The sequence below is a fragment of the Symphalangus syndactylus genome, chromosome X, assembly GCF_028878055.3.
Source record: "Symphalangus syndactylus isolate Jambi chromosome X, NHGRI_mSymSyn1-v2.1_pri, whole genome shotgun sequence".
Lineage (NCBI taxonomy): Eukaryota > Metazoa > Chordata > Mammalia > Primates > Hylobatidae > Symphalangus > Symphalangus syndactylus.
The window spans coordinates 91373811-91662168 of record NC_072447.2 but is presented as its reverse complement, the minus strand read 5'-3'; the positions used below and the strand labels follow the sequence as shown (position 1 = coordinate 91662168).

The window sequence follows — 288358 nt, the reverse complement described above, 5'->3', positions numbered from 1 at the left end:
TCCCAGCACATGCATGATCTCTTCACCGCTGCTGTTCAGTTCCGTGTCTTCTTCCCCTGCCCCCAGTGGCTGTCTCAGCTGCTCTCCCATAGTTGGTTATTTTTTATTTGGGGCAGTGGGCATGTATAGGGAGGGGAGGGGGTTCTTCCCAGCCTCAGGTCCCAGCTGTCTCACGTTGTTTATTCCGCGTCCCCTTCTGCAATAAAACAAACCAGTTGGGTGAGGTTATAAAAGAAGAAGAAAAAAGAAGAAAGAAGAAAGAAAGAGAAAGAAAGAAAGAAAGAAAGAAAGAAAGAAAGAAAGAAAGAAAAAAGAAAGAAGAAAGAAAGAAAGAAAGAAAGAAAGAAAGAAAGAAAGAAAGAAGAAAGAAAGAAAAGACCAGAGACCGAGTAACTTATAAAGAAAAGAGCTTTAATTGGCTCACAATTCTGCATTGCTGGGAAGGCCTTGGGAAACTAACAGCCATGGCAGAAGGCAAAGCAGAAGCAGGAACGTTCTTTACAAGGCAGCAGGACAGAGTGAGTGCAAGCAGGGGAAATACTAGATGCTTATAAAACCATCAGAACTAATAAGACTCACTCACTATCATGAGAACAGCATGGAGGAAACTGCCCTCATAATCCAATTACCACTACTTGGTCCTGTCCTTGTGAGGATTACGGGAATTATAATTCAAAATGAGATTTAGACTGGGGTCACAGCCAAATCATATCAGAGTACCCTACTTATTACCTGGTGATGAAATAATGTGTACTCCTAAGACCCTGTAACACTGAATTTACCTATGTAACAAACCTGCACATGTACCTCTTAACATAAAAGTTATTTAGAAAAAAAAAAGAGACAAAAACGCTGGGCATGGTACCTCACACCTGTAATCCCAGCACTTTAGGAGGCCAAGGTGGGTAGATCACGAGGTCAAGAGATTGAGACCGTCCTGGCCAACATGGTGAAATCCCATCTCTATTAAAAATACAAAAATTAGCCAGACGTGGTGGCACGTGCCTGTAGTCCCAGCTACTTGGGAGGCTGAGGCAAGAAAATAACTTGAGCCTGGGAGGCGGAGGATGCAGTGAGCAGAGATGGCACCACTGCACTCCAGCCTGGTGACAGAATGAGACTCCGAAAAAAAAAAAAGACAAAAACAACTACAGACTACAGACAATGTAAGCTTTAAATTGGAGCTCAGCTATGCACTGACACAAAGCTTTCAACACATCAAAAGTAATTGCATGTTGATTGGGTAAATGGGAATTGACTACCAAGGGTGGGTTTAACACTAGTGATGAGATTTCTGGTATACCTGCTATGATAGGTTGGAGAATATATCTATATATATACAGCAGAAGTCTCAAGCTCATGTTCTCACAGGTACCTGGCAGGTAATATAAATGAGTGAAACTGTCTGATGTAGGAAGAGATATCTTGACATGGAAACAATAGTTGATATGGTTTGCCTCTGTGTCCCCTCCCAAATCTCATCTTGAATTGGATTCCCATAATTTCCACATGTTGTGGAAGGGATCTGGTGGGAGATCACTTGAATCACGTGGGCAGTTTCCCCCATACTGTTCTCATGGTAGTGAATAAGTCTCATGAGGTTTGATGGTTTTTCATGGGTTTCTGCTTATGAATTCCTCTCGTTTTCTCTTGCCACCACCATGTAAGAAGTGCCTTTCACTTTCTGCCATGATTCTAAGGCCTCTCCAGTCATGTGGAACTGTAAGTCCAATGAAATCCCTTTTTCTTCCCAGTCTTGGGTATGTCTTTATCAGCAGTGTGAAAATGGACTCATAGAGTAAATTTTTATCAGTAGAGTGGGGCGCTGCTGAAAAGACACCCAAAAATGTGGAAGTGACTTTGGAACTGGGTAACAAGCAGAGGTTGAAACAGTTTGGAGGGCTCAGAAGAAGACAGGAAAATGTGGGAAAGTTTGGAACTTCTATAGAGACTTGTTGAATAGCTTTGCCCAGAATCCTGTAGCAATATGGGCAAAAAGGTCCAGATTGAGGTGGTCTCAGATGGAGATGAGGAACTTTTTGGGAACTGGAACAACGGTGACTCTTGTTATGTTTTAGCAAGGAGACTGGTGGCATTTTGCCTCTGTCCTCGAGATTTGTGGAACTTTGAACTTGAGAGAGATGATTTAGGGTGTCTGGCGGAAGAAATTTCTAAGCAGCAATGCATTCAAGAGGTGACTTGGGTGCTGTTAAATGCATTCAGTTTTAAAAGGGAAACAGTGCATAAGAGTTCAGAAAATTTGCAGCCTGACAATGTGATAGAAAATAAAAACCCATTTTCTGAAAACAAATTCAAGCTGGCTGCAGAAATTTGCGTAAGTCATGAGGAGCCAAATGTTAATCCCTAAGTCAATGGGGAAAATGTCTCTAGGGCATGTCAGAGATCTTCCTGGCAGCCCCTCCCATCACAGGCCTGCAGGCCTAGGAGAATATGATTTCTTGGGCCGGGCCCAGGGTCCCCATGCTGTGTGCAGTCTAGCAACTTGGTGTCCTGTGTCCCAGTCACTCCAGCCATGAGTGAAAGGGGCCAAGGCACAGCTAGGGCTGTTGCTTCAGAGGGTGGAAGCCCCAAGCCATGGCAGCGTCCATGTGGTGTTGAGTCTATGGGTGCACAGAAGTCAAGAACTGAGGTTTGGGAAACTCTGCCTAGAATTCAGAAGATGTATGGAAATGCCTGGATGCCCAGGCAAAAGTTTGCTGCAGGGGTGAAGCCCTTGTGGAAAACCTCTGCTAGGGCAGTGCAGAAGGGAAATGTGAGATCAGAGCCCTGACACAGTATCCCTATTAGAGCACCACTTAGCAAAGCTGTGAGAAGAGGGCCACCATCCTCCAGACCCAGAATGGTAGATCCATCAACAGCTTACACTGTGCACCTGAAAAAGCCTCAGACAAGAAACACCAGCCCATGAAAGCAGACAGGAGGGGTGATATACTCTACAAAGCCACAGGGCAGAGCTGCCCAAGACCATGGGAACCCACTTCTTACATCAGCGTGACCTGAACATGAGACCTGGTGTCAAAGGAGATCATTTTGGAGCTTTAAAATTTGGCTGCCCCACTGGATTTTGGACTTCCATGAGCCCTGTAAACCCATTGTTTTGGCCAATTTCTCCCCTTTGGAATGGCTTTATTTACCTAATGCCTGTACCCCCAATGTATCTAGCAGGTAGCTAGCTTGCTTTGATTTTACAGGCTCATAGGTGGAAGGGACTTGCCTTGTCTCAGATGAGACTTTGGACTGTGGACTTTTGGGTTAATGCTGAAATAAGACTTTGGGGCACTGTTGGGAAAGCATGATTGCTTTTGTAACATGAGGACAGGAAATTTGGAGGGGCCAGGGTTGGAATGATATGGTTTGGCTCTGTGTCCCCACTCAAATCTCATCTTGAATTGTACTCCCATAATTGTCATATGTTGTGGGAGGGACCTGGCGGGAGATAATTTGAATGATGGGGGCAGTTTCTCTCATGCTGTTCTCATGGTAGTGAGTAAGTCTCATGAAATCTGATGGTTTTTTCAGGGGTTTCCGCATTTGCATTCCTCTCATTTTCTCTTGCTGCTGCCATATAAGAAGTGCCTTTTGCCTCTCACCATGATTCTGAGGCTTCCCTAGGCATGTAGAACTGTAAGTCCAATTAAACCTGTTTTTCTTCCCAGTCTCGGGTATGTCTTTATCAGCAGCATGAAAATGGACTACTGTGAAAGTGATCTTCCATTTTCCTGCTTTTGACTGAGATACAGCTACAGAAAATTATTATTTTTTATTTTCCTTTCAATTACTATAGGAAAAACAATTGTGCAAGAAAAACAAGAATTAACAACTGACACTTAAATTCAAATGTGTTTATGTGAAAGATTTGGCTATGTGTTGTCAGTTTGTGCACCATCTGTGAAGTACTGTTCCCAGGAAATTGAAGCTGAGTGTAATTAAGCCCCCAGAGTTAACTTTCATTTATAAAAATAAGGAAGACAGAGAAACTAAGAAGGACATAGACAAATCCAGAAAGTGGGATATTCCGTAAGAACAACTGTTGTGGTTTCTCTAACTAGTCAATGGCAGGGAAAATAAAGGTGAGAGAAGATACTGTTCTAGATTCACAAAGAACAAAGACGTATCATTAAGTGGAATTTATAAATTTTGTTTCAATCCTAATTAGAGCACACATTTTTAAATAACCAGGAATATTTACTTGTGGACAAGATATTAGATTATTTATTGATACAAAATAATATACATATTTGTGAAGTATATGTGATATTTTGATACATGCATACAGTATGTAATGATCAAATCAGGGTATTTACACTATCCATCACCTGAAACATTTCACACTTGATCTTAGCCAAAAGGCCAAGAAGCGATGCACCTCAAACATTTATCATTCTTTTTGTGTTGGGAACACTTAAATCTTCTCTTCTAGCTGTTTTGAAATATACAATAAATTATTATTAATGATAGTAATCCTGCTGTGCTGTTAAAAGTTAGAACGTATTCCTTTTATCTAACTGTATGTTTGTACCCATTAACCAACCTTTTTTCATCTACCCTACCCTTCCCAGCCTCTGACAACTGTCACTCTACATTCTAACTCCACGAGATCAACTTTTCTAGCTCCCACATATGAGTGAAAATGTGTGATATTTGTCTTTTTATTCCTGGCTTATTTTATTTAACATAATGACCTCTAGTTCCATCAATATTGCTGCAAATGACAGGATTTCATTGTTTTCTAATGGCTGAATAGATTCCTGCGTATGTATACAAAATTTTCTTTATCCATTCATATATTGATGGACTCTTAAATTAATTCCATATCTTGGCCATGGGAATACCGCTGCAACAAATATGGGTGAAGCACTGTATTGTATGGAAGTTCTATTTTTAATTTTAGAGAGCCTTCCATACTGTTTTCCATAATGACCATACTCATTTACATTCTCACTAACCATAAATAAGGGTTATGTAACAGAGTATCCATGATTGTATGTAGAGGTGAAATTGTGTGATGTCTGAGACTTGTCTTAAATACTTGTGAAAAATGAGAAAGAACAAAAACAGATAGATGTGGCAAGTGAGGCAAATCTTGATAATGACTGAGTCTGGTGATTGGTATACATGGGTCCATTGTACAATTTTCTATTTTTGTTAATGTTTGGAAGTATTCATTTAAAAAATTTAAACTACAGAGAATTTCACTTCTAGGTATGGTATATTATTACCGTACCTGACAACTCTCTCCTCCATCCCACTGAAGAAAACAAATATAAAACTCAGGCATAAACCAAAAAGTGAATACTTGAATATAGTGGAGAGTGGTCAGAAGTGTGTGTTGGATGGGAAGTACATGTTTACTTGGTGGAAGGGAGATAAGTACATTCCCATCTCTGCAATTGTTAGCCAGCAGCTAAGTGCACTCCACACTTAGATTTTTCTGACTCGACTACCAACCTTTTATTCTGAAAATTGATATACAAAGAAACACTTTTTTTTCTGAATAAACCTTATTTCAGGGAACACAAATAGTTGACTGGAGAAATTCCTTCTTTGTAGGCAAATACAAGCTTTTAAAAGTAGAAGAATGATAGAATTAAGAAATCATTTTGTTTTGTTTTATTATGTTTCATTTTGCAACATCTAGTGAAATAATGGATCTTGGTAACAATCATCAGCGGATGCTAAAACCATTAGGAGAAAGGCTATGGGGATTACACAATGGACGAATTGGACTGATAACACAGGAACTCACTCATCAATCTTAATGACCATCATTAACAGGGGACGACGAGATAGCATAGCACAATGCAGAGGAAATACACAGCACTCCCTCTGAAGCATCATGCCCAAGGAATTCAAGCTCAATTTACGCAAGTCTCTGGATCTGACTTTCAGTTTGATAGGCAATGTGGTGGATAGAAAAACAAGTTAGATGACACCAAGTCAACAGTGTAGGACATTCTACAAGTCAACTGATCTAATTTCTCCAATAACTTAATGAAATGACATGAAAACTAGGTGAGGGAAGGTGGCAATTGTAGAAGTAAGATACTTTTGTGGTAGAATCTCTGAAAGTCAGAAGTGGACTTTGTTTGGATCCTGAAACAAATACAACAATTAAAAGCTATTTTTGATATAGCGTAGGAAACTTAGAATATAGAACAGATATTAAATGATGATGGAATAATTATTAATTTATTTATTTGTAATGATGAATAAATAGTAAGATAAACAAGAAAAAATGTTTATTGGTTTTAGACACATATAGGAGTCTGAAGTATTTAGGATAAAGTGATACGATAGCTTGGATTTCTCTAGAAATATTCCAGTAAAAGAAAAAGAAAAATGAAACATAATTGGGAAGTTATGGTAATTTTTTTATGCTGAATAGAGGGACTCATGAGTTCATTGCACTTTTTTTATCTTGCAGAGATGGGGTCTTGCTCTGTCATAGCTCTTGGGCTCAAGCAATCATCCCACCTCAGCCTCTCAAGTAGCTAAGACTACAGGTGTGCACACCATGCTTGGCTCATTTGTTTGTTTGTTTTGTTTTGTTTTTTTATTATGATGTTCCGTAAAGAACAAATTTCTATTTGGTTTTCATTACATAATTTGACACATCTTGGGTTTATAATTTATAGGAACAGAAAGACCAGTAGTTTGTCTGCAATGGAAAAATTTTATGATCTAAACTCTGGTGGAACATAATTTATGGACCAAATATCAGGAGAAGGCCTCACATTTCATATGTATTCAAAATTTCATTTACATATTTCAGTTAAATTCTCAAGTTTTCAGAGGAGTCAACAAAAGTTGTTTTTATCTTTCAGCCTAGTAGGCTGGAAAATATAGCATCTTTTCAGATGTTGGAAACATTCTTCTCAGTGTTCAGGAATGCCACCGCTGCTCCTTTCAGCACAATCCCCATATCCCTGGGCTTTTCTGATCCATTTGAATTAGTTCCTGGTGCACAAGGATTGCTATCTGTGCCATGCTATGGTTCCTGTTCCATAATCGAGATTAGCAGTGGGTAAATGTGTGAGGTACAGATCATAGGCAACAGGAGAAGACAGTCAGATCTCCCCAACTTGGCTCCCTCTATGCCTTCTTCTCACATGCAGTTGGGTTGATGTCTGCTTCACAAGAGAGAAAGAGACTTTCATGCCTCTGTCTGGAAAAGACTGATTCAGCCCAACCTTCCTCTCCTGAGCCAACCAGATAGGTATGCTCTGTAATCAATGTATGCAAAGTTTCAAAGGGAAAACATAAGTTAATTCATGACAGATGTGATCACTTTCCTTCTTGCGTGTGTTCTGAATGTTTTTTTATTTTGGTCGTTTGTTCCCTACTTTTTTTCCCTACTTTTATTTTAAGTTCAGGTGGTCCATATGCAGGTTTGTTACATGGGTAAATTCTGTGTGGCTCAGGCTTGGTGTATGAATTGGCTAGGATTTATCTTCTGACTTGTGAAACCAAAAAATTGAATCCAATAGACTGAATGCTGAAGCCATGGGGAGAATCCTACCTGAGAAAGAACCAGAGAACACACATCCAAATTCTGTCTACCCACATTTTTTAGTGATCTCTGAATCAGGCATTTGTAGAACAGACTAAAGGCATCTCAATTAAAGACCATAACATTCTAATATAGAGGTTGCAAACTGACAATTCATGGGTAATTCCTGCACACAGACATATTTAAATTCAGTCTGAACAGATAATGGAGATGCTGCCCAAAAAGTAACGTTTGAAGTTCAAGCCCAGCCCCACCTCTCACTGAAAAAAATCACCTGCTAAAACAAAAGAAACAACACTCATCAGAGAAAAATAAGAGAATCCCAAATCTTCATAATTTAACATTCATTGTGTCCAAGATATAGCAGAAAATTGCTAGGCATATAAAGAACTAAGAAAATAGAACATAACCTAAAGAGAAAAAATAATCAGTTGAGCCTGACCCCAAGATAAAGCAACTGTTGGAATTATTAAACAAATATTTTAAAGTGGCTATAATGACCACCCTCAATGAAATAAACAAAATATGGTTTTAATAAGTAAAAGTCTCAGCAAAAATATAAGAAATCTCAATAGAGGAGGAGAAAATAAAATCAAACTAAATGGAAATTCTAAAATTAAAAGATATACTTTCTGAAATTAAAAATTCACAATAGACTAAGCCAAATGAAACGACAGAGGAACAAGTAAATATACTTGAAGACACATCAATCAAAATTACCTTATGGGAGGCCGGACACGGTGGCTCACGCCTGTATTCCCAGCACTTTGGGGGGCCGAGGCAAGCAGATCACCTGAGGTCAGGAGTTCGAGACCAGCCTGACCAACAAGGAGAAACCCCGTCTCTACTGAAAATACAAAATTAGCGCAGTGGCATGTGCCTAAAATTCCAGCTACTCGGGAGGCTGAGGCAGAAGAATCTCTTGAACCTGGGAGGCAGAGGTTGCAGTGAGCCAAGATTGCACCACTGCACTCCAGTCTGGGCAACAAGAGTGAAACTCCGTTTCAAAAAAAAAAAAAAAAAACCTTATGTGACATGCAGAGAGAAAAACAATAGACTGAGACTCAGATAACTCTTAGGTGTTATCAAATGATTTGACGTATGTGTAAATGGAATATCAAAAGATGATGCAAGAGAATGGGGCAGAAAAAAATTTTCAGAAATAGTAGCTCAAAATTTTCCAAATTTGATGAAAAACAGAAATTGGAAGATTCGAGATACTCAATGAATACCATGCAGAGTAAACAAAAAAGAAGTTCACGCCAAGGAGTATCACAGTCAAACTATTGAAAGTCAAAGATGTTTCTAGGAATACTATGTAGCCATAAAAAAGAATGAGATCATGTTCCTTGCAGCAATATGAATGAGGTGGAGTCCATTATCTTAAGAGAACTAACACAGGAACAAAAAACAAATACCCTGTGTTCTCATGTATAAGTGGGAGCTAAACAATGAGAACACATGGACACAAAGACAGGAACAACAGACACTAGGGCCTACTTGATGGTGAAGGTGGGAAAAGGGGTGAGAGTCGAAAATCTACCTATCAGGTACTATGCTTATTACCTGGGTGGCAAAGTAATCTGTACACCAAGCCTTTACAACACCCAATTTACCCATATGATAATCCTGCATATGTACCCCCTGCACCTAAAATATGAGTTGGAAAGAAAAAAAGAAATTCAAAGATAAAGAGCAAATCTTGAAAGCAGAAAGAGCAAGATGCAATGGGAAGAAACAGGGGCGGGGGCGGCTGGGGATGGGAGACGGTGGGGGTGGGGGACAGAGACAGTGGGGGACAGATCTACTTAACACCCAATTTCATCAGAAACAAGGGAGGCCACAAGATAATGAAGCAGAAATATTTAAGTGTTAAAATAAAACTATAAACCTATAGTTCTATATTCAGCAAAACAACTCTTTAAAAATGAGAGAAAAATAAAGACATTTTCAGGTAAAAGAAAACAAAGATAATGCCAGGTCTGCATTACAAGAAATGCTAAAGGTAATTCTTCAGGTTAAAGGGAAATAATTCCAGATGGAAATTTAGATCATTAGAAAAGAATAAACTGCATCAGAACAGTAACTATCTGGCTAAATACAAGGACTAGTTGTTTTAAAAAAATTTGCTCTTTTATTCTTAATTGCTTTATGAACCACATAACTGTTCGGTGCAAAATAACATTGTCTTGTATTGTAATGTATATAGATACAATACATATGACAACGATAGCAAAGAATACATTATTAACTATAAACAGACTATAGAATTAGGGATTAATAACATAAGCTCTAGGGAAATCATTAAGAAATAAAATGCAGGCAGGTCACAGTGGCTCACACCAGTAATCCCAACACTTCTGGGAGGCCAAGGTGAGAACTTAAGGGACTGCAAGACCAGCATGGGCAACAAAGTGAGAACCCCATCTCTACAAAAAATAAAAATTAGCAGTGTGTGGTAGCATGCACCTGTAGTCCCAGCTACTTGGGAGCTGAGGTGGGAGGATCATGTGAACCCAGGAGGTAGAGGCTGCAGTGAGCTATTATTTTACCACTGCATTCCAGCCTGGCCTGGGTAGCAGAGTGAGACCTCATCTCTATAAACAAACAAACAAACAAATGAAAATAAAAATAAATAAATGCAAAGAATTTTAAGTAAACATTTATCAGGAAATAAAAATGTAATTCTAATAAAATTAAGTCAATAAAAGGCAAGAAAGGAAGAAAAGAGGAACAAAAAGCAGAGGATGCAAACTAAAAACACACAAAAAATTGGTGGACTCAAACATACGTCAATAATTTTACCTTAAAAATTACTTACCTAAATATTCCAAATAAATTGTCGAAATGGGTAAAAAGGAAACAAGACTCAACTGTTTACCATCTAAAAGAGATGCACTTTAAAAAAAGGTATAGGTTGATAGGTTGAAAGTAAATGGATATAAAAATATACTTTACGAATAATAAGCATTAGAAGATGAGAATGGTCATATTGATCAGATGAAAGAGATTTCAAGATGAAATATAAGAGATGAAGAAGAACATTTCATAACGATAAAAATTCATCAGGAAGATGTAACAATCATAAATGTGTGTCCCACGAGAGCTTCAAAATACATGAGGCAGTAGTTGACAAAATTTAAAGGCAAAATAGATAATTCCACAAGCATAGTTGGAGAATTTAATAGTCCGTATTAGTTATCTATTCTATGTAACAAATTACCTCACAATAATTGACTTAAAACCACAAACATTTATTTCAGTTTCTAGGCCCAGCTTAACTAGATCCTCTGGCTCTGGGTCTCTCATAAGGCTGCACTCAAGGTATTGCTTGGGGCTACAGCCGTCACAATGTTTCACTGGAAGAAGATCCAGTTCTAAGCTCACTCACATGGCTGCTGACAGGCATTAGAAGTTCCAGGTCAAAGTTCACTCATGTGGCTATTGGTGGGCCTTAGGTCTCTTCAATGGCTGTAGGTCACTAAAAACATTGTTTCTTGCTACATGTGCCTCTCTAAAGGCTATTCACAATATATTAGCTTGCTTTCTCAAGTGCAAGGGGAGGGAGAGAGAAAGAGAGAAGTACTTAATGAGCACTTCTTCATGTGCTGCTCTGTGAACGAATTATTTCCTTTGAATGTATTTTGACTTTCCAAATTTTTGTCTTTCCATATTGTAAATTCCTCAGTAGAAGAAACCACGGCCTTTTCTTTATTACATCCATTTCCCTGTTCTACCCTCCAGTGTTAACTTCATGGTTCTACAATGTCACAAAATTTATAGCAGTTAACATGTTTAGTGTTACTCATGGCCTCAGGAAGGGCATACTGGCATGTGCAAAGCCATCCAAATAGAACACCAATGGGGAATTTTTAAAAAATGTAAACTACGCATAGCTAACCATTGTACAGCCAGTTCATGAAGTTTAGAATTTGTACAGTGGTAGCTTAAACATCTTAGGATATATTTCTAAGAATAACATAGGAAGTGATATTTGAATTAACAGCTCCAGGATTTTTGACTTCTTGTCTTTTGTACATTTTTGTTATAGAAGGGAACTAAGGGCATCTAGCAATTTTAAAAAAGGTGGTAAATTCTTATCCAGCTCTACTCATTGGAAGTTGCAGAATGGCAATACAAAGGTACTTGAGTCTCGGTTGCTAAGGAAAAATAGAAATACAATTTCTGGAGCTAACCCCTCCATTCTATTAATGGGTTCTCTTTAACAGAATTTCTTTTTTTTTAATTTCCAACTTTTATTTTAAGTTCAGGGGTACCTGTGCAGGATAGGCAGGTTTGTTACATAGGTAAATATGTGCCATGGTGGTTTTCTGTACAGATCATCCCATCACCTAGGTATTAAGCCCAGTATCCATTAGCTATTCTTCTTGATGCTCTCCCTCCTCCCAGCCCCACCCTCCAACAGTCCTCAGTGTGTGTTGTTCCCCACCATGTGTCCATGTGATCTCAACATTCAGCTCTCACTTATAAGTAAGAACATATGGTATTTGGTTTTCTGTTTCTTCATTAGTTTGCTGAGGATAATGGCTTCCAGCTCTATCTATGTCCCTAGAAAGGACATGATCTCATTCTTTTTTATGGCTACATAGTATTCCATGGTGCATATGTACCACATTTTCTTTATCCAGTCTATCATTGATGGGCATTTAGGTTGATTCCATGTCTTTGCTATTGGGAATAGTCCTGCAATGAACACATGTGTCCATGTATCTTTATAATAGAATAATTCCTATTCCTTTGAGTATATACCCAGTAATGGGATTGCTGGATCAAATGGTATTTCTCCCTCTATGTCTTTGAGGAATTGCCACCCCGTCTTTGACAATTGTTGAACTAATTTACACTCCCACCAACAGTGTAAAAGCATTCCTTTTTCTCCACAACTTTGCCAGCATCTGCTGTTTCTTTGCTTTTAATAATCCCCATTCTGACTGGTGTGAGATGGTATCTCATTGTGGTTTTGATGTGCATTTCTCTAATGATCAATGATGTTGAGATTTTTTTCACGTTTGTTGGCTGCATGTATATCTTCTTTTGAGAAGTGTCTGTTCATGTCCTTTGCCCACTTTTTAATGGAGTTGTTTGTTTTTTTTCTTGTAAATTTGTTTAAGTTCCTTGTAGATCCTCGATATTAGCCCCTTGTCAGATGGACAGATTGCAAAAATGTTCTCCCATTCTGTATGTTGTCTGTTCACTCTGATGATAGTTCCTTTTGCTGTGCTCTTTAGTTTAATTAGATACCATTTGTTAATGTTTGCTTTTCTTGCAATTGCTCTTGGCATCTTCATTATGAAATATTTGCCCATGTCTATGTCCTGAATGGCATTGCCTAGATTTTCTTCTGGGTTTTTTATAGTTTGGGGTTTTGCATTTGTTTGAAATGCTTGTTCCCCAGTGCCATAAAGAAATAGCACTTGAAGATAAATTTAATTTCCTCAGCAAGGCCATTTTTATACTTTCTGCAGAAAGGGTACACTCACCAGCAGTTTTGCCACAAGAGTACACCAAACAAAGGAGACAGGGTCATTTATAACCTGACATGTCTATCCTACTGCTGTGTCCAGTTTCCATTGGCTGGAACAGGACCTCACATTCTGTATTTGTCCTGATTGGCTAGCAACTTAGAACGTTTTAAAAGAGGCATAGGCAGAGGAGAACAAAGGAAGGAGAAAGTAACTTGTGGAATGCTGAGAAAGGTAAAAACACCTGCAAATAAGGAAGAGGAACAGGCTATGACCTAATGCTTGCTTGGACCAGTATAAGCATTCCAGGGCAAATATTTAGGCTAAATTGTGGGGGCAAAGAACATAAAGTACGTTGATTTCTTTATTACGGCTAGCAGATATTTAAGAATGTTAGCACAGGTCACTGGGCACGGTGGCTCAGGCCTGTAATCCCAGCACTTTGGGAGGCTGAGGAGGGCGGATCACGAGGTCAGGAGATTGAGACCATCCTGGCTGACACGGTGAAACCCTGTCTCTACTAAAAATGCAAAAAAAATTAGCTAGGTGTGGCGGTAGGCACCTGTAGTCCCAGCTACTCGGGAGGCTGAGGCAGGAGAATGTTGTGAACCCAGGAGGCGGAGCTTGCAGTGAGCAGAGATCGTGCCACTGCACTCCAACCTGGGTGACAGAGCAAGACTCCGTCTCAAAAAAAAAAAAAAAAAAAAAAAGAATGTTAGCACTGGTCTTTGAATAAATTTTGCTTCTAAGAGAAGTTATTATTTATTCCTAGATGGGGAGGAAAGTCTTTGAAGAGGAACCTCTACTTTACTTTTTTTTTACACATTTAAGCCTTTAATCCATCTTGAGTTAATTTTTGTATATGGTGTAAGGAAGGGGTCCAGTTTCAGTTTTCTGCATATAGCTAGCCAGTTCTCCCAGCACCATTTATTACACAAGGAATCCTTTCCCCATTGCTTGTTTTATCATGTTTGTCAAAGGTCAGATGGTTGTAGGTGTGCAGTCTTATTTCTGGGTTCTGTATTCTGTTCCATTGGTCTATGTGTCTGTTCTTGTACCAGTACTATTGCTATTTTGGTTACTGTGGCCAAGTAGTATATAGTTTGAAGTTAGGTAGCATAATGCCTCCAGCTTTGTTCTTTTGCTTAGGACTGTCTTGGCTATTCAGGCTTGTTTTTGTTGTTCAATACGAATTTTAAAATAGCTTTTTTTTTCTGGTTATGTGAAGAATGTCAATGGTAGTTTAACGGGAATAGCACTGAATCTATAAGTTGCTTTGGGCAGTATGGCCATTTTCATGATATTGATTCTTTGTATCCATGAGCGTGGAATGTTTTTTCCATTTGTTTGTGTCATCTCTGATTTGATTGAACAACGGTTTATAGTTCTCCTTGAAGAGGTCCTCCTTCACTTCCCTTGTTAGCTGTATTCCTAGGCACTTTATTCTTTTTGTGGCAATTGTGAAGGGGAGATCATTCTGATTTGACTCTCAGCTTGCCTGTTGTTGGTGTATAGGAATGCTAGCAATTTCTGTACAATGATTTTGTATCCTGAGACTGCTGAACTTGCTTATCAACTTAAGAAGCTTTTGGGCTGAGATGATGGGGTTTTCTGGATATAGGATCATGTCATCTGCAAACAAAGATAGCTTGACGTCTTCTCTTCCTATTTGAATATGCTTTATTTCTTTCTCTTGCCTGATTTCCCTGGCCAGAACTTCCAATACTGTGTTGAATAGGACAGACTTTCTTAACCTGGGACTATTGATAACTAGGTCTGGATAATTTTTTGATGTTGGGGGGTGGAGGAGACATGGGCTGACTTGTGCATTGAGGTTTAATAGTATCCATAGCCTCTGCCCACTAGATGCCAGTAGCTCTCTGCCCTCCCCCACCCCAGCCCCTACCATTTGTGAGAACCAAAAATGCTTCTAGATATTGCCAAATGTCCACTGGGGGGCAAAATCACCTCTTTTTAAGAACCACTTCCGTGGACAGTATTTTTCAAACTGAAGGTCACACCAGTTACTGGGATATCGGGTACTGAAATAAGTTCAGTGGGTAACAGCATTTTTAAATGAAATTGAATTCAATAGAAAGTATCAGAGCACTTAGACTGTAATTAGAGTAAGCGTGTTTCTTGAAATGTAGACATAATACATCATGTGTTTATTGCGTTGCTATTTAAAATCCATTTCTTACTGTGTATTGCTGCCAAAAAAGTGTCTGAAAGCAACTGTTCCTAGAGCCCAGCTGAGAGCATTCAACCAGAATGGCTGCTATAAGGTCATAAACTTTCTCGTAGCTAATCTAACAGTCCGTGATTGCCAGTATTAACCTTCCTCTAAGGTGGACCAGGCACCACCGTTCCCTCCGTTAACAGGCTCATGCCTTCCTCTCTTGATGCCTTTTCTCCTACAGCTCTCCCTGAACTCTCATACCTTTCAATATTACCTATCTTTCAGGGTCTCCCCAAGTCCTTTATAACGTATTATCTGCCATTCCAGTACAAAATGGTCTCTCCCTTCTCTGAACACCTTTTGTGCTTTTTGTCTATACTGTAGAAGCTGCCTTTAAAAATGTGATTAGAAACCATACTTGATAATTTACTTTTAAAAATTAGTAAAAGAATGATTGGTTGTATGTGAGAGTTCACAAGAGAGGTTAAGAATATTGTACACAAAGATGTTTGATGTTCCTGAGAAAATGCCTAAAAATGCCACATATAGAAGCCCAATATTTGATGACTTCAGGGTGGCCAAATAAAAGAGGTGATTTTTTTCAGTGTGAAGATGAACTAAGTCTGGTGAGAAAAATTATGCAAAGGTAACCATGGGCATTGTTAATGGAAGCGCCTCCTGACAATTAGTGGAAATAGACAAAATCATCGTCATTAAATGACCGTGGTGGGTTGATGGGAAACTGATGTAATTAAATGTTCTGTTATATTAAAAATATTTTGGGCCTGGCACAGTGGCTCATGCCTGTAATCCCAGCACTTTGGGAGGCTGAGGCGGGTGGATCACCTGAGGTCAGGAGTTTGAGACCAGTCTGGTCAACATGGGGAAACCCTGTCTCTACTAAAAATACAAAAAAAATTATCTGGGCTAGGTGGCACATACCTGTAATCCCAGCTACTCAGGAGGCTGAGGCAGGAGAATCGCTTGAACTGGGAGGCAGAGGTTGCAGTGAGCCGAGATCGTGCCACTGCACTCCAGCCTGGATGACAAGAGTGAAATTGGAAACAAATACAACTGACTCTTGGTAAATACAGAACTTCTAGAGCAGGGCTATGTAGGTGTCGCAGAGTATTCTAGCTGTCAGCATTCAGTGTGCCATAGGCATCAATCATTATGTGGGGGAAATGAATGGCAGGAGAAGGACAAGCACTTGTAGCAATCAATATCCTTTTCTTTACCGGCCTCTTACTATCCCACAATTGCCGCAAAGTAGAAGCATGGCTAGAGAGGAAGCAGGGTAAGTGGTTGCTTTTGCTTGAGCTTTGTCCTCCAAAGTAGCACCTTATCAACACTTTTCAAGGTGGTCTAAATATCGCTTAGACCAGTGATTCTCAAGCCATCTGTTACAAAATAACTTTTTTAAAATTTTGGAATCAATTGCAGACTGGTACTTTGTAAAGTGTAATAAGATTGATTACTAGAAAAATGAAATGAAAAAAGACATAAAATACAGGCTCCAGTTTTTTGTTTTTGTTTATTTTAGCTTTATTAAGGTATAACTGACAAATAAGAATCGTATATATTTAAGACATACAACTTCATTTTTTGATACATGTGTACATTGTGAAATGATCACCACTATCAAGCTAATCAACATATCCATCAACTAACTCACACAGTTACCATTTGGGTTTTGCTTTTGTTTTTTGGTAAGAACGCAGGATCTACTCTCTTAGCAAATTGCAAGTATACAATACAGTATTGTTAACTGTAGCTACTACGTCATATATTAGATCTTCCACATGTATTTGTCTTAGATAACTGAAATTAGGAAATGAAATCAGTATCTCAAAGAGATTTGTGTTCCCACATTCATTGCAGCATTATTTATAATAGGCAAGATATGGAAATATCTTAAATTTCCATTGACAGATGAATGGATAAAGAAAATGTTATATATGTATATACACCATTATCTTCTAAGACTACTCAAAACTTAGAATATTTCATTACATATATAATGGAATGTAATTCAACCTTAAAAAAGAAGGAAATCCTGCCATTTGCTACAGCATGGATGAAAATGAAGGACATTATACCAAGTGAAATAAGTCAGACATAGAAAGACAAATACTGTATGATCTCACTTAAATATGGAATCTAAACTAGAACCCACAGAAGCACAGAGAAGAATGGTGGTTGCCAGGAGTTAGGGGGTGGGGGAAATGGGAAGACGTTGGTCAAGTTCCAGCTTTTATTATTATATTCAACATACTTAAAATTACTCTGTTAAATTGCTATAAAAGTTTCTAAATGTTTACAGTCAGTTTCTGTACTTAGACCAGGAACAGTTTGGGGACCTTACTGTGAGTAGTCCTAGAATATAATGGCAAGAACTTAGAGGAAGTAATGTAAATTTTGCAGTTTAAAAATTAGTAGTAAGACCCTGAGAAGAGTGTAAAATTGTTACGATAGGTAGCGAGTCAGCCATGAGCAGGCAGGAGAGAGCTCCCCACCACTCCCCACCAGGAAAGTCAGGAGATCATCAGGTGATGATCAGGCAGTTGTCACACTGCCTCTCTAAAATAATCATTGGTTGCAGCCAGCACCAGGAAAAGGTGGTATCCCTGTAGATAGAAAACACCTGAAATTGGTGATCTATAGCTTCTCAATAAGACTTCAGGAAATGCGTGAGTGGGCTCGAGCATGGGGCACTCCACCAGAAGAGGGAAGAACGCCTCAGGTGAGCATGCATATGACTCCAGTAAACCCTCTGCGCGTGCTCATCTCCCAAGTGCTAGAAAGCCACCGCACATGCAGGCAGGTCACCCTAAGGAAAGAATCAAGGAAAAGGGATGCAAGACCCTGGAAGTATGCCAACATATAAAACTGTAAGTCAAAGGTCAAACACCACACATGACCTCCAAGATGCCCTCTTGGATCTCATCCAAGTGTACTTTCCTTTCTTTCCTGCTGTAAAGCTTTTTTTAAAAAATATATTTCATGACTTATACATATATATTTTTTTATTACACTTTAAGTTCTAGGGTATATGTGCACAACGTGCAGGTTTGTTATATATGTACGTATACATGTGCCATGAAAGACCAAAGATAGATAAAACCACAAAGATGGGGAAAAACAGAACAGAAAAACTGAAAATTCTAAAGCTTTTTAATAAACTTCCACTCCTGCTCTGAAACTTGCCTCAGTCTGTTTTTCTGCCTTATGCCCCTCAGTTGAATTCTTTCTTCTGAGGAAGCAAGAATGGAAGTTGCTACAGACTCATACAGATTTGCCACTGGTAACCCGGATACCTTCCACCACTAACAAAAGGATATTACTTTTACATGTCCTCACCCACCCACCAACCAAAACGCAGAGACTCTTGTCCATTCCCACATCCCTGTCGGAACCTGGCAAGTGCTGGCAGACAAGAGAGTGGAGACAGAGAGGTGCCTTGGTTACAGCCCAGAGGCAACATTGATGTTCATGTCAAGCTTCCTTAAAATCCCACTCATCCTCATCTCCTTTGCCTACTTCTGAAATACCTACTATATCTAAGGCTAATTGCTGATTAAATAGTTGCTTCTTTAAAATGTGTCACTCTGTATAAAAGAAACCAGGATAATTGACAAAACTAAGCTATGTTAAAAAGCTTTCTTCTTGACATTAACATGTATTTACTCTTTCTGCTAAACCGTAAATATTTTAAGCACCTTTTGACCTCTTTCCTTGAAGTCTGTTTTCTCCCAGATGGCACAAGTTTTTCTTCTTTAAAAACACACACAAAGTGAAGCGAATGAACTCTGTATCCAGAAATGAGGAAACATTAACCTAAGGAGCAGTACAAGCCCACACTATTTCTAAATTTGAAGACATATGGTATAGGAGAGAGCCAGATAGACAGTAATTATAACTACACTAAATACTTGCAGTAAACATATTAAATATATAGTAAATGTCAACAGATATAAATAATTTTGATAATTACAATATTCCACTGTGCTCCAGGGCTTATAAAGATAATTATTAGGATTTTTTTCATTATTTGAGTTTTTAAAACAATTATGATATTTGCTGCTAGTGTATTTGCAGAATCGCTTAAGTTAAATTATTCACATTACAGTTACTTCTTTTATTTAAAATTGTGTAAGCTCCAAGAAGGCAAGGAATGTGTTTTTCTGGTTCACCACTGTATCCCCTGCATCTGTCACAGTTCTTGATATACAGGAAGTACTTAAAAAATAGTTATTGAATGAATAATACCACATAATTTTCCTGGGATGACTATAATTGTATTTGGAATGTACGTTCTTAAAAGATGGGGTCTGTGGGTTTTAGGGTATGTAGAGTATCTTATATTATGCACATATCAGCACTCAATATCACTTGTAGGCAGCGGTGTGCTGGTGAATAAGTGTGGTTTAAATCTCCCACCAAGGCTGAATTCAAGTTACCCACTTGATATCACTGAACTTGGAGCTGGGAAGAGATGTGGACATTGGCTCATGGGAGCTAGTATGAGCAGGCTCCAGCACACCACTGCTCAGATGTCAGTTCCCACTTACTCTGCCCTATCAAGTTTTAGATTTTGTGAACTTCAAACTGTAGATTTAATCTCTCCCCCTCCTAAAACAGGAGGGGGAGACCAAGCCTGGCATTTTACCGGGGGCTCTGTTTCTACCAGAAGAATGGAGTTTGTAACTAGTCTTGTTGCCATAATCTATTAGTTCTCAAAATGAAGACCCAAGAACAGCAGCATCAACGTTACTTGGGAACTTTGTAGAAAAAATTTCAGGCAAATTATTAGTCCCCACCCCAGATTTACCAAATGAGGAATCTTTATGTATTTTTTAATTTAATAATTTTTAAATTCACATGTAATAATTGCACATATTTATGGAGTATAGAGTGATATTTCAACACGTGTATACAATACGTAATGATCAAATCAGAGTAATTAGCATATCCATCACCTGAAACATTTACCCTTTCTTTGTATTGTGAACATTCAAAATCCTCCCTTCTAGCTATTTGAAATATACAATAAATTATTGTAATTTTGTATACATTAACCAACTTCTCCCTATCCTCTCTTCCTCTTTACCCTTCCCAGCCTCTAATAACCAGAATTCTATTCTACTCTCTTCTATGAGCTCAACTTTTTTAGCTCCCAGATATGAGTGAGAGCATGCACTATTTATATCTTTCTGTTCCTGACTTGTTTCATTTAACATAATATCCTCCAAACTCTTCCATGTTGCCACAAATGACAGAATTGCATTCTTTTTCATGGCTGAATAGTATTCCACTGTGTATACACACCACATTTTCTTTATACAAGGAATCTTTGTTTTAACAAGTTCTCCAGGTGATTTTGATGTGTGCTTAAGCTTGAGCACTCTTACCTTAAAACCAGAGTTCAGCAGGCCTGAAGCAAGATTCGCAGGGACCTGCATTTTCATTTTATCAGCTGCATTCTTTTTCTCTTAAATCCACACGTAATTTCAGTTTGACTTGGTTTCTGGCTCCTTTTCTGAATCTTATTCCACTTTCCTGAAGAAACTAGCATCTTGGCCTACGACTACAAATAGAACCCTTGAGAATTAGATACAGATTCTAGCTGATTTGGAACCAGTTACCCATACCCAGGAGAGCAATATTAGTCATCCTAGCTCAGTTGTAACTCTTTCCCCAGTAGCCCTCCAGTAAGCTTTCTGCCTAAACCCCACAGATTTTGGTTTTAGGCTCAAAGATATGGAAAATTTAAATGATAAGCACGATAGTATTTTTTTCCTGTTCTCTACTTTTTCTCACAAACACCATAAAAATGTGGTTTAGGTATGATTTTAGTTTTGAGAACCTCTAAAGCAAAATGTAGGCTTTAAAGGTGTACCCTAAGGCAGCTGTAGAAATAGTAAAATATAAGAAGCCAATCTCCAATTATGACTTTCTTATTTGTCATGTTATTTAAGCACTAAGTCCTAGGCCTTCTTCCTGGGAAAGGCCCTTCCCAGGGGCTCCTTCCTTTATCCTATCCAGGTCTACCACAGGAGTATAGAAAATATGTCACAGAAATTATGAATATAAAGCACTGAGAAAAATGAAAACAAGGTTCTTTCTAAATCGTCAGAAACCACAAAAATAATGTAAATTAATAAAGACCTTGAATTTTGAGATGTGAAAGAAATTATATGTAACTTTAAAGTAATGATAAAAATGTAACCCAACATATTTTCCTACTATCAAAATGTTTTAGTGGATATCTATTACTTATGTTGCTGAAGAATCATTCAACAGTTGGTTTGTGACAAAATGTACAATAATTTCTCTTGGGGAACTATCCTTTATTCTACTCTCAGTTTATGTGCTTAGGGTGGAGTTGAGCCTATACCAAACTCCAGGGGAAGAGACTTATGCCACTTGATCCTTGCCATCCAGAACTTTACATCTCCACAATGATCAGTTCAGAGATGGGCACATGACCCAGTTAGAGCTAGTAAGATTCACTGAGTTGATTGGAAGAAAAGCAAGTAATTCACCCTGTTGGAAGTTTGTTTGCCTGAGAGGGTCAAGCTCCTCCAACCATCTCACCAGTAGAAGGGGAGAGCCTAGAATTGCTGGGGGCCACCACAGACTGAAAAGGAGTGGACACAGCAGAAGGTAGTGGTGAAAAATAGAATGAAGTGGACTTCTAATGACATTGTTTGTGGACTTCTAATGACGTTGACATTGATTCGGTTATACAAGTCAATAAATTCTCCTTTAGACTTCAAGGAGTCTGAGTTTGATTTTCTGTCTGATAGAAATGCATCATCATAAAGTCTGTGAGAACAGTAAGTTGTGAGCTTACATCTTACTCCACTCACCATAATGTTCGTTTTTCTTTTTCAACATAATGTTCTGAAGGAAGAGTCCTAGAAAACAAGGCACTCAGTAAGGTGCGCAGAACGAAATAAGATGTCTCCACAGAACATGCTGAAAAAATAAGCTGACAGATTTAAGAGCTGAAAGAAATTAGGGGCAAGTGAAAAATGACTCTTCTGAGGAAAATTTTCAGGGGAGGTAAGTGGACATCATGTTTTCCTCTTTCTTGAAGATTTTGGAAAGCAAAGCCCTTTGGGAAGGATTCAAACAATTAGGAAGTCCTATTGATAAATAATAGAGAACATTTTTGTGAATTTTATAAACCTATGTTAGAGGTTTATTTTTGCTTTATGGAGACAAGTTTTTTACCTCCAAATTTCAAAAATAATCACAAAATAGATAAAATGTACATTTCTTGATGAGCTATTGTTTCATTCTGTCAAAGAATAGATAGCTATCTCAACATAAGGTTTGCGTGTATGTGTGTGTGTGTAAAGAAGAAATTATAAACTCAAACACTACAGAAGTCTGTCTGTCAGGTAATGTAAATGAAGGAAGTGGGCTACTTGAGACAAAAGACCAGTGGGGACTGTGATGAACTGGAAAGCAAATATGCTATTCAATTCAGATGTCACATGGGAATACAGATCCAGTGTTACCATACCTCCCCAGTTTTCTTTTTTTTAATTATTATTATTATACTTTAGGTTTTAGGGTACATGTGCACAATGTGCAGGTTTGTTACATATGTATCCATGTGCCATGTTGTTTTGCTGCACCCATTAACTTGTCATTTAGCATTAGGTATATCTCCTAATGCTGTCCCTCCCCACTACCCCCACCCCACAACAGTCCCTGGAGTGTGATGTTCCCCTTCCTGTGTCCATGAGTTCTCATTGTTCAATTCCCACCTATGAGTGAGAACATGCGGTGTTTGGTTTTTTGTCCTTGTGATAATTTACTGAGAATGATGTTTTCCAGTTTCATCCATGTCCCTACAAAGGGCATGAACTCATCATTTTTTATGGCTGCATAGCATTCCATGGTGTATATGTGCCACATTTTCTTAATCCAGTCTATCGTTGTTGGACATTTGGGTTGGTTCCAACTCTTTGCTATTGTGAATAGTGCCGCAATAAACATACGTGTGCATGTGTCTTTATAGCAGCATGCTTTATAGTCCTTTGGGTATATACCCAGTAATGGGATGGCTGGGTCAAATGGTATTTCTAGTTCTAGATCCCTGAGGAATCGCAACACTGACTTCCACAATGGTTGAACTAGTTTACAGTCCCAACAACAGCGTAAAAGTGTTCCTATTTCTCCACAACCTCTCCAGCACCTGTTGTTTCCTGACTTTTTAATGATGGCCATTCTAACTGGTGTGAGATGGTATCTCACTGTGGTTTTGATTTGCATTTCTCTGATGGTCAGTGATGATGAGCATTTTTTCATGTGTTTTTTGGCTGCACAAATGTCTTCTTTTGAGAAGTGTCTGTTCATGTCCTTTGCCTACTTTTTGACGGGGTTGTTTGTTTTTTTCTTGTAAATTAGCTTGAGTTCATTGTAGATTCTGGATATTAGCCCTTTGTCAGATGAGTAGGTTGCAAAAATTTTCTCCCATTCTGTAGGTTTCCTGTTCACTCTGATGGTAGTTTCTTTTGCTGTGCAGAAGCTCTTTAGTTTAATGAGATCCCATTTGTCAATTTTGGCTTTTGTTGCCATTGCTTTTGGTGTTTTAGACATAAAGTCCTTGCCCATGCCTATGTCCTGAATGGTATTGCCTAGGTTTTCTCGTAGGATTTTAATGGTTTTAGGACTAACATTTAAGTCTTTAATCCATCTTGAATTAATTTTTGTATCAGGTGTAAGGAAGGGATCCAGTTTCAGCTTTCTACATATGGCTAGCCAGTTTTCCCAGCACCATTTATTAAATAGGGAATCCTTTCCCCATTTCTTGTTTTTGTCAGGTTTGTCAAAGATCAGATAGTTGTAGATATGCGGCATCATTTCTGACGCCTCTGTTCTGTTCCATTGATCTATGTCTCTGTTGTGGTACCAGTACCATGCTGTTTTGGTTACTGTAGCCCTGTAGTATAGTTTGAAGTCAGGTAGTGTGATGCCTCCAGCTTTGTTATTTTGGCTTAGGATTGACTTGGCGATGCGGGCTCTTTTTTGGTTCCATATGAACTTTAAAGTAGTTTTTTCCAATTCTGTGAAGAAAGTCATTGGTAGCTTGATGGGGACGGCATTGAATCTATAAATGACCTTGGGCAGTATGGCCATTTTCACAATATTGATTCTTCCAACCCATGAGCATGGAATGTTCTTCCATTTGTTTGTATCCTCTTTTATTTCATTGAGCAGTGGTTTGTAGTTCTCCTTGAAGAGGTCCTTCACATCCCTTGTAAATTGGATTCCTAGGTATTTTATTCTCTTTGAAGCAATTGTGAATGGGAGTTCACTCATGATTTGGCTCTCTGTTTGTCTGTGATTGGTGTACAAGAATGCTTGTGATTTTTGTACATTGATTTTGTATCCTGAGACTTTGCTGAAGTTGCTAATCAGCTTAAGGAGATTTTGGGCTGAGACAATGGGGTTTTCTAGATATACAATCATGTCATCTGCAGACAGGGACAATTTGACTTCCTCTTTTCCTAATTGAATACCCTTTATTTCCTTCTCCTGCCTGATTGCTCTGGCCAGAACTTCCAGCACTATATTGAATAGGAGTGGTGAGAGAGGGCATCCCTGTCTTGTGCCAGTTTTCAAAGGGAATGCTTCCAGTTTTTGCCCATTCAGTATGATATTGGCTGTGGGTTTGTTATAGATAGCTCTCATTATTTTGAGATACATCCCATCAATACCTAATTTATTGAGTTTTTAGCATGAAGGATTGTTGAATTTTGTCAAAGGCCTTCTCTGCATCTATTGAGATAGTCATGTGGTTTTTGTCTTTGGTTCTGTTTATATGCTGGATTACATTTATTGATTTGCGTATGTTGAACCAGCCTTGCATCCCAGGGATGAAGCCCACTTGATCTTGGTGTATAAGCTTTTTGATGTGCTGCTGGATTCGGTTTGCCAGTATTTTATTAAGGATTTTTGCATCGATGTTCACCAAGGATATTGGTCTGAAATTCTCTTTTTTGGTTGTGTCTCTGCCAGGCTTTGGTATCAGGAGGATGCTGGCTTCATAAAATGTGTTAGGGAGGATTCCCTCTTTTTCTATCGATTGGAATAGTTTCAGAAGGAATGATACCAGTTCCTCCTTGTACCTCTGGTAGAATTCGGCTGTGAATCCATCAGGTCCTGGACTCTTTTTGGTTGGTAAGCTATTGATTATTGCCACAATTTCAGAACCTGTTGTTGGTCTATTCAGAGATTCAACTTCTTCCTGGTTTAGTCTTGGGAGGGTGTATTTGTCAAGGAATTTATCCACTTCTTCTAGATTTTCTAGTTTATTTGCGTAGAGGTGTTTGTAGTATTCTCTGGTGGTAGATTGTATTTCTGTGGGATTGGTGGTGATATCCCCTTTTTCATTTTTTATTGCATCTATTTGATTCTTCTCTCTTTTCTTCTTTATTAGTCTTGCTAGCGGTCTATCAATTTTGTTGATCTTTTCAAAAAACCAGCTCCTGGATTCATTAATTTTTTGAAGGGTTTTTTGTGTCTCTATTTCCTTCAGTTCTGCTCTGATTTTAGTTATTTCTAGCCTTCTGCTAGCTTTTGAATGTGTTTGCTCTTGCTTTTCTAGTTCTTTTAATTGTGATGTTAGGGTGTCAATTTTGGATCTTTCCTGCTTTCTCTTGTGGGCATTTAGTGCTATAAATTTCCCTCTACACACTGCTTTGAATGTGTCCCAGAGTTGTGTCTTTGTTCTCGTTGGTTTCAAAGAACATCTTTATTTCTGCCTTCATTTAATTGTGTACCCAATAGTCATTCAGGAGCAGGTTGTTCAGTTTCCATGTAGTTGAGCGGTTTTGAGTGAGTTTCTTAATTCTGAGTTCTAGTTTGATTGCACTGTGTTCTGAGAGACAGTTTGGTATAATTTCTGTTCTTTTACATTTGCTGAGGAGAGCTTTACTTCCAACTATGTGGTCAATTTTGGAATAGGTGTGGTGTGGTACTGAAAAAAATGTATATTCCGTTGATTTGGGGTGGAGAGTTCTGTAGATGTCTATTAGGTCCACTTTGTGCAGAGCTGGGTTCAATTCCTGGGTATCCTTGTTAACTTTCTGTCTTGTTGATCTGTCTAATGTTGACAGTGAGGTGTTAAAATCTCCCATTATTATCGTGTGGGAGTTTAAGTCCCTATGTAGGTCACTGAGGACTTGCTTTATGAATCTGGGTGCTCTTGTGTTGGGTGCATATATATTTAGGATAGTTAGCTCTTCTTGTTGAATTGATCTCTTTACCATTATGTAATGGCCTTCTTTGTCTCCTTTGATCTTTTTTGGTTTAAAATCTGTTTTATCAGAGACTAGGATTGCAACCCCTGCCTTTTTTTGCTTTCCATTTGCTTGGTAGATCTTCCTCCATCCCTTTATTTTGAGTCTATGTGTGTCTCTGCACATGAGATGTGTTTCCTGAATACAGCACATTGATGGGTCCTGACTCCTTATCCAGTTTGCCAATCTGTGTCTTTTAATTGGAGCATTTAGCCCATTTACATTTAAAGTTAATATTGTTATGTGTGAATCTGATCCTGTCATTATGATGTTAGTTGGTTATTTTGCTCGTTAGTTGATGCAGTTTCTTCCTAGCTTCGATGGTCTTTACAATTTGGCATGTTTTTGCAGGGGCTGGTACCGGTTGTTCCTTTCCATGTTTAGTGCTTCCTTCAGGAGCTCTTTTAGGGCAGGCCTGGTGTTGACAAAATCACTCAGCGTTTGCTTGTCTGTAAAGTATTTTATTTCTCCTTCACTTATGAAGCTTAGTTTGGCTGGATATGAAATTCTGGGTTGAAAATTCTTTTCTTTAAGAATGTTGAATATCGGCCCCCACTCTCTTCTGGCTTGTAGAGTTTCTGCCGAGAGATCAGCTGTTAGTCTGATGCGCTTCTATTTGTGGGTAACCCAACCTTTCTCTCTGGCTGCCCTTAACATTTTTTCCTTCATTTCAACTTTGGTGAATCTGACAATTATGTGTCTTGGAGTTGCTCTTCTCAAGGAGTATCTTTGTGGCGTTGTCTGTATTTCCTGAATCTGAATGTTGGCCTGCCTTGCTAGATTGGGGAAGTTCTCCTGGATAATATCTTGCAGAGTGTTTTCCAACTTGGTTCCATTCTCCCCGTCATTTTCAGGTACACCAATCAGATGTAGGTTTGGTCTTTTCACATAGTCCCAAATTTCTTGGAGGCTTTGTTCATTTCTTTTTATTCTTTTTTCTCTAAACTTCCCTTCTCACTTCATTTCATTCATTTCATCTTCCATCAGCGATACCCTTTCTTCCAGTTGATCACATCTGCTACCAAGGCTTCTGCAATCTTCCCGTCGTTCTCGATACTTGGCTTTCAGCTCCATCAGCTCCTTTAAGCCCTTCTCTCCATTGGTTATTCTAGTTATCCATTCATCTAATTTTTTTTCAAAGTTTTTAACTTCTTTGCTATTGTTTTGAATTTCATCCCGTAGCTCGGAGTAGTTTGATCGTCTGAAGTCTTCTTCTCTCAACTCGTCAAAGTCATCCTCCATCCAGCTTTGTTCCGTTGCTGGTGAGGAACTGCCTTCCTTTGGAGGAGGAGAGGTGCTCTGCTTTTTAGAGTTTCCAGTTTTTCTGCTCTGTTTTTTCCCCATCTTTGTGGTTTTTTCTACTTTTGGTCTTTGATGATGGTGATGTACAGATGGGTTTTTGGTGTGGATGTCCTTTCTGTTTGTTAGTTTTCCTTCTACCAGACAGGACCCTCAGGTACAGGTCTGTTGGAGTTTACCGGGCTGGGTGTCAGCAGCGGTGGCTGCAGAACAGCGGATTTTTGTGAGACCACAAAGTCAGCTGTCTGATAGTTCCTCTGGAAGTTTTGTCTCAGAGGAGTACCCGGCCGAGTGAGGTGTCAGTCTGTCCCTACTGGGGGGTGCCTCCCAGTTAGGCTGCTTGGGGGTCAGGGACCCACTTTAGGAGGCAGTCTGTCCGTTCTCAGATCTCCAGCTGCGTGCTGGGAGAACCACTACTCTCTTCAAAGCTGTCAGTCAGACAGGGACATTTAAGTCTGCAGAGTTTCCTGCTGAATTTTTGTTTGTCTGTGCCCTGCCCCCAGAGGTAGAGCCTACAGAGGCAGGCAAGCCTCCTTGAGCTGTGGTGGGCTCCCCCCAGTTCGAGCTTCCTGGCTGTTTTGTTTACCTAAGCAAGCCTGGGCAATGGCAGGCGCCCCTCCCCCAGCCTCGCTGCTGCCTTGCAGTTTGATCTCAGACTGCTGTGCTAGCAATCAGCGAGACTCCGTGGGCATAGGACCCTCTGAGCCAGGTGCGGGACACAATCTCCTAGTGTGCCTTTTTCCAGGCCCGTTGGAAAAGCACAGTATTAGGGTGGGACTGCCCCGATTTTCCAGGTGCTGTCTGTTACCCCTTTCTTTGACTAGGAAAGGGAACTCCCTGACCCCTTGCACTTCCCAAGTGAGGCAATGCCTCGCCCTGCTTCGGCTTGCACACAGTGCGCTTCACCGACTGTCCTGCACCCACTGTTTGGCACTCCCTAGTGACATGAAACCGGTACCTCAAACAGAAATGCAGAAATCACCCGTCTTCTGTGTCACTCAGGCTGGGAGCTGTAGACCAGAGCTGTTCCTATTCGGCCATCTTGGCTCCACCCTTGCCCAATAGTCACCCCCCAGTTTTCAATAAGGCAACAAAATCTATATTTTTACATGAAATGCCCAAATTTAATATTATTGGCAACTACTCGTTTGTCATTGGTAGTGGTAGTGTTGCTGTTGTTTTCTAAACTGTGTGGGGCAAACAAATTATAATCCAGGTTATTAGCTATCAATTTAAATTCCAGTATTAATGCATGCAACAAATATTTATTGACTTCTTACTATTTCCAGACTCTATTCTCATCAACAAGGATTAAAAACAGTGAAAAAAAAACAGACAAAATATTTGCCCTCATGGAGCTTACATTCTAGGAGCATAGAATAGGCAACACAATTTATACTAATGTTTCTCAAGGCCTTGTTCATAAAAGTGGACAAATATGGAGAGTTTCAATGGAACACATATGGAAATGTACATGCATTTCCACACATATAATTTTTGTTCTCTCCAGTAAATAAATATCACTTCAAGTTATGTCTCAATATTATTATTATATTATTCTGTGAACAGGAACGATGATTATTTTTTCTAATTTTCCACTCCTTTCTAGGGAGAGTGAATACTGAATTTAGGGATCTTTATTTGTTGAGCTCCTGCGTATGTGCATGTAAAATATTGTGAGCTAATATTTTGAGATGTTTCATCTTCACTGCCCCTCTTTCTTTATTCATTGCTCTTTCCCAATAACCAGGCAACAAAAATAACTTTCTATGTGTCTACATGCCCTGCCTTTGCTTGAAGGATGGCCATATTTTAGAACAAAGAAGTCAACTGAGTTGCTGAATGGATTTTAAAACATAGCAGACACAATAATCTCAGGATCTATGCATTTCAATTTATAAGAGCCAAATATGACTGCTGAAGATACGTTTTCTTGGAATTCTAAAATTTCTGTATGAAACCAAAGCTGAGAACATAAGTTTGTATCTTCAGCCATTAAGTAAGGGATTTTTTGGAGGGTAGGACCCAGAGCACAGGAGACCACTGTCTAGCTTCCCAAGGTGTGCTATCCTGAAGACTAAGTCTCATAGGGATGTACCTTGGCAGATTAGCAATGGCAGTGGGAGATATTTAGGAAGGTGGACCTCAAGGTAGTCTGAATATGTCATGCATACCTCAACGTGGTGCATGGAAAGCAGCTAAGTGCTCCAGAACCCCCAGGAAGGTGTCAAGACAATGCTAATGGAATCAGTTTTGAAGATAAAAGGGGAAGGAGAAAGTGATAAGTTCAAATCTTACACTGATCACATTTACAAACTAGTGGTGATTGACTTACATCGAATTGACTTGTTTCAGTTTTTTTGCCAGGTGAAAAAATGTGATTCATGAGCTAATTTGAGTTATAGTAAAATAAAAGTTTTGAAGTTTCATGCCTGACTTTTGGGACAATGCAGCTTATATCTGTTGCAAAAGTTTGGAAGAACTGAGGCTGACTTCAGACGTACTGCTTAAGAAAGGAGTGAGATTTAAAGATCCAAGGCTAAAGATCTTGGATCGAAGGAGATCCAAGTCAGTAAGAGTAGACACTAAGAAGAAAGACTGAAAGTGAGATGGAAAGAGGGAATATAAGAACCCTCCCCCACCCCATGCTCCCCTCCCCACATGCACACACATTGATGGTGCAACCAGGGAAACTTGTAAGGAGACACATGCCCACTGGTGATTTTTGTCACTAAATATTATGCAGTGTATAATGTGAACTTTCCTGTGTTTCCATAAATGCACAGTAAAATTCAAAACCAAAAAAGTAAACAAAGACAAACAACAATGATATGTGTGGTATAACTGGAATTCTGTGAAAGCCAGTGCAAGAGTTGAGTTTTGCTTCAAATGTTTTGGGAGGCCAAAATATATTCAAACTGTACAGATGGGGTGGGTAGTAAATAAACAACCTTTTAAACGTTAGTTATATACGATGGAGTTCAACATGGAAAACATATTTCAAATGCCTTTGGACCTCTCTGAATCTCAACTACCTAATCTGTAAAATGAAGATATTTTCCTTGCAAAGTTGTTCAAAGGATTAGCGATAATATATTTAAAATACCTAACATAGTGTCTAACACAATAACCCCCAAGAAATGGTGTCAATTATAATATTATTAATATACTTCATTGCATTTAGTTTTAAAAATTAATGTACATTCAAAATTAAACATTATTCTACCATGCATTTAGCCTATGTGTTACAGCCCAAATGCCACTATCTCCTAGATGCCTTCTCCTATCCTTTTTGGCAGAATAAATCACTTTTTATTCTGTAGACTCATACTATTTTATTTATATGTTTTATCATACTCTTTATATCTGGTATTATAAAACATCTCTGTGTGCCCATCTTTTCCATTGTCACTTCTCATCTCTATTCATCTTTGTATGTAATAGGGTCTCAAAAAATGTTCAGTGAATGGGAGGAAAAAGAAATGTGCCATGAGCCTGGGGAAAGATAAAATGAGAAACAGAAGAAAAGGAAGAGCTGAATAAAGACATTATAAAATATTTTAGGAAGTTGCAGGTCAAATATAATTAATGCAAACAAAGCAAAACATTATAAGAAAATATACTGAAGAAGCCGAAGGCCTACTGTAAGTTGGACCTGTTAAACAACAACTCAGAAAACCTAGGAGTTTGTATCATAGGAAAAATATGAGTGATGATTCATGGTTCACATTAAAAAAATTTTTGTAGAAACTGTTTGATGGTTTCTGTTTTAATCAGTATTCTCAAAGAAACAGAAACAACAGAAGGCACATGTAGGTAGGTAAGTATATAGACAAATAGATCAAGATATTTATCCTAAGTTGGTATTGGTTCATGCCATTATGGAAGCTAAGAAGTTTCACTATCTGGAAACCCAGGAAAGCTGATGGTGTCGTACAAAGGCTGGAGAGCTGCAGTGCTTACAGTGTAGATTCCAGCTAGAGTATGAAGGCCTGAAAACCAGGAGCTCTGAGGGTAGTATAAGACTGACATTTCAGCTCAAGTAATCAAGCAGAGGGAGGGTGAATCCAACCTTCCTCTACCTTTCTGTTCTATTCAGACCCTCAATGGATTGGATGATGGCTACACTCATTGAGGAGGGCCATCTGCTTTACATAGTCCTCCAATTCAAATGCTAGTCTCATCCAAAAACACATTGACAGACGCACCTAGAAATAATGTTAAATCAGATATCTGGGCATCCCTTAACCTGGTTATGTTGATACAGATAATTAACCATCACAGTTTATCAAATAGAAAAAAAGGGCTTACAATAGAAAATATAAGATAGGAGTATGTGCACGTATGAAATCGGGATACATAAAGAGTAACTTTGAGAGCATTTCTAAACCGAAGTGTATTTCTTTCTTTCTTTTCGTTTTAGTTGTGGCATATCCAATGTTAGGCTCACTATATCTGTGCTTGCATACTTTCTCACAATTATAATTTGCACGATTGTTGTTACAAACATTTCCCATATTATTCATACCTCAACTACCATGACACTAGTTCTTATTCTATTAATAGGTCTAATGGAGTCAAACAGCTTACAAATGAAAGGCAATGACCAACTTGTAATTTTACTTACAAAAATTGGTGTCATCTTTTGGTGATATTAAACTAATATTTATTAGATTATATACAAAATTCTGTCAGCATAACATTTCAGCAAGTGAAACCATGCCATTAATATGAAACTTGTACAGATCTGTTACATTATTATAGTAAAAGTATATTTCTAGTATAATTAAGGAAATTATTTTCCAGTTAACCAATACTTTTTTCCACATAAGTTTATGTAATTTAAACATTTCAAGGTTCTATTAGGAGAAATGTCATTTGGTATGTGGTATATTTCATCTCTCTCAACTTCATTACTATTTAACACCCATGGCAAAGATCAAACCAACTTTCTAGTAGGCCTAAATGCTTAGAAACAGGGGGCCATAAATACATGAAGCTAAGCTTCCATGTATATGCAGGAAATGTACCTTGTAGGGTCAGGCCTTGCAGCTGAGAAAACCTGACAGATGGTTAATCCTAACCTCAAGTGACTCTAAGAAAAGGGCATCTGTTTCTAAGAGGCAAGTTCTGGTATAACTTATTGTAAGAGGAAAAATCAAGCAACCAACTACCATTTCTGTGGATTTTAAAAAGATATCTCTGAGCCAACTTGGAACATATAAAACTTTTAAAAATAGAATGAAAATAAGAGTTTTACTTTATATCTCCATTAACTGTACTCAAAATACATAAAAAATACATTTCAACTGAATATTCATTAACTTTATTTAAGAATCATCATGCTCCTAGTATTATGATAGGTGCTGCGGGGGACTCAAAGATGAGAAAACATAAGTTATATTCTCTAGAAGCTTTCAATCTGGCAAGTGAGATAAATGAAGTCAGAAGTAACTACAATTTAAGACAGAATTCAATAAGTGTTCCCCAAAAAAGGTCTAAATCAGCATTGGGCTTGCCCTAAACATACTCTTTTATATAGCATCACTTCTCTTAGGGTACTACTCCTGTGCCAATCTACAGTTCTGAAAGTTTTGTTAATTATTGTGTCACCTGGCCCCACCTCTGCCCCTACCCCTTGAGTGACCATGTGATGCAAACTGGCCAATCAGACTAGCCTGTCCTGTACCACAGTGATTAGCTTATAGATAGGCACATGACCCAAGGAGAGTGTCCTGGAAATTTTTCCTTTGTTCTTCCAGATGTATTACCTACTCTTTTCTACTCTGATCTCTGGGAGGCTGACCTTTACAAAATACATCAGTGGGTTCCTTTTCTCTGCTTTCTTGTTGCATTTGGCCAATGGGGAGCCTTGGAGAGAGAATAAAAGAAGGGAGGACAATAAGGCCAGGTAATTTATTCCTGCAGTTATTTTCTTGCACAGCTGCTGTAAATTGGTTACGTCCTTTTACTGAAGTCACAACACCTATGAGGTGGCCTCCTCCTCCACAAAGCTACCCTCTCTGGGCTCAGATAAGTGTTTCCACCCCTTCCCCTTCTGGCCTAGGGGTGATAACAGTTCTCTTTTGTTGTTATTGATGCACAACTCTCTGCCGGATTCCCCAAACTCTGCCAACAAATTACTCAGGTTGAGTGTGCCCTCAATTCCTGCTGGGACCCTGGTAGGATCAATTAGTGTTCCCTGATATATTGACCTGGAAAGAGAGGCTCTCTAGTTATTGAACAACAAACTGTAGTGTGTGTTTCTAGCAGCTATTTTCTCTGACAAATAGAGAGACTGCCTATGGAATGAAGCCTATAGGATGAAGCCTATGAGATGAAGACAGTGTTTGAGACTCAGAATCCAGTCAGGCTTAAGCCATCTCCACACCTGGATATCCCAGTTATGTGATCCAATAAAATAAATTCCCTTTTTGTTTGAGCTAGTTCGAGTTGGGATTGTCACTTGCAGTGAAAATAATCCTAGCAAATAATGGGCTTAAAACGAAGAAGAAATACACAGTTTGTGAGATCAGTAAAGCTCGCATAAAAAAAAATGGCAGCTAAGGGGGATTTTGAAGGAAGTAGATGATTTTTGCATGGAAAAGAATGCTTTTCAGTCAGAAGAAACAATTTGAACAAAGACATGGAGACATACAAATAATCAGGGAATGGTGAAAGCTCAGTTTTGCTGGACCCTAGAGTATAGGTAGGGGAGTAGTAGTGGTAAATAAAGCTGGAAAGGTGAGATTAAGCCTTGACTTAATTAAAACAGTTGAGATGACGTAGGGACATAGATTTATTGGATATGGCAGTGGTTATTCTCTACTTGAAACAACATGATTGGAATGTCTGCTTCAGGTAGATTATAATGGTTTTATTTTTTCTACAAGTTATCTGTTGCTGAATAAGAAATCATTCTAAAACTTAGTGTCTTAAAATAATAAACATTTATTATCTCAGTTTATGTGGGTCAGAAATTTAGGAGCAACTCAGCTGAATGGTTCCGTCTTAGGGTCTCTCATGAAGTTATAGTCAAGATGTTGGCTAAAGCTGCAGTCATCTGAAGGCTTAACTGTGGCTGGATGATCTGCTTCCAAGATGGCTCACATGTCTGGCTGTTGGCAGAAAGCCTTGGTTCTTTGCTGCATGTAGATAGAAGGTCTTGCCACACAAACCTCTCCAAAGAGTTACTTCAGTGTCCTCATGAACTGGCAGCTGGCTTTTTCCAGAGTAAATGGTCCCAGAATGAGCAAGGTGGAAACTACAATGTCTTAAGTTACATGCCCTCTGAAGACTCACTCCATCATTTCCATGAAATCCTATTTGTACACAGGTCAGCTGGTTTGATATGGGAAGGGACTGTGTAAAGGCATTAATGCCAGGATGTGTGGATCGTGGACACTGGCTGTCACAGTTTCTATTTTTCTATCTTAATGAGAATTTCTAATTCATATACTGCTGTAGGGAAATTAAGACTACAACTGACATTTTACTACTAATGCGTTTTGTGTTTTCACGTGTTTTGATACTCCTATAACATTTCTCACATTGACATTTTCTTTTCCTCTCTGCAAAGCCAAGGGAGCCCATGATTTCTCCTTAGTTGACTCCTTATGATAGCATAATTTTTAATTTCATGATGCAATATTAATATAATACTAATGTGTCACTTAGAACTCTACATTTAATAATAAAAATTATAGAAACCAATATTTCAGTGGTAGAGTTTCCTAACAGTGAAGAAATGGGCAAAAAAGAATAAAATATACTTCTCCAGAGGTCTTCAAAATAAGATAGATTTTTCTAACTGCCTGGAATAATTTGGCTATGAAATGGACGGAAGGCAAGGTATAGACAGATCACTTCTTAAGATCTGTCCTCGAGGAGGTTCCAAGATGGCCACATAGGAACAGCTCCAGTCTACAGATCCCAGCATGAGTGACGCAGAAGACGGGTAATTTCTGCATTTCCAACTGAGGTACTGCGTTCATTTCACCGGGGATTGTCGGACAGTGGGTGCAGCCCTTGGAGCATGAGCTGAAGCAGGGCAGGGCATTGCCTCACCTGGGAAGCACAAGGGGTCAGGGAATTCCCTTTCCTAGCCAAGGGAAGCTGTGACAGACAGTACCTGGAAAATCGGGACACTCCCACTCTAATATTGTGCTTTTACAGCTGTCTTAGCAAATGGCACACGAGGAGATTATATCCTGCCCCTGGCTTGGAGGGTCCCATGCCCACAGAGCCTTGCTCACTGCTAGCACAGCAGTCTGAGATCGAACTGCAAGGTGGCAGCGAGGCTGGGGGAGGGGCGTCCACCATTGCTGAGGCTTGAGTAGGTAAACAAAGCGGCCTGGAAGCTCAAACTGGGTGGAGCCCACTGCAGCTCAAGGAGGCCTGCCTGCCTCTGTAGACTCCACCTCTGGGGGCAGGGCATAGCTGAGCAAATGCTCACCATCACTGGTCATCAGAGAAATGCAAATCAAAACCACAGTGAGATACCACCTCATGCCAGTTAGAATGGCCATCATTAAAAGGTCAGGAAACAACAGGTGCTGGAGAGGATGTGGAGAAATAGGAACACTTTTACACTGTTGGTGGGAGTGTAAACTAGTTCAACTATTGTGGAAGTCGGTGTGGCGATTCCTCAGGGATCTAGAACTAGAAATACCATTTGACCCAGCCATCCCATTACTGGGTGTATACCCAAAGGATTATAAATCATGCTGCTATAAAGACACATGCACACGTATGTTTATTGTGGCACTATTCACAATAGCAAAGACTTAGAACCAACCCAAATGTCCATCAATGATAGACTGGATTAAGAAAATGTGGCACATATACACCATGGAATACTATGCAGCCATAAAAAATGATGAGTTCATGTCCTTTGTAGGGACATGGATGAAGCTGGAAACCATCATTCTCAGCAAACTATTGCAAGGACAGAAAACCAAGCACCGCATGTTCTCACTCATAGGTGGGAATTGAACAATGAGAACACTCAGACACAGGATAGGGAACATGACATACCAGGGCCTGTCATGGGTGGGGGCCTGGGGGAGGGATAGCATTACGAGATATATCTAATGTAAATGACGAGTTAATGGGTGCAGCACACCAACATGGCACATGTATACATATATAACAAACCTGCACGTGGTGCACATGTACCCTAGAGCTTAAAGTATAATTAAAAAAAAAATCTGTCCTCAACCTATGATTTCCAGATAAATATTTAGATTTGAATCAATATTTCTAGTATTTGAATAGTAATTTCTTAAAATGTTTTACAGTTTTAATTTTTAGGTAGAGCAACAGTTTGTAGAGAATCATCTGTGTGCCTGGCTATATGCATGTTTTAAAACCTTTTAATCAAAATTCCTTTGCTTGCAATGCTCACCCTAGCTAGCTAAGAAAAGGAGGTGTTGTTATAAGGACACTCAGAGTTTGCACGAATTAAAGCACAGAAAATAAAACACAAGCAGATTTCATGAACTGAGACCACAGCTCTTTTTTTCACAAGTATAAACTTGCTTTTGCACTCATGACAAATATACATGTCTCTGCAGGTCTACTGTATTATCCTTTCTCTCTACCAGTTGACTTTCTCTGGTAGTCATCTTGAGTGTGGCCCATACACCAGATGGATGCTGCATATCATGGCTGCTCTACCCTACTTTACATCAAGACAAATCTCAATTCATTTCTTTCAGCTTCTGTTATACTGCATCTTTTATCTATGTCATTTTTAGAGAATTTCCTGGAAAGGAAATCTGATTGGCCCAGGTTATCTTTTTAAAACAGGCCACAAGTCTAGGCATAAATTTGGACAAGCCATGGACTCCCTTGGATCAGCTTTCTTTTTTGCTCTCCTTTTGGCATGGCTGTAAGAAGGTATTGTGGCAATGGTAGACATTGATATTACAGAAATACAGAGACAATCCCTGTTTTTAGTAGGCATGTCATCTATTTCTTTCCAAACTCCTATTCAGTACCTATGTAGAATAAAAAATACAGTTGAAGTGACCTCATTATATTCAAAATTATCACAAAGTTAGTCCAAATATGAAGTGGTTCTTCCTATTCTTAATGCTTTGAGTCATATATAGAATTAATAAAACATTATTTTTGAGGATTAGAGAGAATAGAAAGCCCTGAATCTTGGGTTATTCAGCCATTTCTTGATAAAAATAAATGTAAAAATGCTTTTGCATTGAAATAAAACATTACAGTAAAAACAAACTGAAATAATAAGACATAAATAATAGGAGAAACTACTTGTACAAAAATAGTAAACTATTTTTAAATTTGACTATGAATAGCCATGTAATAAATTCTGGGGTGAAGTTTTGTCAGCAAATTTAGTGGAAATAGCTCACCCTTTGAGATTAAAATATGTCTTTGAATAAGATTCTTATATCAAAAATGAAAAATTAAATACAATTAATTGCAAAATAACACAATATTGCCAATTTCAATGTGTTTGAACTTTTCATTTGTGCAATCATACTGAAAATTTACTATATTCAAACTTTGGGGATAAAAAAACAGAAGAAAACAAACTAATCTATTGAATTATAAATTTAAATGAGTAGTATCTATACTTAATCTTTTCTATGTGTGTGCTTGAATATGTATAGGCAATTTTAATTAACTGGATGTTAGTTTGATAAAATATTGGGAAACTTTGCAATCAGGCCACTGAATATTCAGTTTAATTATGTTGGTATGCACTTTTATTTGCTTCTAATGCCAAGGATCCATTGGTAAAATGAATGCCCATTTTGTGGTCTGTTATGCAGAAAATGTTTAATCCAGTGTTTGATTTACTCTGTTAAATCTTCCTTATTGAATGTGTTTATTCATCCATGCAAAATTGGGTATGCTGCTTTCTGTTACTATGACATTACAATTAAACAGCTAAAAGAAGAATAGCAAGACTTTCTATAAAGGTTGGTGAAATTCCCACAAAATTATTCAGCCTCTTTGTTTTGTTTTGTTTTGTTTTGTTTTGTTTTGCAGGGACTATGAAAAATGTAAATGTGTTCTGAATATTTCTGTATTGAAGAAGCTGACAAATACAATAGTTAGTACAAATAATCATTTTGTTACTAAAACTAACACTTAAAAAATATTTCTAATATACGGAAATAATTGCTGTCATGACATTGATTATCTTTTAAAGATGGAATTGAACATGAACTCGAAGACCTCAATTTTATAAACAAAAATGGTATGATAGAATAGGATTTATACACATCTGAAATGGAAAACTTTAAGTTAACTTCATCTGGATATATTGTAAAACTCCTCAAGGGGGTTGTATACTCACAACAGCACTACTTCATGTAATTTGAGGATATTCTCCAGTAGACTGGACTTTCTTTATTTTTAGCTATGTTTTATTGTCCAGAGTATTTGTACTGGTGAATTTTTACCACCGCTACAACTACAGGCTTGGAGACAAATTTTTAAATTCAAAATTAGCTTTAATACTAGTTCTGAATTGAAAAAAAATCTTTATAAGTCTGGAACTTATAATAAGATGTAATAATCTACTTCCTGAATTATTATTGCTTATTTTTCATGGTGTTAAGAGATACACATTCATACAAACACAACTGTTTTCTAAGAATCTCTTTTAAATTGAAATGTCTGAAATAAGACAAAGAATTCAGAAACTGGATGTCAAGGATGCTCAATGAGACCCAAGAGAAAGTTGAAATTCAATCCAAGGAAGTCAGAAAAATGATCCAAGACTTGATAGATGAAGTAGTCATATTAATAAATAACCAAACTGAACTTCTGAAATTGGAAAATTCACTATAGGAATTTCAAAATACAGTTGAATGCCTTAACAACAGACTAGACAACGCAGAGGAAAGAATTTTGGTGCTTGAAGACTGGTTATTCTAATCAACCTACACAGACAAAGAAAAAGAAAAAAGAGTTTCAAAAAAATGAATGAAGCCTCAGAGAGATATGGGATTATGTAAAGTGACCAAACCTGCAACTCATTGGAATTCCTGAGGGAAAAGAAGTGACAGTAAGCAACTTGGAAAACATATTTCGGGATATAATACGTGAAAAATTCCTCAGTCTTGCAAGAGAGGTCGACATGTAAATTCAAGAAATTCAGAGAATCTCTGAGAGATATTATACAAGATGACTACCTCCAATGTACATAGTCTTCAGACTTTCCAATGCAAGAAAAAATCTTAAAGGCAGCTAACAAAGAGGGGTATATCACCTATAAAGGGAATCTCTTCAGGCTAACAGCAGACTTCTCAGCCGAAACCTTACAAGCCAGGAAAAATTAGGGGCCTACTTTTAGCATTCTTAAAGAAAAGAAATTCCAGTTGAGTATTTCATACCCTGCTAAACGAACCTTCATAAGCAACGGAGAAATAAAATGTTTCCCGGAACTAAAAGAATTTGTTGAGACTAAACTTACAAGAGATACTTAAGGAGCTCTAAACTTGGAAACGAAAGAAACATACCTGCTATCACAAAAACACACTTAAATGCATAACCCACAGACCTCATAAAGCAACTAAACTAACAAGATTACAAAGAAACCAGCTAACATCATCACAACAGAAACAAAACCTCACTTATCAATATTAATCTTCAATGTAAATGGTGTAAACAGCCCACTTAAAAGACACAGGGTGGCACGTTGGATAAAAAAACAAGATCCAACATTCTGCTGTCTTTAAGAGACTCATCTCACATGTAGTGACACCCATAGGCTCAAAGTAAAGAAACAGAGAAGGATCTATCATGCAAATGAAAAAAAAAAAAGAGCAGGGCTTGCTATTCCTGTATTACATAAAACAGACTTTAATCCAATAACAGTAAAAAAGGACAAAGTGGGCCATCATATAATAACAAATGGTTCAATTCAGCACGAAGACTTAACTCTCCTAAATATAAATGCACCCAGATTCATAAAATGAGTACTTTCAGACCCATGAAAAGACTTAGACAGCCACACAATAATAGTGGAAGACTTCAATATCGCACTGATAGCATTAGATAGAACATCAAGGCAAAACAATAATAAAGAAATTCTGGATGTGAATTTGACACTTGACCAATTTGACTCAATAAACACCTACAGAATACTCCACTGAACAACCACAGAATATATGTCCTTCTCATCTGCACATGATACATACTCTAAGAATGACCACATGCTCGGCTATAAGGCAAGTCTCAATAAATTTTTGAAAAATGGAAATCATACCAAGCATATTCTTGGACCACAGTGGAATAAAAATAGAAATCAATACCAAGAGAAACTCTCAGCAGACATTTTTGAGTGACTATTTGTACCAGGTATTGGACTGGGTTCTGGGAATATAATGATGGCCAGTATGGGCGTAGTCCTTGCCTTTGTGGATCTTACCTTCTAACAAGATGAAACAAGTAATTCCATAAGTAATTGGATATTTCCAATCATAAGTTCAACAAAGAGGGAATATAGGGTGATAGGGGACCTAAGCTAGATTGATGACTCAACAAAGACTTGCCAGATTATGTGACATTTCGAATTAACTGTAAAGTATGAGAAGCTACACTGAAGTGGGGCAGAAGGATAAAGGTGCAATTCTGGCACATGGAAGGGCATCAGTGAAGGCCCTAAAGTGGGGAGAAGCATGAGCACTCGAGGAAATGAAGGAGAGCTAATATGGCTGGATCCTAGAGAGAGAAGGTTAAGAGGCATGAGATGAGACTGAAGAGTTAGGCAGGGCCTCTTAGGCTATGTTTATAATTTTGGAGTGTATTTTAAAAACAATGAGAAGTCATGAAGTGTTGTAGGTAGAGAAAGGCATAATCAGATTTGAGTTTTAAAATGTTTACTCTGCCTTCAGTGTGGAGAGTGGACTGGAGAGAAGCAAGCATTAATGAGGGGTCCACCTACAACCAATTGTAGTAGTTCAGGCTAGAGATTATGTGGGCATTCCATATTCAGATTAATTGATATAGTTACAATATATTTTTGAGGTAAATACGGCAAGTGTTGCTGATGGATTGGTTTAAAGGTGAAAGACAGTGATGTGTCAAGGATGATTCTTGGGTTTTTGACTTGAACAGCAGAGTAGAAGGTGGTACTATTTCCAAGATAGGGAATGCTGGATGAAGAGAAGATTTGGGAGTAGGATTCAGATGTTCAGTAGTTCAGCACTGGACATGTTTGGAAGAGATGTTGAGTAAGAGGTTGGTTATATGGGTCTGGAACACAAAGGAAAGGCCCCAGGGATAGAGACCATTAAATTATGGTTTGTATAAAGATAACAGTCAGATTTCATAGTTGAGTAACTGTCTGAATACCAGGTAAGTGTTCAAGGAATCATGCTTTTTCAACTCAGGAAATAATTAAGTACAGAATTAGTGCCATAGTGATTTTAATAGGGTGGTCAATTTTTAGGTATCTATTATCTCATTATACTGTGACTTATCCAAATAAAATACTTAAGCTCTCAATAATAGATGTCCTTGGCTGAGTGGGGTGGCTCACGCCTGTAATCCCAGCACTTTGGGAGGCCGAGGTGGGCAGATCACGAGGTCAGGAGATGGAGACCATCTTGGCTAACATGGTGAAACCCCGTCTCTACTAAAAACACAAAAAATTAGCCGCGTGTGGTGGCGGGCGCCTGTAGTCCCAGCTACTCGGGAGGCTGAGGCAGGAGAATGGCGTGAACCCAGGAGGTGGAGCTTGCAGTGAGCAGAGATCGCGCCACTGCACTCCAGCCTGGGCGACAGAGCGAGACTCCATCTCAAAAAAAAAAAAAAAAAAAAAAAAGATGTCCTTAGAATAACAGAATAGATGCAATTCAGCTGTTTTGCTTTACGCTTTTTTACTGCAATTATTAACTCCTATATTCATCTTTACTTTGCATAAAGTCTACAAAAATACATTTGAAATAAAAGGTATTTGGAGCATTTTCTCCATGCACTCCATGCCCAGAAAAGGGCATGAATAAGTCCCATAATAACTTTAGAGAAAGGACAGCAAAATATAAGTTGGTAATATTATCCTTCTGAGGATTGTGCTTTCTATCCTTAGGGGAAAAAAAGAAGGTTTCAAACTAAGGGCAGCACAGATTGGAAAATCTATGCTATGGAGTAATTACTTGTTTATTTTGTTTTACCCTACTAAATGTAAACTTCATGAAGACAGGGGTTCTTGTCTGTTTTGTTCATTGCTCTAATCTCAGCATCCAAAATAGTGTCTTGCACATAGCAGGTGCTGAATGAATGTTTGAGGAATAAACAAATTAATGAATTCCATCTTCATGGTGTGATTGTCAGAAAATTTCTGAATCCCTAGAAAGTCAGCGATACTTATACTGAAAAGTATATGTATGTGGTTTATATATCTCATATACATGAACAAATGTATATAAGTATATATCCAGAGTGTGGTAGAAATACTTTTATCAGGTTTTTAACCATCCATCTGTGGCTTCTCATTATTAGAGAAGAGTTTGGAAAGTTTCCTGTATTTACTCTGAGAAATCCATTTGTTTCCATTTTCTACTGTCATATCAAGAGTCTCACAAATAATATCTATTTCACTTCTGATAATACTAAAAACTTGCTTTACATACCAAAGCAAATGACAAAGTGGTTTACTGAACAGTACATTATACTTCTCAGGGGAATCTCTTTTACAGGAAATACTAATCAAAGACCATATCATAAGAGAGTTGTGTAATACAACTGGATGATCTATAAAAGAAATTAATGAAACACGTACATTGTTGCTAATGATTACGGTAAAATGCAAGAGAAATGCAGTAAAAAACCTATCAAAATACATTTTAAAGCATTTTCATGTAAATATTTACAATTAATGGACATTGAACATCTTTTAAATATAAGACACATGATAGTGGTGGGCAGATATAAAGGCGAAGATGGTAAGCACTATGAGGACAGGGACTCATCTCATCCATCTATTAGGGGAGTCAAAATCAAGTTTGGTTTAGCAAACATTTATTAAATTCCTACTATGCACTGGGCTTAGGTTAGATGCAGGAGTGAAAAAGATAAACGCGACTTGGTGTCTGTTATGCTGTACAGGGGTTTATAATTACGGTATTGCATGCCTGGGTGTGTATTTTTGTGTGGATATATGGCGATATGTGTACTCTATAGGAATCGACATAAATGCAGTACGGCAGGTTAAGCCAAAGTCTAGCACCATGTAGGGAAACAGCCCACACACGGAGATGAAAGGAGGAGGAGGTGGAAGCCCAACGACATCCTGGGAGTAACTGTTAGCTAGAGAATGGGAAGATCATTCCATGCTGAAAGAACAGCATGAGCGTGGTCAGAAACTGGAAAGAAAACAATGTCTGGGGAACCACAAGCATCTTAGAGGATAGGTGGTGTCAGGGAAGGCCCACTACTGCACACTATCTTTGATTTATTTTGAAACTCTTGTAAAATAACTACACAAGAAATTTCTGTGGTCAAAAAAGTATCCTCCTTCATTCCCAGCATCCTTCCCCTTTTGCTTTGGTGTTGTCAGACAGCGGAGTATTAAATAATCGGGGGCAGGGTTGGGGGCGGATGGAGGGAAGCGGTGGGAGGCGACAGACCTTGAAGATACTTATGAGAACTATGTTAGCTGTTAGACGACCTAAAGCCCCTCATCAGACACAATCACTTTAATATAAAGGCCATTTTACCTTAATTATTTCTACGGTAGCTTATGGAAACTAATAGATTGGAAACTAAATGTAAACTAAGGAGAGTCTTACATGAACTTGTCTAGTTCGTGCGGAAAACCAAATTCAGACTCAACAAACGCTTATCCAGCGCAACTATGCTTTCATATATTTTTTCCCTCCTGTAAAGCAAAGCTAATTTATTGCCCGAGTGGCTGTCTGGACTAATTGGAACAAATACGGACGCGGTGACAGTTCCATTCTGGCGAAACTAGGGTGAGAGGTTTTTTGTGGGTTTTCATTGAGGAGACATGGAAACGAAAAAGATATGGAATATATTCTGAAAGTATTGGTGTGAAAAACCATGCCTCGAGGGCCAACACGAAAGTACAGACACGATGGCGGGAAACAGTTTTTTAGGCTGGAATGAAAGTCTCCTTTGTTCACAGAGCAAACCCCTTTCAATTTCACTCCGCTCTCCGTGTCTCCTAACAATTCTTGCTTCAGTATTGTCAAGGGGTATCCAAGTCTCCCACATTCATCCTAGCTAACGGAATAAAAATCTACATTTCTTTCCTACTTCAACCCTCCAGGCTAAATGAGCTACAGCATTCAGCCTGAAAAATGAGTCGAGCTTTTAACTTACGTGTAAACATTTTAAATATAATACTGTAGTCGCCTGCCTGGACCTTCCATCCAAGAACTACAACACCCAGAATGCATTGTTTTCCTTTCCGCCTTCCACCGAGGGAATGCCTAACTTGATCTCATTTCCACAAGTAATAGTCACATGACACGTTTCCCGTCAAGATGGCGGATACTCTCCCTTCGGAGTTTGATGTGATCGTAATAGGGACGGGTATGTGTAGCCTGGTACTTCCTGGACAAAGTTTAGGAAGACTGTCTTGTTTCTGTTTTTTCTGTCAGTGGCAAGTTGTGGGACAAGCATCGTGGGTCGAGCGTGGGAAGGAGAACAGAAAGGAAGTGAGGTAGTCCGGAGTCAGCGCGGGAATTGGCAGTTACAGGGAGGGGCTTGGACCCGCAGTGCTTATCGCCATTTGAGTAGGGGTTGATCTGGTCGATGCTGATTGCTGAGGTTGGTTGCTGCGGTGATTCCTGTTAATTTCCTTAGAGGGAAGTGGATGTGCAGTGTCATGAAATGGAGGGTCGGGATTTTATCAACGCAGACGACTTTGGCAAGACATTATGATTCCTTCCTTATTGATTTCAAGGTGATATTCCCCATCATTTTGTCTCGCCATTTCATAGGACTTTTTCATAGATTTGTATGATCTTAGGGTACATCGCAGCTCAGACACAGCTTAATCCTCAGTTTTACAAGAAAGATGCTCAATTATTGCCCATGTGCGTATGAATTTACTAGGGAAAGCAAACGGATTCTATTTTGTTGAGAAACCTAGGGAATTGTATTTTGTTGAGGTAGCCATTACTCCTGCTTTATGGTGCTTAAAGCATCTTGCTTTCTACCATCAATAACTAAATGTGCTGAGAATAAGGTCCTGAGTTCCAGTTCAGGTGTGTGACCTTATCTAACTCTTGTTTTCCCGTCGTTTGTTCTTCATGTTTTGGGTGGAACCAGAAACTCCTCTGCAATTTCTAGTTGACATATTCAGTGTACAAAACGTAGCAGAAGACATGTGGCAGCAATTTCAATTTTTTTTAATAGTGTAAGGGATGATCATTTTAGATGGAATGAAATAGGTTGATGGGGTTTTCTACTGTTTGTAGAATGTGGTAGGCCAGAGTAGCTCTGGTGGATGGGACCCTGTCCATTGTGTTAATGAATTCAGTTCGTTGTCTTCTCAAACAGCCATGATTAGGAGGAGCCATGTTTTCAGGTTGGGAGTAAAAATAATAGCTACCTGTTTTCGAATGCTTAAAATTTCCTAATCACTGTGCTAAGCACTTTACAAGCCGAACATAATCCTCACAACCTTGTTAGAGTAGTAGGTACTCTCTGTATTTTGTAGGAGAGGAAAAGGGGACTTGGAAAAGTTGTAATTTGCTCAGGATCACACAGCTGGTAAATTTCCAAAGGCCCATTCCATCCCAGAAAAACAGTCAGTAGTTCTGATCCTCAGAGTTGACCCATATTCGTAGAAACAATTGAGAAAACTTGGTTTTAGGCCTTGCTTAGTGCTAGTATGAATTGCTTGAGTTGGGAGGGCCAGGCACTAAATCTCTCTGAGCCTCAGTTTCCTTGTTTTTGAATATAGGGAAGGTGAAATAGATGGTCTTTATGTTGTCTAACAAAAAATGCCTGGGTAACAGTTCTCAGAACAGCACGGACATGTTTATTCTTAGCCTGAAAATAACTGCATGGCTGCAAATAACCTGGTTGTAGTTGCTGTGAACAGATGTTGGATGAGAGCTGGAAAGAGCCAATGGACTATTCGTTTTTTTTTTTTCAGTCTATACTAAAACTGAGAACAGCATCCATTTTGGAATGGTTGTTATACCATACTTGAATTTTATAATCTTGCTTTTTTTGTGTAGGAACTTGAGGTGTTTTTAACAATTTTTTTAATCAATTTTTTTTTTCAGGTCTGGGTTCAAATTTTAATTGATGAATGTTAATTCTTATGAATGATGCTAATGCTTTTCACAAATATTTTGCCTTCTGTACAGTTCAGAATTGGAATACATCCATCCTGATGGAGTCTGTTATGGTAGAGGTAGGAAGTTACAGTGAGTGAGCCAGAGAATTGCATCAGGTGACATAGCTTATATTTGGAAAAATACTCATTTTATACTTATCCCAGTGAGTGCAATGTTATTTTTCAGTGTTTGGGAAGAACTTATTTGAAGTTAATCTTAAAACTTAGATTTTTCATATTGTTTATTGGTGACACATTCTAGGTTTTATCAAGCACATTGCTTAAATTTATGATATGTAATTTTGTTTTTAGGTACATCAAAAGTATAAAAATTGAATAAAAGAGTCATTCCCCAAATAATTGATTCCAACAATTCCAATCATGATTTAATTTGATTTATTTTTTAGTGTGCTTGGGATATTTCTCTTGTGAAATAGTTTGCTGAAAGTAGCCTTCAAAATGTTTGTTTTATTAAATGTATTACATTGAGTAAATCATAGAAAAAGCAGTGTTTCATAGATTCAGTTGTATTAACAAAAGTAGAAGCAATAATGCATGCATCAGAAACATGAAGAAATAGGCTATTAGGTATACTTTTTAGCAGATTTATTCCTAGTTAAAATGTCATAAAGGAACAATTGCTTTATCAAGTATAATCATGTGAAGATAATATTTTATAATCCCTTTGACCTTGATTAACTTGCATTCTCATTTTCTGTAATGCAAGATGGAAATTTTTCCTTAAGATCATATTTTCGGGAGATTATGGAAAAAAATAAACTTTGTATTAGTTAAGCCCATTTTCTTCTGATTAGAAAATACAGTAAATATCTCTTGAACATCCAAAGACAGAAGAGTAAGATAAAGTGAATTGTGGAAAAAATAGAAGAAAATGGAATAAAGAAGGAGGGCCAACTGGAGTCTCAAGAGAGAGGATAAAAATAGATATATGTGGTAAGGGTCTAGAAAGTGTTCTTCAGCTTGGGTACAGAATTGTCATTTTCAGGGTATTTTGCCATTTAAAAAGTCATTTAAATGACAGTTTTGTGGATTATAGACAAGTACCATTGGTTTCAGGTTAAAAATAGTCCCAGTAACATTACATCTCACTGGACGTGACTTATCTGGAAGCCTGTGTAATCTGCAGCACAGCAGAGCCAAGAACTCAACAGAAGAGCAGTCAAGATGGAAGTTATAAGATCTATATGATAATATTGACATGCTTCATACATAGGGGAATCCCTGAGATCATCACTTGGAACATATTCATCCTCATTTTAAAAATAATTCTAGCAAGCTCAGCATATTAGAACCACCCCCTTAGAAGATACAAGGAATGTTATCAACTTCTGCAAAGACTATGTTTGGTGGGGGTTGCTATTAGACATATAAATGACAGTTTATATCTGTATAGGAAAGGGAAGAGAAAAACACCTAAAATGCAAACTTACATCAAACATCACAAAGGCCTGATAACATTTAGTGTAGTGACAAATACTCATTTTTCAGGTCATTCAACCCACATTTATTGAGAACCTAGTGCCTTCCCTTGTGAAGTTTACTGGATTGCCTATTCTGAGGAACTTTCTGGCCTTCCTAACAGTCATATCCCCAAAGCTGTTCTTAAGACAATGTAGGCTTTTCATTGCACCCTTCTTTCTTTTTGAAGATCATGTAGAGATTCAGCCTGCATTTTTTCTTTTTAAAAGCACACTGCTCACATCTTTTGGAGTTCTTCCCCTAAGATGGGCTGCAGAGTAGGTTAGCTTAATTTTTCTACTGCATAGGATAAACACATAGATTCTTTTAAGAGTTTTATTGTTAGCCAAGCATGGTGGCATGGGCCTGTAATCCCCATTACTCCATAGGCTGAGGCACAGGCATCCCTTGATCCTAGAAGGCGGAGGTTGCAGTGAGCTTAGATGGCGCCACTGCACTCTAGTCAGAAAAACAGAGTGAGACTGTCTCAAAAAAAAAAAAAAAAAAAAGTTTCATTGGCCAGGTGCAGTGGCTCAGGCCTTTAATCCCAGCACTTGGGGAAGCCGAGACAGGTGGATTGCTTGAGCTCAGGAGTTTGAAACCTCAGCCTCCCAAGTAGCTGAAATGGGTGATACAGCAAAACTGTATTTCTACAAAAAAAATACAAAAATTAATTAGGTATGGTGACACATGCCTGTAGTCCCAGCTACTTGGAAGGCTGAGGTGGGAGGATTGCCTAAAACTGGGAGTTTGAGGCTACAGTGAGCTATAGTTGTGTCACTGCATTTCAGCCTGGGCAACAGAGCAAGACCCTGTCTCAAAAAAAAGTTTTATTGCTGAAGATTATGGGGAAAGAGAAGGGATAGCAAAGATAAACATGGGGGAAATTATAAGGAGTACTGCCCCTAAATCCTGATTATCTTGCTAGATAGTGTTTCGCACCATACAGTAGTAGATGTGGCAGCATGGTGTATGATAATCACATGACCATCCTATTGTGTGATTTTGGGAAAATTACAGAATTTCTTGTGACATCATTTAGTTTATCTGTAAAGTGAGAAATTTCAATAGTTGATCTCCAAGGTAGGGATCTACCAGCTCTAAAATTACCATTGTGTATGTCTATTTATGACACCATGTCCTTGAGAAAAGGCTAAATTGTGTTCTGTGTAATCTTTTTAAGAAGGAAAGTCAGTGTTTCATGTACTTCAGAAATTTTCCTATAAAAATGGCTGATATGGTTTAGATATTTGTCCTGCCCAAATCTCATGTTGAAATGTTATCCTCATTGTTGGAGGTGGGGCCTGATGGGAGGTGTTTGGGTCATGGGAGTGGACCCTCATGGCTTGGTACTCTTCTTGTAATAGTGAGTTCGTTCTTGCAGGCTCTGGTGGTTTATTTTTAAAAAATTTTTTTTTTTTTGAGACAGGGTCTTGCTCTGTCACCCTAGTTGGAGTGCAGTGGCACAATCATGGCCCACTGCAGCCTTAACCTCCTGGGCCCAAGCAATCCTCCCACCTCAGACTCCCGAGTAGCTGAGATCACAGACATGCACCACCATGCCTGGCTAATTTTTTTTTTTTATTTTTGTAGAGATGGGGTCTCCCTTTGTCGCCCAGGCTGGTTTTGCACTTCTGAACTCAAGCAATCTACCTGCCTTGGTGGCCCAAATTGCTGGGATTACAGATGGGAGCCACTGTGCCTGGTCGACTGGTTGTTTAAAAGTGTGTGGCATCTCCCCACACTCACTTGCCTTGCCTCTCACCAAGGGAGATGCCTGCTTCCCCTTTGCCTTCTGCTATGACTAAAAGCTCCCTCAGGCCTCCCCAGAAGCTGAGCAGATGCCTGTACCATGCTTGTGCAGCCTGCAGAACCCTGAGCCAATTAAGCCTCTTTTCTTTATAAATTACCCAGTTTCGGGCATTCCTTTATGGCAACACAGGAACAGCCTAATACAGTGACTGATTAGAAAAGGCATTTTCTTAAAAATGATAGGCTGCTTTTTTCAGAAAAGGTCACGTAAGTAGCACAGTCCCATTCTTGATGTTGGTGAATTTAAACATTAAGGTAGTTAACCTTGACTGGCAGCTCATTGACTTATGATGATGTTGGAATAGCATCACTTCTGTAAGCCTTGGGGGATAGTAATATTGCAGGAGGAGTTGTGAAAACTGATATTTACCAAATAACTGTTTGTGCCAGCCTTACCACAAGTGATTTCCTACATATCTAACTTAATCTTCTCCCAGGATGCCTGAATGTGATTCTCACATCACAGGATGTCCATAGTCCTCCCTGTGTATTTCCAAAATCTTCACATCTGTTGTCTACAGTGGATTTTTAAAAATTGTAAGATGGATTGTGGATCATGGAGTGAATTCCAGCATTATAAAAATGAGGTAGAATATATCAGAATGCATGTAGTAAGGATGAATGTTTTATATATATATATATATACACACACACACCATATATATAACATATATATATATACACACACACACACACACCATATATATAACATATATATATATATATACTTACACACACATACACACATATGTTTTTGGAGAGGGCAGAGTCAAAAAATTTAAAGCCTAGAGTATATTGATCAGCTGAATGACATAGTGAGTGGGAGTGAAATGGTATTTCAGAAGTCCTTTAGTTTTATGAATGCTGTACATTACATATTTTTTTTTTACTTTGACATACGTGTATCTCATTTGAGCAGTATAGTGTAGAGATTGACAGTGTGGCTCTGGAATCAGACACTCTGGGTTTGAATTCTAGCTATTCCTCTTGTGTCATCTTAGACATTTTCCTTAATCTCTTTATGTTTCAATTTTCTTATCTCTAGGATAAACTTCACAAGACTGTTGAGGATTCAATGAAATAATTCCTATAAAAAAGCTTAGTAGGTGCTCACAAAATGCAGTTAATTTGTGTGGTTGTAATGCCTTACTGAGGTGCTTTTACTAGTACTATTATTTCGTGAATGCTTTCCAGGAAGGGGTCACGATTTTCGTGAAGAATGGTGGAAGGATTCAGTTGTCTGATTTATGTTTCTTGTCTTCTCATTGGCTGCTTGGTGGGAAAGACCTTTATGTGTCTATTATCACTGTTTCTATCAGATTTCTTACCTAGTGGCTTACTGGTTTTATTTTTTTCTTTCTTTTTTGTCCTCTCTTTTGTTCAGCAGCTTGCATTATTTATCATTTGTTTTCCTCATAGTTTTTGGAACAGATGTAGCATCGGTCTTATTTGAGTTATAGTATGAAACACTGTTGTCAATGTAAGAGATGCTGTAGGAGTGAAAGATAGCCTGCAGATTTTGCTGTTCTGAAAAATGCTTTGCACTTCTTCAGGCATTCATTGATGGAAAAGTATGTTTTTGTTTGCTTCCAATACCTAGAAAAGTAAAGAGTTATCTAACTCTGGAGAAGACTCTCTGGGAGATGCTTACCCTTCTCTGTAAATCATGAATTTGAGCCAATACCTCAGAGAGAGCCACATCTGTTACCATAATTTCCTCTGCAGCATCATTTTCATCTCCCATGCCTCATGTCATTTTTCTCATTTTCTCCAGTGTTTTCATGATGTTTTGGATAACAGGCTACAGCAATTAAATTCAAATATGGCAGCTCACTATTACATTCTCATGTTTAACATAAAATCCCAATGCACAGAAACAATTATAATTCCATATAATTGACCTGTTAACTCATGCTAAATCATCTGCTAGTCAGTCTCAGTGCATTCTTTAAATAAAAAGCTAGTCTGTGCCTGTTCTGTATGTAAATATATTTAAAAGTAAAATAGGCTAAAAGTCACTGTTGGTGCTCATTGGAAACATTTTGGGGGCGTTTAATTGTGGCCAGCAAAATAGGGATACATTGAAAGGTTGATATTTTGTTTTTGCTTTTCTAATACTTTCATTTAAGGTTTGGTGTAAAAAGAGTTGATAATTTATCACAGATATTGCTTTTTTAGAGTGTGATTATGAGAGCTAGCATGTTATCATATGGAGGGTGTTTTTGAAAAGAACAGTTTGCAAATAGACAGGAGAAGAGACCAGAGGCAGCTTGGCCAGTACGGTGCTTATTGTAAGTGTTTCATCTCATACTGGATTTTATCAAGAGCTGAAGTTGGTAATGTATTCCTTGACTGATTTGGTTTTTATCACATTTTAAAAAGTACTGGTGAAGCAGGATATTTTCCTGACCCCTTCGCGGGACTTGTGAAGGGGGCACCCTGTTTACTCAGCCCACTGCTTTCAACTCCTCATAGGAGGGAGCATGTGAGTGAACAAGGCAGGAACTGGAGTACATGAGTGCTGGAGGCAGCCTGCCACTCTTGTGCCAGGAGGAGTGAACTCCACTCACTCGGACCTGCTGTGTTTCACCCCTCACAAGAGGGGATGTGCAGTTTAGTGGGTGCGGGAGCCAGGGTGAGTGCTTTTGGGCACTGGCAGAAGTCAACTCTGTGCTGGCCCCATGGTAGCATCTCAGGGGGTGGTGCCTGCAACCCCTGAAGCTCCAGAGGGAATGTTACAGTGCTCTTTTAGCTCTGCTGTCCGCAGACGGCTTAAGGGTTAACAGCTCAGTGGGCCCTCTGCCTTTTTGTGTTAATTGGCTGCCTTCTACCAGTGAGGGCAAAGGGCAAGTGTGACAGCCTTTTTGTGTCCACACTCGTCGTTCCCAAGCTCTTGTCCGGCATCCAGGAGGAATGAGGTCACATGAATGAGTTGAAGGATGGTAAATGTAGGGGATCTTATTGCTGATGGAGATGGCTCTCAGTGGGAAGGGGAGCTGAAAAGGGGATGGGGCAGGAAGGTAATCTTCCCCTGAATTCCAGCTGTCTCTGGCCAGATTCTTCTTTGAAGTTACCCTGTCAAGGTGTTCCTCTGAAGTCGAGCCACTTCTCTCTGATGTCCAACTGTAGTCTCTAATGTCCAACTGCTTCTCCTCTCTCTGCTGGCTGAACCTGGGGTTTTTATGTACACAGGATGGGGTGTGGGGTGGGCCATAAGTGGTTTCGGAAAAGGCAACATTCGCACGGGAAAACAGGGAAGTTCTCACTTTGTGCCATGGTTTCAGGCTTGAGGGTGGGGTTTTCTCAGGGACCTGCCCTTTTCTGCCTAGAATTTCCCTACCTCCTGTCCCTATCACTAACTTATACTCTTTCTTTTGAGTATTCTCATGTGTCTTTTTTTTTTTTTTTTTTTTTTTTTGGGTCCAGGCCAGTGTTCTCATTGAGTTATTATGGCTATTAGTTAATGGCAGTTTTAATCATTTTATATTGCTTTGAAATGTTTTGAATCATGTTTCTGTTATCTGACTTGCACATTTGTTAAACTAGTCTTATTTATGTGGATTTAAAATCATCCTGAGAAAATTTACACAAGCTAAAGTATAGAGAAAATAAAGTTTTATACATGGATATCAGGCATATTAAGATGCTGAACTGTGAGTTCAAATCCTTATTTTCTACACCTGTGTTACTTTGGTTTAAGCTATGTAAGCAAAATCAATGATGATTAGAAAATTGTTTTTAGTACCTATAACACACTGTCAAACACATGAAAAATATTGTCTAACATTTGTTATATGCCAAGCACTGTGATAAGCCCCTACAATGCATTGTATCATTTTCACAGTAACCCTGCGGTAGATACTATATCATCTCCATTTTTCAAATGTGAAGCCTGAGGCTTAGCTAAGTTTGACTTAGGTGAAACAGTTAAGACCAAAGTTTTTCTGACTAAGGTTGAGGTATTAGATTAAGCTTGCTAGAATCTTTCAATTGAAAAAATAGCCCATTGTATCAAGAGTAGATTATTTTGCCCTGGGTTTGTGGTTGGCAGTTGTTTTATTTTGGAGAGTTACCATTGTTGACATTAAAATCCTGATTCCAGCAGTAGCCTCATGATGTCAACTTCTTATTATTTTTTTTTTTATTTTTATTTTTTATTATACTTTAGGGTTTTAGGGTACATGTGCACAATGTGCAGGTTTGTTACATATGTATCCATGTGCCATGTTGATTTCCTGCACCCATTAACTCGTCATTTAGCATTAGGTGTATCTCCTAATGCTGTCCCTCCCCCCTCCCCCCACCCCACAACAGTCCCCGGAGCGTGATGTTCCCCTTCCTGTGTCCATGAGTTCTCATTGTTCAATTCCCACCTATGAGTGAGAACATGCGGTGTTTGGTTTTTTGTCCTTGCGATAGTTTACTGAGAATGATGTTTTCCAGTTTCATCCATGTCCCTACAAAGGACACGAACTCATCATTTTTTATGGCTGCATAGTATTCTTTACACTGTTGGTGGGGCTGTAAACTAGTTCAACCATTGTGGAAGTCAGTGTGGCGATTCCTCAGGGATCTAGAACTAGAAATACCATTTGACCCAGCCATCCCATTACTGGGTATATACCCAAAGGACTATAAATCATGCTGCTATAAAGACACATGCACACGTATGTTTATTGCGGCTCTATTCACAATAGCAAAGAGTTGGAACCAACCCAAATGTCCAACAACTTCTTATTATTGACAGCATCATGACATCTGTGTCAGCTTGCAAACCTTCTTTTGATGAAGGTGAACAGAATGACCTGGTTGTGTTTATCCCTTAAAACTGAAGAGAGAATCAACCACTAAAGCAATGGCCAGAAATGGGATCAGAGATTACAGTTACATTTTAAGACATGATTTGCTTCAGTAGGAATTCTTCATTGATCCTGTAAACCAAAAGATCTCAATTAATTTAGAAAGTTTATTTTACCAAGGTTAAGGATGCGCCTGTGGCACAGCCTCAGGTCCTGATGACGTGCCCCAGGCGGTAGGGGCACAGCTTGATTTTACACGTTTTAGGGAGACATGAAACATTAATCCATGTTTGTAAGATGTATAATTCATTGGTTCCATCAGGAAAGGCCAGACAACTCAAAGTGGGGAGGAGGCTTCTGGGTCATAGTTAGTTAAGAGACAAATGAGGAATAGTCACTTATGCCTTAGTCTGTAGTGAAACAGTAGGGCAGAGGAAGCCATCAGATACGTATTTGTCTCATGGGAACAGAGGAATGACTTTGAGTTCTGCCTGTCCTTTGGTTGTCCACAAAGAATTTCCTTATGGGCAAATTGTGAGGGAGGTATGTAGCTTTTTAAAAATCTTTGTAGTGATCTTATTTAGGAATAGAATGGGAGACAGGTTTGCCTAACACAGTTCCCATCTTGACTTTTCCTTTTGGCTTAGTGATTTTGGGGAGATTTGTTTTCCTTTCACAATCTCAAGGTATATAATTTCCCACTGAAATATTTGTGCATGTGCTGGGGTTTGCCATTTTGTGTCTTTTTTAGTGTTCTTCCAAATTAAATTTTCAAGATCAAATATGGGACTCATTGTCCTGTTTATGGAGCTTTTTTTCTTTTGGTTGACTCTTCTTTTGTTTCCTACAGTCTTCAACAACCGTCAGTGCTTAGAATGGATACATCACGCATCTTAATTGACAGGATGGATATGGTAATACCTTTTTTGGTCCAAGGGCCCGCTCATTAAAAAAAGTAGTTTATAAAGCTGAAAAGTTTTTATTTCTATTTTTTGTAAAATGATTTTCATGATAGGATTTTATATAAAGGGGAAAGGTTTTTTTGTATCATTTTTATAACATTCTTGAAATGAGTACTCATTCTCTTTCATCATCTATTTTAGACTCACAGCTTTCTGGGTAATGCAGTAAAGGTCATGTTTCTTCTGTGGCACATTAGTAAAATATGTTCTGAACACAGAAACTATTTTCCTTATCACAAATTAAATATTATGTTAAGTTTGAAGAGCACTGGCCTGGGGTATGCTTTGCTGTGAAAAGATCATTTTGGTCACTTAAATTACAATAGAAATATTTGTGTTAATAAAATTAAGTAAAAATTAAGCTGGGCACAGTGGCTCACACCTGTAATTCCAGGACTTTGGGAGGCCTAGGCAAGTGGATCACCTGAGGTCAGGAGTTCAAGACTAGCCCGACCAACATGGTGAAACCCCGTCTGTACTAAAAATACAAAAATTATCCTCGTGTAGTGGCAGGTGCCTGTAATCCCAGCTACTTGGGAAGCTGAGGCAGGAGAATCGCTTGAACCCGGGAGGCAGAGGTTGCAGTGAGCCGAGACCGTGCCATTGTACCCCAGCCTGGGTGACAAGAGTGAAACTCTGTCTCAAAAAAAAAAAAAAAAAAAAAAAAAGAAAAGTAAAAATTAGTTGTAGTGGAGACTATTTCCTGGCAAGGATAAGGTCTTCAGCAAACATTTACATTTATTTAACAAAACTTTAAGAGATTTTGAGTTGATGTAGTTTTCTCCATTTAGATAACAAACGGGATGCTACATCCATTTTTAAGCTTTTTTACAATGTGAAATTTCAAACATAAAAAAGTAGAATAAAGTAACCCTCCACATACCAGTCTCCCAGTTTCAACACTTATCAACTCATGGCCAGTCTTGTTTTCTTTGTAATGAGGACTAAGCTCTGATTTTTTACCTTGCCCAAATTCCTACCTAAGGGGTCTAGGGAGTTATGCCCTACAAGCCATAAATTCTCATCAGATGGGTTTTATTTGACCCTATATATTGTGACTTATTTTTCATTCTGACTCTGGCATAACATTATGAGACAAGGAAAAGATATTTAACCCCAAAATATATTTCCTTGCCGTACCTTGAAATTGCCCTGCAAAGTCTCTTGTGGGAAAAATCCACATTCTGTAGAGAATCTTCTCCCCCCTTTATTTTGCTTCCTTTCTTTCCAGATCCAGGGGTAATCAACTAAGAGCCAGGCACCCTTTTAGGTCCAATAGGAAACATTTTACAACCTGCTCTGTCTCTGAGGTCTGCTACCTGAGAGATTCCTCTGCACAATAAAATTTGGTCCCCACAATCCTTTATTTTAACCTGAACATTCCTTTCCATTAATCCCAGGTCTTGAGATAAACTCAACAAATTGTCAGCCAGAAAATGTTGAAATTTACCTATAGCCTGGAAGCACCTCCCCCCCCCGCCCCACCAGCTTTGAGTTGTCTCGCCTTTCTGAACCAAACCAATGTATTTCTTAAATGTATTTGATTGATGTCTCATGCCTCCCTAAAATATATAAAACCAAGCTGTACCCCAGCCACCTTGGGCACATGTTCTCAGGACCTCCTGAGGGCTGTGTCACAGGCTGTGGTCGCTCATATTTGGCTCAGAATAAATCTCTTCAAATATTTTACAGAGTTGGCCGGGCATGGTCTCACACCTGTAATCCCAGCACTTTGGGAGGCCGAGGCGGGCGGATCACGAGGTTAGGAGATTCAGACCATCCTGGTTAACACAGTGAAACCCCGTCTTTACTAAAAATACAAAAAATTAGCCGGGCATGGTGGCAGATACTTGTAGTCCCAGCTACTTGGGAGGCTGAGGCAGGAGAATGGCGTGAACCCAGGAGGCGGAAGTTGCAGTGGGCCGAGATCGCGCTACTGCACTCCAGCCTGGGCGACAGAGCGAGACTCCATCTCAAAAAAAAAAAAAAAATAAAATATATCTATATATATATATATTTTTTTTCAGAGTTGAACTCTTTTTGTTGACAGTATCTTCCACTGTTTCTCTCATTTCACTATCCAACCCTGTTATTTTGAAGCAAATCCTAAATATCATATCATTCTATCTGTATGTATTCCAACATATATCAAAAAGTATGAGGGCTCTACTTTTTAAACATAACTACTGTTTTGTTTAACATGTGCTTAACACTTATATCACATGCCTTCCTTTGCATCTGAAGTTTTTTCTAAGGCATCTATCCATTTTGTTTCTTTGGTCTTTGTGCTCTTCCTAGTTTAGTTTTCATATCTGAAATGATTTTTTCTTTAATTTTTTAACTCCATTTTTTACAAATGTTCCTGTTCTCTAATCACCTTTTGAGTTTTTCTAATTTTGATTCATGTTGTTCTCTCAGAGCTGCCACCATTTTGTTAATTTCTTTTAGCACATAATACCATAATTAGCTATGTTTTTCATCTAATTTGTGAGGCTTTCTGACATTCTTTTGTTGTCTATTGGGATGTTATTTTGTTCCTTATTCCCTTTTTTCCAATGTACGTTGAATGTGGTTCAACTGAAATCCTTTTGCGTTGCTCATTTTTAAGTGAAAAATGTTTTCCCTTTGTTTTCAATAGGAAGGATGGGCCAGTAAAACTATTCAAACTGTTTTGCTGTAGGCCTCTCTACTGTGTTTTCAGGAAGTAATCAAACATGTAGCCTGAAATCTGCTGGCTCTGTTACCCTCCCCTAGTTTCGTGTAGACCTTCTCTTTCCTTTGCCTCTATTTTCCCGGCTGAATTTGGATTAGGTTCCCAGCAGTTACTCCTCAATGCAGGACTATCCCCTCATTCACAAGGTGAAGTCTGCAAAACCCCTTCCCAGTTTCTGCTGCTGTTCTCAGAATGGTCTGCCAAGCTTCCAGTGAGTGCCTGATAGCACTTTTGGGGTTTTCTGGCTCTTGGGGCTGTAACAGTTTTTTTGATCTTCTCTTTATTTCCTTTTGCACACTTTCTTTTTTTTTGTTTGTTTTAAGACGAAGTCTCCCTCTTGTTGCCCAGGCTGGAGTGCAATGGCGCGATCTTGGCTCACTGCAACCTCCGCCTGCCAGGTTCAAACGATCCTCCTGCTTCAGCCTCCCGAGTACCTGGGATTACAGGCGCCTGCTACCATGCCTGGCTAATTTTTGTATTTTTAGTAGAGACGGGGTTTCACTATGTTGGCCAGGCTAGTCTTGAACTTCTGACCTCAGGCGATCTGCTCACCTCAGCCTCCCAAAGTGCTGGGATTACAGGTGTGAGCCACTGCACCCGGCCTGTACACTTTCTAATACCATGTGGGTGTTACAGCTATTGGTGGCTTGTAACTACCCACTTCTATTTTGGGGTTCATGATTATATTGTATCACCTTGCTTTGTTATGGATGTTGTCCCTGGGAGTTTGGTTTGGGTATCCTGATTGTACTGTCTGTTTTTATGGGAGTTGTGGGGGAGATTCAACAACTGCTGCCATCTTTACAGATCTTTTTATCTTTCACTTTATCATTTGCTCAAGAATAGAGGTCAAGTTGTTGACCTAGCATAAACATTCACTTTTCAGAACTTGAAACAAACCTTTGGGTCACTTATTCCAAGCCCTTTATTTTATCTAATAAGGATATCTATAAGGAATCTGAATTCCAGAGGTTAAGTGACTTTCCTGAGGTCATAGCTATTTAGTATCCACCTAAAAACAGGAAGCCAGTCCTTCTGATTCTTAATTCAGTACTCTTGAATACTGAAACTCTTTTTATTAGCCATTTCTAAAGGCTCACACCATAGTGAATTTTTAAAAATTAAAATAAATTTTCCAAGTTAATGTTTTAATGGGTAGTATATTTTTCAAAAAATTCTAAAAATTACATGGCTGTAAATACACATTTTGTTCCATGAGGAAGAAGTTCAGAGATTTTAAATTACATTTACTAATGTTTAGTATTTTGTGGGGAGGTTAGAGTGAATAAAAATAATTGTCAATTTAAAAATGATATTTTTATCTTTATGTTGTGGTAGTTCCCTAGGCTACTTCATTTGCAATTTTTCTCTTTTTATGGTAGCCACTAAAAAGTAGACTTAAGATGTAAATATTTAATATAGAATTTAAGATAGGAATCAACAAAACTACTTAAACCTGGGTTGAAATTCAGTTTCTGCTTAATTTTGTGATGTCATTATTTTGAGTGGCTACAACATGAATTAAGTATGTAGTTTCACCTTTGCATTCATTGCTCAATCAAGTTTTCCTTGCCAGCAATTCTGTTTTTCCTAAAAAAGAACTTACTCTTTATTAAAGCAGTCACAGTAAATTTTCTAGTTCTATGTAATTTTCTTTCCATTCTGGTCTTCACTGGTTATAAATAACACATGGAATGACTTTCAAGGTAGAAAGCAGAAATCCATTTTGAAATGTTCTATAAAATAAAGAGTGATTTATGGTTTCATATGATTTGAGCTGAAAGTACTTGGGCTTTGCCAGGTCATCAAAGTCCTGTCAGGGGAATCTATTATTTATTGTTCGATATGCTGGGAGTGGTGTAAGTACTTTATTTTATGTTTATCTTGTGTAAGCATAGTGTTAGGAAAAATCAATCCCAGATACTAATACATTTTAAGAATATATCATGGGGAACTAACCTAAATGTTATAGTTGTAAATGATGAGATTTGACATTAAGAATTTGGATTAAAGGGGGATTTTGAAAAATGGATGAATAGTGGTTTTATCCCTGTAAAATATTTTAGGTGAGGTTCTTGGGTCCTAATTTTAGCCTAGCTCCTTCATTTGATAATGAAACATCTCTATTTCATCTAGACAGGTTTTTAGAAAATTGCAGAAAGCTGGTACCATACATATTAGTGTATGATGATATAACATTCCATAAGCTTCTAATTTTTTTTCTAGCTGCCACCTTTGTAACAGAACCTCAACTGTGAAAGTCATGATGGAGGAAACCTCAGTTTCCCCCACTACAGCTGTTATGAAATGCTAATTTAATACCTAATATTTACCTGTGTTTAATAAAAATGACTTGCCAAAGTTGTTGTCTTGCATCAGAATTATACATGTTTGCTTATAATACTGTGGCAGAGCAAGTTGTTTGGTACAGCCTCTCTAATGAATGTAATATTATATTTAATAATGTGAAATGTTTAAATGGTATTAAATGTTTGATGAACCTCTATAGTTTACATAAAGAAAAGGTTATTGGACTTTTTTAAAAATGATTTTAAGTTGCTAGATCTTTGAAGGTAACTAAAGTAAATAGTAAGCAAGTGATACCTTTTATTTCCTTCAGATAACTAATCTTATTGAAGGGGAAGGAAGAAGAGGGAAGAGAAGCAACATTTATTGAATGTCAGTGACATGCCAAGAGCCACTGTGTATAGTGTTTGATGTCATTTTGTACCTGTTCCTCCCTGCACCCATATGAGATGTATTATTAACCCCATCTTACAGTTGAAAACATTGTACTTGTATATTTGTGCTCACACATTTTACAGAGTGGTTCCAGTGGAATGCTGTATGATTTGACCTTCATCTAGGTTATCTGTTTCTAACTCATGTCTGGCTTTTCCTCATGGGAGAGACTGTATAGTTCAAAATCAGCACATACATGTTTCATCTGAATGCCTCACAAATATATTGTGTGAACTTGAGTAGTTGTTCACTTTTTTTAGCGTTGAACAGGTGTTATTTTGAAATTAATCTAGAGTTTAAGTGCTATTAAAATTGAGCTTAGAAATATTAATTTAAACAAAACAGTCATTATTTTACTAAATTAGCAATAAGACCAAAAACTTTTAAGTATGCACTTAGAAATATTAATTTAAACAAAACAAGCAGTCATTTTATTATTTTGCCAAATTAGCAATAAGTCCAAAAAGTTTTAAGTATGTTAACTTTTCCTAAATAAATTTTTTTTTTTTTTTTGAGACGGAGTTTTTCTCTTGTTGCCCAGGCTGGAGTGCAATGGTGCGATCTCGGCTCACTGCAACCTTTGCCTTCTGGGTTCAAGTGATTCTCCTGCCTCAGCCTTCCGAGTAGCTGGGATTATGGGCACGCGCCACCAAGCCTGGCTAATTTTGCATTTTTAGTAGAGATGGGGTTTCTCCATGTTGGTCAGGCTGGTCTCAAACTCCCTTCCTCAGGTGATCTGCCCACCTCGGCCTCCCAAAGTGCTGGGATTACAGATGTGAGCCACCGTGCCCAGCCCTAAATAATTTTTAAAAACCATGAAGCATAAAGCTCCAGTTTTATACAAGTTTATCCTCCTTGCTTTGACTACAGTTTTTATTTTTATTTTTTGAAATCCTGATTTGACCATGATCTGGCTAAAGTCCTTTCAAGACTCCCTATTCCTCAGAGGTTCAAGTTCAGATACTATAATTTGGCTTCAACCTCTTGGAAATCTTTTTAAATTTTGTTTTACGTTGGTAAGAAGACTTGACATGAGATCTCTGCTCTTAACAAATTTTTAAGAGTACAATACAGTGTTGTTAACTATAGGTACAATGTTGTAGAGCAGTTCTTTAGAAATTATTCTTCTTTCATAACTGATACTTCATGCTAGTTGATTAGCAACTCCCCATTTCCCTCTCCCCCAAATCCATGGCAACCACCATTCCACTTTTTGATTCTGTAAATTTGCCTATTTTTAAATACCTCATACAGGTGGAATCATGCAGCATTTGTCCTTCTGTGACTGGCTTTATGTTTGTTGCAGCATGTTCACAACGGGTAACATGTGAAAACAACCTAAATGTCCATCGACAGAAGAATGGACAGAGAAATGTGGTATATCCTTATAAGGGAATATTACTTGGTTATAAAAAAAAGTAATGAAGTACTGATCCATGCTGCAACATGGATAACCCTTGAAAACTTTATGCTAATGAAGTAGGCCAGTCCAAACACTTTTTTTAAAGCATCACTTTTTGGTTCTCCCTTCCTTTAACTTTGCCAGGAATGCTCCTTTCCACTTTCCTTTTTCCATCTTCTGCACTCCTCAGTTAGGGTTGTTAGAGACCCTGAAAGACCCAGCTAATTTCTCCTGTTCTTTGGAGCTTTCCATTGTGTTTCTATGACAGTTTTAAATACACTTATTATTTTAATCTCTTTAAATTCTTGTTACATAGACTCTGAGCTCTAACAGGCTAGGGATTATCTTGCAAAAAACGTATGGCAACCTCTCACTACCTAGCACAGTTTGTTCTCTCTCTCCCTTCCTCTCCTCTTTCCCGATTTTCTTTTTCTCTTTTTCTTTTCTTCAGCACATATCTATAGAGAACCTACTACGTGCCTCCTGTATCCTGGAAATTCTGTTTATTGAATGGGTGGGAAGAAATATAAAATCTTGGCCAAGAAGACATTGTTAACTGTATTATTAGTTTGCTATTTTAGTCATTCTAAGCGTGAAGATAATAGGCCCTTGCCATTTAACATTAGAATAGCTTATGAATTTCACAAACTTATGGGAATGTTTGGATGGAAGTATTAAGGAAAAACACAAATGATAGTCATTTTGGCTTTATGTAATTTGGACTCAAATCATGTTCAGTAGTGAAATCCATTCTTGGCTTTGCTTTAATAGCAGAGATTTGACTTCTGACATTGTTGATCACAGCCATGGAAATAACCACATGTGTAACTGCCTACCCTAAGTAACAGTTATTTTTGGGCCAAATGGAGGCGAGTAATTTTATTATTGTTCACCATTGGAGTTGGCATCTGGTGAAAATAGGTATATGTTTGGGGTAGTGTTAGATGGAAATATAATGCTTCTAAAATATCATTCTGAAGGATAATAAGAGTAGATAGTGTTCATAGGGCAAGTACCCTTGCTAACAACAGAACTGAATTCTATGAGGTACATCATGATATTCTCATTGATAGATGAAGAAACAAAGGCTCAGAGAAGTCAAGTGACTTATCTGAGGTTGTGCAGCTAGGTGAGTAGCAAAACTAAGATTCAAGTCTAAGTCTGTCTGATTGAGACCATGCCTGTTTCATTTTGTTGCTATATTGTCCTTAAATCTTCATTTTCAAACTTGCATCCAAGTTGGAGATAGTGAATTATCATGGTAATTTGAATTGGGGATACGGAATTACCAAATTACTTGGTATTTGGCAAGTTATTTAACCTTTCTTAACCTATTTCCTCACATAGATAATACTTCCTGCCTCCTAGGATTATAATGAGGAATAAATAAGATGATGTATGTGAAAATACAGTTTGAAGGATAAAATCTTATACTAATATTTGGTGGCATTGTTATTAATGCTGTGATTATTACACATAAGAGCATTAATCTTTAACATACTCATTCTGCCTCCTGAGTATTTCTTTGCCATTATCCTTTTAACTAAGCTGCTTATCAGCTTTTAAAGTGCCATAATGACTACATTTCAGTAAAAAGGAACGTTATTTCTTTAAGTGTAGCAAAAAGTTCAGATGGTCTTAAGATTTCAATAAAGGTTTTAACTTAAAAACTGCATTTAGCTATTTAAAACTTTCTCCTATTTCCCTCTACTCCAGAAATTCTTATTTTGTTTACTTGAATTATATCTGAAGTTAAGCTTGGAACATTTACTTGAATTATATCTGAAGTTAAGCTTGGAACTTTATGATGGCTTGTTTTCAATGATTGATATTTAATGGTTATTTTCAGTACATTTGTTAGAACTTCTTTTGTTTTGAACCGAGCATTATATGCCCACAAAATGTTCAACACTGGAAAACTAGTTCCTCTGTGAAGGCAGGCTGGAGCTTGTGTTTAATAGGATTTTAGCTAGAGATTAACTATTTCAATTGTTTCCATATGCATATTGCTTTTTATATACAGAAGATGACTTTCCCCTTTCCTGAAATCCTTGATGCTTAGTGTGTAGTTTAAACCCTTGCCAAAAGACTGGTGCTGTTTTTTTTCCTCTAAGTAAAAACATGAGAGGATCAGGATGTTTCATCATGGTGAAGGAGTTCGTAGTAGCACTATAGAATTGCACTAAACTTTTAAAGCATGCTTTATTTTTATAACTAATATAAAAAATACTAGCTTCTATCAACATGGTAGATCATATGACAAAAATTATTGAAGAGTCTGGAACTTACAGGGTATTAACTATCAAATAGAAAACTTGATTTTTTAAAATCATAAAACATTATCTTTGGCAATTTTTAATTTTTTGTTGGTGCTGGTAGAAGTAATATATATATGTCTTTTTATGATAATCAGCTTTATGGTATGATTAAGTTTGATTCCAAAGCAGTAATGTTTTGTTTTTATACTGCTATCTTGGTCAAAAGCAAAATAATGTATCTTGTAAGCGGCCCCTTTCTAAACTAGCTGACATATTTCTTAAGCTAAAAAATGCGTGCCATTCCCTCTCAGAGGCATTGTGGCTTCAGAGTTATATCTGGGTTTAAATTTCAACTCTAGAACTTTTTTTTTTGTTTTAAGCATTGGGCAGAAAGTTAAGATATTCATGTCCTGGTTCTTTTTCTTCTCTAAAATGCATATGCATATGGTTATCTCTCAGTGCAATTGGGAGACTCAGATGAGCTAATGTGTGAACATGGTTTTTAACTGAACAATATATAGTAGTTACAGTTGCTCATTGATGGTAATTTACATACAAAAAGATTGTAAGTACTTTTAAAAATTATTTTTTCTTGCCAAATTAAGCAGAACTGCTTTTTAAAAAATATCTCTGGCCGGGCGCGGTGGCTCATGCCTGTAATCCCAGCACTTTGGGAGGCCGAGGTGGGGGGATCACAAGGTCAGGAGATTGAGACCATCCTGGCCAACATGGTGAAACCCTGTTTCTACTAAAAATACAAAAATTAGCTGGGTGTGCGGCGCATGCCTGTAATCCCAGCTACTCGGGAGGCTGAGGCAGGAGAATCGCTTGAACCAGGGAGTTGGAGGTTGCAGTGAGCCGAGATCGCGCCACTGCACTCCAGCCTGGTGACAGAGTGAGACTCCGTCTCAAAAAAAAAAAAAAAGTCTTCCACATAATAAAATTTTCAGTATGAGTGGTATATGTTTAAGAAACATCTTACAGTATAATTAATATAAACTTTATAATTCTGAATACAAGCAAGGATGGATCTCTTTGGTTAAACTATTCTATACAGCAATGGCATGAATTGAACATTTTATGTAAAATGTATATATTTCTACATTCTAAATGATAACAGATATGTGTTTTTGTAGGTTTGCCTGAATCCATCATTGCAGCTGCATGTTCAAGAAGTGGCCGGAGAGTTCTGCATGTTGATTCGTAAGTTTATCAACGATAGCATTTAATACTTCCTAAACATGTCTATACAAGATTAAAATTTACATAAACACATATATGTCTGTACATATGTACATGTATGTGTATATCATACATAAACTTAAGTTAGAAAAAAGATTGGAGTTGTTTAATTTTAACCACTAATATGTGAAATATATAGCATACAAGTTTTACTATTCTGTGAAATAGTGATCTTTCCTTTGAGAATAAACCAAATGCATCATTTTATTTTTCTCATGAGTGATTTTGTTTAAAATAACAAATAATTCTCCAAGAGGCTTGGAAACCTCATGCCTGCCCCTTTTCCTACATATGTGTGTGGATATATACAACCTATATATGCTATTGTATTTTAGGCTTCATATTCGATGGTTGTAAAAGTCAGCCAATAGATTTTGAGTATTATTTTCTTAAACTTCATCAAAATTTAAACTTAGGAAGTCTTAACTAGGAAAAATATCTACAATTATGTTTTTCCCTTTTTTTCTTAAATGTGATGATAAACAGGAGGTTGATGGAAAACTCAAGTTTAAGATAAAGCATAGGTTAAATCTCTCCATTTCTATATCTGCCCAAAACAAACCCCTAATCTCCCACCTTTCTATTAAGTGCTTTTGACTATTATATCTTGGCACTTTAATTCTTCATTGAATAGGAATAGAAAGAAGAAACACACTTTTTATTTTCTGTTAGATATTAACTACAGTGTTTTTCAGAATGCTACAATATAAAAAAATTAGATTTGTCATAGCTTATAGTGTCTTCCCATATGTTATCTCATTGTAAATATGTAGGAATCCAAAAAGTGGCATGAGTTAATCTTCTTTTAACCTGTTCTAAATTCATTTTGAAAGGATATTCTGTTACAATAGCTAAGATTTGCGAGCAACTGGATGGAATTTCTAAATTGGATTCAGTTTTCATACATGCCCTGCCTTTGTAATTCGCTTTTACTATTTCACTATTGTATGCACGACTGCTTGTGTTAATCTCTCAATTCAGTCTTTTTGACATATCATGGATTTACATGTCAGAAAATCTGCTACCTTGGGCCAGGTGTGGTGGCTCATGCCTGCAACCCGGCACTTTGGGAGGCTGAGGTGGGCGGATCACTTGAGGTCAGTCAGGAAGTCAGGAGTTTGAGACCAGCCTGGCCAACATGGTGAAACTCCATCTCTACTAAAAATACAAAACTTAGCTGGGCGTGGTGGTGCATGCTTGTAATCCCAGCTTCTTGGGAGGCTGAGGCAGGAGAATTGCTTGAACTTGGTCTGGAGGTGGAGGTTGCAGTGAGCCGAGATTGCGCTACTGCACTACAACCTGGGCGACAGAGAAAGACTGTCTCAAAAAAAAAAAAAAAAAAAAAATCTGCTACCTTGAAAGCCCAGGCACTGAGACAGTATGCTTTAAAATATTAATTCAGATATATGTTCATGACCTTTTTTAACCTAAAATAAAAAATAAAATACTTGCTTCTCATTTCTTAAAGGTAGAATGATAGTAAAAGTTATTATTTGTTGAGCTTGCACTACGTGCTAGTCAACATATTAGGTTCTTTACACATGTTATGTAACTTAATTCTCATCACAGCCAAGTAAGGTAGGTGGTGGTATCCCAGTTTGACAAATGGAATGTGGGACATGGAGACATTAAGTAATTTTTCTAAATTTACCTTCCTAGCATATGTATAATTTTAGTTTCAAATTTACTTTGTGTGTAGTATGTGTTTTTTCTTCTTTCTCTTTTTCTTTCTTTCTTTTTTTTTTTTGACACAGGATCTCACTCTGTTGCCTACACTATAGTACGGCGGCATGGTAATAGCTCACTGTAACCTCAAACTCCTGGGCTCAAGTTATCCTCCTGCCTCAGCCTCCTGGGTAACTAGGACTACGGGTGCATGCCATTGCACCCAGCTAACTTTGAACATTTTCTGTAGAGATGGAATCTCGCTATGCTACCCAGGCTGGTCTTGAACTCTTGGCCTCAAAGGATCCTCCCAAAATGCTGGGATTACAGGCGTGAGCTATCGTACCTGGCCTATTTTGTGTTTTCTTATTCCAGAACATGAGGTCTTCCCAGAACGAAGACTATTTTACAAATCAAATTGGGTTTACTCATATTCCAAAAATAAAGTTTGATTAAAAATATAAGAGCCTAGATCTTATTTTGACAAGCAGTGAATCAATTAGAAAAGCTTGATAATATGGTTGTCTTAAGACATTATAGTATAATAAAAAGGCATTTCAAAGTGACAAAACTTTTCTTCTTTTGTACATCCTCAGACTTGGTGGCTTTTGAAAGTTTAGATACATCTAGATATTGATTCTCCCACATCTTAAGCTTAGATTTGGGGGCTTCTTTGGCACCATTATCTGAGGGTAATGGTTGTCTGCATACTGTTGATATCTCCTGATCTGAATCTGTTCTGAGCCCCAGTTTGATATAGCCTATCATCTGATATCTTCATCTAGATGTTCCACAGACACCTTAACATGGCTAATATTAAGCCATGAATTCATCCTCCCCATTCTCACCTCAAAATGTACAGAACCCAAAAAACAGCATCCTGCTCCCAGTCTTTTGGAATGATAACATCGTCTACCCAGTTGCTCACCTTAACGAAACTTGGAAACTTCTGTTGATTTTCTTGCTTTATCCTCCAGATTTATTCAGATGATTTTGATAGTAATAGAACACATTTATCGATCTCTTCTAGGTACTATGATACATACTTTGAAAACATAATTTCACTTATATCCCCTAACTTTAATAGCTCTCCATATCTCTTTTTCTTTATGCCACTGTCATTTCCCTAGTTCAAACCTTTGTCATTTCTCAGCTGAGTGAGCTCATAACCTCCTGACTTTATCTCCAGCTCTCTAGTTTATTTATCACACTGCCGCCAGTCACATCACTCTGCTGCATGAAATCCTTCAGTGTTTCTCTGCTGCCTATGTTAGTGATTTTCCAAGTTTAAAAAAAGACTTAATGAGGGAACTGAAACAACTTAAAAAGATGAAAACAGAGCTGCTGTGGTTGAAATGAGTGGGTCTGGGTCAGTGTAGATATCACTGGCTTTTAGGAGAAAGTCCAAATTTTCTGTATGTCATACAGTGCCATCTATGATGTGGCCTTGCTTACACCTTCAGCCTCATCTCTTGCCACTTCCATCTTTAGGCGTAGACACCAGCAATGCTGAAATTTGCAGTAGCTGAACATATTGTAGTCTTTACTTCATCTTCCCACTTTTTTTCTGGGATTTGCATAAGGTATCCCCTCAGCCTGGATTGCCTGTCTCTACCCCTCAGCCTGGCTAACCTCTATTTGTCTTTCAGTGTTTAGCTTACATACCACCTCCTCAGGGAAGTCCCACTTCCTTAAACCCCACTGGCTATGTGTCACAACTATGCCCAGGTTTTTATAACACTGTATAAGAGTGCCATGGCATTTATCATACTCTTAATCATTCACTTCCCTGTCTTCCCCACTACCTTTTAAGCTCTTATATCATAGGTCTTATTCATCTTTGTATCTCCAGCACCTAGCACAGTTGCTGGTATACATTAGATATTTGATGGATACATAAGTACTAATACATATTTGTGTGTATGATTTTTTTTTGTCAATGGTTAGTTTGATGATGTATAATCTTTATGTCACACACATTTTGGATAAATAGCTGTTGTTAGAGATGTAATCTGTGGCTAAAAATTAAAGTATGCAGTCAGTAACCTTGACTTTTAGTGTCATCAAGTTTTTACACTATCACCATTCATTTTTATTGAGAATCTTTGTGCAAGGAATTGTGCTAGATGTTAAGAATGCAAAGATAAATAAAAATACACTGACTCACAATCTAGTAAGGGAAGTAAAGAAATAGACACACATGCTATGCTATTTGTTGGAGGTATATATAAGGTGCTATAGGGGGACAACTAACTCAGTAAGAGGGCTCCCCATAGGAATAGGTAACTTATCTAAGGTTCTAAGGACAGGTATGATTTCATCGGATGAGATGTACTAGTAGGGGTTGGAGCTGGGAATAACATCTTGGACAGATGGAGCAACATGTACAAAGACTTGAGAGATGAAAGAGAATGACAAGTTTGGGAAACTACACGTAGTTCAGTATGACAGGCGCAGAGAATATACAATTAAGTACAGGTTGGGGTGGAAAGTTGAGGGTACAAAGGTAGGGCTCAGGTCAAACAATTACTTTATCTTATAGACATTAAAGAGCTACTAAATGCTCTTAAGCAAGGGAATTAAATGATCAGATGTGTGTTTTAGTACTCCACAGTAGAGAGTTGGTTGGAGAAAGGTAGGCAGACTTGCTAGGTGGCTGTTTGCAATGGTCTAGTTTACGGATGATGAACTGAATATGCTATTGGCAATCAGAATGAATGAAAGGTAGAAGGATTTGAGGTTATAGCAAGAATTTTTGGTGGTGGATCAGATAAAGTAGGTGAGGGAATGGAAGGAATTACAGATGACACCCAAGATTCTGGTTTGAGCCATTTGGTGGATGGTGGTGACAATTTCATTTACTTACGTGAGGAATTCAAGAGAATGTTCAGACTTAGGGATAGAACTGGGGAAGGGAAGATAATGTGTTCAGAATTGAAGATGTTGAGTTTGAGGTACCAGTGACATACCTTGGTGAAGAGATCCATTCACCTAGGGATGTGTGTGTGTTTGTGTATGTGGGTATGTGTATAAGGAGCCTGAGTGGAAGATCTAGAGCTGGAGATAAGAGATTTGGGCATTATTTGTGAATAAATGGCCGTTAAAACCAAAGAAGTGAATAGAATCATCCTGAAAATGCATATAGTGAAACACAAAACAGGCAAGTATAGAAATCTGGGCAAGAGCAACTTTTAAGGCATGGGTAAAAGGAGAAAAGCCATCAAAGGAGATTGAAAGGAAACAATCAGAGGTTGAGAAGAAAAGCAGGAGGGTGTAGATTTTCATATATGGCGACTTCACTCCTTGAAAACCTTAGTATCTCTCTACCCATAGAGGAGAAAGTCTGAAGGAAAGGAACATTTATGTAATGTTTTCCTGCTCTGGGCCAGGATTAAATATTTTATCATTTAAAATTCATTTTATCATTTAAGACTCTCCATCAGGTTGAGTCTACTTCTCCAGCTCTATCTGTCATGTCTGCTTTATATGTAAAATTGTACCATATATCTGTGTTCTGTGGACATGCCTTTATTTGCTTTTCTAAAAATAATTTTTTAAAAATTGTCGTTTAAACATGTAGTTTACCATCATAACCATTTTTAAGCATAGAATTCAGTAGCATTCAGTACGTTCACATTGTTGTGCAACAGATCTCCAGAGCTCTTTTGATCTTGCAGAACTGAAACTGTACCCATTCAACAATAATTCCCTATTTTTCTACTGCTCTTCCAGCCACTAGCAACCACTACTCCTCTTTCTGTCTATGATTTTGACTACTCTGGATGCCTCATTCATATAAGTGTACTTATGCAGCACTGTATTTGTCTTTTTTGTGACTGGCTTATTTCACTTAGCACAGTGTCCTCAAGGCTTATCCATTTTGTTGCATACTGCAGGATTTCCTTCCTTTCTAGGCCTGGATAATATCCCACTGTGTGTATATGCCACATTTTGTTTGTCTCTTCATCTGCTGATAGATATTTGAGCTGCTTCCACTTCTTGGCTATTGTGAATAATGCTGCTGTGAACATGGCTGTGCAAATGTTTTTTCAAGATCCTGATTTCTATTTTTTGGATAAATTAAAGTGAGATTGCTGGACCATATGGTAGTTCCACTAAATTTTTTAGGAAGTGCCATACTGTTTTGTATAGTGGCTATACTGTTTCACATTCCCACCAACTTCCTATTCTTTGGCTTTATTGGGAAGTTGTATGTGAGCTTTTAAGCCAGAATGCGTACGTTCAGATCTTGGTTTCTCCACTTACTAGGTGTGTAACCTTTGGCAAGTTATTTAATTGTTCTGTACCTTAGTTCCTTTATAAAAATGACATAATATTGGTACTAATGTTGGCAAAAGAAAAAAGGGCATAATAATATTTAATATCTAAGATTGTTGATGGGATTAAATCAGCTAATCTATGTAATGGATTTATAACAATGCTTCATAGTAAGCCCTCAGTAATGTTAGCATCTACTGCTCTTAACAATGCTGCTTCTGCCACTACAGGTGAATAGCCCTTATCTGAAATGCTTGAGACCAGAAGTGTTTTGGATTTCATATATATGTGTGTGTGTGTGTGTGTGTGTGTATATGTACACACATATATACATATGTACACACATACATATATATACACATATATACATATATACACACATATATACATATATACACACACATATATACACATATATATGTATATATACACACATATATATACACACACATAAATATCTGGGATTCAGATGTGTATATACACACATCATATATCTGATATATAATGATATATATCTCTGATATATAAGATATATATATCAGATGTCTGTATCTATCATATATATCAGATATATATGATAAATATATATGCTATATGGTAAATATATACAAATATGATATATATGATGTATCATATATCAGAGAGATATATAAGAGCATGTACTGCTCTTAACAAATGCTGCTTCTGCCGCTACAGGTGAATGAATAGCCCTTATCTGAAATGCTTGGGACCAGAAGTGTTTCGGATTTCAGGTACATATATATATATATATCGGAGATATATATGTATATATATATTGGAGATATATATCAGATGTATATCATATATATTGGAGATATATGTCAGATGTATATTATATATAAATTTATATATATGTTTGCAATATATATAGTAATATTTGCTATGTATACATATATTTGTAATATATGCGGTATACATACTAGCTGAGTGTCTCTAATCTGGAAATCTGAAATGCTCCAAGGAGCATTTCTTTTGAGCATCATGTTGGCCTCAAAAAGTTTTAGACTTTGAAGCATTTCAGATTTTGGATTTTCTGATTTGAGATGCTCAACAGGTACTAATACTGCTGCTACTATTAGATAAGAATAGTGGGAAGCCAGATTAAAGGAGTGACTAATTATGCCTGTGAGATTTGTGGAAAGCTTCACAGAGGTGACATTTCAGCTGAGTCTTGAAAGATGATGTGGGATTTAATGAGGAATTGGAGCATTTCAGAAAGAGGGAACATACTGAAAGAGCATGGGATGCTAGGTGAATGGTGAGAATTTTAGTAGGACTGGAAGGTAAGCTAAGTGAATTGGGTTCATGATAGTTGAAATTAGAAGAATTAAACTGGAATCATTCTGAAGACCTTGTATGCTGAGGTAGGAAGTACTGAATTTTGTCTTTAATAATTATCTTTAATCTCATTCTGTCTTTCTTTCAAACCCATATTTCATGCTTCCGCATATCCTGTCAACTCTACTTCCAAAAACAACCTAAATCTGTTTTCTCTGTCTCCACTCTTCCTCACCGTCATTGCCATTGGACTACTCTGATAACCTCCTTATTGCTCTTTCTGTTTCTGCTACCACCCCAATTTTTGGCCTTTTCCTCATTTCTAACTGCATCATTTATGATTCTCTTTCTTGCTTACTATACTGTGCTATTGCTGTAACTATGCGCTCATTTTTTATTTTTATTTTTTAGGCTAGTCAAGTGAAGCAGTGGGAGTTGAAAAGGAGAAGGAACAAAGAAATCTGTAACTAATTATGATCAATTAGTTGTAAATACCACTGTACTTGGACCAGCCTCTGGACATTTTTTCATTGTTAATATTATTTATTCCTCTTCTCTGTTTCTTTCTTCTTGATCTTTTGTGCCAGATATTTGTTAGTTTTATTAGTCTTTTCAAATAACCAGCTTTAGCTTTGTTGACTCCTTCAGTGTTATCTTTAATATGTACTTTTATCTTTATTTCCTTTCTTTGGCTTGGAATCCCTGTTGTGCTTTTTCTAACTTTTTGAATTAAATTCTTAGCTCTTTATTTTTAAGCCTTCTTTTTTGCTTAATATAATCATTTGTGACTATATGGTTTCCCCTTAAGGACCACATTAGCTCTCTCCCATGAGTTCTATGTATTTTCTAATAGCTGTTATGATTTCTTCTTTGCTCTATTGGTTATTTAGAGGTTATCTTTTTAAATTTCCAAATATATTTTTAAATTTCAACATCTTTATTGACTTTTAAATTCCAACACTCATGACAGAACATGCAAATGACACACAAAAAGTAAAAAAGTTCGTGTGTGCCTCCTCTTCCTGCCTGCATCCCACCCAGTCTGTCCGCTGTCCCACCTCCCAGAAGCAGCCACTGTTACCTTTTGTGCGTTCTCCAGAGAAGTAAGTTACAGAAAAATATGTATTTATAATGTGTATTTTAGATTTAGTGTAGAAAAATTATAAGATACTGAGCAGTTAACACCAAGGATCTCTCATGTTGCCTTTTTATAACCATATCTACCTCCCTCCTCTGCCACTCCCCTGCCTTCAATTCCTAACCCCAGTGACCACTAATCTGTTCTTCATCTCTATTATTTTGTCATTTCATGTCTAGAACTGTAGAGCTTGTAAACTTTTGGCATTGGCCTTTTTCACTCAGCCTAATTCCCCGGAGATCCATCCAGGTTGTTGCATATATCAGTAGTTCGTTTATTTTTATTGCTGAGTGATATTTCATATTATGTATGTATCACAGTTTGTATAAGCATTCCTTTGTTGAAGGGTACCTGGAGTGATTCTGTTTTTTGGCTATTACAGATAAAATTGCTATGTGAACATTTATTTAGTTGTTTTGGTTTGTGTGAACATAAGTTTTTATTTCTCTGGGACAAATTTCTAGGAATACAATTGCTGGGTCATATGATAATTATATATATTTAGCTTTTTAAGAAATTGCCAAGCTGTTTTCCAGAGTTCCTATACTATTTCCCATTAACAGTGTTTGAGTGATCCAGTTCGTCTGCATCTTTGCCAGAATTTGGTGTTGTCACCTTTTTTTGTATTTTTGGTAATTCTGATAGGTGTGTAGTGATATCTCATTATTTTAATTCACATTTTCTTAATGGCTAATGATCTTGAACATTTTTCATGTGCTTATTTGCCATCTGTATATCTTTTATGATAAAATGTCTTCATGTATTTTGACTATTTTCTAATTGGATTGTTTATTTTACTGTTGGGTTTTGAGATCTTTATGCGTTCTAACCAAATACATTTTTTACTTTAGTTTTTTTTTTGATAATTGGTTTCCAATTTAATTACACTATTGTCAGAGAATGAGCTCTGCATGATATCAATTATTTGGTATTTTTTAGAATTGCTTCAGGGTTTGGAAGTATATGGCTTCATATGGCTTATTGTGTTTTCTTTAATTGTTGGATATACAGCTCTATATGTTAGATCAAATTTGTTAATGTTATTGTTTGAAATTTATGTTACCTATTAATTGAGGAGTATATTAAAATCTCCTATCCTGATTGTGGAATTCTTATTTTTCCTTGCAATTCCAATTTTTGCTTTATATATTCTGAATATAAATAGGGGCATACAGGTTTAGAATTGTGATATCCTTATGTAATTACTCCATTTGCCTATATTTTATCTTTTTTCCAGCTTTTTCGTAGCTTTTTTCTTTAAAGACTATTTTGTATGATGTTAATATAATGACATTAGGTTTCCCTGTTGTATTAGTCTGTTTTCACAGTGCTGATACATACCTGAGACCAGGAAGAAAAAGAGGTTTAATTGGACTTACAGTTCCTCATGGCAAGGGAGGCCTCAGAATCATGGTGGGAGGCAAAAGGCGCTTCCTATATGGTGGCAGCAAGAGAAAATGAGGAAGATGCAAAAGTGGGAACCCCTGATAAAACCATCAGATCTCGTGAGACTTATTCATTACCATGAGAACAGTATGGGGAAAACCATCCCCATAATTCAAATTATCTCCCACTGGGTCCCTCCCACAACATATAGGAATTATGGGAGTACAATTCAAGATGAGATTTGGATGGGGACACAGAGCCAAACCATATCATTCTGCCCTTGGCCCCTCCAAATCTCATGTCCTCCCATTTCAAAAGCAATCATGCCTTCCCAACAGTCTCCCAAAGTCTTAACTCATTTCAGCATTAATCCAAAAGTCCACGGTCCAAAGTCTCGTCTGAGACAAGGCAAGTCCCTTCTACCTATGAGCCTGTAAAATCAAAAGCAAGCTAGTTACTTCCTAGATACAATAGGGGTACAGGTATTGGGTAAATAAAGCCATTCCAAATGGAAGAAATGTGCCATAGCAAAATGGCTATAGGGCCCATGCAAGTCCGAAATCTAGTAGGGCAGTCAAATTTTAAAGCTCCAGAATGATCTCCTTTGACTCCAGGTCTCACATCCAGGTCACGCTGATACAAGAGGTTGGTTCCCATGGTTTTGGGCAGCTCCGCCCCTGTGACTCTGCGGGGTACAGCCTCCCTCCTGGCTGCTTTTACGAGCTGTTGTTGAGTGTCTGCAGCTTTTCCAGGTGAATGGGTGGGGCTGCTGTGAAGACTTCCGACATGCCCTGGAGACATTTTCCCCATTGTCTTGGGGATTAACACTGGGCTCCTAGTTACTTATGCAAATTTCTGCAGCTGGCTTCAATTTCTCCTCAGAATTTTTTTTTTCTATCACATTGTCCGGCTGCAAATTTTCCGAACTTTTATGCCCCTGCTTCCCTTGTAAAACTGAATGCCTTTAAGGGCACCCGAGTCACCTTTTTTTTTATTTTTATTTTTTGAGACAAGGGCTCACTGTGTCTCCTAGGCGGGAGTGCAGTGGTGTGATCTCGGCTCACTGCAAACTCTGCCTCTCCGGTTCAAGGGATTCTCGTGCCTCAGCCTCCTGAGTAGATAGGATTACAAGCGCCCGCCACCATGCCTGGATAATTTTTGTATTTTCAGTAGAGACTGGGTTTCACCATGTTGGCCAGGCTGGTCTCAAACTCCTTACCTCAGGTGATCCACTCGCCTCGGCCTCCCAAAGTGCTGGGATTACAGGCGTGAGCCACCGCACCTGGCCCCAAGTCACCTCTTGAATGCTTTGCCACTCAGACATTTCTTCTTCCAGATACCCTAAATCATGTTTCTCAAGTTCAAAGTTCCACAGATCTCTAGGGCATGGGCAAAATGCCACCAGTCTCTTTGCTAACACATAAAAAGAGTCACTTTTGTTCCAGTTCCCAACGGGTTCCTCATCTCCATGTGAGGCCACCTCCGCCCAGACCTTATTGTCCATATCACTATCAGGCTTTTGATCAAAGTCATTCAACAAGTCTCTAAGAAGTTCCAAACTTTCCCACATTTTCCTGTCTTCTTCTGAGCCCTCCAAACTGTTCCAACCTCTGCCTGTTACCCTGTTCCAAAGTCACTTCCACATTTTCGAGTATCTTTCAGCAACGCCCCACTCTACCGGTACCAATTTACTGTATTGGTCTGTTTTCACGCTACTGATAAAGTCATACCCGAGACTGAGATGAAAAAGATGTTTAATTGGACTTACAGTTCCACATGGCTGGGGAGGCCTCAAAATCATTGTGGGACACTTCTTACATGGCAGCAGCAAGAGAAAATGAGGAAGATGCAAAAGTGGAAACCCCTGATAAAACCATCAGATCTTGTGAGACTTATTCACTATCGCAAGTACAGCATGGGTAAAACCCGCCCCCATGATTCAGTTACCTCCCACTGGGTCCCTCCCACAACACACGGGAATTCAAGATGAGATTTGAGTGGGGACACTGTCAAACCACATCAGAGTGATACATGAAGAAGTTTCTATTCCTTTAGAATAAAAAAAAAACTTTTTCATGTATATATTGAAACTAAACTTCTAATCAAAGTGTTTTCTCAAGCAATGCAAGGCCCACCCCTCATGTTTTTTGTTATGTAGCATTTTGGTGACACTTTGACTTTATACCTCTTTTAATCATTATTGTTATTATGTTTGATTTTGTAAGTCAATGCTTATCTAGATTTGCCTTTTTGTACCAGTTTCTTTGCTTGCTCTTCATTCTGGCACGAATGTCCTGCTTCCTGAAGTTCTTTCACCCTGAGTCTGTTGTTTCACACTGTCTTTGTGATCCGCCCGCCTTGGCCACACAAAGTGCTGGGATTACAGGTGTGAGCCACTGTGCCTGGCCTATTTCATTGTTTTAAAACATGTAAAGCATACTTGTTTTATAGTGACACAGGATTTTTCTTGGCCACTTTGCCAACCAGGGACCTCCACAGCCGGGAACACCCCCACTGCCTGGGCCTCGCCTGGTCTTGGCAGTGTCTTGATTTCACCTTTAGTCTCAAATTACAGTTTAGTTAGTTCTGTAATTCATAGTGTTTTCCATCAGCACTTTGTCCTCTGGCTTCTTTTATTGCTTTTGAGAAGTCTGCTGTTAGTCTGTCATTCTTTTGTAGATGAATTCTCTTTTCCTTCCGATAACTTTAACATTCTCTTGTTTGTGTTTATAGTCAGGCAGTCTTGCTCTTAGCTGTCTAGGTTTGGGCTTTGTTTTTATTTATCCTGATCAGGACTTGTTTTGCCACTTGAAATCAGATATTTTATGCCTTTTATTGGTAGGAAAGTGCCGATATGTGTTTTTTAATGTTGCCTGTCTCTTATTCTTCCTTTTGGAAATTCTTAGAAATATATTGGATCTTCTCATTCTTTTATTCCTCATAACATCTCTCCCATTTCTTGTCTTTTTACTTTTGATGCTGTATTCTGAGTAATTTCCTCAGCTTTATCTTCTGGTTTTGAGTTTGCAAACTATGGCCCACTGGCCACTTGGTTTTATAAGTAAAATCTTATTGGAACGCATATTTACACATTAACTATGGCAGGTTTCACACTACAAAGGCAGAATTAAGTAACTGCAACAGAGGCTGTGTGGCCTGCAAAGCCTAAAATATTTACTGTCTGGACCTTTATAAACATTGCAGACCTCTTTGCCGGTTCTTCAATTCTCCCTTAAGATGTGTCTGATTTTAACTTAGCTATCATTTTTATCTCAATGACTTTTAGAAGTTCTGTTTGGTTATGTTTTTTAAAGCTGTCATGTTCTTTGTGTTTCAATTTATTACATTGTTTTTCTTTTCTTTTTTTTTTTTTTTGAGACGAAGTCTCGTTCCGTTGCCAGGCTGGAGTGCAGTGGCACAATCTCGGCTCACTGCAACCTCCGCCTCCTGGGTTCAAGCAGTTCTCCTGCCTCAGCCTCCTGAGTAGCTGGGACTACAGGCATGTGCCACCATGCCTAGTTAATTTTTGTATTTTTAGTAAAGACGGGGTTTCAAAACATCTTGGCCAGGATGGTCTCAAACTCCTGACCTCATGATCCGCCTGTCTCGGCCACCCAAATTGCTGGGATTACAGGCGTGAGCCACCGTTCCCTGGCCTATTTCATTGTTTTAAAATATGTAAAGCATACTTGTTTTATAGTGACGCAGGATTTTTCTTGGCCACTTTGCCAACCAGGGACCTCCACAGCCAGCAACATCCCCACTGCCTGGGCCTCACCTAGTCCTGGGCCTTCCGCTGGAGGTGACCCGCCCACTCAGCCTGCCTGTGTTGTAGATTGTATTCGAGTTTGGTGGTTCCCCGAGCTCTTTTCCTGCGTTCAGGAAGAATGAGGATACACTGACAATTAGAAGGGTCTGGATGGGCAGAGAAGAATTTTATTGAGCAATGGAAGAGGAGAGGGGACCCCGGGTGGTTTCTCTCTCTCAGTATGGCTGCGTCTGGGGCTTTTTATGGGCTCAGAATAGGGGAGTGTGTGCCGATTGCTGAGTATCCAAAGAAAGGCTAAAGCAAAGGCACCACTCAAAGTTGGGCGTTGCAGTGTAGAAAAGCAATTAGGAAAGGGTAGATATAAATAAAATAGGTGAAGGGTGGGGATCAGTCAGAGGAAAGCACGCCAGACAGGAAGACAGGTTTTCAATCCGATCTGTGGATTTGACTTCTAGCTTGGCTTTCAGGCTTTAAACTGTCTTCAGCTTGGAGGTGGGGTTTCACTGCGGACCTGCCGCTGTCTGCCTAGGCCTTTGTCTGCTTCCTGCCACTATCGGTAGCCTCTTTCACATATTTCTATTATATTGCCAGGTGAGGTATCAGAGCCCCGGCACTGGGAAGTGGTCAACTCGTGGGTTGGTAAAAAGAATTTGCCAACAACAGTATAGGTTTGAAAAAGGAAAGTTTATTACGAAGAACTCTGCAAAAGGTTCCAGCGGGGTGCCTCAATGAGAGGACTGAGTGTTCAGCCGTGGTTTTTTCCTTAGGGGCATTTATGGACCTTAAAGTGGGAGCTTAGGGTTGTAAAATGAGTTTCAACATGGCATTCCAGAGATGTATAGAAATTTTAGTTACTTATAAAAGTTGAAAGAGGCCTGGAATCAGATGTCAACTTTATATACCAGGGAAGTTTAATTATTTCTAAATTCCCTAGATAAGGAGTTTATCCTCCAAATGGCCTGTTTGATGGCCACCAGGTGGTCTTTGCTCCCTTTTAAATTCCTCAGATAAGGAGTTTTTGTCTCTGGGGCCTGTTCAATTGCCACCAGGTGATTTTCACTTTCCTCATATATAATATTTTTGGAGGATTTAATATGATTTGTTATTTTCTCTCCAGCTTTAGGGTCAGTATTTTTCCTTCCTTTTCCCCCGAAATGTTGAATTTTGAATTTCTCCTAAGTGGCACTTTGCCTGGAGGATCCCTATGTTTCTACTGAGTGGTTTTGCATTTCCTCTGCCTCATCACTTACTGCTATTACTAGTGGTCTTAGTTTCCTATTACTGCTGTTATAAATTACCACAATTGTAGTGGCTAAAACCAATACAGACTTATTCTTTTACAGTTCTGTAGGTCAGAAGTCCAAAATGAGTCTTACGGGGACGAAGTCAAGGTGTAGGCAGTGCTGCATTAGTTTTGGAGGTTCCAGGGGAAAATCGGTTTCCTTACCCTTTCCGGTTTCTAGAGGTCACCTGAATCCTTTGGCTCATGGCCCTTCCTCCAACTTCAGAGTGCATCACTTCAGACTCTGCTTCTCATTCCATCTCCTTCTTCTCCCTTTGAATTTTTTACCTCCCCATTTTAAGGAACTTTGTGATTACATTAGGGCCTACCTGGATAATCCAGGATAATCTTCGCATGTAAAGATCCTTAGTTGCATTAACAAAATCCTTTTTGCCATATAAGATAATATATTCATAGCTTCTGGGTATTAGGACTTGAGCATCTTTGGGGAGCCATTGTCTACCACCTTGGGCCAAAGCAATGTTTATGTTTATTTCTAGAATTGAGGGTTCCTGTTGTATGTGAGTAGTATAAATTAGAGCACTATGTTTACTTGGGCTCCAAGTTTACAGTTATATATGATTCTCAGGAAAATTTCCCCTCCCTCTGCAGTCATGCTTCAGCAGCATGACACCATGCACCTTGCTGTCTGAATATATATTCTCTCATACCTTTATGCCTTTTTTATGCTGGTCCCCATTGTACGTGAACAATTCTTTCTCCTCCTTCAGGACCCATCTAAAATACTGCTTTCTAGTGATGGCTTATTTGATAATCCCGGTAGTATCAATTTTTTTCTTTGTGCTTTCAAGTACCATGCATGTTTTTGTAATGTAACATTTTTCATACTGTATTATTGTTTATAGATCTGTTGGCCCTATTAGACTCTTAAAGATCAGGGATCATGTCTTATACGTCTATATATTGTCAGTGCCTAAGAGTGCCTGGAATATAACAATCCCTCAATAAACCTTTGCTAAATGAATAAAGTTTAAGAATATGTATATGTGCCAAGCCACTGTGCTGTTGGTAGTAATTTACAATTGCCTAGTACAGTTGCCTAGTATAAGGGAAGCATTGAGCCCTTGCTGATCATCTGTAGATTTATAAATTTATGCTAGTTCAGATGGAAGTCATCTGTTGATGAGAAAGTTGAGGTGAACCCAGTGTCAAATGGACAGATCACAGCAGGACTGGTGCCAAAATTAAGATCTTCTTGTTCTTATTCCAGCATTCTTTGAAATATACCACACTAACTTTGCTGTTGATGATTTGTATTACTCAAACTAATTATAATTTATAGACAAAATACAACATCATTGCCTTATATTTTTGGATATTCCTCAATTACGTTCCGCTTTTGAATGGGCTAGAAGCATGCTTCTAAGAAAATGTAGTTGTATTCTGGTATTTGGTGGGGTGGTGGTGGAATATAAAGCCACAGGGTAAACACTGGAGCATCTGCCTGGTATATACATTTTATTAAATTGAAAAATAGTTTTTATTGGTCTAAGTTTAGACTTACAGGAAAGTTGTGAAATTAGTACAGATAGTTTTTGAATATACTTAATTTTACTTTCCCTAATGCTAATATCTTATATATCCATAGTATAATTATAAAAACTCAGGGATTAATATTGATAGAATACTATTAACTACAGACCTTATTTGAATTTCACCAATTTTTTTTCTTTTTTTTTTTTAATTATCCTTTAAGTTCTAGGGTACATGTGCGCAATGTGCAGGTTTGTTACATAGGTATACATGTGCCATGTTGGTTTGCTGCACCCATCAACTCATCATTTACTTTAGGTATTTCTCGTAACGCTATCCGTCCCCCAGCCCCCCAGCCCCCCACCCCCCTACAGGCCCTGGTGTGTGATGTCCCCCTCCCTGTGCCCATGTGTTCTCATTGTTCAACTCCCATTTATGAGTGAGAACATGCAATGTTTGGTTTTCTGTCCTTATGATAGTTTGCTGAGAATGATGGTTTCCAGTTTCATCCATGTCCCTGCAAAGGAAATGAGCTCATCCTTTTTATTGCTGCATAGTATTCCATGGTGTATATGTGCCACATTTTCTTTATCCAGTCTATCATTGATGGACTTTAAAATTATTATTATTGATGGATTTTTAAGAAAATATTACTCTGTTCCAGGATCTGGTCTAGGATACTACCTTGTATTTAGTTGTTAATAGTCTCGGATCTTCTTCCTCATGATACACTGTGGTGTTTTCCTATGCTGATTTTCAATTTTTCCTTTCTCAGCTTCATATATCTATTGCAATTATTTTGTAAAGAAGAGCTGAGCCTTCTGCCCCATTTATTTATTTACTTATTTATATCAATATGGGCTCATGGATATTTATATTATTCTACTGTTTATAATCCAATACTACCATTGTTTAGTTTGTTGCTCAAATTGTTCTAGCTTTGGTCACTCTGAGTTCTTTCCTTTTGATTCCTATGTACTTTTGAATGTCCCATCGTTGCTTGAGTACTTTCTGATACCACAAGATGCTCCATGTTCATTTGTTATTTTTCTTGCTCTTGCTATAGAATCAACCACTTACCTCTATGAAAGAGGTTTACATTAGGTATTTCTACAAGAGCCTTGCCTCTGTGTATTTGAGAGTGATATTTAGAAACCAAGATCTGAGCAATGGGTGTGCTCATTTCTACTAGGCGGTATTGTTTCTAGGTCCTCTGAGCTGGTTAATATATTTATGTATATTGACCTATTCATACATATATATCTACATTCTGTACCTATCTACTTCTCTCTCTCTCTCTCTCTCTCTCTATATATATATATATACACACACACACACTAAAAACCATAAATCTGTGTTGATACTTTCAATTAAATAGAATACATTTAAGAATATTATTTAAAACATAGATATATAGTGGAATAAGATGCAAAATATACCAGATTTTTTTGTTAGGATGACCCATGAAAATTAAACGTGTTGTGTTTGTATAGGACGACTGTAAGCTCTCTCCTGGCTTCCCCCAGCATAAGCTTTCCCTTAAGCCATGAGAGCTGCTTTGAAGGAAATGTTGGAAGCCTTGTGTTAGTGTACACTTTGTCTGCTCTGAGCTGGTTGGCACATAGTAGGTACTCAGTAAATACTTTCTGGATGTATGACTCGGTATAATAGTATATGACTGGTGGGACCAGAAACTTACATTGTTCCATGATCGTGGTCAGAATTTGTAACCCTGGTCATCTTGCCAGATGTATGTCATTGACCATATGGGAGATTTGATAAATAAATTAACCCTTTCAATTCACCATCACAGCTAGAACAACAGCAGTTAGCACACATCCTGGCATCATCTTGTCATATGAAGGACCCTCCTTATCTTTGTTACTTGGCAGAGCACCATCTGAGGGTAGACACTTCACAAATGCTATTTGGTAATAGTGTAGTGTTGAAGAAAGCTTACTGTTCATTTCTATGAGGATTAGTGTACGAAAGTTTTCACAGAACTTGTTTGATTTGCTTTTCACCTTTTCAGTTTTTTAAGATTTTTCCATTCATGGAGAATGAATGCTACTTGATATTTTCTTTAATGTTTTAGAACAATCTAAACTATAAAAATAGTACAATAAGGACTATGTTCTGAAAGGGTTGGCAAATTGTGGCCCACAGTCCAGTTGCTTTTGTGAATAAAATTTTTCGGAAAACAGGTATGTCCATTCATTTTTGTATTGCCTGTGTCTGCTTTTGTTAGACAATGGCAGTGTTGAGTAGTTCCAACAGAGACCGTATGGCTTAAAATATTTACTGTCTCATCCTTTACAGAAAATGTTTGCTGACCCTCCACTAGAAAATTTTTTTTAGCCGATATAAACGTATATATTGTATATTTAACTGTACAATAGCTGTTTATTAAGGGAAGACAGCAAAGTGAGGATCAGAGAATAATCAAATAATGATTCATATTTTAAAATTTATTAAAATGTTGCTTTTTAAGTTTATTGCAAAATAATACATGTGTACAATATCATGAAGACAACAATAAAAAGCATACTGCTCTCACTTTTTAAAATATAGATGCCATGAACATTAGTCATGGCAGTTTTTTTTTATTATACTTAAAGTTCTAGGGTACATGTATATATACAACATGCAGGTTTAGATACATAGGTATACATGTGCCATGTTGGTGTGCTACTCCCATCAACTCGTCATTTACATTAGGTATTTCTCCTAATGCTATTCTTCCCCCAGCCCCCCACCTGCCGACAAGCCCCAGTGTGTGATGTTCCTCGCCCTGTGTCCAAGTGATCTCATTGTGCAGTTCCCACCTATGAGTGAGAACTTGTGATAGTTTGCTAAGAATGATGGTTTCCAGCTTCATCCATGTCCCTGCAAAGGACATGAACTCATCCTTTTTTATGGCTGCATAGTATTCCATGGTGTATATGTGCCACATTTTCTTAATCCAGTCTATCATTGTTGGACATTTGGCTTGGTTCCAAGTCTTTGCTATTGTGAATAGTGTCACAATAAACATACGTGTGCATGTGTCTTTATAATAGCATGATTTATAATCCTTTGGGTATATACCCAGTAATGGGATGGCTGGGTCAAATGGTATTTCTAGTTCTAGATCCTTGAGGGATTGCCACACTGTCTTCCACAATGGTTGAACTAGTTTATACTCCCATCAACAGTGTAAAAGCATTCCTATTTCTCCACATCCTCTCCAGCACCTATCGTTTCTGACTTTTTAATGATTGCCCTTCTAACTGGTAAGAGATGCTACCTCATTGTGGTTTTGATTTGCATTTCTCTGATGACCAGTGATGATGAGTATTTTTTCATGTATCTATTGGCTGCATAGATGTCTTCTTCTGATAGACACTTTTGAGAAGTGTCTATTAATATCCTTTGCCCACTTTTTGATGGAGTGGTTTTTTTCTTGTAAATCTGTTTGAGTTCTTTGTAGATTCTGGATATTAGCCCTTTGTCAGATGGGTAGATTGCAAAAATTTTCTCCCATTCTGTAGGTGGCCTGTTCACTCTGATGGTAGTTTATGTTGCTGTGCAGAAGTTCTTTAGTTTAATTAGATCGCATTTGTCAATTTTGGCTTTTGTTGCCATTGCTTTTGGTGTTTTAGATAGACATGAAGTCCTTGCCCATGCCTATGTCCTGAATGGTATTGCCTAGGTTTTCTTCTAGGGTTTTTATGGTTTTAGGTCTAACATGTAAGTATTTAATCCATCTTGAATTAATTTTTGTATAAGGTGTAGGGAAGGGATCCAGTTTCAGCTTTCTACATATGGCTAGCCAGTTTTCCCAGCACCATTTATTAAATAGGGAATCCTTTCCCCATTTCTTGTTTTTGTCAGGTTTGTCAAAGATCAGATAGTTTTAGATATGTGGCATTATTTCTGAGGGCTCTGTTCTGTTCCATTGATCTGTATCTCTGTTTTGGTACCAGTACCATGCTGTTTTGGTTACTGTAGCCTTGTAGTATAGTTTGAAGTCAGGTAGCGTGATGCCTCCAGCTTTGTTCTTTTGGCTTAGGATTGACTTGGCGATGCGGGCTCTTTTTTGGTTCCATATGAACTTTAAAGTAGTTTTTTCCAATTCTGTGAAGAAAGTCATTGTAGCTTGATGGGGATGGCATTGAATCTTTAAATTACCTTGGGCAGTATGGCCATTTTTATGATATTGATTCTTCCTATCCATGTGAATGGAATGTTCTTCCATTTGTTTGTATCCTCTTTTATTTCCTTGAGCAGTGGTTTGTTGTTCTCTTTGAAGAGGTCTTTCACATCCCTTGTAAGTTGTATTCTTAGGTATTTTATTCTCTTTGTAGCAGTTACGAATGGGAGTTCACTCACGATTTGGCTCTCTGTTTGTCTGTTATTGGTGTATAGGAATGCTTGTGATTTTTGCACATTAATTTTGTATCCTGAGACTTTGCTGAAGTTGTTTATCAGCTTAAGGAGATTTTGGGCTGAGAAGATGGAGTTTTCTAAATATACAATCACATCATCTGCAGACAGGGACAATTTGACTTCTTCTATTCCTAATTGAATACCCTTTATTTCTTTCTCTTACCTGATTGCCCTGACCAGAACATCCAGCACTGTGTTGAATAGGCGTGGTGAGAGAGGGCATCTTTGTCTTGTGCCAGTTTTCAAAGGGAATGCTTCCAGTTTGTGCCCGTTCAGTATGACACTGACTGTGGGTTTGTCATAAATAGCTTAATATTTTGAGATATGTTCCGTCAATACCTAGTTTATTGAGAGTATTTAGCATGAAGGGCTGTTAGATTTTGTCAAAGGCCTTTTCTGCGTCTATTGAGATAATCATGTGGTTTTTGTCATTGGTCCTGTTTATATGCTGGATTACGTTTATTGATTTGCATATGTTGAACCAGCCTTGCATCCCAGGGATGAAGCCGACCTGATCGTGGTGGATAAGCTTTTTGATGTGCTGCTGGGTTTGGTTTCCCAGTATTTTATTGAGGATTTTTCATCGATGTTCATCAGGGATATTGGTTTAATATTCTCTTTTTTTGTTGTGTCTCTGCCAGGCTTTGGTATCAGGATGATGTTGGCCTCACAAAATGAGTTAGGGAGGATTCCTTCTTTTTCTATTGATTGGAATAGTTTCAGAAGGATTGCTACCAGGTCCTCTTTGTACCTCTGGTAGAATTCGGCTGTGAATCCATCTGGTCCTGGACTCTTTTTGGTTGGTAAGCTATTAATTATTGCCCCAATTTCAGAGGCTGTTACTGGTCTATTCGGAGATTCAAGTTCTTCCTGGTTTAGTCTTGGGAGAGTGTATGTGTTGAGGAATTTATCCATTTCTTCTAGATTTTCTAATTTATTTGCATAGAGGTGTTTGTAGTATTCTCTGATGGTAGATTGTATTTCTGTGGGATCGGTGGTGATGTCCCCTTTATCATTTTTTATTGCGTCTATTTGATTCTTCTCTCTTCTTCTTTATTAGTCTTGCTAGCTATCTATCAATTTTGTTGATCTTTTAAAAAAACCAGCTCCTGGATTCATTGATTTTTTTTGAAGGGTTTTTTGTGTCTCTGTCTCTTTCAGTTCTGCTCTGATCTTAGTTATTTCTTGCCTTCTGCTAGCTTTCGAACGTGTTTGCTCTTGCTTCTCTAGTTCTTTTAATTGTGATGTTAGGTTGTCAATTTTAGATCTTTCCTGCTTTCTCTTGTGGGCATTTAGTGCTATAAGTTTCCCTCTACACACTGCTTTGAATGTGTCCTAGAGATTCTGGTATGTTGTGTCTTTGTTCTCGTTGGTTTCAAAGAACATCTTTATTTCTGCCTTCATTTCGTTATGTACCCAGTAGTCATTCAGGAGCAGGTTGTTCAGTTTCCATGTAGTTGAGCGGTTTTGAGTGAGTTTCTTAATCCTGAGTTCTAGTTTGATTGCACTGTGGTCTGAGAGACAGTTTGTTGTGATTTCTGTTCTTTTACATTTGCTGAGGAGTGCTTTACTTCCAGTTATGTGGTCAATTTTAGAATAAGCGCGATGTGGTGCTGAGAAGAATGTATATTCTGTTGATTTTGGGTGGAGAGTTCTTTAGATGTCTATTAGGTCTCCTTGATGCAGAGCTGAGTTCAATTCCTGGATATCCTTGTTAACCTTCTGTCTCATTGATCTGTCTAATGTTGACAGTGGGGTGTTAAAGTCTCCCATTATTATTGTGTGGGAGTCTACGTCTCTTTGTAGGTCTCTAAGGACTTGCTTTATACATCTGAGTCCTCCTGTGTTTGGTGCATATATATTTAGGATAGTTAGCTCTTCTTGTTGATTTGATCCCTTTACCATTATGTAATGGCCTTCTTTCTCTCTTTTGATCTTTGTTGGTTCAAAGTCTGTTTTATCAGAGACTAGAGTTGCAACCCCTGCTTTTTTTTATGCTTTCCATTTGCTTGGTAGACCTTCCTCCATCCTTTTATTTTGAGTCTATGTGCGTCTTTGCATGTGAGATTGGTCTTCTGAATACAGCACACTGATGGGTCTTGACTCTATCCAGTTTGCCAGTCTGTGTCTTTTAATTGGAGCATTTAGCCCATTTACATTTAAGGTTAATATTGTTATGTGTGAATTTGATCCTGTCATTATGATGTTTGCTGGTTATTTTGCCCGTTAATTGATGCAGTTTCTTTATAGTATCGATGGTCTTTACAATTTGGCATGTTTTTGCAGTGGCTGGTACCGGTTGTTTCTTTCCATGTTTAGTGCTTGTTTCAGGAGCTCTTGTAAGGCAGGCCTGGTGGTGACAAAATCTCTCAGCATTTGCTTGTCTGTAAAGTATTTTATTTCTCCTTCACTTACGAAGCTTAGTTTGGCTGGATATGAAATTCTGGGTTGAAAATTCTTTTCTTTAAGAATGTTGAATATTGGCCCCCACTCTCTTGTGGCTTGTAAGATTTCTGCCGAGAGATCTGCTGTTAGTCTGATGGGCTTCCCTTTGTGGGTAACTTGACCTTTCTCTCTGGCTGCCCTTAACATTTTTTCTTTCATTTCAACCTTGGTGATTCTGACAATTATATGTCTTGGGATTGTTCTTCTTGAGGATTATCTTTGTGGCGTTCTCTGTATTTCCTGAATTTGAATGTTGGCCTGTCTTTCTAGGTTGGGGAAGTTTTCCTGGACAATATCCTCAAGCGTGTTTTCCGATTTGTTTCCATTCTCTCCATCACTTTCAGATACAGCAGTCAAATGTAGATTTGGTCTTTTCACATAGCCCCATATTTCTTGGAGGCTTTGTTTCTTTTTACTCTTTTTTCTCTAACCTTGTCTTCTCGCTTTATTTCATTAATTTGATCTTCAGTCACTGATACCCTTTCTTTCATTTGAGCAAATCGGTTATTGAAGCTTGTGCATGCATCACGAAGGTCTCGTGTCATGGTTTGCAGCTCCATCAGGTCATTTAAGGTCTTCTCTACACTGTTTATTCTAGTTAACCATTCGTCTAACCTTTTTTCAAGGTTTTTAGCTTCTTTGCGATGGGTTCGAACATGCTCCTTTAGCTGGGAGAAGTTTGTTATTACCGACCTTCTGAAGTCTACTTCTGCCAACTCGTCAAAGTCATTCTCCGTCCAGGTTTTGTTCCATTGCTGGCGAGGAGCTGCAATCCTTTGGAGGAGAAGAGGCACTGTTATTTTTAGAATTTTCAGCTTTTCTCCTCTGCTTTCTCCCCATCTTTGTGGTTTTATCTACCTTTGGTCTTAGATCTTGGTGACCTACAGATGGGGTTTTGGTGTAGATGTCCTTTTTGTTGATGTTGATGCTATTCCTTTCTGTTTGTCAGTTTTCCTTCTAACAGTCAGGTCCCTCAGCTGCAGGTCTGTTGAAGTTTGCTGGAGGTCCACTCCAGACCCTGTTTGCCTGGGTATCACCAGCGGAGGCTGCAGAACGGCAATTATTGTAGAACAGCAAATATTGCTGCCTGATCCTTTCTCTGTAAGCTTTGTCCCAGAGGAGCACCTGCCTATATGAGGTGTCTGTCGGCCCCTACTGGGAGGTGTCTCCCAGTTAGGCTACACGGGGGTCAGGGACCCACTTAAGGAGGCAGTCTGTTCGTTGTCATAGCTGAAACCCCATGTTGCAAGAACCACTGCTCTCTTCAGAGCTGTCAGACAGGGACGTTTAAGTCTGCAGAAGTTGTCTGCTGCCTTTTGTTCAGCTAAGGCCTTCCCACAGAGTTGGAGTCTAGAGGCAGTAGGCCTTGCTGAGCTGTGGTCAGTTCCGCCCAGTTCAAGCTACCTGGCCACTTTGTTTACCTACTCATGCTTCAGCAATGGCGATGCCGCTCCCCCAGCTAGGCTGCCTCCTCACAGTTCTCCCTTGGCTAGGAAAGGGAAATACCCCACCCCTTGCGCTTCCCAGGTGAGGCGACGCCCCACCCTGCTTCAGCTCGCCCTCCGTGGGCTGCACCCATTGTCCAACCTATCCCAGTGAGATGAACCAGGTACCTCAGTTGGAAATGCAGAAATCACCTATCTTCTACGTTGATCACACTGGGAGCTGCAGACCAGAGCTGTTCCTATTTGGCCATCTTGGAACAGTTATGGCATTTTTCTATGTTGTACTACGTTAGTTAGAATGAAAGAATAAGAAGCTGTAATAAAAAGACCCAGACACAATGGCTTGAAAACAATAACTTGAAATATTTTGCGGTTAAAACAAATGTGAAGAGTCCATGAGGACTCTGATTCCTTTTATCTCATTTTCTTTACCACTCCCTAGGGTTTTCTTTGTTAGCACAGTCTAAAATGGGTCACAGGTTTGCCCAGGTTCCAGCTTTCAGAGAGGAGATAGAGAGTGGATAGACCTTTATTCTTTTAAGTCCTGGGCCTAGAGTGGCATATATCATCTTTGCTCGTAGTTCCTAGACAAAAACTAGTCATAATCCACATACAGTTTTCTGGAATTATAAAACTCATCGCTAGCTTGATTGCCATATGTCTACATCCACCTGTGGGAGATGGGAGATTTGGTAGAGAGGTAGTGGTCTTTGCTTGTAATTGCATGCAATTTTCAGAGTCCAGAGTGTTGACCATTACACCATGGGGCTGGCTTAATTGCATGCAGTTTTCTTACGGAAGATGTACTTGTTTTTTTTTTTTTTTTTAAACAGCACTTTAACATGTCAAAAATCGTTTTTCAGTTGATTGTAATGGGCTGTGATATGGCTCGGATATTTGTCCCCTCCAAATTTCATGTTGAAATGTAATCCCTAGTTTAGTAGGTGGGGCCTGGTTGGAGATGTTTGGATCAAGGGAGTGCATCCCTCGTGAATGGTTTAGCACCATCCCCTTGATGATAAGTTAGTTCTCACTCAGTTCACGTGAGTTCTGGTTGTTTAAAAGTGTGTAGCACCTCCCCCTTGTTCTTTTGCTTCCACTCTCATCATGTGTAGGGCCTGCTTTCCCTTCACCTTCTGCCATGATTGTTAGCTTCCTAACTAAGACCCTTTCCAGAAGCGGATGTTAGCACCTCACTTTTTGTCCTGTCTGGAGAACCTTGAGCCAACTAAACCTCTTTTCTTTATAAATTACCCAGCCTCAGATATTTCTGTATAGCAATGCAAGAACTCCCTAATACTGGCAGTATAGTATTTTTTTTTATGCAGATGAACATGTCATGATTTATTTAGCCATTTCTCTGCTATTGCATATTAAGCTGTTCCCAATTTCTTGTTATGAACAAAATGTAAACATTCATATATGCATGTCATTTCTATTTATAACTGTCCAATATTTAGAAAAAGGGCATTGTCCCACATCTTTATCACATTTGTGTGTTTGTAAAATGGACTTATGATATTTTTCTTATTTATTTGTATTTTTAAACAATTGATACACCATAGTTGTATGTATTTTTGGGGTATATGTGATATTTTCATACACGTATACAATGTGTAATGATGAAGTCAAGCTAATTGGGAAGTATATCATCCTAAACATTTGTCTTTTTGTTGGAAACATTAAAATTCTTCTCTTTTAGCTATTTTGAAATATATAATTATTTTAAACTGTAATTTCCCTACTATACTATCAAATACCATAACTTATTTTATCTACCTGTATTTTTATACCCATTAACCAACTTTACTTCATGCCCTCTGCTCCCCTTTCCTTCCCAGCCTCTGTTAACTATCATTCTACTCTCTACCACCATGACATCCACTGTTTTAGCTCTGACATATGAGTGAGAACCTGAGATATTTGTCTTTTTGTGCTTGGCTTATTTCACTAAACATAATGACCTCCAGTTCCATCCATGTTGCTGAAAATGACAGGACTTAATTCTTTTTAAGGCTGAATAATATTCCATTGTGTATATATACAATATTTCTTTATCCATTAAACCATTAATGGACATTAAAGTTGATTCCATATCTTTGCTGTTGTGAGTAGTGCTGCAGTAAACATAGGAGTGTAGATATCTCTTTGATATACTGATTTCCTCTTTTTTTTTTTTTTTTTGAATATATTCCCAGTAGTGTTGCTGGATCATATGCTAGTTCTACTTGTAGTTTTTTGAGGACCCTCCATACTGTTTTCCATAATGGCTATACTACTTTACTGATCTTTTTCTTTTTTCTCTAATTTAAACAACTGTCACAAAGTCAGTTTGACTTACTGAACTTGTATAACTTCTGCGCCTCAGTAAAACTGAATGTTACAGTAAGGAATTAGGTAAAAATTTACTTTTTTTTTTTTTTTTTTCAGGAAGACTTAGGTAGCTAGTAGAATAATAACCTGAACTCAAGAAATATAATTTCATCCTGATAAAACTGCTGAGTAGGGTTATCTTTCTCATTTTCATTAAATATTTCTTACTTGGAAACATTGAATATTAAATGAGACAAAAACTGTAAGACTAACAGCAAACAAAAATATACTTTGACTTTTTTATGTGCATGTATTATATCATGACTTTGTGAAGATCATCTTAGTACTTGTAATCTTTTGCCATTGTTTGCATGTATATTCCATTCAAATGATGTTGGTTGATGATTCTGGAGTGCCCCACTCTAAATATCAAGTACAACCTCTGTTGATTTATAAACACTGTCTGTCATTATCAAGAGCAGCTAATCTTATTCAAAATAGTCACTTCATTGTTGTGTTGCCATAAATTTCTGTAGACATATTTTAAACTAAAGTTAACTTCTGCTATATTGTAATTGAGGGAGCTCTATTTTTGTGTGCCAGCTATCTGTCTCAGTAAATGTAAAATCTGTAGTTTTTTTTCAGAGGCCTACAATTACTGTAAATATTAATGAGCTGCGGACATGTGAAATTTAAAAAATAGATGTGATTTAAAAGAGCAATTTGCAATTCTTAAATGTAGAGATTGGCATTTACTTTAAACTGGAAGTTGTTAAAGGGAGGTGTGGTAAGCACAGAAGTTTATACTTGAACAAAATCTACTTCTACCAATAATTGTTCATTTACATGACCTCAATTGATCCTTTTTTCTGATCATTTATGTCATTTGGTTTTATATTTTTTTAATATCCGTCTTCATGTTCTGTTATATACTACCTTCATATATATGCGAACTGAATTCATTTAGATTCAGTTTTTCTTAGTCATTATTAAAAAGAATACTTAATATTTGGGGTCTTTAAATCTCATTATACTAAGTGTTTGGTGAATTTATGTCATGGGTCCAAATAATTGTCAGAAATACAGTTGTTGATTTTTAAATCTTATATAATAACCATATTATTCCTATAAGTTGAAAACATTGGTATGTTTTAATAATTTCACCAAGTAATTATATTCATCTAAATAGTATTATGTTAGATTAAGAATTGATGATGTCACTGAAAACATTGTTATATTTTAATAATTTCACCAAGTAAGCATGTTCATCTAAATATATTATCTTAGATTAAGAATTGATGGCCGGGCGCGGTGGCTCATGCTTGTAATCCCAGCACTTTGGGAGGCCAAGGCGGGTGGATCACGAGGTCAGGAGATCGAGACCATGGTGAAACCCCATCTCTAGTAAAAAATACAAAAAATTAGCCGGGCGTGGTGGCGGGCGCCTGTAGTCCCAGCTACTCGGAGAGGCTGAGGCAGGAGAATGGCGTGCCCTGGGAGGCGGAGCTTGCAGTGAGCCGAGATCGCGCCACTGCACTGCAGCCTGGGTGACAGAGCGAGACTCTGTCTCAAAAGAAAAAAAAAAAGAATTGATGATGTCATTGTTATATGTCTGTCAGTCCCTGGACTAGATTTCTCTTTGACTTGACAAATGAATTTTTTTTTTTCTAAGTAGGAGTTGTGACTATTTAGGAATTGTGATAAAGAAAAATGACCAATTATCTTTGTTTCTGGAGTTGTTTTTTGTTTCTTGGTTTGAAAAAAACCTTTTTTTCTGTAATTATAAAAATATACATACGCTTGTCATAAGAATTCAAGCAACGTATATATCTATATATTACAAGCATATATGCATACATACATGAAAGATATACATGTCATCCTTCCCTTATACCATTCCCAATAGGCCATCAATATAGATTGTCCCTAACTTCTGATGGTTTAACTTACGGTTTTTCAACTTTGTGATGTTACAAAAGCCATACTTATTCAGTAGGAATCATATCTCAAATTTTAAAATTTGATCTTGGGCTAACAGTATGCAATAGGATACTCTCCTGTATGCTGGGCAGTGACAGCCAGTCACAGCTTCCAGGCAGCCATGTGATCTTGAGAGTAAATAGCTGATACTCTGCAGTGTTGCCTGATGATTTTGTCCAACTGTAGTCCAATGTAAGGTATGCTTACATGTTTAAGGTAGGCTAGTCTAAGCTATGGTGTTAGGTAGGCTAAGTATATTAAATGCATTTTTGATTCATGATATTTTTAACTTATTGTGGGTTCATCAGGATGTTATATCATAAGTCAAGGCACATCTGTATACATGAAAAATGAAAAATATGCATTATCCTTCCCACATACCACTCCCAAGAGACTCATTATAGTTTTTTTATGTTCTGTCTGGGGGACTTAAGAGAGAAAGTTTCATGACAGATGAAGGAGTGTATGAGTGAAAGGATAAAATGAAGTTAATTGATGTAGTGAAAATATGCCATGATAGTATCTCACCATCACCTCTGTATTTACTCATTTTTTTCACATTTGAGAGTATTATTTAGTAATATTATGCTGTAGTACTAATAGTGAAAGAACAATAAAAAATTAATTTTTTTTTACAAATAAATATTTGACAAAAGCTACAAAACAAAATGAGATCATATGGGAATGTATAAAGAAAATTCGTCCCAATAGATTTCTTGGGAGCTGTAGAGCTATGGCCAACAGTCATTTCAAAGTGTAGCTTGAAGTCTCTATTGTGCTACTGAAGATTATCAGGATTTCTTGTAGCTTCTTCACTTTTTTTTTTAGACAGAGTCTCGCTCTGTTGCCCAAGCTGGAGTGCAGTGGTGCCATCTCAGCTCACTGCAACCTCCGTCTCTTGGGTTCAAGCAATTCTCCTGCCTCAGCCTCCCCAGTAGCTAGGATTACAAGCATGTGCCACCACGCCTGGCTAAAATTTGTATTTTTAGTAGAGACGGGATTTCACCATGTTGGCCAGCCTGGTCTCAAACTCCTGATCTCAAGTGATTTACCCGTCGGCCAAAGTGCTGGGATTACAGGTGCGAGCCACCGCCCCCAGCCAGCTTCTTCACTTTTAAGGGAGAGTTAGAATTTCTTCCTTCAGGGCTTTGTAAGGTAGGGTAGGTAGTAGTGGTGGGGAAAGTGGAGTAGGGACTTTTTGTGCTCACTTTTTCTCCAGCATTGACTTGACATTGTATTGGCATCCGTTTTCCTACATGTCATTGTTGGCTATGTTGTGGCACTCAAGTGGGAGACCCTAAAACTTGTCAATAATTGTCACTTCTCAAGAAATATAGAAATTATACTATAATTAGAAAGCAGTTGTAAAACTGATTGAGGTTATGTTCTTTTCTACTTCCTGGGTATGGAGGTGAACAATAAAACAGACTATGACCCCTGCCCTTGTGATGGACCTTGGACCCTAGGGGATATAGACATTAAACATGCTCAAATTTTATATTATAAACTGTACTATTAAAGGAAAAAGGGGAGTACTACTAAAGAATAATAGGGGCATCATTTAGATTTGGTGGTAGGAGGTTGGAGTGAATTGGAGTGGCCACAATGCAGTAATCCCTTATTGACTTCTCACTGTGGATATGACACTCTGAAAATGTTTGAAATATAAATGAAAGAAAATGACAGAGGCAAGTCTTAATCATATTAGGTTTATTTGCCAACATTAAGGACATGTGCCTGGGAGGTAGGTCTATGCCTTTCTCCAAAGATGCTTTTGAGGGCTTCAGTATTTGAAAGGGAAAGGGCAGATGTTGAGGGAAGAAAAATCTTTAAAAACTGTGTCAATAGATAAAAAGATGAAAGAGTTGCATCCTTTTGAATCTTTGATCAGCCTTCACTGAATACACAATTTTCACGTGAGTCGGGGTAGAGGAAATAGCCACTCATACCTTCATCTGGCTAAGCGAATCTGCATTTTTACATGAGGTAGTGTAGACAATAGGGCGGAGGAAGCAGATACTCATTTGTCTTAGGTGACCAGAAGGGTGACTTTGAGTTGTCTTTCCTTTGTCCAGCACCTGTGAAGATAAGCTATCAATTTACATTGTTAGGGTGAAATGCTGCAGAACTGTTTTAGGGTAAAGATATAGGGGCCCACAAGGAATTTCCTTGTGGGCAAATTGTGAGGGAGGTATGTTGCTTTTTATCTTCATAGCCATCTTATTTAGCAACCAAATGGGGAGCAGATCTGCATGACCCAGTTCCCAGCTTGACTTTTCCCTTGGGCTTAGTGAGTTTGGGGTCCCAAGATTTATTTTCCTTTCACAGGGAACCAGCATTATTTTCCTCTGTAATCCTTTTATAGAACTAGTTGATTTTTTAGTAGAGCCGGATTTTTTGTGGCTTGAAAAAGCTCTACCTCATTGACTTACTTCAGAAATTGCATCTGTATTCGTCAAGTCAATTTTATGCTATTTTTTCTGCCTTGGAAATTAACTGTACATATGTAGAATTAGGTGAGAAATTTAGTTGTGATGCCCTTTCAGTAATGACAGGACAAAAATACTTTGTGTAGATGCTCAATTATTATTTGCTCTTAAGAAAACAGTATTGATTCAACAGCTATTCATGTGAGGTTTCTTTTTAGTGGCTTGTTTGGAAATTAAAGTTGGTTAGTTTATATTTTCTTTACAGCAAAAGTAAAATAAAATGACTCTTCTACCAACATAATCATATATATGTGAATAAGGTAACTCAAAGATAAGTAGTTTAAAGGTTTTAGATTCAAGACTACCATAAAGGGATAGGGGAATAAAGTAAACGTAACTTCACTTAGAAGAAATTATCTATTTAGATAAATAAAACAGTGCAACCCTGTAAGAGTGTGAAAAATGAACAAGTATCAAAGAATCAGTATTACCCTAGTTTTCTCCTTTCCTTTTTCCCCCATGTTGAGGACAGATTTTATGATGTCTGTGGAACTAATTTATGAATGACAGTGATTGTCATTTGTTCAAACTAATCTAGTATTCAAGATGTATGCTGTTGAAGCCAACATGATGTAATAATAGCTACCATTTACTGAACAGTTACTTGGTGCTCCACTAGGTATTTTACAAGTGTTTTAACATTTAATTATTACATTTCTCTAAAATAAGTATAATTTCCCTCCTTTTGCAGATGAGGAAACAAACTCAGAGAATTGAAATAACTTGTCCAGTGTCACATGCATATTAAGGGAAGAACTAGGTTTTAAATCTAGGTCCATTTGACAACAAAGCTTGTGCTCTTTTCTCTAAGATAAGCTGTAGGGTTGGAAAAGACACAAATACTGGATTTGATGGTCAGGAGATCTGTTTCAAGTTATGACTCTGTCACTGATTAGTTATGTGACTTGTCTTGTTTTCCTCAACTGTGAAATGGGTCTAGTGCAAAACCTCCTTTGAAGAGTCACTGTGAGGGTCCAGTGAGTTACCTGTAAAAAGGTGAGGTGTGGCTGCCAAGGCCTGATAATAAAATGTAGCAGGTTCCACAAAAACTTTTTTTTTTTTTTTTTTTTTTGAATAATAAGGAATGTTTTCACCCTTTACTTTGGAGGGCAGAATGGGAAAAATATTTAAAAGTAATTCATGTATTTGTGTGATCTTAAACCAAATGTCATTATATTTTTAGGTCACTGAAATCCGTATTGACATTTGCAAATTTCAGGAGCTTCATTTGCAAATGATATTATAGTTTTTGCATGAGGAGAGAATTTTTTTCCCATAGAGCTCAGAGGCTAGATTGAGACAGCTCTTAATGTAGAAATTGTGAAACATCAGCTTCTCTCTAGATACTACTTTGACTTGTTTATTCAGTGGATTTGAATTAGGACAGCTTTCATATGACTAGAAAAATACAAGCAAAGATAATTGAATGTACTGCTTCTACGTAAAACTCCCTTCTCCCCTTGAGCAATTTCTTTACTATCCTTCCTCTTTCGAAAATAAAGAGAAAGGTTTTTCTCTTATATTTTTCCTCCTTATTTTTTTGTTTGGTTTTAGTTTTATTGTTTCGTTGGCTTGCTTTGACTTTGAAATGGCAACTATGCTTACAAGCATTGGGTGGGGGTGGTAGTTGAAGAATGTCAGTCAGTTTCGCAGCTGAAAGTATGCTCTGCAGCAATAAAGCTTTAAGCTTTTTTCTGACATTCTAATTTTGCTATTTTTCCTATTAATGAAAATAGAGTTTAATTTTCCCTTCCAAGACAAAGGAAGGGCTAAATTTAAGGAACCATAAATACTCTGAAGTAGAGGATAGGGAGAAAGGAAGAGGGAATCAGCAGTCCTTAACCCTTCGATCTGTCATTTCTGTCCTCTCCTCTGTGTCCGCATTCTTGTTTCTGTTTGTCTTCTTCCTTCCCAGAGTTGTCAGTGAATGTAGCAATGCCTGACTGGCACTGACTGTGTTAATTGCTTGCAAAGGGTGCTGGCTGTGGGTATATTCTTCTGTGTTCACATTTTGCAAGGAGAGGAGGATAGTGATGATGCTGTTGATAACTTACTATGTGCTATGCATTGCTTTAAATACTTTCATTTCTATGTTATAGGTAAAGAAAATGAGTTTTAGAGTAACTTCTGTAAAATTACTGACTGAGGTCATGCTGCTAGTAAAAGGCACGACTACAATTTGAATCCAGATTTGTCTGGTGCCAAAGGCTTGATTAATATCATTGCATTAATTGTAATAATTCCCTTAGTTAACTATAATTATGCATTAAGGATTCAGAGATGACTAAGCTACTGTCCTTGCCCTTAAGTTGCTCTCAGTCTAGTCACAGGAAGCATTCATATAATCTGATTATAAGACAGCATGACAAAACTCTAATGGAAGTATGTGCAAAGCTATGGAAGCACAGGGATCGGTTCTTTTTGAAGAGTTGAAAGCTTCACAGAAGAGATGATACTGGATTTGAGTAGTTCTGTCTGTTTTTACTAGTTCCATCATTAGTTTTATGGTGGAATAGCATTTGGGGCATAGGCAATAGCACTAATAAAAGCAGAGAGATATGCAAGCACTTGGCTCCCTCAAACAATGTTGAGTGTGCAGTTGTGGCTGATGCATGGCAGAGAAAGGCAATGTCCAGAGATAAGACTGGGGAGTTAGGTTGGCACTAAGTTTTGAAGGGTCTTATAGCAATGCTAAGAATTTTGGACTCTACTGTAGAAACATTAGTGAGCCATTAAACATCTTTAAGCCAGGAATGGCATAATATGGTTTGCCAACACCTGATCACAATGGCAGTAGTGTGAAGATTGAATTGGAAGGGGAAGAAACTACAGGCAGGGAAACCTTTGATAAGACTAATGCAATAGATAGATAAGAGGGAGTGAGGGCCTGAAATAATGCAGCAGTGGTAGGGATAGCAAGGATAGAAGGGGCTTAAGAAATTAACTAGAATGGATATGTGAGGAAGGAATGATGAATGAGTTTAAGATTTTTTTTTTCAGCATAGGAGGCTGTAAGGATAGTGTTGCCATTTATTGAGATAGGGAAACTGAATGGATGACCAAGTTGGGGGTGTGGGACAGATAATAAATTTGTCTTTTGGACATGTAGAGATTAAAGTACATCTGGGACTTTTAGTGAAAGGAGGTGTCCAATAAGTTCATGACTCATGATCTGTGTTTTCAACCAACTAGAAGTAGATTTGAGTCTGGAGCTCACCAGAGGGGCCCAGATTGGAGATGCCAATTAGTGAGTCATCAACAGAGAAGCGATAATTGAATCAGCGGAAACAGATGAGATCACAGAGGGAAACAAAAATTGAGGGCAACCTTTGTGTATTATTTGTTCCTCTACCTGCCTTGGTTGTCTATAAATGGATTTGAATGGGTGGACTAATGTGGAATGACTAATAACTCAAACACAGGAAGATCTCTCTCCAGCCCTAATGACTGCGAACACGATCTGGTATTTCTTTCTGGCAGGCTGATCTGATTGCCAAAACAACTTCTTGTAGATTCATAGGGCTCTCTTAAAACCAAGTAACATTTCAAAACAACATGTTGTACGTGAGAAATATATATACACTTTTTGCTTGTCAATTAATAAAAGCAAATAAGATCCTGGTCTTCCTCTCTGACATTAGAATTGCTTCTGCATACCCTATCATAGAGGCCCACTTTTCTTGGTCTTGGAATGAGGAGATGGTGAAAGGAGCTCAGCTTTCTTGTGTAGCAAGTATGTGGAACTTACAGTAAGTGAGAATTTGTGTAGGGAGTGAGTCCGGTATATTTTCTAGCCTATTCTGTTGTCACCAGGGAGATGTCATGACTCTTTGTAGTACTTCAACCAAATTTAAATGAAATAGAGCCTCTTTTAATGTCCATAGTATATTGTACTCAATAATATCTGGCAAATCAATACTAGTAGACATGCCAGACTATTATTTTCCTATTCTTATCATATGTGTGAAGATATTTGTGCACATTAAATGTGAGATAAGCAATAAAATTGGTTGTATTTTAGGTCCTAGAAATGAATAGTTTCCCCAGCTCTGACATTAGAGTAATCATAGCTGTGGAATTATTATCCCGATGAATTGGGGTAACAAAATAAAAACTAGATTTCATTCCATCTACTGTTTGTGAATAGATGCCACTGTCTTTACTTATAGTAAGTCAGATTCCAGGATTTGTATTATATGCTTATATTTATAATTTAAATATTCTAATCTTGTAAATTATAGGAGACAGTGTATTTAGTGGAAAGAGCAGAGGCTTTGGTGCCTGATAGTCCCTGGTCCTAAATCTGGGTTTTGCCATTTCCTAGCTGAGTGAATTAGACAATATTCAGCTTCACAGTTGTTGTTGTTTTCTCCCTAATTGTAAAACGGGGATAATTGTAGCACCAATCTCTGGATTCTTGTGAGAATAGTGAATGTAAAATGCCGAACTCAACGTATTTAGTACCCTATTTTTCTTGTTCTACTTAACATGGATTAAGCCAGCGTTTCTCAACATATGCTCTATTAATCCCTAATCCTTCAATATACTTTAAAAAAAAAACATGTTTGTTGGTTAACTGAATTTGAGAAATTCTGCCTACTGCTATAATTCCCTCTTGGAGAGCTATAACAGACATTAACATATTTAATTGTGCTGAGAAGTCATCACATAAATCTTTTTTTGTTGTTGTTTAAATTTTTCAACCTAGCATTTTCCAAGTTTATTTTGTCACTGTGCATTTTTTTTTTCCTTGGAAGACCTGTTAATAATAGCTCATTTTGATGGGGTACATTTTAGAAAAGGTTAATTTAGTGATCAGGACCAGGCACTACTCAATTAAGTGTTTGACTTCATTGAACCACAGCTACCATTATATCTTGTGGACTAAATGGTGCTAGCCAGCTTAAAAGTTTGGGAATTTGTATGTTGTAATGGACAGGATTAGAGTTCAGGAGAACCGAGTTTCAATTGCAGTTCTGCAAATTGTAACTGTGTGACCCTGACTAGTGACTAAACTCTACACAGACAAGTCGTAGTGTCCTCATCTATGAAATACCACCCTTTCTATCTGCCTCACAAGATTGCCAGAAGAATCTATGAGGAAATAGTTGTAAAAGCAAGTTGGGAAATTAAAACTGCCGTCAATGGAAGATAGTATTACTACTACTCTAAGAAAAGGAATTGTAGGAGCGGTGAATGAATAATAGGACAGTCTGAGGTTGAGCTATGCTGCTCTTGCTCCCATCGAGCAACCTTGCATCCCATTAGCTACCTGCCTGAAAACGTTTTCAACTCCTAATTTCTTAATAATTAGAATGGTTCCCAGATGAATATGCTTGAATGTCAGTAGCTTCATCTTTTGTTACTGTTCTTGGACTTGCTTACAGAAGCCATTTCACAGTACAATATGTAGTTTAGTAGCATTTAGCTATGCCTGCTGCTGAATATTCAACACTGAATTGTAATTATGATGCACAATGGAAAAGAAGATTGTTAGGATTTAATTAATAAGCTCTAGTTAATGGGTTTAATGCTCAGCCTTCTCATATAGTTCAACTATCTTTGAGTCTACCTGTAATATTTCTTTTCTGTTAAGAGATGTTAAGCAAACTGATATTGCTTTAACATTAAACACCATATGAAGGATGAGAAAGATCTTCGTTTAGTTTCAGTATTATTTTTTTCTATTATCTTCTTGATTAGTGTTAAGGGAGGGTTGTATAACTTTTTTCCTTATTGTTTCTGGAAAACCTTAGGTGGCACTCTGAATAAGCCATGCGAAGCTTTCAAAAGATTACAACCATGTTTTCTACAATTTTTTTTTAAACTTTTATGTCTGCAGGTACATGTGAAGGTTTGTTACATAGGTAAACTTGTGTGATGGGGGTTCGTTGTACACATTATCTCAGCAACCAGGTATTAAGCGCAGTATCCAAAAGTTATATTTTCTGCTTCTCTTCCTCCTCTCACCCTCAAGTAGACCCCAGTGTTTGCTGTTGCCTTCTTTGTGTTCATAAGTTCTCATGATTTAGCTCCCACTTATAAGTGAAAACACTTGGTATTTGGTTTTCTGTTCCTGCATTAGTTTGCTAAGGATAATAACCTCCAGCTCCATCTGTGTTCCCACAAAAGACACAATCTTGTTCTTTTTTATGGCTGCATAGTATTCCATGGTGTATATATACCACATTTTCTTTATCCAGTCCATCATTGATGCACATTTAAGTTGATTCTATGTCTTAGCTATTGGGAATAGTGCTACAGTGAACATTTGCATGCATGTGTCTTTATGGTAGAATTATTTATATTCCTTTGGGTATATACCCACTACTGGGATTGCTGGATTGGATGGTAGCTCTGCTTTTAGCTCTTTGAAGAATTGCCACAATGCTTTCCACAGTGGTGAAATTTACACTCCCACCAACAGTGTACAAGTGTTCCCTTTTCTCTGCAAGCTTGCCAGCATCTGTTATTTTTTCACTTTTTAGTAATGGCCATTTTGACTAATGTGAGATGGTATCTCATTGTGGTTTTGATTTTCATTTCTCTAATGATTAGTAATATTGAGTTTTTTTCCCATATGCTATTGACTACATGTATGTTTTCTTTTGAAAAGTGTTCATGTACTTTGTCCATTTTTTAATGGGATTGTTTTTCTCTTGTAAATTTGTTGAAGTTCTTTTTAGATGTTGGATATTAGACCCTTGTCAGATGCATGGTTTGCAAAAATTTTCTCCCATTCTATAGGTTGTGTGTTTACTCTGTTGACAGTTTCTTTTGCTGTGCAGAAAGTCTTAAGTTTAATTAGATTCCACTTGTCAATTTTTACTTTTGTTGTGATTGCTTTTGGTATCTTTGTTATGAAGTCTTTGCCCATTCCTATGTCCAGGATGGTAGTGCCTAGGTAGTCTTCCAACGATTTAATAGTTTTGGGTTTTGCATTTAAGTCTTTAATCCATCTTGAGTTGATTTTTGTATATGGTATAAGGAAGGGCTCCAGATACGGTCTTCTACGTATGGCTAGCCTGTTATCCCAGCACCATTTATTGAATAGGGAGACTTTTCCCCATTGCTTGTTTTTGTCAGCTTTGTCGAAGATCAGGTGGTCATAGGTGGGCAACCTTATTTCTGGGCTCTCTACTCAGTTCCATTGGTCTATGTGCCTGGTTTTGTACCAGTACCATACTGTTTTGGTCACTGTAGCCTTGTATAGTTTGAAATCTGGTAACGTGATGCCTCCAGCTTTGTTCTTTTTGCTTAGGATTGCCTTGGCTATTTGGGTATTTTTTGGTTACATATAAATTTTAAAGTCTTTTCTAGTTCTGTGAACAGTGTTGTTGGTAGTTTGATAGGGATTGCATTTAATCTGTAAATTTGGGCAGTATGGCCATTTTAATGATATTGATTCTTCCTATTCATGAGCATGGGCTGTTTTTACATTTGTTTGTGTCTTTTGATTTCTTTGAGCAGTGGTTTCTAATTCTTATTGTGGAGAACTTTTACTTCCCTGGTTAGCTGTATTCCTAGGTGTTTCATTCTTTTTGTGGCAATTGTGAATGAGATTGGCTTTCTGATTTGGCTCTTAGCTTGCTATTGTCCATGCATGGGAATGGTAGGGATTTTTGAACATTGATTTTGTATCCTGAAACTTTGCTGAAGTTGTTTATCAGCTGAAGGAGCTTTTGGGCCGAGACTGTGAGGTTTTCTAGATATAGAATCGTGTAGACTGCAAACCAAGACGGTTTGACTTCCTCTTTTTCTTTTGGATGCCCTTTATCTCTTTCTCTTGCCTAATTGATCTGGCTAGGACTTCCAATACTATGTTGAATAGGAGTGGTGAGAGAGGGCATTCTTGTCTTGTGCCAGTTTTCAAGGTGAATCCTAGCTTTAGCCCATTCAGCATGATGTTGTCTGTGGGTTTGTCATAGATGGTTCTTATTATTTTGAGATGTATTCCTTTAATACTTAGTGTGCTGAGAGTTTTTAACATGAATGAGTGTTGAATTTTATCAAAAGTCTTTTCTGCATCTATTGAGATAAACATGGTTTTCGTCTTCAGTTCCGTTTTTGCGATGAATCACATTTATTGATTTATGTATGTTGAAGTAACCTTGCATCCCAGGGATGAAGCCTGCTTGATGGTGGTGAATTAGCCTTTTGATTTGCTGCTGGATTCCATTTGCAAGTATTTTGTTGAGGATTTTTGCATCAATATTCAATCAAGGATATTGGCCCTAAGTTTTCTTTTTCTGTTGTATCCCTGTGAGGTTTTTGTTTCAGGATGATGCTGGCCTCATAGAATGAGTTGGGGAGGAGTCCCTCAGTTTTTTGGAATAGTTTCAGTAGGAATGGTACCAGCTCTTCTTTTGTGAATCTGGTAGAATTCGGCTGTGAATCCATCTGGTCCTGGGCCTTTTTGGTTGGCAGGCTATTTATTTCTGATTCCATTTCAAAGCTTGTTATTGGTCTGTTCAGAGAATCAGTTTATTCCTAGTTCAGTCTTGGGAGGGTGTATGTGTCCAGGAATTTATCCATTTCTTTTATGTTTTCTAGTTTGTATGCATAGTGGTGTTAATAGTAGCTTCTGATGGTTATTTATATTTCTGTGGGGTCAGTGGCAACATTCCCTTCGTCATTTGTAATTGTGTTTATTTGTGTCTTCTTTCTTTTCTTCTTTAAGTCTAGCTAACGTCCTATCTATCTTATTAATTTTTTCAAAAAGCCAACTCCTGGATTCATGGATCTTTTGAATAGTTTTTCCTGTCTTCATTGAAATTCTTGGTTGCAAATCTTTTTCTTTAAGAATGTTGAATATGGGTTCCCAATCTTTTGTTGCTTGGGTGGTTTCAGCTGAGAGGACCACTTTTAGCCTGATGGGGTGCCCTTTCTCTCTAGCTGCCCTTAATGTTGTTTCTTTCATTTTGCCCTTGGAACATCTGAAGATTACGTGTTTTGGGGATGATATTCTTGTGTAGAATCTTGCAGGGGTTTTATGTATTTTCTGTATTTGACTGTTGGCCTCTCTAGCAAGGTTGGGAAAATTATCATGGAAGATATCCTGAAATATGTTTTCCAAGTTGTTTGCTTTTCCCCTGTCTCTTTCAGGGATGCCAGATTTTGCCTGTTTACAGAATCCCATACCTCTCAGTCATATTGTTTATATCTTTTTATTCTTTTTTATTTTTGTCTGTCTTATTTTAGAGAACCAGTTTTCAAGTTGTGAGATTCTTTCCTCAGGTTGGTTTATTCTGCTGTTAATACTTGTGATTGCATTGTGATATCCTTGTATTGTGTTATTCCGCTTTGTCAGATTTGTTAGTTTTTTTTTTTTTTTCATTTTCCAGCTATTTCATCCTTCAGCTCTTATATTGTTTTATTGTGATTCTTAGCTTCTTTGGTTTGGGTTTCTCCATCCTCCTGAATCTCAAAGATTTTCATTTCTTTCCATATTCTGAATTGCATTTCTGTCATTTCAGGCGGCTCAGTCTGGTCAAGAACTCTTGTTGGAGAACTGGTGTGGTTGTTTGAAGGACGTACAACACTGGCCATTTGAGTTACCGGAGTTCGTGCATTGATTCTTTCTCATATCTGCCTGTGGGTATTCCTTTAACTAAAGTGTAGAGTGAATACAGTCACTAGACTTCTTTTCTGGTTATTTTCACAGGACCGAGGCTTTGTGCAGGGTCTTTATTGGAAGCTGACTTCTTGTCTTTGGTTTAAGAGAGGTACGTATGTTAGTGAGTATTTTTGGTCTTGAAGCTTTGGCGTGTCATCCAGTAGGTGGCACTTAAGTGTACTGGTTAGTTGATAGATTCTTGCTTGGCTGTGTGCCTCCGCTATGTTTCCTCACAGTTGCAGCCATGTTCCCTATCAATGCTCTGAAAGTGTGGGTTCCTCTCCCCCTTGAGTGCTGGCTGCAGGCCATAGCTTGGTGCTCCTGGGCTGCCCACTGAAACTCTGGGGTGATCTCAGCATTTATGTTTTTTCCACAACTCGGAGGCAGCAGAGTAAGGGACCTTAGTAGTGATTTTGGCCAAGGGTCTTTTACTTGTATCCTGGGGGCTCCACCCCAGAGAGATGCAGGTCAGCAGTTGCTCAGTGAGAGCAGTCCAGGATTCAGGATCTGTGCTCTGGGCCCAACCTGGGTGTTCTCTAGTGGTGAGCAGTCGGGGGTGGGTGTGACCTATGGGAAATGGACTGACCCCTTTTTCTGTTGACTACAGTTAGTTGGAGGTTTGGGTAAGGTACTTAGGGTCTTTGCTTCTTCGTTAGTCCGAGGGTAGCAAGGGAAGTCCGCTGCAGAGGCAGTGGCAGAGAGGCTTTCAGTTGCTCCTGGGGGCTCTGTCCAGGGAGTTGCCGAGCTGCTACTGGCTTAATAGCTCTGGTGAGGGTAGCTGGTGACCCAGACCTGGAGGACCTGCCTGGTGTGGAGTTATGGGAACGGGCTCCCATGTAACAGTCTGGCTGCTTTTCTGTAGGGCTGCTATGGTATGCTGGGTGCCTGCTCCAGTTGCTAATGACCTTGGATTTTCCAGTACCTCAAAATATCAACATTGAAGGCTGTGAAGCAGCAAAGTTGGTGGCCTGCCCCTCCCTCTGGGAGATCCATCCAAGGAAGATGTGGACTTGTTGCCAGCCTTAAGGCACCTGTAGAATATGGCTGGAGACTTTGGTTGGGAGGTCCTGCCTCACGAGGAGGAATGGGATTGAGGTTCCACTTAAGAAATGCTGTCCTGGCCATGTTTTTGTAGAGTAGCTGTGCTGTGCTGGCGGACCGCTTCTGTCCCTGGTTGGCTTGGACTCTCTGAAGCCTGAAGGCTGGAATGGCTATGTCACCCAAAGAGCAAAGATGGTGGCCCACCCCTCCCTCTGGGAGCTTCCTTCCAGGGAGGTTTCAAATCTCTTTTGGCCAGAGAACACTGGCAAGGGCTGCTGGTCCCAGTTGGGACATCCCACCTAGTGAGGAGGAGTGGAATCAGGGACCACTTATAAAAGCAGTTTGGTCACGTTTTTATAGAGCCACTGTGCTGGGCTTGGGGGACTGGTTCTGACCTGCGATGGCTTGGACTCTCCAAAGTCCAAAGGCTGGAAAGACTAAGTTGCCCAAATAGCAAAAATGGCAGCCCGCCTCTCCCGCTGGGAGCTCTGTCCCAGAGAGGTGCAATGCTGCTCCCTTTGGCTGGCTAGACTTCCAAGCCAGTGGTTCTTATCCTGTGAGGTGCCATGGAAGTGGGGCCTGCAGATTGTTGCTGCCCAGTCCCCTGAATTCAGCCCCTTTCCTAGGGGTGCGTATGGGGGTCTAACCTCCCACTTCTTTGGAGTCACAGCTTCTTTAGCCAGGTTGCCTGGAAAGTCACAGTCAAGTCCTGACCCCACTCCCAGTCTTGTGATATTTTTCATCATAGATTAACTTTTTCCATAATTTTATATAAATGGTAGCATACAGTATGTACTCTTTGGCTAAGGCTTTCAGTCAGCATAATGCTTTTGAGATTCATTTATGTTGTATATAGCAGGTGATTATTCCTTTCTATTGGTGAATAGTACCCCATTTTATGGATATACAACAGTTTGTTTATTCATTCTCCTGTTGATGGATACTTGGATTATTATCAGTTTGGGGCTATTAATAAAGCTGCTGTGGAAAGACTTGTACAAGTATTTTTGTCAGTACATGCTTTTCTCATGTGTAATTGCCTAGAAATTGAAATTACTCGATCATAAGGTGGGTATATATTTATCTATTAAAAAACTACCAGATATTTTTAGAAAGCGCTTGTACCATTTTATATGTTCACCAAAATATATGAGTATTCTGGCCATCCACATCAATACCAGATATTGACAATCTTTTTAATTATTTTGGTGGCTACGTACTGGTATCTCATATGCTCATTTGTAATGCTATTATAATAGGCACTTACCTAATGATATTGCGTACTTTTTCATGTGCTCATTAACCACGTTCTTTTGTGAAGTGTCTCTTCAAACCCTTTGCCCATTTTTACCTTTTAATATCTGTCTTATTAAGTTGAAAGAGTTCTTTATATATCCTGGATAACAAGCCTTTATTTTTATTTTTATTTTTATTTTTTATTGTTTTTTTTTTTGAGACAGAGTTTTGCTCTTGTCGCCCAGGCTGGAGTGCAGTGGCACGATCTCGGCTCACTGTAGCCTCTGCCTCCTGGGTTCAAGCAATTCTCCTACCTCAGCCTCCTGAGTAGCTGGGACTACAGGTGTGTGCCACTATGCCTGGCTAATTTTTTTCTGTTTAGTAGAGACGGGGTTTCACCATTTTGGCCAGTCTAGTCTCGACCTCCTTACCTCAGGTGATCCGCCCACCTCGGCCTCCCAAAGTGCTAGGATTACAGGCGTGAACCACCGTGCCTGATCAATAACAAGCCTTTATTAGATATGTTTTGTGAATATTTGTGTCTGGCCCATTCATTTATTAAAATAATTTATTTTGTAGGGAAGTTTTTCATTTTGAGGAAGCCTAATTTATCAATAGTTTTAATTGCTTTTTGTGTCCGAAGAAACTTTTGTCTGTCCCCAACGTTAGATTTTTGATATATATTTATTACTTATATATTGGTATATCCATTCAAATAAATTTTACTTTGATCTTGAAGCTTTCACCCATTAGCCAGTGCTGCTCACTTACGACTTTATGTTGATTGCAAATAAATCTAAATATCTCAACAAAAAAGTATAGTGTCAGTAGTTTCAGGTTTTTTTCCCCTCCTTCAAAACCTAGGATATTTTCTAGTTTTGTTGAGTATTATATTTGGAGGATAGGAAGAAATAGCAGAATTGTGTTCTTCTCAGGCAAAAGGGATGGAAGTATAAATTGCTATGGGAAAACCTCAAATTCTAACATTCTTCTGTCTTCTCTGTACCTGCCATCACCCACCTTCTCCTTCCTTTCACTGTTCTCTCTGATGCAAGGGGTCACTACTTGTAGGTTTCCTGATTCCAACATTTTGGTAAAGGGTGACCATCTAGAATTGCTACTATAGCTGAAATTCTAGCTAAATTTTAAAGACCATTGGAGATTCTGGACAGTATATGAATTTACATTATTTCCGAAGAGACTGTCAGATGTAAGTACGATATGATCTATATTAATAAAGCTACTTTCACAGGCATTTTATTTAACCCTTTTCTGTGTTAGAGAAAAGCAGTACTTGTTTGGTAAAATGCTTGAGCCTAAAATCTGCTTACTTTTCAGACCTATGTCAACAGTTGATTTAGGAAACATGAGTCAGAATTGGGAGATGATCTCCAGTAGCATTATGGAAGAGTTATTTTATATTTTATTTTATTTCATTTCATTATTTTATGATAGGGTCTTGCTATTTTGCACAGGCTGGTATTGAACTCCTGGGCTCAAGGACTCCTCTCTCTTCAGCCACCCAAGTAGCTGGGATTACAGCTGTGTGCCACTGTGCCTGGCTGGAAGAGTAATTTTAGATATCACATTATAGGTTTTATTTTTTGTTTAATTGTTTAAAAACCTTTCATGGATTTTTATTTTATTAGAGAAGCAGAGAAGCAAAAATGAAAATGGAAACAAAACCAAGAATCCCTCCCAACCAGAACCAGAATGGGTGTTGTAGGTGGGATCAAGTGTACTTGGGGGCTCATCATACAGAGTCAGTAAGTGCAAATCTGTTTACAAGGATCCGGAGGCCCAATATGCAGTGAAGAATTAAAGAGTTCTGGTTGCAAAAAATCCCCACTTAATGGTCTGATGTCTACAAGGTTTACCTGATCCTAGTTAGGAGACCTCTGGGTTGTTCAAAACAGCAATCTTCACAGGTCTGAGTAATGAAGAATAATAGCTCACCTGGTTATTAGTGATAATTTTGTTTCTATTTTACTTATTGCAAATGTCTTGGTGTGATGTGAATAACTATTTCCCAGGATCTCCTTGTATTTTTGGCCCTAAAGGCTAAGAACAGCACAGGGTCTTCCACTTTATCTAGAGTAGCCAATTGTGTGTCTGTGTGTATGTGTATGTTTTGTGTTGGAGATGGGTTTGATGGTGGTGGTGGTGGTGGTGGAGGTGGCGGAGGTGGTGGTAGAGGAGGAGGGGATTTAAGTACTTACAGAAAACTTAGCAGTTTTTCAGTAGCTTTCTTTGAGATCTATCAAGGTTTTCTTCCTTGCCACATTTGTTAACCCAAGAGTCATATATATTCATGTTACCTGCTAAATGCCCATGTCAGGCAGTTCACATAATCAGTGGAGAAAGCTTTAAAGAAGCCAAACATGTTTTTTAACTCCTTATGTGATGAAAAATTTCTTTTGGGATCTGAGAGGCCCACTTTTAGCCTACCAATTCCACTTATTTGAGCCTTCCAATTATGTGTACTTTTGAACTCTTGAGGCAGTAATATTAAAAAGTGAAGTAAGTTTAAGGGTTAAAGATGGTTTGTTGATGAAGATCAGTGAATTGATTTTTATACCATTTTCTTTACTCTTTTTTTTTTTTTTTAATTGTTACAGAAGAAGTTACTATGGAGGAAACTGGGCCAGTTTTAGCTTTTCAGGACTATTGTCCTGGCTAAAGGAATACCAGGTAAAGTTTGTATCTGACCTATTAATTTGCTTTGTTTTATTGTATGTTACATAGTAACCCTGCGTTGAAGAAAACCCTAAGCTTCACCTGTAATACAGGATTGATTCTTTATTTTTATTCACTTATTTTACAAAAAATATGTAAAGTCACCTTTTCAGCTAATATTTTCCCAATGTCTTTAACCCTTTTTAAATATAAATGGAGGTCGGGTGCGATGGCTCATGCCTGTAATTCCAGCGCTTTGGGAGGCCAAGGTGGGCAGATCACCTCAGGTCAGGAGTTCAAGACCAGCCTGGCTAACATGGCGAAATCCCGTTTCTACTAAAAATGCAAAAGTTATCTGGGCATGGTGGTACGTGCCTGTAGTCCCAGCTACTCAGGAGGCTGAGGCAGGAGAATCACTTGAACCTTGGAGGTGGAGGTTTCAGTGAGCCGAGATTGCACCTTTACGCTCCAGCCTGGGCAACAGAGTGAGACTCTGTCTCAAAAAAAAAAAAAAACAAACAAACATATATATATATATATATATATATAAAACAATATAAATAAACGTGTTGGCTCAAGAGTAAACTGTTTGTACTTAATAACTATTTCCTAATTATTTATGTGCCCAAATATGAGACAATAAGTTTTTCCCCAAAATCATCTTTAGAAAAAATATCCTAGTCCTTATGAAATCTCACATTTGCTGGTTGCTCTTAGAGTCAGTATATTTTGAACAAAAACCAAAAAAAAAAAAAAACCTAACAATTTGGGGAAGATACATTAATTTGAAATGATCTCAGTGGTGATTTTGTATTTTATAGAGGTTACCTGACAGAATCAACCAAAAGAAAAATCAAAGAAATTTAGTATGAATTCAGTAATTTTTTTCTAAGGGTAGGATCTCAATACTAAGCTGTTGAATACCGTTATAAAGAAACTGTTTAGGGATCACGTATAGCATAATATGGAGAGTCAGCTATGGAGTTTGTCAACTTTTATAAGATGGATTTAAAAAAAACTGTCCTACTCTTATGCAGATTGGTACATGTGGCTTGAAATGAAATTTCTGCTGAGAGCATCATACAGAAGATCAGAGACTGCTGTATCGCAAAAGAATTTAGATGTTTGGAAAGGAGGGTGATGTAGTCCAGAAAATTGTATTCAGTTAGCTAAGACTTGTTAAGCATTTATCATGTGCCAAGCACCATTGCATTGATTGATTGATTTAATCAATGTGCATGACTTAATCAGTATACGTGACTCAAAAAGTGCTTCTCATGATGACAAAGACACTGATATTGAAGATGCAGTGAAAATTCAGTTTGAATATTGTTGCATGAAATGAGTATAGAGAAACAAGCAATATTTGTAAAGTAGCATTTCATATAATAATTCAAACTGTGTAAGTCAAGAGAGTAAATAAGTAGATATTTAACTGTTTAGTCTGTGTGCTTAAATATTCATGTATTTACTTTGATCAGAAACTCTTTTTTGCACCTTATTTTTGGGAAGTGTATGTGAGGGTCACCTTATATTTAGGCATATTTAGTACTTCCATGAGAAAATGTAGTGTAGATTCTCAAAACAAAAATAACAAAATATACCCCAATAGTCTGAATGGAAATTTAAAAAAATAAATTTGGTAATGTTTAATATTTATTCAAATAAAAATGTTTTTTTTGAAGTTTAGTTTATTTTAATGATTGTTTTACTCCAGGATCTTCACCCTGCCACTGTCTTTGTCTCTCCACTCCCTTTCCCTGGTCCACAGTTCTTTTCTTAGGCTGGTAACCTCATGTCTACACATTCAAAAATCTTGTATTTCACCTTCTCTTCTACTTATGTTTGGATGTTTAGTACTATCTAATATTATACTTGATAATAAGAGCTGTATGTCACTACTTTTCTTCAGTTTAAAATGTTAAACTCAGGACAACAAAGCCTTTTAAAAATATTTATTGCCTTTATGACATTTGTAAGTTTAAAAGTTTTCTGAGATGAATTTACTTAAAAGATATTGTAATTCTATTTTCCTACTAGTTCCTTCAGTATGTATAATACAATTTCAAAAAGTTTTCTCTCAGAAAGATGTGTATTAAACAGCTTAAGATTTTAAACAGATTAAAAATTGATCCTTGACATTTGAAAAAGGTGTATCTTGACACCTTCAAAAATACTCTGTATTCAAATTCTCCATAAAATATAATGAGGAATTACTGAACATTTTAAGGGACCACTTTCAACCCTTAGTCAGAGTTTACATGCTTTAGTACACATTCTTGTTTTTTATTGTCTTTCTTGTTTTATAAGGTATTCAGTGACTAATTATTATAAAGCCCTTAGTTATACTGGGCTGAATATTTTTCAGAAGTACTTTTATATGTAATCAAAATTTGATATGACTAGCGACCAGCCTTCAAAGATCTAAAATAAATAGAATGAAGTTATTTTGACTGTGCTGTTTTGACCAAAAAATGTTTAAAAAAACCCCTGTTTTTATTAATAAGTAATGTATATAACAGATATACTTGATTCTCAGCAGATAGAGGGTTAGTTGTCCTAGTTCTTAAGCAATGTCTAAACAGCCATGTCTGAATGACTTTTTCAGAATTTCATATACCCTGATAGAAATCTGTAAATCAGGTCTAGTTTTTGATAGTATAGATTTTACACATTGTTTTTCTCTCCTTCCTTTGAAGTTGAAACACTTGTTGGACTTTCTTTGGTGACTCTGAGGTGATATCCTTTGAGTTTTGGTAAGAAGAAATAAGCATGAATTTAGACAAGATGTAAATTTTCTCAGAAAATTACATGTTTCACACTGCCCACTTTGATTAAAACTCCTTATCTGCGTTTTGTTTAGGAAAACAGTGACATTGTAAATGACAGTCCAGTGTGGCAAGACCAGATCCTTGAAAATGAAGAAGCCATTGCTCTTAGCAGGAAGGACAAAACTATTCAACATGTGGAAGTATTTTGTTATGCCAGGTATGAAAAGTATTTACTGCAGGTAAACTAAGTTAATGACTTTTTCACTCTTCTTCAGAAGAAGCCAACAACAAAGATTTATGTGGCACTGGTTGCTACAAGTCACATTAATATGCTGGTTTTGCCTGTTTTTAAATGGAACTTTCAGTTTTCTGTGTTTAGGTAATAATAACATCTTACCTTAATGCCTCCAAATTTACCAAGCTGTTTTAAATATATTATCTCATTTGATCATTAAAACAATTGTGTGCTAGGGTAGGGCAGATAGTAGTATTAATAGTTGGATTTTTTACAGAATCCTCAATGGAACTTAAGGAGATTAAGTAGTTGCAGAAGGTCATGTGGCTTGGTAAATGGCAGGGCCACACTTAAGTTCCAGAGTGGTAGAGCTCAAGATTAAATTCCAGAGTTTTTCCTACTGCTCCAGTGTTCTTCCAACTATATCATCTTTCTTAGATAATACTCAGTGTAGCAAAATGGAAGATTATAATTTTTGAATAAATAAATTTTGTGGGCATAATATTTGGGTACATATTTTGGTAAATTAGGATAGAACAGTGGGAAGTAATAATGTTTTAAGTATCTCCCTCTGAGTGAGAGATTCACTGTTTAAAAACAATTGGCTTAGTTTACTTTTTTCAAATGATATATGATTGACAGGTTGAAAGGTAATAATCACATAGTTAAGCCATTCAAGTAGTTATAAAGTCCAGAGGCTTAGAATATCAGTCTGCCAGGCACTTTAATAGTAATTAAAACTTAAAATTCAATATATCAGAGATTCTTCAGGATACGCTTTGTCATCTTACATATCATTGTTGTGGCAGAGTGTTAAGCATGAGCCTGTGAAAAGTTTGGTAACATGTGCTTGACTTCTTTTTTTTTTTTTTTTTTTTTTTTGAGACGGAGTCTTGCTCTATCACCCAGGCTGGAGTGCAGTGGCCCGATCTCGGCTCACTGCAAGCTCCGCCTCCCGGGTTCACGCCATTCTCCTGCCTCAGCCTCTCCGAGTAGCTGGGACTACAGGCGCCCGCCACCACGCCCGGCTAATTTTTTTTGTATTTTTAGTAGAGACGGGGTTTCACTGTGGTCTCGATCTCCTGACCTCGTGATCCATCCGCCTCGGCCTCCCAAAGTGCTGGGATTACAAGCGTGAGCCACCGCGCCCGGCCCATGTGCTTGACTTCTTAACCTATGTTCATATCTTTCATGTAAGTAGCATTCTTTCTCCATAATATATAGTCTGTGTTCTGTGATTTTCTTTTTTTTTTTTTTTTTTGAGACGGAGTCTAGCTCTCTCTCCCAGGCTGGAGTGCAGTGGCGCGATCTCGGCTCACTGCAAGCTCTGCCTCCGGGGTTCACGCCATTCTCCTGCCTCAGCCTCTCCGAGTAGCTGGGACTACAGGCGCCCGCCACCACACCCGGCTAATTTTTTGTATTTTTAGTAGAGACGGGGTTTCACCGTGGTCTCGATCCCCTGACCTCGTGATCCGCCCGCCTTGGCCTCCCAAAGTGCTGGGATTACAAGCGTGAGCCACCGCGCCCAGCCTGTTCTGTGATTTTCTGTAAAAGCACAGCCTTTGAAATGTCTAGTATAGATTATAATTTGTATAATGCTAAATGCCATTTGGTATGAAAAGGTACAGCTCACTAGATATTGTTCAGAGCCAGTGCTGAAAGATTTAAAACAGAAGATGATTTCAACTGAAAAGACATATGCTTTAATGAAATGAGGAATAAATATTTGGTAACTTTCTTGTGTGCTTTTGTGTGCCCATGAATATTACTTGACTACAATATAGTGACAGTCACACTGGCCTTCTGAGAGGTATTATACTTTAGTTACTTCAAGGCCACTGATGACTTTTTATGATAATTGAGGTTAATAGTTTCTAATGGCCGAGTTGATACATTTTGAGTGCAAAGAAAATTATCTCATTTTCAGTTCCTGATCTCTTCAGTTTCATTTGTATAACTTCTCAAAGTGAGAAACTAAATGGTTGTTGGTGGAAGGTTTGTTTGAAGACAATGAAATATAACTCTGTTATATGTTCCTCTTGCCAGTTAGAGCGTGGAGCATAAAGTGAACTGGGATAATGTTTTATATGTCTTAATTCACTTGGAAAAGTTAGCTGGTTATTAATGTCATAGTAGTAAGCAGGAAAAGCCTTGAGAACATCAGGAAAGTAGAGAAAGTACAGAAAATCCATTTGTAAGGGCTATCTATAGTAAGTGCTGGCAACATGGGTAAATAGGACTAAAAATATCTCACTTAGCCCCAACAAGACTGGCATCCTTAATCTTTTGGATCATGTTCACAAACTTGAAATTATATGAAAGGGGCAAGGGCCAAAATAGTTGTCACAAAGTTTTACATTATACAGGAGGTTATCATCAGCACTCACTGACTTAAAAGCCTTATTTATTTAATACATATTTCTGACAACCTCATTTTCTTTCTGGGTGTGGGTGTGTGTGTGTGTGTGTGTGTGTGTGTGTGTGTGTGTTTTCCCCCTAGCATTGTAGTTTAAAGCAGCAAATAGGAAAGGGGTATCTGCTAGAGGCAAGCAAACTGAGAACCACATGGAGACTAGGGTTATAGTCCTTAACTTGCTATGTGATACTAAGCAAGAGATGTCTCTATTTTGAGTCTATGTTTTGCCATTAATAAAACGTGTTTGGAAGGGTTTGGACTAGGCGATCTCAGAAGTCTCTCTGGGCTCTAACATGCTACTATTTTTTTTTTTTTTTTTGAGACGGAATCTCACTCTGCTACCCAAGCTGGAGTGCGGTGGTGCGCGGTCTCTGCTCACTGCAAGCTCCGCCTCCCAGGTTCACGCCATTCTCCTGCCTCAGCCTCCCAAGTAGCTGGGACTGCAGGCGCCTGCCACCACATCCGGCTAATTTTTTGTATTTTTAGTAGAGACGGGGTTTCACCGTGTTAGGCAGGATGGTCTCGGTCTCCTGACCTCGTGATCCACCTGCCTTGGCCTCACAAAGTGCTGGGATTACAGGCGTGAGCCACTGCGCCCGGCTCTAACATGCTACTATTTTAAGTGCTACTTGGTAGAATAATAAAGGAGAAGACAGCATCGGCAAACTGAAAGCAGACTTTGGGCCATTTAGTGTATGGGTAAGTGGCTTTTCATATCAGAAGATCCCTCAAGGCCGTCACTGTATTATAGTACAGTATAACAGTTGATGATCACAGTTGTATCCCAGTGTCTTCAGGCAAAAGTTAAATAATGTTCTTTATCTGCCACTTGAAAAAGTAGAGGATTTGAAGTACGTTTTAGAAAGATGAGTATTAAAAACGATTAGAATAAAAATTGTACCCTTCTAAGAGACGAGGTTTTGTTATCTAGAAAATTCTCTTATTTCCTCCTAAGTAAGAGTATCGCTATATAGTAGATCTTTAACATTCTTAAAGGATACATTGCAAAATCTTCATGGATACCCTTTTGTAAATAATGAAAAATATGTCACAGGTTTCTGGCTTTTTGTCATTGCTTTTTGAAACATATGTCTTAGTGATGCTAATGTTATGGAGTTTGTGTGTATTTAGTTCCATACAATTTTATCCCATTTGTGGGTTCATGTATTCACTATCACAGTCAAGTTACAGAGCAGAACAGTTCTATTACCACAAGGACCCCTACTATTATTTTTCTGTAAGTACATCTGATCTACTTCTTACTCACCCCTACCATTCATAACTCCTGACAATCACTAATCTGTTTTCCAGCTCTATAATCTTGTCATTTTAAGAATATTATGTAAATGGAACCGTATAGTATGTAATGTTTTGGCATGGGCTTTTTTTTACGCAGCATAATTCCCTGGAGATTCATCCAGGTCATTGTGTACATTAGTAGTTTGTTCATTTTTCATCACTGAATAGTATTCCACAGTAATGGGTTTACCACAGTTTGTTTAATCATTCACCCGTTGGAAAACATCTGTTTCTAGTTTTTGCTGTTATAAATAAAGCTGTTATGCAATTTCGTGCATTGGTTTTAATGTGACTTTCTCTGGGATAAATACCCAAGTGTATAATTGCTGGGTCATATGGTAATTGCATATTTAGTTTTAAAAGAAACTGCAGAGCTATTTCAGAGGAGCTGAAATACTATTTTACATTCCCACCAGAAATGTTTAAGTAATCCAGTTTCTCCACATGCCTTAATTTGGTGTTGTCACTTTCTTATTTTAGCTATTTTGATGGCTCATTTTGAATATTTTTTCATGTTCTCTTATTTGCCATCCATATACCATTTTTGGTGAAGTGTCTGTTCATGTCTTTTGCTTGTTTTTAAAATTGGAGTAGTTTTTTACTGTTGAGTTTTCAGAGTTAAAAAAAATCCATTCTAAATATGTGTCCTTTGTCAGATATGTGGTTGGAGAATATTTTCCCCAAGTCTCTAGCTTGTCTTTTCATCCTCTTTAAATAGGATATTTTGCAGAGCAAATATTTTTAATCTTGATGAGGTCTAATTTATCAGTTATTATTATTTTGATTATTTTGGTGTGAAGTCTAAGAACTTTTTGCCTACCTATAGGTATAGATTTTCTCTTTTTTTTTGTTAATTATAGTTTTATGTTGTACATTTAGGTCCGTGTTCTTTTTTGTTTTTCCATCTAAGCATATCCAGTTGCTTCAACACCATTTATTGAAAAGGCTATTCTTCCTCCATTGAATTACTTTTATACCTTTGTCAAAAATCAGTTGATTGTACTTGGATGGGTCTATTTTGAAGTTCTTTATTCTGTTCGATCTATATGTTTTTTCCTCCACCAGTACCACATTATCTTTATTACTGAAGCTATGTGATAGGCTTTACTATCAGGTAAATTCCCCCCAATTTATTTTTCTTTGTCAAGATTGTTTTAGATATTCTAGAGTTTGTGCCTTTCCATATAAATGTTTAAATAAGCTTGTCTGTATCTAAAGAAAAATCTTGCTGAGATTTTGATAACAATTGCTTTAATACTATAGATTAGTTTGGGAGGATTGACCTCTTTATTATTTTGAGTCTTCCAATCTATGAACATGGTATGTCTCTCTACTTATGAAGCTCATCTTTGATTTTCTTCAATAGAATTTTGTAATTTTCAGCATACTGATCCTGTACATGTTTTATTAATTGCATACCTAAGTATTTAATTTTCTTTGGAACAATTATAAATGGTATTGTCTTTTTAATTTTGGTTTTCACATATTCATTGCTACTATCTAGCAATGCACTTGCCTTTTATGTTTTGATTTTGGATATTTCTTGAAATCTTGCTGAATTTACTTCCCAGTTCTAGAAGCTTTTTTGTAGATTGCTTGGGATTTTCTACCTAGATAATTTTGTGTTCAGTAAAGAGGAAAAGTTTTATGCCTTTCTTTTCATGGGCTGCTTTTTTGTTTGTTGGTTTTGTTTTGTTTTTAAGAACCTGTTTTCTGTTGTGAGTCATGTGTTTTCCCTCCACAGCCATATGGCACAGGTTAATTGTGTTTTCTACTTATCCTTAGGCTCACTTAATAAGCCCTACTTTGTTCTTTTTTCCCCAGAAAGGAAGTTCTCATCACTTCCTGAGGACATTTTAATTATACACTAATGCTGGGCAATCATTTGATGTCTCTCATTTGCTGAATATATTGTTCTTGCACATGGTGTCTCAGCATATGCAATTCAAATCCATAATCTGGCCAAATGACAAATTACCAAAAGTACTACCCTTAAATGATCGTTCATGCCAAGAGTTTACTGTATTTGCTTGTATCAAGCAAGTAAATAGATATAAGTCAAACTTGAATCATTGGTGCACTATATATGTGGGATATTGTTTTAAATGTTTTTGTAAATTTCTAAAACATCATGTAAAAATGACTTTATAATGATATGAAGGCTAAAATATTATGACCTGTCTTGTCACTTTAGACCAGATGACTTAGCTTATTTATAGAGTTGGTGTATATTAGGGTAGAATCTGTGGTTTGATTTTTCTTTCTTTCTTTCTTTCTTTCTTTCTTTCTTTCTTTCTTTCTTTCTTTCTTTCTTTTTTTGTTGAGACAGAGTCTCACTCTGTCACTACGCTGGAGTGCAGTGGCGCGATCTTGGCTCATTGCAACCTCTGCCTCCTGGGTTCAAGCGATTCTCCTGCCTCAGCCTCCCAAGTAGCTGGGACTACAGGCACGTGCCACCATGCCCAGCTAATTTTTCTATTTTTAGTAGAGACGGAGTTTCACCATGTTGGCCAAGATGGTTTCGATCTCTTGATCTCATGATCTGCCCGCCTTGGCCTCCCAAAGTGCTGGGATTACAGGCATGAGCCACCGCGTCCAGCCTATGGTTTGATTTTCATATATACCACTTGATTATTTAACATTAAGGAAGAGTAAAATGTATATTTCTTGGTCATAAACAATGTTATAGCCATACTGATAGCCTTCTAATATTTTATCTTTGATTGCAAGGAGGATTGGGCGAGAATTCAAATGGATTAGTGCAAACCCATTACCACTGCCTGGAAAATACCTCAAAGTATTTGGGCAATATAATTCTAATATATGTATTCTAATATAAATATATAGGGTGTATTCATATATTATGTATTGTAATATAAATATATAGGATAGTTATTTTTTGATTACCATGACTTATTTAAAAAAATTCTGAAGTATTATTCAACTTAAAGGTTTTCATGATCATTTCAACATTAAATTTAATACGCTGGATATTGCAAAACAGGCTAAATACTGAAATGTAAATTGTAGTAATTATTCTATCATTCAAGCATCATAGACTGTAAAGAACTATCCAGATTGTTTTATCAGAGCTTTGTTTTCCTGATTCTTCCTTACAATAAGTGGGCTACTTAATACTTTGGACCTAAAATATTTTTGCTATACAAAGATTGTTTTTCATTGAAGTGATTTTTTGTGATTACACAATCGAGTTACGGAAGGGAAATGAAAAAGGACTAGCGTTTATTGGATATTATCTTTGTAGCAACTGCTGTAACCTGTTGCTTTACATATTAATTTCATTTATTCATTTATAGGTACATCTTACTGACAAACAGAAGCTCAAGGAATGCTAGAGATAGCAGAGCCAAATTTGAACTTGTGTTTTTCTAACTCAAAAACCTGTACTATTTCCATTGTATCATGTTGTATTTCAGTCATCAGGTTAACACATGTATGCACATCAAGGGAACCAACCGTTCCACCACGTGAATAAAGTATTTCCTTTGTGAAGACTAGCACCTAAGAAAGTGCTTCTTTAATTTACTGGAATACTATATAGTATTGTAATGTAGTTATATCTATAATGAAAAATTAAAGTGCCTAACTCCCAGTGTTAGGAAGCTATGGGAAGAATCCAGTATTCTTTAGTTGTTGAGACCAGTTTATATGCCATGGGATTTTTTAAATTGATACATAATAATTGTATATATTCATGGGATACGATATGTTTTGATACATACAAACATTGTGGAATGATCAAATGATCAAATCAGGCTAATTAGCATATCCATCACCTTAAACCTTTATTATTTTTTGTGAGAACATTCAGAATCATCTCTTCTAGCTATTTGAAATATACAATGCATTACTGTTAGCTATACTCACCTTACTGTGTGATAGAGTACCAGAATGTATTCCTCCTACCTAACTGTAACATTATACCCATTGACCAACCTCTCCTCATCTTCCCCTCCCTCCTGTTCTCCCCAGTCTCTGGTAACCACTATCAAGTTTTTTAGATTTCACATATGAGTGAGATCATTCAGTATTTTTCTTTCTGTTCTCAGCTTATTTCACTTAATGTAATGTTCTCCAGGCTCATCCATGTTGCCACAAATGACACAATTTAATTTTTTTATGGCTGTGTAGTATTCTATTGTGTATATATGCCACATTTTTGTTATTCATTTGTTGATGGGCATTTAAGTTGATTCCATATTTTGGCAATTGTGAATAGTGCTCCAATAAACATGGGAGTGCAGATGTCTCTTCAACCTACTGATTTCATTTCCTTTGGCTGTATACCCAGTAGTGAGGATGAAGATTGCTGGATCATATGATAGATTTATTTTTAATTTTTTGAGGAACTTCTATACAGTTTTCCATAATGGCTGCACTGATTTGCATTCCTACCAACAGTGTATGAGAGTTCTTCTTTCTTACCATGTAATAGTTTCATAGTTTATGTGGGGAAATAAAAGTAGCTATTGTTTCTAGTTTTAGATCTTGAACAGACTATAAAAAGGTGCAATATATTAATTCACACTTAAGTCACACAAACTCAAGTTATTCTTAGGTAAAATATTGTTACTTGTTAATTGCATAAAGTCATCTAGTTTCTTTAGTGAGAAGAGATTTTATCTTTCTAAAATATTAACAATAACTTTATACATTTTCTGCATTTTACTGAACATTGTTTCCCTTTTTCTGGTATAATATTAAAGCAGGATGAAAACTTATTTGTTACCTTCAAATGAACCAACTAATGTATTCATACCAAAAATAAAGATTTTTTTGTAATAGGAATCTAAAATTCTACTGATTTATTTTGAATTCGTAAATTTCCACTTAAAAATTATACAAGCAACAGGAGCTTCTTGAACACTAATACTTCTAATTTGGATGAAAGAAATACAAATAAAATGTAAAATCACCTGTAATTTTTACACTTTAGAGGAAATTACTCATCACTGTCTATAGTTAAGTGTGTTTTAGGCCAGAATTGAAACACTGCCCAACTAAATGTGGTTTAAACAAGTCCATAGGTAAGTGGGTGGGTGGGTAGGTAGAGGATTTGTAATTGTGCTGCTTCAGCCCATCAGAGCCCTGGGGCAGCACTCCACACTTCTCTTAGCCTTCCATTTGGAGTTACAAGATGTTTGCCAGGATTTCAAAGAGGTTCTCACATAACAAAAAAACCTCTAAACATGAGGAAAAGGGGGAAGAGGTTTTCTTAACATGTTTATGCTTTTTTATTTTACTGGAAAGTCTTCAACAAGGGCCCCCAGCAGGCTCATCATTATCTTATTGGCTAAAACTGGATAATGTACTCACTTCTAAATCAATCACCAGCAAAGGGAGGTAAAATTATCATAATTGGTTTTGATCTGTCATGATCCATCCCCAAGGACTGAGCAGCTTCTCTCTAATATTGGAACAAAATTGGAGCTCTTGAAGCAAGGAGAAAAAGGGTAGTTTTGTTCTTGGGTAAACATGACAAGAGGTTGATATTTCACCTGTATTCTATAGTATGTGTTAACGTTTTAGGTTGGTAACAAACTGGGAAATATATATCTACCAATGTATCATATTGCAGCAATTCAAAATTGATTTCACTTTTTATATTGCTATTTTGTAGAACAACAATTTCTGAATAGTCTGATTTTTGTAATTCTTATGAATAGCCATTAAACATTTATTTTCGGAGTAAACAGCTGGGTAGCAGTATAATATATACTGTGAAAATCAGAACTAAATGGCCTTAGAACAAAGTATAAACATCAAAGTAAAAGAATACAATGTCTGCAGCAAGTTGTATTGGGTAAGAAAAGGTGCAAATGGCTGAAAAATAAATGGTGAACACCTGTGCTGCATAAATTAAACACCTGTTTCTCAGTTTTTCATTTGATTCCTCTAAAAGGCTGTTACAAGGTATTCATAAGACACATTTACTTTGAGGCGTTTCTTTGTTATTACTATTAATTGGGAAGCAGTACTAGATGATACCAGAATTTATACCTCCAAACTCTCAGAGTAATATATGAATTTTGGCAATTAGTGAAAAATGCACTTACAAAAAGCAGTGTTAAGCAGTTTTTATTAAGAAAAATTGCTCACGCTTGTAATCCCAGCACTTTGGGAGGCCGAGGCGGGCGGATCACGAGGTCAGGAGATCGAGACCACTGTGAAACCCCGTCTCTACTAAAAATACAAAAAATTAGCTGGGTGTGGTGGTGGGCGCCTGTAGTCCCAGCTACTCGGAGAGGCTGAGGCAGGAGAATGGCGTGAACCCGGGAGGCAGAGCTTGCAGTGAGCCGAGATTGAGCCACTGCACTCCAGCCTGGGTGAAAAAGCGAGACTCCGTCTCAAAAAAAAAAAAAAAAAAAAAATTATCTCAAAAATATTGTTATATTATAAATGACCTTTGGAATTAAAGCTAGCAATGTAAATGACACTAAATTAATTTGTGAAATCAATTTTGATAGTGAACATTTTTATAAGAACTAATGATGCAGATTGTTTTCCTTTATCAACAGTCTGCAGCTTAAGATGGTTCGACTTAATGATTTTTCAACTTTGTAATGGTTTTATTGGGGTATTCAATGCATTTTGTCTAACTATATTGGGTTTATCAGGACGTAACCCCGTCATAAGTCAAGGAGCGCCTGTGTATGTTAAAATCATTGTAATATCTTAGAACTCCAAGGTTCATTTGAAGGCTTATAATGCAGCTACGTTGTTTTGTAATTGGTAAATGTGTTTTTATAGTTTTATAGTTTTATAGTAATTTAAAACTTAAATTAATAGAATTGAACTATTACTGGATTCTGAGGTTTTCTCTGAAAGGTTGAATATCTTTTTAAGGAAATGTCTTTTACCATAGTGTAAAGTTTTAAATTTGGGGGAAGATAACCCTTTTAGATGAACAGAATTTTGCTTTCTGAGGATGTAAGTGGAGTTTTAAGGGCTTTTGGGTGTCTTTATATTTTCTCATTAGGTATTAACTTCAACCTTGGCAGAACTCCAAAAATACTGTGGTTGCTTTTAATGGAAAGTGAGGACAGTGTCGTGTTTTTATTGCTCGTGTTTTCCGTCGTTCTAGGAATCTCACCGAATTACAATGTTGAGAACAGTAAAACGATAGTTTATTGATGCAGAAAAAATTTCTGAAGAATAATTTCTTCTCTTCGCTTATACCTTTAATTAAGTATTTTGACTTATATCTTCCAGGTTGTCCAGTGCTGGTTAATGTATTTCATTCACTCTATAAGGCCCCCATCACAGAATGTAATAGAGAACCACTGACTAGATTATTTGCTATGCTCAGTTTTCACAGTGTCATCATCATAGTCTGTAATAAGAGAAGTTGCCATATTCTGTCTTATCTGTAAAGTGTAATTAATTATCCTTTCATTTCTTAAAATTAAAGGCATGGAACTTTTGCTTTAAGAGTTAGGCATGGAACTTTTACTGAAAAAAAAAAAAAAAATTAGGCATGGAACTTTTGCTGAAAATTGTCCCCTTAGATCCCTCATGGAACACACTTTAGTTTTGTTGGTTTTCAAAATAATAAAAGTGAATACGGAGTGTGAACAATTCTGTAGAAAATATATAAATCACCTTTCATATTATCACTCTTCATTCTTAATGCTGTTAATAGCGATGCTATCGTATGCCTATATGGCCAATGAGCTTTCGTCATGTGAATGCGGAAAACCTAGGTATACAGGTTTTGAGTTGACTGTTGAGCTGTGGACAGTTTAACAATATCTTATTTTTGATTAGTTTTTTTTTTTTTTTAGACGGAGTTTTGCTCTTGTTGCCCAGGCTGGAGTGCAATGGGACGATCTTGGCTCACTGCTACCTCTGCCTCCCGGGTTCAAGCGATTCTCTGGACTCAGCCTCCCAGGTAGCTGAGATTACAGGTGCCCACCACCACGCCCAGCTAATTTTTGTATTTTAGTAGAGACCGGGTTTCACCATGTTGGTCAGGCTGGTCTTGAACTCTTGACCTCAAGTGATCCACCCACCTCAGCCTACCACAGTGCTGGGATTACAGGTGTGAGCCATCGTGCTCAGCCTGATTAGTATCTTATATTTGATTAACCTTTTAGAGTTTATAAACTACTTTTCATGTATCTTAGCTTTCTTATCTCACAACAGTTTCACAAAAGGTAAGGCAGATGGACTGATCCCCATTTTATATGTGGTGAATCAGAGAGATTAAATGACTTGCCAAGTATTTCCTAAGTGATGAATCTAGGATAGAACGTGGGTGTTTTCCTCACTTTGGTTTCCTAGATCTCAAAATATTCATGTAACATTAATGATATCAATTTGTTTTTCATTAGATTTTATTAGAATTACTCTAACAGTAAATATGGCATTTTATTTCTTGACATTTGAGTGTTATTCTTTCATTGTCCCTCTTTTTTTTTTGTGGTGTTCATTGTGTTATTTTTAATAAGGCACTTATTTTTTTTCACTTAACTCAGACTTTCTAATTCACAATACAGTGTTTTTTTCTTGGCCTTATTTTTTGTGTTTTTTTGCAACAAGTTTGTTTCACATTTGAAACAAAAATAGCCTTTGCACATATAAACCATTATTAATCAAGCATTTATCGGATACCACATCTATAGAGCAGTGTGGTAGGTGTTGTGAGGGGCACAGAAGGAGCGGTGCTAAGATATTCCCTCAAGGAATTACAGTATGATTCGGAAGATAAAGGATATACTGGAAAACCAAAGGACTATTAAAAAGGAATGGATAAATACATGCAAGGTAAACTGCATATGTGTATTATGGGAGCATGGTATAATAGAGTGATGAGTGTAATTGGACTAAGGAAGACTAATTGGAAGTTAAATTTAAACTTTTTCTTAAAGTAGTTTGTTAAAGTATGTGATTATGTTTGAGAATGGAAGAATTGTGATATTATGCAGAGTGGGAAGAAAAGGACAGAAGAAACAAATTATATGAACCAAACTGTCATGATTTGACAATTAGAATTGATAAATTCGGAGTTAGAGATGCCATGTTGGAAAGTAGGTGGAGATGAAACCAGAAGATTAGTAAATAAGGAAGGTGGTTTGGTTTAGAGACAGGAAGAGGAAGATGTTTTTGTGGGGTATTTGATATAAGGAAGGGCTGCTGTTAGTTCTTGATCAGTCAACTAGCAGATTTTTACTTGCCAAGACCAATCACATACAAGGCATTGTGCCAGGTATTGAGCAGTGTGGCAACTCAGTGAAAATAGTGGGTTCTGTGGAGGATAAAATATCATACAGAAATTCATAAAGCAGGCAGACTGAATGGGAGCCTGTTCTATAAATCAAGACAATGGTGGACTGAGAATGTTAAGTCCAATAATAAATTTGGAAATGGGGCTTCGACTAGAGTAATAGACATCAGTACTAAAATAGGCAGGAAATTATACAGAAAGGTCCTATTAGATACCACATTGTGATAGGCCAACTTAATCTCTTCAAGGCAGATTTTTTTTCCCTTTATTGAAGGTCTTCTGTCATATCACCAAGTCAGGAATTCCTCAATAATAATCATCTTTGATAACTACCACTGTTGAGTATTTACTGTGTCCCAGGCACTGTGTCAGGCTCTTTGTATGCAGTACTTACTTTAATCTTCAAAACAACCTTGTGAGGTAGGTGGTATTATCTCTGTGTCATAGATGGGTAATTTAGGTGGTCTCAGAGAGGTTACATAACTAGTCTAAGTTCAGAGAGCTTACTAGTCATATGGTCAGGGATTGAACCAAGATCTGTTATTCTGAAGACTGTGTTCTTTATCACTGTGGTAATTTGCTTCCAGTACAATTCCCCTGTCTGCCTTAAATTCTCAAAAATGTGCATGTGACATGAAATCTTTATATTTTTCAAATCTTAATTTTGTTTCATATTTTACTGAAACATTAACAGATGAATGTTTAATATCTGAGTCACATAAGCAAAACGTACACTGAACTTGATAAAAGGGGTAAGGGAATAAAAGTTGCTGTGAAAAGTTAAAGCAATATAAAAATGTAGCAGAGTAGAATTATCAAAAGCCTGGTGTTTATTATTATATTTTTCATTAGTCAGGATTTGCATGAAGATGTCGAAGAAGCTGGTGCACTGCAGAAAAATCATGCTCTTGTGACATCTGCAAACTCCACAGAAGCTGCAGATTCTGCCTTCCTGCCTACGGAGGATGAGTCATTAAGCACTATGAGCTGTGAAATGCTCACAGAACAAACTCCAAGCCGTGGTCCAGAGAATGCGCTAGAAGTAAATGGTGCTGAAGTGACAGGGGAAAAAGAAAACCATTGTGATGATAAAACTTGTGTGCCATCAACTTCAGCAGAAGACATGAGTGAAAATGTGCCTATAGCAGAAGATACCACAGAGCAACCAAAGAAAAACAGAATTACTTACTCGCAAATTATTAAAGAAGGCAGGAGATTTAATATCGATTTAGTATCAAAGGTAAGTACTAATTTTACCCATCTTTGCATTGAAAACAGTATCTGGGCCCAGAAACCCGGTTTTTGTACTTCTCTGAGATGCAGAACATTTGTTTTGTAAAGAGATAGTAGCCAGGTGTTTGTAATTCATTTAAAATATTCCTTAAGTACAAATTAAAAATACATTTAAAGTACTCACATTAAAATGCTTTAATTATGTTTTTAATCTATACCTGAAGAATACTTTTGTACTTGAGCACATACTACAACCTAATATTCTCTGGACACTATGAATTCTATCAAAAGAAAAATTCCAATGAACCTGTTTAGAAATCCATGTTATTTACAGTCAATTTCCATCAATTCTTTTAGCCTTTATGTATAGTAACTATTTTCACAACTGTATGATGATGAATACGCAGAATAAACCAATGCATTTTTAAAAATCATGTGTTCACATGGACACAGGGAGGGGAACATCACACACCAGGGCCTGTCGGGGTTGGGGGTTAGGAAAGGGATAGCATTAGGAGAAACACCTAGGTAGATGACGGGTATGTAGATGACGGGTTGATGGGTGCAGCAAAATACCGTGGCGTGTGTATACCTGTGTAACAAATCTGCACTTTCTGCACATGTATCCCAGAACTTAAAGTATAATTTAAAAAAAAAGTCTCAAAAAAATCATGTGTTCAGGTTTGAAAACTTCAGAGGAAAATTTAATAGTGATGGAGGCAGGAAGGCTGGGAAGAAAGCTATTTTCTTCAGTTATGTTCCTGAACATAACTAACTTGAACGTTAGTTCACTGTAACTTCACAGGAGGTCCCTCCATCTTAGAAGGGTACAATATTGCTTTTGGTTTATAGGAAGCAAGACTATTTTTAGTGCAAAAGAATAGAAAATCAGTAAGATAAAGGATTATGGCCTTAAAGGGTTACAATACAGGACAGGGTAAAAGTAGAGAAAAACAGAGACTAAATCCTGTAAGTTGAGAGCTAACAGTAAGTAATTGAAAAGAAGTAGGAGAGGATAGTGAATAGCACCAGACTTGCCACAGAACTAGCACAGAACTAGGCTTTTCAATTTAATGTACTTTCTTCAAGTTCCAAGTGAGAGGGGACAGAGAGGGACCAAAACATTTCCCTTGACAAGTTGTTTCTGCAAATCCCATATCCTCATACTCTTGCTCCCTTTGAACTTGATGTCTGAAAATATAAATATCTTTTTACTACCCATTTTTCTTTCTGTCTGTCGTGTAGCACCCTGTGTCTGATTTTGCATAGTTGGCTATTGCACTGGTTCTACTTCATACTTCTGTGCTATCTCTCCCACCTTCTCCATCTACTTTGACCCTGTCATGATTTGAAATCTAGCATTTTTTCCACATTACCTTGGCTGTTCATCTGTGGATGGAAATTTAATCCTAGCTCACTAATAACCTTCCTGGTCCCATGAGCAGTACTCTATGAAATAGGTTAAACAAAACATAAAAACTGAACAAGTCAAATAACAAATGGGCTTTGTGTGACAGTTCCATTTTGAAGTAGTTACTTGGAATTTGGAATGTTTTACCTAAATAAATGATGATGTAAATGTGGTTAAGAATCAAGACCATTTCATAAAAGTCTGTAACTTTTATGTTAGCTGAAATTTAGTATATATCTTGCAAAGGGAAATGATAGAAGACGGTGCTGTTTCAGTTGTAGGAATTGGAGTTTCATGGGTTCATACATTCTACAAAATAACTAATAATCATTTAATGTACTCATTTTCAAAACCAGAAGTATCTTAATCACATATAACCATAGCAATACGGGAGATTAATTGTCCGTTTTAAAAATGTAAGTCATTTAATACATATTCAGTGCATACTAGATGGAAAGCAATATATTCCATGTTATTGGGGCAATTGGTCACTCCTTAGACATTTCATCTGTTCTAATAATTGCAGTTAATAACCATCTAAGTTTAGGGTGATTGCCAAATGTCTATCTTAAAGCCCCACCTCTTTTTTTTTTATTATTATTATACTTTAAGTTTTAGGGTACATGTGCACAATGTGCAGGATTGTTACATATGTATCCATGTGCCATGTTGGTGTTCTGCACCCATTAACTCGTCATTTAGCATTAGGTATATCTCCTAATGCTGTCCCTCCCCCCTCCCCTCACCCCACAACAGTCCCCGGAGTGTGATGTTCCCCTTCCTGTGTCCATGTGTTCTCATTGTTCAGTTCCCACCTATGAGTGAGAACATGCGTTGTTTGCTTTTTTGTCCTTGGGATAGTTTACTGAGAATGATGGTTTCCAGTTTCATCCATGTCCCTACAAAGGACATGAACTCATCATTTTTTATGGCTGCATAGTATTCCATGGTGTATATGTGCCACATTTTCTTAATCCAGTCTATCGTTGTTGGACATTTGGGTTGGTTCCAAGTCTTTGCTTTTGTGAATAGTGCCACAATAAACATACGTGTGCATGTGTCTTTATAGCAGCATGATTTATGATTGCCATTCTAACTGGTGTGAGATGGTATCTCATTGTGGTTTTGATTTGCATTTCTCTGATGGCCAGTGATGATGAGCATTTTTTCATGTGTTTTTTGGCTGCATAAATGTCTTCTTTTGAGAAGTGTCTGTTCATGTCCTTCACCCACTTTTTGATGTGGTTGTGTTTTTCTTGTAAATTGGTTTGAATTCACTGTAGATTCTGGATATTAGCCCTTTGTCAGGTGAGTAGGTTGCGAAAATTTTCTCCCATTTTGTAGGTTGCCTGTTCACTCTGATGTTAGTTTCTTTTGCTGTGCAGAAGCTCTTGAGTTTAATGAGATCCCATTTGTCAATTTTGGCTTTTGTTGCCATTGCTTTTGGTGTTTTAGACATGAAGTCCTTGCCCATGCCTATTTTTTTTTTGGAGATGGAGTCTTGCTCTGTTGCCAGGCTGGAGTGCAGTGGCACCATCTTGGCTCACTGCAACCTCCGCCTCCTGGGTTCAAGTGATTCTCCTGCCTCAGCCGCCCGAGTAGCTAGGACTACAGGCGCGTGCCACTACGCCTGGCTAATTTTTGCATTTTTAGTAGAGATGGGGTTTCACCGTGTTGGCCAGGATGGTCTCGATCTCTTGACCCCGTGACCTGCCTGCCTCGGCCTTCCAAAGTACTGGGATTACAGGCGTGAGCCACCGTGCTCGTCCAAAGACCTACCTCTTTATTCTAAAGTCCAACTCAGTATCTCCAAACTACTTGACATTTCTATATGAGTTCGACCTCAAAGACATCATGATATAATTAACAAATACTGTGGGGCTTTACAGTTGACAATACACATTCATGTATACAGCCTTTTAAAAAGTAATAGCTCAAGGGTAGGTTAGTTAAATAAAATACGTATAGTGTCATACTGCTCAGACTAATAGAGAAGATCGAAGGTGAAATTCTTAAAATGAAAGCTCATTTCTAAGTAAGTCCATACTCTTAATAATTATGGAACCAACATGCTAAGTGAAGGAAAAATTATTAATTATTAAATCTAATTTCCATTATTGTAATCAAATTGCACTGCTCTTTAGCCCCTCATCACTGTGGTAGATCACTTAGAGGGTAGTAAAAAAGAGGCTTATGCTGAACGTGGTGGCTCATGCCTGTAATCCCAGCACTTTGGGAGGCTAAAGTGGGCGGATCGCCTAAGGTCAGGGGTTCGAGACCAGCCTGACCAACATGGTGAAACCCTGTATTCTACTAAAAATACAAAAAATTAGCTGGGCGTGGTGGTGCATGCCTGTAATCCCAGCTACTCGGGAGGCTGAGGCAGGAGAATCGCTTGAACCTAGGAGACGGAGGTTGCAGTGAGCTAGGATTGAGCCACTGGGCTCCAGCCTGGGCAGCAGAGTGAGACTCTGTCTCAACAGAAAAAAGAAAAAGAGGCTTAGATTCTAATATGGTACACATTTATTATTTGTGAGCTTCAGAAACAAAAATCTAGTATAATTTTAATTGAAATTTGTTTTTGTTCTTCTGTGATATCTTAAATGCATTATTTTTCAAGCTGGCATTAAACCTTAAGCTTTATTGGATCTTATTAAATAAAAATGCATTTTCATGTTTTATATCTTAATGTTTGTGAAATTATTATGGCTATTCAGGGATCCTTGAATCTCAAATGTGTATCTTTCTAAACAAATGATTTTTGAAGTAACTATTTTTTGTCATTATTATAGAGTTAAGAATTGGCAATATATTCTTTAAAACATGATCTCTTTCAGTAATGTAGTGTGTTAGGAAGTGAGTAATGAAGTAACATGCCATATTTAATCAGGATGATCAGATTAGTTTCAAAAAAGTGATGTCAATTTTGTTTTGCAGGATGCTGAACTATTAGTTTATAAAATTTTACTTGAATGGTATTGATTTACTGATAGTCTTTACTGACTTATTAGTTGCTCAGACTAATGGTTTAGATTGATTTCTGAGATTCCTTTTTCTTTGTATAGTAAAGCTAATTTTCCCATTTATTTATTATAGATGTAACATATTCATTTTTAATACTTATTGAGTTACAGGCATTAAGAGTATCTTAATATAGGAAATAGTCAAATCTGTTGCATTTAACCATATGGTTAACATACTAGGTAATACTGTTTACATTATTGATTTTACCTCTCTGATATTACTTATGAGATGTTGAAAGATTAAATCAATTTCTCCCATATATGCCAGCAATAACCATCATCTTCACTTTTTGAGAAAGACATATCTCATATAAACCCAGACTTCTAGAATTACAGAGGGACTTATAATTTGACTCTTTCAGTGTAAATGCATCACAAATACTTTTTTCTTTTTTTGATGGGGTAGGGAGGTTCACTGGACTGATTTCTTCTTATAACTACCTGGCTTTATGTAAGACTGTAGATTCTTATCCAAAACCCTCAGGGCCTGGTGTGCTCTGTCATTAAGATAAAAAAAAATTTTAGAAAGTAATGAATTACATATGCTGATATGTTATATGTTAGGTTAAATTATTAGCAGGGTCTGAGGAGGAACTCTAACTAAACACATTATTTCTGCAGTGAAATATATGAATATTTATGTTAATTTGGACAAAGCCAGAGTACCTTCTCAGTATGGATCAGGTTTTGCTGCTAAACATGTTATGTAAGAACTTATGGATTGCAAAGTTTTTGAGTTTTGAATTTCAGCTAATCAATTCTGAATCTGTAATAGATTGTGTTATGTATTATAATATTAATAGGTATGATTCTTTCTACAAATAATCAAAAATATAGCAAAATTATGTATCTTTATTGTTTTCCAATTTTTCTACTATTTCAACTTTTATCCTGTAAAATATTTTCTTTGTACAGCTGCTGTATTCTCGAGGATTACTAATTGATCTTCTAATCAAATCTAATGTTAGTCGATATGCAGAGTTTAAAAATATTACCAGGATTCTTGCATTTCGAGAAGGACGAGTGGAACAGGTACTGTGCTGATCAAGAATTGTAACTGGGCATCAGCTTAAGTTATTATGGTTTGTTTTGGAAAGATAAGCAAATAAGATTGTTATTTTCCTCATAAAGCAGTAAATTCCAGTCCTCCATGGTGATTTACAAATGTAAATGCTTAATTAAAATTTCTAGGGCTAATTTTCTCATGGCTTACTTTGCAGCTTGGTGTTGGTACCAAAAAGCACACAAAAAAACAAAGAGCACACCAGAGTCACTATACCCAAGACTAGTCACACAAATCCTTTTCTCCCATTAATCAAGATTTTGGAGAGGGAAAAGAAAGAAACGGTGATTTTTACTGTCCACTTGATCAGATTCCACACAGAGGAGGAGGCCCGGAGCCTGGTTGGGAAAAAATTCTTACCCTTATGACAGCTGATCAGATCCTGGGTTCTTCACTGCAGCTTCTAGAAGAGCAGAGCTTTGCTATCCTGCTCACAGCACCAAAACTGTAGGGGCCAAGGGAAACACTCCCTCTTAAGCCTCTGAAGTTTCACTGAAAAATCAACTCACAAAAGACAGATTAATTGGAGAAAAGGCATAAAAATGTACTAACATGTACATGGGGAGAACCACAGTGTTTGTTTTAGATAGCACTGCTAAATTTTTCTCTGTTAGGATGACATGCTATTGGCCTTTTAATAGCCTGAGGAGTAGCTTGGCAGAATTAAGTAAGAAAGCTCACAATTAGCTCTGAAGTTTAGCAGAGATGCCATTAGTACTGATGGAAGGTGACGTGAAAAAGCCTGGCTAGAATGGAAACGATAATCCTATTATATGTAAAGAGGAAAAAAGTGTAATTTGGAATACTTATATCATTCGGAAGCAGTTTCTTAACTTAAAATCATAATACTTTTCAGGTTCCGTGTTCCAGAGCAGATGTCTTTAATAGCAAACAACTTACTATGGTAGAAAAGCGAATGCTAATGAAATTTCTTACATTTTGTATGGAATATGAGAAATATCCTGATGAATATAAAGGTATTTTTTTCATTAAGTTGTGTTCTCCAATTATTTGACATTTCTTACTATTTTAATATGCTTGCTCTGATTTAGTGAGCCACTTACTACTGTTTTAAAATGCATTCTAACTGCAAAATCAATAGGTTAGCCATTAGTAACATGTAGCTATTTAAATTTAAATTAATTAAAATGAAATAAAATAAAAAGTTCAGTTTCTCAGTCTTATTAGCTATATTTCAAGGGCTCCATAGCCCCATGTGGCTACAGTGCAGATATTTTCATTATTGCTGAAGTGGCATGCTAGATTTTAATTTTTATTCTTATTATTTAAATACTACTGTCAACTGGCTCTTCATAGATGATAATCCCTTTTCATGATTCCATTATTTTTTCTCATAAGTAAAAGTACTATATATTTTGTCATTTTCCAGGATTGCTTTTGCATAGAATCTTGAACTATTTTGTTTGAAAAAAAAGGCTAGATGGTATATGGGGAAAAATACTGGATTCAGAAAAGGCATGGTTTCTATTCTTGGCTTTGACCTATTTCATTGTGTGATCTGGGGCCAGTTACTGCACTGTCTGTTAAAAATTGAATATGCCATTTTAGTGTCAGAGCTATATACTTTAAGTCCATTGGTCTGAAAATGTTATCCAAAATTGGAATATACTATTGATAATTTATTTATAAAGTTACAATAAGAAGTGCAGTGATATTTTTTTTCCTCTGTGAAATAATGAAAGTCTAATCCTTGCTCTTAAAGTTTCAAGTCTACTAGGTACTGTCATGTTGTTATCTACAGTGGTTGTGTAAAATTCAATTCTCTCAATAAATTTTTATAATTTTTATTTATGTAAATTATTTCCGTAAATTTTTTGTGTTTTATCATGGGATTTATTTCCCACCACTAACAGTCCAATTACATTATATTCTGTTCTTGGTTTAAAGGAGTAACTTCTGGGGGTCCCATATGTTTTGATGTGATTATGTGGCCATAAGACTGATTCTAGTAGCCACACGGAAATTCATTTCATTATTTTTTAGTTTGTTTTCTGAGTATTAGTGAGAAGTATACGTTTTACAAAACTCACATATTTATCATCTTAAATCAGTACATTCCCATGTTGTCATAGTTGTTTAATATTTTCAGTACCATTATTGGCATTATCCTGCAGGTTTCATGACAATAAAGTGAGATTATTGCCAACTATGGCAACCCATTGAGTTATTTAATATTTTCTAGTTTTTTTTAAATCCATGAAATGCTCAATCGTAATTCATCATTTAAAGCTTAAAAATTGTGCCATTACTCCAAATAAGAGAGCGAGATTGTTTCCATTTTTTTCTAAGATCAACCATCAGTGTCCAAAGTGTAATACCACCTATGTCCTTTGTGAGGTCTTTGAACCACACTTCATCTCCTTTTTGTGGGGTGGTTTTAAATAGAAGTTTAGTTCTGATTTTAAGTGATAAAATTTCATCTTTTCATAGGATATGAAGAGATTACATTTTATGAATATTTAAAGACTCAAAAATTAACCCCCAACCTCCAATATATTGTCCTGCATTCAATTGCAATGACATCAGGGACAGCCAGCAGTACCATAGATGGTCTCAAAGCTACCAAAAACTTCCTTCACTGTCTTGGGCGGTATGGCAACACTCCGTTTTTGTTTCCTTTATATGGGCAAGGAGAACTCCCCCAGTGTTTCTGCAGGTAAGTTTGCCATTGGTTTTCTTGTCCCTTCTAAAGGTGATACTTGAATAACAGATGAAAATTAGGCAGGCAAAAATGAGATTTATTCAAGATTTAGTATATGCAAATATATACTTTATTCTTTTTTTTTTTAATAATCTATTTACCTGCCTATCTACCCACCTAAGTGATATATTCAGTGTGGCCTGTTTTTGAGCTTGATAAAAATACTATAAATTCCTTTCTCCACTCAATAGCATGATGGAAAGTATTGTCATTGCATATAATTTTAGTTAATTTTTATTACTATATAGTATGTTATTGTGAACACACCGCAATCTATTTTTTCATTTTTCTGTTGGTGAACACAGGATGTTTCCAGTTTTTTGCAGTTAACACCCTTGTGTATGTTTCAAGTTATATATTTTCAAGCATTTCTCTCAGAAACATATCCAGGAGTGGAATTCCCAAGTCCTGAGACACATGAATGTTAACACTTTACAACATCGTGTTCATTTATTTCTCTAGAGGGCTGTACCAATTATAACCTTTTAGCAGTATATAAGAATACCCAAAGCTTTACATATTTGCCAATATTTAAAATTTTTTTGTCACTCTAACTCACATAAATTATCATTGCATTGGATTTTTATTTTTCATTTCTCTAATTACCTATGAAGTTGAACCTCTTCTCATATGTTTACTGACCATTCATGTTTTATCTTCAGGGAATATTTGTTTGTGTCTTTTTTTGTTTGTTTTACACATTTTTAAAAATTTTTATTTTTTGTGGGTACGTAGGAGGCATATATGTTTGTGGGGTACATGAGATACTTTAATACAGGCATGCAAAGTGTAATCCATCATGGTAAATGGAGTATCCATCCCCTCACGCGTTTATCCTTTGTGTTGAAAACAATCCAATTATACTCTTCATTTTAACATGTACAATTAAATCATTATTGACTGTAGTCACTCTGTTGTGATATCAAATACTAGATTTTATTCATTCTTTCTAACTAGATTTTGTACCTATTGACCATTCCCACTTACCCACTGCCCCCTCAAAACCCTCCCCAGGCTCTGATAACCATCCTTTTACTCTCTGTCTCCATATGTTTAATTGTTTTAATTTTTAACTCCCACAAATAAGTGAGGATGTGCATTGTTTGTCTTTCTGTGGCTGGCTTATTTCACTTAATATAATGACCTCCAGTTTCATCCATGTTGTCATGTTGTTGCAAATGTCAGGATCTCATTCTTTTTTTTTTTGAGATGGAGTCTTGCTCTGTCACCCAGGATGGAGTGCAGTGGTGCGATCTCGGCTCGCTGCAACCTCTGCCACCCGGGTTCAAGTGATTCTCCTGCCTCAGCCTCCTGAGTAGCTGGGATTACAGGTGCGTGCCACCATGCCTGGCTAATTTTTGTATTTTTAGTAGAGATGGAGTTTCAGCATCTTGGCCAAAGTGCTGGTATTAACAGGCGTGAGCCACCCCACCCAGCCAGGATCTCATTCTTTTTATGGCTGAATATTACTCCATGGTGTAACTGTACTGCATTTTCTTTATCCATTTATCTGTTGCTGGGCACTGAGGTTGCTTCCAAATCTTGGTTATTGTGAACAGTGCTGCAACAAATGTGGTATGTAGCTATCCCTTTGATATACTGATTTCCTTTCTTTTGGGTATATACCTAGCAGTGGGATTGCTGGATTGTATGGTAGCTCTATTTTTACTTTTCTGAGGAACTTCCAAACGGTTCTCCACAGTGGTTGTACTAATTTACACTCACACCCACAGTGTTCAAGAGTTCCCTTTTCTCCATATCTTTGCCAGCATTTGCTAGTGCCTTTCTTTTGAATAAAAGTTATTTTAACTGGGGTAATAAAATATCTCATTGTAGTTTTGATGTGCATTTCTCTGATGATCAGTGATGTTGAGCACCTTTTTATATGTCTCCTTGTCATTTGTATGTCTTCTTTTGAAAAATGTCTATTCAGATCTTTTGTCCATTTTTTAGTCATATCATTAGATTTTTTTCCTGTAGAGTTGTTTGAGCTACTTCTATATTCTGGTCATTAATTCCTTGTCAGATGGGTAGTTTGCAAATATTCTCTTTCATTCTGTGGGTTGTCTTTTCACTTTGTTTATGGTTTCTTTTGCTGTGCAGAAACTTTTTAACTTCATGTGTTTCCGTTTGTCCATTTTTGCTTTAGTTGCCTGTGCTTGTGGGGCATTGCTTAAGAAATATTTGCCCAGACCAGTGTCTTGGAGGTTTTCTCCAATGTTTTCTTATAGTAGTTTCATAGTTTGAGGCATTAGATTTAATTCTTTAATTCATTTTTATTTGCTTTTTATATACTGCAAAAGATAGGGGTCTAGTTTCATTTTTCTGCATATGGATATCCAGTTACCCCAACACTCTTTATGGAAAAGACTGTCTTTTACCCAGTGTATATTCTTGGCTCCTTTTTCCAAAATGAGTTCACTGTAGGTGTGTGGATTTGTTTTTGGGTTCTCTATTCTGTTTTTTTGGTTTATGTGTCTGTTTTTACGCCAGTACCATGCTGTTTTGGTGACTATAGTTGTGTAGTATAATTTGAAGTAAGGTAATGTGATTCCTCTAGTTTTATTATTTTTGCTCAGGATAGCTTTGGCTATTCTGGGTCTTTTGTGGCTCCATATACATTTTAGGATTGTTTTTATTTCTCTGAAGAATGCCATAGATATTTTGATATAGATTGCATTAAATCTGTAGATTGCTTAGCATAGTATGGACATTTTAACAATATTGATTCTTCCAGACCATGAAAATGGAATAGTTTTCCATTTCTTTGTGTCCTCTTCAATATCTTTCATCAGTGTTTTATAGATTTCATTGTAGGAATCGTACACTTCTTTGATTAAGCTAATTCCTAGGTATTTAATTGCATTTGTGGGTATTCTAATTGAGATTACTTTTTAAAATTTCTTTTTCGGATTTTTCAGTGTTGACATATATAAATGCTACTAATTTTGTATGTTGATTTTATTTTTTATTTTATTTTATTTTATTTTTTTGAAACGGAGTCTCACTGTCGCCCAGGCTGGAGTACAGTGGCGCGATCTCCGCTCACTGCAGGCTCCGCCCCCCAGGGTTCACGCCATTCTCCTGCCTCAGCCTCCCGCGTAGCTGGGACTACAGGACCCCGCCACCTTGCCTGGCTAATTTTTTGTATTTTTAGTAGAGATGGGGTTTCACCATGTCAGCCCGGATGGTCTCGATCTCGATCTCCTGACCTCGGGATCCGCCTGCCTCGGCCTCCCAAAGTGCTGGGATTACAGGCATGAGCCACCGCGCCTGGCCTGTATGTTGATTTTATACCCTGCAACTTTACTGAATTTGTCAGTCTAATAGTTTTTTGATGGGGTCTTTAGGTTTCTCCAAATATAAAATTATATCATCTGCAAACAAGAATAATTTGACTTCTCCCAGCCTCTCCCAGTGGCCACCACAGCCACTGGTCCACTGGGAGTTCTGCCAGGCCACCCCTGATGTTCACTTAAACCCCAGTACTCTTCAGTAAGCTTGTGTTGAATGCTTCCAGGCCTGGGCCTTACCCTTCATGGCAATGGGCTCCCCTCTGGCTGAGGGTAGGTCCAGAAAGGCTTTCTAAGAGCCTAGGCCTCGACTTGGGTCCCCAAGAGCCTGCTTGGTGCTCTGCACCCCTGTGGCTGAGTTGGTGTTTAACACACAACACAAAGTCCCCTTTACTTTTCTCTCTGCTTTTCTCAAGCAGAAGTCTTTTGCCGTGGACACCACAGCTGGGAATGTACTGGGTCTCACCTGAAGCCAGCATGTCTCAGAATCTCACCCAAGGCTCATGGCATACTTCCTGGGTATTACTGTTGATTATTTTGTAGCCAAGGGCTTTTAACTAGCAGGTGATGAGCCCTGCCAGGATTGGGTCCTTCCTTTGAAGGCAACGGGTTCCCTTATGGTCCATGGTATGTCTAGAAATGTTTTCTGGGAGTTAGGGTCTAGAATGGTGGCCTCATGACTCTGCCTGGTGTCCTATGTTATTGTGGCTGAGCTGCTATCCAAGATGAAAGACAAAGTCCTTGTACTCTTTGCTCTCCTCTTATCAAGCAGAAGGAATTAGTCACCTTTGTTGCTGTGAGCTGCATGGCCTAGGGTTTGGCAAGGGGTGGCATAAGCACTCCCTTAGCTGTCCAGGCTGGTTTCTCCCTAGGTCATGTGCTGCCCTAGTCCATGGGCTCTAAGCCCAGCCCAGCATTAGCACTTGCCTGGGAATTACAGTCCTCGTGTCCTAGATTGCCTTTCAAGTTTATCTAGAACTCCAGAGCACTTTAGCCCATTGTGACAAGGCTTGCCGAGACACTCGAGTTCCAGCTGCTGGAATGGGCCATTCCTTTCTTGCTAGGGCTGGTCCAAATGTTCCTCAGTGCCAACTGAGCCTAGCATAGCTTTGCTCTACACTGACAGGGCAGCACCGAGTTCAATGCTACATCCCCCAGTTGCTATGCTCTCACTCTCTCAAATGCATCGATTTCTCTCTCCACACCACATGGCCACTGCCATGGAATTGGGGAGGGGTGGCATTGACGATTCAAGACTGTCTTCAGTGCCTCCTTCAGTGATAGGAAGTTGCAGCCTGGTACTGTTATTGCTTACCTGATTTTTGCTTCTTATGATGGTGCTTTTCTTGTGTGTAGTTGGTTGTTAAAATTTGGTGTTCCTGTGGGAGGGGTGATCACTAGAGGCATCTGTTTGACCATCTTGCTCCACCCTCTCATTTTTGACTTTTGCCCATTTGTCTATTGGGTTGTTGTCTTTTTCTTACTGATTTGTAGGAGTTTTAAAATATATTCTGATTAGTGATCTTTTTTCAGTTATATGTGTTGGATGTATTTTGTCTTATGGTTTTTATGATACGTAAAGGTCATGAAGATTAATATAGTCAGATAGAGCAATCTTTTTTTTTTATGCTTAGCTTTTTTTGGGAGGTCATATAGTACACCTGAAGTATAGAGACAAGACTGCTTAGATTTAAGTCCTGACTTTTCTGTTTATTAGCCATGTAACTTTGGGCAAGTTTTACTCCCTCTCTCTGTTTTTCAGGAATCAAATTTGGGATTTTTTTATTCAGTTGTAGCTTTGTGTCCTAATTCGTTATTTTCTGCTCTTTATTATCTCCTTTATTTTGCTTTCTCTGGATTATATTTAGATCATCTCTCCCCTCCCCTGCCCTTGGCAATTATTAGGCTGAAGTTCCATGAATTAAGTATTCATCTTTTAAATATTTTTTAATATAAGCATTTAAGAATAGTTCCTCTAGTTTACATCTACTGGTGGCAAATGATTCCTCCTTTTGTGTATCTGAAAATAACTTTTTCTTCTTTTTTCTCTTGAGTGGAAGTTTACTGAGTAAACAATGCTAGGGTGACAATTTTTTTTCGATACTTTAAAATTTTATTCCATTGTCATTTGTGTTCCATTTTTGCTGCTGAAAAGTTCAGTGTCAGCCTACTTTGTCATTTTTTTATTATGACAAGTTACAAAGATATATTTTTTTCTCTCACATTGTTTTTAATGTAGTTTGTCTTTTGTATTCTATATTTTTACTACAGTGAATCTTAGGTGTTAATTTCTTTGTATTTATCTTGCTTAGTATAGGTTGAAACATATGAAATTAACATTATTCAACCATTTTAGATCTACATTGTCCTGTGGTTCAAATAAATACGTTGTGCTTTTTCTGTCTGTAAATTTATGTTGTTTATTGTTTTGGAAATTTATCAGCCAATATCTTTATAAGTATTGCTTTTTCTTCCTTTTCTCTTCTCGCCTTTTTGGAACCCTAAGTAGGTATGTTTTAGAACTTAGCATTCTCTCTTCTATATCTCTCAATCTCTTTTTCATTATTTGCTATCTTCTTGTCTTCATGGCTTCATTCTGGGTACATAATTAAGATCTGTATTCCAGCATATTAATTCTCTTCACCTGTAACCCATTCATTTTCTTTCTTCAATATTATCTTTCATTTGTAGAAGTTCTACTCACCATCTTCCTTGTCACTCTTGATATATTTTTTTACTTGTTCATTTTTGAAATTATTTATTCTATTTAATCATTTCATATATAGATATTTTACATTCCCTTTCTGATAACTCTAATATTTAAACTTCATAACGATATAATATTGCCATGTATTGCTTCTACTGATTCATCTCAATGATTTGTATGTGTGTGTGTGCAATGCTTTTCCTTAGCTGAGAGTTTATATTTGGTTGATTTTAATCTGGGGACCCAAATTGGGAGTGCCTTTCTTCAGGGATTATTTGTGTTTGCTTCATCTTCAAGGCACTACAGAATTAGGATAATTTTGGTTCCCTTTGGAGGTCATCACTTAATAATGCAATACAACCTCCAGATAGTGATAATGTCACAAGATTTTTTTTTTTTTTAATTTCAGTGTTTATTGCTCAAAGCTTTTATTTCAAGTTAGGGTTTGTATTGTATGTACATGGGGATCGGTGTTTCCCATGGACATTCCCCTTCCTTCAGTGTCATTGGTTCAATAACAATTATTTCATCTAAGACCTAGTTTTGGTATTAATTGGAAGTCTCTTCACAGTGTCTAGTTTGGTTTACCACTGGAAGTAGGTAATTCTCAAATTCTCAAATTTGCATTTCCTAAATATGTGATTTTATGACTTTAGGTGGGAATGTTATAAATTTGGAAGTAACTTATTTCCGAATATGATAGATCTGTGTATTTCTAGACAAGCTCTTCCTCTTCTGATTACTTGTCAAAGTAGGAATAAATGGGGAGTGCCATGTTCCCTAGGAACCAGAGGTCCTTCTATCAACTTAATACAAGTGGGGGAGTTCTATGGTTTTCTTAGTTACTCTTTCCCTCTTCCTGTGTCATTGCCTGATTCAAAGGAGACACACCATGTTTTCTCTTATGTTGCCACTTGCTACTCACTCCTGTGGAGCTTAGGGCAAGGAACAGAAACAGAATGAACAGATCGCTGGGAAGTGATCTAAAGCTCACTGGCCTCCTTACTAGTGTTTTACAAAAATGGAATGTTTAACCCTATTTCTCTTTTTTCCACTAAATCCCTCTATTTCTAATTCATACATTAAAAAATGCATTTTGTTTTTGTTTATTTCTTTTGAAGGGAAAAGACATTAACAAGTTTTGTTTGTCGTGTACAGATATAAAATTTCAGAATGTGATCTTATGTATTGAATCTTAGACAAGGAAAACATTTTTCTCCAAAGATGGTTGTAATCTTAAGGCTGAGATTGGCAGCCTTACATATATTTTTATTCTCTGCAGAGCCTACATGTGGCTCAGATTGAATGTTTTTTATAAAAATTATACCTCATCCTGCCGGGCGCGGTGGCTCACGCCTGTAATTCCAGCACTTTGGGATTAAATATATTAAACTTCTGGGTAATTCTCTTGAGTTCTTATATTTTATATACATGAGTCTGTCTGTGAATTATAATAAACATGCATTTCCTTGACCTACAGATATTAACTTTTAATTTTATATTAGATTCTCTCCATAATGCTTTATAATTCCATATAAATATTGTTTTACTTTTATCCTAAAGTAGTAACACTATTACCATCTATACATCATAGCCTACACTTTTTATCACCAGGTTATCAGAATAAGGTGTCACCTGTTTTGTGATTTCTAACCACCATTCTATATTCTGTTTTAATATAAGCCTCTTAAGCATTTCTCACAGCCAGTTACAGCATGTTCTCATCAAGGCTACTATTATAAATGGTATGCATGCATATTTATGTGAAGGATTCAAAGACATTTGGAAGTCATATCCTTGCATTCTAAATGATTTCTGCATGTGACATTTTAACTACTAGAGATAACTTTCATGAATAAATGTCCTTTGAGGCTTTTATCAATCTAAATAGGTAGATTTTTTTTGGTAAAGAAAATGAAACATATTTATGTTGCTACCTAGTATCCATTAATATGTCAGGATATGATAATTGGAACATATTGGAAGAAAAGTCATTAAAACCTGTATATTTTTCTAATCTAGCAAGCTTTACAGTTTTCCCTAATGTAAATTAATTGGTTGATACATTTTCTGGCACATTGCACAGGATATATATGCAGTTTATAGACTTTAAAACTCTCACAATATATCTTCCAAACGGAAGTCCTTTTTAAGCCCTAACTGACCTATTTGTTTATCTGTGCGGTTGGTAACATAGTAGCCTTTATAACTACATTCTAGTTCGGAGTAAGTTTTATATACTACATCATGTATTTATAACCTGTTAATTGGAGCAGTATCAGTGGGAACAAACTTCACATTTTTTTATATGTAGATGTGAACTGCCCAGAGATTGTTACTTAATTTTGTTAAAAGAGGGCATTTAACTGTCAACCTTCTAGATAATTCAGCCTTTCATTATTCTGTGGCCTAGATTTGATCTAATTTTTTCCTTTAATGTAGTAGAATTGTTAAAAGATGAAGGATGAATATGTTTCAATTTTAGCATGTGATATAAATTTATGTATATAAATAAATCATGTAAATTATCACCACCAAACACTTTTTTTACCAATTGTTGAACCTCAGATGAAATTTTCCTGACTATTGTATGTGGAAAATTGAAGATGTGAGATTTATAGGAAATTGTGTAACACAAGCTGATCTCTAGCTTATAGCTTTCATTTATTTATTTATTTATTTTTAACTTTTAGTTTCAGGGGTAGATGTGCAGGTTTGTTCTATAGATAAATTGCTGTGTGTAGTAGGCCATTCTTGCATTGCTATAAAGAAATACCTGAGACTGGCTAATTTATAATGAAAGGAGGTGTAATTGGCTCATGGTTCTGCAGGTTTACAGGGAGCATGGTACTGGCATCTGCTCAACTTCTGGAAAGGCCTCAAGAAGCTTACAATCATGGTGGAAGGCGAAAGAGCAGCAGACATGTCACATGACCAGAGCAGGAGCAAGATAGAGGGAGGTGCCGCACACTTTTTAACAGCCAGAACTCATGAGAACTCACTCATTATCATGAGGGCAGCACCAAGGTGATGGTGCTAAACCATCATGAGAAATTCACCTCCATGATACAATCACCTCCAAATAGGCTTCACACCTCCAATACTGGGAACTACAATTCAATATGATATTTGGGCAGGGACAAATGTACAAACTTATTCTGTCCCTGGCCCTTCCCAAATCTCATTTCCTTATCACATTTCAAAATACAAGCATCCCTTTTCAGTAATCCCCACCAAAATCTTAACTCATTCCAGCATTAACTCAAAATTCTCAAGTCCCAAATTCAAATTCTTTTCTGGAAATAAGTTCCTTCCACCTCTGGGCCTATAAAATCAAAACAAGTTATTTACTTCCAAGATACAATGGGGTTTAAGTATTGGGTAAACATTTCCATTCCAAAAGGGAGAAATTGTCCAAAAAAGGGGGGCTACAGGCCTCATGCAAGTCCTGTAAGGAGTGGGCTCCCAAGGCCTTGGGCAGCTCTGCCCTTGTGGCTTTGTAGAGTTCAGCCCCTGTGGCTGCTCTCACAGGTTGTTGAGTGCCTGTGGCTTTTTCAGGTGCAGGGTGCAAGCTGCCTGTGCCTCTACCATTCTGGGGCCTGGAGTATTGTGGCTCCCTTCCCACAGCTCCACTATGCAGTGCCTTAGTAGGGACTCTGCATGGGGCCTCTGACCCCACATTTTCCCTATGTACTGTCCTAATACAGGTTCTGTGTGGGGGTTCCATCTGTGCAGTAGGTTTCTGCCTGGACACCCAGGCTTTCCCATATATTCTCTGAAATCCAGGTGGAGGCTGCCAAGCCCCCACCACTCTTATACTCTGTGTGCCTGGAGCCTTAACACAATGTGGAAGCCACCAAGGCTTATGACTTGCACCCTCTGAAGTAGCCACCAGAGCCAAACCTGAGGTCGTCTGAGCTGAGGCTGGAGCTGGAGTGGCCTGGATATGGAATGCTTTGCTGCTTAGAAATTTCTTTAACCAGATACCCTAAATCATCACTCTCAAGTCAAGCTTCCACAGATCCCCCGGACATGAACAGAATGCAGCCAAGGTCTTTGCTTAGGCATAACATGGGTGGCCTTTGCTCCAGTTCCCAATAAGTTCCTCCTTTCCATCTGAGTCCTCCTCACCCTGGACTTCATTGTCCATATAACTGTCAGCATTTTGATCAGAGCCATTTATCCTGTCTGAGAAATTTTAAACTTTCCCTCATCTTTCTATCTTCTTCTGGGTCCTCTAATTTCTTCCAACCTTTGCTCATTGTGCAGTTCCAAAGTCGCTTCCATATTTTATGTATCTTTATAGCAATGCCCGATTCCTCTGTACTAGTTTTCTGTATTAGTCAGTTCTTGCACTCCTATAAATAAATACCTGACACTGGGCTGTTTATAAAAGTAAGAGGTTTAATTGGCTCACAGTTCTGCAGCCTTTAGGAAGGATGCAGCACCATAGGAAGCATGGTGCCGTCATCTGCTTGGCTTCTGGGGAGGCCTCAGCAAGCTTACAATTATGGCAGAACCTGAAGGTGGAGCAGGCACACCACATGGCAAGAGCAGGAACGAGAGAGAGAGAGAGGGGGGGGGAGATGCCACACATTTTTATACAACCAAATCTTGCGAGAACTCACTATAGTGAGAACAGCACCAAGAGGATGATGCTAAACAATTCATGAGAAATCCACACTCATGATTCAGTCACCTCCCACCAGGCCCTACCACCAATACTGGGGATTACAATTCAACTTGAGATTTCGACAGGGACAAATATGTAAACTATATCACAGGGCTTTGGTGTACATATTATTTTGTTAGCTAGATAATAAGCATAGGACCTGATAGGTAGTTTTTCTAGTTTTTCAGTCCTCACCCTTCTCCCATCCTGCACCTTCAGATAAGTCCCAGCATCTATTTTTTCCCTGTATGTGTCCATGTGTTCCTGTCATTTAGCTTCCACTTATAAGTGAGAATGTGTGGCATTTGGTTTTCTCTTCCTGCGTTAGTTTGCTAAGGATAATGTCCTCCAATTCCATCCATGTTCCTGCAAAGGACATGATCTCATTCCTTTTTATGGCTGCATAGTATTCCCTGGTGTAGATGTACCACGTTTTCCTTATCAAGTCTTCCATTGATGAGCATTTGGGTTGATTCCATAGCTTTGCTATTGTAAATAGTCCTGCAGTGAACATACTGGTGCATGTGTTTTTATGGTTGAATGATTTGTATTCCTTTGTGTTTGTAACCAATAATGGGATTGCTAGGTCAAATGGTAGTTGTGTTTTAAGTTCTTTGAGAAATCACCAAACTGCTTTTCTTAGTGGCTGAGCTAATTTACATACCCACCAGCAGTGTATAAGCTTCCCTTTTCTCTGCAGTCTCACCAGCAGCTGTCTAACTTACAGCTTTTAAAAAGAGATTTAGAGAAGACCAAAAGTTACAAATATATAAATGGATGTATGTATCTTTAAGCAGCTTGCTCAAAATTATAGGCGCAACATGGAGGGAATGGAAAAGGAATCTCCCATTTAATGAACTTATTCAGTGATGACAAAAAGGACTATGCCCAAAATGGGACAACATGCTACTGTGATTCTGTCATAACCATGGTATTTGTGCATTTATATAGACCATAAGGTATTTTATATTGTTTTATCTTTTCCCCCTACTTTTAAAAATCCCCTTCCTCAGTCCAGAGTCAATGCATTTTACTAAGTGTTTTTTAGTTCTCTTTGGATAAATCATAAGATAAAGCATCTCTTAGACCAAAGGAACTACCTTCTTTTATTCGATGATAACCATTGTGTTTTTCTTCAGAGAGTTTTCAGAAATCTAAGAAACATTTCCTATCCTGGATCAACCTATTAGAAAACCAAGAGAAGTCTTAAAATTGGCCAAGGAGTATACTGTTGGAAAATTTAAAGAGTTTATATATTCAACTGCATCTGAAGTCAGAGCAACATTGAGATGGAATTTTAGTGTCTGCCCCTGATGTTGTTGCTCCTCTACCTTAACAAGTTGGAGTTAGATTATAGATGTAGATTCTTCAACAGTACATTATTTTTTTTTCTTCCATAGTATTCTCCTTAATCTCTTTTCTTGTAAAAATCTACCTACTATTCTGGTAGCAGCAAAAAAAAAAATTAAAGTTGATAGAACTCTTTTATATTGTTTTGACTGGTGTCTAATTTTTACAAACGAACAAAGTTAAGGTAAAAAGAGGCTGAGGCTAGAAACCATATTTTCTAATATGCATTTTTCTTGACTCACCTATTATATAATTTTTAAACAACTTTTTTGAAAAAAATTAAGACATAATTTGCAAAAATATTGTGTTATTTTCTGGAACTTGTTATATTTATGGTATTTCTTAACTTTTAACAACGTGTAATTTGCTATGACTTATTTATTTTCTCATTATGGATGCATATTCAGCTTTCAGAAAAAATTGGAGAGAATAAGGGGCCTTCTTACAGTGTTCTAGAAACATGTTCCAATTCTGTGCCCAATACAAAATGCCAGTTTAGGTAAATAAATAATTTATTTCAACTTTCCATATTTTAATTAATTGATAAAGGTAAAAGGAAAAACAAGCCATGAGCAAATTATCTCCTCCTTACCCCTCCAACTTGAATTTGTGCATTTGATAAGCACTAATGCTGAGGAGCCCAGTAGCGGTTAGAATAGTTAGCATTGATCTGTTTCATGTCCCCATCCCCATTGGTTTCCTCCCACAGTGTCATAGAACCATGTGATATAGCTAAATCTAGGTGCAGAAACTGACTCTATGTCAAGTGGGTAAATTTGACTAGTCCAAATGTGTGTGTGTAAAGCTTGATTATTGAATCACAACATACTATCCTTTTGCAGCACTGCAGCTGAGGAGAACTGCATTGAGATATGCAAAATGTTCTTGATCTGGCGTCCATAAGACCTTGAAATTTATTTACAAAATGTTTTATGTTTCTTCATAAAAGGAGTCCATAGTTTTGTCACATTTCACAGGCATCCATGACTTAAAAACAAGGATTGAGAACCATTGTTAAGAATTTTTATTATTTTTTAAAACTCAGGTAAACATTCCTTAAGAGCTTATAAAAGGAAGAGGTCCTAAAGAGTGAATACAAGAGTGCTTCTGGGATGTAAAAACTCGGGGTTGGGGGTTAGGGGTTGGGGGCTAAGGGAGGGGGAAATTGGAAAATGTTGCTGTTAGTACTATGATATATAGGCACCTCTTCATATAACATGCAAGTAGATGATATCTATGCCTTAGTCATATGGGACAGAAATATTATAATAAGTGTAGAATAGTGAATAAGAAGGTATATTTTGGAGCCAGACCAGTGGGATCATCTCCTGATTCTGCTATTTATTAACTGTGTATCCTTGGGCAAATTATTTAACTTTTCTGTGCTCCTCATTTTTGGGGGGATGATAGTACATACCTCATAGGTTGTGAGGATTAAAATGAGCTAATATGTAGAAGAAAGTGCTTTTAATATTGCTTGCCCAAGTACTACGTAAGTGTTAGCTGTTATTACTATTACTGTTGTTACTGTGATTGTTTTTAACCATTGCTGCTGCTGCTGCTGCTGCTGTTACAGAATGCCAGCAGGGCAAATATGAGGCAGTTAGAGACTTAGCTAGATTTAGTAATCTAAGTTAGGAATCAGCGATTTTTTTTTTTCGTAAATAGACAAATATTATAGTACATAGTTTAGGTATTGCAGGCCACATGGTCTCCATTGAAACCATTTGTAGCCATAGACAATGTGTTAACAAATAGATATGGCTGTATTCTAAAAAAATTATTTCTAAAAATAGGTGGCAGGTTTTTCCAACTTCAGTTGAATAGTCTTTTCTTCCAAAAAATGATAATTTAAAAAAACCCCAGTATTAAGAGATTATACAGGAATGTCTCAGTGCAATGCCTAGTGTATATTAGTCATGCACTAAGTATTTGACGGATTAATGAATGAATAGCAGATGATGTATAACTGAGGAAATTGTATATTAAGGAAATGATAGAGCAGTGTTTTTCCAAGCTTTCAGGTGTGTCAGAAATTAAGATTACTGAGCTCCATCTCCAGCATTTCTTACTTGTAGATCTGGGTGGAGCATGAAAATGTGAAATTTTAACAGATTCCCAGGTGTTGCTCATGCTGCTATAGAAGAAGCAATCACAAGAGTTGTTCTCTGGGTCTAATTCTAATGAACAAGAAAGAAAGGGTTTAGTTAAAATGACCAAAGTCTTTTGAAGAAGCATCTGTGTCTTTATTGTAAATGTGATTTTTTTCATTTCTTTCCATTTAATTCCACAACAACTTTTTAAAGCATCTATTCTCTGCATAATACTCTTCTAGGTATAGTGGATGTACAGTATATGAAAAAGAATATGACATAGACCTTGATATCAGTGTCAAGAAGCATCTAGTTAAAGACAGATGGTATGCACTTGTGGACCAATTAGAGAATTAGAAAATGTATTTTATCGGGTTCCAAAATTTTCAATAGAGGTGTGAAGGCTATCAGTACTCAGAAATGATCAGAAGGGGCCTAAACAGTTATGACATGAAAGTAATCAAAGTAGGCTGACTACTTTGCTGAAGTTATAGGAATCTCAGACTACTGTTAACCCATCTATTCTCAGAAAAGAGCAACCAGATTGGGCTCCACTCTAAGCCAATAACCATCAGTGGTCTGATCATACCTATCTTTAACATGGTGCATATATGTCATATATATTTTTTTTGTTTTTTTTTGAGACAGAGTCTCGCTGTCGCCCAGGCTGGAGTGCAGTGGCACGATCTCAGCTTACTGCAGACTCCGCCCCCCGGGGTTCACGCCATTCTCCTGCCTCAGCCTCCTGAGTAGCTGGGACTACAGGCACCCACCACCTCGCCCGGCTAGTTTTTTGTATTTTTAGTAGAGACGGGGTTTCACTGCGTTAGCCAGGATGGTCTCGATCTCCTGACCTCGTGATCCGCCCGCCTCGGCCTCCCAAAATGCTGGGATTACAGGCGTGAGCCACCGCGCCCGGCCAACATGGTGCATATATGTTTGAGATACTTAATTGTTGCAGAGACTCATGGTTTAGACCAGAGTTTCTCAATCTCAGCACTATTTACATTTTTTTGCCAGGATAATTTTCTCTGTGTTGGGGAAAGGGCTGTCTTGTGCATTGTAAAATGTTATCAACATACCTGGATTCTACCCACTAGATGCCACTACCTTCACCCAACCCACTTGTGACAGACAAAAATGTCTCTAAACATTGCCAAATGCCCTATAGAGGCAAAACCATAACCGCTTGAAAAATACTGGTTTGCTCCAACTCAGTGTATATTGAATTGTTGTAGTCTTTACAATAATATGATAAATATGTGATTTTCTTTCTCTTTAACAAGTGACCTCAAACTAGTTCAGTGTTGAAAGGCAGTGATGTGGTTTGGCTCTGTGTCCCCACTCAAATCTCATGTCAAATTGTAATTCCCAGTGTTGGGGGAGGGACCTGGTAGGAGGTGATTGGATGAGAGTGGATTTCCCCCTTGTTGTTCTTGTGATAGTGAGTGAGTTTGTAAGAGATCTGGTGTTTAAAAGTGTGTAGCACTTCCCCCTTTGCTCTCTCCTGCTTCGTCATGGTAAGATGGGCTTGTTCCCCATCACCTTCTGCCATGGTTGTAAAGTTTCCTGAGGCCTCCCAGCCATGCTTCCTGTATAGCCTGCAGAACTGTGAGACAGTTAAACCTCCTTTCTTCATAAAGTACCCAGTCTCATGTAGTTCTTTATAGTAGTGTGAAAATGGACTAATAGAGGCAGGAGGAACAAAATTTTCTTGCAGTCCTTTCTTTGAATCTTATTACTCATTTTTTGATTCTGTAATCTGGAACAAAGTAAAATCTATTTAAGGAACAGGACAGTTTTAGATGTGTTGGCATTTGAACCAATGGACTAATTTGTGAAGGTTATTTAGCAAGGTGCCAAAGCATATAGGAGATACTGAGTAGCCATTGACGAGCAAATTCTTATATACCATATCTTAGTAGTTAGAAAAAGAATAAGAATATGGGGGGGATAATGTGCACATACGCATATCCTCCTCAATTTTATAAAGAAATAGAAGCACCATTCCTCACCTTCAAATTCCACCCTTAATCATTGTTAAGTTGGTTGCATGTCTTCCTACCTTTTGCATGTTTGTACAGGTAACTGTGTATAAATGAGTACATATATGCTTACTTTAAAGAAATTTAGTTGGCTGTATTGTCTGGTATGAGGATGTATATGACATAATTTAATCATTTTCCTTGTTGGTGTAAGCATTAAAATTATGTCTTTGATATGAAAGAAATATCTCATATCCAGAAATTTTAGAAAATAACATAAGTATTATTTTTTGTTATAAGAATTAACTGAAATCCCATCACCTGTTAACAATAGCACACTGAATATTTTGGTGTATTTTCTTCTATCTTTTTTAGTCCACACATTTAAAAAAGTATATAGCTTCATGCATCACTTAACAACAGGGATACATTCTGAGAAATGCATCATTAGGTGATTCCATAGTTGTGCAAACATCATAAAGTGTTCTTACATAAACCTAGATGGTACAGCCTACTATGCGCCTAGACTGTATGATATAGTCTATTGCTTCTAGGCTACAAACCTGTACAGCGTGTGACTGCACTAAATACTGTAGGCAATTGTGTAACATAACGGTAAGTATTTGTATATTTAAACATACCTAAACATAGGAAAGGTACAGTAAAAATACAGTATTAGAATCTTATGGGACTTTCCTCATATATGTGGTCGATTTTTCTCTGAAATATTGTTATGTGGCGCATGGTTATAATCTCAATATTTTTTGTATTTGGGCATCTTCAACTATAGAATAAGCAAACTTACAGCCATCATTAAAAAAAACACACACACATATATCAGCTTAAAATAGCAACGGAAGGCTAGGTAGATTAAGAGGAGGTCTTTAAATTCAGGAGGCCTTAACCTGATATTCAATGTCTGTAATCAGTTACTTGGGTTTCAGGAATTTAGGGGGTAAATACCCTGAAATTCCATGCCAAATATTGTGCGTATAATGTGCATAGCTACATTTTTCTGGGAAGGAAGTTCATAGTGTCTCTATTAGTGTCTCAGAGGAGTGTGTGGCTGCCCCCTGCAACCCCACCACCAAAAAAAAAAAAAAAAAAGATTAGGAACCACTGAGATATACTATCTCAATTGAGAACTGTCTTTACTAAATTAGAAGAGTAGTGTGCAGTAGATTGACAAAAAGCTTCTATCCCAAAAGTTTGAAGGTTGCTATTTGAATAGAATTCTTATAAACTGTTGAATTTTGGAGGATAAAATAAGGACAGCAACATACTTTATTTTCAGAAAAATTTGTATATGATTTTAAAGACAATTTCCTTTCTAGTTGATAGTTTATATTAGCATGGAGATGATACATGATTATGTTTGTATGATCATTTATTTGTTTTTCCCTTGAGGAAAGAGTGTTTCTTGGGATAAACAGAAGGGGATGGTGAGATAATCCATCATTTTGAAACCTGTTCTCTGGTGATGGATGGATATATTGGTAAAGTAACTCAATAATCTTCATTTTTTTCCAGGTTATTCACTGATCACTGAACATTGTCATTAATAAAGCAATGGAATGCTTTTGTGTCCTTGCCTGCATTATTCCTTAGGTTTTGACAGAAAAATATTTCCCATTTGGGAATAACCTCTTTTAAAACTTACATTTAAGTATATTTTGTGGAGGAATTATTGTGACTCTAATGAGTATATTGGAATTACATTGGCTATACAGATTATAGAGTTTGATTTCCTTCTTTTTTAAACCTTTCCTGTGGTGCGGATACAGTTTAATTTCTTTTTCTATTTTTTTTTTTTTTTTGAGACAGAGTCTTGCTCTGTTTCCCAGGCTGGAGTGCAGTGGCAAGATCTCGACTCACTGCAACCTCTGCCTCAGGGGTTCAAGTGATTCTCCTGCCTCAGCCTTCTGAGTAGCTGGGATTACAGGTGTGCACCACTACGCCATGCTAATTTTTGTATTTTTAGTGGAGATGGGGTTTCACCATGTTGCCCAGGCTGATCTCAAACTCCTGACCTCAAGTGGTCTGCCCACCTCAGCCTCCCAAAGTGCTGGGATTACAGGCTTGAGACATGAGCCACTGTGCCCAGCCTGATTTTCTATTTTAATAATAGCCCCCTTCAGTGCTAACTAACTTAGATACTAGATTACTCTCATAGGTAGATACAAAACTTTCCCAGTCCAGTTTTCTCTCTATGTTATATATGTATACTACTCCAGCTCTTAAAATAATTTTAATAGTTTGTATTAGAATAAAAGGTGGTTGACTCATAATAGGGCAAGGCTGATATTTGAATTAAGGCAAGTGTTTAGAGCTGAAATCTTAGTTTGATTAAACTGAAAGATAGTATTAGTATTATTACACAGACTAACTGGTTTTTTTTTTTTTTTTTGACGGAGTCTCACTCTGTCACCAGGCTGGAGTGCAGTGGCACAATCTCGGCTTACTGCAACCTCTGCGTCCCAGGTTCAAGTGATTCTCCTGCCTCAGCCTCCTGAGTAGCTGGGACTACAGGTGCCCGCTACCACACCCGGCTAATTTTTTGTATTTTTAGTAGAGACGGGGTTTCACTGTGTTAGGCAGGATGGTCTCGATCTCTTGACCTCATGATCCACCCGCCTCAGCCTCCCAAAGTGCTGGGATTACAGGCTTGAGCCACCGCACCCGGCCTGCACACACTAATTTTTTAAAGATTGTTCAAGATAATTCTTGACCCATCTCTTTGGAACCAGTATACTGTTACCCAGTTGTGATAGAAATAATATGTCAAATGTGTTTATTTGCTAGCTAAATTTAAGATTGCCATTCAATAAAAAGTGTAACACAAAACAAAGACAAACAAAACAAAGGCAGCCAGATCTAAGGCTTTATTTGCTAGGTTTCTGTGTGTTCTCTACTATTCCCCAGTGTAAATTTGTTTTTGTTCTAGATTAAAATAATCCAGTTAATGTGATTGGTATAAATTGTAGCAAAGCTATTTATTTCTGATTCTTCTTCATCAATTTACCTTCTACTTTGGAAGGGAATACTCAAAAACTGAGTCTTTTTATTAAATCTTTGTTACATCTTATGAACTTTATAAGGTTTCCCATGTGCTACAGAAATATCAATCTCAGAAATGGGTTTTGATTCTAGCTTTGTCATGTTGTTATTTAGGTGGACTTGAACGTATCATTTAAATTCGCAAAGCCTCAGTTGTCTTACCTGTATTATGGAAAAGGCCATAGTCTAGTCTTACCTCCTGCCTTTGGCTACTTTGAGACTTGTGTGTGATAATGTAAGGAAAAGTGTGTTGAATTTTATGCCACACTAATGCAGAGTGTTATTACATAAAAGTTGCATGACTTTGCAGTCTTGGTGTTTAGAATGAATGTTTTGTTGATTACTGAAAGATTAATTTATATATTATAGATGATTCAGTTTATACAGACTAGATTTGGTATTAACAATTATGTAATTAAATTAGCTAATAATTTATGTCTGTTGATAGATGTATTTGCTTTATAAAAGTCATCTTCATCTCTCCCATAGTTCTGAGCGTATTGCCTTCTACAAAATGGGTACTCCATAATTTTTTCTTATCAAATTCTGTGTTTTACTCATACACAGTTAATTGCCTAGAACTTTGGTAGGCACATAGTAGGTGCTTAGTAAATTGACTTTTAAAAATTTAATTAGTAATTACCATAAAATGAAATTAAATATTATGGGACAGAAACTTTTCCTTTCATGTACTAGATAAATAATTTGTAAAAAGAACTGTGTTAGGACTGAAATAATTAATGTAGCTTTTACTCTTCCTCCTTTTTATTTCTCGATCTCTTCGTGCTCCATCCTCTGCCCTCCTTCCAAATTAGGCAGTAGATTCACGCTTGCTTAATATAATAAAATAGTATGAAAGTTTTGACAAAAACTTTTACAGTCATGTGCTGCATAATGACATTTCAGTCAACAACAGACCACATATATGATGGTGTTCCTATAAGATTCTATTACTGTATTTTGACTGTACCTTTTCTATGTAGTTTAGATATGTTGAGATACACAAATACCATTGTGTTACAGTTGTCTACGGTATTCAGTACAGTCATACATTGTACAGGTTTGTAGCCTAGGAACAATAGGCTATATAGCATGTAGCCTAGGCATGTCATAGGTTATATCATCTAGGTTTGTGTCAGTACACTCTATGATGGTCACACAACAATGAAATTGCCTAATGGTGCATTTCTCAGACCTGTTGTTAAGCGGTGGATGGCTGTTGACATGGTTTAGATATTTATCCCCTCCAAATTTCATGTTGAAATTTGATCCTGCGGTGTTGGAGTTGGGACCTAGTGGGCGAAGTGTTAGGGACATGGGGGTGGATTCCTTATGAATGGCTTGGTGTGATCCTTGAGGTAGTAAGTGAGTTCTCACTCTATTTCACATGAAAAGTGTTAAAGAACCTGGCCTCCTCTCCTCCCTTCCTTGCTTCGTCCTCTTCTACCATGTGACACATCTACTCCCTCTTTGCCTTCCACCATTATTGGAAGCTTCCTGAAGCTCTCACCAGAAGTAGATGCTGGCACCATGTTTCTTGAACAGCCTGTGGAACTGGGAGCCAAACAAACTGCTTTATAAATTACTCAGCCTGAGGTATTCCTTTATATCAGTGCAAACAGACTAAGACAGTTGTATTTGGTAAAACTTCTCTGATTTTAATCTCACCAAATTAGAATTTATAACAAAACATTCATAACAATTTTAATGTTTTTACCTCCTACTCTGTATGTAAACAGTTTGCTGAACAAATGAATAGCATGAACAGGAAGGTATATTACCTTCTTATTATACCTACTCAAGAAACCAAACATTACTGGATATATACCCAAAGGATTATAAATCATGCTGCTATAAAGACACATGCACATGTATGTTTATTGCAGCACTATTCACAATAGCAAAACTTGGAACCAACCCAAATGTCCATCAGTGATAGACTGGATTGAGGAAATGTGGCACATATACACTGTGGAATACTATGCAGCCATAAAAAAGGATGAGTTCATGTCCTTTGTAGGGACATTGATGAAGCTGGAAACCATCATTCTGAGCAAACTATTGCAACGACAGAAAACCAAACACCGCATGTTCTCACTCATAGGTGGGAATTGAACAATGAGAACACTTGGACACAGGATGAGGAACATCACACACCAGGACCTGTCATGGGGTTGGGGGAGGGAGGAGGGATAACATTAGGAGAAATACCTAATGTAAATGATGAGTTAATGGATGCAGCACACAACCATGGCACATGTATACATATGTAACAAACTTGCACGTTGTGCACATGTGCCCTAGAACTTAAAGTATAAAAAAAAAAAAAAAAAACACCGAGTGCAGTGGCTCATGCCTGTAATCCCAGCACTTTGGGAGGCCGAGGTGGGCAGATCACAGGGTCAGGAGATCGAGACCATCCTGCCTAACATGGTGAAACCCCGTCTCTACTAAAAATACAAAAAATTAAACTGGTGTAGTGGCGGGCGCTTGTAGTCCCAGCTACTCAGGAGGCTGAGGCAGGAGGATGGCGTGAACCCGAGAGGCGGAGGTTGCAGTGAGCCGAGATCGCGCCACTGCACGCCAGCCTGGGCAACAGAGCGAGACTCCATCTCAAAGGAAAAAAAAAACAAAACTAGTTTCAACCATTTTGTACATGACTCCTGCAATCTTGAATTCATGTACTGAGTGGCAACACTTGAATTTAATAAACCTATATTTTATAATATGCATCCTTCAGTTATTTCATAGAAATTAAATTTTGCCATACAGATACACACATGTTTGTAAACAGCCATACCTATTAAATGTTTTGCTTTTCCATCTGGAGTTTTTAAAAGAAAAATATGATTCTGTGTGGCTGTTTTTCTTAAGTAAATCTCTTTTGATCCTATTAGAATGTAAAATATTCCTTCTTGATCCCCACAGTCTTTAATTGTGGTCCTATCTGCATAGAGTCTTATTCTTCAGGTATATTTAAAGGAGAAATTCACTCTAAAATAACCCTTTTAAATAGCACACATTTATTGAACAAATAACTTTGATCCTAACTTTGTGTTTTAACTTCTTGTATTATAAAAGTCTGCAAAGTGTATATAGGCATAGTGTGGTGGTCAAGAGCACAGACTTTGGAGTCAGACTTTGTGAGTTAGAATCCTACTGTTTAACCTCTCTGTTTTACAATTTCTTCCTTTATAAAAAAGGAATAATACCTATATCATGGGGTTATTATGAGGATTAGGAAATTGATATTTGCAAAGCTCTTAGAATGATACCTGGCACATGATTAGCACTGTATGAGCCATTGTTAGTTAAAATAATTTCCAAACTGTGTTAAGTTGTGAATATATGAATTCAGATTTTTTTCTTATTTATTTATTTTATTTTATTTTATTTTTTTGAGACAGAGTCTCACTAAATCCCATGCTGGAGTGCAATGGCTATTCAGAGGTGCGATCTTGGTGCACTGCAGCCTCAAACTCCTGAGCTCAAGCGATCCTCCTGCCTTAGCCTCCCAAGTAACTGCGACTACAAGCACACCACTGTGCCTGGCTTTGAGTTTAGGTTCTTAGGTATAGTAGACTGGTCTCAAATGCCTAAGAAATTGAGAGACAAACTTCTGACTGGAGTGTTTCTACCTTCCATGCTATTTTCATAATCAACACTTAACTGCCAGGCTGTAGTGATCCTATAACAAGTGTAAATGTACCAAGATTAGAGCTGCTACTGTCACACATCTTGTGTAGTACCTACTTGTCCCTCACTGAATTAACTTTCTTGCTTGTCTTTTTTTGTGAGGTTAGGCCTCACTCTTTTCCATGCATTGTGGTGGGGCGGTAGCGTATGCCATGATGTACTTCTTTCCTAGAATATACAGATGAAAACAAGCATTAGTTTTCTTTGTGCTCCAAAAGGAGAAATAAAAAGTGCTGTTTAATGTCTAATTAGGACATGAAAGTTTTAATGTTTGAAATGGGCTCTTTAAGGTCTGCAAACTAAGGCAATCACTGTACTGTACAGATAAATCAAGTGCGACTCAGAAGTGTTTTGTCATATGTTTTTATATGTTCAGTATTCTAGCCACGATGAGACTGCACTACTCATGTCCAGTGCAGTTTCTGTTTTATAATAGAGATTTAATAATATCACAACTTATATGAGAAAATAAATATTGCTTTATTTCTGAATAGTTACTGGGGTAGAAAATAATTTTCCTTGGACATGTAAACTTTGAAAGTGGTATTTTAAGACCCTAATAAACACATTGATGCTTGTTGATATTCACAGCCGATTGAACAAACCAAATATTTCTGCTGTTCACTTTAGCCATTCTTTAGAGAGATAGTCTTAATCCTAGAAATTTACTAATAAAATTGGCCTATTGCATTCAGAAAGGTTTTAGGAGTACCCTTATATAGTGAAGTTAAGAAATATGAATCTGTCAACCTTGCAGATTAAGTTAGAGCTTCTGTGCAGTTTGCTCCCCCTGGAAGATATCAAAGGAGCTATGGGTAACTTATCTCCATAAGTAGGGAAATTTTCTGTAGTGATACAAAGCTGAGTTTGCCAAATTAAGTTGAGTTCAATTCCTTAATGTCAGTTTGGAGCATATTGTTTGTATGTTGAAATGGCATGAGGAAAAGATACTATCTATCAGAAATCAAGCTAGTAAAAATGAAGACACTGAAAGCAGCAAAGCACAAAAGCATAGTGCAAGGTACTTTGAGGTCCTCTCTGGCAGGATGCCCTCTTGTTCTGCTAAGAATTGAATACTTAAATAATCATTAGTTCTTTAAACCCATTTATATGTCAACATACATGGTGGATGCATTTTCACATGTGACTCATTCCCAGGGATGTACCTAGAGTTTTTACAGGCTTTGGCATAGATGAGAGGCTATAGCCTCTGCATGGGTCCCACCGTGACACCATTTTTTTCTCCTATGGGATTTGGGTACAATACTGTCAGATCATCAAGGTTAAGACCACTATATTATAAAACTAAGCATGAAATTCATAGTAGATCCGTAAGTCATCTAGGAGTGATAGCTTTTATTGATCTTGTTAGATGGAAGTTGGTTTATTAACAACTGATATGTGTATTTCCTTATGTTTTAAGGAAAAAAGAAAACACAATTTTAAATTTCTTGTTTAGATGAAAAAAATAGTATCTAAGATATGTGAACTATATCTCTTTGTGGGTCTGGATTTTTACGCATTTTTAGTCCCATAAAGCAAATCGAACTGGTCTATTTTTGGCAGTGCATATATTAGGTAAGGATAGCATTCTGTTTATTTTTTTGCTATCCTTTTTCCCTCACTTACTGCTGTTCTGTTTTTGGTTGTGCCTCATAGCAAGTTGACCTTTTTTTTCCCCTGAAATAAAGTATTTTTTTCTTATGAAAATAATACATGGCTATGATTAGGAATTTGGATAGGAAAGAAGGTATTAAGAACATAAAAATTAAATTAATAATTATTTTTATCAGAATTACCTTGATTCATTTTGGTTTGTTTTAAAAATGGCTTGTATAGGTTTATCTTTACTTTGACCATCCTGTTACTTAGTATCCTAGCCTTAATTTATGCATAGTGTCAATACTACTGGAATACTTGAAAACTAAAAAGAGTTCTTTCATATTGCTCAATATGGTATCATTTTGTAAACAAGTTTGTTGTTGAAGTTTGAAAATTCTCAGGCTTTTTTCGCTCTTCTGTGGCTTCCAGTGTTGCAAATATGTTTTGCCTTTTTAATATTTACACGATTTACTGGCAAAGGAAGAAACTCTGATCCTCCTACAAATAACTCGATAAAGACTTGAATTTCTCATGAGGGGAAGAGTTACAAGACATAATAAACTTGAATCCATAAGTTGGAGAAATTAAGTTATGGGAAAGCGTCTGTCTCTTTGTGTGTGTGTGTTTTTTTTTTTTTTTTGCTTTTTATTAGTAGTTTTATTGGAACACAGCTGCTGTGATTTAAATGTGTCCTCACCAAAAATTCAGGTGTTGCCAATGTGATAATATTAACAGCTGGGGCCTTTAAGAGGTGATTAGGCCATGAGGGCTCCTCTCTCCTGAATGGGATTAAGGCCCTTATTTTAAAAGGCTGTGTGCATTTGGTTAGCTTGCCCTTCCACCTTCTGCCATGTTAGGATACGGTGTTCCTCCCTTCCAGAAGATGCATTCCCTCATCAGACAACCAAACGTGTGGGTGCCTTGATTTTGGACTTCCAAACCTCCAGAACTGTGAGAAAATACATTTCTATTCTTAATTAATTACTCTTTGTGTGTTTTGTAAAAATGGTATTATCACAAAGTTTCTGTGAGGACTGGGAATAAGAGAGTAGACTTCAGACATCCATCCATCAAAGTTGAGGCATTTTTCCCTAGAATGTAGGAATAGAAAACAGTATATATGTTTATATGCTACTTTTTGCAAGACTAAAGTATGCCAGTTATTATGACTGTTAAATTAGAAACTGGACATTTCAATAAAATCAGCCTTTTCTACATTGGAGGTTTTTTAAAAACAAAACTGTAAAAGAAATTTAAATAGGAACTTTGACCTTGGGGACTTGTACTAGTTTTGATCTCATTTTCTTCTACCCATTGACTATGTCCTCTTTGAAAACAGACTGCTTCCCTGTCCAAAGATTGAGGCCCTAAACCTGTCTTGCAAGTATGTACTCTTGGTCACAAGAGGGACCTCTTAAGAGTAGGAATGGTTCATGTGTCTGTTACGACCAGTACATTAGTGAATTTCTAACATTCTTTGATAGCCATATGAGTTTTGTCTATGTATGCATACACAGACACACTTTAAGGCATGTTAGGTATGGGTTAATTGTTATGGAATTTCTTTCTTTTTTTTAAAACTTTTTTTTTTTTTTTTAATTTTCTATTTTGAGACAGAGTCTCTGTTGCCCAGGCTGGAGTGCAATGGTGTGATCTCGGCTCACTGCAACCTCCGCCTCCCTGGTTCAAGGGATTCTCATGCCTCAGCCTCCTGAGTAGCTGGGACTACAGGTGCATGCCACCACACCTGGCTAATTTTTGTATTATTAGTAGAAACGGGGTTTCACCATGTTGGCCAGGCTGGTCTCGAACTCCTGACCTCAAGTGATCCACCTGCCTTGCCCTCCCAAATTGCTGGGATTACAGGCATGAGCCACCACACCTGGCCTAGTTATGGAATTTCTTACCAAAGACCTAAAACTAATATTTTATTAAATGAAAACTTAAGGGAGGAATTGACTATAAATTTGGGCTGTTTTATCATATGCATATTTAGAATAAAAGGACCTAAAACTAATATTTTATTAAATGAAGGGAGGAATTGACTATAAATTCGGGCTGTTTTATCATATGCATATTTAGAATAAAAATTAGGATTCATTTAGTAAATATATACTAAATGTATTTATCGCAGCTCTTTTGTAGATATTTATAATACACTGCTGAAAACAGAAACTCTCTGGTTGTGGAAGATGTTGAAGGCTCTTCCCAGAGAGACAGTAGACAAATAAAATTTGCGAGAGTGAATGTGCTATGAAGAAAAGAAAAAAAAAATAGGGTGATAGGCCAGGGAGTAACAGTTGGCAGGAACAGGGAGGAATTCCTCTTTAGAGGGCATAATGGTCAACGAAGGCCACTAAGGAGGGTGGCATTTGAGTGTGTAATGATACCAGAATATGATGGGAATGGATGAGTTTTTGAATATTTGAGGCAAGAGCTGTCTAGTCAGAAGGAACTGTGTCAGAGGATCTTTTGATATGCAGAAAGGTTGAGTGAGGGAGTTAATCAGGAGTGTGTTTGTGACAATACCAATGGAGGCTTGCTTTTTTGCTGCATCACTGTGCTTCCCTAATTTCTTACGTTCAAGCTTTCTGTCTTTTGGTATATGATTTTCTGAGTTTGAGACTTTTTACTTCTTTTGGAAAATATGCATCATATTTAATTTGCTTTATTGCTTTTAAATAGTTGTATGACTCAACAGCTTTGATGATAGAACCTTAGCTGAATGGCTGGGGAACTTTAAAAAACACAATAAAATGAAGCATTAAATTCAGGACACAGAATGTTCTGTGTATAAAAATAGATTAAATAATAATAATATATCAATGTCCCTTGACATTTTTTCCTCTGATCTCCCTCCAACCTGTCATGGCCTTGTGCCCAGTGTTTATCTTAAGGGGCAGAAATGGCCTCTTGTCACCTTAAGGGAAAACTCCGGTTAAGGCAAAGACCTACTGTTCATTTTTCATATATAGAATCCCACATGCATAATTTTAGAAATGAAAACATTGCCTTACATATTGCACTTATGAATTTGGAAGCTATTTTCAAAGATTCTTTTATGTTTTCAATTTCTAAAGCATTAATACAATTCAGTTATTATAATTTTTTTTAATTTTTTTTTTTTTTGAAACAGAGTCTCGCTCTGTAGCCAGGCTGGAGTGTAGTGGCGCGATCTCGGCTCACTGCAACCTCTGCCTCTTGAGTTCAAGTGATTCTCCTGCCTCAGCCTCTCGAGTAGCTGGGAGTACAGGTGCCCACCACCACGCCCAGCTAAGTTTTGTATTTTTAGTAGAGATGGGGTTTCACCATGCTGGCCAGGATGGTCTCAAACTCCTGACCTCAGATTATCCGCCTGCCTCGGCCTCCCAAAGGGCTGGGACTACAGGCCTGAGCCACTGCACCCGGCCCTATTTTTATAATTTTAAAATTAGTATGAATGCATATGTATATAATAGTTCTTATGTTTTGACAATAAAGATACTGAATAAAGAGACACTTTCATTGTGTCCATGCAGTATATTTCTCCCTTAACATTAGATTCACTAACCCTGAAGCCTGTCTTCTTTCTTGCTATACACATTAGTTTTTAATTAAAGAAAACTAGTTGGATGCAGCTACTTTCTGTGAAATGAAGATTTATTTTGGAAGTGACCTTCACTTTATTAGCTGAAGCAGTAATCAGAAGAATTAATAGAATAATCAAATTATATACAAACTCATAAATCATCTTGAATAGTGCTGTCAAAAGTTCAGCTATTAATGGGTCATGCTGTTTTGCAGCTATGATTAAGAAAATTACAACTGCTGATTTGTACCTTGATAGGAATCAAAATTGCTTTTGTAAAGCGTATGTAGAAGGGGGGCTACCAACCAAAAATTTTCACAACTCTTAGTTTATCTGTAGTACAATTTGATGTCACCAGGGCAAAGTTGAAATTCAGTATATGTTGATATGCTCTCTTTCAGTAAAATCTGACTCATTGGTTATGATATACTCAATTAGAGTTATATTGATTTAAATGTCTGTTGTTTGGGGTTAATAACATCAAAGAATTAGATTATACTCCAGATATACACAATTATCTGAATAATATACTGTGAAGATATTAAGTTGCTTTTGTGAATGTTTCTCGAGCTTGTAAACAAGTAATTGAAGTGGCAGTTTAATAATTGAAACTTAAGCAGGAAAAATATCTCATTAGACTCAGTACTTCACATTACTCAAACTATTTACATGGATTCCCATATTCTTTTTAACTTCAATTAAGATGGGACAAATAGGTAATTCCTTGCTGCTGAGCTTTGTATTTTTTTACAGTTGCATATACAGGAATTGTATGGGAATCGTGATACTAGCTGGTGATACTAACCACAAGTTTCAGCCACAGCTTTGTACAGTCAAACGTTATACTCTTGTCAGAGCCTATTAAAGTAAATTTATTTAAAAAAAAAAATCCAAGACTGTATTAACTTAGAAAACAATTTTTAAATTACTGGGCAGTATAATTTTATGTTGTATACTTGAAAGTGACATTTTCTTTTTTTGTAACTAATTTTTTACAAAAGAAAACCATGCTTACAAGTGAGGAAAATTGTCTTTACTCTCAGTCAGTAGTCAGACCCAGGTATTAATTTCAAATAAATGCCCGTTTTTTCAAATTAGTATTCCCATTGTGTTAATTTCAGAACTCTCCAAAACTTCTGAAAAGTATGAAGATGATCTTGGTGTTAAATGGCAAATAACTGTTATGTAAAACGTAAGAGCATTCTATGTAAGAATAACCCAGAATAAGGCTTAAACTTTCATTTATCACTGGCTCTCATCTCAGAGAGAGATATTTTTATTTTAAATTAAATTTTAATTATTAAAAAATCTCTATTAAAAATGGAAGTATTACAAATAAGGCCAGAGTGCCCTTAAGGCATTTATCCTCCTCAATTTCATCCTTAGCCCCCTAACCCTCTATTGGAAGGAATAGCTCTTGCCAGTTTGTGGTGTATGTTTCCTGATCTTTTGCTGTGCATTGAAATATATATTTTTTTCTCATCAGAGGAAATATATAGTATTCTGTAGTTTTTTTTTTTCCTTCTGAAGTTTCAAGAAACAGGCCAGAAACCACAGAGAAGTAAGGCTAACTATTACCGTGGCATGACAGTCAATTTTGTGAAAAATAGCTAAAGGGTGAAATTCTTGAACATATAACCCACAGGAGGGAAGAACATGTTTTTTGTGAGGTAATTATATCTCAACCATCTGACAGAGTTCTTTGAGAGGGGTAAATAAGGTATGAACAAGGGGGAGCCAGTGAACATTTGAATTTCCAAACAGCCTCTGAGAAGATTTTATACCAAAGACTGCTTTAAAAAATAAATGTTCTCCCACCATGGGGTTGGGAATAATGTTTAGTTATGCATAAAGATCTAGTTTAAACACAATATGGAAGGAAGGGGGTGGTTTATTTGAGCTCTTAGTTGCATGGGGAGATTTTTACAGTAGGCTTTGCCAAGAATCAATGTTTAGGGTTTTTTTTTTTTTTAACATTTTTATAAATGATTTAAGAGTCAGCATAGTAACACACTTCCAACCCACCTTCCAGTTTATTGTTGATGCTGAGAGCTTATAGATAGTAAAATAAAATGCTAAGCTGAAGAGTATTTGCTAACGGACTATTTCACAAGGACCCTGTGAAAAAGCAGGAAAATGGCATGAGTGGCCATGTTTCTAAGAAGATGGTCTCTGTACGTTTTTCAACCCGTGAAAGAGATCTAGGAGTTGTTATGCAGGGTTCCCTAAAGACATTCACTTTTGATATTTTTGTTTCTACATTCAGAAAAACTGACATAATACTGAACATAGCCATGAAGAGCATTAGAAGTAAAAGAAGTATATTCTTATCTGGATTCAAAATGGATGTCTCTTTACCTTTATGTTATTTGTACAATTTGAATTTTCAAGACTAGGCAGCAAAATGGAACAATGATTTAAATAAGGATTATTCAAAACAGAAATGAACATATGTCATACAGGACATTAAACCAGAGAAAGAGCCCAAGAAAGGAGATTGAGCAAGATAAATCTTAGAGAGAGTCTAAGTAGGATTGCTATAGGCTAGTTTGCTACACCCCAAAAGTTTGAACCAAAGGCTTTCTTTTGAATTTAAAAAACCTATTTTTGAATGAATTTGCTTAGGTATCTCTGTGGCAGATAATAAAGATGGGGCAAATAGCATGGGTGTTCAGACTGAAAAATGCAATTTTATTAAGAGCTTAGTTTAAATTATGATGTGTTTAAAGAGTAGTCAGGAAACACCAGTGCTTTTCCATCAAAAGTTCCATTGACATGATTGTGATAAGCTGTATTGAGGAATCATTGAGTTGGCTCAGTGGTTCTGGCCCTTGTACAAACCAGGTAGTCACTGTACTTATGAAACATAGATATGGAGGCTAGGTTTTGACCCAAACATATAAGTTGACCCTCAATATTTTAGAAGGCTTTATGTTTTAAAGATTGAGTGATCACTTGTAGTCTATAATTTGTGCTAATTTATTCTGGACCCCTGGTACAATTACTAATACAGATCCGTTTTTGTCATCCAATACATAGTTTTATTGTGACTGTCCTATAGAAGGTTAAATTTAAGGACAGCTGGAAAAACTGAAAGATAATGGATATATCATCTACAGTCTCATCAAGAATAGAGGAAGCTACATAAATGGCTAAGATTTATAAAAAGGAGGCACTTTTTGGGAGCAAGTTTTCTGAAGGCTATGTGTTGTTTTTTTTGACAGCTTTTTCTAGATTAAGCATGATGATTATGCCTTCCAAGATTGACAGCAGTTCCTAAAGGGCAGTACATCTGCCCACAGCCTTTTCCTTGAGTGGGAAATCTACACCAGAAGCCCCACTAGACTCAGATACTTGTACTAAATAATTTCTTGAATTAGCAGCAGTGCTGTTATTCCAGGTCCATGATGACTCCTTAAGGCACAGAAACTAACCTGTTCCTTGTGCCCTTCTATATAGAAATTAGTACCCAGAGTATTAAGTTGTAATCTTGATGAATGGCCAAGAGTAGTACTGGTTTTTGAGGTTAGTAACAATTTGCTGTCTCTAATAATCACCCCACAGGTGGAGTAAGAGTGCTTTCTGGGTATTCCTTCACAGCAATACTTGTATAGGAAGACTACCAGGCTTGAGCAGTTGCATTTGATTGCTTCACATTTCATGGGGGAGACTGCTTTCATGAATATGCACATTACCTTATACTTGTTCTGAGGAAGACACCTCCCTTCTACCTCCAGTCTATTAGCAATTCTTGTCAGCTTTATGTCTTATATATGTCCCCAGCCTCTCCACGTCTTCATCTGCACTGCCGTTACCTTGCTTTAGGTCACCATCTTCTCTTACTTGGTCTATGGCAGACATAACTGGCCTCCTCTCTTTCACTCTTGCCCCTTTGAGAATTCTCCACAGAGCAGCCAGACCCATTTTTAAAATAATACAAATCTGATCACGTTGCTACCTTGCTCAAAACTTGCTGGTTGTACTACTCATTGTACTTAAGAGTAAAGTTTAAGATCTTTACCCTGGCCTTGAAAGCCTTGCATGATTAGGCCCCCAACTATATGCATCCTCGTTTCCTACTATATTCCTCCCTATTCACTGTGATCCAGCTCCATTAGCCATCTCTCTTCTTCCTCAAATACACTGAGCTAGACTGCACTTCAAGTTTTGAAATTTCATTTTCTTTCTGCTTGGAGTGTTCTTCCACCCTTTCATGTGGTCAGTTTCTTCTGATCATTCAGGTCTCAGCTCAGATATCAGTTCCTCAAAGAGACTGTCCCTGAATACCTGTCTAATGTTCCAACCCCTATATCACCTTCACCTTATCCTGTTTTATTATCTTCAGAACACTTACCACTATCTACTCTTATCTTATTTCTTGTTTGTTGTCTCTCTCTTGTACTAGATAAGTTATATGACAGCAGGGACAGCATTTGTCTCGCATACTTTTGTATCCCCAGTGCCCAGAATTACACCTGGTACATAGTAGGCCTAGTTCTACAAATATTTGTGCATAAAGGTGTAAATGTTGTTGCTTGTTGCCATCAGCATTAACACTTCTCTTAAAACTGTCACAAGTCCCTCTTTAGAAGGTAGTCAAATTGACCAGGTCCCCAAGTTGCTTGAATTCTGTTAGAAACTACAGGGCTTGAACACCTGGAGGTGGACTCTCACACAGTCAATAAGAGCAATGTAGCCTACAAACCCCACGTTGGTGGTACAATCTGTAATCATTATCTCCTTTGCTACAGGAGGTGATAGCTAACAAAAGCTATGATGTATTTAACATTTACCATGCACCAGCCAGATAGTAAGCACTTTACATGTATTAACCCATTTAATCCTTGTGGCAAGTCTATGCAATAGATACCATTATCCCCATTTTATAGTCTTGAGAACTGAAGCACTGTCACACAGCTGGTAAGTGGGGGGAATCGGGAAAGGAACCTAGGCAGTCTGACTCAAGAGTTAGAATGTCCACATTAATTTCACAATCACCCCCACGAGTTGATCTCTTTGCAATTTGCACATCATTACTAAAGTTATACACTTGACTTCTAGTGACCTGGTAATTTTGATTTTGGTGATCACTGCTTGCTAAACAAGCCCACTCAACTTCTGTCATCATGACTCGTATCAGGTCACGCTTGCTATTTTGGCAATACTGGATCATTGTGAATGAGGCTATGTTGTAGTGGAACATTCATTTGAAGGCTTTTTTGATGGCCTTGCTGAATAGAGTAAAACCTTATAGATAATGAGTTTCAAGAGCTTATAGCAGAGGATAAGGCCTGGCTTGGGATTGTTTTGAACGTAACTGTTTCCTGAGGCTGCAGGAGTCATTGCCTATGACAGATCATCCCCGACTTGGTTTGACTTAAGGTTTTTTTGACATTAAAATGGTATGAAAGTGATACACATTCAGTACACTCCTCAACTTATGATGGAGTTGTGTCCTATTATACCCATTGATATTTTCAATTTACAAGGCAAGGAGCATCTGTATTTAGCTACTGCTCTTGAGGAAGCATTCTGTTTCAGGCCAATAGGAAGTCTGTGCTGAGTTGGATTCCAATAGCTTGAGTCCTAGCAGGGATCTTGGGGAGAGATGATGCTATGGCATATGCCATCCAATTTTGCCTTCCCAGGAGCCAGACCCACTACAGCAAAATGCAGCATTTACTTCTGACACCCACCATAGAAATATTCTCCTTCCCTCTACTTCCTGCTCAAAGAAAGATACCAAATACCAAGAAAGGAAGAAAAGAAAAGGGGGGATGTTAGCATAAGTGAACACTCTGATAATTTACTTTATACTGTAGATCAGATAGCATGTTTGTGGGTTACATACTTATATTGCATATTTATATCATATTACTACTACATGATTTAGTCATATAAATATGCAATATAAGTATGTAACCCACAAACATGCTATCTGATCTACAGTATATAGTAAAACTGCATTTATAGTGCATGAACATGTGTGTAAACAGCACTAAGACCATCCTGTGTAAAAACTGCATTTATAGTTCATGCACATATGTGCAAATACCACTAAGACTTTTGGGATCCTCTTCCCGTGTGTGTGTATATAAAAATAAATACATGCATTTAGGTTTCCCTACATGTATTTTTTCAGACTGGCAGCCACCAACCAGGTCAACATTACAACATGACAGAAAACTCAATATGTTGTTTTAAATATAGTGTTATGATAAATGCATATGTATGAATATAGTTACAAGAAACAAAGCTGAACTTTATAGATAGATTCAATCACTGAAGCCTTATAGTATCTCGTGACATGTAGACATGCCTACTTACTGTTGGAATGGAACTTCTGCTTTTTAGTTTACGGTTTTAGTTGGGGTGTCACTAAAGCACATTGATGATCAATGGTCACTCTAATTTTTCTCTTGTAACAGACCTTTTTGTTTGGTTTGTTTTTAATGGAATTTGATAAAGAGTTCAAATGTATTTTTGTAGTGACTTTTTTGGGGACAGCCCTACCTACCGCGTTTAGTAGATTTCTTTTTTAGATAAGTCCTGCAAAATTTATGCTTGCTTGCCTCTAGGCTGCATACTACCCTTTGGAAGGGAGGTGTACAGAGCTGTCTTGCCAGGCGTTATGTTAGGCATTAGGATGGCTGCTATAAACTGCACCAAAGCTGGAGCCTACCTGACATCTCAGAGATGTTTGCCCTCTTTGGTTGCTTAATTGTCCTTCACTAAGGCGTGTTAACCTTTGGGTTGTTAGGCTGCCATTTAATGCACTGGAAGAAAACGTGTCATGTGGAAACTTATTACCTCCCCCAAAATCATGGTAAAGTATTTACCTTCTACTCACAGCATTTTCTTTATTTAAAAATGTCTAGCTTACCAGTATACTTTATACATCACTTTTTAAAATATGGATTACAAGATAGTCATAATTTGCTAGGTACCCTGAAGACCACTATTCCCGTGGTTATACTTCCTTTGAGTTTTTGCACTATCTAAAATGAAGTCATACATAATCCATTTAACATGTACAGACAGAATAAACATGTACTTCCTTGAGAGAAAATAATGTGTAGAAGTTGAGGGATTATTTTACTCTTTGTAATAATTTTTGCAATTCAACAGGAATTAGAACAAGTCTTAGAGTAACTTTGATCATCTGATTCTGTTGCTTTCCTTCATAATCCCAAGAAAGATAACACTGACAATGGGGCAGGTTGGTATTATGGTTAACAGAGAAACCTCTGAGACCAAATCACTTGGATTTTTACCCCAGCAATACCATTTCCTAAATGACCTCAAGCAAGTCACTTGTCCTCTTCCTCAGTTTCCAAATCTGTGAAACCCTGGTTTATAGGATTATTGTAGGATACAATGTGTTAATACATGTAAAACATCTGTTGTGTAGTAAGCACTCAATGCTAGTTGTGATTATTATTTGTATGGTTGTTGTTGTTGGCTGTGTGCCCCAAAGAACAGTATGTAGCCAATAGTTATTTCCCCACATGTAATTCCCTACTTATCATGTAAATGCCTCCTATTTGGGTTTTGAATACAGCTCTCAAGAACTCCCTACTATTGCTTCTTACCCACTTATAAAAGATTTCAACTATTGGGCCGGGCACGGTGGCTCACGCCTGTAATCCCAGCACTTTGGGAGGCTGAGGCGGGCGGATCATGAGGTCAGGAGATGGAGACTATCCTGGCTAACATGGTGAAACTCCATCTCTACTGAAAAATAGAAAAAATTAGCCGGGTGTGGTGGCGGGTGCCTGTGGTCCCAGCTACTTGGGAGGCTGAAGCAGGAGAATGGCGTGAACCTGGGAGGCGGAGCTTGCAGTGAGCCGAGATTGCGCCACTGCACTCCAGCCTGGGCGACAGAGCGAGACTCAATCTCAAAAAAAAAAAAAAAAAAAAAACCAAAAAAGATTTCCACTATTGCTCATTGACACCAAGTAATCCTCACACCCCCAACCAAAACTTATTTTTTTAAAGACTATCAGAATGACTGATAAGAATAGCATACAGAGGAGTCTTTATATCAATACTCATTTTGTGTGGCACTTCTTAGAAATCACTGTTTTTTTTTTCACTTGGGCATAAAATACATGAAGAAAATACAGAGGTGACAGAGAACAAATGCTGCCATTATGAGCTACACATAGCTTCTCTTTCTAACAAAGACTGGTATGGGGGAAAAACAAATGAGAAGCAGTATGAAAAATGTATGTGCACATGTAACCATATACCTTTCCAAGAGCACAAAATACTTATGTTCTCATTTAAAATTAAGAGGATATTTAAATGAATTATCACAATTCTGTCTCATTATTAAACTTCTTCTATAATATTTCCCATCATTCACACTAACTAGTTCTTAACATTCTTTACATTCTTGTGGTTTTTTTCCATATTAGTATATATCCACTGTTAATAAATCATATTGTTGAAAATCAGGTAATTTTTTGATGATTTACTGTAAGTAGTTATAGATGTCCCCATATCTCGGCATCTATAACTGCATTTAAATGTATTTGAGGCCCCATTTAGCCTAAAAATACTTTATAAAATTAATTTTCAAGGAAAAGGATACTTAACATTATAAAGTAATAGTATATTTCATAAACATTATACTATTTCATAAAAGGAGGTCTTTATAGAAAATTACATTTAATTTTGGTTAAGTGGATTATTTAGGCTTTTGATAATGTAATAGCCTGTGGCATATTGTTTTATATATTTTTAACCTTATACAGCTTCCAGTGGGTTCTGAATTTATTCCTTTGTATTTCTTGTAATGTGGAAAGACATTTAAAAGTTATTTTTCTTCAGTGGAGAATTGATTCAATAATACTAAGTTTTATCTAATGCTCTTTTTCTGTGTGTGTATGTGTATATGTAAACATGGTCCATCTGACTGAAATGGAAAATTCAGTAGGTTGATAATAACTCATGTATAGCTGCTTACGAAGAGCTTGGAAACACAGGTGCTACCATTCATGTGGCATAAGATATCCTCAGGCAAATTGGAACACTGATTATGTGGTCTACTATACATTTCTGCAATTGCAAAGGTATATAGCTACATATGCCTATACATTTTTCATACTGCTTCTGATTATTTTTCTTCCCCATACCAGTCTTGACTGTTAGAAAGGGGAGATATGTGTAGTTCACAATGGTGGCATTTGTTCCCTCTCTCACCTCTGTATTTTCTTCATGTATCTTATGCCCAACTGACAGGTTTTTTTCCTTGTCTTTTTGGGGGCCTTAACCTAACTCAGCCTATTGATGTGGAATGGGCCTGTAATATTTCATGTACATATGGGCTCTTTCAGTATCAATAGAAAATTGACGATGAAGATTGGGCTGATTGTCTCGATTGCATCAGTTTCCCCTGTATCAGTATTCCCCTATCAACAACAGGAGGCAGACTGCCACTTGGGCATATTTATTAATCACATTTATTGATTTGCATATGTTGAACCAACCTTGCATCCCAGGAATAAAGTCTACTTGATTATGGTGGATTAGTTTTTATGCTGCTGGATTCAGTTTACTCGTATTTTTTTGAGGGTTTTTGCATCTGTGTTCATGAAGGATATTGGCCTGAAGTTTTCTTTTTTCATTGTGTCTCTGACAAGTTTTGGTATCAGAAAGACCCTGGCTTCATAGAATTAGTTAGGGAAAAGACCCTCCTCCTCGATTTTTTGAGATAGTTTCAGTGGGATTGGTACCAGCTGTTTGTACGTCTAGTAAGATTTGGCTGTGACTCTGTGTGGCCCAGGGCATTTTCTGGTTGGTAGACTTTATTACTGATTCAATTTTAGAACTTATTATTAGTCTGTTCAGTATTTCAGTTTCTTCCTTGTTCAGTCTTGGGGATTGTAGGTTTCTAGGAATTTATCCATTTCTTCTAGAATTTCTAGTTTGTGTACATGCAGGTGTTCATAATAGTCTCCGAGGGTGTTTTGTATTTTAGTGGGGTCGGTGATATGTCACCTTGTCATTTCTGATTGTGTTTATTTGGACCTTCTCTGTTTTTTTTCATTAGTCTAGCTAGTAGTCTACCCATCTGTTTATTCTTTCAAAGACCCACATTTTGGTTTCATTGATATTTTGTGTGGATTTTTGCATCTCAGTTTTGTTCAATTTAGCTCTGATCCTGGTTATTTCTTGTCTTGGTAGCTTTGGGGTTGGTTTGCTCTTGTTTTTTTTTTTTTTTTTTTTTTTTTTAGTTCTTTTAGGTGTGATGTTATGTCATTAAATTGAGGCATTTCTAACTTCTTGATAAAGACATTTAGCACTATAAGCTTTCCTCTTAATTCTGTGTTAGCTATGTCCAAGAGTTTCTGGTATGTCGTATCTTCGTTTTTGTTCATTTCAAAGCATTTTTAAAAAATTTCTGCCTTAATTTCATTATTTCCCTAAAAGTCATTCAGTAGCAGGTTGTTTAATTTCCATGTAATTGTGTGGTTTTGAGTGATATTTTTGGTATTGACTTCTATTTTTATTCTGTATTCTGAGTTTAGTTGGTTTGATTAAAAAATTGTTGAGAATTGCTTTATGGTTGAACATGTGGTCGATTTTAGAGTATTTGCTATGTGCAGATGAGAATATTGTATATTCTGTCATTGTTGGATAGGGTGTTCTGAATTCGGGTCCTCAATATCTTGGTTATTTTTCTGCCTCAGTAATCTAACACTATCAGTAGGGTATTGAAGTCTCCCACTATTATTGTGTGGTTATCTAAGTCTCTTTGTAGGTCACTGAGAAGTTGTTTTATGAATCTGGGTGCTCCTGTGTTGGGTGCATTTAGGATAGTTAAGTCTTTTTATTGAATTGAAACCTTTATCATTATGTAATGCCCTTGTTTGTCTTTTTTGATCATTTTTGGCTTAAAGTCTGTTTTGTCTGAAATAAGAATAGCATCCCCTGCTCTTTGTTGTTTTCCATTTGCTTGATGGATCTTTTTCCAGCTGTTTACTTTGAGCCTCTGGGTGTCACAGCATGTTAGATGAGCCTCTTGAAGACAGCATACTGTTGGGTCTTGCTTCTGTATCCAACTTGCCACTCTGCCTTTTAAGTGGGACGTTTATCTTGTTTACTTTCAAGGTCCGTATTGATATGTGAAGATTTGATCCTGTCATCATATTGTTAGCTGGTTGTTTTGTAGACTTGGTTGTGTGGTTGCTTTATAGTGGCAGTGGTCTATGTACTTTAGCATGTTTTTCTGCTGGCAAGTATCTTTCTTTTCCATATTTAGGTCCCTTGAGGACCTCTTTTAAGGTAGGTGTGGTGGTAACAAATTCCCTTAGCATTTGCTTGTCTAAAAGTATTTTATTTCTCCTTTGCTCATGACACTTAGGCTACATATGAAATTTTGCGTTGGGATTTCTTTTTTTAAGAATGCTGTTTATAGGCCCGTAATCTCTTCGGCTTGTAATGTTTCTGCTGAAAGGTCTGTTGTTAGCCTGATGGGGTTCCCTTTGTACCTGATCTGCCCCTTCTCTCTAGCAGCTCTCAAGACTTTTTCTTTCAAGTTGACCTTGGAGAATCTGATGACTGTGTTTTGGGGATTGTCATCTTGCATACTATCTCACAGGGGTTCTTGGAATTTCCTGAATTTGTATGTTGACCTCCCTAGCAAGGTTGGGGAAATTTTTATGGATAATATCCTCAAATATGTTTTCCAAGTTGCTTGCTCTATCTCCATCTCTTTCAGGAATGCTGATGTGTTACAGGTTTGGTCTCTTTATATAGTCCCATATTTCTCAGAGGTTTTGTTCAGTTTTTCAATTCTTTTAAAAATTTTTGTCTGTGTTGATTCGAAACATCAGTCCTCAAATTCTGAGGGTTCTTTTTTTCCCTCAGATTGGTTTATTTTGTTATTTATGCTTCCAATTGCATTATGAAATTCCTGTAGTGAATTTTTTTATTTCCAGAAGTTCTGTTTGGTTCTTTCTTAAAATGGCTAAGTCATCTTTCAACTCTTGGATCATTTTACTGCTTTACTTGGATGCGTTTCAACCTTCTCCTGTATCTCATTGAGCTTTCTTCTCATCCAGGTTCTGAAATATATGTCTGTCATTTCAGCCATTTCAATCTGGTTAAGAACCACTGCTATAGAGCTAGTGTGGTTGTGTGGAGGTAAGAAGACACTCTGCCTTTTAGGGTCGCCAGAATTGTATTTTGTTTGTTTTTTTCTTTTTTAAAAAACTTTGATTTTAAGTTCAGGGCTACATTTGCAGGTTTGTTACATAGCTAAACTTGTGTCATGGTGATTTGTTGTATAGATTATTTCATCACCCAGGTATTAAGCCTAGTACCCAACAGTTATTTTTCCTGATCCTCTCCCTCCTCCCAGCCTCCCTTGACCCATAGGCCCCAGTGTATGTTGTTCCCCTCTATATGACCATGTATTCTCATCATTTAGCTCCCACTTATAAGTGAGAACAGGTGGTATTTGGTTTTCTGTTCCTGTGTTAGTTTGCTAACGATAATGGCCCTCAGCTCCATCCATGTCCCTGTGAAGGACATGAGCTCATCTTTCTTTATGGCTGCATAGTATTCCACAGTGTATATGTACCACATTTTCTTTATCCATTCTGTCATTGATGGACATTTAGGTTGATTCTGTGTCTTTGCTGTTGTGAAGAGTGCTGCAATAAACATTCATGTGTATGTTGTCTTTACAATAGAATGATTTATATTCCTTTGGGTATATACCCAGTGATGGGATTGCTGAGTTGAATGATATTTCTGTCTTTAGGTCCTTGAGGAATCTCCACAGTCATCCATAATGGTTGAACTAATTTACACTCCCACCGACAGTGTATAAGCATTCCTTTTTCACCACAACCTTGCCAGTGTCTGTTATTTTTTGATGTTTTTATAATAGCCATTCTGACTGGTGCTAGATGGTATCTCATTGTGGTTTTGATTTACATTTATGATCACTGATGTTGAACTTTTTTCCATATGCTTGTTGGCTGTGTGTATGTCTTTTGAAAAGTGTGTGTGTTCATATTCTTTGCCCACTTTTTTAATGGGGTGATTTTTTTTCTTTTAAATTACTCTAAGTTCCTTATAGATGCTGGATATTAGATCTTTGTCAGATAGATAGATTGTAAAAATTTTCTCCCATTCTGTAGGTTGGCTACTCTGTTGATAGTTTCTTTTGCTGTGTAGAAGCTCTTTAGTTTAATTAGCTCCCATTTTTCAATGTTTGCTTTTGTTGCAATTGGTTTTGGCATCTTCATCATGAAATCTTTGCCCATGCCTATGTCCAGAATGGTATTTCCTAGATTGTCTTCCAGGGTTTTTATAGTTTGGGGTTTTACATTTAAGTTGTTAATCTATCTTGAGTTAATTTAGATATATATATGCTGTAAGGAAGGGGTCCAGTTTTGATCTTCTGCATGTGGCTAAGCCAGTTATCCTAGCACCATTTATTGAATAGGGAATCCTTTCCCCATTGCTTGTTTTTGTCAGGTTTGTCAAAGGTCAGATAGTTGTAGGTGTGTAGTCTTTTTTCTGGGTTCTGTATTCTGTTCCATTGGTCTATGTGTCTGTTTTTGTACTGGTACCATACTGCTTTGGTTACTGTAACCCTGTAGTATAGTTTGAGGTCAGGTAGCCTGATGCCTCCAGCCTAGTTCTTTTTGCATAGGATTGCCTTGGCTATTCAGGCTGTTTTATGGTTCCATATAAATTTTAAAATAGTTTTTTTTCTAGTCCTTTGAAGAATGTCAGTGGTAGTTTAATGGAAATAGCATTGAATCTATAAACTGCTTTGAGCAGTATGGCCATTTTAACAATATTGATTTTTCATATCCATGAGCATGAATGTTTTTCCATTTGTTTGTGTCATCTCCGATTTCTTTCAGCAGCGGTTTGTAGTTCTCCTTGGAGAGATCTTTCACCTCCTTAGTTAGCTGTATTCCTAGGTAGTTTATTCATTTTGTGGCAATTGTGTATGGGTGGTCTTTCCTGATTTGCCTCTTGGCTTGACAGTTGTTGGTGTATAGGAATGCTAGTGATTTTTGCACATTGATTTTGTATTCTGAGACTTTGCTCAAGTTATTTATTAGCTTAAGAAACTTTTGGCTGAGACTATGGGGTTTCTAGATATAGGATCATGTCATCTGCAGACAAGATAGTTTGACTTCCTCTGTTAATATTTTGATGCACTTTATTTCTTTCTCTTGCCTGATTGCCCTGGCCAGAATTTCCAATACTGTGTTGAATAGGAGTGGTGAGAGAGGGCATCCTTGTCTTCTGCCAGTATTCAAGGGGAATGCTTCTAGCTTTTGCCCATTCAGCATGATATTGACTGTGGGTGTGTCATAGATGGCTCTTATTATTTTGAGGTATGTTCCTTCAATACCTAACTTATTGAGCATTTTAAACATGAATGGATTTTGAATTTTATTGAAAGTCTTTTCTACATCTATTGAAATAATCAAGGATATTGGCCCGAGGTTTTCTTCTTCAGTTACATCTCTGCCAGGTTCTGGTATCTGGATGATGCCAGGGTTTCCAGAATTCTTACGGTGGTTCTTTCTCATCTGTGTGAGCTGGTGTTTAACCTCTGAAGTTGCTGGGGTTTTTTTTATATGGGTTTTTTGCTTTTATATTTTGTTATTTCCTTGAAGGTTTGTTTGTGGTATAAGTTGGGTTTCTTTCATTGGCTTCCTTTCTGGGTACTTTCAGGTGGCCAAGGCTCAGCTCACCTGTCCTGGGCTGCATACTCTAACCCTAGGTGGCTGGGACCAGGCCTGCTGCTTTGTTCTGGTTTATTGAGGTCAAGCACCTGCTGTGCTGGAGAAGGTGAAGTGCTCCCATTCCAATGGCAACAATTCTTTAACAGGGGCTGCCAGCAAAAGTGCTGCAATTGGGCGTGGGAGGCACAGAATGGGTGCTGTGGCAGCTGGGGCACAGGCAGGTGTACACTAGCAGGGCAGTGTTGGGCTCCATGGGTGACTGCAGCAATGGTATCGCTGAGGGAAGGGCTCCCAGTGTGTCAGTGGGACTGTGGTTGGTTTGTGTGTGCATGGGTGCTGATGTGGTGGTGGTGGATTCTTATGCATGTGGGCCCTGGCAGCGTGGCTTGGGGAGGCTGTAGCTGAGTGTGCACCGTTGAGGGGAGGCTGCAAGTAGTTGCTCACTGGTGGAGGTTTGTCTTCAAAAATACTCTGATGGGAAGGTGGAGACTGTCAGTCAATGATCTATGACAGTGAACTCTGGCAAGGGTTTTATCAGGGCCGCTGAGGCTGTGCTGCAAGCAGGTGTGGCCAGAGGAGATATCAGCACATGGGCGTTTGTTTAGATCACACCAGCCCAATCCTGCAGGTAAGATAGCCTTGCAATCTCCAGGTCCAGTTGTTCACAAAGGGTAAAACCACCTAGAGGAGCATGGCGAGCCTTGGGGGATGGGCTCCCTTGGTTGTGCTCCACTGCAACTCTTCCCATGCCAAACCTTCTAGGCTCCAAGTATACTGGATTTCTGTTTCTACCAACTCTCCGAGCAATTCTCCTTGCTATCTCAAGTGTCCATGGGGCTCATAGGGGCTCCTGCAGCTAGCATTCCAGAGGTCCATGACAAAGGTGAACCATTCTATGCCTATTTCACTCACCCCTTCTTTAGGAGCCGCTAGTGGCCAGGAACAAGCTTTGGTGTTTGGCAACCCCATGGAGTATTCTCGGCCTCCTTCCTTTTCAGCCCTGTAGCCTGCATTCTTTCTCCCTATATCCACTCTCAGTGCCTTCTTCCTGAAGATCTGTTCGCAGTATGCTTGTCTACTTGATTGTCTGGTCTCTCTTGGTGGGAGAAGCTTTTATTGGCTGTGTCTAGTGTGCCATCTTGGCTCTTCTTCCAAATCATTTTTTCAAGGTTCTATTCTTTCCCCACTGTTTTGTAATGCCACTTCTGTCATCACTTCCTTACATTCATGGATCTTTTTATTACTTTCCTATTGGTGCCATAACAAACTTAGTAGCTTATAACAACACAAATTTATTATCTTACCATCCTGGAGGTCAGAAGTTTAAAACTGGTTGGCAGGGCTGCATTTCTTTTCGGGCCTCTAGGAGAATCTGTTCCTTGTCTTTTCTAGCATATAGAAGCTGCCTGCATTCCTTGGTTTGTGCCCCACTTCCAACAGTGGGATCATTCTGATGTCTACTCCTGTCTTCACATCATCTTCTTTGACTTTGGCCTTCCTGCCTTCTCCGCTCCCCTCCCCTCCCCTCCCCAGTCTCCTCTCCCATCTCCTTTCTCCTTTCCTTTTCTTTTTTCTTTCTTTTTTTTTTGACAGAGTCTTGGTCTGTCGCCCAGGCTGGAGTGCAGTGGCACAATCTCAGCTCACTGCAACCTCCGCCTTCCAGGTTCAAGTGATTCTCCTGCCTCAGCCTCCCGAGTAGCTGGGATTACAGGCGTGTGCCACCACGCCCAGCTAATTTTTGTATTTTTAGTAGAGACAAGGTTTCACCATGTTGGCCGGGCTGGTCTTGAACTCCTGACCTCTGGTGGTCTGCCTGCCTTGGCCTCCCAAAGTGCTAGGATTACAGGCGTGAGCCACCGCTCCCGGCCCTGCCTCTTTCTTTCCTTTTTTTTTTTTTTTTTTTTTTTTTTTTTTTTTTTTAAGATGGAGTCTCACTCTGTCACCCAGGCTGGAGTGCAGTGGCGCGATCTTGGCTCACTGCAATCTCTGCTTCCCAGATTCAAGCAATTCTCCTGCCTCAGCCTCCCGTGTAGCTGGGATGACAGGCATGCACCACCATACTTGGCTAATTTTGTATTTTTAGTAGAGACGGGGTTTCGCCATGTTAGCCAAGCTGGTCTTAGAACTCCTGACCTCAGGTGATCCACCTGCCTCGGCCTCCCAAAGTGCTGGGGTTACAGGTGTGAGCCTCTGCTGCCCGGCCACCTCTTTCTTTTAAAGACACTTGTGATTATGTTGCACCCACCAGAATAATCTCCCAGTCTCAAGATCAGTGCATTAATCACCACTGTAAAGTCCTTCTTGCCAGGTATGGTAATATATTCACAGGAGCCAGAGATTAAAATGTGAACATCTTAATGGGAGAGTGCATTTTTCAGCCTACCATAGTCGTCTTTCTGGACATTCCATTATTATTTTCTTGTGTTTTTGATTCATTCACCCTAAGCATACCCATTTTATAATCTCAATCAGATAGTTACACTATCCGAATAACATTTTGGGGAGTTTAATCCTGCTATTTCTTTTGTCTGCTCACTCAAAGTAAGATGTGTTTCCTCATGTGTTGTATAATTTTAAATTATAAACTCATCATCTAGGGACTCTATCTGTGGCAATCTCATGTGGCCTTGGTTAGTCTTATTCCACCAGAAAGCTTTAGCCATTGCTTCCCCTAAGTGTCCAGGAGTCTACTCACTGACCCAGAGCCACTTCTCATGATGTTTTATATTTTATTGGCTAAGAGTTTCTTGTATCATATAGTGGTATAATTTCAAACCCCTAACATGTATGAGGGCAGACTACTGATAATATTAATAAATACGCAGTGTAATCTTCCTCCATTCAGGGATCCACCCAAACAAAAATGGGTTTTTTTGCTTGTTTTCTCCCTCTTTTTGTACGTGGATTTCTTTTCTTGGTTACCCTTTAACTGAGGCATAACTCTTTAATAATCCAGATATTATAAGAAAATATCTCCTTTTCTACTTACTGCCTTGTTTGGATCTTAAGGCCTCTCCTCTCCTTATGTGTGCATTAAAACTTACGCACTTAGATTACTACTGAGATAGACACACTCCCTAGGGCTTCTGCTGCATTTACTCATGTTTACTGCTCTAGCTTTCAGTTCCCAGTTTAGTTTTGGCTACTGGAGATTTTGTTTACATTTATTGTAAGTAAAATATCTAGGAGTTTTCCAGAGTCTTCCCTGCTTAATTCCTGTTTAACACTTCTCAATGGTGATGTCTCTTGGTTGTGTCATACATGCATTATCTCTTGAAGCTGTTTGTGTTCTTTGTACCTTAGGTAGGCAGGAGCTGATTTTCGGGGGATAATTGGCTCTTGCTTAGGGACACTTTTGGTTTGGTCACAGTTCTAAGTGTCAGCATTGTATTATTATCAGTAGCACCTCTACTGTGTCAAGATATTACTAATCTTACCTCTGAGAGATTTTTAATACTATGAAAGAGAAAATAATAGATTATCAAAATGTTTTTTCTGTAACACCAGTTATGAAGTGTAAAATACTTAAAAGAAAATACTTTTACCTTTATTTTCAACCCAATTACCCTAATTCTTATTTTCCTGTTCTCTTTCTAGGATGTGTGCTGTGTTTGGTGGAATTTATTGTCTTCGCCATTCAGTACAGTGCCTTGTAGTGGACAAAGAATCCAGAAAGTAAGGATGATATAAGTAACCTTCATATATATATATATATATATATATATATATATATATATATATCCCAAACACAAGTGAAAAATGCTGAAGTCAATTTTTAAAAAAAGATTCTTCAAAGATCCTCCTTGGTATTAATAACATATCAACCTTGATTAAAAGTAATTTGTGTTTAGGTCCTCCAGAACAAGAATAGTGAGTTCAGAATATAGAAACTAAATTAATTTCCCTGCAATATGCCTATAGCTCCTGGTCATCCAAGCTTGGAAGACAAATCATTTCAGCTGCCAGAGGGTGGGTGATGAGTGATGTTAGTTTTCCTTGTGGCCTTACCTCCTCTAATTGATTTTCATCAGATGACAACAAAGCCCTCTGTTATTGCATTTTTAAAAATGGAATTCACCTGAAGACTCATCAGATTAATCTCTGCTGATAATGTATGTCACTCCAAGAGAAAAGACTTTAATGAGTTTTTAGGTAGATTGTTGTCATAAACTATGCTGCCCTCTTATCAGAGGATAAATTTTTTACAATAGTATCAGGCCTATAGGCTGCTTTAGGATTGAAATAAGAATTTACCTGTTCTTTAAAAGAGCTGAACACCATCTGTTTACTGTGTATTTTATATTTCACTTATAATCACTGGTCTGAATTACACTGGATAAAATATTCTCTGATTTCTGCCTTCTCACTGAAACTTAAATATTTCAGATCCAGTTTTAGAAACTATCTAAATTGCAATGTGTTTTTCTTTTTTGTTACATGTTCTCAACAATCTACTGACCTGTATTTCTTAGATGATTGTTTTTAGGAGTATATAGTTAAATAGTATTTTTGAGGTTATAAACCATTTTAATATTTGAACTGGAAGCTTAAATAATATAAATTTTAAGCTGTTTCTTTCATTTTACAAAAGTTTTGTATCATTTAAGTGGCGTACAATGTCTATTAACTTCTTATAGACTAATTGTAGTGAAAAAACTAGTATTTTGAGTTAAGGTGAAGAAAATCCTCAACTCTAGAAATATGTAATGCTTAGATAGTAAATTTGCTTTAGAAGAGTAATTCTGTAGTATAAGATAACATTGATACATATTTTAAAAGGCTTGTAAAGTACCTTTAGCACTTTTATAGAAGGATAGTACAAAATGAAATATGATAGTTTGCAGAGAAAAATTAATCCCTAAAGGCCCAGGATGTTAACATCTTGATTCATGAAGAACTCTATGGAAGTTAAGGAATAGTTGTCTTTAGACTTCTAGAATCATTTTTCTTTGTGCATTCATTTTGCTACAAGAGTATGTTCCCATGAAAGAAAGCCAGATAATGAATTGCTTATTTGGTGTTTATTTGCTTAGATTCTTTTACCCTTGGGGTCCCATTTCAGTCCCATGTGACATGAATAATTTGCATAGCTCATGTTTGTTTGTTTGTTTTTTAAAGGTATGCTAGTATAGTAATTGCCTTTGTTGAACTAAAGGCTACCTTTTCTTTACCTTCGACTTAGTTTTTGTGACATGCTCTAAACAGAGGAGCTCTTTTTTATGATCCGGTACAGATTCCAGTTGCAACAGATAGCTGAAAGCTAATGGTCTAGAGACCAAATGAATCTCTAGATTGGTGGTTTTCAAACTTTAATGTGCCTAAAATTTACCAGGTAATCTTGGCAAAAATGCAGATTTCTGTTCTTCACCCTCAGAAAGTGAAATTGGTTAATATGCTTAGGGAGAATGCAGTAATTTGCAGTTTTAAAGAAAACCCCAAGTGAATTCTAGTATAGGAAGTCCTTAGATGACACTGAGAAACACTGATCTGTAAGGTAAAATTGAGGATTTAGTAAAGGGTACTGTGTTCCATGACAAACTGGGGGCTCTAGGTCTCAATTCAGTCTAAGGCCGTATCAATATGAAACTGCCAGATATACTGACAATCAAATGTGAATTTTAAATAGCAGGCAGACTGCTTCTAAGAATATCTTCATAGAAAGACATGTCTTGTTTTGTAACTTCTAAGGCATGAGTAAAGGTTGTGTAGCCCTTGAATGAGAGGAGACTTGGATTTCCACTAGTGCCATGAATGACAGTGGGCAAATCCTTTCCTCTGTACCGGATCCTTTATCTGTCAGATGAATGACATGGACTCTGCAGTAATCTCTGGATCTCTTTCTAGATTTGACATGCCTTGGTTGAGTTCTTAGACAGTTCTTTGGTAATGTTCTTAGAAAGTACTTGGCTTTTCCTTATTTAGAAATAAATTATCTTAAAATATTTTATATGCTCAAATGTAAGCCATTCTCACATAATGCATAATCTTCAGTCCCAGTGAGAAATTTAAAAAAGTTGAACAACTTGGATGTGCCTGCTTTTATGAATATAAATTAAATAGCACACAGTCTTCTTGTGCTATTAATTATATTGTTATATTACTAGAACCCCAGTTTTCCAGTGAACATCATCTTCTTGTCCATCTTGTTTTTTCAGAATGCAACGATTTTGGATTCTGTATATGAATCTCTTCCTGGAAAATTTATTCTAAGCTATAATTATTTGTTTCTGTAACTTGACAGTTTTTAAAACTTGACCTGTAATCATAATATTACTGTCATCTACAATATTCTCAGTATACTAAATTGCCTAAGTGATCTTTAAAAGTTTTAAGACTCAAGCAATGCTTGAAAAGTGTAAGTTCATATTTATACCTTCAGTAATAATTACCATATTTATATTAAATTTTTCCTCTTTAAACTAGCAAGTCAAATAGTCTCTATAAATACCTAAAGCTAGCATTGACTGAAGTTGGCTCAGGTCAGTATATCTTTACCAAACACAGCTTTGCCATTCAAAATCATATATACAAGAGAGATAACCAGTAATAGGAGATATTTTGTTAGGAATTGTATATAAAGTGAGGGATAGTTTTTTGGGGGAAAAACCTTGACATTGTATTAGGCAAATCCAACATACATTTCTTTTTAAGGATTCAAGGCTGGCTTAAACAATTGTTATATTCTAAGTATAATTAGGGTACTAACTAAGGAATCTGCAAAGATTTGCATTTGTCTCCTTATGGTTTTAGTTTGCCTTTCTTTTCCTACTTTTCTATATGGACATCCTCTCTCCTCTTTAGGACAGTTAAGAACTACTTATACTTTGAGTCAAAGTTCTGAGTTTATTCTGTGATCTCACAGAATAAACTTATGGTTTTAGTTTGCCTTTCTTTTCCTAGTTTTCTATATGGACATCCTCTCTCCTCTTTAGGACAGTTAAGAACTACTTATACTTTGAGTCACAGTTCTGAGTTTATTCTGTGATCCCACAGACTACTCTGTCAGTCTCCACTCCCCACTGTCACGTCCCCTCGTATGATCATTTTATAAGTTCTCTATAAGAAAAGGCAGGATCTCACTGTTGTATCTCCAGAACCAAGGCAGGTTCCTAGTAGCCATTATACTGAATAACTTTGAGTTAAATAAATGATTAAAGATTAAAGACTGACTATAACCCTTTTTTGTGCTTTTCTTTGCACTCTCCATTTAGGAAAACTGAGAGAGACATAAGTGATCACAGCATTGAGTTTAATGTGATTATACATCAAAACACTGTACAAACTTTGACAGAAGAAATAGGGCATTGAGGAGGCACACTAAATCATGGTATATGGAATATGTAACCAAGTGCATACCTATTTTCAGCCAGATTTTATTTTTCATTTTTGTTTGATTGGTTCTGCTTTCTTATGTGAGAGGACATAGGTATGCATCAGTAGTTCTTTTCTAAACCTTTTCACTAAATTCTAATACTGCATGCTTCTGCTGACTGTTTTTAGAAAAACTGAATGTTCTAGTTGAACAGTTTTCTTTTCCTTTGCAGCTATGCTGACCAGGTAAAACTCCTGTAAATGAGATCTGGCCATTTAGTAGTATAGTATTTGATATTTCGGTAGGGTAGAGATGACCTTGGACCAGGACCAGATACATCTATAACCAATAGTTGTAATTAATTACTTCAGCTGCTGTTTCCTATGTACTTTACCTGTCTCACCAGCTTTCCTACTGTGACTCTTTCTTGATGTCAGGAATATATATTTTCTGATGTCAGATATATTTTTCTGATGTCTATGCCTTTTCTTTTCTTTTTTTCCATTTTTGAGACAGAGTTTCGCTTTGTTTCCCAGGCTGGAGTGCAGTGGTGCAGTCTCGGCTCACTGCAACCTCTGCCTCCCAGGTTCAAGTGATTCTCCTGCCTCAGCCCCCCTAGTAGCTGGGATTACAGGCACGTGACCACGCTTGGCTAATTTTTGTATTTTTAGTAGAGACGGTGTTTCGCCATGTTGCCAGGCTGGTCTCGAACTCCTGACCTCAGGTGATCAGCCGACCTCGGCCTCCCAGAGTGCTGGGATTACAGGCGTGAGCCACCACGTCTGGCTGTCTATGCCTTTTCTAGATACTTGGAAGTTAGTAATGAATAGAATGTTAGACCAAGTTTGAGGTGACTGACTGTTAATACCATTTGTCATTACTGAAGCACTGATTTTAGCATGGCCTGATTGCAAAATGGTAGTGGTCATATTCTAGATACTTAACGTCTGCCAACCCCCGTGCTAGTTGTTATGGGGATAAAGAAGTGAATGAAACATGGACCCTGCCCTTGTATACAAGGAGACTTCAGTAAAGAGTACAGCTCTAAAGTTAGATAGATTGGATTTGGATCCTGACTTTGTCACTAGCTGTGTGTACTTGAGCAATTGTTTAACTCTCTATGACCCAGTTTCTTTATCTAGAAACTTGGACAATTGACTACACCTACCTCATAGGGTTATTATAAGTATTAACTAAATAGATAAAAGTTGTAGAACCATTTGTTACACATTGTAAGTGCTAGCTATGTTAGCTAACAATAACTATTAATATAATTGGAGACTTTGGAATCTAGTGGTGGGGGAGACCTATTGTGAAGATTCTTCTGTGCTATGCCAATAAGGAATTTGGACTATAATCAGAGGTAGTTTTAAACAAGATTAAATTTGCTACTTTTAAGTTAGTAATTCTGGCAATGATTTGGAAGAAGCACTGTGATGGAAAGTGATTCTTTTCCTCCTAAATCAGAGATTCTGTATCGTTTTTTTCCTGTCTCTACACTATTCACAAAGTACGGAATACTTCATTAACCATCCATCCATTCACCCATCCATGCAACAAGTATTATTTGTTTTCTTTTTGCCAGGCACTGGGGATACAACAGAGAATAAGACAATCAGGGTCTTTGTTCTAAGGAACTTACAGTCTACTGGGGGACATTACAGAACAACTAAATTTATAAGATAATTGCACATTGAGATCTGGTCAGTATGCAGATCTGGCCCCCTCCTTATTTAAAAAGCTTCAATGCCTTTATATAATCTCAGAATAAAGTGTAAGACCTTTTTACATGACACATGACGGGTGAGACCGTAATCTGGCCTCTGTCTCCTTGTCCAGGCTCATCTCTCTTCTCTATTTGCTTTTCATTTTATTGCCACATAATACTGAACTGTTCATGGGTCTCTGTACCTGCTCCTCTCTTACTTGCCTTTGTAGCCCTGCAAATTCTGCCCTTCTACCTGAGATATCTGTATCCTTATTTGCTTGCTTAACTGTATGTTATCCTTTAAAAGCAACAAATGTGTCACTTCCTCCAAAGAGCATTCCCTGATAACTCCACCCCTCCACCATAAGATGACTTAGGTACCTCTTCTACTACTGTGTAATTCCCTATCCTTATCTTTTATTACTGGACTTTGCTATTGTCTTAAAATTGCCTCTGCCTGAATCGTCAAAAATTGTCTCTCTGAATCTTGTCCTTTAGGGCAAAACATTTTTATTCTTATCTCTTAGAACAGTGCTTGGCACATGGTTGTTATGCTATACGTTTATGTTGAACAAATGAACTACCAATTTGCTAGCAGGTCATTATCGTATTAGACATTGTAAGAGTCTAAGGCAGTATCAGTGGAGATGGAGAGAAGAGGCTAGTTTCAGGAAGTATTTATAAAGTGGAATCAAAATGTTATAGCAGACTAGATATAAAAAGAGATTTGAGGTAGGAAAACTACTGATTATGCCATTGCCTGACATAGGGATTCCAAGGGAGTGGGAGCAGGTGAGGAGCCATGATAAACTCAGTTTGCAGCATGCTAGTTTTAAAAAAACGCTTGGCTAATAATACTGTATTATTTCCTTGAGATTTGGTAAGAGCAGGTTTTAAGTTCCTCATGACACCCACAGATGGTAACGATGGGTGGCAATAGATGTGTTAATTAATTTGTGGTAATCATTACACAGTGTATATCAAGTCATTACATTATACACATTGACTATATACAATTTTTGTTTTTCAATTAAGTATTTATTAAAAGGAAGCTTGGAGTCTATCCAGAAAGTAGTAGATAATAGACAATTACAAATATGGATACAGAGCTTAGCAGAGGTCAGAGCCTGAAACTATAGATTTGAAGTTATTTGCCTGTTAATGGTGTTTAGAACTAGTAGAGTGTTTTTCACCCAAGAAAAATGAGTGGGAAGCATTTGAAATGGTTTTATGGATGAGGTGGCATTTGAACTAATGTGTTTGAGAAAGCTCAGAAGGGCATAGTGACTAGGGAAAATTATTTTGTTTTCTTCAGTGATTGAGAATCTTCTAATTTCCTTAGTACATTTTCCTTTAAATTATTCCATATGTGATTTCTGCTTTCTTTATCATAAAATTATTTGGTATATTCATTCTGAAGATCACAGAGATCAAATACTTGTTTTAGTGTTATTTTTCTCTTCTGGGCCAAATTCCAGATTTTGAGTTTTCATCTTACTATTTTCTTCCTCATCATCATTTTGCTATCTACACACTTATATCATTGAAGCAAGAACTGAATAACTTGTGATTTGTTAATTTAGAAAGCTTAGCTCTAGAAATGTTCTGTCTGGCGTGAGTGTTTTGTATGATCAGCTTGGTCATTGTGTCCCTGTAACTGGGGACACCTGTTATGTTCCTCCTCAAGTTACTATTTATGAGGCTCAGCAAGGCCCTCAACTAAATCTTATGTGGTTTAATCTTTCCTGGCTTCCTCAGGTTTATGTGGGAGGGGTATTTTCATGACTCTGGCAGCACTGTTTTATTTTGCTGCTTTCTGTTAATTAAGTGTAATCTAATTTTTTATATGAATCTTTATAATACAAAGACTAAATTTAGATCTAAAATCAATGTTTTCATATTCATTGTTTTCCCAATTATGCTGAATATATGACAGTAAGTTAAATGTCTGAGAGGAAAACAAATCTTATCACTTGCTTAAACATGTCTTGATTTGAGCAGCTTTGCTTAAGCCTAGAGCCTTAGTACTTCAGCGTGATATTATCAGGTGAGTCATGTTATTATCATCTACCAGACTGAGACTTGGGCATATGTGACCATCACCTCAATTTCTGCAGAAACAGATATTTTATCTGTACCAATAGCCCTTGACTTTTCTCCACCTAGCACAACATAAGAGATACAACAGTAGCAGTGGCACGCTTGACAGTGATTCTTTCCTGGGATTTGGGAGCTTATCAGAATCTCCAGGGGTACTTTATAATTTCAAAAAGTCCCCCAGGTGTGATTCTGATTTGCTTCCTTTTCCTCCTCCTGCTCTGAGAATCACCGTTTCATTAGAAGCCTCAGCATAAATAGGCACATGTATTAGTATCTTCTCCTGGTATGGTTGAGCTCCCTAACTCCCAAACCCCCATACTTGCCTTTTGAGTGATCTCCATTAGTTCTTTCTAATATCATAACTTTTGAAACAAATGTCTGTCACCAAAGGTGTGGCTACCACCAAAACAACCTTGTTCATGTTTAGAAGCCTACAAAGCTTGAGGGCCAGGTTTAATAATACAGTTTAAATGGGAACCCTTTGTAAAGACTTACACTCAAGTCTGAGATTTATATTAACACTGGCCCCCTCCCCCAGTTTTATTTTAACATTTTATGATGAACATTTTCAAACTTACACTGACATGGAAGGAATTTCAAGAGAACACCTGTATATCCACCTCCTGGATTCTATAATTAACATTTTAATAAACTTGTTTAGTCACATGTCTACCCAAATATTAACCCCTCTATCCATGTATCGAGTCATCTTTTTAATGCATTTGACTGTAAATTGCAGATGTCAGTAAAATTTCCCCTAAATACTTCAGCTTGCATATTATTACCTGGAGCTCAGTATTTGTTAAGTGTTTTTCTTTTGATGTAAATTTACATACAGTGAAGGGTCCAAATCTTAAGTGCTTCTTAACTGAGTTTTAACAAATGATAAATCTGTATAACCTAAGCCCCTATTAAGATATAGAAATTTAACAACCCCTTTTTTCTGCCCAGTTATTTCCTCTTGACTTTACATAGTCTCTGAATTAAAGGTAAGAAAAAGGCTTTTCAGTGCTTACAGGACAAACAGAGATTGATGTTTAATGACAGCAGATTTCTCTTCTCAATTGCCTGAAGTACTTTGTGTTTCAAATGGTATATGAGTGTTTTAAAATAGAACACTGAGTGAATTACTTATATTTTCAGTTTTTAAAACATTATTTTGGAGACTATCAGATGTAAATACTTAAGATCTATTTTGTTAAGTATTTTATAAGGCAAGAGCTCTAGTTCAATGAAATATGAGGAGGTATGTATAGAAACAGAAGTGTAGAAGAGAAAGAAGGTGGAGATGAGATGGAAAAAAATCATGCAAATATTAACGTAATATAACAAATGTTATATTAAAAGGTGGTTAATTGGTTAAAATATGTATTATGTACATGTAACATCACTAGACATCATAGACTATCCTTACAACAGTGGGATGCCATTTATAAAAAAATACCAGCATATTATAATCTGCCTTTAGGAAATACAAATTAAATTCCTCTCAGTATTGGTCTTGAGTGTTAGTCATTTTATTTTTAATGCCTTTATTCCTGGAAAATATCACTTGCATGGCTTATTTTTAGAGTGATTGAACAGATTTTAACTTATACCAGTATATTTTACAGTATGCTTTTGGAATTAATTTGCTTGCATTTTATGAGGGGCAACACATAAGTTCATTTCTAATAAAATCTGTTCCCCAAAGGAGAAGCTGTGACACAAATAAATTGATATTTCCATAATCAAAAGATATAGCAAACACACAGTCATTTGCATATAGTTCCTGAAATATTGCATACTGGCTTTGTCAGTGCTGGTAAGTCCATTTCAAGGATGTTGCCCTTAGTCCATTAGTTTGGATAATGAGCCCTATAAAGTACATTTATAACTTGTGGCACTGCAAGGAGATGGATTCTGATTTTCATCCTTTTATCTAGATACATTGAAAGAAGGTCAATGGAGGGTTCTATATGATTCATTGTCCCAACACATATCAGATGACAGAGACCTGATAATGTCCGTGCATAAGTGTTTTCCTTATTTGGAAACAGCACTTCAAAGAAATCTTTCTATGATCATCCTTTGAAGTAAAGTGGAAACAGATATTAAAAGAAGCTCTATCACATTTTTCTGTTTCAAACATTATCCAACACGTGACCATATAGCTATTCTTGGACAAAAGAGAAGCCAACATTTAACAGAAAAATAAAAACCCTGTAAAAGGCCTTTACAGGCTCTGAATGGTATAGCAAGGTATTTAATCAATTTTTCTCTCTTTCTTTTCTTAGAGCTGTGAAGGGAAAAAAAAAAGCCTGTTTTCTAAACAAAGGAAATGCTTTTATGTTCCTAAATATTACGAAACTTATGGTTTACTATAATTCTTATCCTGACTTTATTCTTATTAATGGCATTCAAAATACATGTTTAAGTTGTATTCCATGTTCATTTTGTACTTTAAAAGCCCTCAAAACAGCAACAAGAATATATATTCTGTCATTTAGTGTCAGTTTTGTGTCACAAAACGTGGAATTGTAGGCAAGTTTTAAATCTTGTCTTCAGGAGAAATTCATTTTAGATTCAAAATTGGTAGCCAATTATGTTGTTTTTCTCAATTATTTAATCATTAATGTGAACTTTTATGGTATGCTTATCTTCTTTATAGATGTAAAGCAATTATAGATCAGTTTGGTCAGAGAATAATCTCTGAGCATTTCCTCGTGGAGGACAGTTACTTTTCTGAGAACATGTGCTCACGTGTGCAATACAGGTAAGGCCGCCTCCACCCATTAGCAAGCGAAGGTAATTTTATTGACATTCCTGTATAATTCTGTTCTTCAGGTAACATGCAAATCAATGCCAAACCAAAGAAATATTCAATATCTTACTTCACTTACAGGGTCTGGTTTTAGGGAAGCCTAGCGTAATTTCAACTCCTTTGCTTCAGCTGGGGTTTGTCTGTAGGTCAGGCATTCTTCTTTCATGAGCCAAGAAAAGATTAAAGCCGAACTTGACTTGGTTTTGGGAGGTGACACTTTTATCCTGACTTAAATCTTTGAAACGTGCCTTCTGGTGGTTATATAACTATAAACGAAACTTATCCATGGAATCAGAATTACTGCTTCACTGTTTTGTGCATTACAGGCAGATCTCCAGGGCAGTGCTGATTACAGATAGATCTGTCCTAAAAACAGATTCAGATCAACAGGTAAATTCAGTCCTATATATTTTTAATAAAAGTTGTATATATGAAGATGTTTCAGTATATATATATACATGGTGAACTAATCACTACACTCAAGCTAATTAACATATGTCTTTACATAGTTACCTTTTTTTGTGGTGAGAACACTTAAGATCTACTTTCAGCAAATTTTAAATATATAATACCATATTATTAACTGTAGTCTTGTGCTGTACATTAGATCTCTAAAACTTATTCTTTTTGTGTAACTGAAAGTTTGTACCCTTTGACCTATGTCTCCCCATTTTGCCTAGCTCCTGGCAAGCACCATTTTACTCTCTGCTTCTATGAATTTGAAGCTTTTCGTATTTCACATATAAGTGCAATCATGCAGTATTTTCCTTTTTGTGTCTGGCTTATTTCACTTAGCATAATGTCCTCCAGCTTCATCTATGTTGTTGCAAATGGTAGAACTTTCTTCTTTTTTAAAGATTGAATAATATTCCATTGTTTACACATACACACACCCCATTTTTAAAAAACCCATTCTTCCGTTGATGAACACTTAGGTTGTTTCCAAATCTTCGCTGCAATGAATAATGCTGCATTGAACATGGGAGTGGTGGATCATAGGATAATTCTATTTTTAATTTTTTTGTGGAACCTCCATACTGTTTTCTATAATGTTTGTATAGATTTGATTTGCATTCCAACCAACAGTGTAAAGGGTCTGCTTTTTTCTACATCGTCGTCAACACTTGTTATCACGTCTTGTTGATAATAGCCATCCTAACAGGTGTGAGATGAAACCTCATTGAGTCCTGTGCTAATAGCGTTGTTACTAACTTAATCTACATGGTAACATGTATAAATCAATACTGGCAAAATACAGCGTATTAAGCTATATGTACTAAAGTTTGAGTATCCCTTCTCCGAAATGCTTGGGGTCAGAAGTGCTTGGATTTTAAGGTTTTTTTGGTGGGGGTGGGGGTTTAGAGCATTTTGGATTTCGGATTTTTGGATTAGGGTACTCAGCTTGTAGTATTTTTTAAATGTGTTTTTAAAAAATACATGATGGCAATAATGTAATGGCATTGGTTTCTTAAGGATTTCCATCCAGGGGAACAAATAGTTGCATCTTACATAACAGATTTATTTTAGGAAAATCAGACTAAATACTAGATTTTGACGATTATTTCTGTGAAATTGAAAATACATTGTTATGCGGAGCAAAAGAGAATCCCCAGAGAATGCATTTAAAAATCTGGTAGGAAAAGACAGTAGCCAACCCTATGGCAGTGACTGTAAGTCCACTGTTAGGCCTGGTTTGAATGTATTTCCACATATATCCCCGGTTATGGTATTTCCTTACCACCATTGTTCATTTCAGTACCCTCTTCTTTCTCCTTACCCCCAGTTCCATAGAGGAATGTCATTATGCCTCTGATTTCTCCTCAGTCAGACCTCTTAAATTCCAGGGTACCAGTTCTCCTTCTGACCATATTTTATAGTGATTGATGAAATCACCTTACTCAGTAGGTGTGACTGTCAGTTCTGTATGCCACTGCTAAAAGTAGGCTCCTATAGTTCCTTAAGTTGAAAGCTTCTTCTTATATAAAAGAAATATGTGAGTGGATAAAGTCAATTCATTTGTAACAATTTTTATTGCTAATAAATGAACGTTATATACAAAAAAGTCCCCCAAATATACTTGTTATATGTGTAAGTATAAATACTTTCATTAAGCCATTCAGCAAACAATGAGTGCCTTTTACCTTCCAGCCAGTGTTGCTGGGTTCTAAGGAGATACAGTGGTCACTATGATAGCATCTCTGCTCTCAAATAGCTTACAGTCTGGAGAATACAGATACTGATAAGTAGCAACTGTAGTTCAGTGTGGCAAGTATGAGCATGGGCGTGTAGAAGAAATAGTACAGCAGCTATTATATTACTTACTCTACTGTCCTACAATTACTGGTTTATTGTCTATATCTCCCAGTAAGCTATGAGGTTTGTGAGTGGATCAAAGAGTGCCAGGGAGGCAGAAGAGTGAAGAGAGCAAATAAAGATAACTCTGGGAGGAAACTAAGCTGTGAAGAGTAAGAGAGAGGAACTGGTCTTTGAAGAGGGATGTGGAGGTGAAGAGGGTGTTTCTTTACTTTAAAAGAGTAGTATATATTTCAGCTGATGGGATGAAGCCAGTAGAGAGGGAGAGGTTGAAGATACTGAAGTAAGAAGGAGGATAATTGACAGATCAAGGTCCAGGCAAAGGCTGGGGAGGCTAAAATTCAGAGAACGGGCAAAAATGTTGCCCTTGGATGGGATAGGAGACACGTTGAAACCAGGGGGTGAATGCATTTGTAGATTTGGGAATTCCCATCTTATGGGTTACATTTATTCTTTAAATTATAAACAAGGTGAGTTCATCTTTTGAGAATGGGGGTGTGCAAATGTGGATGAATAGAAGCTCAAGGAAAGATGTAAAATAATCACCATAAGGAGTTGGAGAGTGTACTGTCTCGTGGTCAAATTGCTGGGCAATATTAATGGCCCAGTTGAGTCTGAAGGTCATGGATCTATAGTGGCATTAATCTGCTCCTATCCTTCCAGCTCTTTCATTCTCTTACCCCCACCCAGTCTGTTAAGAGACGTACAATTCCTCATTCCCTGTTTCTTTTCAGTTTATCATCTCCTTTCTGCCCTTTTCCTTTTCCCTGTGCTAGACCCCATAGTAAATCTTCTGAATTGCTCTTTGTCTGACACTCTCAGTACCCATGTTGTCATGTCCTTCCACTACACCCACAGAGGAAGATCACATCCCTGAGTCAGGCTGTAATCTTCATCTGGATCACTGATGGCTGCTTAAGAAAGCCATGCAACCAGACAGACTAACCATGCCACAGACACACGGGTGCCAGTGTTATTCAGCTGGACCTTCAGCACACACCACATCAGTTCTTCCACTGGCCTCAGACAGCCCTTTTCCTTTCCCTTCTCCCTCAGTGCCTAATCCAAGTCTTCATGATTTTACCCACCCTGCTTATCCCCTGCTCCTCTCAACCCGCTGCCCCCCCGCCCCCCAACCTTGCTTCACTGAAAATAGTGAGGCTGTCCACCACGCACAGTAGTCCTTGACTTCCTGCCCCACCACCACGTGTGTACTTCAGCCCAGGAATGAATCAGGAGGCTTCCCTCCTTGTTCAAAGCCAGCCCCTTTGACAAGTGCCCTTGACACACACACACACCACCCTTTATTGCCTGCTCTCTCTCTTGTATCTTCAGCCTCTCCCCACTGCTGCTGGTACCATTTTTTTTTTTTAAACAGACACAGACACACATACACACACACACACACACGCACACACACACACACAAGTATTTTCTATTTCATATATGCTAGTATATATATATACACAACTTTCTATTTCATATATGCTAGTATATATATACTTTCATATATGCTAGTATATATATACTTTCATATATGCTAGTATATGTATAATATACTATATTATACAATATATAATATATACAATATATAATATATATTATACATATACTAGCATATATGAAAGTATATATATATACTAGCATATATGAAATAGAAAATGTATATATGTGTGTGTATGTATATATATATACATGTACTAGCATTTTCTGTTCTAAAAATAGAAATGAAAAGGAACCACTCCCTTGATTCTGTCCCCATCTCTAGCTATCTTCCCTCTTCTTATCAACATTTTCAAGACAGTGTCTATACTTGCTGCCACCAGTTCCTTACCTCCCATTCATTTCTGTAACACTCCAACCTGGCTTCTACCCTCATATTTCTGCCACATCTTTTTCTTGCTAAATTCATTAATAACTTCTCAAAAGTCAGAGCTAGGGGATATTTTTTGGTTGTCTACTGGGACTTTTCTGGTACATTTGACAATGTTATTATTCCCTTTCTCTTGAAAGTCTGTACTCTTGGCTTCCATGAAACTGCTCTTGTGGTTCCCCTCATGACTCTGGCTGTTTCCTCTCTACTTCTTGAGTGGTCTCTTGTTCCTTTACCCAGTCCTTAAATATCAGGGCTACTCAGTGTTTTTCCCTCAGCCCACAGTATGTCTTGCTCTGGGCATACTCACTAGATGACTCTGTGTAGTCTCATGATATCAATTCTCCATAAATCTTGGTGACAGACACTTCTATATCTCCCAGGAGTGTCTGGCCCACCTGCTAAGCTTCCTGCGGGACATCTGTCAAATGGAATACACTCAAAACTGAACTCACCATCTTCCCTCCGCAAACTGCTCCTCATCCAATATTCCCTACTTCTGGGAATAGTTCTGACATCCTTTCAATGGCAACTTCTTCCTTCCCTGTCTGACATCTTATCAACTTCACGTCCTTCAATGTACTTCCTAAAAGTTGCTTTGATCTGCCTTTTCTCACTGTTCCAGTTACCGGACTCATCACCTCTGACTTGTAATTGGTCAGCCTGTCTCTCGTCTACTTCAAATCTGCCTTCTACATATCCTTCAGTCTAAAGTGTGTGTCCTGCTTGTCTTTCTTTGTTTCCTGTAGAGAATTTTCTTTTTTCATCTTCTCTCTTTTTCCTTTTTCTTTTTTTTTTTTTTTTTTGAGTTGTGCAGTATAGATAGAATGATGAGACTTAGAGGGAAGAATAGGTGTGGGTCCAGGTAAATTTTATGGAAGTGATATTAGAGGATTGAGGGAGTTCTTTTTTGATGGTTTTTATCATCTCTATGAGGTTTGAGACAGTTAACTTCTCAGAGTTCAGGTGACGGAGGTACTGTAGTAGGAGGTTACTAATTGCATCTCAGTTAAAAAAAAAAGTGACAGTCATAGAAATCAAAAGATGTCCTTACATGTTATTGCAGTCATTAAGATACTTTTCCAATTATGGTCATGTTTTTAGTTGTACTCATTTAACTATTCAATGTCTTAGTGGCTTCTATCTCTTTAATGCCAAAGTACATTTTCTATCATGAACAAAGGGAGTTGAGAGGAACATGGAGAAACAAATTTTTGAGACATTTTGAGGCCAGAAATGCACATAAAAGTAGGATAGTCATGGTTATCAAAATAATTTCTATTGTAAAATTTGTTTTAGGTGTTTCCTCTTTGGGCCATCACTGTGACATTCTCAGTCAAAATGTAGCATAGCACTTATAGGGCAAAGTGCAAATGGGCTTTTCCCTTTTGACAAGTATTTTCTATGTGAGAGGATAAAATTTCCTCAGATGAATATTAGATTGAGGATTAGTATTGAAACGTTAGGATCTGCAAAGAAACATTGACCTGGGCCCGGCACAGTGGCTCAAGCCTATAGTCTCAATACTTTGGGAAGCTGAGGTGGCTGGATTGCTTGAGGTCATGAGTTGGAGATCAGCCTGGCCAACATGGTGAAGCCCCATCTCTACAAAAAATACAAAAAAAAAAAAAAAAAAAATAGCCAGGTGTGGTAATGCATGCCTGTAATCCTAGCTACTTGGGAGGCTGAGGCACAAGAATTACTTGAACCCAGGAGCCGGGGGTTGCAGTGAGCCGAGATTGCACCACTGTACACCAGCCTGGGCAACAGAGTGAGACTCCGTCTCAAAAAAAAAAAAAAAAAAAAAGAAACATTGACCTGAAGGTCATTTAAAGTTTTTAAATATAAAGCCATCTAGCATATCATTAATGCCTAGGATAGCATACTACATATAATTAAATAGTACTTAAGAATAATTTTACATTTTACCTTTGATTCTGAATTTCTAGTTTTATTAATGGAGTCTTTAAAAATCGTTCGTTTTTAAATGTTTTGACATATATTTAGTTTGACTGTTTGCTTCAATATGATTGGAATGGGTAATATCTTTAATTATTAGTGCTAACTGCTGTTTTTAGCCATTATGAGTAATCAAGATTGATTTAATATGGTCTGATTTCAAACAGCAAAGTACACATATTTCAGAACTAAGAAGTCATAACTGTATCCTTTGAAAATACAGATTGAGTATCACTTATCTGAAATGCTTGAAACCAGAAGTATTTAGGATTTCAGATTTTTTCAGATTTTGGAGTGTACCAGTTGAATGTCCCTAATCTGAAAATCTAAAATGTAACATGCTCCAGTGAGCATTTCCTTAGAGCATCATGTCGGTGCTAAATTTTGGATTTTGGAGTATTTTGGAATTTAGATAATGGTTACTCAACCTATAGTAAGTTTATAGTAAGAAACCTATAGTAAGTAAGGATTTAATAAATATTAAAGATATTTAAAATAGTTATTATCTATGAGAATTATGAAAATGATACATAAATATGTTTCAATTTCTGTTCCAAAATTAAATCCTTACAAGCCATATTTTTTTCAGACATCAAGAGATGTTTGAAAAAGATACTCAGTTTAGAAGTTAACAGCATTTTAACGTTAGAAGAATGAAAATGAGATCTAACAGCTGTGTCTGATACTTTATTTTTGCTTTTTAGATTTCCATTTTGACAGTGCCAGCAGAGGAACCAGGGACTTTTGCTGTTCGGGTCATTGAGTTATGTTCTTCAACGATGACATGCATGAAAGGCACCTGTAAGCATAGTAGAGTGGTTATTTGTATTTTGTGTTTGTTTAGGGGGTAAAGGGGGCAGTTATTACAGTTGTCAAGGTTGTATTTGTAGAGATTTTCTCACTTTTTTATTATTCACAGTTTTTGTTTATATAAAATATGGTTATAGAGTAAGTCATTTCATACCATCCCCTTACCTGTAAACATTTCAGTGGCTAAATCTTCACAAGCATAATGTTTTAGTTCTCCAGTTAAGGAATTTTATGACTTTCTAATTTTTATTTAGCTTATTGAAAACCTGGTTGCATAACTTTTTTTTATTGCTAATTTTTTTTTCTTTACTTTCTTAGTCCATTTGGGCTGCTATGAAAAAAGACCTTAGACTGGGTAACTTATAATAAACAATAGAAATTTATTGCTCACAATTCTAGAGGCTGGAAAGTCCAAAATCAAGGTGCCAGCAGATTCAGTGTCTGATGAGGACCTGTTCCTCATAAGTGGCATCTTCTGTGTGTCCTCATACAGGCAAGGGGATAAAAAAGCTTCCTTGAACCCTTTTTTAAGAGCACTAATCCCATTTATGAGGGCAGAGCTCTTGTGACCTAACCATCTTCCAAAGCCCCTACCTCTTAATAACTTTTGCATTGTGGGCCGGCTTGAGGTATTAAAAGGTAATACTTTTGTATTGCGTATGTCAACATATGAATTGTGGGGAGACACAAACATTCAAACCATAGCACCTTGAATTCTAAATTCTAAATCCTATTACTGAACTTTTTTCATGTATAAATTTTCAATTTATTTTGTTTACTTATGAGACTAAAGTTAAGGACTACTTTACCTGTTCTTTCACTTATATGTTTCAAACTTTTTGTTTCCAGCAGCATTAGATATCATGCATTCTACAACATATTTCTTGAGGATATTTCAGTAAATAGGAGTCAATAAGTATACATTATACATCACTGTGCCTAGACCTAAGCTATGTACTATAAGTATTAGAAGCAGAAGGTGAGATGCCTGATTTGAAATGCTCATAATCTTACTGCTCACCTAATGGAACAAGACAATTTATTTATTAACCGGGTACAACATATTGTGCTAGGCATTTCATGGTACATAAAGATGAATAAGATATCCCCTGACCATAGGAGATTCACAGTCTAGTTGAACAGATAAGCACAGAAGTAGCTGGAAGACGCAAAATATGAGAGGTACCAACAAACAGTGTACTCTAGGGATTCATAGGAGTGAGTCATAACATCATTAACTAGAAAAATATTTTTTGTAAAAAAAATTTGAGTAAACGTAAGTGTTACTTAGATTGTTATGTGAGTTCTGAGAAGCAAAAAAACTAATATGGTTTTGCATAGTCACAAGGAAAAGTTCAGTGGGGAAATGCAGAGCTACTACTTAAAAATGGGAACATGTGGTCAGGCAGAAAAGTGGGAAGTCTGATGCCAGCAGAGAGGGTTAAGAAAACTTTTCAACATTGCTATAATCCTAAATTTCCTTTGGAAAAGTAGCTCAGAGGACCATTTCTCCTTTTATAGTGTATTAGTCCGTTTTCATGCTGTTAATAAAAACATACCCGAAATTGAGAAGGAAAAGAGGTTTAATTGGAATCACAGTTCCACATGGCTGGGGAGGTCTCAGAATCATGGCAGGAGGCAAAAGGCACTTCTTAACATGGCGGTGGCAAGAAAAAAATGAGGAAGAAGCAAAAGCGGAAACCCCTGATAAACCCATCAGATTTTGTAAGACTTACACACTATCATGAGAATAGCACGAGAAAGACCGGCCCCCATGATTCAGTTACCTCCCCCTGGGTCCCTCCCACAACACGGGAGATACAATTCAAGTTGAGATTTCAGTGGGGACACAGCCAAACCATATCATTCTGCCCCCGGCCCCTCCAAATCTCATGTCCTCACATTTCAAAAGTAATCATGCCTTCCCAACAGTCCCCCAAAATCTTATTTCAGCATTAACCCAAAAGTCCACAGTCCAAAGTCTCATCTGAAACAAGGCAAGTCCCATCTGCCTATGAGCCTGTAAAATCAAAAGCAAGTTAGTTAACTTCCTAGATACAATGGCGGTCCAGGTATTGGATAAATACAGCCATTACAAATGGGAGAAATTGGCCAAAACAAAGGGTTTACAGGCCCCATGCAAGTCCAAAATCCAGCGGGGCAGTCAAATTTTAAAGCTCCAAAATGATCTCTTTTGACTCCAGGTCTCACATCCAGGTCACACTGATACAAGAGGTGGGTTCCCATGGTCTTGGGCAGCTCCACCCTTGTGGCTTTGCAGGTTATATCCTGCCTCCCGGCTGCTTTCACAGGCTGGTGTTGAGTGTCTGCAGCTTTTTCTGGCGCAACCTGTTGATGGATCTGTCATCATTCTGGGGTCTGGAGGACAGTGGCCCTCTTCTCACAGCTCCACTAGGCAGTGCCAGAATAGGGACTCTGTATGGGGCCTCCAACCCCACATTTCCCTTCCACAGTGCCCTAGCAGAGGTTCTCCATGGAGGCCCCACCCCTGCAGCAGTCTTTTGCCTGGTCATCCAGGCATTTCCATACTTCTTCTGAAATCTAGGTGGAGGTTCCCAAACCCCAGTTCTTAACTTCTATGCACCCACAGGGTCAACACCACGTGGAAGCTGCCAAGGCTTGGGGCTTGCACCTTTTGAAGCCACAGCCTGAGCTCTATGTTGGGCCCTTTCAGCCACTGCTGGAGTGGCTGGGACACAGGGCACCAAGTTCCTAGGCTGCACACAATATGGGGGGACTGGCCCATGAAACCACTTTTTCCTCCTGGGCCTCTAGGCCTATGATGAGAGAGCTACAGTGAAGGTCTCTGACGTGGCCTGGAGACATTTTCCTCATGGTCTTGGGGATTAACATTAGGTTCCTTGCTACTTATGCAAATTTCTGCAACATGCTTGAATTTCTCCTCAAAAAATGTGTTTTCTTTTCTACTGCATCGTCAAACTGCAAATTTTCTGAACTTTTATGCTCTGTTTCCCTTTTAAAATGGAATGCTTTTAACAGCACCCAACTCACCTTTTGAATGCTTTGCTGCTTAGAAATTTCTTCTGCCAGATACCTTAAATAATCTCTCTCAAGTTGAAAGTTCCACAAATCTGTGGGGCAGGGCCAAAGTGCTGCCAGTCTCTTTGCTAAAACATAACAAGAGTCACCTTTACTCCAGTTCCCAACAAGTTCCTCAGCTCCATCTGAGACCACCTCAGCCTGGACCTTATTGTTCATATCGCTATCAGCATTTTTGTCAATGCCATTCAACAGGTCTCTAGGAGGTTCCAAACTTTCCCACATTTTCCTGTCTTCTTCTGAGCCCTCCAGATTGTTCCAACCCTCTGCCTGTTAACCAGTTCCAAAGTCGCTTTCACATTTTCAGGTATCTTTTCTACAATGCCCCACTCTACGGGGACCAATTTACTGTATTGGTCTGTTTTCATGCTGCTGATAAAGACATACCCGAAACTGGAAAGAAAAAGAGGTTTAATTGGACTTAAGTTCCATAGGTTGAGGATGCTTCAGAATCATGGCAGGAGGCAAAAGGCACTTCTTATGTGGCAGCAGCAAGAGAAAAATGAGGAAGAAGCAAAAGCAGAAACCCCTAATAAACCTATCAGATCTCTTGAGACTTACTCACTATCACGAGAATAGCATGGGAAACACCAGCCCCCATGATTCAATTACCTCCCACTGGGTCCTTCCCACAACACATGGGAATTCTGGGAGATAAAATTCAAGTTGAGATTTGGCTGTGGACACAGCCAAACCCTATCATACAGTGATTGGTGCTACAAGAAAATCTTGACCATGACAGTTGTTGTTATTTTCTATTATTACTTTAACTATTTTTCATGTCTTTTTATCTGTGTTAGCTTCTTAGATATAAAATAAAACTGCACATATTATGGTTTTTGTAATTTGTATTTATTTTATGTTTGTGAATATTCTTTTTCAAATTTCCATTTTTAGTTTAGATTCACGGAGTATATGCACAGGTTCGTTACAAGGGTATATCGCATGATGCTGAGGTTTGGTCTTCTATTTATCCTGTCACTCAGATAGTGAACATAGTACCCCATAGGAAGTTTTTCAGCCATTTCCTCCCTCCCTCCCTCCTTTTAGAGTCTCCAGTGTCTGTTGTTCCCATCTTTATGTCCTTGTGTACGCCAGATTTAGCTCCCACTTGTAAGTGAGTTCATGTAATATTTGGATTTCTATTTCTGTGTTAATTCACTTGGGATAATGGCCTCCAGCTGCATCCATGTTGCTGCAAAGGACATGATTTTCTTTGATTTTATGGCTGCATAGTATCCCATGCTGTATATGTACCACATTTTTTTAATCCAGTCCACCATTGATTAGCACCTAGGTTCCATGTCTTTGCTATCATGAATAGTGCTGTGACAGACATGGGAGTGCATTTTTTTTCTTTGTACAGTGATTTCTTTTCTTTTGGATATATACCCAGTAATGGGATTGCTTGGTTGAATGGTAGCTCTGTTCTAAGTTTTTAGAGAAATCTCCAAACTGCTTTCCACAGTGGCTGAACTAATTCACATTCCTGCCAACAGTGTATAAGCATTTCCTTTTTTCTGCAGCCTGGACAGCATCTGTTATTTTTTGAATTTTTAATAATAGCCATTCTGACTGGGGTGAGATGATGTCTCTTTGTGGTTTGATTTGCATTTCTCTGATTAGTGATGTTGAGCATTTTTTCATATGTTTGTTGGCTACTTATGTATCTTTTGAGAAGCATCTGTTCAAATCTTTGTCTACTTTTTAATGGGATGGTTTTATTCTCGTTGATTTAAGTTTTTTATATATTTCGGGTATTAGTTGTTTGTTGGATGCATAGTTTGTGAATATTCTCTCCCATTCTATAGTTTGTTTGTTCACTCTGTCGATAATTTCTTTTGCTGTGTACACGCTTTTTAGTTTAATGAGGTCCCATTTGTCAATTTTTGTTTTTGTTGCAATTGCTTTTGAGGACTTGGTTATAAATTGTAAATAGTCTTCATAAATTGTTTTGTAAATTATTTTTCCATTTGCCATATTTTAATATCCCCAGTCTAATAATTCATGTTCACTGTTGACAATTTGGAAGATATAAAAAAGAAAAGTTACTATAATCCCTCTACCAAATAATGATAAATACCCTTGGTGTATGATTCTTTGTCCTTTTTTCTTTGTATGGGCATGCACATATATTTTCATAAAATGCAATATTGTTTTATATACTGTTTTATAATATGTTTTTTAATAAATGTAGTATGAAAATGTTTTTTACATGTCTGTGATAGCATTTTCAGTGATTTTGGTTATGCCATTTAAACTGAAGTGAGACCTCAGTTTTTTCAGTGATGCTTGGCAGGAGTAGAGCAATTATTGTCTCAAAGTTTTCTATCTTGCTAAGATATGGTCTTTTGCTAGAGAGTGTAGGTTTTTATTGGGCCTTTTAAAATCTGAGTCCATTGGTGTTTCCAGTTGTCAGTTTCTATGGCTCTTACTTGGAGATATATGATACAAAAAGAAAACCCAGGGGACTCTGCCATTTTGCTCTTTTGGTCCCAAGTTCTCTAGCCAGTCTGCTTTCTTTGTTCCAGCTTTCAGAGTCTTGCTATGTTGGTTTTATATATGTCTAAGATTTTTAGCTGTACTCAGGAAAAATCGGGATAACCTCCTTTATTCTTTCTGGATGTGGAAGTCTCAAAGTGGTGCCCCCAAAGTTATACCAACTTACACATCCAATGGCAGTTTATAAACAAGCATGTCTGTTTTCTTCAAAGCCTCAAGAGCACTGAATATTATCTTATCAAAACTCTTTTGCCAATTTGAAAATTGAAATATAGTGTTTAAACTTGCATTTAATAACTCATAAAGTTATGAGTTATGAGCTATACCTTGGCCCCTTTTAGCCATGGCTAGAGCAGCTGGGATGCAGGGCACCACATCCTTAGGCTTCACACAGCAGAGGGGCCCTGGGTCTGGCCCATGAAGCCATTTTTTCCTCTTAGGCCTCCAGGTATGTGACGGGAGGGGCTGCTGCAAAGGTCTCTGACGTGGCCTAGAGACATTTCACCATTGTCTTGGTGATTAACATTTGGCTCCTCATTACATAGACAAATTTCTACAACTAGCTTGAATTTCTCCTCAGGAAATGGATTTTTCTTTTCAATCTCATTGTCAGGCTGCAAATTTTCCAAACTTTTATGCGCTGTTTCCCTTTCAAAACTGGATGCCTTTAACAGCACCCAAGTCACCTCTTGAATGCTTTGCTGCTTAGAAATTTCTTCCACCAGATACCATAAATCATCTCCCTTAAGTTCAGAGTTCCACAGATCTGTAGGGCAGAGGCAAAATGCTGCCAGTCTCTTTGCTAAAACATAACAAGAGTCAATTTTACTCCAGTTCCCAACAAGTTCCTCATCTCCGTCTGAGACCATCTCAGCCTGGATTTCATTGTCCATATCATTATCAACATTTTGGTCAAAGCCATTAAACAACTATCTATGGAGTTCCAAACTTTCCCACATTTTCCTATCTTCTTCTGAACCCACCAAACTGTTCCAACCTCTCCCTATTGCCCAGTTCCAAAGTCGCTTTCACGCTTTCAGGTATCTTTTCGGCAGCACCCCACTCTGATGGTACCAATTTACTGTATTAGTTCATTTTCATGCTGCTGATAAAGACATACCAGAAACCAGGCAATTTACCAAAGAAAGAGGTTTATAATGGACTTACAGTTCCACGTGGCTGGGGAAGCCTCACAGTCATGGCGGGAATCAAGGAGGGGCAAGTCGTGTGTTACATGGATGGAAGCAGGCAAAGAGAGTGAGCTTGTGCAGGGAAACTCCCCCTTATAAAACCATCAGATGTCATAGACTTATTCACTGTCACAAGAACAGCATGGGAAAGACCTGTCAACATTATTCAGTTACCTCCCACTGGGTCAGTCCCACAACATGTGGGAATTCAAGATGAGATTTGAGTGGGGACACAGCCAAACCATATCACCATAGTTTAATCAGTTTATCAGTACAAAACTAGACAAATGGACTGGGTTTGGGTTTTTTAGTCTTAATAGTATGGCTTACACCAGGAAGGTTGACTGAGAAAGTTAAGTTTCAATTTATTATTTATACTATGCCTTGTTCTCAATAAAAAGAGAAGTTAATGTTCATTTAAAAATCTTGTATGCATTCTTTTTAAAATAGCATTAATTACTGTAGTAGTGCTATAATAGAGTTAATGTGTAATATATAACAAGACTTAAGAAATACACTGAGATAGAAACTGATATTTTTATCATTCACTTGTTCTTATTAAAGCTTAGATTCTTTTTTTCTCCTTCTTTTTTAATGCTTTTGGCCTGTTCATAGACATTCAGGAGCAATTTGTAACTTGGACATTAAAGGACCTTAATGGTGTATTTTCCTGCTGCTGCCCTAATTGAGAGTCATTGACGTCACAAATAGTTGCAAGTTGTTCTGTTCTCAGTCTGTCTTCTGAAACAACTAGCCTTATAATCTCATAGAAGGCTTTAAACCACCTTTTTCTTTTCTGTTGATTTCTTTCTGTTTCAAGTCAGAGAAAAGAAAAAGAAGCAAATATACCCTGTGTTTATTTTATGTATTCAAACCTGTTTGTAACTCATTTATTTTTCTCTTTTTAAGCTCCCCAATTATGGGCAAATTATGTAGTTTAGAATGTTATATAGTCATTCTCTTTCGTAACTACTTTTACTTCCAAATCTCTTTTAAGGGTTTTGACTTTCCTATACCTTTTGAATAAAGCATATCCTGAGCACAATAGAACATGTTTTAAAATTCACATAATTGTTTCTTTACAGAATAATTTAGAAACATAATTTCATTATTTACCAGGTCAAGCACCAAAAACTGAAAATGCTAAACATGCTTATTGTGCCATAACATCCCACTTTTAGGGGGAAGGATGTGTGGAATTTGACATTACTCATAATTGGATAGAAATGTATATTCAGAAGAATTTGCTTCAAATAGAATTCTTGGTGGAAGGCTTTTTACCATTCTAGCTGAATGTTGTTATTTATATATGTCTACATTAGCTATGTGGTGGAATTCTCATATTTGTAGTAATTATGATGTTGAAATGTTTGTGATCATCCATTTGATCACGGTTTTGTAGAAATCAAACAATAAAATCGTGTTTAAGAAGAATAAATTTTAAATGTAAATTTTGTGTTTTTAAAAAATCATTAACTCTAAATGGATTTTGTTGTGACTTATTTTCCCTTCAAACAATTACTTAAAATAAGTGTACAAACACATCTATACATGTAAACTTTGGTTCCATTGTATAAGTGACAGACATGTAATCAGTATTGCTAAATGAGTGGAACCAAGTGCCTTCCCTTGCCCTAAAACTTGATGCTGTAATAGTGAAATCATGAAGTAAACTTATTGTTCTTCCTCTTGGAAGAATCATTTGACAAATATTGGCAAGCACTGTAACTGATTTAGTTATACTTAAATAAATCAAATATAATAAAAATATCTACCAATGAGACTTTGTGACTTGTATCCATACCTCAAAGTTTATAAAATGAATTTTATAGAAAGTAAATGATGTAAACTTTGGTGATTTAATTAGAGTTCAATTGTTTAACAGAGAATGTATTTTAAAGATATATTAGTCATGAGCAAATTAACTTGGACACACTTATTACAAAATTATGGCTTTTAGAGAAATTATGGGAATTCTTCAGTAAAAATTTAAGCCTTTTTGTAGTTTTAAACACTCGATTTCATTTATGTCTAATCCAGTATGTCCATTATTCATTAGCCATAACAATCTATATGTGAAGATGTATTTTTCTTTGAAAAATATTACTGATTTTAAAGGTATTTTCCCCACATACATAAATCCAAGCAGATGAGAAAGTTTAAATTTGTCACGGGTACTCTACTCTTAACTAGTGAAGGTTTTATGTTGTTGTCTTTAAGTACATATTAAGTATTCACTTGTTAACTAATTCTGATACTCATTTTATCTTTACTTCTCTTCAGTATCTACTACTGAAATTCATCCATTCTTAAATGAGCACAAGCTTTTACTTCCCATTGAGCATGGAGTAGAAATTTGCGAATTTTTAGTGTCGACTAATCAGGTTTGACTAATACTGTGGCACTTTATATTAAACATTATTTAATTACTGTGTCACTTTCAGTGGTGTATAATATATAAAACATTAAATCTTAATGTTTTAGACATCATGTAATAAGATAAAATGTATAATTCTCAGTGTTTTCAACTTCTAAACCACTTTTTTCTTTATACAAATCACACTTTTTATACTTTTTATTTTTAATCCTGTGCTATGCAAATGCTATACTGTATGTACTCTTTTTTTTTATTATACTTTAGGTTTTAGGGTACATGTGTACAATGTGCAGGTTTGTTACATGTGTATCCATGTGCTGTGTTGGTTTGCTGCACCCATTAACTCGTCATTTAGCATTAGGTATATCTCCTAATGCTGTCCCTCCCCCCTACCCCCACCCCACAACAGTCCCCAGAGTGTGATGTTCCCCTTCCTGTGTCCATGAGTTCTCGTTGTTCAATTCCCACCTATGAGTGAGAACATGTGGTGTTTGGTTTTTTGTCCTTGTGATAGTTTACTGAGAATGATGTTTTCCAGTTTCATCCATGTCCCTACAAAGGACATGAACTCATCATTTTTTATGGCTGCATAGTATTCCATGGTGTATATGTGCCACATTTTCTTAATCCAGTCTATCGTTGTTGGACATTTGGGTTGGTTCCAACTCTTTGCTATTGTGAATAGTGCCACAATAAACATATGTGTGCATGTGTCTTTATAGCAGCATGATTTGTAGTCCTTTGGGTATATACCCAGTAATGGGATGGCTGGGTCAAATGGTATTTCTAGTTCTAGATCCCTGAGGAATCGCCACACTGACTTCCACAATGGTTGAACTAGTTTACAGTCCCACCAACAGTGTAAAAGTGTTCCTATTTCTCCACATCCTCTCCAGCACCTGTTGTTTCCTGACTTTTTAATGATGGCCATTCTAACTGGCATGAGATGGTATCTCATTGTGGTTTTGATTTGCATTTCTCTGATGGCCAGTGATGATGAGCATTTTTTCATGTGCTTTTTGGCTGCATAAATGTCTTCTTTTCAGAAGTGTCTGTTCATGTCCTTGGCCCACTTTTTGATGGGGTTGTTTTTTTCTTGTAAATTTGTTTGAGTTCATTGTAGATTCTGGATATTAGCCCTTTGTCAGATGAGTAGGTTGCAAAAATTTCCTCCATTCTGTAGGTTGCCTGTTCACTCTGATGGTAGTTTCTTTTGCTGTGCAGAAGCTCTTGAGTTTAATGAGATCCCATTTGTCAATTTTGGCTTTTGTTGCCATTGCTTTTGGTGTTTTAGACATGAAGTCCTTGCACACGCCTATGTCCTGAATGGTATTGCCTAGGCTTTCTTCTAGGGTTTTTATGGTTTTAGGTCTAACATGTAAGTCTTTAATCCATCTTGAATTAATTTTTGTATAAGGTGTAAGGAAGGGATCCAGTTTCAGCTTTCTACATATGGCTAGCCAGTTTTCCCAGCACCATTTATTAAATAGGGAATCCTTTCCCCATTTCTTGTTTTTGTCAGGTTTGTCAAAGATCTGATAGTTGTAGATTTGTGGCGTTATTTCTGAGGGCTCTGTTCTGTTCCATTGATCTATGTCTCTGTTGTGGTACCAGTACTATGCTGTATTGGTTACTGTAGCCTTGTAGTATAGTTTGAAGTCAGGTAGCGTGATGCCTCCAGCTTTGTTCTTTTGGCTTAGGATTGACTTGGTGATGCGGGCTCTTTTTTGGTTCCATATGAACTTTAAAGTAGTTTTTTCCAATTCTGTGAAGAAAGTCATTGGTAGCTTGATGGGGATGGCATTGAATCTATAAATTACCTTGGGCAATATGGCCATTTTCACGATATTGATTCTTCCAACCCATGAGCATGGAATGTTCTTCCATTTGTTTGTATCCTCTTTTATTTCATTGAGCAGTGGTTTGTAGTTCTCCTTGAAGAGGTCCTTCACATCCCTTGTAAGTTGGATTCCTACGTATTTTATTCTCTTTGAAGCAATTGTGAATGGGAGTTCACTCATGATTTGGCTGTTTGTCTGTTATTGGTGTACAAGAATGCTTGTGATTTTTGTACATTGATTTTGTATCTTGAGACTTTGCTGAAGTTGCTAATCCGCTTAAGGAGATTTTGGGCTGAGACAATGGGATTTTCTAGATATACAATCCTGTCATCTGCAAACAGGGACAATTTGACTTACTCTTTTCCTAATTGAATACCCTTTATTTCCTTCTCCTGCCTGATTGCCCTGGCCAGAACTTCCAGCACTATGTTGAATAGGAGTGGTGAGAGAGGGCATCCCTGTCTTGTGCCAGTTTTCAAAGGGAATGCTTCCAGTTTTTGCCCATTCAGTATGATATTGGCTGTGGGTTTGTCATAGATAGCTCTTATTATTTCGAGATACATCCCATCAATACCTAATTTATTGAGAGTTTTTAGCATGAAGAGTTGTTGAATTTTGTCAAAGGCCTTTTCTGCATCTATTGAGATAATCATGTGGTTTTTGTCTTTGGTTCTGTTTATATGCTGGATTACATTTATTGATTTGCATATGTTGAACCAGCCTTGCATCCCAGGGATGAAGCCCACTTGATCATGGTGGATAAGCTTTTTGATGTGCTGCTGGATTCGGTTTGCCAGTATTTTATTGAGGATTTTTGCATCAATGTTCATCAAGGATATTGGTCTGAAATTCTCTTTTTTGGTTATGTCTCTGCCAGGCTTTGGTATCAGGACGATGCTGGCCTCATAAAATGTGTTAGGGAGGATTCCCTCTTTTTCTGTCGACTGGAATAGTTTCAGAAGGAATGGTACCAGTTCCTCCTTGTACCTCTGGTAGAATTCGGCTGTGAATCCATCAGGTCCTGGACTCTTTTTGGTTGGTAAGCTATTGATAATTGCCACAATTTCAGAGCCTGTTATTGGTCTATTCAGAGATTCAACTTCTTCCTGGTTTAGTCTTGGGAGGGTGTATTTGTCGAGGAATTTATCCATTTCTTCTAGATTTTCTAGTTTATTTGCGTAGAGGTGTTTGTAGTATTCTCTGATGGTAGATTGTATTTCTGAGGGATCGGTGGTGATATCCCCTTTTTCATTTTTTATTGCATCTATTTGATTCTTCTCTCTTTTCTTCTTTATTAGTCTTGCTAGCAGTCTATCAATTTTGTTGATCTTTTCAAAAAACCAGCTCCTGCATTCATTAATTTTTTGAAGGGTTTTTTGTGTCTCTATTTCCTTCAGTTTTGCTCTGATTTTAGTTATTTCTAGCCTTCTGCTAGCTTTTGAATGTGTTTGCTCTTGCTTTTCTAGTTCTTTTAATTGTGATGTTAGGGTGTCAATTTTGGATCTTTCCTGCTTTCTCTTGTGGGCATTTAGTGCTATAAATTTCCCTCTACACACTGCTTTGAATGTGTCCCAGAGATTCTGGTATGTTGTGCCTTTGTTCTCATTGGTTTCAAAGAACATCTTTATTTCTGCCATCATTTAATTATGAACCCAGTAGTCATTCAGGAGCAGGTTGTTCAGTTTCCATGTAGTTGAGCAGTTTTGAGTGAGTTTCTTAATCCTGAGTTCTAGTTTGATTGCACTGTGGTCTGAGAGACAGTTTGTTATAATTTCTGTTCTTTTACATTTGCTGAGGAGAGCTTTACTTCCAACTATGTGGTCAATTTTGGAATAGGTGTGGTGTGGTGCTGAAAAAAATGTATATTCTGTTGATTTGGGGTGGAGAGTTCTGTAGATGTCTATTAGGTCCACTTTATATAGAGCTGAGTTCAATTCCTGGATATCCTTGTTAACTTTCTGTCTCGTTGATCTGTCTAATGCTGACAGTGGGGTGTTAAAATCTCCCATTATTATTGTGTGGGAGTTTAAGTCCCTTTGTAGGTCACTCAGGACTTGCTTTATGAATCTGGGTGCTCCTGTGTTGGGTGCATATGTACTTAGGATAGTTAGCTCTTCTTGTTGAATTGATCCCTTTACCATTATGTAATGGACTTCTTTGTCTCTTTTGATCTTTGTTGGTTTAAAGTCTATTTTATCAGAGACTAGGATTGCAACCCCTGCCTTTTCTTGTTTTCCATTTGCTTGATAGATCTTCCTCCATCCCTTTATTTTGAGTCTATGTGTGTCTCTGCACGTGAGATGAGTTTCCTGAATACAGCACACTGATGGGTCTTGACTCCTTATCCAGTTTGCCAGTCTGTGTCTTTTAATTGGAGTATTTAGCCCATTTACATTTAAAGTTAATATTGTTATGTGTGAATCTGATCCTGTCATTATGATGTTAGTTGGTTATTTTGCTCGTTAGTTGATGCAGTTTCTTCCTAGCCTCGATGGTCTTTACAATTTGGCATGTTTTTGCAGTGGCTGGTAACCGTTGTTCCTTTCCATGTTTAGTGCTTCCTTCAGGAGCTCTTTTAGGGCAGGCCTGGTGGTGACAAAATCACTCAGCATTTGCTTGTCTGTAAAGTATTTTATTTCTCCTTCACTTACGAAGCTTAGTTTGGCGGGATATGAAATTCTGGGTTGAAAATTCTTTTCTTTAAGAATGTTGAATATCGGCCCCCACTCTCTTCTGGCTTGTAGAGTTTCTGCCAAGAGATCAGCTGTTAGTCTGATGGGCTTTCCTTTGTGGGTAACCCTACCTTTCTCTCTGGCCGCCCTTAACATTTTTTCCTTCATTTCAACTTTGGTGAATCTGACAATTATGTGTCTTGGAGTTGCTCTTCTCGAGGAGTATCTTTGTGGCGTTCTCTGTATTTCCTGAATCTGAATGTTGGCCTGCCTTGCTAGATTGGGGAAGTTCTCCTGGATAATATCTTTCAGAGTGTTTTCCAACTTGGTTCCATTCTCCCCATCATTTTCAGGTACACCAATCAGATGTAGGTTTGGTCTTTTCACATAGTCCCAAATTTCTTGGAGGCTTTGTGCGTTTCTTTTTATCCATTTTTCTGTAAACTTCCCTCCTCACTTCATTTCATTCATTTCATCTTCCATCACTGATACCCTTTCTTCCAGTTGATCACATCAGCTCCCGAGGGTTCTGCAATCTTCACGTAGTTCTCGAAACTTGGCTTTCAGCTCCATCAGCTCCTTTAAGCCCTTCTCTCCATTGGTTATTCTAGTTATCCATTTGTCTAATTTTTTTTCAAAGTTTTTAACTTCTTTGCTGTTGTTTTGAATTTCCTCCTGTAGCTCGGAGTAGTTTGATCTTCTGAAGCCTTCTTCTCTCAACTCGTCAAAGTCATTCTCCATCCAGCTTTGTTCCGTGGCTGCTGAGGAACTGCCTTCCTTCGGAGGAGGAGAGATGCTCTGCTTTTTAGAGTTTCCAGTTTTTCTGCTCTGTTTTTTCCCCATCTTTGTGGTTTTTTCTACTTTTGGTCTTTGATGATGGTGATGTACAGATGGGTTTTTGGTGTGGATGTCCTTTCTGTTTATTAATTTTCCTTCTACCAGACAGGACCCTCAGCTGCAAGTCTGTTGGAGTTTGCTAGAGGTCCACTCCAGACCCTGTTTGGCTGAGTGTCAGCAGCAGTGGCTGCAGAACAGTGGATTTTCGTGTGACCACAAATTCAGCTGTCTGATAGTTCCTCTGGAAGTTTTGTCTCAGAGGAGTACCTGGCCAAGTGAGGTGTCAGTCTGTCCCTACTGGGGGGTGCCTCCCAGTTAGGCTGCTCGGGGGTCAGGACCCACTTTAGGAGGCAGTCTGTCTGTTCTCAGATCTCCAGCTGCATGCTGGGAGAACCACTACTCTCTTCAAAGCTGTCAGAGGGACATTTAAGTCTGCAGAGTTTCCTGCTGAATTTTTGTTTGTCTGTGCCCTGCCCCCAGAGGTGGAGCCTACAGAGGCAGGCAGGCCTCCTTGAGCTGTGGTGGGCTCCACCCAGTTCCAGCTTCCTGGCTGCTTTGTTTACCTAAGCAAGCCTGGGCAATGGCGGGCGCCCCTCCCCCAGCCTCGCTGCCACCTTGCAGTTTGATCTCAGACTGCTGTGCTAGCAATCAGCGAGACTCCGTGGGCATAGGACCCTCTGAGCCAGGTGCGGGACACAATCTCCTGGTGTGCCGTTTTCCAAGCCCATTGGAAAAGCGCATTATTAGGGTTGGACTGACCCGATTTTCCAGGTGCTGTCTGTTACCCCTTTCTTTGACTAGGAAAGGGAACTCCCTGACCCCTTGCGCTTCCTGAGTGAGGCAATGCCTCGCCCTGCTTTGGCTCGCGCACAGTGTGCTACACCAACTGTCCTGCACCCACTGTTTGGCACTCCCTAGTGAGATGAACCCGGTACCTTAAACGGAAATGCAGAAATCACCCGTCTTCTGTGCCGCTCACGCTGGGAGCTGTAGACTGGAGCTGTTCCTCTTTGGCCATCTTGGCTCCACCCCCTGTATGTAGTCTTAAGTGTGTGCTCAAGAATGTGCTTAAGACATAAAACTACCTCAGAGTTCACTTATACTTTTTATTTTCTTTAATGACTTTTCATAGATGTCACATTGCCTTAAATTTGGTTTGATTTAGAATTTGTAAAACCATACGTATGCCACTGAAGTTTACCTTCACATCATATGGGAATAGTATATATGAAAGGTTCTTGAAAGGCAAATAAATAGTGCAGTAAACAAGGGAGATACATTTCATTAACACACTACCATATAGTGGTGGAGAACATAGGCTAGGTTCAAATCCCAGTTTTTACTAACTACTTGACTAACCTTAGGCAAGTTACTTAATTTCTCTGTGCCTCAGCTTTCCTATCTGTGAAATAGGAATAATGATACTGTCTACCTCAGGACTGTTAATAGTATCAATGTTACTTAAGCTGATATTTTGATAGACTGATAGGAAATCATCGTTATCTAGTAATGCAGGAGTTTTTCTAAGCAACTTTGGGCTAGCATCGTTATTGCATCTTTTTTTAAAGTAGTAGAGTTATGTTTTGTAAAATCTATAAGTCCGCTTAAATTTTCCTCCCCTCAGCTAATTTGGTTCAAGTTACTGGGATTGTTAAATAACTGAAATGTATTTGTTTATTATGTTTTTCAAAGCTAAACAAGCCATATTTTTTTTCACAGAGTTCATCTTTCAGGACATACCTAATATATTTATTTCTATTCATCTTATATCCTAAGTGAATTTAATATGAGATTTACTTTCTTTTAAAGTCATTTGTAAATGAACAAAACATTATCTTTGCAGCCCTTCCATTCGACATTCATTTTTGTGTTCTTTGCAGTACTTATTCATACACTAGACATTTTGAATTTTTTTCGTACATACTAATCAGGCAATAACAGCTGTTTTATTCTGAGATTTGATGTTACAGGATGTTATTTATCTGTGATATGATTATATATTTTTGAATATATAATGTGAAATATATATATGATATATGTAATAATCCAGAATTTCATGTAGGTACTGGTTTATATACTTTTTCTGCTTTTGTGACCCTAGTTTTAAAATGCTATATACCTTTTATAAAAATGAGTTAGATATTGATTTAAAACAATTATCAGTGCCTTTTTCATTTGCTTTTTGAAAATGTGACATTTCAAATTATTATTATTAGTATTATCACAGAACAAAGATTTGATTTTATTATATGTAAACTAATTTTTCTTCCTGATCTTAAGGTGACGTTCTGGAGTTTTTTTCTTAAATTCTACTGAGAAAGTATAAGCTGACTATAAACTTTTTCATAGTTGAATTAAAAAATTAAATTGTGTGTCATATATCATCAAACTCAGTTCCTTACTTGCTACCATAGAGAAAGTGTGTCTCTGAGGTTCTCAGTTTTATTGATACAGTCATATCCTCATTTGTGCTATATTACATAAATTACATGTGGCCTTTATAGTTATATGAAAGATATGTTACCAGCCACATTGATCTCTATGTAAATTAATTACATATTTCTAGTTAGGTTACACAACAAAGCCTACTTGCTGACTAGCCTATAAATAAAGATTCTTTAAATGCATTTGGAACAATTTTGCCTGCTTGTATAGAGTGAATGACTGCTGTATGTGGTAACCTCAGAAGCTTGAGGGATAGATTTCCTACCTTTTACAGCAAGCATTTACTTAGGTTTTACATTCACATTTGTAATGCCATCCGTTTTGATTTAAAATCTATCATCATTGAAAGAATCGTAGCTGGTGAGTAAGGACTTACCTTCGTAAATTTGAGACTAGAAGAGGTCTTATAGATGGACTAATTGCACCCCTTCATTTTAATTATGAGGACACTGAAGCCAGAGAGAAAAACTGACTTGGCCAAGTAGATATAGAGAGCTGAAGTAATACCAGACCCACGTAATCATCCTATACCATGTCACTCTGCTACTGTACGTTGGACTTGTTACTTTTAAATGTGCTCATTATTATACTTGTGCACATTCTGAGTAGAACTCCTACTTCTCATGTGTTTCAAAACAAGTCGTAAGAGTGATCAGCATTCCAAAGGCAGTTTTGGAGAACTGAAAGTGTGTTGTTATTTCTAGTTTTGTGTTGAGTTACTTCTCACTTCTAAATTAAAACTGATTTTGCACTAAGATTTCTTTAATGCCAATACAAATCTAAGTATATTGCCAAAAGAGGGATTATGATAGAAAACACATTTTTTCATTAAGTCTTTGGCCATTTTTAGCTCATTAAGCCTTTAAGCAGTTGCTAAATGAAGTCAAAGGAGCATAGTTTATAAAAAGATATTAAATTTTTTTTGTTCAGTTATAATCTCACATGGTGCCTGTGGGAAATGTTTCCACTTGTATTGCATCTTCCACAATCTTAGTAATAGTTGTCAATTAGTACTAATGAAACTAATACTTTTAGGAAAGCATTTGCCTTGTATGATCTAATTTGTGGTCATTGTTGGCCTGTATTGAGCAAGTTCATTATTTGGAGAAGAATTAAAGTCACATAGATGCAAAGAAGTATTTTACATAATTGAATTTTAGTAGAAATGTGATAGCATGTTCTACATGTTTGGTTTTGAGTTTGCCTTATACCCTTAAGGTCTTCAGACTTTTTGCTCATTTGTCCCTTGAACCCTTTACAAGTTGACATACACAGTTTTTCATCAGAAGAGTCAAATAATTGCAAAGAATATAATTTCTAACATCGTAAATATTGACTTATAGTAAAACTATAACATCAGTCATTTAAATATATTCAGTGGAATCTAAGTACCAGGGATATTTGATACCCATCACCCATTTAAAAAAATAAACGGAAGTAGAATTTTTTTTTGAAACTTTCTAGGGCAATAAGCTTCTAATTAATCTAAAATTTTCTTCTGGATTTAGTAATTAATGCAATTATTATTTCTACAGAATCTGTCATAAATGTATTACAGTTTTGGTAAATATTAAACAAAATAAGTAAAATTTGTTGAAATGTGTCACTGAATGAAGTAGGAGAGGTGGAGCTGAGCATCTGCATGAGAACCCCCTTGTAGGTGATATAATTTGTGAAAAGTCCTCTTGTATCCTCACACACATCCCAGTTTGAATGCTGCTGACTTAAGTGACTGACTGTGCCTTCTGCAGGAGATTATTAGAATCACATAATATAATTTAGTGACTAAAGGCAGACACTGCAGGCAGGCCATATGGGCTTCAATTCGAGCTCTGAGTCCCAGCTCTTCCTTCTACTAATTGCATGACTTTAGGAAATCTGCATAGCCCCCCATCCCTCTGTTTTCTCATCTGTAAAATGAGAATAACAGTTTGCTGTTGCACAAGTGAAATAATACTTGTAGCATGCTTAAAATAGTGCCTAACACATGCATGTTAGTTGTACAGTCAACTCTAGATACTCTCTTAAATGTATTTTGAGAATTTTATAGATATATCTTAATGTGTTTATAAGTATTTCTCAGACAGATTTAAATAATTTGAGATTATCAATTGGTACCTCCCTTTCCTCTTTCCTGGTAAATCAGATAATTTCCCACATTTTATACAAGAAACTAATCAGAATTTCCCCATGAATATGTACACATAGATCTATTGGTATGGAAATGCATATCTATTTAAACACAGGAATACTTAATGTTTGTCCGTAACAGTGAGACAAATTATAATTAACAAACATTTATTGAATACCCACTCTAAGTAAAAGTTGTATTTAACAAAAAGGAGAAAGATCGACTCTAAAGCTTGCCCCTGCAAAGGACTTACAAGATACATTAAGATTAATAAACAAATATTGACAATCAATGAATTTTAAAAATAGCACAATCAGCAATCTCTGATTTGAAGAGAACCAAAATGAATTCAGTAATCTATACTAGAAGGTGACCTAGGTAACAGGAAAAGCAGGAAGGATAAGGGGAAAAAGTAGTTATTCATACCTTAAATTTGTATTAATAGATCAATTAACAATGTAGCCTCTAAGCAAAGTCAAGGTATAGGGATTATAATTTAGCTTATGAATGTCTTTGTAAGAATTGTTATAAAACTCATTAATCATGAGATGATAATCTTACTTCACTACTAGACATTTTTCCTAGCATAACCTGAACTCTCTGTTATGTTGCTGAGAAATATAATGATATACTAACTTGTGTATCTCTTTAAAATATATGTCCTGTTTAACAGAACCAATAGTTTACCCATTAAGATATTTTTCAAAATATACTTATTTATATCCAGGTTCATCAGCTTTTTCCCTAATAAACATTAACAAACAAAAAAAAAACTGGAAAATTTAGAACTTTGGGCATTGGTATTTCATGAGATTTTGAAATAAGAGACAATAAGGATAGATTCTCTCCTGTGGATTGCTGACCTTTGTAATTGCATACCCTGTTTACTTCAGTAATTATCTAGGAGGATTAAGTCTCATCCCAACTAATGCTATACAGCATTTGAAAAAAGTTAACCAAAATAATTTTTGTTATGAAGCTCATTATATCGTTGGAAATAATTAGTACCATACATCCTACAGTATCCCAGAATCAATGAGAATCATTGTTAAATTCATGTAAAAACAATGCTTAAATAAGGTAGACCTATTATTAGGCCATAAGTAATTCAGGAACCATCCGAAAATACACTTCTTTTAGTGGACCTGGGAGGGAAAAATATACAACATTTGAGTTCCATGGTTATTAGAGTCCCTCAATTTATGCTTAGATATATTTTACAGTAGTTGAATGTAGAATAAATTTTGATAATGAGAATCTTATTCTGATGTTGGCTTTCATGATAAAATTTGAACTATCTTCCTGGAGTTTAAAAAAAAAAATTCTAGTAGTCTGAAATAAACTATTGGAAGACAAGTGGGTGTATCTTTCTCCCCCTACTAATATAGTAGGGGGAGGAATTTCTCAGTACTTACTGTTCTCTAGTATATTCTTTCTGCCATTATTGTATCTCATCCCAAATAACAGGACCATAAGAACTTCTCTCATTTGGAGATCCCTTTACTCCTTTATTGCAAAACACGGAGCTCTTTATTCTTTCTTCACCTTTGTGCATAGGCCTTTAGGAGTTTTAACGGAGTTAGGCTACAATATTTTACTTCCATGAAGGGCCTTGTTTGTACATGATTTTCTCTAACATAAACATTCTCCAAGATTCAGGCCCCATAACTCTGTAAATGCAAAAGGAAAGTAATTTGAAATTTCTGAAAATATTATAGACTGTTTTAACCTGTGCCGTTTTATGTGCTTTCAAGTATATGTGTGATTCTAACTAAGTCAGCAGTGTTCTCCCAAAAGGTTTTTAGAGAACCCTATACTTAGTAGATAATTTGTTGTTAACTTATCAGCAAAACATGTATAAATGGGTTTTTCTGTCTGCAGTATATGAAGTGTGTTCTCTTAGGCAAATACATACCTCACTTTCAGCCTTTTTTTTACCCAGTTATTCTTTAGGAATGTCATAAGTGTAACAAGCTCTTTTCTGTGAATAAATGATTGTCTAAGATTTTCTACTCTGTTTTATCAAATTAACATCAACTGGTACTTCTTGGGTACTTGTTGGGTACTTCCTTTAGCTGTTAGTTAACAAATGTTGTAACTACCATGACTTGCTCAGCTCTCTATTATCCATAATACCAGCTTAATGCCTTAAGTATGAGTAAAATAGATTTGTGATGAGAAGGAACTCAAACGTGTTTTTTTTTTTTTTTTTAACAGATTTGGTTCATTTGACTTGCACATCTTCTAAAACAGCAAGAGAAGATTTAGAACCAGTTGTGCAGAAATTGTTTATTCCATATACTGAAATGGAGATAGGTAAGAAAAATAATTGATGACTCATGATGGAAAGGTAATGTAACCATCATAATCTTCTTAGATATATCATGAAAGTTTCTGCAACCTGAACTGAAATGGGATGTATTCAACAACAATTCACATGTTTTGGTAAGATGGCTGAGCACAGTGTCTGCCTAAACGTGGGAAAATGTTCACCCTACAATGTTAAAGGAAATATATACATCATACACACACACACACACAAAAAGTTAAGCACAAAAATATAAATGTATATGTATAGTTACACAGAAAAAGGATTGTTAGAAAATCAGTTAATTTTGGTGGGATTATGGGCAATTTTCCTTATAATTTTTTTTATTTTACAAGTGTTATACAAAAAGCATATATTCCTTTATCAGAAAAATGTATCTTCCTTTAAGGAAAAAAGATTCAACTAACAGATTAAAATATTAATTGGCAGATGTAGAAATCCTTTCGTATCTAATAGTCTTTTTTTTTGTTGTTTGAGACAGAGTCTCACTCTGTTGCGCAGGTTGGAGTGCAGTGGCGTGATCTCGGCTCACTGCAGCCTCCACCTCCCAGGTTCAAGCAATTCTCCTCCCTCAGCCTCCCGAGTAGCTGGGACTACAGGCGAGTGCCACCACACCCAGCTGATTTTTGTATTTATAGTAGAGACGGGGTTTTCCCGTGTTGGCCAGGGTAGTCTGGAATGCCTGACCTCAGGTGATCCGCCCACCTCGGCCTCCCAAAGTGCTGGAATTAAAGGCGTGAGCCACTGCATCTGGCCTCTAATAGTCTTTTAATACATAGTGTGCTAGTGATTTAATATTTAACTCCCAAAAGTGTATATTGCTACTTATTCATAGGGGAAACACATTTTAAAACTTTCCCCCTACATAACAGTGTAGCACTTGCAGCTGTGAATGGAGAAAATATGCCATATTTTCCTCTGTAAATGATCAAAGAAGCCTTTTGCATTTTCTTTTATATGAAGTGAAGGTGATTTTTATTGTAGGATTTGCATGTGCACTTGAATCTTGATCATTTTCTTCCACTGATTTATATATCTTTATTTTCTTTGCATGTTACTTTTGTTCGTGCAACTATTTATTTACTCATATGTATTGTTTCCTTGCAGCTCATTTCCTATGTGGGTTGCTTATTTTCTTAATGCAGAGATAGTGCATAGAGGGGGGTTTATTTACATAAGAAGACAAACTGTTCTTTAATTTTTTTTTAATTTTATGGGTACATACTAGGTGTATATATTTATTGAGTACATGAGATATATTGATACAGGCATACAATGTGGAGTAATCACGTCGTGGTAAATGGGATACCCATCACTTTAAGCATGTATCATTTCTCAGTGTTACAATCATTCCAGTTCTACTTTTTTAGATATTTTTAAAATTCACTGTAAATGACTGTACTCACCCTGTTGTGCTATCAAATGCTAGATCTTATTCATTCTATTTATGTTCTGCACCCTTTAACCATCCCCACTTTTCCCTCTTCCTTCTCCATTACCCATCCCAGCCTCTGATAACCATCATTGTACACTCTACCTCCGTGAATTACATTGTTTTAATTTTTAGCTCCCACAAATGAGTGAGAACACGTTAAGTTTGTCTTTCTGTGCCTGGCTTATTTCACTTAACATAATGAACCTGTTATGTTCTCAGAGGCTAATATCAATTATGTTTTTTGGGAGCTACCCAAATAAAGTCTTTGAAAACTTCACTTTAGGTTGGGAGTTAATTTACAAATTAAATTATTTTAGTTATAATTTATTAATTTGTAAGTTTTGTATTTTCTTTATTGGAAAGTATCATATAAATGTTTAGATTATTAAAAATTTGATTGCCAAGGTAAAATACATGGTAATATTCCTAAATCTAATATGGAGTCATAGTTTTTTCTTTTGGCTTTAACTACAACTATACTTTGTGTGGAAACCCTGAGTTTCTTAATTATTTCTGAAATTTTAAATAATTCTTATGTTGTAATTTCATTGTGTAGTAGTCTCAATGCACTAAATATGAATCATATCATTACTCTTCACTTTTTAAATGCATTTAATTTTCTTTAAAAAAAATCAAGCTGGGGGAAATTACATGTTCATCACTTAGCATCCTCTATCCATTTTAGATTTTGAAACATTAATCTTAATAGTTAAAGTGCTCCCATTTTGAAATGATGTATTGTTTAGAACCTGAGAGGAATTCTTTGGTAAGAACTATGTGCTCAGAAGGGTCTTCAGGTGCACTGAGGCACTGAAAAGCTACTTTTCACTGACACATAGGCCTTTTTATCATCAGGATGAGGTAGTGGTCATATTTTAATTAAAATGTCAGAACAAATACTGTTGGAGTTATTGAAAATGAATCACCAGATAAAGTGAGCACTGGGCCATGGCAGGTCAAAGAGGCAAAGTCACCTGGAGAAGAGAACTCAATTCATTTTCCTGCCTAAATGAGGAAGAAGGAACTTTATGAGCAATATGAACTTTTAATACATTAAAGTACATTCTTCTCTGTAGGAGAAGCCCCTATTTTCACAGTTTGATGGCTTTTAGTATTATGTTTTGATTATTTGACATTCATATAATACCTTATGCTTTACTGCATTGTAAATATTTTAGTTTAAAACATGTACCAAAGGAATAACATTATTTGGGCTTATTTTCTTTTTGTTTGTATTTGAATTCTACATTCTCTGTGCTTCATAATCCTCAATGAAAGTCAGCCTAGTCACCTTTTAAAAAAAATCTATATAATAGCCATCCTAGTACGTGTGAAGTAGTATCTCATTGTAGTCTTGCTTTGCTTTTCCCCCAGCGATTAGTGATGTTCAACATCTTTTCTTCTCTGGAGAAATATCTATTCATTTCCTTTGCACATTTTTTAATTGGATTTGTTGTTGTTGAGTTGTAGGAGTTCTTTACATATTCTGGATATTAATCCCTTATCAGATACATGACTTGTAAATATTTGTTGTGGCATTGTAAATGGGATTGCATTCTTGACTTAGCTCTCTGCTTGATTGTTATTAGTGTATAGAAATCCTACTGATTTTTGTGTCCTAAAACTTTACTGAAGTCGTTTATCAATTCAAGGAGCCTTTTGATGGCATCTTTAGAATTCTCTAGGTATAGAATCATATTGTCAGTGAAGCGTCTCACTCATTTTCTATCTGAAAGAGCAGCACTGCCTAAAAAAACAGAAATTTCCCGTATAGGTGTAGTTTAAAGTCCATAGCTAGTGTGTTAAGTAATTGTTGGGCTGTGAAAGCAAATGTCTTAATTAATTCCTTTCTGTGTGTGCTCTATCCAGACTCAGTCAGGGATATGACAGTCTCCACCACTCTGCTGGTATTACTGACATAGTTTACTCTATCCCTAAACATGGCATGCAGCTGTAGACGCCATTTTTTGCTTTCTTGTTATTGTTATGCTATAGTTGCTTTTCTTCTACCTACCCTATTCTACACTTACTCCAGTTTAATTTGCCCAAGATCCTATTCTAAATTACCTATTACATCTTTAGTCCTTCTTACTATCAAATTGAATGAAATGAGCTACTGCAGAAAACCAGTAGTTTTACCAGTAGTTCTACCCCTGGCACCTTGTGATGCACTCTTAGCCAAAGCTCAGCAACTTTAATATTTTTTGACAGTTTTGCACTTCACAACTGCATATTAGTTTTCTAGCTATCTCTTTGCCTTCCAGCTGACCTCAAAGAAAGATGAAGCAATTATATATCTCTTTAAAGTTTTAAGGTCAAAGCCTGATAATGCCCTTGTATCCAGAGCATTTATCTTCAGCCTATGTCAGTTTTTCACCTCCCTCATGGTTTCTTTTCAAAGGCGCAACCTCTATGAAATTAGTTTAAATCTGTTGGATTATTCATTTCCTCCAACGTTTATTAAGTGAAGTGTTCCTTTGAGCTGGATGTTTAATGAGATACAAGATAAGCTCTCCTAGTATATGCTTAGAAATGGGCTGGGCAATATTAAAGAAAGACTTTCCAGACCTTAGCCCACTTGTTAGCAGTGCTCCCCAAGTCTGGTATCCCAAATCATAGGAGATACATTTAAGTATCTTCCCATGAGATTCGTGTAACTAAACTCATTAATCAGTTTACTAAGAGCCATATGATGTTAGCTATAAAATATGAATTCCTTATTGTTCCTTTGTTTTGTCAATAGATTTAGCCACCTAATATGTTCCTACATGAAGTTAGTGATATCTTAGACGACTCATAGATCTTAGCACTAGAAAGGGGCACCTTAGGAGATCACGTCTTCCACTCAGTTTCTTCATCCTATTCCACTAATAATTATGGATTATTCAGGATGAACTAGGAAAATAACTTATTTGGTGTTCTTATAGTGGAGATACCGTAAATTAAATGTAATAAAATCCTGTTTATCCTGATGTGGGAAATAGGGCTTTCTTGTTAATTGAATACTGCTATTAGGTGAAGATTTCTCTATATTGATTACCAATTAAATAATAGTAATTAATGAGATAATTATGCCTTTAGCATTTTCTTTATTATTCATGAGGTGCCTCATGGTCTTGGGCAATCTTCATAAACATTCCTTATTATTGTACAAAATTTGAACTTCTGTTCAGATTCAGGCTAAAGAAAACTCTCTAGTCAATGAATGTATCAACAGCAATATCTTATGTTTTCAAACAAAGAAAATTTAATTATAACAATTTTAAAGAGGAGAGGCAAATAAATGATTATCAAATTAGCAAGAAATAGGCTTTATGCATTGAGATTAATAATGTTGGACCTTTTTATAAGCACATCGTACTTTGATCATACCTGAAAATACAATAACATCAATTCAGAAATTATTTACTGAGCATCTGTCGTGTGCTAGGCCCTATATTAGGGAACCAAAAACAAGGAAGGAGAGTAAGAACTAAGTCTAGTTCATGTGTATATCCCCAGCTCCTAGCTCAATGCCTAACACCCATGATAGACACATGCTCTTAAATGAGAGAACATGTGCTCAGAATGGCATTCACTGTTATGACTTCATTTTTGATATTTATTGGTTGTCGTTAATTTTTTAATAAGACAAAGCGTTAGGATGTGAGTTAGGACAACAAAGTTTTAATCGTGTATTTACTATTTTTTAAATAATAACTTTATTGAGATACCATTCATATACCATATGATTCACCCATTTGAAGTGTACAATTCATTGTCTCTTAGCATATTTGTAGAATTGTCCAAACATCACCACCATCAGTTTTAGAACATTTCCATCACCCCAAAAGAAACGTCATACCACTTAGTGATCACCTCCCATTTGCCCCCAGTTTCCTTCAGCCCTAGGTAACCTACTAACCCACTTCCTGCTTATCCTGGATATGTGTATATACTATTGAATTACTATATAATTTATCAAGTTGGTTTGTCCACTTGAAACATAAGGAAATCAATTTATGTTACCTTCTCTCTTTATAGGGAAAATTTAAGGATGAATGTGATCATAAACCCTTTGATACTAGTGAGAAGAAGTAATAGAAGTCCAAAGGAGCACGATTGGAGTAAAATCTAACTTACTAATCAAAATAGAGTGTGCAGATGCAAATTTACTAATTGTTTACATACGAAGCTCTGATTTACTACAATATCTAGTCATGGCTTAATCGGTAATAGGCTACACAGTGTAGTAATTGACAAGCATGTTGTATTTTAGAATGTAAATACAATTTATTTCTATATTTAGAAAATGAACAAGTAGAAAAGCCAAGAATTCTGTGGGCTCTTTACTTCAATATGAGAGATTCGTCAGATATCAGCAGGAGCTGTTATAATGATTTACCATCCAACGTTTATGTCTGCTCTGGCCCAGATTGTGGTTTAGGAAATGATAATGCAGTCAAACAGGTAAGGCTCTTGATGTTTCTCAGTTTTGTATTAAGATGTTGGTGTGGTTGGGAAATATTTTTTCCTCTGGGAGGAGAGAAAAGTCTAGAAAAGCATCTCTCAGTAATACCATTTCTGTAATTTGCACTAAAAGTTTTTTCTATGACCTACAAAGCTACTTTAAATATACTTTAAATACAGGATCAGATATTTTCACTTTCTTGAATAAAATGTTGAGTTACAGAGATTTTTTATGAGTTCCATCGTGGGAATGAGGATAGAAGATGCTAAAAATACATATTCATAAATAAGAATTTATAATGCCAATATTTTAAAGAAACATTGTTTCTAACTTAAACATTTGGACGATTGCTATATTATTTTGAAATACATAAATTATTTTTCTTGGTAAACAGTCATTTCAAGAAAGTTGTAACTACTAAGGCTTATAAAATTAATTTTACAGTAGTCAATGCATTTTTTAATCATAGAAAAGAAGTTATAGCGTAGTTTTACATAGTTAACATGATTCCATTTATGTTTTCACACAAATTCCTGTCCCAGGAGCTACCATTACTGCTGCTGAGGTCTATTGTAAAGTAAGGTGGAAGTTTGTGATAGCCATCCTGGTCAGGGCTATGAAGAGGCACAGTTTGATACAAGCTGCTAAAAGTGAGCCATGATTCCATTAAGCTGAATATTGATATGTATATATAAATATACTTCTTTGCCTTGGACAGGACGAAAACAAACAGAAAATATTTTTTGAGACACATTTCTAAAAACTTTTCACGGGTAGAACTGGCACATCTGTCCATTAAGTCAATAAATGGGTAATTTAACATTGTTCTGAGACCACAGATGGAATTTCATTCCCACCAGTGGCAAGGATCTTATAGTAGCAAATGTCCTGGTTGAGCCTGTAATCTAATTTTGAGTCATAGTAGCAAAGCTATGTCTATCATGAGGATACAGACATCTGCGGTTTTTTTCTAGAATTCTTGTGTATTTTCTTCAGTGCCTGATGGTGATCCTGGATAATCATATTCAGCCAGTGACACCAAATGAAAGTAGGAAGTCACATCTCTCATCCATCATTCATTCTGTTAGTTTAGTAAGAACCCAAGATGGCTGAAGATCTGCATTTATAGCTTGAAATGATCAAGTCATTTTTACTTTAATGTTCTAATTTTTGCAAGTAGAAATAGCCAACAAATTTTTAGCCAGGTACCTTAGGTCATTTTTATCCCTGAATGAACTTTAATATTTTTTAACCAAAAAAATTTAAGTAAGGGCTTATAATACAAGTACTAATGTAATCTAAACATCTAAACTGCATGCTAGAAGATTATAATTGAGGGATAATTTTATCATGAGGTAATTTGCTTCTCAAGAAGATAATCTTCAGAGGTAACATGCTATAACAGTAGAAAACAGTATAGTGCTAATTTTGGTACTAATTAATACATGCTATTAAATGTAAGCAGTTTTAAATTTGTTGTATAGCTTTTAATCTCATCAATTTTGGGGAAAATATTATAATGCCTACTTTAAAGAGCATTGACAATATTTATAAATAGCTTGTGTATTCAGGTAAACTGCATGCTAATTCCTGTGTATCAGCCTGTAATTATGTCAATCACTAATTGGTGATTTCTGGTGATTGGTATTTTCCAAATGAAGATTATCCATAAAAGCTCTCAGAATATCACCTAGACTTTGCTTATGTAGACAACACAAGCCCATGCAGATTTCTTCTTCTTTTTTTTTTTTTTTTTTTTTTTGAGACAAACAGAGTCTCACTCTGTCAGTCACCCACCCAGGCTGGAGTGCAGTGGCGCAATCTCGGCTCACTGCAAACTCTGCCTCCTGGGTTAATGCCATTCTCCTGCCTCAGCCTCCCAGGTAGCTGGGAGGCACCTGCCACCACGCCCAGCTAATTTTTTGTATTTTTAGTAGAGATGGGGTTTCACTGTATTAGCCAGGATGGTCTCGATCTCCTGACCTCAAGATCCGCCCGCCTCGGCCTCCCAAAGTGGTGGGATTACAGGCGTGAGCCACCACGCCCGGCCCGATTTCTTCATTTTTAAAAAACAAATGAAATACTTCATTTTACCAGTTGGCAGGTTTACATCTTTTCTTATTTGTAAAATGTATAGAGGTTGAGTAATGTAAACTTGACACTCTTGTGTTCATAGGGAACTATTTATGATTTGAAGATGCACCGAAAACATAAAGTGATCTGTCATTAATACCCACAAGTTCAAATTGTGTGCTCCTGGCCTCCAAGACATTCTCTATTGCCACCGCAATACCAACCTAAGTGATAGTTGTGATTCTTTCTATGACTTGCTCATTTTTGTATTTCAGTTTTGTTTTTATTTTTCTGAAACTGACATCTGATATATCTCTTTTCTTGGTAGATGTTGTGTACCATTTACCCAAATGTATTGATGGGCAGTTCCATAGTCCTCATTCCCAAGACATTGATAGCTCACTCCTTTAGGAGCCCCACCCTCTAGGAGATGTCACTACCATGGGAATAAGAATAAATAGTACCATACTCTTTGTATTTTACTTCAAGTATAAAATGAGTTAAATTGGCTGATGCTGGGCTGGGCTGGCAACTTAACCACCATTTAGAACATTGCTTTATGGACAGATTAGCCAGTCACTTACGACATTTGATATACAGCCCATTATTAAGTTGAGAGCTAGCTGCATAGATTGAACTATCAGATTGTTCACATACTGTAGTGCCATTTGTTTTCTCATGCCTTTGAGAGAGAGAGGGCAATTTTAGATGTCATATTTTCTGTAGCTGCCATTCATTTGAGCACTTTCTGTGTGTCAGATTCTATCCTTAGCATCCCATATATATTATCTTATTTGGTCCTCAAAACAGTCTTATGAGATAAGTAAGTATTTGTGATATCCCCATTTATAGATAAGGAAGCTAAGTCCAAAAGGGGCTAAATAACTTGTCCAGAGGTCCCATAGCTAGTAAGTTCTTGAGCCAAGAATTAAACTCAACTCTTTTGGATCCCAGTGTTTGTACACTCACCCAGTGTTATATGCTACTTTCAGCTTATGAGTAGGCATACATCCTAAAAACATTAAAGTTTAACTATATTGATGAAATGTTTGTTTTTGTTTTGTGTTGATGTATGTTAACTAAACATAGAAATATTTTAAATAATTCACTTTATTATCTCTGTACTTCCCAGTGTGAGCACACCAAGTCACAATATAATTAGCCCTTTCCAATGTTTTAACCACCTGAAATTTTTTACCCTTTGAGCTAACTTCTGGCTTAAAAAAGGTGAAGAGGATGAAAAGTTGCCAATCAACTATTCTGTGCTTAGAACTAGGTTTAGTTGGCAAACAAAATGCAGCAGACCAAGAAGCATTAGATACACTTTCCAGAGCATGGCAGTTGACCCTAAGAGGTTCCAGCAGTTAGAGGGAGGAGAGATTTGGGAAGGGCTGGAGTCTGGCTATTGGAAATTGGCATCAACAAGGGCCAGGGCAGATGGGCTATAGGTGGGACTTTCATAAGCAGGTAGAACACAAGGAAGAGTGGTGTGACAACCTGCAACTGGTGCTAATCTTAGGAGGCAGCTGGTGCATGACAAGATATATGGAAGTATATGGTGTGGGATCCAGCCACAGAGACTGGAGTTCAGGGTAAAAGCTGTTCTATGGGGAGGAGGCAAAAGGGAGACAAGGTGTCAAACACAGAGGAACTAGCATAGAAGAAGTAAAAGAATTAGTAGTAATAATAATTATTATTATATTTATACTTAATATTTGTATTAAATGTTACTGACATTCTATTTTATGCCAAGGCACTAAGGATCCAGAGTTGACTAAAAGTATTTGTCATCCTGGAGGAATCACTGTCAGGTAAAGGAGAAAAGCATGTAAACTAATGACAGTGTAGTGTGGTATATGTACTAATATATCCAAAGTCTAGAAATAACACAAAGGAGCAATGAGCCCAATCTAGGAGTCAGAGAACCTTACAGAGAGGGGTATAATAGAAGAGTAGCAATTCTCCATCTAAATCAAAGACAGTAGAATTGAAACATTCTGGGTGTGAAGAATAACGTTGGTACCAGCCCAGGATGTAAAAGATAAATATCATGGTGTATTATTTCATACAAATAAACAGGTATTAGTAAATCAAGAAGTCTGAGAGATGGAGGCTAGATGAAGTGGTATATGATAAGATCAGAGAAGGTAAGCCTGAAGGGTTTTATTTTCTATAGTAGGGATCTTGGATTTTATCCTATTGGTGATGGGGAGTCATTGAAGAATTTTAAGCCAAAAATGGAATAAACAGAATTTTATTTTCCATGGACCCATCTGAAGGTGGCATGGAGATGGATTATATGGGGGAACTCTAGAGGCAAGGAGACCAGTCCAATTCTGAGGCTATTGTAGTTGTCTAGTTGAAAGATGGTGCATGTCTGGGCTATGTCAGTGGGGGAAGGAGCAGATGAAGTTAAGAGATAGAAGATAAAATTGATAGAATTTGATGATTGTTTGCATGCCAAGGATAAAAGGGAGGGAGAACTTTTACAGATAGTAAAGATAGAGATGTAAGACAAAAAGACCATTAGGGGAACGGAAGTATGAGGTAATGGCTTTGTCTGACCTAGGTCCTGCTTCTACAAGGATTGCGTGTCTCTAGCAAAGGAGTATGGTGAGTTCCCGGAATGGAGAGCAAAGACAGGCATCTGTAATGTTTAATTTCCAAATAGCCATAATAAAAAATGCAGTTAGCTATAGTTACCATGCTGTACATTAGATCCCCAGAACTTATAGCTGAAAGTTCATACCCTTAAACCAACAGCTCTTCACTCCCTAGCCCCTGGCAACCACCCTCAACTTTTTTAGATTCTACATGTAAGTGAGATCATGTGGTATTTGTCTTTCTGTGCTTGGCTTATTTCATTTAGCATAATGTCCTCCGGGTTCATTTATCTTGTCATAAATGACAGGATTCTTCAATTCAAATTTGACAAGAGAGCAGATTTTAAGTATTCTTACTACAAACACACACACATACACACGCACAGTGGTAACTATTAGTAGTGATGGACGTGTTAACTTAATTGTGGTAATCATTACACAGTGTATATCAACTGACCTTGTACACCTTAAATATATATAATTTTTGTCAATTAAGCATTTAAAAACTTAAAAGAAATTGTCTATAGTAATTGGCGTGTCCAAAAACATACCCTTGAAGTTTTTTTATTCTGTTACCCTGTCATACTAATAAGTTCAGCTTAAATCTTGACATTTTTACTTATGTTATTATTAGTAATAATGAAAGTAGCTACCATATATGTCAGCTTAATCTCTGATATTTTATAGGTAAGGAAGCCAAAGCTCAGAAATTGAGAAAGCATTCCACAAATCACATAGCTGCTAAATCATAGAGCCAGTATTTTTACTGAGGCTGTCTTTTCAAAACCCATGAGCTTAAACAAGTGCTATAGTCCTTAAAGTCCAGGGAATGGGAATTATATCAAAAAGCAAATAGTTGAACAAACAGTGAAGAGTTTTCTTCATTTGGACAGTAACTTGTTAAAATTACTATATGCTAAATTAGACTATACCAGTATCACATGTAGGCTTGTATTAGTCTGTCCTCACACTGCTATAAAGATACCACCTGATACTGTGTAATTTATAAACAAAAGAGGTTTTATTGACTGACAGTTCCTCATAGCTGGGGAGGCCTAAGGAAATGTAAAATCATGGTGGAAGACAAAGGGGAAGCAAGGTATGTCTTACATGGCGGCAGGAGAGAGAAAGCAAAGAGGGAACTGCCAAAAACTTTTAAACCGTCAGATCTTGTGAGAAGTCACTATCACGAGAACAGCATGGGGAAAACTGCCCCCATAATCCATTCACCTCCCACCAGTCCCTCCCTAATACTTGTGGATTACAATTGCAAATGAGATTTGGGTGGGGACACAGAGCCAAACCATATCATTCTGCCCCTGGCCCTTCCCAAATCTCATATCCTTTTCACATTTCAAAACCAATCATCCCTTCCCAACAGCCCTCCAAAGTCTTTTAAAACTCACATTCCAGCATTAACTCAAAAGTCCATGTCCAAAGTCTCATCTGAGACAAGTCAAGTCCCTTCTGCCTATGAACCTGTAAAATCAAAAGCAAGTTAGTTACTTCCAAGATACGATGGGGTATAGGCATTGGGTAAATGTCCCCATTCCAAATTGGAGAAATTGGACAAAACAAGGGGGCCATAGGCCCCATTCAAGTCCAAAACCCAGCCAGGCAGTCACTAAATCTTAAAGCTCCAAAATCTCCTTTGACTCCATGTCTCACATCCAGGCCATGCTGATACAAGGGCTAGGCTCCCACAGCCTTGGGCAGTTGCAACCCCGTGGCTCTGCAGGGCATAGGCACTGTGCCTGCTTTCACGGGCTGGCATTGAGTGCCTGTGACTTCTCCAGGTGCATGGTGCAAGCTGTCAGTGGAGCTACCAGTCTGGGGTCTAGAGGACAGTGGCCCTCTTCTTCTTACAGCTCCACTAAACAGTTCCCTAGTGATGACTCTTTGTGGGGGCTCCAAGCCCACATTTCCCTTCAGCACTGCCCTAGCAGAGGTTCTCCATGAGGGCTCTACCCCTGCAGCAGACTTCTGCCTGGCCATCTAGGCGTTTCCTAACATCCTCTGAAATCTATGCAGAGGCTCCCAAACCTCAACTCTTGTCTTTTGTGCACCCTCAGGCCCAACATCACATGGAAGCTGGCAATGCTCGGGGCTTGCACCCTCTGAAGCAACAGCCCAAGCTGTACCTTTATTCCTTTTAGCCATGGCTGGAGCTGGAGCAGCTGGGATGTAGGGTACCATGTTCCAGGGCTGCACGGAGCAGTGGGGCCCACTCAGCCCACAAAACCATTTTTTCCTCCTAGGGAAGATCTCTGACATGCCCTGGAGACATTTTCCCCATTGTCTTGTCTATTGACATTTGGCTCATCATTGCTTATGCAAATTGCTATAGCCAGCTTGAATTCCTCCCCAGAAAATGGATTTTTCTTTTCTCCTACATGGTCAGGCTGCAAATTTTCCAAACCTTTATGCTCTGCTTCCCTTTTAAACATAAGAAGTTCCAATATCAAGCCATCTCTTTGTGAACACACACACTGAGTGCTTTCAGAATCAGCCAGGTCACCTCTTGAATGCATTGCTGCTTAGAAATTTTTTCTGCCACATACCCTAAATCATCTTTCTCAAGTTCACAGTTTCACAGATCTCTAGGGCAGGGAGAAAATGCCACTAGTCTCTTTGCTAAAGCATAGCAAGAGTCACCTTTGCTCTAGTTCCCAATAAGTTCCTCATCTCCATCTGAGGCCACCTCAGCCTGGACATCATTGTTCATATCACTATCAGCATTTTGGCCAAAACCATTCAACAAGTCTCCAGAAAGTTCCAAATTTTCCCACATTTACCTGTCTTCTTCTGAGCCCTCCAAACTGTTCTAACCTCTTCCTGTTACCCAATTCCATAGTCACTTCCACATTTTCAGGTTATCTTTTAGTAGTACCCCACTCCTGGTACCAATTCTCAGTGTTAGTGCCTCTTACACTGCCATAAAGATACTACCTGAGACTAGGTAATTTGTAAACAAAAAAGGTTTAATTGACTCACAAGGCCACATGGCTGGGGAGGCCTCAGGAAAGTTACAATCATAGCGGAGGGTGAAGGGGAAGCAAGGCACATCTTACATGGTGGCAGGAAAAAGAGAAAAGGGGGAACTGCTAAATACTTTTAAACCATCAGATCTTCTGAGAACTCACTATCACAAGAACAACATGGGAACAGCCACCCCCATAATCTAATCACCCCCTAACACGTGGGGATAACAATTTGAGATGAGATTTGGGTGAGGACTCAGAACCAAACCATATCAAGGCTCTATAAGAAATCATATAAATAATGTTAAAGAAATTATATTTCTCTTGATATATAGAATGTGTTTCAGTTCTCAACAATCTGAACACTTGATAATGAACCTGATGAGGTACTGCCATCCTTGAAGAGTGGACCTGAATACATGTACAGAATTAAAGGGAGAAGTCATAGAATTCTGAAAACAGACTTACAGTTCATGTATTCTGATAAAGTACTGTAACCTGTTTAAGCAAATTTTTAAGGATAAAACAATTTTTTTTAGTTAATGCCAGAAATGCACACACATTTTAAACTGATTTCCAAAAACGATTTTATCTTTTCCTCCTTGGCCAGGCTGAAACACTTTTCCAGGAAATCTGCCCCAATGAAGATTTCTGTCCCCCTCCACCAAATCCTGAAGACATTGTCCTTGATGGAGACAGTTTACAGCCAGAGGCTTCAGAATCCAGTGCCATACCAGAGGCTAACTCAGAGACTTTCAAGGAAAGCACAAACCTTGGAAACCTAGAGGAGTCCTCTGAATAATGGATATACACCAAACTGGATACCCAACTTTGGAAATTTCGACTGGTCTCAGAGTCTACTTGATAGAAGGACTGTTTGAAAAATGTTAGAAAGCAGCAGCAATTATAAGGCAAAATAGATAATAGAAATCCAAAAGGGGATTTTCCTTACAGAGGACATTCCAAGAACACACAACACTTATAAAGCACATTGACTTGCTCATGTTAAATACCAAACTTGCGTGACTAGCAGATGAAAATTATAAAACAATTGATTCTCAGGAATGTAACTGTGGATATGAAAGTGATCCTATGCATTGTTAATAATTCCATGGTCTTAGGACAATTTTGCTTACTACTTTGGATCTTTGTTTGAAAGCCACATTTTCAGAACCAGGTCACGTATTTTCTTTGGTTATTTGAATTATATTTTCTTTATGGACAAGAACATCATAACATAATGATAAAAACATATAGAAAAACTAAAGTATCATGATCTAGATAGAAGCCTGTATTTGGAATACAGGTTTGTTTTGCTTTCTATGTTGAGAAGCATGGAAAATGCTAATATGAAGGTGTTTAGACATTTTTACGAACAAGTCAGTAATGTTTTTTAGTATCAGTGGTGATAATTTGTTTGTAAATTATTTACATATTGGGAGAGGTCAGTAATGAAGAAATGAAAGAATGGAAGGAAAGGTGTGGATAGGCTCATTGGTATTTGGATGTTCTGTCTGTCAAGTAACTAGAGTATTAGGCTAATTGTCTACAGACCTAATTTAATCCTGGCTGTCCTACTGATGACATTTGGTAAATTGTTTAACTTCTGAGCCTACGTTTCTCCATATATAAAGTGGAAATAGTATTACTATGCCTACTATATGAGAATGGTTATGAAGACAAATGCAATGCCATGTTTAGAATGGGTTTGCCAGAAGAAAATTGTTTTAGAATTTTCCCATTGACTTGATGAATCTCAAAAGTCTCACGCAGGAAATAATTGCTTGCTGTCAGTCAACTTCCAAACAAAATAGATCACAGCGTTTTTATTGCATTAAGCTTTTTAAATGAAAATTTCTTTTTTAAAGTAGTATTTTATAGTCTTACAGACCAGTAAAAGTAGTAACAAGTAGAATTGTGGTTTTGAAATATTACTAAGGAAAACACTCTATAAATTGTTTTATTCCTTTTCTGGTAGGTAAACCTGCAACCACCAAGGACTCCGAATTGTGTATGACAGTTGGTAAGCCCTAGTATATACTCTACATAAAAACATTAGGGTTGCCTGTAATCCCAGCACTTTGGGAGGCTGAGGTGGGTAGATCGCTTGAGGTCAGGAGTTCGAGACCAGCCTGGCCAACATGGCAAAACCCTGTCTCTACTAAAAATACAAAATTTTAGCTGGGTGTTAGGGTGGGCACCTGTAATCCCAGCTACTTTGGAGGCTGAAGTAGCAGACTCACTTGAACCAGGGAGGCGGAGGTTGCAGTGAGCCAAGATTTTGCCACTGCACTCCAGCCTGGGTGACAGAGCAAGACTCTGTCTAAAAAAAAAAAAAAAAGTTAGGGCTGTACATAGGCAGCAAACCAAGCTGCTGCGACGTTGCCTATATTTAAATTTTCTCAAATGGCCAAGCTCTGATGGTCTACTTTATTTGAGCAATAGTTTAGACTTATAATTGCCTATAAATAAACAAATGAACTCTGTTTTTTTGTTTTTTTTTTTTTCACAACATCTGGCTTATATTGTCTGTCAGGAAGCCATGGCTCCAATGTAAAGTACATAGTTTTTACATACTTCAACTGCAGCTGGTCCCTGACCTCACCAGGTTTCAGAGATGTTCTTAAAGGAAGCCAGCTGTGGCAGGTCACAGATTCATGGGAAATGGAAAGAACCAAGGAATGTAGCTCTTGCCTCACCTTTCTACCCACTGCAGATACAGTTCAAGCCAGAATAATGGAAGAACTTAACTTTCTAGCCTCTCAGGCTGCTCCTATCCCTACCTCCCAATGTACAGCCCCTCCCCATCTCTTTAGTCCCCTTTCTCTCGCTTTCCCTTTTATAGTGTCACATAAATCAGGGACAGTAGGATCACATTATAACCTACTTTGTCACAGGGATTCGATTTTTCTTACATCAAATCATGTTTCCTGAAACCCAGCTGGGGCGTATGCACTCAATGTCTAATACGTACCTATTAATGTACCAGGTATTGGCCTTGCCCCTGGATATCAGCAATATATTATAAAAGGTTCCAGTAGATGAGACGATTGAGTCTGAATACAATTGCACTAAATTGTGCCAATGAAGATATTGTACTGTTACGGTCTTAGAGTTAAGGCTGCTTGAATGCAGCATGCACATTCATGTAAACAGACAATCAGGGTAGGCCTAGAATAACCACAAAAATGTTTAAAAGTTCCTGAACATGATTCGTGATGATTAAAATATCATATAACTGATAAAAGACTTTAAGAACTTTAGATATTTCCTGTTGCCTCAAAATGTAACAGAAATTATTCTTAGAGCTTTCTTTTTAGCTATCCTAATTACTGCAAATAAATATTTGTTCTTATAGTTTTAAATCAAAAAGAAAAATCTTTTGTTATAAAACCTTAAGCTTGAAGTCATATTAATAAAATTAATATGTTGTACATAGTGGAAAATTTTCAGTAACTAAAATTTCAAAAAATGCTATTAAAGAATTTTGATTCATGTATTTAAACTACTTAGTTATGCATGCTTCTTATTAACCAAAAGTGATAATACCATTCAGTTTAGTGATCAGTATGAGAACCAATACCTAATCCTATGTTGCTATTGTATTTTTTCCTAGTTGGTGTGCCTGCTCAGAAAAACATATAGTGTATGTGTATACATACCTGTGTATATATAAAAGGTCAATTTATATATTTTTCTATAGGAAAATGGAGTAACAAGTTCCCTATCTCCCATAATATTTATTCGTCCATAGTAAAATGGCCACATTGATGATAATTTCTAGAACTAGTTTCTGAGATTGTCAGCCCTTTGTCTAAAATAATGGCAGTATTAATGATTGACTTCTGTCACTGCCATAGTTACCTGGATTGGCAGCCTTGGTAGCCTTTGTCTAAAGTCCTAAAGAGTTCCAAAAAAAATGTGTTGAAATTTAATTGCTAAATAGTGGTTGGTGATTCTTATACAGTAGGAATTGTAATAATTTTCTTGCAAATAAGTTATTTACTGCTATTGATATTGAATAATTTGTCTTTTACTCAGATGTATTTCAAAAAGCATGAATATATGATTATTCATAAATTGTACACTTTAACAGTAAGTTTTCAGAGGAAATAAAGACTTTTAAATCCTTTTCAGTCATGGTGTCATATTTTGTAGTACTTGCATCTTTTATATATGCCAACAATTTGAAGATTGCCTTTAACCTGATTTATGTTTTAATATTAGTCTAGTATGTAAATAGTTAATTGTCAAGCTGTATATTTGGTTTTGTTTTTAGGCATCTGCCAACTGTGCTAAGTTTGTGAGAAACGCAATGAAATAATATAGGGGCATGAGCTACTTTGCAAACTGTTCTAAATGCCAACATTAGTGCCAATATCAAACAAAAGTGGATGAGACCTTTTTCTGTTTGGAATCAGTGCTATAGAGGCTGTGCAGCATGGGCTATGAATTTATAGTACATTGATTGCCTACAGACTGTTTTCACATCTCACATGATGAGAATCTGAAAAGTTTTTCATATCTGCTTGGTAAATGCGAACCTGAAATGTTTTTCTTAAAGGGGTTTGAGTCCCCAGCAACTCATTTGCAACAGACAAGAGACTGCTGATGTTCTTTTTATGCAGAAATTATTCACTAAACTATGATTTGCTATTGAGTCAAATAATTAAAGCAGACTGACACTTTCTGTCAATTTCAAGTAGTTTCTAAAGTTCCTCAGTAAGGAGACATTAAAAAGATAACAGGACTCTGAAAACTGGCAGCTTATCTGTGAGATTATTAATCAATTTTAAGAAAGATAAGATTAATTGAATTTTTAAATAAATAGCTGTATTATCCTTCAAGCACCTTGAAACTCACACAATATTCACACTTAAAAAAAAATGGTTCCAAATGTTTGAATTTTCTTTAACGATGGCTGTTTAAAAATACTGGTTAAGTGGTTTAACACTTACTTAGTATCCCAAGTCACATTTTGAAGGCCACTTTTCTTTCCATTGACGCACAATTTAGCTTTGGGGCTGCAATGAGATGCCCTTGTGGTATAAGTTGCCACGTCTGCTCTTTCTGGTGATGATGACTCCTAGGACAGTATGACAGGTAATCATTAGAACCTGGATCCTGGTAGACTGTAGGGTCTTTTTGGTCTATCGTTGCAGGGGGATTTATGCTTGTAACTCCTATTAATGTTAATAGGACTTGCAGGTGTAAATCTTCCTCCTGTCAATGAGACAGTTGACTCCTAAAAGAAACATTCTTTATTTTTTTATTTTTTTGGGGGGGGGGGTCTTCTTCATTTTATTTTATTTATTTATTGTTTTCTCATAGTTTTTTTTTTTAATTATACTTTAGGTTTTAGGGTATATGTGCACAATGTGCAGGTTTGTTACATATGTATCCATGTGCCATGTTGATTTCCTGCACCCATTAACTCGTCATTTACCATTAGGTATATCTCCTAATGCTGTCCCTCCCCCCTCCCCCCACCCCACAACAGTCCCCGGAGTGTGATATTCCCCTTCCTGTGTCCATGTTTTTCTCATTGTTCAATTCCCACCTATGAGTGAGAACATGCAGTGTTTGGTTTTTTGTCCTTGCGATGGTTTGCTGAGAATGATGGTTTCCAGTTTCATCCATATCCCTACAAAGGACATGAACTATCATTTTTTATGGCTGCATAGTATTTCATGGTGTATATGTGCCACATTTTCTTAATCCAGTCTATCGTTGTTGGACATTTGACTTGGTTCCAAGTCTTTCCTATTGTGAATACTGCTGCAATAAACCATACGTGTGCATGTGTCTTTATAGCAGCATGATTTATAATCCTTTGGGTGTATACCCAGTAATGGGGTGGCTGGGTCAAATGGTATTTCCAGTTCTAGATCCCTGAGGAATCGCCACACTGACTTCCACAATGGTTGAACAGTCCCACCAACAGTGTAAAAGTGTTCCTATTTCTCCACATCCTCTCCAGCACCTGTTGTTTCCTGATTTTTTAATGATGGCCATTCTAACTGGTGTGAGATGGTATCTCACTGTGGTTTTGATTTGCATTTCTCTGATGGCCAGTGATGATGAGCATTTCTTCATGTGTTTTTTGGCTGCATAAATGTCTTCTTTTGAGAAGTGTCTGTTCATGTCCTTTGCCCACTTTTTGATGGGATTTTTTTTTCTTGTAAATTTGAAGAGACATTCTTTAGAGGTGGACACTGTAACTGATCTAGAAGCCTCAGTGAATTGTCCTATTCAGGATTTTTATGTGTGGGGGAAAAAATAGAATGAGTATATCAACTTAGCTGAGCATTTTCTCCAGAGCTTGAAAAGATGAAATACTGGCACTTAATTTTCTATTTCCATTTCTAAAATATGTTAGAAACTACTGCTCTATGTGTACTATTAACATAGCATTTTTTCTCTTATTTTTAAAAGTAAAATAAGTTTGCCCAAGGTTGTGTTGAAATCACATTTTAATATGTCAATACTATCCTGACAGTTCTGGAAATTAACATCTTAAAGCTTATAATAAAATCCAGTCTCATAACAATCAAGGAAACGCAGACAAACCCAGGAGATATGTTTTGTTTATCAAGTTGGCAGAATCCCAAATATTGATAATAGCCAGAGTGGTAAGGATGTAGGGGAAAAGACACTCATACATTGTGAGTAAGAAAGTACATAAGTAGGTTACAGCCTATTCAAAGGGCAATTTGGCAGAACCTGTCAAAACTTTTTTGCAGATTATTAAAATGACATTATTTTTAATATTTACAAATTTTTTCATTGCCACTTTTAGCTTCAGGCAGAACATATGAAGGAGTATTACATGGGAATATTGCATGATGCTGAGGTTTGGGATATGAATCCCATCACCCAGATAACAGTACCCAGTAAGTAGTTGTTGTTTTTTTTATTTATTGTACTTTAAGTTTTAGGGTACATGTGCACAACGTGCAGGTTAGTTACATATGTATATATGTGCCATGTTGGTGTGCTGCACCCCAGTAAGTAGTTTTACAACGCATGTCCCCCTCCCTCCCTCCCTCCCTCCTCTAGTAGGCTACATTGTCTGTTATTACCATGTTTATGTCTACATGTTCCCAGCGTTAGACCACTATGGGTTAGATAATAAATTGCTACACTGTAACAGAAGTGAAGAAGAATTTATAGGTGTTTAATTCCTAATCATTACTCCAGAATATCTTTGAGAATAACAACTTAATTAAAAGATACTTACACATTTTAAATGGAAGATAGAAACCATTAGGGCTTAGAGGAAGGTATCCTGATGAACATCAATTTAGGACACTCTACTATATTAATATAAATAAAGTTGTAGAATGAAAATGTAGTATTTGGATAGATTTGCCAAAAAAAATTTGACATTTAATGTAATATGAAAAAAATTCAAATCATGTTGAAAAAATCATTTGGGCAATTCTCTAAACCAGTTTTAATACATTGCTTTCTGAGAATGATGGTTTCCAGTTTCATCCATGTCCCTACAAAGGACACGAACTCATCATTTTTTATGGCTGCATAGTATTCCATGGTGTATATGTGCCACATTTTCTTAATCCAGTCTATCGTTGTTGGACATTTGGGTTGGTTCCAACTCTTTGCTATTGTGAATAGTGCCACAATAAACATACGTGTGCATGTGTCTTTATAGCAGCATGATTTATAGTCCTTTGGGTATACACCCAGTAATGGGATGGCTGGGTCAAATGGTATTTCTAGTTCTAGATCCCTGAGGAATCGCCACACTGACTTCCACAATGGTTGAACTAGTTTACAGTCCCACCAACAGTGTAAAAGTGTTCCTATTTCTCCACATCCTCTCCAGCACCTGTTGTTTCCTGATTTTTTAATGATGGCCATTCTAACTGGTGTGAGATGGTATCTCACTGTGGTTTTGATTTGCATTTCTCTGATGGCCAGTGATGAGGAGCATTTCTTCATGTGTTTTTTGGCTGCATAAATGTCTTCTTTTGAGAAGTGTCTGTTCATGTCCTCTGCCCACTTTTTGATAGGACAAAAAACCAAACACCGCATGTTCTCACTCATAGGTGGGAATTGAACAATGAGAACTCATGGACACAGGAAGGGGAACATCACGCTCCGGGGACTGTTGTGGGGTGGGGGGAGGGGGGAGGGACAGCATTAGGAGATACACCTAATGCTAAATGACGAGTTAATGGGTGCAGGAAATCAACATGGCACATGGATACATATGTAACAAACCTGCACATTGTGCACATGTACCCTAAAACCCTAAAGTATAATAAAAAAAAAAAAAAAAAAAAAAGAAGCCAGTCACAAAAAAAAAAAAAAAAAAAAAAAAAAAGATGTTGGCTTCAGACAGATCTAGGATCTGGGTGTGAGTATCAGCTCTGTGTGTGGGGCCTGAAGCTGTCTAAACACGTCTTCATAAGCTGAAGTGATTAAATAAAATCATATTGATAAACCAAAAAAAAAATAAAGAAACAAGACATTCAAGTTTACCAGGTAAAAAAAAAAAAAAAAAAAAAAAAAAAAAAAAAAAAAAATACATTGCTTTGTGTTTTTTGTGGCAAAAAGATTTATTTTAAATGCCCAAAATTGTCCAATCTGGTGAATGTCTAAATTTCAAGTGATCTAAAAATGCCTGCCTCTCTCCTAAATTTATAAACCTTTTTACCATCCATTTACTACTACATATTTCCATCTGATGACCTAGCAGGTAATTAAACTCATATGTCCAAATTTTTTTAAAAAATAAAAATAAATTATTATTGACTCTAGTCACCCTGTTGTGCTATCAAATACTAGGTCTTATTCATTATATTTTTTGTCCCCACCTCCTTCCCACACCCCCATTACCCTTCCCAGCCTCTGGTAACCATCCTTCTACTCTCTATGTCCATGAGTTCAATTGTTTACATTTTTAGATTTCATAAATAAGTGAGAACATATGATGTTTGTCTTTCTGTGCCTGGCTAATTTCAGTTAACATAATGACCTTCAGTTGCCTCCATGTTGCTGCAGATGACAGGATTTCATTCTTTTTATGGCTGAATAATATTCCATTGTGTACCACATTTTCTTTATCCATTTATCTGCTGATGGACACTTAGGTTGATTCCATATCATGACTATTGTGAATAGTGCTAAAATAAACATGGGAGTATAGATACCTCTTCAATATACTGATTACCATGTTTTTGGATATATACCCAGCAGTGGGATTGCTGGATCATGGTAGCTCTATTTTTATTTTTTTGAGGAACCTCCAAATTGTTCTCCATCGTAGTTGTACTAATTTACATTCCCACCAACAGTATACGAGTGTTTCCTTTACTCCACCTCCTTGCCAGCATTTGTTTGTTTGTTTGTTTGTTTTGTTTTATTATACTTTAAGTTCTGGGATACATGTGCAGAACACGCAGGTTTGTTACATAGGTATACATGTGTCATGGTGGTTTGCTGTACCCATCAACCCATCATCTACATTAGGTATTTTTCTTAATGCTATCCCTCCCTTAGCCTCCCCCTGACAGGCCCCAGTGTGTGATGTTCCCCTCCCTGTGTCCATGTGTTCTCATTGTTCAACTGCCACTTATGAGTGAGAACATGTGATGTTTGGTTTTCTGTTCCTGTGTTAGTTTGCTGAGAGTGATGGTTTTCAGCTTCATCCATGTCCCTGCAAAGAACATGAACTCATCCTTTTTTATGACTGCATAGTATTCCGTAGTATTCCATGGTATATATGTGCCATATTTTCTTTATCCAGTCTATCATTGATGGGCATTTGAGTTGGTTCCAAGTCTTTGCTATTGTGAATAGTGCTGCAGTAGACATACATGTGCATGTGTCTTTATAGTAGAATGATTTATAATCCTTTGGGTATATACCCAGTAATGGGATTGCTGGATCAAATGGTATTTCTGGTTTTAGATCCTTGAGGAATCACCACACTGTCTTCCACAATGGTTGAACTAATTTACACTCCCACCAACAGTATCAAAGCGTTCCTATTTCTCCACATCCTCTCCAGCATCTATTGTTTCCTGACTTTTTAATGATCGCCATTCTAACTGGTGTGAGATAGTATCTCATTGTGATTTTGATTTGCTTTTTTTCCAATGTTTGTTGGCCACATAAATGTCTTCTTTTGAGAAGTGTCTGTTCATATCCTTCTCCCACTTTCTGATGGGGTTGTTTTTTTCTTGTAAATTGGTTTAAGTTCCTTATAGATTCTGGATATAAGCCCTTTGTCAGATGGACGGATTGCAAAATTTTTCTCCTATTCTGTAGGTTGTCTATTCACCCTGATGATGGTTTCTTTTGCTGTTCAGAAGCTCTTTAGTTTAATTAGATCCCATTTGTCAATTTTGGCTTTTGTTTCCATTGCTTTTGGTGTTTTAGTCATGAAATTTTTGCCCATGCCTATGTCCTGAATGGTATTGCCTAGGTTTTCTTTTAGAATTTTTATGGTTTTATGTCTTATGTTTAAGTCTTTAATCCATCTTGAGTTAATTTTTGTATAAGATGTAAGGAAGGGGTCCAGTTTCAGTTTTCTGCATATGGCTAGTCGAGGGCTTATAGATAAAACTCCCATCTCCCTGGGACAGAGCACTTGGGGGAAGCGGCAGCTGTGGGCGCAGCTTCAGCAGACTTAAATGTTCCTGCCTGCTGGCTCTGAAGAGAGCAGTAGATCTCCCATCACAGCGCTCAAGCTCTGCTAAGGGACCGACTGCCTCCTCAAGTGGGTCCCTGACCCCTGTGCCTCCTGACTGGGAGACACCTCCCGGCAGCGGTCAACAGATATCTCATATAGGAGAGCTCCAGCTGGCATCTGGTGGGTGCCTTTCTGGGACGAAGTTTCCAGAGGAAGGAACAGGTAGCAATCTTTGCTGTTCTGCAGCTTCTGCTGGTGATACTGAGCTTTTATTATTGCCTGTCTTTGGTATTGCTTTTTCAGTTAGTTTCTTAGTGCTGTGTAGAAATGCTGTTGATTTCTGTATGTTTATTCTGTATCCTAAAATTTTACTCAGTTTCTTTCTCTATCCTAAGAGCTTTTTGTGGAACCTTCAGGTTTTGCCATACATATGATTATGTCATCCACAAAGAGGGAACAGTGTGTTCCTTTTTTTCCTATTTGGATACCTTTCATTTCTTTCTATTTCCTGTTTGCTTTGGCCAGGACTTCTAGTAGTATGTTGAATAGGACTGGTGAAAGTGGGTATCCTTGTCTTGCTCCCATTTTTAGAGGAAAGGCTTTCAGGTTTTCCCCATTCAGTATGTTGTTAGCTGTGGTTTTGTCATAAATGGCCTTTATGCTGTTGAGGTATGATCCTTCAGTGTGTAGCTTGTTGTGAGTTTTTACCACGGAGGGATGCTGAATTTTGTCAATGCTTTTTGTGCATCGATTTATATAATCACATTGTTTTGTTCTTCATTCTGTTGATTATTACATCAACATTTATTGATTTCCATATCTTGAAACATCCTTGCATCCTGGGGATAAATCCCACTTGATCATAGCATATTATCTATTTGATGTGCTGTTAGATTCAGTTTGTTAGTATTTTGGAGAGAATTTTGTGTCCATCTTCATCGGTAATATTGGCCTAGAGGGGGTGGAGCCAAGATGGCCGAATAGGAACAGCTCCGATCTCCAGCTCCCAGCCCCAGCGACACAGAAGACGGGTGATTTCTGCATTTCTGCTTGAGGTACCGGTTTCATCTCACTAGGGAGTGCCTAACAGTGGGTGCAGGACAGTCAGTGAAGCGCACTGTGTGCAAGCCGAAGCAGGGTGAGGCATTGCCTCACTCGGGAAGCGCAAGGGGTCAGGGAGTTCCCTTTCCTAGTCAAAGAAAGGGGAAACAGACGGCACCTGGAATATCGGGTCAGTCCCATCCTAATACTGCGCTTTTCCAACGGGCCTGGAAAACGGCACACTAGGAGATTGTGTCCCACACCTGGCTCGGAGGGTCCTATGCCCACGGAGTCTCGCTGATTGCTAGCACAGCAGTCTGAGATCAAGCTGCAAGGCGGCAGCGAGGCTGGGGGAGGGGCGCCCGCCATTGCCCAGACTTGCTTAGGTAAACAAAGCAGCCAGGAAGCTCGAACTGGGTGGAGCCCACCACAGCTCAAGGAGGCCTGCCTGCCTCTGTAGGCTTCACCTCTGGGGGCAGGGCACAGACAAACAAAAACTCAGCAAGAACCTCCACAGACTTAAATGTCCCTGTCTGACTGACAGCTTTGAAGAGAGTAGTGGTTCTCCCAGCATGCAGCTGGAGATCTGAGAACGGACAGACTGCCTCCTAAAGTGGGTCCCTCACCCCTGAGCAGCCTAACTGGGAGGCACCCCCCAAGTAGGGACAGACTGACACCTCATTCAGCTGGGTACTCCTCTGAGACAAAACTTTCAGAGGAACTATCAGACAGCTGAATTTGTAGTCTCACGAAAATCCGCTGTTCTGCAGCCACTGCTGCTGACACCCAGCCAAACAGGGTCTGGAGTGGACCTCTAGTAAACTCCAATAGACCTGCAGCTGAGGCTCCTGTCTGGTAGAAGGAAAACTAACAAACAGAAAGGACATCCACACCAAAAACCCATCTGTACATCACCATCATCAAAGACAAAAAGTAGATAAAACCACAAAGATGGGGAAAAAACAGAGCACAAAAACTGGAAACTCTAAAAAACAGAGCACCTCTCCTCCTCCAAAGGAACGCAGTTCCTCACCAGCAACGGAACAAAGCTGGATGGAGGATGACTTTGACGAGTTGAGAGAAGAAGGCTTCAGATGATCAAACTACTCTGAGCTACGAGAGGAAATTCAAAACAATAGCAAAGAAGTTAAAAACTTTGAAAAAAAATTAGAAGAATGGATAACTAGAATAACCAATGGAGAGAAGGGCTTAAAGGAGATGATGGAGCTGAAAGCCAAGTTTCGAGAACTACGTGAAGATTGCAGAAGCCTCAGTAGCAGATGCGATCAACTGGAAGAAAGGGTATCGCTGATGGAAGATGAAATGAATGAAATGAAGAGAGAAGGGAAGTTTAGAGAAAAAAGAATACAAAGAAATGAACAAAGCCTCCAAGAAATTTGGGACTATGTGAAAAGACCAAACCTACGTCTGATTGGTGTACCTGAAAATGATGGGGAGAATGGAACCAAGTTGGAAAACACTCTGCAAGATATTATCCAGGAGAACTTCCCCAATCTAGCAAGGCAGGCCAGCATTCAGATTCAGGAAATACAGAGAACACCACAAAGATACTCCTTGAGAAGAGCAACTCCAAGACACATAATTGTCAGATTCACTAAAGTTGAAATGAAGGAAAAAATGTTAAGGGCAGCCAGAGAGAAAGGTCGGGTTACCCACAAAGGGAAGCCCATCAGACTAACAGCTGATCTCTCAGCAGAAACTCTACAAGCCAGAAGAGAGTGGGGGCCGATATTCAACATTCTTAAAGAAAAAAATTTTCAACCCAGAATTTCCTATCCCGCCAAACTAAGCTTCATAAGTGAAGGAGAAATAAAATACTTTACAGACAAGCAAACGCTGAGTGATTTTGTCACCACCAGGCCTGCCCTAAAAGAGCTCCTGAAGGAAGCACTAAACATGGAAAGGAACAACCGGTACCAGCCACTGCAAAAACACGCCAAATTCTAAAGACCATCAAGGCTAGGAAGAAACTATAGCAACTAACGAGCAAAATAACCAACTAACATCATAATGACAGGATCAGATTCACACATAACAATATTAACGTTAAATGTAAATGGGCTAAATGCTCCAATCAAAAGACACAGACTGGCAAACTGGATAAGGAGTCAGGACCCATCAGTGTGCTGTATTCAGGAAACCCATCTCACATGCAGAGACACACATAGACTCAAAATAAAGGGATGGAGGAAGATCTATCAAGCAAATGGAAAACAAAAAAAGGCAGGGGTTGCAATCCTAGTCTCTGATAAAATAGACTTCAACAAAGATCAAAAGAGACAAAGAAGGCCATTACATAATGGTAAAGGGATCAATTCAACAAGAAGAGCTAACTATCCTAAATATATATGCACCCAACACAGGAGCACCCAGATTCATAAAGCAAGTCCTCAGTGACCTACAAAGGGACTTAAACTCCCACACAATAATAATGGGAGATTTTAACACCCCACTGTCAACATTAGACAGATCAATGAGACAGAAAGTTAACAAGGGTATCCAGGAATTGAACTCAGCTCTACATAAAGTGGACCTAATAGACATCTACAGAACTCTGCACCCCAAGTCAACAGAATATACATTTTTTTCAGCACCACACCACACCTATTCCAAAATTGACCACATAGTTGGAAGTAAAGCACTCCTCAGCAAATGTAAAAGAACAGAAATTATAACAAACGGTCTCTCAGACCACAGTGCAATCAAACTAGAACTCAGGATTAAGAAACTCACTCAAAACCACTCAACTACATGGAAACTGAACAACCTGCTCCTGAATGACTATTGGGTACATAATGAAATGAAGGCAGAGATAAAGATGTTCTTTGAAACCAATGAGAACAAAGACACAACATACCAGAATCTCTAGGACACGTTCAAAGCAGTGTGTAGAGGGAAATTTATAGCACTAAATGCCCACAAGAGAAAGCCGGAAAGATCCAAAATTGACACCCTAACATCACAATTAAAAGAACTAGAAAAGCAAGAGCAAACACATTCAAAAGCTAGCAGAAGGCTAGAAATAACTACAATCAGAGCAGAACTGAAGGAAATAGAGACACAAAAAACCCTTCAAAAAATTAATGAATCCAGGAGCTGGTTTTTTGAAAAGATCAACAAAATTGATAGACTGCTAGCAAGACTAATAAAGAAGAAAAGAGAGAAGAATCAAATAGATGCAATAAAAAACGAAAAAGGGGATATCACCACCGATCCCACAGAAATACAATCTACCATCAGAGAATACTACAAACACCTCTATGCAAATAAACTAGAAAATCTAGAAGAAATGGATAAATTCCTCAACAAATACACCCTCCCAAGACTAAACCAGGAAGAAGTTGAATCTCTGAATAGACCAATAACAGGCTCTGAAATTGTGGCAATAATCAATAGCTTACCAACCAAAAAGAGTCCAGGACCTGATGGATTCACAGCTGAATTCTACCAGAGGTACAAGGAGGAACTGGTACCATTCCTTCTGAAACTATTCCAATCGATAGAAAAAGAGGGAATCCTCCCTAACACATTTTATGAGGCCAGCATCGTCCTGATGCCAAAGCCTGGCAGAGACATAACCAAAAAAGAGAATTTCAGACCAATATCCTTGATGAACATTGATGCAAAAATCCTCAATAAAATACTGGCAAACCAAATCCAGCAGCACATCAAAAAGCTTATCCACCATAATCAAGTGGGCTTCATCCCTGGGATGCAAGGCTGGTTCAACATACGCAAATCAATAAATGTAATCCAGCATATAAACAGAACCAAAGACAAAAACCACATGATTATCTCAATAGATGCAGAAAAGGCCTTTGACAAAATTCAACAACCCTTCATGCTAAAAACTCTCAATAAATTAGGTATTGATGGGATGTATCTCAAAATAATAAGAGCTATCTATGACAAACCCACAGCCAATATCATACTGAATGGGCAAAAACTGGAAGCATTCCCTCTGAAAACTGGCACAAGACAGGGATGCCCTCTCTCACCACTCCTATTCAACATAGTGCTGGAAGTTCTGGCCAGAGCAAGCAGGCAGGAGAAGGAAATAAAGGGTATTCAATTAGTAAAAGAGGAAGTCAAATTGTCCCTGTTTGCAGATGACATGATTGTATATCTAGAAAACCCCACTGTGTCAGCCCAAAATCTCCTTAAGCTGATTAGCAACTTCAGCAAAGTCTCAGGATACAAAATTAATGTACAAAAATCACAAGCATTCTTGTACACCAATAACAGACAAACAGAGAGCCAAATCATGAGTGAACTCCCATTCACAATTGCTTCAAGGAGAATCAAATACCTAGGAATCCAACTTACAAGGGATGTGAAGGACCTCTTCAAGGAGAACTACAAACCACTGCTCAATGAAATAAAAGAGGATACAAACAAATGGAAGAACATTCCATGCTCATGGGTTGGAAGAATCAATATCGTGAAAATGGTCATACTGCCCAAGGTAATTTATAGATTCAATGCCATCCCCATCAAGCTACCAATGACTTTCTTTACAGAATTGGAAAAAACTACTTTAAAGTTCATATGGAACCAAAAAAGAGCCCGCATCGCCAAGTCAATCCTAAGCCAAAAGAACAAAGCTGGAGGCATCACGCTACCTGACTTTCAACTATACTACAAGGCTACAGTAACCAAAACAGCATGGTACTGGTACCACAACAGAGACATAGATCAATGGAACAGAACAGAGCCCTCAGAAATGATGCCGCATATCTACAACTATCTGATCTTTGAGAAACCTGACAAAAACAAGAAATGGGGAAAGGATTCCCTATTTAATAAATGGTGCTGGGAAAACTGGCTAGCCATATGTAGAAAGCTGAAAGTGGATCCCTTCCTTACACCTTATACAAAAATTAATTCAAGATGTATTAAAGACTTATATGTTAGACCTAAAACCATTAAAATCCTACAAGAAAACCTAGGCAATACCATTCAGGACATAGGCGTGGGCAAGGACTTCATGTCTAAAACACCAAAAGCAATGGCAACAAAAGCCAAAATTGACAAATGGGATCTCATTAAACTAAAGAGCTTCTGCACAGCAAAAGAAACTACCATCAGAGTGAACAGGCAACCTACAGAATGGGAGAACATTTTTGCAACCTACTCATCTCACAAAGGGCTAATATCCAGAATCTAGAATGAACTCAAACAAATTTACAAGAAAAAAACAAACAACCCCATCAAAAAGTGGGCAAAGGACATGAACAGACACTTCTCAAAAGAAGACATTTATGCAGCCAAAAAACACATGAAGAAATGCTCATCATCACTGGCCATCAGAGAAATGCAAATCAAAACCACAGTGAGATACCATCTCACACCAGTTAGAATGGCCATCATTAAAAAATCAGGAAACAACAGGTGCTGGAGAGGATGTGGAGAAATAGGAACACTTTTACACTGTTGGTGGGACTGGAAACTAGTTCAACTATTGTGGAAGTCAGTGTGGCGATTCCTCTGGGATCTCGAACTAGAAATACCATTTGACCCAGCCATCCCATTACTGGGTATATACCCAAAGGACTATAAATCATGCTGCTATAAAGACACATGCACACGTATGTTTATTGCGGCACTATTCACAATAGCAAAGAGTTGGAACCAACCCAAATGTCCAACAACAATAGACTGGATTAAGAAAATGTGGCACATATACACCATGGAATACTATGCAGCCATAAAAAATGATGAGTTCGTGTCGTTTGTAGGGACATGGATGAAACTGGAAAACATCATTCTCAGTAAACTATTGCAAGGACAAAAAACCAAACACCGCATGTTCTCACTCATAGGTGGGAATTGAACAATGAGAACTCATGGACACAGGAAGAGGAACATCACACTCCGGGGACTGTTGTGGGGTGGGGGGAGGGGGGAGGGACAGCATTAGGAGATATACCTAATGCTAAATGACGAGTTGATGGGTGCAGGAAATCAACATGGCACATGGATACATATATAACAAACCTGCACATTGTGCACATGTACCCTAAAACCCTAAAGTATAATTAAAAAAAAAAAAAAAAGAGTAACAGCAAAAAAAAAAAAAAAAAAAAATATTGGCCTATAATTTCTTTTTTGTTACATTATTTTCTGGTTTTGGTATAGGGTATTTCTGGTCTTGTAGAATGCGTTAGAAAGAATTCCCTCCTTTTAAAATTTTTGGAATAGTTCAAGAATAAATGGTGTGAGTTCTTCTTTGTAATTTTGGTAGAATTCAGCAGTAAAGCCAGTCCTGGGCTTTTCTTTGTTGGGAGACTTTTTATTACTTATTCAATCTCATTATTCATTATTGTTCTATTCAGGTTTGCTATTTATTCTGCATTCAATCTTGGTAGATTGTAAGTATCCAGGAATTTATTCATTTCCTGAGATTTTCCAGTTTATTACCATATAATTGTTCATAATAGTCTCTAATGAGCTTTTGTATTTCTGTGGTATCAGTTATAATGTCTCATTTTTAATGTTTGATTTTATTTGTTTGGGTCTTCTCGCCTTTTTTTTAGTTAGTCTAGCTAGCAGTTCAGCAATTTTGTTTATCTTTCACAAAACCAACTTTTTGTTTTGTTGGTCCTATATATATATACATATACACACACACACACATATAGTATATATGTATTTTTGTAGTACATATGCATTTGTATATATGTAAAACATATGTATTTTTTTCTTCTGAATTTTGCTTAGTTCTCTGTTCTTTGTTTTGTTTTTCCATCTGCCAGTTTTAGGTTTAATTTATTATTGCTTTTCTAGCTCCTTGAGGCACATTGGTAAGTTGTTTATTTGAAATCTTTCTACTTTTTTGATATGGTGTTTATTGCTATAAACTTCCTTGTTAGCACTGCTTTTGCTGTATTCCATAGGTTTTGATATGCTTGTATATTGTTTCTCCTTTCCCTCCCTCCCTTCTTTCCTCCCTTCTTTCCTTCCTTCCTTCCTTCCTTCCTCCCTTCCTTCCTTCCTTCCTTCCTTCCTCTCTTCCTTCCTTCCTCTCTTCGTTCCTTCCTCTTTTCCTTTCTTTCCTTTTATTCCCTTTCTTTCAACAGGGTGTTGCTCTGTCACCCAGGCTTGAGTGCCGTCGCATGATCAGACCTCAGCTCATTGCAGCCTCAAATTCCTGGACTCAGGTGATCCTCCTACCTCAGCCTCCAGAGGTGCTAGAACTACAGGCATGTGTCACCATACCTGTCTATTTTTTATTTTTTTTTGTAGAGACAAGGTCTCACTATATTGCCTAGTATGGTCTCAAACTCCTGGCCTCAAGTGATTCTCCTGTCTCAGCCTCCCAAAGTGCTAGGATTACAGGCATGAGCCACTGAACCTAGCCTCCATTTTCATTTATTTCAAGAAATTTTTGATTTCCTTCTTTATTTCTTCCTTGACACAATGGTTATTCAAGAGCATGTTGTTTCATTTCCATGTATTTGTAGTGTTTCCAGAGTTCCTCTTGTCATTGATTTCTACTTTTATGTAATCGTGGCCTGAGAAGATACATAATATTTTTTTGAGAGAGAGAGAGAGAAAGAGAAGGGAGTCTTGCTTTGTTGCTCAGGCCGGAGAGCAGTGGTGTGAGCGTGGTTCACTGCATCCTCAACCTCCTGGGCTCAAGCAGTCTTCCTACCTTAGCCTCCTAAGTAGCTGGGACTACAGGTGCATGCTGCCACACCTGATTTATTTATTAATTTTTGTGTAGCAACAGCGTCTTGCTTTGTTGCCCAGGCTATTCTCAAACTCCTGGCTTCAAGCAATCCTCAAGCAATCACACCTCAGTCTCCCAAAGTGTTGGAATTATAGGCATGAGCCACCGCACCTGACCATGATATGATTTTAATTTTTAAAAATGTGTTGAGGCTTGTTTTGTGTCCTAATATATGGTCTATCTTGGAGAATGTTCCATGTGTTAATGAGAAGAATGTATCTTGCAGTTATTGAATGAAATGTTCTGTAAATATTTGTTAGGTCCATTTTAGTCTAAAGTGCAATTGTTTCCTTGTTAATTTTCTTTATAGATGACCTGTCCAATCCTAAGTGTGTGGTGTTGAAGTCCCCAACTATTATTGTATTTGAATCAATCTCTCCCTTTATATCTAAAAATATTTGCTATATATATCTGGGTTATCTGAGTTTTGGTGCAAACATATTTAGAATTTTTATATTCTTTTGATGAATTGATCCCTTTATCATTATATAGTGACCTTCTTTATCTCTATTTACTATTTTTGACTTGCAGTTTCTTTTATATGATAGAAGTATAGCTATTCCTGCTTACCTTTGTTTCTGTTTGTGTGGAATATCTTTTCTATCCCTTTACTTTCAGTGTATGCATGTCTTTACAGGGAACTAAGTTTCTTGTAGGTAGCATATAATTGGGTCATATTTTTAAAAATCCATTTTAACCTGTCTATATCTTTTAGGGGAATTTAATTTGTTTACATTCATGGTTATTATTGATAGGTGAGGACTTATTTCTGTCATTTTGCTAATTATTTTCTGATTGTTTTGTACAACTTATAATAAGAAACATGAAAAACAAGGAACTGTGACAACTCCAAAGAACTTAATAATTTTCTAGCAATAGATTCCAATGAAAAATCCATAAAATTCCTGAAAAGAATGTAAAATAATGATATTACAGAAGCTCAATAATATGCAAAATAACACAAATAATGCAAAGAAATCAGAAAAAAAATGATTTATAATCTCAATAGAAATTCATCAAAGGATATCAACTGTCCTTATGTTGATATCTGCATGTCTGATGTAACAGTCACTTCTTTTATTTTATGGATTGGATTTTGTAGGTAAATACTGTTTCTTATGGATGTATCTATAGTGTTGGTTGGGTAAGGCACTTTTGCTTTGATTCTGGGTGCATGCTTTTGTGTAGTCTCTGTGCGATTTCTTTGGCTGTAATCAGCATAAGTGGTGTCTGAGTCCTTCCTTCCTTTCTTAGTTCCTTTGTTTCTTCCTTCCTTCCATCCATTCATCATTATGGTTTTGTGGTTTTCTGTAATGGTAATATTTGAGTTGTTTCTCTTTCTCATTTGTGTGTCTCCTTTATACTATTGTGTGTGTGTTTGTGATAATAGGTATTGTCCTTTTGCTTCCAGATGTAGGACTCCCTTAAGTATTTCTTGGATGTCTGGTCTAGTGTTGATGAATTCCCTCAGTTTTTGCCTGTGGGGGAAAGAGTTTATATCTCCATTTTTGAAGACGAACTTTGCTTGTTATATTACCCTTGACTGGCCTCTTTTTTTTTTTTCCTTTCAGCACTTTGAGTACCTCATCCCATTCTCTCCCTTTCTATAAGGTTTCTGTTGAGAAATCCATTCTTAGTCTGATGGAGATTCACTTATATGTGACTTGACACTTTTCTCTTACTGTTTTTAGAATTCTCTTTGTCTTTGACTTTTGACAGTTTGACTATAATATGCCTTGGAAAAGACCATTCTAGGTTGAATCTCTTTGGGGATCTTTGAGCTTCCTGTGACTAGATGTCTGTATCTCTTGTGAGACTTCGAAGTTTTCATCTTCAAATAGATTTCTGTGCCTTTGCCCATGTCTTCTTCTGGAACACCCACAGTTTCAATATTTGCTTGCTTTATGATGTTCCATATGCAACATAGGCTTTCTTTATTCTTTTTTATTTTTCCTCTTTTTTGTCTGATTGGGTTATTTCAAAAGACCTGCCTTCAAGTTTAAAAATTCTTTTTTTGCTTGATCTAGTCTACTGTTGAAACTCAGTTGTATGTTTTATTTCATTTCATCCATTGAATTCCTCAGTTACAAGACTTCTGTTTGATTTTTTTTTATGATAGCTATCGTTGTTGAATTTCTCATTGAGATTATAAATCTTTTTTTCTGATTTCTTTGTATTGTTTATCTGTGTTCTTTTGCATCTCACTGAGCTTCTCTAAAATCATTTTGCATTTTTTCAGGCATTTTATGGATTTCTTTTTCAGTGGAATCTATTGCTGGAGAATTATGTTCTTTGGAGGTGTCATAGTTCCTTGTTTTTTCATGTTTCTTGTGTTCTTATGTTGATATTTGCATGTCTGATGTAGCAGTCACTTCTTTTATGGATAGGATTTTGTAGGTAAAGACTGTTTCTTATAGATGTATCTATAGTTCTGGTTGGATTGGGTGATTTTCCATTGATTCTGGGTGCATGCTTTTCTGTAGTCTCTGTATGATTTATTTGACTGCAATCAGCATAAATGGTGTCTGTGAGTTCTTCAGTGGCTTAGGCTGAAGTTGTTAGTGGGGGCTGTGGTAGGGCCTTACTGGAGACAGGGATGCCAGATGGGCTGATCCTTGGGCCCTAGTGGTGGCAGCAGTGGGCCAAACATGCCAGTCGTTGGGCCCCCACGGAGGTGTATGTGAGATCTGGTGGTAGTGGGTCAAGGCAGGTTGATCCTTGGGCCTCCAGGTATCTTGTTCATGTGCCAGCAGTGGAGTGGTAACAGTAAGTCAAGTGTGTCTTTGGGTCCCTGGATGGTGTGTGTAGCAATTGACAATGGTGGCAGTAGCTATGGCAGGCCAGCTCTTGGCCCTTCATGTGGTATGCACAAACATCAGCAGTGGCAGCTGCAAAGTGGGTGGGCCAATCCCCAGGTTACCAGGTGGTTTATGCAAGTAGGTGCTGGCAGTGGTGGTGGTAGCAGGACAGGTGGGCACGTCCTCAGACCCCCAGGAGGAGTTTCTGGATACCACTGGCAGCAGGTGAGGCAATCCAATCCCCAGAACCCTCAAAGACATATATGGGCACTGGAGGAGGTGGTGCCAGGGAGAGCTGGCCTGTCCTCAGGCTCCTGATGGTGCACACGGATGCAGGCTGTGGCAGGTGTGGCTGGTTGATCTCCAGGCTCTCAGCTGATGTGCATAGGCACCAGCAGGCTGGAATGGCTTGTCCTCAGGTTTCTGAAACATGTGGGTGGACACTGATGGCATTGAGCTGGTGGGTCGATCCCCAGGCCCCTTGTCCACATGCATGGGCACTCATGGGTGTGGTGCTGGGCTGTTAGCTGTAACTCTTAGCAAATCATTTCAATCTTTCTAGTTATCAGTTTCCTTGTTTGTTAAACAAGAATAATGATAGTACCTACTTCACAGGATGTTTGTAAGAGTCAATATGTCAAAATCCATGTGAAGCACTCAGCAAAGTACCTGACATGTAGAATAGAACTCAATAAAAGATAGCATTACTGTTTTCATGATTAAGGACAGAGCCAGGATTAGGAGCCAGGTTTTCTAATTACCAGGTCACTCTTCTCTCCACTATGACTATAACAGCAGATGTGCTGGAGAATTTTTAGTGAACTTGAACCGAGGTTTTCTAGTATAATCAGACTAGAGTCCTTCTCATTACTTGGTGTTAGTGGTTTTAGATACTTAAACCTGCAAGTTGAAAAGTGACATCATCTATAAGAGTACATTCAAAGAGGCAATGAAGTCTAAATATTCAGGTTTAATCCCAAGAGAAATGGCCCATCTCTTATCTCCAAATGACACTTTATCAAACAAACTTTCCAAATACCTGAAATTTGGTCATGAGACACAGGAAATTTAGGAGGTGTGTGAAATTCAAGCTTTTATTGTGAGAAAAGCATCTGTTATGGATTCCATCACTATATTTATTAACAGGCTTTTTGCCCATATTCTAATCGTGATTAGTGCTATACAGGCTGAAATGGAAATACTATAAATCACTGTGGCAAACGGGACTTGTCTTGAAAAAAAAAAAAAAAAAAATCCAAGCAGTTGCAGTGGCTACCAGCATGGGAGGTCTAATCAAAGGAAGCTTGTGTCAGAGCTACTTGACTGGTAATTCTATTTGTGGTTTAAAAAAATTACTTGGATGTATAACAAAAATGTGCTGTGTATATGAATAGAGTTTTTTAAAAAGAGTCATTAACTTTCTTCTCTCTTCATGTTGCAGTCCAGATCCAAATAACATTTTCCAGGTATTCTCTAGAAAGGCCTCAACCTGTGAATGGAAGGTCCTCTGAAAATTATCTCAGTTCCATTACAGTGATAGGCACTCTTTCCTTATTTCTCCTTCATATATCAAAATACTTGTCTGAATGATTAATGTTGATGTTACATACACAAATGATAATGCTTTTACAGCAGTAACAATAATACCTTTAAAAATCATTGAAAGAATTCAGATTTATGTATATGTATGGTATTTGGGAAAGTGCCTGGAATATAGTATGCACTATAAGTTATTGTTAAATAAATAAAATAGGCAATTAATGTCATGAAAAAATCCACAGTGTATGGTTAAACAAAAAAGCAAGTTATGAAAGTAGCATGTATGTGGGATCCCACGTTGTGTAAAAGAGAGCTAGAGATATCTATGTGCATATATGTATGTGTGTGTACACAGAAGGGTAACAATAGTTAGCTCTGAATTGAGGGAATTTGTGAACAGTCTTTTTTCTTTCTACTTTTGAATTTTCTACATTTTTTGAAATATTCCTTTACCACCATTTATAATATAACTTCTTCCCAGATGTAAAACTGCTGTTTGGTGTGTTCTTTCAGATATTTTTCTCCACATATGCATGTATATACAAACACACACACACACACACACACACACACACACACACACACTGAGTATAAGGGTATAGGGCCTTTTTGAATGTTTTCTAAAAACATAAGTTGGCTCACATCATAGTTCTGTAACTGGCTTATTTCAACAACTATATCTTAGACATCATAAAATACTAGCACATAAGAATGTTCTTCCCTCTTATGTATTGCTGCATAGCATTCCATGGTATGAAATCTATTTATCTGACAATTATTAATGAATATTTGGTTGTTTTCAGTTTTATTGTTCTTTTAAGTAATGATTCAACAAACATCTCATACATATATCTCTGTTCACATGCATATCTCTGGTAGATAGAGTCTTAGTGGTTGAATTACTGGTTTAAAGGGTATGTACACTTTACATTTTGATGGACTGCCAAATGGTACTTTAAAAAAGCTGATTTCCACTCATTGATACTAGATATTATTACTTTTTAAATGTCTGCCAATCTAATGAGCTAAAAAATATGGTATCATACTGTTATACTATGCATTTCCCTCCTTCTACATTGAAGCATATGTTCACTGCCAATTTTGAGTTACCTCTTCTGTGATTTCTCAGTTTATGCCCTTGCCACTATTATAACTTGAAAAAATTCTTTTTATATTTTCATATTAATACTTCATTACACAGATTGCAAATCTTTTTTTCATTCTAGATTTTAACTTTTATGGTGTGATTCATTACCTAGAAATTTTAAATTTTGATATAGACAATTCACTTAATATTTTCTTTTATGGCTCTGGACTTTGTGTCTTGTTTAGAAGAGTTTTTCTCAATTCATTAGTAGGAGAATATGTCCCATATGTTGCTAAAACACCTGTGATGGTTAATATTGAGTGTCAACTTGATTAGATTGAAGGATGCAGAGTATTATTCCTGGGCCTGTCTGTGAGAGTGTTGCCAAAGGAGATTAACATTTGAGTCAGTGGACTGGGAGAGGCAAACCCACCCTCAATCTGGGTGGGCACCCTCTAATCAGCTGCCAGCATGGCTAGAATAAAGCAGGCAGAAGAAAGTGGAATGAGGAGACTTGCTGAGTCTTCTGGCCTTCATCTTTCTCCTGTGCTGGATGCTTCCTGCCCTCGAACATCAGACTCCAAGTTCTTCAGCTTTTGGGCTCTTGGACTTACACCAGTGATTTGTGGCTCTCGGGCCTTTGGCCACAGACCAAAGGCTGCACTGTCGGCTTCCCTACTTTTGAGGTTTTCGGACTCTGACTGACTTCCTTGCTCCTCAGCTTGCAGATGGCCTATTGTGGAACTTCACCTTGTGATCGTGTGAATCAATTTTCCTAATAAACTCCCCTTCATATACATATACATATATGCTAATAATAGTTCTGTTCCTTTATAAAACCCTAATACAATACCTTTTTTTAAAAAAAACCTTTAGCTCTTTAATTGACCTGAAATTTATTTGGGGTATTTATGTGAGATAGAAATCTAACATAACTTTTCATATATGAATATCCAATTTTCCTCATGCCATTTTTTGAGATCATCTTTTTCACACTAATCTGAAATATTGCCATTATCAATTATTAAATTCTTATACATTAAATCTGTTTCTGGACTACATTCAATGTTATTGCTATTTTGTCCATTCCTATACTAATATGATGTTATTTTAATTACTGTAGCTTTGGAACATGTTTTGATACCTGGTAGAGTCAGCCTTTCTGCCTCATTTTTTTTGTCTTAGTTATGCTTGGCCCTTTGCTCTTTCATATACGTTTCGGAATCATTTTGTCAAGTTCCACACACATACACATGAAAATCCTTGTTGCAAGTTTGATTGGAATTGCATTCAATATTATTTCACTTTCCCATCCATGAATGGGAGGGTATATCACTCCTTTTATTTAATTTTTTACTATGTTTTCTAAATAATATTATACTTTTTGGCAGACACTGATAGTGTCCACCAAATATCCATGTTCAGATCTGCATTTCCCACTCTGCTTTGAAGATAAGTTCAGTTAGCTGGGCAGTTAAGAGCCAGTTTGCCTCTTGCATTCCTTTTTCTCCTTTCTACAACTAAGTAGTCCAGATGGCATTGCCACAGTTTGGAAGCTTTCAGGAATCTTGAGTCAGCTCTTAAAAGGAAGCTGTGCCAGAGAGCCACCTGAGTCACATTAACTGTAACTGGAGCAAGAAATAAATTGGTGTTGTGTTACAACATGGATATTTCAGGGATTATGTGTTACCACAGCATAGCGAACATTACCCTGACTAATTAAAAAGTCTTGACCATCTTTTATGTATTCCAAGGCATCATATACTGTTTCTTAAACTTTTCTTTTATAATAATTTGCTGTTGATGTATAGGAAAACAATTAATGTTATATGTTGATCTTGTAGCTAATAACCTTGCTAAACTCTCTTACTAATAATATATCTATAATTCTTTTCAGTTTTCTATGTTGATAATTATATAATCTGTGCTCAATGACAGTTTTATTTTTCCTTTTCAATCCTATACATTTTAACTCTTCACCTTGTCTTACTGAACTGCCAAGGACCTCCAATACAATGCTAAACAGAAGTGGTGATACTAGACATGCTTCTAATTTTCCTGGCTGTGAAAAAGGAAAGGTTAAAACAGTTCACCGTTAGGTGTATGTTTATTGTAGGTTTTATTAAGTTAAGGGAGTTGACTTCTATTTCTAGTTTGCTAAGGAGCTTTTATCATGAATGGGTCTAGAATTTTGACCAAAGCCTTTTCTGCATCTATTTATTGATTGCCTATTATGGGCTAAGCACTGATCATGTTTTTCACTCCTTTCATCTATTAATGTAATAAACTATATTAATAGTTTTTAAATGTTAAATCATCCTTAAATTTCTCCTGGTGACATAGATGCTCCCACCTCTGGGTTCACTGTAAGCCTGTGTGTGTTGCCAGTGCATAGCATAGCTGCTGGCATAATATAGGCAAAATGTTTTACTCATGTTCCTTATTATTTTACTTAATAAATGATATATTTTATTACTGTATTTGTAATATTTCCAGTAGCAGAATACTATAAAACACATATCTTAAATAAATTTGAGTTAAAATAAGGCAGACATGTTTAACCAATCCCAAGAATCATATTGTATATTGTTCCACAAGAAGAGCTAACAAAAAATATTTAGTGATTAGGAAAATTATATCAGTATCTCAGGTGGTTTTCTTAATTTCTTCATTATACCGTCTTAACTGGGATTTTAGATTTCATTAATATAAACTCATAGGGAGCAGTAAATAGCGGGAAGAAGAGAGATTTCAAAGTCAGACAGACTTAGGCTTGAATCCTGTGTCTTTAACTTTCTTAACTATATATCTTTGAACACATTCACCTCCCTGAGTTTATTTCCTTATTTGTAAAACAGGGATAATAATACTTGCTTCATAATGTTGCTATATTTGCATTAAGTAATCAAAAAATAATATAAAATATCCAGCATATTGTGGACCTTAAATAAATGTTAGTTCAAAAATGAGTATGAATAAATGAATATACATTTTTTCCTCAGAAAAATTTAATATGTCAAGAATTCTAAAAATAGAAAATCTATGAATGAAGTGTGCCCAGCTTTACACATCTCTGAATAAATTGGGTTTCTTTGTTGGTGACTATTTATCCGTGGTTGATAACTGTTCCCATTTAGAAATATATTATTAATGTCACAATGCAGCAATTTGTGACATTTATGTTATTAGTCTATATATTCTTACGTTTAGAACTACTGTTAATCCCAAATAGGTATCTCAGCTCTATTTTCAAATATTTATATAACAAAACTATCAGTAAATATTGTTCAGGGTTTAATTACATTACATTTTTCCTCCAAATAAAAAGTTATTCTAATCCACTATATGTTCAGGCATTCTCTCTCTCTCTCTCTCTCTTCCCTCCCCCTCTTCTCTCTTGTTCATTTTTGAAGTAATAGAATTATCATTTTGAGGGAGAAACTTGATGTTCTCAAATGTGTTTGGAATAATAATGTTCTAATAAATAAATTTGAGTTTCCCAAACTTTTACATGAGAGTAAAGCACTAGAACCAAGGTCTCTATAGAGAAGATGAAGCAAAAAGAGGAGAGTGTAGAGAAAGGATGAAAAAGGAAAAGGAGGAGAAGAGGGAGGAGGAGCAGCAAGGTTTCAATTAAGTAACTCAAGTGTAATGCGTGCCCCTCTCAGTTTCCTGTCTGCTGCCAAATCTAGGGAGTTGCTAAACTTCAGTGGTCTACCCCTGAAAATTTTTATTAGAACCATCATTTTCAGTGAGTGGAATGAAGTTAGAAGCTATGTGGTCTCTATATTACCTGGAAAATATGTCATTTGGCACTCCTCAATGGCATTAGACAGTACATTTCTAGATTGATCTGCACAGTTCTTGTCAATTGGTAGGGATACAATCTATGTTGAGTTAAACCAACTGAGATAAACTGCATTAAACCCTTTAATTTTACATAACACACCCACAACAGAAAAAATTTAATGGTAGTCCTTATCCCCAAATAATTTTCAAAATAAAGCAACAACAAAAACAGTCACTGAAGGGTAACTTATTGAAGGTATGAGAAGTTTTCATGGAAAATGCTCCCAAGTGACAGGCTTACAGTTCATAAATAAAGATAGACAATGCAATGGCCCAGTATTTTAAAATCTTAAACACTTTTTTAATGAAGGCCTGTGAGATCATGTGAGCTAATATGACAGACACTGAATATTTACTACTCAAAAGCCATTCAGAATCCACCTCTCCCTTGCCTTCATCTACTATGGACGCTGTCTCACATGCAGATAAGAGTGATTATGTGACGTGAAAGTAGCCAATACTGAGTATTCTCCACTCCCAGTTGCAATTTGCTTTGGTGATATGAAAAAGGTTTCTAGGTTCATTGTAATATATTAGCATAAAGCTCTTGTCTTGTTTGTTCCTGGAAAAAGTCTTTACAGTCCATAAGTGCTGTTTTCCAAATAGGTCCCTGTAAGCAAATCAAAGAAAACCAACCAAAATGACAATGTACATACTTTAATGTTAAATACAAAAAATCAGAATAAAAAATTATTAGTATACTTTTTTTGTATTTTTAGTAGAGACGGGGTTTCACTGTGGGCTTGGAAAACGGCACACCAGGAGATTGTGTCCCGCACCTGGCTCGGAGGGTCCTATGCCCACGGAATCTCCCTGATTGCTAGCACAGCAGTCTGAGATCAAACTGCAAGGTGGCAGCGAGGCTTGGGGAGGGGTGCCCGCCATTGCACAGGCTTGCTTAGGTAAACAAAGCAGCCAGGAAGCTGGAACTGGGTGGAGCTCACCACAGCTCAAGGAGGCCTGCCTGCCTCTGTAGGCTCCACCTCTGGGGGCAGGGCACAGACAAACAAAAAGTCAGCAGTAACCTCCGCAGACTTAAATGTCCCTGTCTGACAGCTCTGAAGAGAGTAGTGGTTATCCCAGCACGCAGCTGGAGATCTGAGAACGGGCAGACTGCCTCCTAAAGTGGGTCCCTGACCCCCGAGCAGCCCAGCCTAACTGGGAGGCACCCCCCAGTAGGGACAGACAGACATCTCACTTGGCCGGGTACTCCTCTGAAACAAAACTTTCAGAGGAACGATCAGACAGCTGAATTTGTGGTTCACAAAAATCCACTGTTCTGCAGCCACCACTGCTGAGACTCAGGCAAACAGGGTCTGGAGTGGACCTCTAGCAAACTCCAACAGACCTGCAGCTGAGGGTCCTGTCTGGTAGAAGAAAAAATAACAAACAGAAAGGACATCCACACCAAAAACCCATCTGTACATCACCATCATCAAAGACCAAAAGTAGAAAAAACTACAAAGATGGGGAGAAAACAGAGCAGAAAAACTGGAAACTCTAAAAAGCAGAGCACCTCTCCTACTCCAAAGGAATGCAGTTCCTCACCAGCAACGGAACAAAGCTGGACGGAGAACGACTTTGACGAGTTGAGAGAAGAAGGCTTCAGACGATCAAACTACTCTGAGCTACAGGAAGAAATTCGAACCAATGGCAAAGAAGTTAAAAACTTTGAAAAAAAAATTAGACGAATATATAACTAAAATTACCAATGCAGAGAAGTGCTTATAGGAGCTGATGGAGCTGAAAGCCAAGTTTCAAGAACTACATAAAGAACACAGAAGCCTCAGTAGCCAATGTGATCAACTGGAAGAAAGGGTACCAGTAATGGAAGATGAAATGAATGAAATGAAGCGAGAAGGGAAGTTTAGAGAAAAAAGAATAAAACGAAATGAACAAAGCCTCCAAGAAATATGGGACTATGTGAAAAGACCAAACCTACGTCTGATTGGCGTACCTGAAAGTGACGGGGAGAATGGAACCAAGTTGGAAAACACTTTGCAAGATATAATCCAGGAGAACTTCCCCAATCTAGCAAGGCAGGCCAACATTCAGATTCAGGAAATACAGAGAATGCCATAAAGAGACTCCTTGAGAAGAGCAACCCCAAGACATATAATTGTCAGATTCACGAAAGTTGAAATGAAGGAAAAAATGTTAAGGGCGGCCAGAGAGAAAGGTCGGGTTACCCACAAATAGAAGCCCATCAGACTAACAGCTGATCTCTTGGCAGAAACTCTACAAGCCAGAAGAGAGTGGGGGCCGATATTCAACATTCTTAAAGAAAAGAATTTTCAACCCAGAATTTCATATCCAGCCAAACTAAGCTTCATAAGTGAAGGAGAAATAAAATACTTTACAGAGAAGCAAATGCTGAGAGATTTTATCACCACCAGGCCTGCCCTAAAAGAGCTCCTGAAGGAAGCACTAAACATGGAAAGGAACAACGGTTACCAGCCACTGCAAAAACATGCCAAATTGTGAAGACCATCGAGGCTAGGAAGAAACTGCATCAACTAATGAGCCAAATAACCAGCTAAAATCATAATGACAGAATCAAATTCACACATAACAATATTAACTTTAAATGTAAATGGGCTAAATGCTCCAATTAAAAGACACAGACTGGCAAATTGGATAAGGAGTCAAGACCCATCAGTGTGCTGTATTCAGGAAACCCATCTCACGTGCAGAGACACACATAGACTCAAAATAAAGTGATGGAGGAAGATCTACCAAGTAAATGGAAAACAAAAAAAGGCAGGGGTTGCAATCCTAGTCTCTGATAAAATAGACTTTAAACCAAAAAAGATCAAAAGAGACAAAGAAGGCCATTGCATCATGGTAAAGGGATCAATTCAACAAGAAGAGCTAACTATCCTAAATATATATGCTCCCAATACAGGAGCACCCAGATTCATAAAGCAAGTCCTGAGTGACCTACAAAGAGACTTAGACTCCGACACAGTAATAATGGGAGATTTTAACACCCCACTGTCAACTTTAGACAGATCAATGAGACAGAAAGTTAACAAGGATACCCAGGAATTGAACTCAGCTCTGCACCAAGCGGACCTAATAGACATCCACAGAACTCTCCACCCCAAATCAACAGAATATACATTTTTTTCACACCACACCACACCTATTCCAAAATTGACCACATAATTGGAAGTAAAGCACTCCTCAGCAAATGTAAAAAGACAGAAATTATAACAAACTGTCTCTCAGACCACAGTGCAATCAAACTAGAACTCAGGATTAAGAAATTCACTCGAAACCGCTCAACTACATGGAAACTGAACAACTTGCTCCTGAATGACTACTGGGTACATAACGAAATGAAGGCAGAAATAAAGATGTTCTTTGAAACCAATGAGAACAAAGATACAACATACCAGAATCTCTGGGACACATTCAAAGCAGTGTGTAGAGGGAAATGTAGAGCACTAAATGCCCACAAGAGAAAGCAGGAAAGATCCAAAATTGACACCCTCACATCACAATTAAAAGAACTAGAAAAGCAAGAGCAAACACATTCAAAAGCTGGCAGAAGGCAAGAAATACCTAAAATCAGAGCAGAACTGAAGGAAATAGAGACACAAAAAACCCTTCAAAAAATTAATGAGTCCAGGAGCTGGTTTTTTGAAAAGATCAACAAAATTGATAGACTGCTAGCAAGACTAATAAAGAAGAAAAGAGAGAAGAATCAAATAGATACAATAAAAAATGATAAAGGGGATATCACCACCGATCCCACAGAAATACAATTTACCATCAGAGAATACTACAAACACCTCTACACAAATAAACTAGAAAATCTAGAAGAAATGGATAAATTTCTCAACAAATACACCCTCCCAAGACTAAACCAGGAAGAAGTTGAATATCTGAATAGACCAATAACAGGTTCTGAAATTGTGGCAATAATCAATAGCTTACCAACCAAAAAGAGTCCAGGACCTGATGGATTCACAGCCAAATTCTACCAGAGGTACAAGGAGGAACTGGTACCATTCCTTCTGAAACTATTCCAATCAATAGAAAAAGAGGGATTCCTCCCTAAGACATTTTATGAGGCCAACATCATCCTGATACCAAAGCCTGGCAGAAACACAACAAAAAAAGAGAATTTCAGACCAATATCCTTGATAAACATCGATGCAAAAATCCTCAATAAAATACTGGCAAACCGAATCCAGCAGCACATCAAAAAGCTTATCCACCATGATCAAGTGGGCTTCATCCCTGGGATGCAAGGCTGGTTCAACATATGCAAATCAATAAATGTAATCCAGCATATAAACAGAACCAAAGACAAAAACCACATGATTATCTCAATAGATGCAGAAAAGGCCTTTGACAAAATTCAACAACCTTCATGCTAAAAACTATCAATAAATTAGGTATTGATGGGACGTATCTCGAAATAATAAGAGCTATCTATGACAAACCCACAGCCAATATCATACTGAATGGGCAAAAACTGGAAGCATTCCCTTTGAAAACTGGCACAAGACAGGGATGCCCTCTCTCACCACTCCTATTCAACATAGTGTTGGAATTTCTGTCCAGGGCAATCAGGCAGGAGAAGGAAATAAAGGGTATTCAATTAGGAAAAGAGGAAGTCAAATTGTCCCTGTCTGCAGATGACAGAATTGTATATCTAGAAAATCCCATTGTCTCAGCCCAAAATCTCCTTAAGCTGATAAGCAACTTCAGCAAAGTCTCAGGATACAAAATCAATGTACAAAAATCACAAGCATTCTTGTACACCAATAACAGACAAACAGAGAGCCAAATCATGAGTGAACTCCCATTCACAATTGCTTCAAAGAGAATAAAATACCTAGGAATCCAACTTACAAGGGATGTTAAGGACCTCTTCAAGGAGAACTTCAAACCACTGCTCAATGAAATAAAAGAGGATACAAACAAATGGAACATTCCATGCTCATGGGTTGGAAGAATCAATGTCGTGAAAACGGCCATACTGCCCAAGGTCATTTATAGATTCAATGCCATCCCCACTAAGCTACCAATGACTTTCTTCACAGAATTGGAAAAAACTACTTTAAAGTTCATATGGAACCAAAAAAGGGCCCGCATCGCCAAGTCAATCCTAAGCCAAAAGAACAAAGCTGTAGGCATCACGCTACCTGACTTCAAACTATACTACAAGGCTACAGTAACCAAAACAGCATGGTACTGGTACCACAACAGAGACATAGATCAATGGAACAGAACAGAGCCCTCAGAAATAATGCCGCATATCTACAACTATCTGATCTTTGACAAACCAGACAAAAACAAGCAATGGGATAAGGATTCCCTATTTAATAAATGGTGCTGGGAAAACTGGATAGCCATATGTAGAAAGCTGAAACTGGATCCCTTCCTTACACCTTATACAAAAATTAATCCAAGATGGATTAAAGACTTACAGGTTAAACCTAAAACCATAAAAACCCTAGAAGAAAACCTAGGCAATACCATTCAGGACATAGACATGGGGAAGGACTTCATGTCTAAAACACCAAAAGCAATGGCAACAAAAGCCAAAATTGACAAATGGGATCTAATTAAACTAAAGAGCTTCTGCATAGCAAAAGAAACTGCCATCAGAGTGAACAGGCAACCTACAAAATGGGAGAAAATTTTCACAACCTACTCATCTGACAAAGGGCTAACATCCAGAATCTACAATGAACTCAAACAAATTTACAAGAAAAACACAAACAACCCCATCAAAAAGTGGGCAAAGGACAGGAACAGACACTTCTCAAAAGAAGACATTTATGCAGCCAAAAAACACATGAAAAAATGCTCATCATTACTGGCCATCAGAGAAATACAAATCAAAACCACAATGAGATACCATCTCACACCAGTTAGAATGGCCATCATTAAAAAGTCAGGAAACAACAGGTGCTAGAGAGGATGTGGAGAAATAGGAACACTTTTACACTGTTGGTGGGACTGTAAACTAGTTCAACCATTGTGGAAGTCAGTGTGGCGATTCCTCAGGGATCTAGAACTAGAAATACCATTTGACCCAGCCATCCCATTACTGGGTATATACCCAAAGGATTATAAATCATGCTGCTATAAAGACACATGCACACGTATGTTTATTGCAGCAGTATTCACAATAGCAAAGACTTAGAACCAACCCAAATGTCCAACAATGATAGACTGGATTAAGAAAATGTGGCACATGTACACCATGGAATACTATGCAGCCATAAAAAATGATGAGTTCATGTCCTTTGTAGGGACATGGGTGAAACTGGAAACCATCATTCTCAGTAAACTATCGCAAGGACAAAAAACCAAACACCACATGTTCTCACTCATAGGTGGGAATTGAACAATGAGAACACATGGACACAGGAAGGGGAACATCACACTCTGGAGACTGTTGTGGGGTTGGGGGAGGGAGAAGGGACAGCATTAGGCGATATACCTAATGCTAAATGACGAGTTAATGGGTGCAGCACACCAAAATGGCACATGGATACATATGTAACAAACCTGCACATTGTGCACATGTACCCTAAAACTTAAAGTATAATAATAATAAAAAAATTAAAAAAAATTATTAGTATGTGTCTCCTAATTTTGTTCACATACACATGAGCAAAGAAAAAATACTTGATTGAAATGAGGCTTATAGGAAACATATTAAAGTAGTAAACTCAAGGTAGGATTTGAAGTGATTTTTATTTTGTTAATTAGAAAATTTTTAATTGACAATTATATATATTTATGGGGTACAATGTGATGTTTTGATATATGTACACATTATGCAATTTTGAAATCTAGCTGATTCCTATATTTGTCACCTCATCTTAACTTTTTTTTTTTGTGGTGTGTATTAGTTCATTCTCATGTTGCTGCAAAGATAGTATGCAAGACCAGGTAATTATAAAGGAAAGAGGTTTAATTGACTCACGGTTTAGCATGGCTGGGAGGCCTCAGGAAACTCACAATTGCGGTGAAAGGGGAAGCAAACACTTCCTTCTTCACAGGGCTACAGGAAGGAGAATGAGTGAGTGCCCAGTGAACAGGGAACCCCCTTATAAAACCATCGGATCTCGTGAGAACTAACTCATTATCAGGAGAACAGGATGAGGGAAACCGCCCCCATGATTCAATGATCTCTGTGGGGACACAGCCAAACCATATCATGGTGCCAGCATTTAAAATCTATTCTCTTAAGAATTTTGAAATATTCATTATTTTATTAATAACGGTTGTCACCATTCTGTGCATTAGATCTCAGGAACTTAGTCCTGTTATCTAACTGATATTTTGTACCCTCTCACCAACATGTCTCCATTCCCCTCTCACCAACATGTCTCCATTCCCCTCTCACCCACCTCCCAAGGCCCTGGCAACCACCATTCTACCCTTTTACTTCTATGAATTTGACTTCTTTAGATTCCACATATAAGTGGAATCACGCAATATTTGTCTTTCTGTGCCTGGCTCATTTCACTTAGCATAATGTCCTCCAGGTTCATACATGTTGTTGAAAATGACAAAATTTCCTCTGTTTTAAGGCCAAATAGTATTCCACTGTACATATATAGCACATTATCTTTATCCACTCATCCATTGACAGACACATTTTGCTAATACTTTTTACATTTAACAGATATTAAAAATAAGTCTTATTAATTTTATCATTGTAAAAACATACGTCTTGATCTTTCCTGTAATGAGTTAATGCTTTTAATTTAGATTTTATGTGTATTTTAATGTGAAGGGTTATGTGTTTAAGTCTCTTGGAACTATTGTGTATTAATATACAATAGGACACCATGTGTGAAAGTTTTTTGAAATCCCTATATGATCACTCATTGGGTAACTTAACAGGCCTACACCAGAACCAGTGTTTCAAAAGTCATCTTTTCCCAAGATAATTTTAAACGCCATGGCTAACCTACAAACCCAGAAATCAGCCCACTCTACAAACAAGGAATTGGAAGGGTGACAATTATACATAATGTTAGATCTCTTCATCTCTGTTCTTCTTCCCTATGCCCTCTTCTCAATCTACACACTCTCCTGGGGTAATTGCATCTTCTCCCATGGCTTCAGGTATCCTCTCTTTGCTCAGGACTCATATTTGACTGTCTATGGAACATCTCCACTTAAATGTCCCTGGGAAGCACTCACACTTAACTCATCAAAAATAGAAAGCAACATCTCACAGCTTCGTACTCTCAGATTTTCTCTTCCTTCAGTTACTCCTTATTTTTTAGTAAATGACACCCACATGAAGCCAACCTATTGACCAAAACCAGAATCCTAGGAATAATCCTGTCATTCTTTGTATCTTTCCCTACCCTGTATCAATTTTTAGTAACCAATCCTTGTGGTTTCTACTTCTGAAATTTCTCTTGAATATGTCTCCCTATTTCCATCCCAACTCTCTGATCCAAGACATTATCATCACTCAGCTTGACCCCTAGAATAGCTTGCTAACTGGTCTGCTTTGCTTGCCTCCCCTTTTGGTTCCCTATAATCCTTTTAACACAGTACAATCAGAACAATCTTTCTTAAAAAGATATGTAAATATAATCACATCATTTCTCTACTAAAAATATTTTAATGTCTTTTCAATCACTACTCCACCTAGGGTACCCCACTACAATACCCTAGGTACCCTACCCCACTGCAGCCTATGCTCCAATCATTTAGAATTATTTGCAGTTCATTGAAGATGCCATGCTTTGTCTTGCCTCTGTGTGTTTGCACATACTATTCTTACTTTCTTGAATGCCCTTCTCTGCCTGGATATCTCTTACGTAGACACTCACAGGTTAGCCAGGCACGGTGACTCATGCCTGTAATCCTAATGCTTTGAGAGGCTAAGGCAGGAGGATTGTGTGAGGCCAGTAGTTTGAGTTCAGCCTGAGCAACATAGTGAGGCCCTGTCTCTACAAAAAATTAAAATTAAAAAATTAGCTGAGCATGATGGAATGTGCCTGCAGTCCCAGCTACTCAGGAGGCTGAGGCGGGGAGATTGCTTGAGCCCAGGCGTTTGAGGTTATAGTGAGCTATGATTGCACCACTGCACTCCAGCCTGGGCAACAGAGTAAACCTTGTCTCAAAAACCAACAAGCAAACAAACAAACAAAACCAAAACAACAACAACAACAAAAACAAAACCTCTCAAGCATCACCTCTCCCAAAAGCCTTCCTTGTTACCCCCAGTCCAGGTTAAGTGCCAAATTAGGGTACATTCTCCATACCTCCATTACATTGCTTAACATTGGCACTGCCTAGTTTTACAGGTTACTCTAATAGACTGGTGAGCTATTTGAGAGCAGAAACTGTGTCTCGGTCATCTCAGAGTTTCAGAATTTTGTTCTTTTAAGTTTTTGGTTATGCATGTTTTACAATAATATATCTGCTCTTCTCAGCAAAGCTTCAGTTTCAGGCTTTTTCAATATCTTGCATCCTACAGTTTTCCTTCTATGGCAACACAAAATCAGTTAAAAACTATCATTCTCTGGCTGGGCGCGGTGGCTCACGCTTGTAATCCCAGCACTTTGGGAGGCCGAGGCGGGTGGATCACGAGGTCAGGAGATCGAGACCACGGTGAAACCCTGTCTCTACTAAAAATACAAAAAAATTAGCCGGGCGTGGTGGCGGGCGCCTGTAGTCCCAGCTACTCAGAGAGGCTGAGGCAGGAGAATGGCGTGAACCCGGGAGGCGGAGCTTGCAGTGAGCCGAGATTGAGCCACTGCACTCCAGCCTGGGCGACAGAGCAAGACTCCGTCTCAAAAAAAAAAAAAAAAAAAAAAAAAAACAAACTACCATTCTCTGAAAAATGTTGCTCAGAACTCAGAATACAGAAGTTTGTCTCCTTTCTGGGAATGAGAAAGAGAAAATTTCTACAAGCTATGAGAACAAACCCAAATTCATATGTCAATAAATGACTTTGTGATAGAATAGAGATGCCACTTAAGGAAAATAAACTGCTACTATGAGAAAAGCCTTGAGAGGTTCTCAGTTTTGACTTCTTTATTATCCTAAAGCAGGTCAAAATTCTCTATTATTTTCCCTAAAGCACAAAACACATTTGGTAGTAATTAAATTGTGCATTCAGAATTCAGTTCAAAATTAAGTAATTATAATAAAATAAAAATTATTTTGTTAAATTAAAATGGTTTGAATAGAAATGAAGTTTATTTATGCTATACGGGGCCTGGATTTGAAACATCTAACATAACGGTTTTTGATTAAGAAATCTTAGAATTATAGGACTAATAAAAATACTCTTTTTCAGATAAGGAACCATTTCAGGATTGGTGTGGTGGCAAAAAAAATTACATACATTTACAATTTGGAAAATTACAGGATTCTAACTCATACATTTTGTCAGCTGGGAAATGTCTACTTACTCTGCTTTCTGTTTCTGCTGTATTGTTAAGACTGAAAGGCTTTAAGAAGAAGACAGCTGCTTAAAATTGAACATCAAAGTGCTTCCAAATTGCACTTGGAGCTTTCAGCGTGGACCCAAGTTAATGAGTCAAGGGCAGGATATTACAAATGCTGCTCTCATTCTGCTTTAACATGCTCAGAGGTAGATATAAGATACCTGTTAAAATGGGAGTTTTGTTTTCTGGACAATCTCAACCTGAGAGCAGGAAAGGGGTCAGAAGAAATATCGAACAATTGAACAAATGAGATCAATAGGAAAAGCACAACAAGCAAAAGAAACTTCTTAGAATGGCAAGTGTGTGTGTGTTTAAAAAACAGGCTTAACTTTTATTAATTAGATTTTATCATTTACTAAGACTAATTAATAATTAGCTAATAGCTAACACCCACATAGCACATACTCTGGAACAGGCATTGTTTTAGATGCTTTATATACATTAGTTCAGCCAGGAATGCAGACACTATTAATCCTCATTTTTATAGATGAGGAAACTGAGTCACAGAGAGGTTAAATAAATTGCCCAATATCACATATTCAGTGGCAAAGCCAAGGTGTAAATCCAAGCAATCTGATTCCAAAGCTAGGGAAATTAAAACACGTGGAGTTTTGGTTATTTGGATCTTGTAAAAGCAATAAATAAATCTGAATGCATAGTAGCGACATTCCCTGCCCACATTCCCCTACTAACTTTGCATTGTCTCTTTCATTTGATGGTAGTTTAGGGGGTTAAACTAAAAAAGAGAGAGCAGTAGCCAAATGTTTGATTCTGATGCAAATCTCTCACTTATTTAAAGTACAACATACTGGACAATTTTAGTAGCTCAATTTATGTGGAATTTTTTACCCAACAACTTTAGAGTAGAAATGCCGTGATAGGCCATCTATAACCTCAACATGGCAGAGTTTTCTTATTTGACCTCCATTAAGAGAAAGTAACATATTTCATATTTAGAATCTTCCAGTCTAATAATGTAGTCTGCTGAGAAATAGTTTTACAGGCATAGTTTTCACTAGCAGAGAGAAGTGCAGAGTTTACTACACCATCAGATAAATGAATGCCTGGTCTAATATTTCAACAAAATTAAATGAACCTCATCTTAAGCAGGCCATCTTGCCCAGGAAAACTGGGCCCTGACAGGAAAGCTGGATCAATCAGGCCCAAGTTGTTTGCTAAGGAGACTGGATTATATCCAAGATGTGAAAGACAGATTACATTCTTCCTCACCTAATGCAAGATATATGGCCCTGTTCAATTCTTAAAAGACACTAGGCAGTGAGCAAAAAATAAGATTTGAGCTAAGTGGCACTGCTCAAGCTTAATTGGTGGTGTCAAAACAATTGTATGAAGATCATGTTTTTCAAATGGCTCTAAATTTTAATCAGATATAATGTGGCAGTAAAATGTTGCCATTGCTGTCAGTGTATCCTCGAAAGTGTATTGTCTCAGTATGCAACTCAAATTATTTATTCTGCCTGATTTAATTATATAGCCTGATTGACAACACTAAGTGCAAACAGTCCATTCTAATGCCTTTTGACTGCAATACCTGCGTGCAGGTTCATAAGCGCTGCCAGAACAGTGATAAATGGCTAAATAATCTTCTTCTGACATGTATAGCAGCACAGTGTGAAATGTTGTTTAGCAGAGAAAATAGGGAGTGTTAACGATAAGCCAAGAATATGTGCTGGAAAAAAAATGCTAACGACAGGTGCAAACAATTTTCTGTGTGGAAAATCAAATATAGTTGTAATAATACATGATGGAACAGCAGATGTTTCCCAGACCAAGTACGACTTCCATAACTAATATTTATTTTTTTGAGTCACTTTTATTGACCCACAAAACATTGCTTTGTTTGGAGTTTAATCAAAGCAGAAGCAATCAAAGTATAACACAAAATGACATTTTATTAAAATATATTTTACTTCTGCACATGATTTGCTAGCAGAGTAAATGTTAATGTCAGCATGTTCTTGCTTGATAAGGCTGTGAACTTTTCTTTTATGACCAGGTGCTGAAAAAGGTCATATTTACAAACTAACATTTTTCCAACTCTAAAATACATATTTTAAATTTTTCAAAAAATATTCATTTTATGCATATTTGAAATGAATTGGCATTCTTTTTATGTTTTATAATTTTTTTTCTAACTTTTAGATTCAGGAATACATGTGCAGGTTTGTTATATAAGCAAATTGCATGTCACAGGGGTTTGGTTTACAGATTATTTCACCTCCCTGGTAATAAGCATAGTACCTGATAGGTAGATATTTGATCCTCACCCTTCTTTCGCACTTCACCCTCAAGTAGGCCCCAGTGACTGTTGTTCCGTTCTTTGTGTCTATGTGTACTCAGTGTTTAGGCTTTAAGTGAGAACATGTAGTATTTGATTTTCTGTTCCTGTGTTAGTTTGCTTAGAATAATGGCCTTCTCCTGCATCCATGTTGTTGCAAAGGGCATGATTTCATCCTTTCTATGGCTGCATAATATTCCAGGATATATATGTACCGCATTTTCTTTATCCAGTCTACCACTGATGGGCATTTAGGTTGATTCCATGTCTTCAGTATTGTGATTAGTGCTGTAAAGAACGTATGTGTGCATATGTCTTTACGACAGAGTGATTTATGTTCCTTTGATTATGTACCCAGTAATGGGATTGCTGGGTTAAATGGTAGTTTTGTTATTAGGTATTTGAGGAATTGCCACGCTGTTTTCCACAACGGATGAACTAACTTATACTCCCACCAACAGTGTATAAAAGTCTTCCTTTTTTTCCACAGCCTCGCCAGCCCGTTATTTTTTGACTTTTAAATAATAGACATTCTGATGGGTGTGAGATAGTATTACATTGTGGTTTTGATTTGCATTTCTCTAATGATCAGTGATATTGTTTTTGATATACTTGTTGTCCAATGTATGTCTTCTTTTGAAAAGTGTCTGTCCATGTCCTTTGTGCATTTTTAATGGGGTTATAGTCTTTTTTAATTTTTTATATTTTCATAGGTTATTGGGGAACAGATGGTGTTTGGTTACATGAGTAAATTATTTAGTGGTGATTTGTGAGATTTTGGTGCACCCATCACCTGAGCAGTATATACACTGGACTCAATTTATAGTCTTTTATTCCTTAACCCCTTCCCATCCTTTCCTCCTGAGTCCCGGAAGTCCACTGTGTCATTGTTATATCTTTGCATCCTCATAGCTTAGCTCCCACTTATGAGTTAGAACATGCAATGTTTGGTTTTCCATTCCTGAGTTACTTCACTTAGAATAATAGTCTCCAATCTCATCCAGGTTGCTGTGAATGCCATTAATTTATTCCTTTTTATGGCTAAGCAGTATTCCATCATATATGTCACATTTTCTTTATACACTCATTAATTGATGGGCATTTGTGTTGGTTCTACATTTTTGCAATTGTGAATTGTGCTGCCATAAACACGTGTGCAAGCATCTTTTTTGTGTAATGACTCATTTTTCTCTGGGTAGATACCCGGTAGTAGGATTGCTGGATCAAATGGTAGTTCTACTTTTAGTTCTTTAAAGAATCTCCACACTGTTTTCCATAGTGGCTGGACTAGTTTACACTCCCACCAACGGTGTAGAAGTGTTCCCTGATCACTGTGTCCATGCCCACATCTATTATTTTTTGATTTTTTTGACTATGACCAGAGTAAGGTGGTATGGCATTGTGGTTTTGATTTGCATTTCCCTAGTCATCAGTGATGTTGAGCATTTTTTCATATGCTTGTTGGCCATTTGTATATTTTCTTTTGAGAATTGTCTATTCATGCCCTTAGCCCACTTTTTGATAGGATTGTTTGTTTTATTCTTGCTAATTTATTTGAGTTAGTTGTAGGTTCTGGATATTAGTTTTTTTTGTCAGATGTATAGATTGTGAAGATTTTCTCTCACTCTGTGGGCTGTCTGTTTACTCTGCTGACTGTTGCTTTTGCCATGCAAAAGCTCTTTAGTTTAATCAAGTCCCAGCTATTTATCTTTGTTTTTATTGCATTTGCTTTTGGTTTCTTGGTCATGAAATCCTTGCCTAAGCCAATGTCTAGAGGGTTTTTCTGATGTTATCTTCTAGAGTTTTTATAGTTCCTGGTCTTAGATTTAAGTCCTTGATCCATCTTGAGTTGATTTTTGTAAAGGTGAGAGATGAGGATCCAGTTTTATTCTCCTAAACGTGGCTAGCCAATTTTTCCCAGCACCATTTGTTGAATAGAATGTCCTTTCCCCACTTTATGTTTTTGTTTGCTTTGTCAAAAATCAGTTAAGTATATGGGTTTATGTCTAGGTTCTCTATTCTGTTCCATTGGTCTATGTGCCTATTTTTATATCAGTATCATGCTGTTTTTGTGACTATGGCCTTATAGTATAGTTTGAAATCAGGTGATGTGATGCCTCCAGATTTGTTATTTTTACTTAGTCTTGCTTTGGCTATGTGGGCTCTTATTTGGTTCCATATGAATTTTAGGATTGGTTTTTCTAGTTCTGTGAAGAATGATGGTGACATTTTGATGAAAATTGCATTGAATTTGTAGATTGCTTTTGGCAGTATGATCATTTTCACAATATTGATTCTACTGATCCATGAGCATGGAATGTGTTTCCATTTGTTTGTGTCATTGGTGATCTCTTTTAGCAGTGTTTTTAGTTTTCCTTGTAGAGGTCTTTCATCTCCTTGGTTAGGTATATTTCTAAGTTTTTATTTATTTATTTATTTGCAGCTATTGTAAAAGAGGTTGAGTTCTCAATTTGATTCTCCGCTTGGTCACTGTTGGTGTATAGCGCAGCTACTGATTTGTGTACATTAATTTTGTATCTGGAAACTTTGCCAAATTATTTTATCAGTTCTAGGAGCTTTTTGGAGGAGTCTTTAGGGTTTTCTAGGTATACAATCATATCATCAGCAAACAGCGAAAATTTGACTTCTTCATTACCAATTTGGATGACCTTTATTTCTTTCTCTTGTCTGATTGCTCTGGCTAGGATTTCTGGTACTATGTTGAAGAGAAGTGGTGAGAGTGGGCATCCTTGTGTTGTTGCAGTTCTCATAGGGAATGCTTAAACTCTTCCCCATTCAATATTATGTTGGTTGTGGGTTTGTCATAGATGATTTTATTACATTGAGTTATGTCCCTTGTATGCTGATTTTGCTGAGAGTTTTAATCATAAAGCGATGCTGGATTCTGTTGAATGGTTTTTCTGCATCTATTGAGATGATCATGTGATTTTTGTTTTTAATTCTGTTTGTGTGGTGTATCACATTTATTGACTTGCGTATGTTAAACCATCCCTGCATCCCTGATATGAAACCCACTTGATCATGGTGGATTATCTTTTTGATATGTTGTTGGATTCAGTTGGCTAGTATTTTGTTAAGGATTTTTACATCTATGTTCATCAGGGATATTGGTCTGTAGTTCTCCTTTTTGGCTATGTCTTTTCTTGGTTTTGGTATTAGGGTAACACTGGCTTCATAGAATGATTTAGGGAGGATTCTCTTTCTCTATCTTGTAGAATAGTGTCAGTAGGATTGGAAGCAATTTTCTTTGAATGTCTGGTAGAATTCAGCTGTGAATCCAGCTGGTCCTAGAATTTTTTTGTTGGTAATTTTTTTATTACTATTTCAATCTTGCTGCTTATTATTGGTCTGTTCAGGGTATCTAATTCTTTCTGATTTAAGCTAGGAAGGTTGTAAATCTTTCCACAAATTTATTCATCTCCTCTAGGTTTTCTAGTTTATGTGCATAAAGGTGTTTATAGTAGCCTTGAATTATCTTTTGTAGCTCAGTGGTGTCAGTTGTATTATTTCCTGTTTCATTTCTTAATGAGGTTATTTGGATTTTCTCTCTTCTTTTCTTGGTTAATCTTGCTAATAATGTTCTATCAACTTTATTTATCCTTTCCAAGAACCAGCTTTTTGTTTCATTTATTTTTTGCATTGTTGCTTTTTGTTTGTTTCAATTTCATTTAGTTCTGCTCTGATCTTGGTTATTTCCTTTCTTCTGCCAGGGTTGGGTTTGGTTTGTTCTTGTTTCTCTAGTTCCTTGAGGTGTGACCTTAGATAGTTTGTGCTCTTTTAGACTGATGTAGGCATTTAGGGCTATGAACTTTCCTGTTAGCACTGCCTTTGCTATATTCCAGAGGTTTTGATAGGTTGTGTCACTATTGTCATTCATTTCAAAGAATTTTTTAACTTTCATCTTCATTTCATTGTTGACCCAATAATCATTCAGGAGCAGGTTATTTATTTTCCATGTACTTGTGTGGTTTTGAATGTTCCTTTTGGAGTTGATTTCCAGTTTTATTCCACTGTGGTCTGAGAGAGTGCCTGATAAAATTTCAACATTCTTAAATTTATTGAGACTTGTTTTGTGGCCCATCATATGGTCTATCTTGGAGACTGTTTTATGTGCTGATGGATAGAATATATATTCTGCAGTTGTTGGATAGAACGTTCTGTAAATATCTGTTACGTTCATTTGTTCTAGGGTATAGTTTAAGTCCATTGATTCTTTGTTGACTTTGTGTCTGGATTACCTGTCTAGTGCTGTCAGTGGGGTATCGAAGTTCCCCAGTATTATTGTGTTTCTGTCTATCTCATTTCTTAGGTCTAGTAGTAGTTTTTTTAATAAATTTGACAGCTCCAGTGTTAGGTGCATATACATTTAGGATTGTGATATTTTGCTTTTGGACGAGGTCTTTTATCATTATGTAATGTCCCTCTTTGTTTTTTTTAATTGCTGTTGCTTTAAAGTTTGTTTCGCCTGATATAAGAATAGCTACTCCTCCTCGATTTTGATGTCCATTTGCATGGAATGTCTTTTTCCACCCCTTTACCTTAAGTTTGTGTGAGTCTTTATGTGTTAGCTGAGTCTCTTGAAGGAAGCAGATAGTTGGTTCATGAATTCTTATTCATTCTGCAATTCTGTATCTTTTAAGTGAAGCATTTAGGACATTTACATTCAATGTTAGTATTGAGATGTGAGGTACTATTTCATTCATCCTGCTATTTGTTGCCTGTATACCTTGTTTTGTTGTGTGTGTGGTTGTTTAATTTGTATTTTTGTTTTATGAGTCCTGTGAGATTTATGCTTGAAAGAGGTTCCGTTTTAATGTGTCTCCAAGATTTGTTTCAAGATTTAGGGCTCCTTTTAGCAGGTCTTTTAGTGCTTGCTTGGTAGTGGCAAATTCTCTCTGTATTTGTTTGTCTGATAAAGACTGTATCTTTCCTTCATTTATAAAACATAGTTTCACTGGATACAAAATTCTTGGCTGATAATTTTTTTTTAAGGAGGCTGAAGATAGGACCCCAATCCCTTCTAGATTGTAATGTTTCTGCTGAGAAATCTGCTGCTAATCTGATAGGTTTTTCTTATAGGTTACCTGGTGCTTTTGCCTCACATCTCTTAAGATTCTTTCCTTCACGTTAATTTTAGATAACCTGATAACAATGTGCCTATGTGATGATCTTTTTGTGATGAATTTCCCAGGTGTTCTTTGAGCTTCTTGTATTTGGATGTGTAGGTCTCTAGCAATGCCAGGGAAGTTTTCCCTGATTATTTCCCCAAATATGTTTTCCAAACTTTTAGATTTCTCTTCTTCCTCAGGAACACCAATTATTCTTAGGTTTGGTGGTTTAATATAATCCCAGCCTTTTTGGAAGCTTTGTTCATATTTTCTTATTCTTTTTTATTTGTCTTTGTTGGATTGGATTAATTCAAACACCTTGTCTTCAAGCTCTGAATTTCTTTCTTCTGTTTGTTCAATTCTATTACTGAAGCTTTTCAGAGTATTTTGCATTTCTATAAGTGTGTCCTTTGTTTCCTGAAGTTTTTATTGTTTTTTAAATTTATGCTATTTATTTCACTTAAGATTTCCCCCCTCATTTCTTGTATTATTATTTTTATTTCCTTAAATTGGGCTTCACTTTTCTCTGGTGCCTCCTTGATTATCTTCATAACTGACATTCTGAATTCTCTTTCAGGTAAATCAGGGATTTCTTCTTGGTTTGGATCCATTGCTTGTGAGCTAGTGTGATATTTTGGGGGTGTTAAATAACCTTGTTTTGTCATATTACCAGAGTTGGTTTTCTGGTTCCTTCTCATTTGGGGAAACTCTGTCAGAGGAAAGCTATAGGGCTCAAGGCTGTTGTTCAGATTCTTTTGTCTGATGGGGTGTTCCCTTGATATAGTACTCTTCTCCTTTTCCTAGGGATATGGTTTCCTGACAGATGAGCTATAGTGATTGTTATCTCTATTCAGGATCTAGCCACCCAGCAGGTCTACCAGGCCCTGGGCTGGTGCTGGTGGTTGTCTGTACAGAGTCCTGTGATGTGAACTGTCTGTGGGTCTCTCAGCTGTAGATACCAGCACCTGCTACAGTGGAGGTGGCAGGGAGGTGAAATTGACTCTGTGAGGGTCCTTAGTTTTTGGTTGCTTAATGCACCATTTTTGTGCTTGTTGGCCTCCTGCTGGGAGGTGACACTTTCAGGAGACTATCAGCTGTGGTACTATGGGGAGGATTAGATGGTGGACAGGGCCTTAAAACTCCCAAGAGTATATGCCTTTTGTCTTCAGCTACCAGAGTGGGTAGGGAAGGACCATCAGGTTGGGGCAGGGATAGGCATGTCTGAGCTCAGACTCTCCTTGGGCAGGACTTGGTGTGGCTGCTGTGGGGGATGGAGGTGTGGTTCTGAGGTCAATGGAGTTGTATTTCTAGCAGGATTATGGCTGCCTCTGCTGTGTCATTCAGGTTGTCAGGGAAATGGGGGAAAACTGACAGTCACAGGTCTCACCCAGCTCCCACAAGAACACGAAGGCCAGTCTCACCATGATTCCCCCAACAGCACCGAGTCTGTTTCCAGGCAGTGGGCAAGAAGGGCTGAGAACTTGTCCCAGGCTACCTGCCTCCCAGCTGCAAAAGCAAGTAGGGCTTTGTGCTTCCCTGCCAGTGGAGACTGCACACCAGATTCATGCCCTCCCCCAAGTTCTGGCCAGGAGATTTCTTGTATGGTTGGAATTGTTACAAAGTTCAGCTGGAGGTTTCCTTCTCCTTGTAGCCTTTTCCCAGTTCCACTGGCAGCCCTCTCTAGGTAGCTCTGTGAGACAAGTCAGAAATGGCTTCCCTGGGAACCCAGAGATCCCACAGGGCTTTTACTGCTGGTTTCTCTACCCCGTTTTTCACTTGGCTGTCTAAATTGACTTAGTTCCAGGTAAGGTCAGAATCTTCTCCTGTGATCTAGACCTTCAGGTTCCCCAGTGAGGGTGTGTGTTCAGGGGCAGATAATCCCACTTTCTTATTTCCATAGTTTGGGCACTCACAGTATTTGGGTTATCTCTCAGGTCCTGCAGGAGCAATCCACTTCCTTCAGAGAGTCTGTGGGTTCTCTCAGCTTTCCTGAATTATTCCTGCAGTAGTCCTGGAGCAAAAGTTCATGATGTGAGACTCCATAAGCTGCTCTTTCCATCTGAGTAGGAGCTGCAGTCTAGTCCTGCCTCCTGTCTGTCATGATCTTCAGGACTCTATTGTCTTGTATATTAAAGTTCCTTATAGATTATTGATATTAGATCTTTGTCAGATGTATAGTTTGCAAATACATTCTCCCTTTCTGTAAGTTGTCTGTTTACTCTGCTGATAGTTTCTTTTGCTGTGAAGAAGCTTTTTGATGTAATTAGCTTTCACTTGTCAATTTTTGTTTCTGTTGTGATTGCTTTCTTTGCAGTTTTCATCATGAAATCTTTGAGAGGTCCTATGTCCAGAATAGTGTTTCCTAGGTTGTTTTCCAAGGGTTTTATAGATTTAGGTTTTACATTTAAGTCTTTAATTCATTTTGAGTTGATTTTTGTATATGGTATAAGGAAGGGGTCCAGTTTCACTTTTCTGCATATGGCTAATGCCAGTTATCCCAACACCATTGACTGAATACAGAATCTTTTAAGCATCGCTTGCTTTTGTCAATTTTGTCAAAGGAAAGATGATTGCAGGTGTATGGAATTATTTCTGGCCTCTCTATTCTATTCCATTGGTCTATGTGCCTGTTTTTGTACCACTACCATACTACGTTGTTTCTTTTACTGAAGCCTTATAGTATAGTTTGAAGTTGAGTAATGTAATGCCTTCAGATTTGTTCTTTTTGCTTAGGATTCCCTTAACTATTCTGACTGTCTTTTGATTCTATATGAATTTTAACATACTTTTTTTCTAATTCTGTGAATAATGTCATTGGTAGTAAAGTGGCTACATTTTCTAGGGTGTATACCATGGGGTTTGTCGTCTCATGCCAGGAAAACTTAGGACACAGAAATGCAGGAGGAGTTTAGGAGCAGAGGTTTAATAAGCAGAAGAGAAGAGAACGATAAACAGCTCTTTCTAGAGAGAGGGAGTCTCCAAGTGGAAAGGACCGGCAGACAGTGGATGCACTGGATTTTATAGTCAGGTTTGAGGAGGTGGTGTCTGATTTACATAGGATTCACAGATTGGTTTGATCAGGTATGACATTTACATAGCGTGTGGGGAAGGCTGGCTGCTCCAGCCTAATATTGTTAAGCAAATAAACTGTCCCATTGACTGGCACCACCTTGTCTGCTTCTTACTGTACACATGACTGATAAAGAGAAGGGAAGATGGCGCCACCATTTTGAACATGATTACCACAGCTGCCAGCATCTATGTCTGCAGCTCAATTTTATAGGCTGCTCTTTGTTAAAAAGGAGAATGATTTGGGGCTGCTTTTCATTAAGAGGAAAACCTTATGAGGGCATTCGTACCCTCAGTATCTGCCTAAGTAATTTCTTCTTAACTCCTGTATCATTGCCCCCTGTGGAGTGCTAACCCTAACTGCTGTGAGAGGTATTGGATGACAATTCTTTCTGCCTACTTCCTGCTGAAAAGAGGCATTATGTGGGGAACAGCAGCTATGGCTCCTCCTGTGGTCAATCTAAGGGTCCTAAGGAGAAAGGCATGGTCATGTGTGGTTCTGTCTGCTGCACCATTTGGAGTTTGATTGCTTTCAGCCATTCCAATGAGTTGTAACACTAGTGTGCCTCCACCAGATGTTGCTGAAACATTAATATAAAAGTAACATTTCTTTTAGGATAAGTAAGTGGCATTGGATTTGGGTGGCTAAAGTAACTTTAGTGTTAACCTTGGCTAAATCTTTCCTACAATTATTAATCCCTTCATGACTTCCATAGACAATTGAAAACATGCTTAAACTTTCCAACTTGTCCTAAACATCCTTCTTTTTAAACAACCAACTATTCTGTTTGGGGCAAGTATCTGCCATGCAAGATTCTTTCTTATATAAACTCTGTTTCCTTTATAACCTTCTTTGCATAGCCAGGGTGTGACATATTACCAAACCCAGTAAAAAGTCCTAGCAGGCTCAGTGATAGAAAAACTTTCACGCTTCCTTTATGTTGGTAACTATTATCCCTGCTATTAAGATGATAATTAAGCAAAATACTACAGCAACGGAAACTCTCTGTTTGATATTTCAGTTAGAAGATGCAATAGTATATCGTCTCACTGCAAATAGAGTGAGTATAGCCATTCCCACAAGTGTGACATCATTACCTGGCAGAACTTGCAAGATAATTGCTCAGAATTAGCATATTGATCCAGATATTTACATTACCCATCCCTTTTTTGTTTCTCCCAAGCTGCAGGAGATCACCATTAATTCACAGGAATAAGAAGGTTAGTCTAAAATGTAGGCAAAAAGCTTAAAAACAATTAATGAGACTAGGATTTAATGACAAATGTATGATAATCTTTGGAGCATAATTTCTCTCTCAAGTCCTCATTTTTGGTAAAAGAACAATTATGATAGGACTGTGTTGTTTGTAGAATAAACTTCAGTCTTATACTTGGTCTGGTTATTTGCATAATGCGCAGCAGGAATAATTATCTCTAAATGGGCTTTTTGGGTTGGCTTTGATGGAACTCTGTTCCACAAGGAATCTCAGATAAAACCTTTTAAAGTGGAGCTCAGCCATGGGTTTGTATCCTCAAATACCTGTGAGTTGCGTGAGGCTTTTAAGATCCCAAGGTAAATTTGGAGCTCCTGGACCTGTTAGAAAGTGACATTCTTTACTGACCACAGGTCAGAAACTCTGTACAGGGACTGTAGATAAGATATGGTGCCAGTCTTCCCCAAGGGGATTTTATTGGCTTTATATGTCAAGATTGATTCCTTAAAGGGGAACACACACTTCCAGTCAAAGCCTTGGTAAAATATTCAGTTTCTCTTTCCAACTGTGTCCTGTTGCAAAAGAAAAATGTATTCTTATTGCACTGATGCAAAAATTATATTGCCATAAGTTAAGAATACTCACAGATCTTTTCCAAATTCTAGAGGAACTAGGCAGAGCGAAACAAACATGCTCCAAATTTTGTTCACATAAGCATAGTTTACTTAATTAGTAAAGGCTTTAAATAGTTCAAAATAAGTTTCCTTGACTCTGAAAAACAAAACAAAGATCAGCAATATTCCAATGAAAAGTCAAAAGAGGTTGCTTTAACTTTCTGAGTGCAGTCTATTCAATTGACTCTTGTTTTGCTCTATATTTGTGAACACTTCAGCTCTTCATGAGTCTTATATGTTTTCTCTATTCCAGTGTTACAATCTTCAAAGCTATTAGAAACCTG

At 37.5% G+C, this 288358-nt stretch overlaps 1 protein-coding gene across 9 annotated transcripts; it reads left to right on the top strand.

The window, feature by feature from the left end:
* Nucleotides 1-45288: 45288 nt before the first annotated feature.
* CHM (CHM Rab escort protein) lies at nt 45289-240641 on the top strand. Of its 9 annotated transcripts, none has more exons than XM_055266944.2 (15): nt 45289-45360; nt 66423-66489; nt 112451-112523; nt 115372-115496; nt 129329-129716; nt 135059-135175; nt 136063-136183; nt 137658-137883; nt 184278-184355; nt 194451-194555; nt 194930-194993; nt 201453-201549; nt 222852-222950; nt 228687-228847; nt 237116-240641. In XM_055266944.2, exons 1-15 carry the CDS (start codon nt 45312-45314, stop codon nt 237305-237307), a joined length of 1962 nt encoding a protein of 653 aa, XP_055122919.1. In that variant the 5' UTR covers nt 45289-45311; the 3' UTR covers nt 237308-240641. The 9 variants fall into 9 exon arrangements, with proteins under 9 accessions (XP_055122919.1, XP_063490399.1, XP_063490395.1 ...); XM_063634325.1 differs by lacking the exon at nt 45289-45360 and adding an exon at nt 45378-45597; XM_063634326.1 differs by lacking the exon at nt 45289-45360 and adding an exon at nt 45607-45733.
* The last annotated feature ends 47717 nt before the right edge of the window (nt 240642-288358 follow it).

Excerpts from the sequence above, each read along its gene's own strand:
- CHM (XM_055266944.2), top strand. The coding sequence starts at position 45,312 with ATGGCGGATACTCTCCCTTCGGAGTTTGATGTGATCGTAATAGGGACG. Across the intron at positions 115,497-129,328 it reads GAAGTATTTTGTTATGCCAG|TCAGGATTTGCATGAAGATG; the intron begins GTATGAAAAGTA and ends ATTTTTCATTAG. Across the intron at positions 135,176-136,062 it reads GAGAAGGACGAGTGGAACAG|GTTCCGTGTTCCAGAGCAGA; the intron begins GTACTGTGCTGA and ends AATACTTTTCAG.